The sequence below is a fragment of the Xenopus tropicalis genome, chromosome 5 (genome assembly GCF_000004195.4).
Source record: "Xenopus tropicalis strain Nigerian chromosome 5, UCB_Xtro_10.0, whole genome shotgun sequence".
Lineage (NCBI taxonomy): Eukaryota > Metazoa > Chordata > Amphibia > Anura > Pipidae > Xenopus > Xenopus tropicalis.
Window position 1 is genome coordinate 76,643,290 of NC_030681.2, and position 235,643 is coordinate 76,878,932.

General features: G+C 38.6%; 4 protein-coding genes and 1 long non-coding RNA gene across 9 annotated transcripts; 3 read left to right on the forward strand and 2 right to left on the reverse strand.

Annotated features, from left to right (window-relative positions):
- Positions 1-1,103: 1,103 nt before the first annotated feature.
- Positions 1,104-16,561, forward strand: tube1 (tubulin epsilon 1). Its single transcript, NM_001016136.2, is given in 12 exon segments — positions 1,104-1,152; positions 3,139-3,212; positions 5,134-5,186; positions 8,192-8,249; positions 8,734-8,849; positions 9,808-9,929; positions 10,550-10,737; positions 10,911-11,080; positions 11,407-11,547; positions 13,530-13,670; positions 14,485-14,659; positions 15,656-16,561. Coding segments are annotated over 12 exon segments (1,419 nt in total). The 5' UTR covers positions 1,104-1,127; the 3' UTR covers positions 15,812-16,561.
- Positions 16,562-17,842: 1,281 nt separating this feature from the next.
- On the reverse strand, positions 17,843-40,268 carry ccn6 (cellular communication network factor 6). 2 transcript variants are annotated; one of them, XM_031902150.1, is made up of 5 exons: positions 40,088-40,268; positions 31,218-31,509; positions 26,315-26,554; positions 19,271-19,464; positions 17,843-19,158 (listed from the first exon to the last, which is right to left on the reverse strand). In XM_031902150.1, the coding sequence occupies exons 1-5, from the start codon at positions 40,130-40,132 to the stop codon at positions 18,877-18,879; spliced, it is 1,053 nt and encodes a 350-aa protein (XP_031758010.1). In that variant the 5' UTR covers positions 40,133-40,268; the 3' UTR covers positions 17,843-18,876. The 2 variants fall into 2 exon arrangements, with proteins under 2 accessions (XP_031758010.1, XP_002936979.3); XM_002936933.5 differs by lacking the exon at positions 40,088-40,268 and adding an exon at positions 36,415-36,467.
- A 29,384-nt stretch (positions 40,269-69,652) lies between these two features.
- Positions 69,653-194,995, forward strand: fyn (FYN proto-oncogene, Src family tyrosine kinase). 2 transcript variants are annotated; one of them, XM_031902143.1, is made up of 14 exons: positions 69,653-70,187; positions 103,325-103,403; positions 141,885-141,941; positions 167,374-167,631; positions 169,527-169,623; positions 174,376-174,474; positions 174,911-175,014; positions 178,407-178,556; positions 182,483-182,638; positions 184,189-184,368; positions 185,871-185,947; positions 186,106-186,259; positions 191,433-191,564; positions 193,045-194,995. In XM_031902143.1, exons 4-14 carry the CDS (start codon positions 167,385-167,387, stop codon positions 193,251-193,253), a joined length of 1,605 nt encoding a protein of 534 aa, XP_031758003.1. In that variant the 5' UTR covers positions 69,653-70,187; positions 103,325-103,403; positions 141,885-141,941; positions 167,374-167,384; the 3' UTR covers positions 193,254-194,995. The 2 variants fall into 2 exon arrangements, with proteins under 2 accessions (XP_031758003.1, XP_004914619.2); XM_004914562.4 differs by lacking the exon at positions 182,483-182,638 and adding an exon at positions 181,979-182,143 and having other exon boundaries at positions 69,654-70,187.
- LOC105947406 lies at positions 146,311-149,039 on the reverse strand. The gene is made up of 2 exons (XR_001170833.3): positions 148,811-149,039; positions 146,311-146,764 (listed from the first exon to the last, which is right to left on the reverse strand). It is a non-coding gene; the product is annotated as an uncharacterized LOC105947406 (long non-coding RNA).
- Positions 194,996-217,091: 22,096 nt separating the features above from the next.
- traf3ip3 (TRAF3 interacting protein 2) lies at positions 217,092-232,971 on the forward strand. Of its 3 annotated transcripts, none has more exons than XM_018093889.2 (9): positions 217,092-217,168; positions 218,153-218,400; positions 220,038-220,128; positions 223,131-223,288; positions 225,045-225,133; positions 226,066-226,134; positions 226,716-226,829; positions 229,467-229,541; positions 232,088-232,971. In XM_018093889.2, exons 1-9 carry the CDS (start codon positions 217,119-217,121, stop codon positions 232,244-232,246), a joined length of 1,053 nt encoding a protein of 350 aa, XP_017949378.2. In that variant the 5' UTR covers positions 217,092-217,118; the 3' UTR covers positions 232,247-232,971.
- The last annotated feature ends 2,672 nt before the right edge of the window (positions 232,972-235,643 follow it).

Below are 235,643 nucleotides of genomic sequence, written 5' to 3' on the forward strand. Positions count from 1 at the left end.
CGTTTTTGTTTTTTTTAACCTCTACTAATATGTAACTATATCCCTTTATAAACGTTACAATGACAAGCAAAAAAGATTGTATATCGAAAACAATCATCTAGACTAAAAAAAGAATTCTTATCTCCCTGCAATAAACACAGCCCTATTTCTATAACATGCCCTCCAACTGCACCATGGTATGGAACTTGAAATGCTATTAGAAAATTTAAGACATGACCTACCTAAAAAAGGAAGGAAAGGTACAGTAAAGCAAGGGAAAAAAATAAAAACATCTTTATTGAGAGTAAATGAATAGAAAGCAGGAACTGGAAAATCTCTATTTAAAGTTAATTTATTTTTAGTTATGGAATTGCTAGTTCTAAGCAACTTTTCAACTGGTCTTCATTATTTATTTTTTTATTTATTATTTTTTTTTTTTTCTTCAATATTTGCCTTATTCTTCTGACTCCTTCCAGCTTTCAAATGTCCCCAGCAGCCAAAAATCAATTGCTCTATGAGGCTACAATTGTATTGTTATAGTATCTTTCCATTCAGGCCCTCCCCTATTCATATACCAGTCTCTCATTCAAACCACTCCCTGGCTGCCAAGGTAATTTTAATGCTAGCAACCAGATAACTGCTGAAATTCCAAACTTGAGTTGTTAAGCAAAAAGTGAAATACGTAAAAAAAAAAACCACACAAATAAAAATGAAGACCAACTGCAAATTGTCTTAGAATATTACTCTTTACATCATAAAGTTTAACTCAACAGTGAGTATTTCACTGACACCCCACTGAATCAGGAGTAACTGTACACTGGCACATGTAAGATTAATTAACAATACTTCAGATACTGCAGTCATAGTTTTTGTTGCATTTAACGCTGAATGAGATTTTTATGCTGAAAACCACGGCGCTAGAGAATCATCATCAGACAGCGACAAGTATACGATACAAAATATTACCAATTCGAACACGGCGCAGCTAACTGTTTGATGACGTTGTTTCAGTGCGCCGCGGTTGCTGAGCGACCAAGCTGCAGGGCGGTAACACTGTACGCTACAGGCCCGCTGCGGGTTCGGTACGGCTGCTGACAAGTCACTGGAACTTAAGGTTCCGACTGCCGGGTGAGAGTGGCGTCTGCGCTATGACCCAGTCTATAGTAGTGCAAGGTGAGCATCTTCCCATGCCGCTATCGGGTGCGTTCCAAGCAGGCGCCTGTCATTTTGGAGTATGGAGACTGACATGCAGCCTTGTCTTGAGACAGATTTCCTTGTGACTGACAGAAATTCATGGTACCTACGTGCCTGCCATAGTCCCTGTTCAGATTTTATTAAATCCAATTCCATGTCCTATTATATTGTAATCTGATTGTCGCATCGCTGATGGTGTTTGAGGTACGATAGTCGTCTTGTATATTTGTGGGTGCTATTTTTTACTATTTTCAATTTAGATTCCACTTTTGTCAGGTAACACCTTGCTCATAACAAGTTTATAGATATATAAAATAACTGTTTCAACCATCCTTAATTTCATATATACAGGGCACCATTGGGGGGGAGCAGTGAGCATAATGCATAAAAACTCACCATGTTCTATATGTTCCAGTTATAGACCAACATGATGAAAACAGGCTTCAAAATATGCTAAGGTGCAATCTGTCATAGTTGGGGTAGGGGTTTAAGAGCTCATGGGTGGGTTTGTTTCCATTATAAAGGGTTTACCTTTATGGATTAGGGGTGGGTGTGATTATGCTGCAAGGCATTGTTTTTTTTATTGGAGCCCCATTCTGCTTTCTAGCAAACCCACCACCATGGATGCCAGGCCAGAGTGGCCTAATAACTGGGGACCCCTAAGAGAAGGGCCCTGTTCTCTTACTGCGGGGCCCCATGATTACAGATTGTGAACCTTCTAACAATTGGGCATGCACTGAAAGCCAGTATTCAACCATTTTGTTTCATGGGAAAACATGTTTTTTTTTTTTTCAAAATGTATCAGTTAAAGGAGAAGGAAAGGCTAGTAAAGAGTTAATCTCAAAATGCAGGCTTACCTTCAGTTGTCTCAATAGTGCCCTTAAGTCTCCCCATATATCTCCAGTTCAGATGATCAGAGTCAAAACAGGAAAAAAAACCGCTGAGCTGGGTAGATTCCCATAATGCATCGCTCTTTTCGGAGACTTACTATTGAAGGTGGCGCATGTGCACAAGCAGGCGCGCTCCCCCTAGCGTCTGGTTATGAGACGCTATTAGAAGCAGCAGCTGGGTCCATTACAGGACGCAGGTGCAGGGGCGGAGAGGCAAGCGAGGAGAGGACGCAGGTGCAGGGAGGGGTGAGGAACGGTGTCGGCTGACAGGTGCTGGGGCGGAGATGCGAGCGGGGACGAGAGGACGCAGCTGCTGGGAGAGGTGAGCAGGGGTGAGGAACGGTGTCGGCAGGTGCTGGGGCGGAGAGGCAAGCGAGGAGAGGAGCAGGGATGAGAGGACGCAGGGAGGGGAGGGGAGAGAAACGGTGACAGCTGACAGGTGCTGGGGGGGGAGAGGCAAGCGGGGAGGCTAGTGGAGCGCCATCTTATCTGTTTAAAACATGGCGGCGCAGACAAGGAGAAATACTGTGTACTTCGGGAGGACTGTACTGGGCAAAGGAGCATTTTTAGAAGAAATGATTTCAGTGTTCAGGTACATGCAGGGGCCCTCTATTACATACTAAAAGATGAGTAAAACCCTTTCCTTCTCCTTTAATACAGTTTCTCCAGCAGAATCCTGAATTGAAATCTGTTTTTCAAAAGCACAGTTTTTTAATATTTAATTTTGAAATTTCACATGAGGCTAGCCATATTCATCATTTCCCAGGGTGCCACAGCCATGTGACTTGTGCTCTGATAAACTTCAGTCACACTTTACTGCTGAGCTGCAAGTTGGAGTGATATCACCCCCCTCCAAGCAGCCGATCAGCAGAACAATGGGAAGGTAGCAAGATAGCAGCTCCCAGTAGATATCAGAATGGCACTCAATAGTAAGAAATAAATAAATTCAAAAAGCCTAGTCACTATTAAAAATTGTCATAATACTTTTTTACCTGTTGTTTGTTGACCTGCTGAATTTTAGAAAAATGTATATCAACATTTTATTTATAATGCTTTCATTTGTGTGTTGTTGCAGTTGGACAGTGTGGCAATCAGATTGGCTGTAGGTTTTGGGACCTGGCTCTTCGAGAGCATGCGTCTGTGAACAAGGTAAAGAAGAATTCAGAGAGTTTATTTAGCCAAGATTACTAGGAAGAAAAGGCTAATGGCTATGTCAGGACATTGGACACAGTCAAAAGTTTTCACTCACACTAGCCGCTTTACAATAACATACAGTTGAAAGCGAAAATATGGGCACCCCTGGCCAAACTAAATTATATATAGATAATTTTGTAAGTAAAAAGAAGTAACTACTTCAGTAATCAATGTGTGCATTTATTTCACCAACTTTAAAAAATTGGAACAAAGAAAATAGTAATTGGACTATATGTAAAGGTTTGAACACCCTAGTAAGGCCGTTTTTAGCAAGCCTTTTTGCACAGAACACAACTTGTAAATGTATCCAGGTAATAGTCCTTGCAGTAGGGATTTTTGCCCTCATTTCCTTGCAGATCACTTCTAATTCTGAGATTTTTAGTTTTTAAGTTTTTCCCACTAGTTGTGTAAATTATGTTTAACTAAAGGGACTGTGAGTCTCATTCCAAATCCTTTCGCTTGCTTTCCTGCAAGTAGCTAATTCTTGCTTTTGATGTATGTTTATTGTCTTGTAGTAGGAGTCATTGCCTTTTCAGCTTCCACTTCTTGTATAAATGTTTCACATTGGCACCCAGAATTTGTTGATATTTAATGAAATCTATTCTTCCCTCTTACACACAAAATGTTCTGTGCCACTGGCTACCACACAACTTCATAGAATAATGGATCCATCCCCATGTTGTTCTCCTAACAAACCTTTTCAATATTTACTTCATCAGTCTACAGTACTTGTTGGCTTGTCTAGGTGCTGTTTTGCTTATGTTCAGACATTTGTGATGAGTTTTTGCAGGTAAGGCTTTCTCCTGATAACTCTCCTATACAGGTCTTGTTTGTGCAAGCAACACCAATCTATCAAATAGAGCAGTGGTTCTCAAGCTATGGGTCGCGACCCCTTAAACAACCCTTTCACGGAGGTCACCCAAGACCATTGTAATACACATATTTCTGATGGTCTAAGGAATAATTTTATGGTTGGGGGTCTCCACAACATGAGGAACTGTATTGAAGGGTCAAGGCTGAGAACCACTGAAATAGAGCACACACTCCTGTGTCAGCCAAATCTTCCTGCAGGTCCTTTGCAGTCATTTGAGGGTTTGCCTTTATGGGCAGCATACGAGAATTAATTCAACCCTCACCGTACCCTAAACCTGCCAACTTGAGCCCAACACATCATGCCACTTGAACAGTGTTTGACATCATTTAAGGTGGTGGAGTGAGCTTGAGTATATAAGTGAGTGTCACAATGTCACTCGTGGGGCTGGGACAGCACAAAGAGGTCAAAGGTGGGGTAGTGGTAATTACAAAGGTTAAAATTAGAAAATTAATGTATAATGTTCTCTCAATATCAGCCAGAAAACCTTATTTCTGGGCATGTCTATATAGCATTACTGTGTACCAGACCCTATAAGTACAGGTATGGGACCCGTTATCCAGAATGCTCGGGACCTGGGGTTTTCTGGATAAGGGGTCCATTACCTGTACCTAATATAATTACCTGTAGTGTCAATGACATATGCTGATAACCAAATCTAATGAAGGCATCTGCATTCCAATGATATTGCATGTGTTGTGTTAGGGTGGAGACACACTGAGCTACTTGTATCAGCTACTTTTTCATGGCTACTACACTACAGAAAATACCTTGCCATAGACATTACTGAAAATTGTCTCTACTAAAGCACATGTAGAGACTATTATCAGTAAATGATCAGCATTGTCTATTTTAGTAGTCACGACAAGTAGCTGCTACTATTAGCTCTGTGTGTCTTCACCCTTATACTTTAAATATTAAATGTACAATATGGAACTCAGTAACAAGAAAAGGATAATGTTTGCCACTGATATGCCTAAACAAAATCATGATTTTACCTTCCAGAAAGGGATTTTTGATGAAGCACTATGCAGCTTTTTCAGAAATGTTGATACAAGGTAAGGATCATAATAAATTAACTGGGAACATTAAAGTGAAATTATTCACAGACTTCCGTGCTTGAATGAAAACTCTTGGGATTGCAAGACCTGTTTAATGCTACAGTCTGTTTTTACTACATAGACGTTTGGCTTATTAAAATTTACTTTTAATATTATCATTTCCTCTTTTCTTCTCTGTTTTTATCTAAATTTTTGTAAGTTGTTTTGTTTTATATTAATCAAGCTGCACACCCCACTAATTCTAGAAACTAGGTATCAGACAGAAAAATTGAAATTGTCTAAAATGATATATAAGTACCGAAATAGCCCTAAATATACATTCTTGGTATTTTTACCTATAAATAAATGTCATGAAACATCCTAGTTTTCTTGTCTGGTTGGTAAAATCCATATACCAAAAAAAAACATGCTTTCCACAGCCCCACGTGTTCAAAAGTATTTAGATCCTTTTCCGATTCTGAAATTTTACTGAATAACAAATCCTCAACTGAAATGTTCTTCTTTCATATTTCTGAATTTTTAAAGGAGTTGTTCACCTTTAAATGAACTTTTAGAATGATGTACTGCTATTCTGAGACAATTTGCATTTGGTCTTCATTTTCTATTATGTGCAGTTTTTTTTTATTATTTTGATTTTTGTTTTGCAGCTCTCCAGGTAGGAATTTTAGCAGCTACCTGGTTTCTAGCATCCAATTTAACCTACCAACCAGGCAGTGGTTTAAAAGAATGACAGGAATATGAATAGAGAAGGGACTAAGTAGGAAAATAATAAAAAGTAACAATGCTTGAAAGAGTCAGAAGAGGAAAGCACATATTTCAAAACTATAAAAGATTTAAAAAAAAAAAAAATGAAAACCAATTGGAAACTTGCAAAGAATGGGCCATTCTAAACCTACTAGAAGTTAACATGAAGGTGAACCACCCCTCTAATTTTACATTAGGGTGCATCTCTGAGCACTTTTGCAATTTACATTCATTTTCTATTTTTAACTGTTTTATTAGCATTTTTAAACTACCAATACCAGGCTTTTGGCTCAACTGGAAGACAGCAACCCTAGGGTTTACTGAATCCAGGGAATTTATAAATAGTGCATTGAGTCGCTGACACTTTGGGCCTTCAAAGAAAGCTGTTGAAGCCTGTTCTACATCTGTGAATCTCAGAAACCACTTAAAACAGAAAATTAGTGCTGAGACTGCTCAGCAGACCACTCTGTATATGTTTGCACCAATTGATATTGAAATCCCCTTTAAGTATCAGTCCCTGTGTTGTGGCAACTTGAGTTCACTCGGGCATAAAACAGTTGCTCTACCAAGATGGTTACCCTACAATTGGCCTCCGCCAGCGAATCATTAAAATAAATGCATTATTTTGAGTATAGAAACCCCACAATTAAGGCATTAGTATTCAGGTTGTGGTTTACTGGGGCAGTGTTGGTTTAATTATCAGGAAGAGTATACTATATCTAGGTATGCACCAAATTCGCTATTTTAGAATCCGTCTGAACCCTGAACCTTTTGCGAAAGATTCGGGCAAATACCTAACCGAATCCACATCCTAATTTGCATATGCAAATCAGGATAAGGAAGGGTTCAAGACAACCGCAAGCACAGATTGCGGTCAAAAAAATAGTAGTCAAAGCTGCAACAAATATGCACCAGTCAGCCATAATATTAAAGGAGAAGGAAAGGCCAATAAAGAGTTAATCTCAAGCTGCAGGCATACCTTCAGTTCTCTCAATAGTGCCCTTAATTCTCCCCATGTTTCAACTGTTCAGATGATCAGAAGCCAAACAGGAAGAAAAAAACACTGAGCTGTGTAAAGAATGTTTCCATAATGCCTCGCTCCTGCTCCAAGACCCAGACCAGTGTACATGCTCAGTTAGTTAGACTATGAGGAAGCTTCCTGTTGATTGGCTCAGATCCACATTCCTGGGGGGGGGGGTGAGTTGTTAGCATTCTTGAGGGAGAGGTAGCAGGAGAGAGGAGAGAGCTGCGTGTCTCTGGCAGAGGAAAACAGACACAACAAATCTTTTGACAGAGAACTCAGTGCAGCATTTCTGTGAGTGCTTATGGCTGTATTTGCATAGACCTTTCTAATAAAGCTTACTTGGTTTTTAGCTTTCTCCTTTAAGAGTTTTGCATTACTCATCAACCATTACTCAAAAGACAACTTTTAAAAGCATGTGTAGTGTTTGGCAAAAACCATAAGAGTAGCCAGTTGCAATGAGGAAAAAGAAGGTTTTATTGCCAGGTGAGCTCAAGATTAAAATGTTTGGCCAAAAACTAGTATAACACTATCCACACTTCAAAGAACACCTTATCTAAAGTGAAATCTAGTCAAGGTCACATGATAATGTGCAGGGACTGGAAATTGTATTAATTAGAATAAATTGAAAATACCAGGAGATACTGAAAAATTACCTATTTCATGATACTTTAGTGAAAGTTCATCTTTTTGAGTAGGACAGTTATACCAATCACAAGGCCAAAGTTACACTGGGGCAGCTCAAGAACAAATGAGTGATTTACTATAGTGGAAAGCTCTAATCCAAACCCCAACCAAAAGCCAGCGGCACTTAAAATTTGTAGTGCCCTCTAAACAAAAGCATAGAATAAATCTGCATAAAAGAATGGTCATAAATCCCTCCTGAGCATTGTACAAAGCTAATTCAAAGATATAACCCAAAATAATTAGCTGGTATTGTTGCAAAAGGTGGTTCATCAAAGTATAGTTTTGGTTTGGGACATCAAAGTATAGGTAGATTTTTATGTAACATTAAAAAAAAATCACATTAAAACTCAATTTCAGTGTAGGATGTGTTACTGAGTAAAATAAGTTGGCCATGGGTTTGAAAACTTTGCAAGGCACTGCAAATTGTAATTGCTACATGGAAACTTCAGTTCAGTGTACAGTAAGTTTCTCACCTATAGTACTAATGTCAAACTGCTGCAGTCTGTGATTAATGATATGATTACACAAATGCATATATTTTGATTTTCAGAGCAGAAGCTGGTGGAGCAGACGCTCAGAGAGGCAAGATATGTTCCCTGAAAGCAAGAGTAAGATTAATAATATTAATTATGCTGTATTTTTCTGACACATTGTGAGGTGCAAGTGCTCATGTTACGTCGAATGCTCTTTAAATTTTGCTTATGCAGCAGAATTTTCTTTTGAATCAGATTATAGCTAGTCTTCATCACCGGGTTACGTGGAGACTTTTACTGTTGCGGTAGGCCCAGTAAATTGAATGCACCCTTTGCTAAGAGCTGGATGCAGTGCACAGTAAAGGTGATTGCAAGAAGGATGCTTTGACATCACCGAGATGAATGTAAATCATTGCTGGTAATACCAGGGAATACACATTTGATATTGCTCTTATGTATTGCTTTTAGTCTGTTCTAATGTGTGTAGTGATATAGTGATATAGTATATAGAAAACCTGAGTGTCCTTGTCCTTGCCCATTGCACTGTTCTGCCCTAATGTGAAGTTGTATGTATTATTTTTTATACAAAGTTTTTTTGTTTGTTTTTTTTTTTTTATAGGCTGTCTTGATTGATATGGAAGAAGGAGTAGTTAATGAGATTCTGCAGGGGCCTCTTAGGGACTTATTTGACAGCAAGCAGCTCATTACTGATGTTTCAGGCTCAGGCAACAACTGGTAAGAATTAACCAACTGTACTTTTTATACAGTGTCTTTCCTGCCTTGAAGTATATCTACTCTGTTTCTTATCCTCTCTGTTCCATAACAATTACTGTCATTACATAAAATTTGGCATACGTTGGGGGGGGTTATGCTATTCAAATATTTGTACTGTCATTTATAGACACTGTAAGTCAAACTCACATATACTTTGATTTCTTTTTGACAAAATTAATAATTCAACAAAAAACACTTTCCCTTTAATATCCCAATAAAAGTAAATCTGCACCTAAACTTGTAGAATTTTTGCAGAACTTCCTATATAGTCACAAATCTATCTTCTAAGAATCCTGCTCCAATTCTAAGTATTAGCAAGGGGAGTATACTTTCTACAAACGCATTGGAAAAGATGTTTTTACTATAAGCAAAGGCAGTTAGAAGAACTGTAGAACTTGGAATAGTACATATCGTTTATAAGAAAGTTCTTTAAAAAGAAAAGTCATAACACATCAAATTTTACTCCCAAAATAAAGTAATGTAGAAAGCAGTATATTTGAGATGTATATTTTACAATACAAACAGCTTTACTAATAGATGGGGACAATAGCAGTGTAGAGTATTATGCCATTTTTTAATTTTTTTTATACTTTGGCAACCAAAATAAAGTAATGTAGAAAGAAGCATATTTGAGATGTATATTTTACAATACAAACAGTTTTACTAATAGATTCAGACAATAGCAGTGTAGAGTATTACGCCATTTTTTAATTTTTCTTATACTTGGGCAACTAAAAGGCAAATTTATTTGTGTAGAGGCATTACCTCAAAAAATCCTTGTGTTGATAAAGCTGGCAGTGGGCACAACTAAACTTCCAAAGGTTTCCTATATGTGGCATATATATTTTGTTTATTTGCTATTATTAGATGGGCTATTTCTCTAGCATGTTTACAACAAATAGCTGTTATTTTTACACAGGGCCGTTGGCCATAAGTTGTATGGGGGCCAATATCGTGAACATATAGTTGAGAATCTGAGAAGAACAGCAGAACAGTGTGATTGCCTTCAGTGCTTCTTTGTGATACACTCTATGGGAGGAGGTAAAAGAGAAATCCGTGTTTTACCAATTCTTTAAAAGCCAAACCCCTATATATAAAAAAAATGCACAAAGTTTGCCCAGGTGCTGTAAACCAAAGCAAACAATAAGATTTTTGCTTTTAAAGAAGACATATAGGTTAAACGAAAAAAAAACTCAAATTTTGTAGGCAATTATAAATAATATATTGTACTGGTTTCAGTTTGGTCTGAAAATTAATACTATCTGTAAAAATCACCCCTTTTTGGAGCTCCCTATATACTCTCTATGTTTTTAGGGTTTAGTTTTCTGTTGTTGTAGAATTCCCTGTTCCTCTTCTGCCTCCTTCCAGCATTTAAATGGGGGTCAGTGACCCAGACAGGTAAATACTATTGCTGTGTGAGGCTACAATTTTATTGTTGCGTTTTATTACTTCACTTTCTATGCAGGTCCTCTTCTTTTCTTATCTCGTTCAACCTGCTACCTGGTTGCTTTGGTAAATAAGTCCCTAGCAACCAGATAGCTGCTGACTTTCCATGGTAATATATCATGTTATTCATGTACAAAGCAAGAATAAAGCTAAAATGAATGTCTGTATGTGTCTAAGTCTGCAATTACATTCACACATGTACTTTTTAATCCTAGGGACAGGCTCTGGTTTAGGTACCTTTGTACTTAATGTGCTAGAGGAAGAATTCCCAGAGGTCTACAGGTTTGTCACTTCTGTATATCCTTCTGCAGAGGATGATGTAATTACATCTCCGTACAACAGTGTATTGGCAATGAAAGAACTTACTGAACATGCAGATTGTGTATTGCCTATAGAAAATCAGGTGGGTTACGCATATTAACTACTACATTTTATTTCAGTAACAACATACATATTGAATTACCTTGATGTGTAGCTAAAAAAAGTAAGCTGTATTTTGGGCTAATCTGAGAGCTCATTGTTTTTACATTGTTCACATCATTTGAATGTCTGAAATCTGCTGTTTTATTTTTAAAGGCCTTAGTTGACATCGTGAACAAAATTAATCAGATGGCAAACACTGGAAAACTTGGAAACGTGAAGTCAAACAGCCTGCTTACTTCCAACAAAGGGGGAATCAAAGAGAATGAGAAACCATTTGATGCCATGAATAACATTGTAGCTAACCTTCTCCTTAACTTGACAAGGTAACTCACTTCATGCTTGTGGACTAAACATGGAGCAAAATGTAACGTATACAATATGTGTAACAATATTAGTCATTTTGCCCACATAAAAGCATTTTTAACTACATTAATAATAATGGTACATTAGGTCTTAAAAAGTATGCAACAATCCGCTTTCAAGACACCCCACTAATAAACTTTGTGTGTGGAGGTGGCACATATGAAAATGCCAACTATTTCTTACTAGGCCTAGTTTTCTCTATAATAATCTTCTATAATAAACCTTTTTTTTTTATCTTGAATTTACAATTTAGCAATTTATAAGGTTAACACTGTCAATCTATTAGTTCTGCCAGGTTTGAAGGTTCCCTGAACATGGATCTGAATGAAATTAGCATGAATCTTGTACCTTTTCCTCAGCTGCACTATCTGACATCAAGTCTTACTCCTCTCTATACACTCGCTGATGTGAATGTTCCTACCCGGAGGTAAGGTATTTATGATGTGTAAACACTATCAGCAACATGGGACATCCACATGTCATTTACAGTCCCTTATAAGTGATCCTGCCACATAAAATAGATTTTCATATTTTCTCTACACCAAGTTTGTAGTTATTAAGAAATATGTATTATGTATTCCTGTTTAGTGAATAATCTAAGACACCAATATTCAGCACCAGATGGATCACATATGCCATGAACAAGCACAGCATGACCGACGTTACCAAATAAATACATAAAAATTTGTGGGTGTTAATCTCTGTTCCTGGTAGGGTATAGGTCACTTTTATAATAGAACTTGCCTTCCAACTTCCACTAGTTGTTTTTCCTCTTCGTGATGAGTGAGACATCCTGAAGTGTCTCTCCAGTAATAAGCACTTAAGAAATTACTTTAAAAGCTGCTAGTTGAAAGTGGCAGATTGTAAATATCACTACAGCTGAAAAATATAAAGCACAGCAGCAGCCTGGTAGCAGAACTCTGACAGACAAGTTGAACAACTTTATACACTGCTGTGTGGAGAGCAGAGAGAGTGGCGTGTTAGGTAGGTTTAACTCTGGCACCTCAACAGAGTGGGTGAAAAGGGGGATCATTTGGCATAGTTGATACACACAAGCTGCTAACACAATTGGACATGCCGTGGTTGGTTAACCAATTTAAGACCAGCTTAAAATGGGTTTATCAATCAGAAGGCAGACTTGCATGACTAAGGCAAAAGCAAAGTACATTGGCTGGGTAAGAACCTAATTACGTCTTGCAAACATGTTTCCAGTAACTTATAGGACCAAAGTGCTTGGAAGCAAGCTGGTTGAAGAAGGATTTATAAATAAAGGACAACTTTTCTCTCATTGATTGCAAGCAATTTGAAAAGAGATTTTGTCTGTGTTGCAGAGAGAATATGGAATGATAAGGCATTTATTCTGCTAAATTATAAGATTAAGATTGAATGCAAACATCTGGAAAGCACCAACATGCTATTGGACTCGCTGAAAGGGGAAAATTGCTTTACGTAGTTACTCTTGGAAAAAATGTAGTTTTGTGTTTGTTTTTTTTAAATTCTGATACTTTCTCCACCTGTGGACGGGATTCAAAATAAAGCATGACTCTGTTAGGGGAGGAAAAAATAGTGATTTTCTCTAATGATTTTCTGTTATGCAAAACAGGAATCTGCCTCTGGCTTCTTATTTTTCTGTTTCTTAAATAAGCACAGCAAGGCTTGGCTCTTAGAGATCATTGAAATAAGAAAGTAGGTTATCCACTTAAAGTGATACTATGTACCGACTTCTTTGAAGAATTTGGGTATAATCGTTTTTTGCAAAAACTCCCAGTGGTTGGAGGGATAAGGTGGTGAGTTTGTTGTGAACTTTTATCAAGCTTTTGCAGGCTAGGAACGCACCACGTTGAAATCCACCCCAGAACCCCACTGTTTCAAGGCAGCAATCGGGGCCGGGACTAGGGGTAGGCAGAAGAGGCACCTGTCTAGGGTGTAAAGATGGGGGGGGCCCAGTCAGGTACCTCTCCTGCTACCCCTAGTCCGTGATCATTACGTGTTGTGGACAATGACCACCCCCTTTCATCATTGTTGGCACATCACATCACATCTAGTTAGAACAAGCTGCTTATTAAGGACATATTTATCTGTAATGGTGGCCATACACGCACTGATAAAAGTTGCAGCTTATTGGGCCATCCATGTGGCCCTCTAAGGGGCCTGCCCGACCAAAAAACTGCAAATATTTATCAGACAGATATAAAAATCCTGTGAGGGTTAGAGGACTGCATCTGCTTGTTGATAAGGTCCCCACCTCAATGGCCTTTATTTACTCATGGGCCAAACAATTGGATGAGCCCGAGTTTAATGTGGGCATATTAGGGAAAGATTAGCTTGTTGTATGGCCACCTTAATACACGCTTTAAAACATGGTACATCTTTATCTCTAGTATTTAGTCTCTCTCTCATTTTGTACAGGCTGGACCAAATGTTTTCAGATGCTTTCAGTAAAGATCACCAGTTAATTCGTGCTGATCCTAAACACAGCCTCTACCTTGCATGTGCTCTAATGGTGAGAGGAAATGTACAGATTTCTGACCTTCGCAGGAACATTGAAAGGTTTGAATGAAATGTATATCTTCTGTTTATATTGCTAAAAACACTGTACCAATATGTCTGGCTCCCCCTGGTGTATTAAATCTTTTTACTTTACTTTTCAGTAAAAATTGTGCTAGTCCAAGGATTCTACCTAAGGTTTTTCTTAGCATTACAGTTTGTCACTTAAGCTCTCATTATGATACTAGGTAGCAACTATGTACTTGCCCAATCAACAACAGGCTCTCACAGATCCTATGAGCACGCATATTACAAATTTGCATAATTGCAAAAATATGGTACAGAAGCCTTAGGTGCTATAGTGCACTTCTGTCTACCTGGCATGTACTATACATGGGGTGTATGAGTAGCCATGTTTTATAAAGATCACAATAACACCTATATTGAAAATGTGTTCTGCACAGAGCATTATCTACAGTCTAGTCCTTAAAAGGAGAGTGTAATGCTTTATCCTAATTTTCTTCCTGTTCAATAATCATGGATCATGAGCAATGCATAATGAATACCTCCTTTCACTTGAAGAACTGCATGTACTTGCTGGCGTACATTTATAAAAACTCATAGGATCTGTGAGAGCCTGCTGTTGATTGGGCAAGTATATAGTTGCTACCTAGTATCATAATGAGAGCTTAAGTGACAAACTAATGCTAAGAAAAACCTTTGAAAAAACTATTTGAAAAATAAGCACATAACCTTAAAAAAACTATTAAAAAATAAAAGCTATTTAAAAAGAACAAGCTAGCAGCAAATAATGGAAAAAGCTGAAGGTTTATGTCTGTTGAGTTTGAATGCAATTCATTGCTTTGTTTTTTTTTAGGTTGAAACCTTCCCTGCAGTTTGTTTCTTGGAATCAAGAGGGATGGAAGACCGGCCTGTGTTCAGTTCCACCTGTTGGCCATTCCCATTCTCTGCTGGCACTAGCAAACAATACTTGTGTAAAGCCTACATTCATAGAACTGAGGGACAGGTTCAGTAAGCTCTACAGGAAAAAGGTACAGCCAATTTGTATTAGCTGTTTAGTTAGACAATTTAGCTCTTCTCTGCAATTTTTACAAGATTTTTATTTGAAATATTTTTTTTATATTAATTTATACTACTAAAATTTGTGTGTACACTGACAAACTTAGGTGCTTCAAATGAAAGGTCCAATGGGCAGTTTTGCCACCCCGTATCGCCACATTATATATAGCTGTATGCAGCTATGTGTGAAAGGGAATCAAAACACAAAAAATAATGTAAAGTTATTCATAATGATTCATGAACATGTTTGCAATTTACACTGATTTACATTTTTAGTAATTTCTGATATATTAAGAATTTAATTTCTGCTCGGTAGCTCTCTTTGAAGGTCAGCTTTATGCACTGTCTGTATAACTCTTGTGTTACTGACTCTGACTGAGCTGTTAAGCCAAAAGCCTGCTATTAGCAGTGTAACCCCCACATGTTATATAAGGCACTAAGTTTGCCCAGTAGCAGTAATCCATAGCAACCAGTAAGATGTTTGCTTTTAAACAGGTTACCAGTAAATTCTATCTGCTGATTGGTTGCTATTGGTTACTGCTCCTGGGCAAACTTAGTGCCTTTTATTACATAACCCCCCACAACAGCTAACATCTTAGAAACCACAAAAATGAAATGTAAATTGCAAAAAGATACGCTAAATTATTTTATTTTAATTCAAGTATTCAAGTTTTGAGTTTAGATCCACTTTAAGCTCCCACTGAGTTGACCAAACTGTACATAGTTAGAAGGTGTAGTGTGGCCTGTAATGCTTTTGATTGCATATTCATCAACTTTCCCATCTCTTGCTTCTCCTGCTTATTAAATGAAGTTTTAGATCTGCTTGGCTTCATTTGTAACAGATCTGTTAGGGAATGGGTTAATATATTCCTGTCCAATAAAATATATTTTTTTTTATTTGCAAATGAGAAAATCACAGCCATACAGTGTCTTTACCCTGTTGTGACAGTAATGTGTTACCATTGCAGGCTCACCTGCATCATTACATGCAAGTGGATGGCATGGAGCAACACTGCTTTACAGAAGCAATTTCTTCTTTGTCCTCCCTCATTGAAGAATACAGTCAGCTTGATGCATCCAAAGGCATACACGTGTCATATCCACCTCGGCTGAACATTATATGACAATATCTGTTCATTTTGGTGACATCTTCTAGTGCAGCCTAATATATACTTTTTATCATCATTGATCAATTTGATTACTTCATTTACTTGGAACATGAAAGAACATTGTGTGCCTTTGGACTTACTTTGTAATATCTATAATACCAGGTAGTAGTGCCTGGTATCTTTTTCTATCCCAAACCAAGAGGAAAGTATACATATTCAGCCTCATTTGTAAATTTTAAATATCAGGTAAAATTATGACCAAAGCCTGTTTAACTGAACATTTTATACCTATTTATTTCAGTTTGGTTTTTGTTATTTAATGGTACAGCATACCCATTACTTTCAGTTGTTTACTGCCAGTGCGCCCATTTTAATAATCCTTCAGAACATTATGTATGAATGCTGTTCTTTAACCAAAATGTTAGCCCTACCATAAATATAAACTACATTGAACAAACTGAATCATTGGATTAACTGAATAATAAACTATGCCAGAAATGACTATGGACAGGGATTCATTTGCACTGGTTTGATGACCACCAGATATTTATATATATAAATAGAGAATGCTAAAGAATGCTAAAGAGTAGGCACTCACGTATATCAAGGTTACAGTATGCCTGGGTGCAGTATAATAGCAAACAGTAGCACAATGTAGAAAAAAATGCCGCACTTGCAGGTCTTAATGAAAAAATAATAAAATATATATGTATACTGATCTATATACATTTTATTGATAATAAAAGCAATATTTTTCTATTGAAATCTGGTTTGCTGTGGATGTGGAATTTATATGCTGCTAATATATTAAATGTAAATATTTTCTATATAATAAGTACAGTGTTTGTCTTTAAACTACGTTTGCTTTTAAATTATTTGGGGTCTGTTTCATAATTGATGTTTATTTGTCCAAATGAAACAATGAAAATATACTGAGAAGCCAGAGCATCACTGCTTTAAGTGCTACGGTGCATGCCCTGTCTCGTACTCACAACGTGCTGTGTCAGGGGCAATTTTTTCAGTGCTGGATACAACACTGGAATTACAGACCATTAGGAGGCCATTTTTTATGTGGTATGTGGTGAATTTTGTCTCCATTTTTTACACAGCATGATAAATCGGCCCCTTATGTCAGTGGGCTGGATATTATCAAAATCATGATGCCATGCACCGCATGCTGTACAGCCTATAGATAGGGATCACCACATTAATATATCTCAGAGGGTCACATGTAGGCCAACTACCTCCACTGAGACAGCCTGTGATATTGAATTTACAAATTGTGTTCATCCATAACCTTACAGATATATCTACAGTAATAACGGCCAAAGGTTTTATTCTGAGCCATCTGTACCCACCCTGCTATAGTTACCCTAGCCAGAAACTGGAAATCCCATCGCTAAACCATAAAATCATAGGACCTAAACTGAACAATGAATAATGAATTTCAGCCTCATATGTAACAGGAGTCTACATAAATGTTCTAAATGAAAATTATAACTACAGTTAGTTTAGGGTAACTTAATGAATGTACCTTTATGCTCTGCCTTTTACTCACTTAATATTGGCTGCATGGGCAGACTTTATAAATGATACAGTATATACCAATACCACAGTGTTTATCCTTGCATATCTGCTCATGCTTTTGTGTCCGTCTTACTTGTTCCATCCCCTCCATATTACTGTGTCTATTTTCTTCTTCACCCATTGTTTTTATTTTTGTTACTTGACAAAGCCAATAAAAATTGAATCACAGAAAACAGGTTGCACAAGCATTAGTTATAAAGGTCCTCTTGTGCTTTTGAACAGGTTGTTGCATTTGCACTGTATTATAATGACTTAACATATGCCTCAAATCCATAATTTTCACTATTTTTAAATCATTCATCTTTTAAATTAAAAGTAGAAAATTGGAATGCCACAATAAAAGTCTAACCCCCATATGTAATAAAAGGCAAGTTTGACTAATAATGCTGAAAAATTAGCATTATTTTAAATAGTGAGAGACAAATATACTGTATACTATTACAAAAATAGATTCAGGTATTCATTCAAACATTGAATTTAATGCAATTAAATATATTACATTAAATAGGTAGTACAAAAGATGGCATACTAGACACAGACCGTATAGGGATTACAGTATGCTCTTAGCAGATACAGAATTCTTTATTATAAGCTTGCTATACTGGCCATGATGTTGGGAAGAATACTGAAGTCCACTGGAATCGTCACAATAATATAAATTTATACTTCCATTTAATTCAAGTTATATGCTATATGTTTCTTCTTTCAGAAGAAAGGATGATGACACACAAGGAGATTTGTCCTCTGGAGTTAACGCTCTGCTACCGTGGGCGACAGCTCTCCCAAAAAAGGAGGTTTCATAGTGTAACATTAAGATTGCCGCAGGTAAAGCCAATAATGCCTGGTGATGTGGCTTAACCACAGGATGGAAAGGGGACATTTTCCCATGGTTTAGCCAGATCACCGCAAGTAGTTTTTACTTGCAGTGTTCTTCATGTTCCTATACAGAAAGTCTTTTTTTCAGGAGAGTTATTGCCTGCAGTAGTGAAGATTTAACCACGGGTGACAAATCTTGTGTGCTGTCACCCTGAGAACAATATGAGCACATTTCCAATATGCCATTTTTCATGAGTGAACTAAAAAGATCTCATCACAAGTGTTCATGCAAAACACCAGAAAGTGGAGAGGAGAATCCATACCAGTAAGTCTTTGACACTTTCTAATCTTTATTTACTTTGTTGTAATTGGTTTCTCATTTACATTTGAACTTTATTCTTTTAGAGATGTTGGAGAATTAGTCTTTGTAGTTCTAAATTCATACCTCTATCCTCCAGATTTTGAAGATTTCTTGTATATCCAGAATGTTTCAAGTCTGATGTTTCTAATCCCATCCATAGGTGCTTCCCTTTGCATCTACCTCCCTCCTGCAGTCGATGTTCTTTCCCATTTCTTCACATTTGTCAGCTCAACAGTGCAAAAATTAGATTTATACTTACAACCTGGAATCAAAGCATGGTAATGGAAAGCATGGGAAAGGAACACATGGGAAACTCTCACAAAACGATAAGGTGAGGAAATACATCTCCAGGATCACTGCAGTGTTTCTGGCAAACACAGGATGTTATCCACATCATTTTCCACGAAAAAGACCCTTCATTTGGGCAGTTAAACCGAACTGTTATCATTTTGGATTTGTTAGGTATACAGCACCTCCGGTCTTTGCACACCCCACAGTAAGTGGGTTTGTAGGTACGCACGGACGAACACTCTGATAACACCATTTTCACTGGTTGGGGAGGTTGGAAGGTGGGCTGGCAAGTTTTTCCTTTTGGAACCTTTAAATTAAAGTCAGATTAAAATAATTTCAGTAATATACATACATGGACATCCAGATGTATTCCAGTAACCTTTCCCTTTATTTACAACTTAATTGTGCTGTGGGTGTACCTTGATAGTGCTGAGTAAGGTGGCGTTACAGGGTCTGAGAATGCAGAGCCTCCTTTCTTGCCTACGTTCGCATTTGTTGTTTTCATTGCTCACTCGGATTGAAATCCCCATGCCACAGGTTTTTGAGCAAGGGCTCCATTGAGTAGCATGGACCAGGCATTTTCTTTTCCAGACAAGTGGCAAAACCTTGTAAACTTAAAGCACAAAGTAAAAAATAAAGTTGTTAAATGAAGAAAATGAATTTAAACAGCCATAAAGCAGCACACCATCAGCACAAGATAATTCCTGGGTGCCAGTGCAGTATTATAATAGACATGTTCGCAGGTAGTCACAGCACTCTCAGGAATTTGCACACAAGATAATCAAGGGGAAATAAAAAATTGTGTTTATTCAGTCCAATGTTTCAGTTCCTAATTGGAACTCCAGTTTAGAATTTCAACAGCTATCTCATTGCTAGGGTCCTTTTTATCTTAGCAACCAGGCAATAAGTTAAATGAAAGACTAAAATATGAATAGGAGAGGGCCTGGATAGGAAGATAAGGAAAGAGTAACAATATAGTATTTTTCCTGCCGGGGTCAGTGACCCCCATATAGAGCTAAAAAGATGTAGTAGTGGGAAGGCAAATAATTTAAAACTATAAAAAAAATAAATAATGAAAACTGCTTGCAAATGTTCTATAACATACTAAAAGTTAGTTCAAAAGTGAACCACCCATTTAAAATAAACATTACTGGCAGATTTACCAAACTTTAAGTTGTTTCACCTGTGCCAGAATTTAGATTATACTGGTTTTCCTGAAGATTTAGATTTTTTTTTCACCTTTATGAACAAGTTAATATTCTAGCCCCTTGTTGCCAACATCAGGGAATTTTCTCTACTCTTAAGTTTTCTTAGGTACATACAAGAGTATATCTCAACTTTTCCCATTGCTGTTCTTGACAAAAAAACAGCAGCAGCTCTGAGATGGCAAGAACCATACTAACATGAGCAATAGTCCCTGTGAGAAGTGGGAATGTCTTTTGTTTGGTGTTGCACTTGCTTAATACAGAATATTGAAACATTTCAAAGATAATTTCTTATTTTGGATGCAGATTTAAAATCCTGGTAATATTAATGATTAAAATGTATGAAAGCACAACTTGTTGGATTCCTGGTGCCAGAGAGTTAACAGAAGTTAAGGCCACTGTAGAGATGGCAGGCTGTTTCCAAACCAATACAGGTTCTGTGTTAGAGTATTCTGTTGATAACAGCCACAAATCATTGCAATGTGCTCATAAAATTACCTTTTTCATGAGGAGAAAAAAACTAAACTAAATAAGTAGGGAAGATCTGTATGGAGACCCATAGATATTTGCTTAGAGATGTCAGAGCAGGAAGCAGGTTAAAGCCAGCACTCATCTGCAATACACAAAGGCATGTTATATCTCACTTTTTGTCATTAGGCGTAAATGCAAAAGGAATGTAGAAACAATGAGATATATTCCATGCCTACGGTAAATAGCAAAGCAGGAATATAATAAAGCAAAGGGCACAGTGCTCCATAACAGGGAAATTAAGGAAGACTGTGTCGGACTGGAGTACCTGGGGCCCACCCTAGAGAGAAACTTACCCTAGAGGCCCACCAAACACTTTAGAGCATCAGCCAGCACAGCCCCTCACAGCTTCCCCATCCCACCGCTATTTACACAGATGTGCAGGTCTGCCTGCAACAAAATATGAAGCAGTGCTAACATGTTTTGGCCCTACTCAACTCCCTTTAGCCATAATTACCCAGATATGCCAGTAAGATCACTGCAGAAAATGTAAAGTGAGCATTTTAACCCCAGATATGCCAGTAAGATCACAGCAGAAAAAGCATAGATTAAAAGCATTACCTCACACACATTTGCGTAAGCAGAATACCACAATTTTTTCTTCTGTCCCAGTCCTCCCATGCTGCTTGTCTCACTCTGCCTCCTGCATAGCTGAAAAAAAAACTTAAAGATGGTCTTGCATTCCGCAATGGTATGTATGACCATCATGAATTTTTTTCCCTCGCCTTTCAAGGAATTAAACTGTCAGTTGGGCAGTATGCAGTGGGTGGTCAGCAGGGCTCAGCAGGACAGTAGGCAGTCAACATGACCCAGCAGGGCAACAAGCGCTTGGCAGGGCCTTGCTCAGCAGCATTCAACCATGAATAAGATGAATGTGACAGTTTTCATGGAGGTGGTTGATTCCTTTGAGCATGCAGTCATTCTTTTTAGTAACGTATTAGAGCTGGACTGCAGAGCTGATCTCTAAATGTTGCATACATTTGTGCCACATGGGAAATATTTGTTATCTGTTACTGTAACTGAGGAAAAGGATACAGGTCTTTCCTTAATTGTGGGAATTAGTATATGGGTGGGAGGGACAAGAGACAAGCTTAAGAACAGTCACTTCTAAAGTACTTGGCAGACTAATTGCAATGGGATGCAGAAGCCAAGTAGGGAATAGCATCTGTATGGCACCAGGAAACTGGAAAATTTGAGCTTGGAATAATGTATAGGTAACATAACCTTACATTTCTATGCAATATAACGTTGTGTGAGCATCATATCAAAACCTAATTATAAAAATGCCCAGTCTTTCTTAATACTGGAGCTGAACAGGGAAAATGTTGAACTGAAGTGTTGTGAAGAATAGACTGTTTTGAAAGTTTCTGTTTTGAAATTTAGCTCTTTTTAAAATGGACATGTCAATGAGATTTCCATTGTGTTGAGTCCTGTCTTCAGAGGTGAAAAAAAGATGACTGTTAAAGGACAAATGTATTGTTCTTTCTTCTCATAAAAAGGAACTGGTCCCGGTAAAAACAGTGACTGAATTCAACGCCGGTGCCTAACACATTGGCACCTTCTCCAGTGAATACTGGTTTCCTTGTCCTTTAAGAATAGGTTGTTCTGTAACATATTTAATAAACAGAACCTTGCAATAAGAACTGCAAAGCATCAGAGTTTCCGGCAAAGAGATTTGCAGTGTGCTGGGTCCTGCCTTGAGAGGTGAGGAAGGGAAGAGGACTGCTAAAGGACAAAAAGACTTTCAAGAAGGTAAATATAACTTAAATAATAAAGCTGTTAAGAACAGGCTGTTCTATAACTTACTAAAGGTAATTTAAAGGTGATCTTTCCATTTAAGTAAAGACAACAAGATGTTTAAGAGAACGTAAAGAGATCTTTCTTTTTCAATTCAATTAAAGGAAAAAGAAAGGTAAAGTCACTTGGGGGTGCCAAAATGTTAGGCACCCCCAAGTGACTTTAACCGCCTACCTTTTACCCCGGGCTGGTGCCGCTGTCAGGAGAAAATAGCACCAGCCCGGGGTACCTGGAGCGCAGCACTTCCTCCTTCCGCCTTCCACTTCCTAAACTGCCGGTGGCCGGGCATGCACAGTAGAGCGAAAAAGCCGACTTAAATGTTTAAGTTCGGCTTTTCACTCTACTGCGCATGCGCGCGCAGCGAAGCCGGAAGGAGGAAGCGCCGGCAGCTACCCCGGGCTGGTGCTATTTTCTCCTAACAGGGGCACCAGCCCGGGGTACAAGGTAAGCGGTTAAAGTCACTTGGGGGTGCCTAACATTTTGGCACCCCCAAGTGACTTTGCCTTTCCTTCCCCTTTAAATTTTTATTGGATTTTAGACATAAACATTCAGATACATAACTGAATTCAGAAAAGATGAAGAAGACGGTACAGGTATAGGATATGTTATCCACAAACCTGTTATTCAGAAAGCTCCAAATTACAGAAAGGCCATCTCCTATAGACTCCATTTTAATCAAACTATTCTGATTTTTTTTTTTCTTTAATAGTAACTTTTTTAATTTATTGTAACACACATTATTACTTGTAAAACATAATAAAGGAAGGAAGAATAAAAGGAGACAAGAAAGGAATAGCAAAGGGGAATTGGTGTGTGCATAAAACAGAATTACAAGACTATGGTTGCAGGCAAGTCAAGCCAGGGGTTCCATATCTTTTGTGGGCATCCTCTTTCTTAGTAGGTTAGCCTATAAAGTTCCAGCTGAGAGTCAGTTAGTTCAGTCTGTCTGTTGCATATAGGAGGAGAGGGACCCATCTAGTGTAGAGCTACCATTTTTTTGACATAGAGCAGGAGTGCACCAATTAGTCTGGAAGGAGTTCTGGGTACCAAAGAGTCTACCAAGCCCAGCAAACAGGTAATTGGGTTCAGCACTTGTGGTAAGGAGAGTTTGTCTGATAAGAATTGCAGTACCTGTTTCCAGAACCTCTGAACATCTGGACAATGCCACATCAAATGTATAAAGTCTGCATCAGGCAAATTGCAGCAAGGGCATCTGGAATGTTCTAGGTGACCCATAAGGTACAGTTTCTTTGTTGTCAAGTAGGTTTGGTGTATAATTTTAAATTGGACTAGCCTATCTCTTGTGCTTATCAGTGGGAGATAGAAGCACTCTTCTACTTTTTCCCAGTCATCCCAATATAGGCAAATGCCACTGCCATCCCATTTAAGGTTCACCCTGGGTCTAGGGTCATATTTTTAGGTTGCAAAATATGCATATGTTTTGGATACTAGTTTCAACTTGTCAGGAGGGTAAAATAAAGATTCTACTGTAGTATACAGTACATTAGAATCAAATTATCCTGATTTTTAAAAATTATTTCCGTTTTTCCTATCTATCTCTCTCTCTTCGCTTGAAACCAAGAACTTTGTTCCAAGTATTATGGTGGAAGTTAACTGAATGGCCAATCTATTATGCTAATCCTTGGTAAAGAGATTAAAAACTGTTATGAATAATTTTACATACGAAAGGTAATTTAAAACCCCCTATAAGAATAGGCTGTTCTGTAGCATATAAAATATAATATAATTATATGCTACTGGCTTGCTTATTTTCTGATTTAATGTAAACAGGACCCAGCAATGAGAGCTGCAGAGTATCAGACTTTCCAGCAAAGAGATTTGCAGTGACTTGAGATGTGAAGAAAAGAAGAAATCTGCTAAAGGACAAAAAAACTTTCAAGTGAAGGCAAATAGAACTTACATTTAAAAAAGTTGTTAAAGGACGAGGAAACCCAAATTCACTATGGATCAGGTCTTGACTTGGATTCAAAATAGGCCTTGGCATTTCAGGTACAAAGAGGCCCAAACAGCCCCCCACCAGCTCAATAAATATTGAGTGACTGCCTATTGCATCTTACATATAGCATATACAGATTGCCAGACAGGGCCTTCTATGGGTGCTTATATTTTTGGCACCATCAAGTAAATCTAATCTACAGGCAGTGCTCCTTTTAAGAAAAAAAAAAATCACCAACTGGAGAGAAAACAAAATGCAGCACCACCATTTTCCAGGACTCCTACGAAAGGTAAGTAAGATGATGCTTTGATGTTGCCAGGCAACAAGAGTTTGCAAAACTTCAGAGCTTCTGTCATGCATTGCTAAAGGACAGACATTCAAGCTCAGGTAAAGAGATCTAAAATTGAAGTTATTAGAAATATTCTGATCTGTAACATACTAAATTAAATTTAAAATTGAATTCAAACTACAATTTTCTTTTTTTCTGATTTATTTGTAAATCAATTTTGTTTTTGTTTTGTTTTTTTTTTTTTTTTTGTTTTTTTTTTAAATATTCTTAAATGTTGGGTATACTCTTAAGCATAGGAGCTGCTCTCTCTGAAAGTTTCCTTTGCCTTTTGGGGAACTCTACCCAAAACACAAGCTTTTTGAAAAGTAAACATAATTTCAAGCAAGTGCACTATACATAAATTTAAAAATCTGCAGCCTTTTTATGAATGTTAATGTAATAATATGGTTTAAACAGTTACCTAAGCCTGGCCACCTGTTCTCCTACTGATCCGACTCACTACTTCAAGACTTGAAAAAATATAACAGTAGTTGACTTTTCTTAGCCTGCCTTCAGCCTGCATCCTCATTTTTGAAGAAACAGTGATAGATATATTAGGGGTTTCTGTGTTGTGTGGGACTATTTAACAAATTTTGGTTCAGAAGATAGAGTTCCCCTTTAACTGACACTTTTTGATGGCATTACAAACAATTATAAGCTGGAAGCATTTTGGCAAGTGTGTTGTAATATATAATTTGTACCAATTTCTTTGCAAGCAACCTCTTCAGAGTTTGGGTGCTTAGGACTAATACTGTCTCTGCCCTACCCCGAAACAGCCTCAGTTTATAAGTGGTAAAAATTAGTCTCCATGGCTATTCAATAGATCAGAAATCTCTAACCAGTGAAGGCCTAAAGCATACTATTTTGCCATCTCTCTTGACATTACTTGACTACATGTTTAACCATCATTTAAAAACCTGTAGGTGACAGAAACATTGCAGGTTGGTTGCAGTATTATAATGGGGATGCCATGAACATCTTGTTTCTCATTACGTGAAAGCCATTCAGCTTTAATGAAGAATATCACATGCTGTAATATAATAATTGAGCATTTCATTCTAGGAATCAGGTTAGGAAAATGGCTCTTATTTGTGAGATAGCCCTTATTTGTGCATATTTGTAAGAGGGAGCGACTTTTAAAAATCAGCATTTAAAAATGATGGAAACATGGTACAAAAGATGTGCTGAGTTTGAATGCATATTATTGGGTTCCTATCCTGTGAAAGTGAGAAAGCTCAATTAGACACCCAATGCTCTCCCCATACATGTGTGCACACACACAATAAGGCTAGCACATTGATTGTGGTGTATCATTTAGTTCTTATATAGATCCACCTAACATTCTACACACACACAATTTGTTTAAAATGCACATGAAAGATCATTTTTTGCACACCAAGGCACCCATGAATACTGCCCATATTTATTTGTGGTTACAGAATAAAGTATGTTTATGTTTCTGCATCTGTATGGGAGAAGTAGAAATTGTAAAGTAAACTCTAGAATACAGACAGATTTTTCTTAGCAGTCTCTGTTCTATGTTTCAGATTTTAAAATAAGTTTTGCAATAAAAAATGTTGTAGAAATCCATTCAGCTAAAAAAGGCCAGTGGAAAAGCATAATAATGAACCAAACAGATAAAATATACCTGGTGTAAATTTGTAGTCTGGCTTGTAACTGTCCTTCTCCAGGGCACAGTTGGCATTATCTGATATTTTGGGCTGACCTGGGGAAGTGACACATTGATTCTGGTCCTGTTTTCCAACAAGCGTTGGTGTGCACCCAATTGTGTCACTTATACACAGACACAAGTAGTGGGGACTGGGCTGGAAAGTCTGCCCATTTTTATACAGAACTCCGTTAAGCTCACATCCCACTGCTAGCATATCTGAAAGTAAGAATTGATAACATTAGAGTTTATCAAACGCCTTACTTTATATGTGAAATCCATAGGTTTTAATGTTATGAATTATAAGCATATAGCAGCATCACTTTCTATTTTGGCTATTATGCATTACAGTAATGTGGTTTGTTGTTTAACATTCATCTGGCCAATACTTAGTTAGAAAGGCAATTAGAGTATTTCTCTGCAAATAAACAACCACAATAATATCTCCTAATAATAATGTGGCCATGGCCAAAAGTATCTGGACACTTTCTTGTCCAAAACCAAGGGTATTAATATAAAATTGGCCCTCCCTTTACTGTCATAATAGCCTCTGCTCTTCTGTGAATGCTTTCCTCTGGACCAGGGGTCCCCAACCTTTTTACCCAAGAGCCACATTCAACTGTAACAAGCTTGTGTTGGGGAGCAACACAAGCTTGAAAAAGAAGTTAATGGTGGTTCCAAATAAGGCCTGTTTTTGCAACTGTGAGCAACATCCAAAGGGTTGGTGAGTAACATGTTGCTCACAAACCCCTGGTTGGGAATCACTGCTCTTGATGATGGTTTGGACATTGTTTGTAAGATTTACTTCCATTCTGCCACAAGACCATTAGTGAAGTTGGACTATGATGTGGTGCAATCAGACCTGCTTGCATTTGGCATTGAAATTCATTATACAGGAGTAGGTTGAGGTCTGGGCATTGTGATAGCCAGTCACATTCTTTCACTCCTATCAGCAATCCAATTCCGTACATACCTCACTCTATGCATAAGGCCATTATCATGACGAAACAGGAAAAGACCTTCACTATACTGTTGACACAAGGGGGCACATTTACTAAAGGGTGAATATTATTTATGGAAATAATATTCTCTTAACCTGTTAATTGTTTGTGGTTAATTAAAGTCATTAACATGTGTATACTGTTTGTCCAGGTATTAATGCACTCCTGTGTTGCAATTTGTTAGAAATAGCTTGTTAATGTTGTTGTTCTGTGTCTGACTTTGTTCTTACTGCAGCTGAAAAGAGAATTAGTCTTTCTTTTGGTTCCATGGCCATTTAAAAAAATAATTGGGCACTTTCACCAAGTTCCAGCAACATCATTAATAAATACACATATCTGTCCTGTACATAGCCACTGATTTCCATTAACACTAGCTCACATACGCTAGCAAATTTTCGCTAAAAGATACTGCCACTAGTGAAAAGTACACGCTGGCGTAAAATCTCTAGCACAAATTTGCCAATATTCTCTAGCCGCAGCGTAAATTTGCATTTTGATGAATTAAGCGTAGTTGCTGTGAATTAACAAAAAAAACAAAAAATATCCTCAGATCTTTATTTCTCCTCTACCAAACATAACAGTTGGCATTATATACTCCTCCACCAAACTTTACTGGTGAAACACTGTACAGCACCCCAGTGGGCCCTCTACATTACTTGGCTCCCCAGCAGCTACTGGGTCAGCTGACCTTTGGTTTTTTGTTTTTTTTAATAAAATTCCATATATTTAATATATCATTATTGAAATATGCATTATTGTAGATGTGTAATTCTTGCAAAAGTACTTTGAGGCAGTTTGCCATTTGGTTTTGTATTTCAGTGAAAATAATCGCATGAATAATGGAAATTACTCTTAAATATTTTAGTTTGTTTGTAAGTCTGAGTTCCTATTTGCTAATTAATGATATTCATGAATCAAGTCTCTTATCTTGCATAACTTGTTCACACAGAGGCTATTGCATTGCATACTGTGCATTTATACTTGTTTTATTGAACAGAAATGTAAACAGCTTCTCTACTGCTAATCAGCATAGGAAGCAAGTCCTAGGTAACTCCAGAGTTAGGCTGCTTATTCATTTTAGAAAGCTAATTTTTAGTATTCAGTATAAGCAACTATTATATGCTATAGAACAACTGCCTTCATTCTCACTGTTCATCTCATGCAGAAATTCTTTTGTGATTTTTATGGTGTCGTTTTTTTATTGCTAAAATACACTGTGTTAAGTGCAAATAATTCAATCTTCCATTTAAAGTTTTATTCTTGAACCAAAAAAAATTGTTTTTATAGCTGTAATATTGGTGTGTAGACAGCCATCTCTAGTAACGTTGCCTGAGCTCTCAGAAAGACCCGGCACTGCACAATAGAACTGCTTTCAGATATGCTATTGTTTTTCCTACTCAATGCAACTGGAGGAGTTTAATATTGATTACTATTTTCACATCTGCCATGGGATAATTTTTAGCAATGTAGGTGAGCTATAGGGAGCTGCTGTCTTGCTACCTTCCCATTGTTCTACTGATCTGCTGTGGGGCAGGGGAGCGGGTGATATCACTACAACTTGCAGTGCAGCAGTAAAGAGTAACTGACGTTTATCATCTGACAAAGGGTATCTTGACTGCCCAAAACATTACTACATTGTACGCACTTTGTGTGTGGTTTATGTGTAGCTGATTGCATGAAGTTTATTTCAGCACAAGTCACATGGCTGACGACACCTAGGAAACCGAGAATAACAAAAAACTAGCCTTATATCAAATTTTAAAATTATTTGTAAAAAAAATCTGTTTGCTCTTTTATTTTAAAAAAAGATTTCAGTGCAGGATTCTGCTGTAGGAGCAGTATTAAATAAAGCATTTTGTAAAAAGCATGCTTTCTTGTGACAGAATCCCTTTAAGGTGGATAACTACTAAATACTTTCCCTACCCATACTGCCAATTGCCACCAGGCTTAAAGGGGACCTGCCACTCAGACATAAAAATCTGTATAATAAAAGTCAATTTCAAATTAAACATGTAACCCAAATTCCTTTTTGTATTAATGCATCCATACCCATTATAAAGGCATTTAAAAATCCCAGCTGTCAATCATATTTTGCTTGCCATGCCTCTATGCCTCAGGCATAGAGGCGGAGCAAACAATAAGTTTTATTTTCCATTCAGCACTTACCTTCCCCCTCCCTCCTCACCATCTGATTGTGTAGCCAGTGCATGGCCATGGGCATCAGGTCCCTAATTCTGGCATATAAACAAGATTTTGGCATGATGTAAATCTTGCCTTAATAACAGTGTTCACAAAATGGCTTCTTCCTGCTTGCTGTGATTGTGTAATTCCAGGACTCAAGGAAACATGATTTAAATAATTTATATAATGTAAGTGAAGTTTATATTGCTCAAAAAGCACAATAGAAAAGAATATGGAATTATTTCTTAGGGTGACTGGTCCCCTTTAAAGAAATCTCGGCACCAATATTATTGACAGTAAAAAGAGCAGTAGTGAATTCTAAAATGTATAGCATGTGCTAAACGCAGTCCTTGAAACTGATCACTGTTTTTTTTCCATTCCTCAAGTAACAGAAACCATTCATTTGACTGAGGCTAGATGGAATTTCCATGATATTTCCTTCCGAATTAAGGAAATACTTATAAGTTATTTTAATCAAAAAGCACTGCAGCTTTGGAAAAAGTGTTGGGGATTCTTTGCTTGTTCCTGTTATTTAGTTTTTGCAGAGGATTCAATTTGCACATCTTTGATGGATTTATTGACCTTGGTCAGTACAGGTCTGGGATCTATTATCAAGAATGCTTGATCTTTCCATAATCTGGATCTCCATAGCAAGTCTGCTAAAAATCATTTAAACATTACATAAATCCAATACAATTGGGATTTATGCAACTTAGAATCAAGTGCAAAGTACTGTTTTATTATTATGGGTAAAAGGAAGTTAAATATATCTCCGGGCAGGAGAAGGGGGCTGCTGCTTGTGCGTAATTTTGATGCTGTCCCTAAAATCTCTCCTACCCAATAACATATTTTACCTCCCAGTGCTAAAATAAACAAAAGGAATCACCGGGTGCTGAGAGGTTTCACCAAATCCATCAGTTTTTTTTATAACTTTCAAGTATGCAGTGCTTTAGACTTGCACAAACTAAGTAATTTGATTCAGTTTGACTAAGCAGTAAGAATTCTGCAGATCCAATTCTTACAAAAAGTGCTCAGGTTTAGCTATATGCCCAGTTAATGCCTAGATTTACAGAATCCCTAGTGCAGTGTAATAAATTGGCTGAAATGACTTGTCTGTTCTATTTAGTGACAGTGTAGTACTATAAAATGACAAAGTGCCTTGAAACTATTGTCCTGTTGGTTTTATGGTAACATTTAGTAAGTAATATTAAGAACAGGATGTGTCTTAAGGTGCCCATACACCTTAAGATCCGCTCGCTTGGCGATGTCGCCAAGTGAGCGGATCTTCTCCCGATATCCCCCACCTACCTATCTAGTGTTTCTGTTATACAACAGCCAAATTCAATTTTTATCAGTTTAATCACACAATCCACTCGTTACAAAGACATCGGTTGTTTCAAGCCATCGTATGCCTGTCAGTGTAGAAGACCCTAATGTTGCCAGTGAACATATTGTTACCCATACAGTATAAGATGGGAGGCATAATGGAAGAGCCAGGCTTATTTGTTCCCTTTTGCCCTAAAATAATTTCCTCATTGCAGGTGGACACTTTTGCTCCTAGTAGGATCAAGCAGATTGCTTTACTGGGCCCAGAATCATTCTCTTTCCTTTCCCATTCCCTTTTCCCTTCCTATAGAGACCTCACATTAATAATAAAGAGCAACAAATACTCATAGGACAAATGTATTAGAAGAACTTACATTTACAAATGCCAACTTCATACTTGGGTCTGTCAGCGGAGTAGTCACAATATAGACCTCTATGATGGTCGCACACATCTGCTTCATTACAGCTTTCTCCTAACTGTTTGGCACAGATTTTACAACATCCACAGCCATCCTTTACCCGACTCATTCCTGGTGGGCAAGAGCTTTGGTGCGAGCATTTGCAGGGCCAATGGCAAAATTGCTTGCGATGGAGAACCTCTGACTCAGCTGATATTGTCCCAGTCATCAGGGATGAGTTAACATTTTCTTCAGCGCTGGAAAGAAACTTCACATAATGTTAAAATATGAGCAGCAGCTAGTGGCTCTCATGGAATTTCTGAAAGACCCATATGCCCAACCTGACTTGTGCAGGACTCTAGTTTATGGATATAAAAATGTCCACTTCCCTTCACACACACATACTCCTTGCAGTTGCTCGCTTGTTTAATATAATCAGTGTGTAAGTATGAAGTAAAGGGTAGTATTACACAAATTAGTTGGAGCAGGATTTACTGGGGCCCTGTTGTTACATCCCTTCAAAGTGTACTGATGCAAATGACCAAATTTATGATGAGAGAAAGTGTCCATAAACTATTGACTCATGTTTGGCAGCAAAGGACCAGCTTTTTCAGACTCTCCCAGTAAAGCATCTGTAATCAAATTGTGTGCCCAGATTTGGCATAGAACCTAAAATCTAGGATCATAACCAAATTCCTTTTCACTTACATGTGAATCATTGCTGTAACTTTAGGCACTACTTGTGTTTTTTAATTAACAGGACTGGAGTTCTGTTATAGCCATAAGGAACATTCTGCATTTTAATGGGTAAATACAGACCTAACTAAAAGCACCTGCAGGAACCTCTGTGAATTAAGGGTTATGTACATGGGATATTTTATATGACACTGCCATTCAGCAGCAAAAGGGAGAGGATAAAATGCCCCTCTATATCTGTTATCGCTTCGAATACTAGTGAATGGATATAGCCTCCCCTGTCTAACACACACATTGGAGTGACAGGAAAACCTTAGTAACCGTACACTTTTTTTTCTGCCAGAAGGAAAGGTAGTAGACACCCCATGTGCCCATAGACCTAAGGCAACTGTTTTACAATTACCACACTGTAGTCACAATATGTATAATCTATAACTACCACTCTGTTACTGCAGCCAATGTGGTGTGCCCATATCAGAAGGATATGGGCACAGCAAAGAGGAAGAGGCTCAGCTCCTGTTGCAAATAGAAGAGGCTGCTAGTTTGGGGCAAGTGATAATAATGGGGGATTTTATTTATCCTGATAGTGACTGGATCAATAGTACTGCCAGGACAGTAAATGGGAACAACTTTATAAACTTCTTGTGTGACAACTTTTTTTGTCACAGTTTGTTATGGAGCCAACCACTAACCATGCTGTATTGGATCTAGTGATCTAGATGACCCAGAATGAATAGCAAATGTGCAAGTGGTTGAACCCCTGAGTAATAGTGACCATAATGTTATTTCATTTGATGTTTTGTGCTGGAAACAAATATACGCTGGGGCAACAAAGACACTGAATTTTAGAAAAGCAAATTTTCTGATAAAAACACAGAGCAGAAATGGTTGTCATTTAAAATGATATTAAATCATTACTGTTCTCAATTAATAAATTAATAAGTAAAGGAAAAAAAGGAAAGCTTTTAAGACAGTAGCAGCGTTTAATGAATATAAACACTGTAACAAGTGTTGTAAAACAGCAATCTGTAAGGCAAAGATAGAAAAGGAGGAGTGCATTGCAGCAGAGGCTAAAACTAACCCCAAAAAGATTTTTAAGTATATTAATAGTAAAAAGATGCAGGTTGAGGGTGTGGCCCCATTGAGTTATAGTAACAATATGGTTACAGTGGATACAGAAAAGGCAAATGTGCTAAACCAGTTCTTTTCTTCAGTGTATACAGTAGAGGAGCCAGAGTGCCAAGAGCTGCACTGTTGCCTCAACCCCAATAAGTCAGTAGTTGACACAGGATATGGTGTTTAAAGGATTACACAAGATTAATGTAAACAAGGCACCTGGGCCAGATGGAATACACCCTCGGGTACTGAGAGAGCTAGGGGCAGAATTGCAGTGGCCTCTGTTTCTGATATTCTCAGACTCTCTTTCATCAGGTATGGTACCTAGGGATTAGAAGAAGGCGAATGTCATTCCTATATTTAAAAAGGGATTAAGATCTCAGCCTGGCAATTATAGGCCAGTAAGTTTGACATCTGGGGTGGGCAAGTTTTTAGCAAATTTTATTAACGTGCAGCAAAATTTTTCGCCGCACAAATTATTTCACTCATCCCTAATTATAAGCAATGTATCAGTGTTTGCAGATGACACAAAACTCTGCAGACCAGTCAATTCTATCCAGGATGTGGCATCCCTGCAGCAGGCTCTTGACCAACTGGCAATCTGGGCAGCTAAGTGGCAGATGAGATTTAATGTGGATAAATGTAAGGTCATGCACCTGGGATGTAAAAATATGCAAGCCATACCCTTAATGGAGAATGCAAGTCAAAATTTAAAAAGCATACTGCCCAATAGTCCTCCTATTGTTTAGTAAAAACGCCACACTTTTGGCTCACCTAATCAAATATTTACTCAGTCACACTTACTTCACATTTTCTAGAACAGGCAGCCATCTCTAAAAAGGTATTCTCCCTTCCTTTCCCTCCTTGCTTCATACTGCACATGTGTTTCATTCCCCCCCCCCCCCCCCCTCTGCCAGATCCGCTTCTGATTGACTGGTGGGCATGTGTAGCTCAGAACAGCAGACAGGATCAAGTTACACACATGCTCAGAGAATAGGAAGGCTGCCGCTGGCAGCCTACAGGAAGGACAGAGCGATTTCAGTGATGTCACTGTAGGCTTCACACTGCTGTAGGCTGCCAGCACCATATCTCAGAGAAGCAAGCAGGGATCTGGGAATTTAGATATGCAGTAAGTACTTAAAAGAATGCCTTTAGACTTACTTTTAATTTATATTAACCTTTCATTGTCCTTTAATGGGACTGCACTAGGCAAATCCATAATGGAGAAGGACCTTGGAGTCCTTGTAGATAATAAACTTGGCTGTAGCAAGCAATGCCAGGCAGCAGCTGCAAGGGCAAACAGGGTTTTGAGCTGTATTAAAAGGGGTATAGATTCACGGGAGGAGGGGGTTATTCTTCCCCTTTACAGAGCGCTGGTAAGGCCCCATCTAGAATATGCTGTTCAGTTTTGGTCTCCAGTGCTCAAACGGGACATGATTGAGTTAGAGAGGGTCCAGAGAAGGGCAACTAAGCTGGTAAAGGGTATGGAAGGTCTCAGTTATGAAGAAAGACTGGCCAAGTTGGGTCTGTTTACACTGGAGAGAAGACACTTAAAGGACATATAAAGCCTACATTTGCCTACAATGTATATCAGTTGGGCATGCTTTACTGTGTCTGGAACAGGCACACCCTTGCACTTAAATTGACTACAATCAGTGATGCCCTTGTAGCTTAATATTTTAGTGTAGCTTAATAATTTTTTGTGTCCCACATTACTCACATGATCTGGCAAGTGGAACTTAGGGAACTTACCTAAACTAAAGGAACAGTAAAAACAAAAAATGAAATTATTTTATGTGCACTTAAACATAATGTACTGTTGCCCTGTATGGGATCAAATTGTGTGCTTGCTTCAGAAACAAAACTATAGTTTATATGACAGTAATTTAAGGACAATAGTCTGAACACTAGACTGAAACCTCCCTCATATAAAACAAGATGTTTGTTGCCAATAAATATTGTATTTGTAGGTGATCGATCAACAAATACTCACTTTAAATGTGAAAGATAATATTGTCACTTTTTGACGTTATTAGTCCTTTCAAAACACCTACAACTTGATCAGGATAAACTCCCTCCTGCTTTATTTTTATTAGACTAATAAGTCACATCCACTGGTTTCTTTCTGTCATTAATTTAAGGAAAACCATAAAAGTACTCCACAGAAATTGCATCTAATAACCTGAATCCTATATTAATCCATATAGTTGAATGCAAGGCACAGCAAAAGCCCTTTCTTTGCAGTCCAAAATTTTGTTTGATCCTGCAACTTTATAACACAGTACAGGTATGGGACCTATTATCCAAAATGCTCGGGACCTGGGGCTTTCTGGATAAGGGATCTTTCTGTAATATGGATCTCTGTGGCTTAAGTCTACTAAAAAATCATTTTAACATTAATTAAATCCAATAGGATTGTTTTAATTTTAATAAGGATTAATTATATGTTAGTTTGGATCAAGTATAAAATAATGTTTTATTATTAGAGAGAAAAAGGAAAACATGAGAATTATTTGCTTCATCTATGGGAGATGGCCTTTCCGTAATTCGGAGCTTTCTGGATATCGGGTTTCTGGATAACGGATCCTATACCTGTATATAAAAATATTAATGTATTCATAATCCTATTCCAGGATGTAAACCCTATCCCAGAAGTAAACCCTAGAAACAAATATTGCTAGAAATGCAAATTTTATATACTGAACTTACTGCACCTGCCTAAAGCATCAAAATCCCTATAACAATAATGATTCAGGACTTTAAAGTTGTGCACGTGGGGTCACCATCTTGGATTTTGTTAGGAGTGTCAGTAACACTCACAAACTCAGCAAGCTGGACAGCTGTTAAAAAGCTAAGCTTAGGGGATGTCCCAAATTATCAAGCAGAAAATAAGGTTTGTCTGTCATAAAAGCTGATGCTACGAGGCTTATTTTTAAAATCTGATTCTAAATGAGGTGTGTCAGGGAAACGCCACTCCGAGACGCGCCTGACACCGGGATGGGGTACAAGGGGTTACACTCAGTCACCTTTCACACAGGTTAGACTAACATCAAGCACCCCCAAACAAACCACCGCCCCAAATACAACTATTCGCAGCCACCATCTATCATTAACAGGTGATAGAAGCCTAATTACACAAATGTATCACACACACACTTTCCTACTGCAGTTAGGGTTAGTTCTCACTAATTTAACAGCACACTAGCAGCCACAGGGTTAAAATTACAGTCAAACCTACCCCCCTGCTAGCAGCCCACTAGTTAATTAGCATCTACACAGAATATACCCAATACACATAGTATTTCAACAGTAAATGAAATAAAAGGGATTAAAAACACAGAGAAAACCCTAAGTACATTACCGAGTGATCTGTTGTGTCCTCTGAGGCAAGAGTTTGAAGTCCTGAGCCCATCCCCCAACATATTGGGACCTCAGAATGAGCTAAAGAATACCTGGGCATGCATGCTTTTATTCCCCGCTGGGCCCCTCCCTCATTACCGTATGCATGAGAAGGGAGTGCCCAGGAACTGGTCACATGACCCCTCCCCTGTAGAGAGCTGTACTTCTGACATTCTTATTTTCCAGCTATCCTTAAATACTTATAGGCATTCTCCAGAATTATAGAACCATGTGCATTATGTGGGAAATGGAAATTCTCTTTTCATAGACACCAAACACCCCAGGCCTAACGCATATTATTCTGGTTTTATCAGAATATTGGATGATCCCGCAAGGGATCATCATAAAACGGGAGTGTTTGAAGTCTGTGGGGAGCTCTAACTACAAGCTAATGACTGGGCGCCATGATTTTTATCTTTAGTAAAAGATATTTATTCTATGGGCCTAAAGAAATATTAGCTAAGAATCTGCTAAGAAGAGACAGACCCCCACTGTAGCACAGGTATGATAATTTGGTTACCCTTGTTGAGTTAATCTGGCTCTTCACACCTCGCCAGCCAGCCCGACTTCAGTGTCATTTAGGGGGTATTTGTGAATTACCCCCTACCGTGAGGGGTTTCCTTCCAATGTGGATTCCACACAGACTTTCTAAATTGAAAATTTAGAAAGTCTACATGTGGAGCCATACTGCTACAACATGACAAGGTGGTTTGGGAGTTGCCATGTACTAATAATCTAAAGTTATTACTAATCAGCCTTGTATAGTGACTTTTATATTCTAAAAAACAGTATATTGTATTCTTGGTCCTTAAGCTCAGCACAGAGCATGTGCAGTGAATCAGCAGAAAAGAAGATGGGGAGATACTGGGGCATCTTTGGAGGCACAAATCTTCCCTGCTAAAGGGCTGTAGTTGCCTTGGGCTGGTACAGAAACTCAATATATAATATACAGCATTTCTACCCTAAACATGCAATCTGACTTAATAGCTAACATGATTTGGCGGATTATATATATAATATTAGCACCATCCTCAACAATGTATCTCTTCCATACTGGCTAACCTAGGGAAAGAAGCCTGGTATATGATGTTTTTACAAAAAAACATACAATTCTATCTGAAATGGGAATACAAAGTATTGTTCCAAATATCTGTCAAGTCCTAGTTCCTCCATAAGCTCAAGGTCAAAACCATGTTCCAACAGAAAGAAGCAAATGTGAATTTCTCCTACTTCGCGGTGTGAAGTTTACTAGCATGGGTGCTAAATAGCAACTATTCATCAGTTAGCTTTTCGTCTAGTGAAAGATAAACAATGAGACCTCACGGCCAACAAGTTGCTGGGATTACTGAAGTGGTGCACTTAGCACTTATGTAAGTAAATGACCCTCTTAGTCTCGATGACTGAAGTACACAAAGCAATGCCAGGTAATAAACTCTGCAACATTCCAAAAGAGTTGGCAACACAACTGGCACAAATATACAACATGCTGAGGGGTCAGCTATGACCTGTACTGCTCTTCCACCCATACTGTGCGTTCACCCCAGCATCACTACAGTGCAACAGAGGCAGCAACTGCAACTCTGATTATAGTGTTCCACTAGTTCACAATGTTATTTCAGCCCAAAACTGTAACATCTTAAACCAGATCTAAGCTAGCATTACTTACAGGGCTACTGCACTCAGCCACCTACAGCAACGCCTTTTAGATATGAATCCAGCACTGTTTTAGCACATGCAGAAGAACACACCTCAGTGTTACACACAAAGGGGCACATTTACTAACCCACGAACGGGCCGAATGCGTCCGATTGCGTTTTTTTCGTAATGATCGGTAATTTTGCGACTTTTTCGTATTTTTTGCGATTTTTTCGACGTCTTTACGATTTTTGCGTAAAAGCGCGATTTTTTTCGGCGTCTTTACGATTTTTGCGTAAAAACGCGAGTTTTTCGGCGTCTTTACGAAAGTTGCGCAAAGTCGCGATTTTTTCGTAGCGTTAAAACTTTCGCGAAACGTCGCGCCTTTTAAGTTTTAACGCTACGAAAAAGGCGTGACTTTGCGCGCAAGTGTTAACGCTACGAAAAAATCGCGACTTTGCGCAACTTTCGGAAAGACGCTGAAAAACTCGCGTTTTTACGCAAAAATCGTAAAGACGCCGAAAAACTCACGTTTTTACGCAAAAATCGTAAAGACGCCGAAAAAATCGCAAAAAATACGAAAAAGTCGCAAAATGTTCGTTTCCAATCGGAATTTTTCCAATTCGGATTCGAAATCGTGTCTTAGTAAATCAGCCCCAAAGAGTTAAGGGATATAAGTATGTAATTTCTAGTTCTATCTACTTCTATATTGTTTGCCTTTTTTTACCATAAAGTTATAGTATTCTACAATTCTGAAATCTAAATATTGCAACTACATTCTAAGATAAGGGATCAAATATTCAACAGAATAGGGTCATTATAGGTGCAAGAGATAGCACATTGGTATAGTGGCTCACTACAGAACTAAGGTGATAAAGCAGGTTACACCACTAATTAAGTAGGTTCTACAGAAAGACAGCAGAGAAGAAAGGAAGAAATTTGTAGAATTATGTATGTTCATTACACATTATTATATAATAAGTAAAGAAAGCTGAATATTACCTTTATGTAACAATATTTATATAACAGAAACATCACATACAGTACTGGCCTAAAGCTCCCTGTTAAAAATGTTTCAGAAAGGCAAGATAAAGAAAGACTATTTTAAAATAACTTAAATTAAATTACTAAAATGTTTTACTTCTCCTAAAATGTTTTCTTTCTGTCCTGATGGTGCTTTTATGATTTATGGAAAAAAAATTGTGTAAAACATCTTTTGCTAGCCAAGCATAGTCTAGTCATGGCAAGGTTGAAACAATGGGACATTTCAATGTAATGATGATTTAAAATTGTTGATGGTAAGAATGCACTTGCATGCTTTTGGATCAAAAGAAGAAAATCATAGCCGCTTTATTTAAAATAAAGGAAGAACATTTAGCTGAAAACTATATATATATATATATATATATATATATATATATATATATATATATATATATATATATATATTATATATATGTAAATATATACATATATACACACACAGGTATGGGATCTCTTATCCGGAAACCCATTATCCAGAAAGTTCCAAATTACAGAAAGGTCATCTCCCATAGACTCCATTATAAGCAAATAATTCTAATTTTTAAAAATGATTTCCTTTTTCTCTGTAAATATAAAACAGTGCCTTGTACTTAATCCCAACTAAGATATAATGAATCCTTATTGGAGGCAAAGCAATCCTATTGGGTTTATTCAATATTTAAATTATTTTTAGCAGGCTTAAGTTATGATGATCCAAATTATAGAAAGATCCCTTATCCAGAAAACCCCAGGTCCCAAGCATTCTGGATAACAGGTCCCATACCTGTATATTGCATTAAAGGGCAGATTAAAGAACACATTTTAATAAACACTCTGCAGTATGCACAACCGTTCTGCAAACGGGAAAAACCAAAGGAATTTTAGCTGAAGGCCTTTATAGTTGATTTTCTACATTTTCTGAAGACATTTTCGCAAATTCTACCCATAGTGAAAGAATTTTACAGTCAAGACCTTACCTGCTCGGCATAAGTCGTGAGAAGAGTGAAAAGAAGCCACTGCATGTTCAAAAAGGCTGAAATCTGAGTGAGAGATAGCTACGCTGCCCAGCTGAATATGGAACAGCACACAAAGCTCTCCTCTGTCCCCGTTACCTTCCTCTGTACACACATACCCTCCAACACACACACATATTCAGGAGTACAGGCTTCTGCGTCATGTACCCAAAGGCTCAACAGGCTTCACACCAACCACTTTCCTTACATTTTTAGGCTCTTTCATATGTATGCGTGTAAGCATTTTAGGAATCAGTTTTAAATACATTGGAATGTTTGCCATGGCAGTTCCACTGGAAACAGATTATCAATTTCTTTGCTTGTCTTAGATGTTGAGCATTTTTAGCCACAGCAATGACTTAACTTTGACCTTTATGTTGTGAAAAAAACTAACATTTTACTAGAATTGCAGGGTCCTGCATGTTAAATATACAATCTACGGCTAAACTTTATAGCATGAGGAAAAAACGTCAAAATGTCAAAGAAAGCTAAGTAGAGAAGAGGACTACTGCAGAAAAAATAAGGCACCAAGTAATGAAATAATGCTATATTACTATTATTATTGATCTGTGTATGTAGCACCACCAGCTTTCCCCAGGGCCTTACAGATATTATACATCATTCACAGCAGTCCCTGCACCAGTCAAGGTTACAGTCTAAGGTCCCTCCCATTATATCCACATAATATATATCTATATAGGAGCAGCTTGTATTTTAGCTACAGATGAGCTAGTTACTTAAAATTTCAGTGCAGAAAAAGATAATAAATTAGCTCAAAATATAGCTTTCGTGTGAACTTACAATCTTGTTTGCTTTACAGTCCATTATTACCTACGATTATATTCTAGTTTTGTCATTTCTTTCCCTGGTTGAGTTTCACTGACACCATTCAGCAAGTATATAGCTGTGATAATGTTGTATGATTCATACGACAAATGTGAATGTAATCATTGTTGATTCATACGACAAAAGTGAATGTAAAAATTGTTGTTTTTGTAAAACAATAAAAAAAGGTTAAAAAATATATATATATAGCTTCCTCCAGTGAAGCCTCCCAAGGACCAGAGGTTCTCAGATTTACTGATTATTTTCCCTGCTGCAAAGAGATCATATAGCAGACCATGTAATTTTATTCTTCAAAAGATTATTTTTAATCTTCATACAATGGTATAGTTTCCCTTTTAACAGATCCTTAAATAAAAAGATAATGTCGCCATCAGTTGGCAGAACCATAGTTACATAGTCTCATAGGGGTTGGAAAAAGACCATCAGGAGTCCATCAGGTTCAACCCTTTACACAAACCCAGCAACCACAAACCTATACTTACTGTACCTGTCTATACACTCACACATAAGCTATATATACAAACATTAATACTAACTGTAGATATTAGTATCATAATAGCCTTGGATACTATGCTTGTTCAAGAACTCATCCAGGCCCCTCTTAAAGGCATTAACAGAATCTGCCATTACCACATCTCTAGGAAGGGCATTCCCCAACCTCACTGCCCTCACTGTGAAAAACCACCTACGCTGCTTCAAATGGAAACTCTGTTCCTCTAATCTAAAGGGGGGACCTCTGGTGCTTTGATCGTTTTTATGGGAAAAAGAACATCCGCTATCTGCCTATAATTTAGTTGCACGTGTCTGCACTCTCTCCAGCTCATTATTATCCTTTTTTGAGGACTGGGGCCCAAAACTGCACCGCATACTCAAGGTGAGACCTTACCAGGGACCTATAAAGAGGCAAAATTATGTTTTCATCCCTTGAGTCAATTCCCTTTTTAATACAAGACAGCACTTTATTTGCTTTAGTAGCCACAGAATGACACTGCCTGGAATTAGACAACTTGTTGTCTACGAAACCCCCAGATCCTTCTCCATTAAGGATACCCCCAACACACTACCATTTAGTAGATTGTTCGCGTTTACTGTATACTGTGAAGGAGCTTTATCCTTTCAAGGCGATATCTTTTCAAGGGATTCTCTTTCTAACTACAAAATGGATATTCATACTTGCACTGATCGAGGGATAGATACAATTAGTCAAATGGCCATATCTGGGCATAACTATTAGCCTATAACCAATGTGCAAAATTTTCTCTTGGTCCCCACCTATTTAATTTTAAGAATTTTCAAACCTGACCAAAATATACAGTGTTTTGGCTGATCCTTGTGCAGATCTTGGTCAGAAAGTAAACGATCTTAGCTTAGCTCCATACAATAAGTTGTCAGGTCATTCAGCAGAAGCCATGTATGGGCCAGCTTAGAAATAGCTGTGTAAAAGTTAAAACAACATTTCAGATTGTACCACTGAAGCTTCCATAATATGGTATTTGGCTGTGTACCCAGTCTTTGCATTGAACCTAAAATCTGGGAAAATAGCCAACTTACTTACATGTGAAACATCGCTGTAACTTTAGGCCCTGTTTATGTTTTTAGCTAGCGGAACTGGAGCTATTTATTTAAGAAAGCCATAAGAGAAAATGTTGCATTTGTATAGACTGTAAGGGTGAATACAGCCCAATCTAACTATAGGCACCTGCAGGTAAAAATGTGCACTTTAAATAACATGTAATATATCCCCTCCATTCACCAGCACCATCACATTTTCCAAAAACAAATAGCAGCTTTCACCTGGCAGTCATTTTTCCTCACATCTTCAGTGTCATTTACATCTGCAAACAGGGTGTGCGCGCTGTAAAGTTCATGCAACGAAGAATGTAGCCTTATACAGGCAGAACTTACTGTTAGAAAAAGTTCTACCTGTTTTGAGCACTGTAATGGTTAAGCTGAGGGTAGGAGAGAAAAATAGGAGCAGACAAAGAGCAGAGTTTTTACCAGCACTGCCATCTCTTTATTGGCTGTTAGACTGGGGGGCGTGTTTAGTAATCTTAGTTGAGAAGAACTGAGCATGCACAAAAGCCAACAGCCAATTCAAATTAATAAGGGAGGGGCCCAGTGGGTTAGAGGTGGAGAAGGAATCCTAAGTGATTAAGGGCATTGTCACGGTCGGCACCCTAAACCAGAACAGATGCCACCTGGACTTAACGAGAGGAACAAGGCAGGAGTTCTGGCAAGCAAAGGGGCACGACTGTAGTTAAGTCAATTAGGCCGAAGATCACGGTACAAAAGGATGAGGCAAGTTCGTAGTCAGGCAGGCTGGGTCGGGGCAGGCAGTAAGAAGGATCGTCAGACAGGCAAGGGTCAAACCGGATAATCAAAACAGCAGGACGAGACGAAATCGGAGTCAAAGTACAAGCCGAGGTCAGATATGGATTATCAGAATAGTCAGGAGCAAGCCGGGTCAAAAACACAGGAAGGCAACAAGCAGGATACAGGAACGAAATGCACAAGGCTCAGGAAAGCACCAGGATCAAAATCCTATCACGGGCAATGAAAAAGTAAACAGAAGCCCTTTAAATATTCAAACTTCGCGCCATGCGGCTATAAAACACTGTGGTGCGCGCGCGGCCAGGGAAGGGCAGCGCGGCGGGCGTCCCCGTCGCGCCGGTAAGCCTATTTTTATTACAGGCATGCTGTAACGTTACTATTAACCTTTTCACAACCGGAGTGGCAAGTATTTTAAGAGTTCAAAGAGACTGTTCACTGATTACATTTTTGTGTAGGGGGGATTATATGTCCTTTAAGGGCTCTGCCACACGAGGGAGCGGTGGCAACTTCGGCGATTTCCACAAATCATGCCGCCGCGTATGCCATCCCACCAGCGATTTACATTTTCGCCGGTGGGATGTCATATCGGGGAGATTAGTGGACCGCAACAAGGGAGATGTGTCGTGGCGACTTATCTCCCTCGTGTGCCAGAGCCCTAAGGCTGCACTACTATGTTGGTTATTAAAGGACAAAGATAAATCACTGCCAACTGGCATCTGTTTGGGAATTTCTCAGTAAGCCACATTATTAACCCCCTGCCTCTTCTACTATGCTGGAAAGTGTCACAACTGCCATCTTTTTCTTTTATCAGATAGTCCTTTCATAGGCTTGGGCTACAAACATTCACAGTGTTGCTTTGACTGACTACACAGCTAGTTTGTATAACATAGGTGCATCCAATAACAAAAATATTCATTCAGCAGCATTGAAATGATTTCTTACAGGAACATAGTTACAGGCACTATGCAGCTTGTGACCCTACCTGGGGAGGCTACATGGACAGTCAGTTTTCTACCTTGGAAGGGGTGTTTTGGGGGAGTGACCCCAGAGAAGTTTTTCACCTGCACCACATTCTGATAAACGTAAGGTTAAACCTCTGCCTAGTGTGCAACATACAGTAATTACAGACAGCACAAATGAGAACTGTGGCATGGAGTGCTAATAGTAGCACTCATTGCCAAATAGCTAGCCAGTAATATCTTAGCGTGAAAAAAACAGAAAATAATTAGCATGTTTAAATGTGCTATTCAATCAATAGTGAGTCTGTAAGTAAAGTACTATTGCCCTGGCAGAATTTCGTAAGTTTGCTATATATACCTTGTATGATGTTTCCCCTTCACAAATAATGGTGTATAATTGTAAGTACTGCCAATTTGTTATACAAATGCTTATATTCCCACCTTGTGTCTCTCACATACCATTGCCCCTAGAGTGTGAGCTCTAACAGACAAAGATCAAATTGGTGAGCCCTTCCACAGCCCCCACTATTGCATACCTCCCAACATTTGAAAAATGAAAAGAGGGAGAAAAAGATTCAGTGCGCGCAGCGCGGCAATTTTTGACCACGCCCACTTTTGTGGCCACGCCCCAATTACCACACCCCATCCATTTTTTTTTCAAAAAATTCTCCTTTTATATAGTAGAAATGACGGGATCAGACACAAATGTGCTATACCCTCATACTGTACTACCTAAGGAAAACAATATAGCAACTCCTACATATAAAATACAAATATAGAGAGAAGGTAGTCAGTTATAAGTGAGTTATAACTATGTACCAGTTTGCCCCCCATACACAGTACCCCTATACACAGTAGCTCCAATAGCCTAAAAGACAGTACTACCCATACACAGTGCCCCCATACACAATGCCCCCCATAGAAAGTGCCCCCATACACAGTGCCCCCAATTGAGACAGTGCCCCCCATACACAGTGCCCCCAATTGAGACAGTCCCCCCCATACACAGTGCCCCCAATAGAGACAGTCCCCCCCATACACAGTGCCCCCAATAGAGACAGCCCCCCCATACACAGTGCCCCCAACAGAGACAGTCCCCCCATACACAGGGGATGAGGCCCAGCTACTTTTGCAAATGGAGGAGGCTTCAAAATTGGGTCAAGTTGTTATTATGGGGGACTTTAATTATCCGGACATTGACTGGAGTAATGGGGTGGCTAAGTCAGTAAAAGCTAGTAGGTTTGTAAATATGCTAAATGACAACTTTTTATTTCAGGTGGTTCAAGAACCTACTAGGAATGATTCTATTTTGGACCTGGTAATATCTAATAATACTGAACTTATCTCTAACATTTGTGTGGGTGAGCATTTGGGGAACAGTGATCACAACATGGTCTCCTTTGAGATAATGCTGCAGAGACAGCGCTATAAGGGAGTAACTAAAACGCTCAATTTTAGACGTGCAGACTTTGCAAGTTTAAGGGCATCTCTGCAATGTGTCAACTGGGAAAGGCTTTTCATGGGGTTAGACACAGAAGGAAAATGGAACATCTTTAAAGCATTGCTTTGCAAGTATACACAACAGTATATTCCCCTTGTAAGCAAGGAGAGGCATCGCAAAGCAAAACCTTTATGGCTGAATAAAAGAGTTAAGGTCGAGGTTGGTAATAAAAAACGTGCTTTTAAAGCATTCAAGTTAGCTGGGACAGCAGAAACTTTCATCAGGTACAAGGAAGCAAATAAAGCATGCAAAAAAGCTATCAAGCAAGCTAAAATAGAGATGGAAAGGGATATTGCAGCTAGGAGTAAAAAGAATCCAAAATTATTTTTTAATTATGTGAATAGTAAAAAAATGAAGCAAGAAGGGGTGGGAACCTTATTATCACGGGGGGGTACGTTGGTTGATGAGAACGGGGAAAAAGCAGAAATTTTGAACTCTTATTTTACATCTGTCTATACATCTGAGGAGCCAGATAATGAAGGCTTCCCTTTTAATATACCCAGTGCTAGTAATTTAGCTACTGACGCGTGGGTCACTCGGGAGAAAATTCAAAAGAGACTTGAACATGTAAAGGTAAACAAAGGTCCAGGACGGGATTCATCCCAGGGTATTAAATGAGCTGAGCGCTGTTATTGCCAAGCCTCTTCACATAATTTTTCAGGATTCGTTGAGGTTTGGCATGGTGCCGAGAGACTGGCGGATTGCTAATGTGGTGCCATTATTTAAAAAGGGATCTCGTTCTCAGCCTGAAAACTATAGGCCTGTTAGTCTGACATCAGTAGTAGGAAAGCTTCTGGAAGGGGTAATAAGGGATAGGATAGTTGAATACATTGCAGTTCACAATACTATTAGTTTGTGCCAGCATGGTTTTATGCGTAACAGATCTTGCCAGACTAATTTAGTTGCCTTTTATGAGGAGGTGAGCAGGAACCTTGATGCTGGAATGGCAGTTGATGTCATCTACTTAGATTTTGCTAAAGCGTTTGATACAGTACCTCACAGAAGGTTAATGATCAAATTGAGGAATATTGGCCTAGAACATAATATTTGTAATTGGATAGAGAACTGGCTGAAGGATAGAGTACAAAGAGTGGTGGTAAATGGAACATTTTCTAATTGGGCCAGTGTGGTTAGTGGAGTACCGCAGGGGTCAGTCCTTGGTCCTTTGCTTTTTAACTTGTTTATTAATGACCTGGAGGTGGGCATAGAGAGTACTGTTTCTACTTTTGCTGATGACACTAAATTGTGCAAAACTATAAGTTCCATGCAGGATGCTGCCGCTTTGCAGAGCGATTTGACAAAATTGGAAAACTGGGCAGCAAACTGGAAAATGAGGTTCAATGTTGACAAGTGCAAAGTTATGCACTTTGGTAGAAATAATATAAACGCAAACTATCTACTGAATGGTAGTGTGTTGGGGGCATCCTTAATGGAGAAGGATCTAGGGGTTTTTGTAGATCACAAGTTGTCCAATTCCAGGCAGTGTCATTCTGTGGCTACTACAGCAAATAAAGTGCTGTCTTGTATAAAAAAGGGCATTGACTCAAGGGATGAGAACATATTTTTGCCTCTTTATAGGTCCCTGGTAAGGCCTCACCTTGAGTATGCAGTGCAGTTTTGGGCTCCAGTCCTTAAGAGGGATATTAATGAGCTGGAGAGAGTGCAGAGACGTGCAACTAAACTGGTAAAGGGGATGGAAGATTTAAGCTATGAGGTTAGACTGTCGAGGTTGGGGTTGTTTTCTCTGGAAAAGAGGCGCTTGCGAGGGGACATGATTACTCTGTACAAGTACATTAGAGGGGATTATAGGCAGTTGGGGGATGTTCTTTTTTCCCATAAAAACAATCAACGCACCAGAGGTCACCCCTATAGATTAGAGGAACAGAGCTTCCATTTGAAGCAGCGTAGGTGGTTTTTCACGGTGAGGGCAGTGAGGCTGTGGAATGCCCTTCCTAGTGATGTGGTAATGGCAGACTCTGTTAATGCCTTTAAGAGGGGCCTGGATGAGTTTTTGAACAAGCAGAATATCCAAGGCTATTGTGATACTAATATCTACAGTTAGTATTACTGGTTGTATATATATAGTTTATGTATGTGAGTGTATAGATTGGTTAGTATAGGTTGTGTGCTGGGTTTACTCGGATGGGTTGAACTTGATGGACAATGGTCTTTTTTCAACCCTATGTAACTATGTAACAGTGCCCCCAATAAAGACAGTCCCCCCATACACAGTGCCCCCAATAGAGACAGTCCCCCCATACTCAGTGCCCCCAATAGAGACAGCCCCCCCATACACAGTGCCCCCAATAGAGACAGCCCCCCCATACACAGTGCCCCCAATAGAGACAGCCCCCCCCATACACAGTGCCCCCAATAGAGACAGTCCCCCCATACACAGTGCCCCCAATAGAGACAGTCCCCCCATACACAGTGCCCCCAATAGAGACAGTCCCCCCATACACAGTGCCCCCAATAGAGACAGCCCCCCCATACACAGTGCCCCCAATAGAGACAGCCCCCCCATACACAGTGCCCCCAATAGAGACAGCCCCCCCATACACAGTGCCCCCAATAGAGACAGTCTCCCCCATACACAGTGCCCCCAATAGAGACAGCCCCCCATACACAGTGCCCCCAAAAGAGACAGCCCCCCATACACAGAGCCCCCAATAGAGACAGCCCCCCCATACACAGTGCCCCCAATAGAGACAGCCCCCCCATACACAGTGCCCCCAATAGAGACAGTCCCCCAATAGAGACAGTCCCCCCATACACAGTGCCCCCAATAGAGACAGTCCCCCAATAGAGACAGTCCCCCCATACACAGTGCTCCCAATAGAGACAGTCCCCCAATAGAGACAGTCCCCCCATACACAGTGCGCCCAATAGAGACAGTCCCGCCCCATACACAGCGCTCCCTTCTTCATCCCCAGCGGCTCCTCAGTGTATGCGGCTCCTTCTCCGGCGGTCCCTGGCCCTTTTATAAGGTTGCGCCCGTGCGTAATGACGTCACACGTACACACAGGCGCAACCTTATAAAAGGGCCAGGGACCGCCGGTGAAGGAGCCGCATACACTGAGGAGCCGCTGGGGAAGAAGGAGCCCCAATGCATCGCGCTGTCCCGGATAAGTCAATGAATGTTCCGCATTTCCTTAATTTATTACGGAAATGCGGGACATTCATGGAACTATCCGGGACAGCGGGATGCGCTCTAAAAACCGGGACTGTCCCGCGGGACAGTTGGGGGGTATGCTATTGGCCTCTCACTTCTGCCCTGAATCTACAATTTAAGAAAAATTAAACAAAATCTGCTTTCCTGAGAATAGCTAGGTAGAATAAGGCTATGATTGCCTGCAATCAGCGTGCTTCAAAAACTGACCAAATGCTCTCTGTCTGTTCCATACATGAGCACTCACCAGATGTTCCTTTATAGTCACTCCCTCATGTAAAGGTATCTTTGGGTTATTTTGTTTTCTCTTTCTTTCCTTATGCAGTCTAATGATCAATGAATCTGACCAGTTTCACTTTGCTGAAAAATTTGTGAAACTACAGAAAAATTAGCTTAAAGCAGAAATTTAAATAAAAGGTGAAAGGGGGAAAAGAGTTTAGAGAGTGGGTCTATGGTCTAAGGTTTTCTGGTGAGCCCCCTGCCCAACACGGGGCAAGGGGGTGGGGATTCAGCACAGCATCTTCTTTTTTTTGTCCCTGAACCTATCTATTTGGTTGGAAACAGGGTCATGTGTTCTATTTGGCTTTCTCCATCATTAATCAGTGATCTACATAGAGATCTGAATCACATACCCTACTTGTTGCAGATACATGATCAGTTCTCCAGCTCTGCAAAATATTTTTTGGGAACTGTACAGTAAGGAAGGAGGTGCCCTGTCACTGGTTGCTGCACCACTGCCTGCAGTGCAACCTCAGGGGCTGTCAGAAGTAATCCTAACTGAATATAACATACATATATGTATATGTGGCCTTGTGCCTAATGACTCAGAGAGTAAATCAATGCTTTGTAATCTTAGCACGTCACATCCTTTTAAGTCACAAAGGAACACATAATAGCTTTTAGAATTTACAGTACAAGTGTAAGAAATATATTTTGTCTGCATATCCAGATCTGCTTCAGTTATACTTACAGAAATATCTCAGCCATTGTTCTGCAATATTCTGGTGCAAATGTGATTAATGCCCTGAATTTTCTTTTGACTTCTATCTGTTACTCTGATTTCCTCCACACTTATACAGGCAAATAAATTGGCTCCTAATAAAAAATTGACCATGGTGCAAGTGAATGTGATAGGGATCTTAGACTGTAACCTCCATTTGGTCAGGGAATAATGTGAATAATATATAATATCTCTAAATTGGGGTCTATATCAGCTCTGTATAAGGAAAAATCAATAATATGCACATTCACTAATTATGGCCAAAGGAAAGTTGAAAGAACTTTTTTTAAGTCAGGGAAACTGCAACAAGTCCATGCATTTGTAATAGGTACAATGCTGCCACCTGCTGTTATTTTTGTTTCACCAAAATACTGTAATACATTAAAGCAGTGCTGTCCAACTGGCGGCCCGCGGGCCGCATGCGGCCCGCGACCCCCCTCTGTGTGGCCCCCCACCTGTCTGGCTGCTTTGATGGCTTACTCTTGTGTAAGCTTTAAATGGTATCAGTACTGTGATTAACTGCCCCCCCTGCATGGTTCTCACCTCAGATTCAGGCTGTAATCAGGCTGTATTGTTTAAATATGTAATCCCCTGTGTTGTTCACACCTTTTAATCTCTGCATTGTTCACCCCCTGCAGTGTTCACACCTCAGGCTCAGACTGTAATCACTCCCATTGTTCCCCTGTTCTCACCTCAGGAGCAGTAGAAACCCACAAATAATCCCTGCATACTACAAAAAGAACATATACTGAGGTGGTACTGCAATTAAAAAGTTTTTTAATATATAGTTATTGTGCAGACTGTAGGAGCAGTGCCAGCATTGTGTCACTGTAGGCTGCCTGTGTGTGCCATACACACAGGCAGCATAGGGCAAGCAGAGTATGGCACACACAGGCAGGGTAGGGAAGGCAGAGTATGGCACACACAGGCCAAGTTTGGCACAAACCAGCCAAGAATGGCACACACAGTGAAAGTATGGCACACGCAGGCAGGGTAGGGAAGGCAGAGTATGGCACACACAGGCAGGGTAGGGAAGGCAGAGTATGGCACACACAGGCAGGGTAGGGAAGGCAGAGTATGGCACAAACCAGCCAAGAATGGCACAGACAGTGAAAGTATGGCACACGCAGGCAGGGTAGGGAAGGCAGAGTATGGCACACACAGGCAGGGTAGGGAAGGCAGAGTATGGCACACACAGGCCAAGTATGGCACAAACCAGCCAAGAATGGCACACACAGTGAAAGTATGGCACGCAGGGTAGGGCAGGCAGAGTATGGCACACCCAGGCAGGGTAGGGAAGGCAGAGTATGGCACACACAAAGGCAGGGTAGGGCAGGCAGAGTATGGCACACAGGCAGGGTAGGGCAGGCAGAGTATGGCAGGTTTTTGCTGTACTACAACCATTAATATGGGTATGGTCATGTGATAACATGGGTGTGGTTTCAAGTGGGTGCGGTTTCAAAAAGGGGAGTGGTCAAAACTGGCTTCCATTATCGGCCCTCCACCACATAGGTCGGAAAAATTCCGGCCCTCGGTACAACAGAAGTTGGACAGCACTGCATTAAAGGATAAGGAAAGTTAAAATCACTGTTGGGAGAAAAAATGTTAGGCACTCCCAATGATTAAGAATTCTTACTTGATACTCTGGGCTGGTGCTCCTCTTTGCTAAAAACTGCTTCGGCCCAGGGTATTTCTGCAGAAGATCCTTGTCATCATCTTCTTAGAATTTGTCCATCTTCTTTTTGTTCCAGTTCGGGCAGACGTGCGCAGTAGAGTAAAAGGCAACTTAGAAACAAAAAGCTGACTCTTTCACTCTAGAGAGAAGAGGACAAATTATCATGCTGATGAACTTCTGCAGAAATACCCCTGGCCAGTGCAGTTTTCTGCTAACAGGAGCAGGAGCCTGGGGTATCATGTAAGCAATTACAATCACTGAGGGGTGCCTTATATTTGGCACCCCTCAGTGATTTAGATTTGCTTCTCCTTTAAAAGTATCTTTACAAAAGCTATTTCCAGAAAAGGTGGCAACCCTAGCAGCTGGCTGGTCACTAACCACAGTCCAGCCACAATGTATGGTTTCTCTAATTGCACTGGTTTAACAGCATTGGTTGCACTAGTTTCCCTTGACCGCATAGAGCCTGCAGGCCACATATAGTCGAATCACTCATGGTCCCCCAATTAAATATGTTTTCTTTTAACTCTACTTCTTTGCCTATGGCCAAACATTACCTGAGCTGGCCTGAATTACATTATGTAGAATCTAATAACAAATGCATAATCTGGAATTTTAAATGTATTGGATGTATGTTCAATTTCTAATGTAAACTGAAATGTTGTGCACCTACATGCTATCATGCATTGTTCTTTGTATTATGAATATGCTGTTAAATTCTATAAGGCAGAAACGGAGTAAGGGTTTTTTTTTTGTTTTAATGTGCCAAGCAGGTTTGGGGAGGCTTAGCCTCCCCTAGCCTTATGGAAAATCCGCCTATGCTATAAGGTATACTGTAATCATACTGTAATCATATCTGTGGCTATATTTCAGTTGTATGTTGCTTCTTTTTGAATGTACTTACTGCACCATTATACCCCTCACTATACCCAGGGCCGGATTTGTCTTCTGGGCACCCCAAGGCTGCCCCTGTTGGTCGCCCCTCCACCCATGCGCATGCACTAATGCGCGACCCCTCCCCCGCACCAGCCACGAGTGCACATGCGCTACTTTAAACTCCCATACAGAGCAGTGGGGAGAGGTCCCGACTGCTCCGTATGGGAGCCAAATTTAAAAATTTTGTTGCGGCGGGCCGGCATGCCGCCCCTAAACTTGTGCCGCCCTAGGCCCGGCCCTTTGTGGCCTCTCCACAAATCCGGGCCTGACTATACCTACTATTAAGTATTGCCATGAATAACATATATAATATATCATCCTCGCTGTGCCTCTGTCAGTGACACTGTTTAGTCACATATATCTAGCAGGACTGCTGTTGGTTGGTGGATAGTATTGTCTTATATGGAACAGGATATTTTGCTCATTTCAGGTTCCTATAACTAGCCACAAGCAATGCATAAAAAGTATAATGGACTTATGCTCAATGTACATAACATGTAAATATAGGTAAACTAACAACAAACCTGAACTACAATAGAAGTGCCAAAATAGCTACAATAACAGTTAACAGTTAAGAGAATTAACTGATCAAGCTTGTCAATGTTGTGATTATAACTTTGTAACTAAAAAAACCCTAAAAAAAAATATATAAGACCCTAAAGTATATGCACCAGTACAAATGCTTACTTATTAGTGAAATGGGACCTGGAATGTGCATTGATCAATACCATCTCTTTTGTCTGTTTGTAACTAACTACATGACAAACTTGAACATTACACAGAGTGAACAAATAAAATAAAAAAGGAAAGTAAATAATCAGGCCACCCCAGTTTATGAGCAAAAAATGTGTGTCCACATAATAAATAACATAATTTCCACTATCCTCACATCTGCATTTATGATGTACCCTTTATTCACTGAATATGCCCCAATGGCTTCTAGCAGCATGCAGGCTATGTGGTTACTTGGCAATGAAATACTTAGATCCTAAAAAAAATGAACCTAGGCAACGCGCTGTACATATTCATAAGCACAAAGCATATACAAAGCCTCAATTATGTTACTTCTACTTTCATACATAAATGCACAATAACATATTTGTCAGATATTTGCAGTAAAGCATATTCCCAAAATTGGTTTCAGACGTACTGAATAAAGACAATAAACTACATTAAAAAAGTACTTACAAGTGAAAAAAACTTGAAAACATCTAAAACCATGAATTAAATATTGTACCACTATGCCTATCACAGCTCCTATTGAATTCTACATGACCTTGAGAGCTTTTAGATGGCAATGTTTTCTATAAGTGGTTTTTATGCTTAATAAATCACAAAAACTTGTGATTTTTTTTTTACACAACTTCTGAAAAAAAAGCAATACGAATGTTAGTAAAGGCCCCCCTAAGAGTATTTGTGTGTGTACCAAAATACAGCAATGTGAATCAAAGATTGAATAAGGAAAAGTTTATTAAACACAGATCTTACATACAGAAATGTTGTATTAGTGAAGCAAATTTGTAGTGAACATTCCTCTGAGTTTCAGTTTCTTTCATATACAGATCCAGAATTAGAAGCAACATTTGTCAAGGAAAATTAAAACCATGAAATCACCTAACACAAGAAAAAATAAAGGGTTCCCAAGTACTGAAATCCCATGCAAACCCTCCTGTGAGAGTGCCATTTACTGTAACTGGTGTCAGATGTACAGATTGCACATATAGGCAAACATATATCACTGCACATATAGGCAGATTTCAGATGGAAAAATGTATGTACAGGTATGGGACCCGTTATCCAGAAAGTTCCGAATTACAGAAAGGCCATCTCCCATAGACTCCATTAAAAGCAAATAATTCTAATTTTTGAACATGATTGGAAGCAAATCAACCCTATTGGATTTATTCAATATTTAAATGATTTTTAGCAGACTTAAGGCATGGAGATCCAAATTACGGAAAGGTCCCTTATCTGGAAAACCCCAGGTCCCGAGCATTCTGGATAACAGGTCCCATACCTGTACATTTATTACACGGTTTAGTATAACTAACCTGTTCACAGATGCTTAATCAAAGGTTCCCTTTGCTGGCATATTTCCACTTACAATTAACTTTTACCAAAGAAGTGGTGTGGGGTACCCTGGATGCCCAACTATCTGTGGGCCAGGGGTGTAACTATAGAGGAAGCAGACCTTATGGTTGCAGGGGGGGCCTGGAGTGAAGGTGGGCCAGAAGTGCCCTGAATAAATGAGCAATTTCGATAAATCTTGGTAGAACTGGTCAGCTTACTAACGTTTTGGGTGCCCTAAATTGAATTTGCTGTAGAGCCCAGTAACCTTTAGTTACACCACACATCCTTGTCATGCTCTCCTCACCCTGTGGAGGGGTGTAAAAATAAATTTAGATTGGTGATGTCTTTCAGCCCTCCCATCCCTATGCTGTGCATAATATAATTCACTGGTGTCCCTTCAAATCAGTGTGAGCAGCAGGGGGTGAAGTAGGTGAGCAGGTTGGTGAGGTGGGTGAGTAGATCCTGCAGCCTAGGGCGGCACAACTTTTCAATCCAGCCCTGTATATCTCTGTAAAATCATAGCAAGACTATATCTGAAGAATTGTATCCTTGTTTTATCAACAGATTATTTGAAAAATCAGGGAGGCTTCTAAAGAATAAAAGACACTGTTTTGCATTAATGATTCACTTTTTTAAATTGATCTAGTAACTTTATACTATAAGTCCAAAAAAATGTTTGTATGTAAATAAAAGCTGCTTTCAATGACCAAGATTCCTGATTGTGCTTAAAGGCATTTGTGGAACTGGTATTTATCTTACAGCTTGTCTGAGAATAGAACAGGTGTCACGTGGCATGTGTAGCTCTGATTGGTAAATAACCTGTGAAAAGATGTATCGCATTTCAGAAAGCTATTGTCTCTGCAGGGTAACAATGGACAATTCATTTATATTTAGCAATTAAAATGATAATCAAATGTAAGCACAAGCAACACTATAGAGTACATTCACAATGCCCCACACAGTATGCAAAAAAAGGCTGCAGCTGGACATTAGTTTTGCACTTTGCCCACTGTGTTGGGGCATTGTGCAAATAGCCACAGGTTTGGCCACTCCCCTTTTAAACCACACCCAATTTAAACCACACCCATGTTAACACAAAAATTTTTTAAGACCATATAGACATTAATAATGGTAGGACACTGAAAAGACAAATGGTTGGTGGTCACTGCAGGGATATCACCTATCACTAATATGTGAAAAAAGTTGAGTCATATTAAGCCATGCCCTAAAATCCATCACCTCCTGCAGGCAGCGTATGGCACACACGAGCAGCATAGGGCAGGAAAATTATGGCACACACAGGCAGAGTAGGGCACACAGGCAGGGTAGAGTAGGGAAGGCAGAGTAGGGAAGGAGACAGGGAAACATATAATGACTATACAAGTAATAAAACTAAGGGCGTAGCAGGTCTTAAAACCCTAATTTTGTAGGCAATTATGAATAATATATGGTGCTGGTTGCACTTTGGGCTAAAAATAAATGTTATCCTATAAAAATGGCCCCTTTATTGGAGCTCCCTATAGATCCTCTCAGTTCTCTGTCCCAGTTTCAAATGGTGGTTGTGTCCAGTGGTCTATGCTAGAAGCACAGCAGGAGGGGGAGAGCTAATCACAGCCTTGCACTCACACAAGCAAAGACAGGCTTCAGTTCCCTATTAGGTCAGCTGCTGATTGGTTCCTATCCTACAGTGCATATATATTAGCCTAGCTGCTGATTGGTTCCTATCCTACAGTGCATATATATTAGCCTAGCTGCTAATTGGTTCCTATCCTACAGTGCATATATATTAGCCTAGCTGCTGATTGGTTCCTATCCTACAGTGCAGTGTACTGAGTGCCACCCCTGCACATCCAGAGATTTCAGCCAGCAGGAAATGGACTAGCTGGGTTTTGGTGGAATTTCTCAATAAATCAGTCCGAAATACAACTTTTTAAGGCACAATCCTTCTATATTTAGAGAAGTATAATTTACTGGTATATTCTTAATTTTTATATGATATGTTTCCTTTAACATTGCAGGGGCTTACAGTCTGAATCTGAGTTGTGAACAATGCAGGGGCTTACAGTCTGAATCTGAGTTGTGAACAATGCAGGGGCCAATTAATCAGATGTCAAAATGGCATTTAACATGGTTCATGGCAACATTTTGATGTGCAATATACAAAAGTGTGCTTGTATAAATCTGGGAGTGAATTATATACAATAAGAGCTATTTATTTAGCTTTTACCTAACAGTTTGAGCTTCTTTGTATCTTTGAAAGCTCTTTGCTGACCCATTGGGCTGAAGTACATGTAGGTACAAAAGGAAAATAAAACTTAAAATTTCTTTCTCCTTTCCATGTAATAGGATTGAATTATTCAAAGACCACTAAAGCCCCAAAATAAAAAAAAAATTGCAGTAACTCATAAATTCAAACAGATATGGTATGTGTAATATTAGGTTGAATAGCAAAAAGTGGATCTTGTCCTACACCTTTTAATGCCCATGGCAAGCACTGTGAAAGTTTGGTTTGGAGAAAGAACGTTAAAATGACTGTGGGGTGCCAAATATTAAGAACCCCCAAGTCATTTTAATCACTTAAGTGGTGCTCCTATTAGCAGAAAATCACACCAGCCTGGGGTACATGCAGGTGAGTAATCCTCTTCCTTCCTTCTTCTTTCTCTTCAATCTTGGGGCCCACGCATGCGAAGTATAGTCTAAAAGCTGACTTTTTGTTCAAGCTCAGCTATTCACTCTGCATGCACAGCCAGTGTGAAAAAAGAAAACAGAAGATAATCTCTTGCCTGCCTGTACCCAGGGCTCATGAGTTTTTGTGCTAACAGGTGCACCAGTCCAGGGTATTAGGTAAGTGAATAGAATCACTGGGGGAGCCTAACATTTTGTTACCCCTCAGTGTTTCCTTCTCACATATTCAGAGTACTAATTGCTTTAATTACAAAGTGGTTACAAACAGTCTAATAACCTCAGGAAAAATCTGCATAATTCAGGCAATTTCATGAATAATAACCTCAAACCATATATTAGGATGAATGAATACCTATGGGTATTAGAAATTTAGCAGCAAGTACCTATGAATATATCACACCAGCCCCAGCCTTGGCCGGCATTTTACTGACTAGGCCGGTGACCATAATCCATTTACAACTAGAGTCTAAATAAATTAATGAGTTTAATGCAGTGCTGTCCAACTTCTGTGGTACCGAGGGCCGGAATTTTTCTGGCCTACATGGTGGAGGGCCAGTTTTGACCACTCTACTTTTTTATACCGTACCCACTTCAAACCACACCCATGTTATCACAAGAGCTTTTAAGACCAAACCCACATTAATGTGGTAGCACAGCAAAAACCCAAATGGTTGGTGCTCACTGTAGGGATATCACCCTTCATTCATATGTAAAAGAATCATATTAAGACATACCCTTAAATCCATATGCCTCCTCCTCCCCTGTGGATAGTTCAGCAACCCCCACTTTAGGTACCATATAATGTCTATTTCCAAATGCTAACAAATTTCCAGAGAAACCAAACAAATTAACAAATTTCCAAAGAAACCCCTGCCAGGTTCACCTCCCACAGGCAGCATAGGGCAGGGAGAGTATGGCACACACAGGCAGCATAGGACAGACAGAGTATGGCACACACAGGCAGCATAGGACAGGCAGAGTATGGCATACACAGGCAGCATAGGACTGGCAGAGTATGGCACACACAGGCATGTAGCTTCAAAACTACACATTTTAAATAATAAAGATGATTTACCAAAATGCTTTTTCTGACAGGAGCTGTTCAAATTCACTATTTCCCTCTGAAGGTGAACATCCCCTTTAAGTTGCAGCACATGCTATTTTTCCGAGTTTAGTGTTGGAATGGCTTCACTTCTGGAATGTGGTGTTTAAAGGGATTCTGTCATAATTTTTATGGTGTACTTTTTATTTCAAAATTACACTGTTTACATTGCAAATAATTCACTCTACCATTTAAATTTGTTTTACTGAGCCAACAAATGTATTATTTTTTAGCTGTAATATTGGTGTATAGGCAGCCATCTCAGTGCATTGTGCCTGATTCTGAGCATTCAGATGGAGTCAGCACTACACAAAATAATTGCTTGTAGATAAGTTATTGTTTTTCCTAAATTGAGTAATAGCTAAACAGGCTTTCGCCTTCTTGGGTGCTTATGTCTACCACTAGGTGGGGCTCATGTTTAGCACTGCAAATGACATCTGAAATCATTCTGAACTCTAAAATTCAGACATCTTCTCCAGCCTTCAGTAAACCTGCTTTTTGTAAGGGTAAGTGCATCTGTGGTGTCAGAAGCTATTGTCTTTTATTGTATTTAATGTATTTAAGGATACAGTTCTTATTCCTTATCACTGTATTTAATGGATTTGGGGTGCCACTACCCTCTGTCTCTCACTGTATTTAAAGGAGAAGGAAAGAGTAAGTCACCTGGGGGTGCCAAAATGTTAGGCACCCCCAAGTGACTTAGATCGCTTACCTTGTAACCTGGGCTGGTGCCCCTGTTAGGAGAAAAAAGCACCAGCCCAGGGTACCTGTAGGAAGCGCTTCCTCCTTCCTCTTTCTTCTCCCGGCAAATCCTTTGGCCGGCGCATGCGCAGTAGAATGAAAAGCCGACTTTGTTGTTTAAGTTCGGCTTTTCACTCTACTGCGCATGCGCGCGCAAGCGAATAGGAAGTAGGAAGCGCTCGCTGCTACCCCGTGCTGGTGCTGTTCTCTTCTAACAGGGGTAAAAGGTAAGCGATCTAAGTCACTTGGGGGTGCCTAACATTTTGGCACCCCCAAGTGACTTAGCCTTTCCTTCTCCTTTAATGGATTTTGGGTGCCACAACTTCCGCCCCTTACTGTATAATGTATTTAGAATCTGGCATTATTGTTCATATATGTCAGTGTACCATTAGTTACAAGTGCATACTGTGTTTATATATCTATATCTCCTTTACTGTTCAAGCTAATTGAGGCTAATGGAGCCATTTTTCCACACTGTACTTTAGCTGGCAGAGAAATACCGAAAGCCACCCAAAATATTGGTAGGCAGTATAGGCCCATGAAGCCAATGTTAGCTAAGGTAGCTGAATCCTTCAGCACAGGTGTCAGGAAGCTGTTATCTTGTTAAAGGAGAAGGAAAGGCTAAGTTACTTGGGGGTGCCAAAATTAGGCGTGAAGCAGAAAGAGGAGACACTTGCAGCTACCCCAGGCTGCTGTGGTTTTCTCCTAACAGGGGCACCAGCTCGGGTAAAAGGTAAGCGATTAAAGTCAATTGGGGGTGCCTAACATTTTGACACCCCCAAGTGACTTAGCTTTCCTTCTCCTTTAAATGCCCATTGTTCTACTGATTGGTTGCTGGGGTAAAGGGTGGTAGCGATATCAAATATTATATCAAATTTCAAAATCAAATCTAAAAAAAATCTGTCTTTTAAAAAACGATTTAAGTGCAGAATTCTGCTGAAGCAGAAAAAAACATGTTGTCCCATGACAGTATTTATTTACACAGCATTTGTGTCCAATTCACTTAATACAAGTTAGTTGTGATTATTGGCACAACCTGCAAAAGGAGCCCTGAAATTAACTCCAGATAAGACCCCACCTGCCCTCAATCACATTCACCTTTGAGGGTCCATTATTTAAAATCTAAATTGGTATCATTCAAAAGTCTGATTCAGAAAAAGATCATGTTAAATTATAACATTTTTACATAAACAAACAAAGCTTAAAACTGGTTTTCTCTTGTTAAAACTCTGTGCTTCCATCCACTCACTATCTTGGCTTTCTTTCGAATGATCACAGTCAAATCAGAGTTTAAAACTTTACATAAGTTGTTAGTCGCTCGTGACTTTTAGGCCACGGAAGAGAAGATCATGTTGTCCTGAAAAAAAACAAAATATTCAAAGCGCTGACAGATAAAATTTGAATGATTCATATTTAAATATGGTTTCAGACTCAGTATCTTGTGACTGTAACTGGTAACAACATGGCTTGAATTATACATGGAATCTGCTCAGAATCAAGAAAATGAAATTGAAACTCAAATGTTTGTTTGAGACATATGTGCACTTCCCAAAGTCCAGTTTGATGTGTGCACATGTGATATGCAGGTTTAGATCAGTGACCCACCATTAATGTTATTTATTTGGCTGTCTATACAAGTGATAACTAGTATGTTCTGTAAGCAGAACAAGTTTTATTTCTTGGCTTTGGAAAACATATTGCAAGAAGTACAGAAAAATATCCTCATGATTGGTCAAAAGGGCAAATTTTTAGTGCTGATATTTAAGTGATTTTCCCTCTTAGAATTCTTTAGCAGCACCATACCCAGCAGGGCTTTATTTACCAGCCATTGCAGTGAATGAGCATATATGTAAAGAAAAAAAAAAACAATAAAAAATCCACTGCCAGATACTTGCTATATAATCTGGCACCAGAGCTGTGGGAGAGGGAGGTACTGCTTCTGTGGCCTTGAGTATGACTCCAGGTAATCTGTTGGACAAATAATAATGACTGATTAAACACGTACCAATTGTCATAAATATGCAACTTTCAACCTGCAGCTCTATAGCAATCTGACTATATTCCAACACTTGGCTGATATCATATCACATCAGACCAAAATCAAACACATTCTCAAAAAGTCTGTTCAAAATTTCCATACTTGCACATAATGCATAGTAAGCTCCTTTACTGTAGACTGACCTGAAGATCACGGGATATTCGTGTGCACAGGACAAGGGATACTGATGACATCACTGGAACCAATATGGCAGCAGCAATTCTCAAATTGGCAAATTAAATATGGTATTTGGAATAGAGCAAGGGAGGACAATTGTATACACAAAGGCAGCTGCCAGACCTAGCGGAAATACGCAGCGTTTTTTACTATTTTGCACTATTAGCACCATGGAAACGGGATTTGCTACGTCACCAGGATTAGGCTGAAAAACGCCATAGTCAGGGGCTGTGTGGCTTGTGCTGCGTTTTTAGGCTGAGAAAATACGCAGCGTAAAAACGCCATGTCTGGCATCAGCCTAACAAGTACTTAGGAGTAAGCCACCTTATACTGTAATTGCTGCCCTAGACCGTGAATAAACAATATAATAATACAAATGGTAGGCAGTATCACACATAAAATGTTTTATTCAAGATTCAAAAAAATGAACCATACCAAAACAACAGAGGTATCTCAGTGCTCCATGATCCCTGAAATCCTCCCTCCTAATGCATTTTGCATCACTGGACCAAATTAGTTTTATTAGACTTAAAGGCATATTTACTCATTTTTGAGGTTGGAGAAATAAACTGCGTGCACCAAAAAAACAAAAAAAAAAAACAAAAGCAACAAAACTTGTGCAACTACAGAATATTCCCATGCTTGTTTTTTGCAGTAAAAGTCGCACACCAGTGGTTTCAGTCACTCACCAGTATTGTTCAGAACAGTATCATTTCAATGGTAGGTTTATTTTAACAGTGGCAGATAGCACATCAAAAGGAAAATCGAAAAAATAACTTTAAATAAAAGATAGCAACTGATTTGCATTTCATTGAGTGAAATAAGTTTTTGAACCCTCTAACAAAAAAAGACTTAATACTTAGTGGAAAAACCCTTGTTTGCAAGCACAGAGGTCAAACGTTTCTTGTAATTGATGACCAAGTTTGCGCACATTTTAGGAGGAATGTTGGTCCACTCCTCTTTGCAGATCATCTCTAAATCCCTAAGGTTTCGAGGCTGTCTCTGTGCAACTCTCTGCTTGAGCTCCCTCCATAGGTTTTCTATTGGATTAAGTTCCGGAGACTGACTAAGCCACTCCATGACCTTAATGTGCTTCTTCTTGAGCCACTCCTTTGTTGCCTTTGCTGTATGTTTTGGGTCATTGTCGTGCTGGAACACCCATCCACGACCCATTCTGAGTTTCCTGGCAGAGGGAAGGAGGTTGTCGTTCAGGATTTCACGATACATGGCTCCGTCCATTTTCCCGTTAATGCGAATAAGTTGTCCTGTGCCCTTAGCAGAAAAACACCCCCAAAGCAAAATGTTTCCACCCCCATGCTTGACGGTGGGGACGGTGTTTTGGGGGTCATAGGCAGCATTTTTCTTCCTCCAAACACAGCGAGTTGAGTTAATGGCAAAGAGCTCTATTTTGGTCTCATCAGACCACAGCACCTTCTCCCAGTCACTCACAGAATCATTCAGGTGTTCATTGGCAAACTTCAGATGGGCCTGCACATGTGCCTTCTTGAGCAGGGGGACCTTGCGAGCCCTGCAGGATTTTAATCCATTGCGGTGTAATGTGTTTCCAATGGTTTTCTTGGTGACTGTGGTCCCTGCTAATTTGAGGTCATTAACTAACTCCTCCCGTGTAGTTCTAGGATGCTTTTTCACCTTTCTCAGAATCATTGACACCCCACGAGGTGAGATCTTGCGTGGAGCGCCAGAGCGAGGTCGATTGATGGTCATTTTGTGCTCCTTCCATTTTCGAACAATCGCACCAACAGTTGTCACCTTCTCTCCCAGCTTCTTGCTAATGGTTTTGTAGCCCATTCCAGCCTTGTGCAGGTCTACAATTTTGTCTCTGACATCCTTGGACAGCTCTTTGGTCTTTCCCATGTTGGAGAGTTTGGAGTCTGCTTGATTGATTGATTCTGTGGACAGGTGTCTTTTATACAGGTGACTAGTTAAGACAGGTGTCCTTAATGAGGTTGACTAATTGAGTAGAAGTATCTAACCACTCTGTGGGAGCCAGAACTCTTAATGGTTGGTAGGGGTTCAAAAACTTATTTCACTCAATGAAATGCAAATCAGTTGCTATCTTTTATTTAAAGTTATTTTTTCGATTTTCCTTTTGATGTGCTATCTGCCACTGTTAAAATAAACCTACCATTGAAATGATACTGTTCTGAGACTTTTCATTTCTTTGTCATTGGACAAACTTACAAAATCAGTGAGGGGTCAAATAATTATTTCCTCCACTGTATACCTTTCATTGTAATCTTTTCCTTTAAAAAGTGTAAATAAATAAATTTTTATATGCTAAAATCCAGCTGCAAAACAATTCTTCTCTTTCTGTATTTGAAATCCTGGCAAGGAAGGAGGGACTAAAACACTGATGTTACAAATTGTACCAACTTCTCCACAGCTTACAGACAGCATGCAGGAACTACATAACCCACAATGCATTGTGGAAATCCAACCTGCTGCCATTCTCACAGTAATAACCCCAGGGTCCCCAAACTTTGCAGGGTTAGGCACCAGGTAACTGTGGTTCAAAGTAAGAAAAGTGGGAGGAGCCACCAACAGTCAATCAGATTTCACCTATTGAATTTTATTGGTTTGATGCCAGGGTTCGCAAACTTTGCACAGTCAGTCACTGAGTGACTTTGTACGTTTAGAACTTTGTAAGTTTAGAAAAAGTGGGCGGGGCCACCAAAAGCCAATCACATTTCTTCTTTTGTTTTCAGTGGGGAAATTTTAACTGCTGCCATTCTTACATGTTTAATGTCAGGGTCCCCAAACTTTGCACAGTTTGTCACTGGGTGACTATGGTCCAAGTTTAGAAAAGTGGGCGAGGCCAACATCAACCAATCAGATTTAAGCTATACACTTCATATGTTTAAATTTTAACTGCTGCCATTCTTTAAATATTAATACTAAGGTCTCCAAACTTTGCAGAGCTAGTCACCTGGTAACTGCAGTTCAGAGTTTAAAAAGTGGGTGGAGCCACCAACAATGGGGAAATTCAGCCTGCTGCCATTCTTACAGTATTAACACCAGGGTCACTAGGGGACTGCATTTTTAGGTTTTAAAAAGTGGGTGGAGCCACCAACAATGGGGAAATTCAGCCGGCTGCCATTCTTACAGTATTAACACCAGGGTCACTAGGGGACTGCATTTTTAGGTTTTAAAAAGTGGGTGGAGCCACCAACAGCCTTGATCAGACTTCACCGATTGATTTTTTTTGGTTTAAATTTCAAATGCTGCTTTTCTCACACTATTTATGTCAGGGATCCCAAACTTTGCACAGTCTGTCTCTGGATGACTACATATTCAGGGTTAGAACAAGTGGGAGGAGCTACCAACAGCAAATCCATTTCCACCCATTGGTTTATATTTAAACTGATGCCATTATTTGAATATTAATTCCAGGGTTGTTAAAGTTTCCAGAGATAGTCACTGGGTATTTGCCGTTCAAGGTTAGAAAACAAGTGGGCGGAGCCACCACAGCCAATAACATTTCACCTATTTACTTTCAGTGGTGAAGTGTAAAATGCTGTCAGTCTCACAATTTTTATGCCTGAGTCCCCAAAATCTGCAAAGTTGGTCACTGGGGGACTGCAGTTCAAAAATAGGAAATGTGGGTTGGGCCACTAACAGCCAATCAGATTTCATCCATTGAATTTTATTGGTCAAATTTAAAATGCTGCCTATTAATCCTAGGGTCCCTAAACTTTGCAGAGTAAGTCACTGGGTAACTGCAGTTCCAGGTTAGAAAAAGGGGATGGAGCCACCCACCGCCAATCAGATGTCACAGATGTTGACTTTCAGTGGGGAAATTTAAGTTGCTGCCATTCAGACACTATTAAAACCAGGGTCCCCAAACTTTGCACAGTGGTTTTTACTATATAACTGTGGTCCAAGGTCAGAGAAAGTGGGCAGAGCCAACAACAGATCAGATTTCATTCAGTGACGTCATGTTTTTCAACCCAACATGAAGTTTGTTCTCAAACTTCCCTTCTTTATTTTGTTCTCATTCTTGACAAAAGGTGGCAATACACAGGCAGATTTAAGATGCTAATTTGGCATCTTATCTACCCGTGTATGGGGCCCTTTGACGTTCCTCCCTGACCGGTATCTGCCAAAAAATCAGCCAGATGTCGGTCAAGCAGGTTTGATTTTCCAAATGGATGACAGACTGCATCGGTCATTGATGCAGTCCTCGCTCTGACAGCTCCTATCCCTGTTGTTGTAATTTGATTGTTTGGCTCAAAAATCAAATCAGCTCAGTATTGCCCACCATTGGTGAGATCATTTGAACATTTGTCTCACAGTTATGTAGAACAGATGCAAAAAGGTTCAGATAGCAGTATAGGCAGTTGCTCAAAGTGGACTATTTGGAATTTGCAGGATCAGCAGTCTTACCCCAATATCACTCAGGGAAAACTGTCCTCAGAGAAACCACCGTTACTTAACTACATGACTTCGCTTTTTTTTCTACCTTTAATGCAACTGACCCTGCAATGAAAACTTCCTTGTTAACTATTGTACCCCGAACCCAAAGCATATGTTAGTAGGGAGTACAACATTTTAAAGCAAAATGAAACTCCTTTTTTGGAATTCCTGCTAAATCACATATCCTAACTCAGTGTTTTTCAACCTTTTTTGGGCAAAGGCACACTTGTTTCATGAAAAAAATCACGAGGCACACCACCATTAGAAAATGTTAAAAAATTTAACTCTGTGCCCAGCAGCAGTGCCCCCCTAGTACACTGGTGCCCAGCAGCAGTGCCCCCCTAGTACATTGGTGCCAAGAGCAGTGCCCCCCTAGTACATTGGTGCCCAGCAGCAGTGCCCCCCTAGTACATTGGTGCCCAGCAGCAGTGCCCCCCTAGTACATTGGTGCCCAGCAGCAGTGCCTCCCAGTACATTGGTGCCAAGAGCAGTGCCCCCCTAGTACATTGGTGCCCAGCAGTAGTGCCCCCATAAGTCAGTGTGCCCCGTGGCCCCCCCTAATACATTGGTGCCCAGCAGCATTTTACTCTTCGGCGGCTTCAGCAGCATCTTCCCCTCACGCGCGCCGCCTCTGCACTTCTGCCTACACGCGACCGCACACAGGCCCTTTTATAACTGACTGACGTCACCCGTACACACGGGGCGCAACCAATGACAGGGCCCGGATTTTTTTTTTAAAGTAAAAATTGCGGCCCTGCCTACGGCACACCAGGCAACATCTCGCGGCACACTAGTGTGCCGCGGAACAGCGGTTGAAAAACGCTGTCCTAACTAACTGTCACCTTCCTGGGAAACCACAAAGACAGATCTTTATTTTATACACATAAATGCTTAATTACTAAAATGTCATATTTGTTTTCCAGTTCTTCTATCAAAATTGTAAAAAAGCTATCTTAATAGATATTCTTATTTATTTTTCCAAATATAAACAAATATGACATTTGCAAATTTTGTAGGGATGCACCGAATACCTGATATTGCCAATTTGCACATTCAAATTATGGTTCAGATTCAGTTTCCAAATCATTTGTGGTTGATTCAGTATTCAGTCGAATATTAAAATTGTGGATTAGGTGCATCCCTAGATTTTTGGCAATAAAACATTAAAGTGATACTGACAGTAAAAAACTACTCTTCAAAATATTAATTTAAATTAAAATTTACCAATAGGTCATGCCGATTTTTTGCTGATAGGGCTGCTTTTGTAAATAATTGTTACCTCGTCACCTAAAGTTCCCTGAGTGTTAAACCTGAATGTTATGAAAGATGTAAAACAAGGTTTAATTTCTGATGTCAGTATCTTTTTAGTATGAATTAAGTTGGTTCTTATGACATTTGCCTTGCTAAAATTAGCAGAGAAAATTAAAATTATAGGGGTTATTTACGAACTACACAAGCAGTGTGGGCCATGCAAAATGGCTGCATTCATCTATTTAAAAATTAAAATTCATTACAGGAACTTGCTTCTAAAGCTGCATTTCTGCATGGTTTTTATCCCTTCCAACAATCAAGTTGCTTCAGGGTTTCCACAGCACCCTGTGCCAATTGCCACAGCACAGTTGCACCTAAAGAATTGTGTGCAGATGTCATTGCGATGCCATGCGCTGGAAGTGACCCAAGTTGTGAGTGAAAAAAACATGATGATATGCACTCAAAACTGCACTCTGTAGAGGGGTGAGGTCATAAACCCTTTCATGTTGACAGATTTATCTAGTTCTTTTATTGATCTTCTGCACATTTCAGCAGTCCTGTTTTTTGTAGGACAGGCCTGCACTGGAGCTGAAAAGGAAGTGGGGTTGTGAGAAAGTGGCTAGAGATTGGACAGATCACATGAGTGATCCTGTGGGTGTGGTTTATTCAGAAATGTAATGCGGTGTAATTTGTCCCTAATTTGGAATGTATGGGAGGTATGAACAGGTTTCTAGATGATCACCCCAAGTCACAGCACAGGGGTTATTCATCTCTAAACTAACTTTTCATATGATGTAGGCAATGATAGTCTGAGACAATTTGCAAATGGATTTAATTTTTTTATTATTTCAGTTTGAAATTTCAGCAGCTATCTGGTTGCTAGGGTCTTGTTTAACTTAGCAAACAAGCAGTGGTTTGAATGACAGACTGGAATATGAATAGGAGTGGGCCTGAATAGAAATATAAGGAATACAGAATAACAATAAAAATAAAGTTTAAAGCTTATAGAGCAATAGTTTTTTTTTAGCTGCTAGGGTAGGTGACCCCCATTTCAAAACAGAAAAGATGTAAACTAGGAAGCCAAATAATTCAAAAACTATAAAAAAAATTAATAATGAAGACCAATAACCAATAGACCTCGGCCAGGTTTGATTTTCCCATCAGGATCTGATGGTCCATATACCCTCTGTTATATTAGATGAAGTAAGCCCGATATCCCACACATGTTTTATCAATTGTTTTTAGCCTAAAAGGGGGTTGATGTCCCACTATCTGATTTATTAATATCTTTTTTTTTTAATTAATAAAAGTGTAGCCCACTTTTGCGGATTCAGTGCTGCTACTGCTATTAATTGGCGCAACAGGAGCCCTGAGCCCCGCTTACTATTGGGGGACAGGTATTTTCCCAGTAATGGTGTGCTTTATCGGGTCACCGTGGGTTAGGCAATCACCCGCTCTCTTTTCTTTAGCACCAGAGGGCCACCCAAAGAGCTGCCACCATAGGCACATGACCTGTGGTACCTTTATATAAATACAGCCCTGCTGTCCCCCTACCCAACTCTGCAACCATGGGGTCTGCTTCTTCTATATGCTTCTCCTATATTTATGCCACTGATCATGGTTAAAGATTTAAGCCCTGACCCTGAGCACAAATCTGTGTGACTGTACTTAAAGGAGAATGCAAGTCAAAATTTAAAAAGCATACTGCCCAACAGTCCTCCTATTGTTTAGTAAAAACGCCACACTTTTGGCTCACCTAATCAAATATTTACTGTCACACTTACTTCACATTTTCTAGAACAGGCAGCCATCTCTAAAAAGGTATTCTCCCTTCCTTTCCCTCCTTGCTTCATACTGCACATGTGTTTCATTCCCCCTCCCCTCCCCTCTGCCAGATCCGCTTCTGATTGGCTGGTGGGCATGTGTAGCTCAGAACAGGAGACAGGATCAAGTTACACACACGCTCAGAGAATAGGAAGGCTGCCGCTGGCACCTAAAGGAAGGGGAGAGAGATTTCAGTGATGTCACTGTAGGCTTCACACTGCTGTAGGCTGCCAGCACCACATCTCAGAGAAGCAAGCAGGGATCTGGGAATTTAGATATGCAGTAAGTACTTAAAAAGAATGCCTTTAGACTTACTTTTAATTTATATTAACCTTTCATTGTCCTTTAAGTTATTTATTTTGAGGCAAAAGGTTGATTTAGTAAAGAAAAAATTCACCACCAAGAGGCATTTATTAAGTATCTTGGGTACCTATTTGGTTAAACAGAGCTCTGGGGTAGGTATAAAAAACTGACCTATAACTCTAATTTTTTTTTTCTACTGCTGTTTGAATATTGTACTTAAAACAGGCTGGTTAGGGATGGCAGCATGCAACAAAGGTATAAAAATATGGTTCTGTTGGTAATTATGGACCATCAGGTTATTTATGACACAGGTTAGAGACCTAGAAAGGAATGTAGGACACAAGTATAACCTCCCTCTTTTCTGAACTGAAAGCCCATAGTCAGCCATAGAGAAGAGAAGCCTAGTGGTCTCCAGCGAGTAGTTTAGGAGAAGTGATAGGCAGGAATGGATGGGTAAGGACCCTCCCTTGCAGTGGGCTGAGCAAACTGGCCAAACTGGGTTGGCTGCAGGATGAACACAATCTGAGATTGAGGCAAGCAGCCAGTAAAGGAAACAGCTTGGAAATCTGCAGCTTTTGTCATTACATTTCCCCCCCTCTGCAGCAGCCGAGACTCGCAAGTTTATTTGTGTATTGGGACTGGAAGTGGAATCTAGGGATTTCCTCCCTGGGAATACTGTGTGCATCAGTGTGTGTGTGTGTGAGCAGAGTCACAAGCCTGTTCTGCTAGCAGCCCCCTCCCCTCACGGCCGCACTCAGGAGAAGGAGGAGGAGGAAGCTGCGCCGCTGTCACCCTCACACAACAGTCTTCTTGTACGAGACAAACATCGCTGTCGCCTGCACTGATTTGCTCTGTCACATCGAACCTTTGCGGAGGAGAAGAGCAGGTGTGACCGGACTGCTGCCTGCTATTCCCCGGCCTCTCAGAACCCACCCATTACTGCAGGAGAGGAGGAGGAGGAGAGACCCCGGTACCAAACCCAGGATGATGTGAATGCAGAGCTGAGCCGAGGCCGGCTAGTGCAGGTACATGATCTCTATGCTGTGAGTGAGTGAGTGTGAGTGAGTGTGAGTGAGTGCTTAGGGGCCCAGTGTGGCTGTGTGTGGCACGGTGCAGGCACATGTAGTAGCACTGGGTGCACAAATCCAGTTTGGCTTTGGAGCCATTGTCTGGCTATGGCTGCTGGCATTGCCTTATATCCTGGGGCCCTGCGGGATGTCTGGCTGTGGGTGGGTTTAGGAGCTTATTGTTCCCCTATTTAGATGAATGTATTCTCGCGTGTGCTGCATTTGTTCCATCTCCTTTGTGTAATATGTACAATGGGCTTCTCTGCCTTGTGCCAATCTGCTGATGAACACAACACATGAATGTTCATGGCCGATTAGAGGACACACAGTGCAGTGCTGAGCACACATTAGTACTGTCACAAAATCACTTCGTGTGTTCACATATTAGGCTATTGTTTCTATAGCCATACACCCAGCACATGCTCTTAATAGACTCCTAGTTTTATTTATATAAATGTAATTGTATGGTAGGTTTGTGTGTTTGTATGAATGTTTGTGTGTGTCAACACCCACAATGGGGTCATTTGCACATAGGTTTATGACAAGGTTTTCATGCAGAGCTCCAATTTTTATTAGCCCCAGTGTTATATAGTTAAGTACAAGAACTCAGTGACCCAAGACTGATACTACACATAGTGGATTGTTTGCTTGGTGAGTTTAGGAGCAGTAGTGTGTTGTCAGTGTAACAAACACAATACAGTAAACCATGGAAATCTCAAATTAAAATGGGCCTTCATTTTGCCTCAAATAGTAGCAATAAGAGGTGCAAATTGGATCAGTCATTTCATAGTATGGTGCTGCTGTTTTCTATATTTCCTTAACAGTCACTCACATAATCCTTGTGCTGGGTAGCGCCATCACTGTGCCGATTTGTGCACTCCCCAGTACAAGCCTCTTATGACTCGTGTTTACAGTGAGATTGATAGACCCCCCCCAGTCTTGATCTCATATTGTTGTTTATCTTTAACATGCTCTAAAATCTGACTTATATATGACACTCCCTTTGGTTGCAGTTTTGGTATACTGTATACTGTTTTGGTATATTGGTATCCCATAATGTTTGGGAGCTAACCACCTTGATGTAAAAGATGTTCAACACTGTGGAGCATTGATATCTGATACAGTTCTTTGCATTTACAAGCTGTGCGCCTTGGTTTCTTATTTTTGGGGGGATTTTACCACAGAGCGTATGTGATTGGTAACAAAGTAGTGTCTATGTTGCTGTTACTTCATTGTGATTTGTCTGTACTATATTTTGAATTTACGACAGCTACAGCTTTGTGCTGTAAATACTTTTGTATTAATACAAAGTGCATGGACACTCCAAACTTTAAAAGTATAACTGATAGAAAGTGTATACGCTTCAATCTGACATTGTGCATTGTACAACTATCTATCTTTCATCTATCTATCTATCTATCTATCTATCTATCTATCTATCTATCATCTATCCATCTATCTATTTATCTATCTATTCTATCCAATGTATCTTTACATGTATGTTTGACAGAAGATGACAGAGAAGTGTGTCACAGTCACCCAGTCAGGCACCAGAGAAGCGCATTCTTAGCCACTGACAATAAGGAGTATAGCTATACACTGTCTTTGCCACTACCAGCAGTTTAATGATATAGCTTAAACACAACACACAGCTCTCATTTATTTTTATGTAACCAGAATGGAGAGAAAAATCACTGCCACATAGATGGGACTGAGTGGTACACAAAGCCCCCTTTCATTTAACTGCACAAAAAAGCCACAAAATACCCAGTGTAGTGGGATATTAAACAAGGATTATTTGTTCTTTATTATTTTTTTCTCCCTTTCTCTCCCTACCCATCTGTGATGTGGGTGCTGTAGATTGCTGAATGCTGATCACTTCCATCTCTGTTTAGGTGGTTTACAAAGTCTGCCCACCAGGGTTTCTGTAAAGAATCTGCTTTCTGTGCAGTTTGTCGGTACTGTATTACTTGCTTAAAATTTTTCAAGCTGTCCCTGATGCTGAATTTTAAAGATATGTTTTTTGTAATAACAGAGCCAGGTTTAAAACATGAAATTAGCTGCACAATGTTTCATGTGGAAGGGACTAAGAAATAAGGAGCTGTGGTATTTCAATTGGTAGTTTAGCATTGTAAGTATGATGGCAAAAATGCTGAAAATAGGCTGTTGAGACTTTGCTTTTCCTGCTTGTTTTCGACCCCATCGACTCCCACATCCTTCCTCCCTTCAGATAAGTTACATTTTTCCAGCCATACTTTTCCTCTTTAAACTCCTTTAGGCCTACTTTCCTGCTGTTCCCACTGTCTGTATGGTGCCAACCTTTGCACAGATCTTTATTCAGACACAATATTGGGCTTGGCATTGCACTTCACTATGTTACATGGGTAGGGGGGCTAAGGCCATTTGGCCATATGAGGCCACTTAACAATTTTTCCTGTCCTCATTGTATTCCTGCAGCTGAGCATTGCATTATATCATTGTTTATTATTTTCTAAAAATATCTATTAAGTGTTTTTGAGGCCTACATAGAGTCCCTTTTACCCTCCCTGTATTGCTCTCCATTTCTCATTCATCTTCATCATATTCTCATGTTATTACTCTCTTTGCCAGCCATGTTCCCATTTCCTTTTATGACAACCTCATATATACTGCTGATAAAATGAAATGCATTGCAGTACCCATAATACTGTAATAAAAGCTATCACCTATGTTAAAAGGGGAAGGTGCAAGCAGACAAGCCCACATATGAATGATTGGCTGCTAGTAATCTGAATTGAAAGCATAGAATCATCTGTTAGCAGCCTTACCAGCCTCTGCCCTATGACTAGCAAATATGGCTGGATCTCATCCATGGTGAATTTTTAGTATGTTAAAGAATGGCCAATTTTTAACAACTAATCAGTCGGCCTCTGTTTTGTATAGGTTTCAAATTATTTGACTTCTTCTTTGGCCTTGCCTACAGCAGTCTGCTTGGCATATATCAGCCTGTTAATGTAACCTCGCTAGAGTACAAATCGAACTAAGTAACTTTTATAAATGATTAAACGATTAAAACATACTAGGAGCTGTAGTCTTACCAATAATATTTCAAAATGCAACAGAATCCTTTAGTGTGAGTTATGACTGATCTATATAAATCTGGCTTTCAACAGTTTTTCTACAACATGACAACCAATACCGGTATATTCTTACTCACGATGTTTGATTACAGTATAATATCATGAAACCAAAGTGACACACAGTGGCACAGTTTTATGTAAGGTTTAGTTCATTGGAAACTTTGCACTTATCAGTACTCAATTCATCTAATGCAGTTATTAAAATGAATGCAAGCCTTTAATTAATGGCTTTTATTTACTGCAGTAAAGGTCAGAGAATGAAAAAGAAAAAGTATCTTAGATAATAACTAAGGAAATTTAGACCCTATACAGGAAGATCACATTTATTTGTTGTGTTCCACTAACTGAAGACTGTCCTAAAATTAATTATAATTACGCTGCAAATGCCAAACATTTTTAGTGCAATTAAGGTCCTACATGATCAGCCAAGAGAAAGAAGTTTATTGACTAACTCAGTACTTATTTGGTTGAAATGCAGAGGGACACAGGAACAGACGTTCATGTATAAGGGCCCTTAAGCTATTGAGCCAATATGTGTTCACCCCTCCTATTGCATCATAGTGCTTCTCTGTCCACTTATTTACTGTGACCAGTAAATGCTACCAGCTGATTGGTTGCTGTGAGTTATTAAATAAATAGCAAACTTTAACCATTCATTACATATATTATTATTACCCCCTGTGTTACTGCACTGGAGCAGCATAGCATAGTGTCTGCTATCAAGTGGGTATCACGCACAACTATGTTTTGTGTGTTCTCAAGCAGTACCTACCTACCTACCTACCATTACAAGTATCTGCCATAGATTGCACATTTTCAGAATAAGAATGTTGTAGGATGGTTATTGTTGACACATCTTAACTTACATTTACACCTAGGCAGCCCAGTTCTTAGCAGAAAAAAATTTCTTTTCTACTGTGCCCTTAAGGTGGTCATACACGGGTCGATTCTAGCTGCCAATATTGGTCCTTTAGCCTGATTCAGCAACTTATCTGCTCGTGTATGGGCACGAATGACGGGCCTGCCCGACCGACATCTGCCAGACCAACAATCTTGATCAGGCAGGTTTGATTTTTCTGTCACATTCCGAACTGTCGGCGCCTGTTCCTGACCGAATTAGCCCGATATCGTCCATCCGTAGGTGGGGATATCGGGAGGAGATCCATTCGCTTAGCGACCTTGCCAGGCGAACAGATTTTACCGTGTATGGCCACCTTAAGGGCTCTGGCACACGGGGGAGATTAGTCGCGGGCGACTAATCTCCCCCGTGTGCCAGAGCCCTAAGAGTTTCATGGCCTGTATAACACCAATTAGTCTTTGGCCTTCTGCTACTACATGATCATGAAACACCTTTGTGACTTCAACTATTTTTGTATTTACGGTAGGGGTATATAGGAACTCTTTCCTATATCTATTAAAAGCTGGCTTAATGTAAGGAAATCAACATCAGTGAATTAAGTGTAACTCATCTATAAACAGTGATCAGATTGCAAAACATTTCTCTGTTTAACAAATATGGCTGTCTGGTGTTCACTACCCCTTGGACCATGCATTCAGTGTGGCATGCTGCTCTTTATTGCGTATTGTGCATTGCCTGCCAGGGAGCGCCAGTGCAAGGTATATACATTTTGTACTTCTTGCTTTGCGGATTAAGCTTTAGGTGGAACCCTAAAGTCAGCCAGTAACTAGATGACACCCTTAGGTCCTTTTGTGCAAGTAAGTTCTGCCTCATTGAACTTCTGCCTCATTGAGCTTACAAGACCTACCTACCTACAAGATTTTAAAGGGGATATCACCTTTTTGTTTATATTTGTTAACGAGTCCCTATTGCCAAAATATTTTTGTTAACAAAAATCATTAGTTTCATAAATTTCAAATCAATCTGGAACATACCAGGGGGTTCATTGATGTTCCTTACTGATTCAACTGACGATGTCTCAGAGCAGAGCAAGTGGGCCTCCTCCTTACACATTACCATAGTGTGAATCATACTTTATTGGCGGGCAATACAGTTCATGCTATGGCTGCTCCTTTCTATTACCGGCTGCTGATTTATGCAAGGAAGTCCTATTGTCAAGATACTTGTATTGGCAATAGGGACTCATTTAATGATATCAGTAAAGAGGGTATATCAAAATGCATATTTCAGAAATACGGACTTGTAAAACAAATATTAAACAAAAGGTGGACATACCCTTTAAGGCTTGACATACTTAATTAAAAATACTACAAATGTATGTGTCTTTTGGCATTGGTGGTATAGTAGGCTCAGTGGAACAGTTCTTCTTTTTGTTATATGAGATGCTCTGTAAAATGGTTCTCTTGTCTTATGACTCTCACAGCAGTATATTACTTTGAGCCAGATTGAGTTCAGTGAGGAAAATGTATTTCTTGGTTTATCTCATGAAAATTTTATAGAACGCTATTGGGAAATTTGGAATTGAATTAGGAGATAAGTGTTTTTCATTAAATGAAATCTGACCCTTAAAGTGGTCAGTCCTCCTCTCTGTATTACAATGTATAACAGGTTCAGGGGAATAGAAGGATCTTTTTTATAATGCCCCAGGATGCAAGTGCTAGAGTACTACGGGACACAAAATTGGGTACCTTTATGCTCATTCACTAACCACTTTTGTGTGGGACATAGCTATACTCTGCACTTTACAGATCAAAAATTTGGTGTGAGATGCAGCATACATCACTGTCAGGGGCTGAACAACCCTGTCTTTACTGTTTGCCACTGGGCAGGATTAAGTATTGGGCTCCTTTGCATCGAAAAAAAAAGCAGGTTGACCCAGAACATGTCATGTAACCACTACCACCTTGGTTGCAGCACAATTTAACCAGCCAGTCTTATTTAATATGCAAAGTGTAGCAACACTTTTATCTGTGCAGTCACCATTAAAGCAATATAAAGTAGTCTTCCTGTTTTTAAGGTGAACATTGGTGTATATGCTGGTTTTATCTGAAAATGAAAGCACAGATTATTGCAATAGATGGGAGGAATGTGGAACTCATAAATATGCAGGTTTTTAGAACTATTTTGGAACTACAATTCCCAGTATTCTACAACATAGTTACATAGTTACATAGTTACATAGGGTTGAAAAAAGACCTGTGTCCATCAAGTTCAACCCATCCAAGTAAACCCAGCACACCTAACCCACACCTACCAATCTATACTCACATACATAAACTATAAATACAACCACTAGTACTAACTGTAGATATTAGTATCACAATAGCCTTGGATATTCTGATTGATCAAGAACTCATCCAGGCCCCTCTTAAAGGCATTAACAGAATCTGCCATTACCACATCACTAGGAAGGGCATTCCATAACCTCACTGCCCTCACCGTGAAAAACCACCTACGCTGCTTCAAATGGAAGCTCCGTTCCTCTAATCTAAAGGGGTGACCTCTGGTGCGTTGATTGTTTTTATGGGAAAAAAGAACATCCCCCAACTGCCTATAATCCCCTCTAATGTACTTGTACAGAGTAATCATGTCCCCTCGCAAGCGCCTCTTTTCCAGAGAAAACAACCCCAACCTCGACAGTCTAACCTCATAGTTTAAATCTTCCATCCCCTTTACCAGTTTAGTTGCACGTCTCTGCACTCTCTCCAGCTCATTAATATCCTTCTTAAGGACTGGAGCCCAAAACTGCACTGCATACTCAAGGTGAGGCCTTACCAGGGACCTATAAAGGGGCAAAATTATGTTCTCATCCCTTGAGTCAATGCCCTTTTTTATACAAGACAGCACTTTATTTGCTTTAGTAGCCACAGAATGACACTGCCTGGAATTAGACAACTTGTTATCAACAAAAACCCCTAGATCCTTCTCCATTAAGGAAACCCCCAACACACTACCATTCAGTAGATAGTTTGCGTTTATATTATTTCTACCAAAGTGCATAACTTTGCACTTATCAACATTGAACCTCATTTTCCAGTTTGCTGCCCAGTTATCTAATTTTGTCAAATCGCTCTGCAAAGCGGCAGCATCCTGCATGGAACTTATAGTTTTGCACAATTTAGTGTCATCAGCAAAAATAGAAACAATACTGTCTATGCCCACCTCCAGGTCATTAATAAACAAGTTAAACAGCAAAGGCCCAAGGACTGACCCCTGCGGTACTCCACTAACCACACTGGTCCAATTAGAAAATGTTCCATTTACAACCACTCTTTGTACTCTATCCTTCAGCCAGTTCTCTATCCAATTACAAATATTATGTTCTAGGCCAATATTCCTTAATTTGATCATTAACCTTCTGTGAGGTACTGTATCAAACGCTTTAGCAAAGTCCAAGTAGATGACATCAACTGCCATTCCAGCATCAAGGTTCCTACTCACCTCCTCATAAAAGGCAACTAAATTAGTCTGGCAAGATCTGTTACGCATAAAACCATGCTGGCACAAACTAATAGTATTGTGAACTGCAATGTATTCAAGTACCCTATCCCTTATTACCCCTTCCAAAAGTTTTCCTACTACTGATGTCAGACTAACAGGCCTATAGTTTTCAGGCTGAGAACGGGATCCCTTTTTAAATAACGGCACCACATTAGCAATCCGCCAGTCTCTTGGCACCATGCCAGACCTCAATGAATCCTGAAAAATTAAGTGAAGAGGTTTGGCAATCACAGCGCTCAGCTCATTTAATACCCTGGGATGAATCCCATCCGGCCCTGGACCTTTGTTTACCTTTACATGTTCAAGTCTCTTTTGAATTTCCTCCCGAGTGACCCATGCGTCAGTAGCTAAATTACTAGAACTGGGCATATTACAAGGGAAGCCTTCATTATCTGGCTCCTCAGATGTATAGACAGATGAAAAATAAGAGTTCAAAATTTCAGCTTTTTCCCCGTTTTCATCAACCAACGTACCCCCCCGTGATAATAAAGTTCCCACCCCTTCTTGCTTCATTTTTTTACTATTCACATAATTAAAAAATAATTTTGGATTCTTTTTACTCCTAGCAGCAATATCCCTTTCCATCTCTATTTTAGCTTGCCTGATAGCTTTTTTGCATGCTTTATTTGCTTCCTTGTACCTGATGAAAGTTTCTGCTGTCCCAGCTAACTTGAATGCCCTAAAAGCACGTTTTTTCTTACCAACCTCGACAATAACACTTTTATTCAGCCATAAAGGTTTTGCTTTGCGATGCCTCTCCTTGCTTACTAGGGGGATATACTGTTGCGTATACCTACAAAGCAATGTTTTAAAGATGTTCCATTTTCCTTCTGTGTCTAACCCCATGAAAAGCCTTTCCCAGTTGACACATTGCAGAGATGCCCTTATACTGGCAAAGTCTGCACGTCTAAAATTGAGTGTTTTAGTTACTCCCTTATAGCGCTGTCTCTGCAGCATTATCTCAAAGGAGACCATGTTGTGATCACTGTTCCCCAAATGCTCACCCACACAAATGTTAGAGATAAGTTCATTATTATTAGAAATCACCAGGTCCAAAATAGCGTCATTCCTAGTGGGTTCTTGAACTGCCTGAAATAAAAAGTTGTCATTTAGCATATTTACAAACCTACTAGCTTTTTCTGACTTAGCCACCCCATTACTCCAGTCAATGTCCGGATAATTAAAGTCCCCCATAACAACAACTTGACCCAGTTTTGAAGCCTCCTCCATTTGCAACAATAGCTGGGCCTCATCCCCCTCATCTATACGGGGTGGTTTATAACATACACCAATGATCATTTTCTTTGTGACCTTCAGCCCTACTGAAATTTCTACCCAAAGAGATTCGACGTTTTCATTGGTAATGTCTTTATTACATGGCTTTAAGTCTGACTTTACGTAAAGACAAACCCCTCCACCCACAACAGACTGGCACCTGACACTTTGGTCTTTTTTAGCCTAAAATGCTTGCAGAGGAAGCCTGTTTCAGAACTCTTGGTGCCATGTTTTTGTTCTACGTGTGCCCTAAATGTGCTCAAAAGCACTTTATTAGACATAAGGAGATAAACAGTAGTAAAATATGTATATATTTGTTATAGTCAAATTCATGTGGTGGTGCAGTTTCCTAGAGAGAACCTATACTATTTATAAACTCTATTTATCATATGAAAATATGAAAACCATACAGAGAATTAAAAGCTCACAGTAGTTATTGTTTTAAATGTGAGTTAGGTTTCCATTCTGGTAATTAAACAATTGTGGGTCAGCCACTTTAAACTAAACATTGAAAAGGAAGTCAGCCAGAGTCGTATAAACTTCCTCTAGCAAGTGTCCTGAAATGTAGTTGGAAAGGTAAAATATACCATAGTGATTTCTTTAGACACCTTAGGCTACATACATATGTACAACTGCCTATGGCTAAGTACCAGAAAGGTACAAAACACGTAAGGTGGCATTCTGTGGGGTCAGTATGCTTTTAATATGGATATTTTGAATACAATCATACATTTTTAAGTCAAGACTTTGTATTGAGTTTGGGATACCATTTTTTTGGAATTAAGATTTGCTATTTAATCTAGGGGCTGTATCCCACCAACTTTGGCCCTTTTTGACTGGCCATGCAGGACCTTTATTACCAGTAAATTGTGAACTACATACACATGTATACACTTTGATGTTAGTGCACAGTTCAGCTCTTGCTTACCTTGGCTGGCAAGCACTTATACATTTGTGCAATCAATGTATAAAATCATCACCCCTTACCAAATGGGGAATATTGCTATGAGGTAGAAGGTAGGCACAGCTTATGTGGGTGCGCAGCAACTTTACTCACCAGTGTGGCAGTTTCAATTTACATCTTTTGTGCTCTTTTAAAACATAGGGGCAGATTTATTAAGACATGAACGCTCCGAGCTTATTTTTGCCAAATTTTTTGTGTCTTGCGTGACTTTTTCGACGGCCGCGCAACTTTTTCGTACGTCTGCGCGAAAAAATCGGAAAAGTTTTCCCGCTGTTTACAATAGTTTGGTATGAAAATTTTGTGACTTTCGGATCACCAATACGATATTATTGTGACTAATATGATTTTTTCGTAAGCATTTTCGTGATATTTCCGATCTTCAGAAATTTTCATATCCAATCCGAATTTTGTCCCATTCGGGTTTCGAAGTCGCGTTTTCATGAATGTGTCCCATAGTTTTTCTAGTTCCATATTTATAGAACATCAAATAAATACATTTTTTTGACCATTTGTTTTTGCTGAATTCATGCTGTACAATGTATTTGTATTTACTAGCATGTCTGCCTGGGGCTCTGATTATTGTCAACTATTTGCTCAGATGGCTGCAGGGATTGCTAATTTAAACTGATGCCTTTATTTTAAAATGCAGTGTATTCTTTGGTGCAGCTCTCTAATAGTACTGCTACTGGATTTGGCAGCTACCCAGAATCCTTTACAAAGAGCTGATATGCTGCTTCTGTCCACTGAAGTCAGTATGTGTGTCACGCTGATCTCTGTTATCCTGATTCTGTGTAACAGCCATTTGAAATCATCAGTTTGTTTATATTGGGCTACTAGAGAATCAGAATGGCAGCCTAGCCAGCAACTACCAACCCCGTAAGTACCAGTTATTAATGCAGTAATATAATAGAAGATGAGATCTTTCTTGTTTAGACCACTGCCATGCCGTCTTGTTACCTCCCTAAGCCTGTAATCAAGAGAGCACCTTTTAAGCATCTCTTTAGTGAGCTATGATTTAATAACTGTAGCTGATTTGACAGACAGATTGGCGTTTTGACCTGTATTGCACCAACAACAGCAGTAGTCAAAATACTCTGTGTGCTAAAGGCTTTAATAGAGCAGTAGTCTTACTAACTAAACAGCACCTGCATATTATCCATGGTATATAAACAATTGTATTTCCTATACTAAAAAAGGGGGAAGTTGTGCTCACCTTTAAATTTTAAACCATGCAATGAGGCTGTGACCTCAAAATTCATCTAGACAACAAGAGGTCCTCTGTACTCACCCATTATCAATATATATAGGTCATTAAAGGGGTTGAAAACCTTTGAATTAACTTTTATTATGATATAGAAAGTGCTATTCTGAGACAGTTTGCAATTGGTTTTCATGTTTTATTTGTTGTTTTTTAATTATTTCAATTTTTGTTTAGCAGCTCTCTAGTTTGGAGTTTTAGTAGCTAACTGGTTGCAAGGGTCCAAATTACCTTAGCGACCAGGGAGTGGTTTGAATGAGAGACGGGTATATAAATAGAAGATGACCTGAATAGAAAAATGAGTTATGAGCTTGAGACAAATTCAGACAAAGTGTTGTTTAAAATGTCATGCTAAAAACAAAATCTGGAAACTGTCTAAAAGAAAGTAAATTCACAGAAGTGGAGACAGAGATTTTTGAATATGGCAGGAAATCCTACAAATCTATCTTCACTTTTATTTTGACTCAATATCACCACTTTTGTGAATTTCCTGCTTTGTCTTTCTTGTGACATTTAACAATATTTGCTTTGAATTTGTCTTTAGATCTTCTAAGCCTCTGTTTTTTCTGTTTTATGTTAGCAAAAAGCTACTTAGGGATGCATTATTTTTGGATTAGGCTGAACCCCAAATCCTTAGTGAAAGATTCAGCCAAATACTGAACCGAATCCGGATCCTAATTTGCTTATGGAAATCAGGCAATGGAAGGGTTAATTAGTAGTGCACACTAAAATATTTTTAAAGTTTCATGTTCATGTAACCAAAATTTACATAATTTTTAGGGCTCTGGCAAATGGGGAGATTAGTCGCCCGTGACTAATCTGCCCGAATTGCCATCCCACCGGCGATTACACGGCGCCGCAATTTCAACAAAATCCTGGAAGTTTCCTCTCAAGGCAACTTCCGCGATTTCCCTTTTCGCGGGTGACTAATCTCCCAGAATTGCCATTCCACCGGCAAAAATGCAAATCGCCGGTGGGATGGCATACGCGGCGCAGCAATTTCAATGGTGGGATGGCAATTCGGGGGAGATTAGTCGCGGAAAGGGAGATTTGTTGCGGGCGATTAATCTCCCCGTGTGCCAGAGCCCTAAGGATTCAGATTCTGTTTGGCCAGACACTTGGATTTGGCTGAATCCAAATCCTGCTGATAAAGGCAGAATGTAAAATGTTAAAAATGTAAGCCTTCCTGTAATTCTGAGCTTTCTGGATAATGGATCCTATATCTGTAAAATGGGATAAAATAATTTTTTTTCTTGTTTATGAAGATGTTAATGAGGCTTTTTATACCTTTTGGTGTAATATGGCTATAAAAAAACAGGGCTTGTACCTTGATAATATACTGCTAATCCCCATAAATATGCCAGGTACTACTGAAATAGAGGGTAATGGAGATTGGATGAAAGAATGAAGAGCTAAGGACAGGGGGAGGAGTTACATGAACTTTACTCCATTTTAAAAATGTTGCGGAGGAATGTGTTAAAAATGTAGTTTTTCTTCTTAGTTTTTATTATTTTACAATCATATTCACAAAAGTGTCTGTAAACTGTCTTTCTTTGGATAATGCCACACAGGGTGGATTCTTGTCCTGCAGATTAACACAGGCCTATTACCAGCCCCTCTGTTGGCATCAGCCTTCTCCCATGACTGCACCTCTTTTCACTTTACTACACGTGCACCTAATAAAAAGAAGGGAGAAGGAGGAAGATGATCACTTTGTGGTGCTTGCGGAAGTACCCCAGCCCAGTTATCTGTAAACTAAAGCACCCGGTGGTGCTAAAGGACCGATGCCTGTTGCCGCTCCCCCGGCCACCGGTGTCCTCCCCTGATGCTTTTCACTTATGTGCACTCAGGGCAGGACATCAGGAGGGGGCTCCTGCGAGGGGAGTTAGTTGGCACGGCGGAGGAAGCGACTGGCAGGGGCACCTCCAACTCTGGTAGTATATGTTAATCTCTTACCTAGACGCATCTAAAAGCATCTTATCTTAGCCTCTTGCCTATGTACATCTGCTGATTTCATATGAATGCAAACTATATTTTGGCTTTAAGGTTGTTTTAAACAGTTTTTGGTTCAAGTAAAATTCTTCATCCCCGCATTTTATTATATGCAGTTTTGTGGAAACCTCCTGGGGGGCCACTGCAAAAGCTTTTTGTATAACTTTAGCAGCACATATATTACTGTGTACTGTCAGGTTTCAAGTTACTATTCTCTAGCACATTTTTGACATAAGCCATACTCCACAAAAATATATTTTGCTTTTTTTTTTTTTAAGATTGATTTGTGGTGGGATGGCGTTGAAAGAGGTTGGGGTCCAGGCAGTGAAGGAAGGCTGGGTCTTAAAGGGGTAGCTCATCTTTAAATTAACCTTTAGTATGACATGCACATTGATATTTTAAAAATGATTTGCAATTGGTCTTCATCTTTAATTTTTGGGGTTTTTCAGTTATTAAGCTTTTTGTTCATCAGCTCTCCAGGAATTTAAGCACTAGCTGGTTGCTAGGGTCTTATTTACCTTAGGAACTAGGTAACATAATAAAATTTAATGTAAGGGTGAACCATCCATTAACCCCAGAAATCATTTTGATATCGTTTTGTTGACAGTTCCAATATTGTAGTAGCCATAGCAATAGCCGTAGGGCTGTCAGACATCTCTGATATACAGACTGAATTTATGTTTCTACATACCTTGAAATGCTCCAGTATTGTTTGTTATATTTTATTTACTGTGGCATGCAAAATTGTTAAAACCCTCTTGTCTAATTGCATTCTTATATTTCAGAACTTTCCAAGAGTTATGGCTGCATTAGAGGACCCAGCCTTTTGGCTGAAATTGTAAGAAAAAAATAGGCTGTTATGATCCCAATTTTTTTTGAGTAGAAAAGGACTTTAGACACTGGAAACCAGTTAGGTATCTTTGGGTTCAAAATGTGCTGTTTATTTTATAAGCAAAATAATTTGATACTGATATTCTTTAAATGTTTGGTTATAAAGAGCAAGTCATTGTTTCTGTTTGTATGCAGAAGGTGTTAGAAGTGTATGCTGGGAAGTATACAGGAGCCTTTTAGTGGTTGGTTGGCAACATCACCCAAAGCCAAAAGCAATGCCAGGGTCATAATTACAGCTCTGCTAGTTGGATAGACCTTAAGAGACCATTAAGACTCATTTACTAAGGCAGGTTATACTAGACTAAACTATTCTAAACAATAAATATGCAATCATACCATAAAGGACAAAAATTATACCATAACTAATTTAGCAAGAAAAAGGCTGTTATATAAATAAAGGCAGTTTATACATATAAATTATAGTTATGCAATGACAGTAGGGGTCAGTTACTTATCTCTAAGGCTAATGTGTATTTCCGCAGGTCGAGAAGCATCCCCATGTGGCATCAGCCTAAGGATTACCCCTTAACAATACAGCTCTAATTAGGGGGTTGTTCACCTTTCAGTTAACTTTTAGGGGCACATTTACTAACCCACGAACGGGCCGAATGCGTCCGATTGCGTTTTTTTCGTAATTATCGGTAATTTTGCGATTTTTTTTCAGCGTCTTTACGATTTTTGCGTAAAAACGCGAGTTTTTCGGCGTCTTTACGATTTTTGCGTGAAAACGCAAGTTTTTCGGCGTCTTTACGATTTTTGCGCAAAGTCGCGAGTTTTTCGTAGCGTTAACACTTGCGCGCAAAGTCGCGCCTTTTTCGTAGCGTTAAAACTTAAAAGGCGCGACGTTTCGCGCAAGTTTTAACGCTACGAAAAAATTGCGACTTTGCGCAACTTTCGTAATGGCTACGAAAAACTCGCGTTTTTACGCAAAAATCGTAAAGACGCCGAAAAACTTGCGTTTTTACGCAAGAATCGTAAAGACGCCGAAAAACTCGCGTTTTTACGCAAAAATCGTAAAGACGCCGAAAAAATCACGTTTTTACGCAAAAATCGTAAAGACGCCGAAAAAATCGCAAAAAATACGAAAAAGTCGCAAAATGTTCGTTTCCAATCGGAATTTTTCCAATTCGGATTCGAAATCTTGTCTTAGTAAATCAGCCCCTTAGTATGAAGTAGAGAGTGGTTTTTGCAGTTATTCTTCATTTTTTATATGTTTTGAATTATTTAGTTGAAATTTCAGCAGCTTTCTGGTTGCTAGGGTCCAATGTAGCCTAGCAACCAACCATTTGTTTGAAAATTATTATTTATAAAATTATTAAATTAAAGTTCTAAAATTATTAAAAATTAAAAACAAAGACTAAAGTTTCTGCGAATAGGCAGTTCTTTAACATAGTAAATATTAACTTAAAGGTGATCCTCCCCCTTTAACACACTCAGAGTCAGAGCTGTAATAATGAAGTAAGTGTCAGGTCTCTGTGCTTTGAAACAGAGAGCCAAGACCTGTAAATCAGAAGGTATTGCATTTTTTGCACACTGCATTCTTTTATGTAAATGACCCCTAGTATCTGCTAAACTGCTCAGAATCTCAGAAATGTTCTGCCACTGATCAGTAACCTGTTTATTGCAGGGGCTTGGAGTAGTGCAGATACACTGCAAGATTCACTCAGGTGGACAGGTTGCCAAATAAGCAAATCTTGGCCTGATATGGCACTCCATTTCAAATCAGACTGATCCAGTAGGATCATACAGCAGTAACCTATGGAAATCCTTTGAGAACCATATCAATGTGCTGCTATGGTCTTTGTCTGATGGGATTTTCAAAATGTACCTGTTTGATATCTGCTTGATTTCCAGATATTGGTTGGGCAGGCCTATCAGGGGGCTTCATACACAGGCTGTTAAATGGGCTAAAGGGGCCGAGTCTTTATCTTTTATCAGCCCACATATAGGCAACATTTTATTAGGGAATTTGTTTGCAACTATATTAAACAATAAGACATACATCACTGTAGTTGGGAAGTTTTGCCTTGAAATGCAGACAGTTTTTAGCTATGACTCTCTCTGCATGGTTCAGGCACATAGTTTATAAAAAATGACTACTATGTCAGAAAAAAGACAGGTGGTTCTTATTCTATCAGGTTTTGCAACCTAGTCTTTATCATGTTGTTTTTTTAAGCATTTCAGAGTATTGACAATAGCATTTTGTGTGTACCGGAAATTCTACTCATGAAGAACGCTCTGAATTATCTGCTAACATTTACCAAAATAGGTGACAGGCTCAGTTCACTAGCTGACCTATTTATGAGGAGGCAGGGGAATTGTACTTGAGAACTATCGCTATCATGAATCATAAAGCACTGAAGATATATACAGTCTTGTATATACATTTCTACCAGCATATAAGAATTAATAGTTATCTAGAAAGCTCCAAATGACGAAAAGGACGTTTTTCCAAGACTTAAAATATTGTGATCCACACTACAGAAAGATTCCTTATCCAGAAAACCACAGTTCACAAGAATAATGGATAATAGATCCCATCAACAATGTTCCCATCAACATTTTGCCAACATTTTTGCACCCCCCAATGACTTAGCCTTTCTTTCCCCTTTAATGGGGCCTGACACTGGTGCTGCAAACCAAATGACATAGGGAATACAAGTACAGGTATGGGACCCGTTATCCAGACTGCTTGGGACCTGAGGTTTTCCGCTTAAGGGGTCTTTCCCTAATTTAGATCTCCTACCTTAAACAGTAATTAAACCCAGTAGAATTGTTTTGGCTCCAATAAGGATTAATTATATCTTAGCTGGGATCAAGTACAAGGTTCTGTTTTATGATTACAGAGAAAAAGGAAATAATTTTTAAAAATGTTAATTATTTGTTTAAAATGGAGTCTATGGGAGATGACCTTTCCGTAATTGGGAACTTTCTGGATAATGGGTTTCTGTATAAGGGAATAGGGAATACAAGTACAGGTATGGAACCCGTTATCCAGAATGCTTGGGACCTGAGGTTTTCCGCATAAGGGGTCTTTCCGTAATTTGGATCTTCTACCTTAAATCTGCTAAAAAATTATTTAAACAGTAATTAAACCCAGTAAAATTGTTTTGGCTCCAATAAGGATTAATTATATCTTAGCTGTGATCAAGTACAAGGTACTGTTTTATGATTAGAGAGAAAAAGGAAATCATTTTTAAAAATGTGAATTATTTGATTAAAATGGAATCTATGGGAGATGACCTTTCCGTAATTGGGAACTTTCTGGATAATAGGTTTCTGTATAAGGGGTCCGATACTGTACACTGAATCCATACCACCCCTGGTATGTACATCACATATTCTATCAGATCCACATTGCCATGTATACTGTGGGCAAGCTACAGTATATGGTAACTACAGAATGTCATGCTAGCTTGATCTTCAATATCTCAATAAAATGGTAGCATATTGTATTTATTATAAAAACAAACCTCAGTTATTCCTTTCCCTCTCATTCTTATTAATTTGCTTCTCATGCTCTGTGGTGATAAATGAAAATGATACATATGGCCCTACTGACCCGGTAGCAACGGTAGTTTTTTTTTTCTTGAATCTGTTTTTTAATTGGATTCTAATAATGAAAGATGCCAGGTAATCTGTCTTTAAACATAACTCAGAGCCCTCCCTACACTGTTCCTTTTTCTAGAAATCTAGCAGCTAGTCTCAGAGGATTTGCTGTCTTGCAATTTCATTTCTGTATAATCTTTAACTCAGAATAACAGACTTGTACAATTTTCCTGCCTCACTGATAGTGCATCCTATTCTGATGATGGTAATTTTTGCACTCAAGGGATAGAAAGGTTTGATGTTTCTTATCATTTGCATAGAACTCTGCATGATTGGAGCATCAGTAATGATGATAGAACAAGGCTTTTCACAACATGTTATCCTTATGTTATACTGGGGTGTGCTAAGGTTTTCTCTACGGAATTGACGAGTGTCACAGTGTCACAGACTCAAGGTCAATCAGCCAAGTTGCATAACTGGTGGCTGGTTGATCATGCAAGATTTAGATTGCAAGACTTCCAAATCATAATATGAAGCATTTGTTACCTAATTCTTTGTTGGGATTTTGATCTGACTATCATCTCACTGTCACGAGCAGTTTCAAAAGCAACTTTTCAATTGGTCTTTATTATTTATTTCTTTTAGTTTTTGAAGTAATTTCCTTCTTCAAACCCGGTGTAGCTTTCACAAGGCGTTACTGACCTGGCAGCCATAAACTATTGCTCTGTGAGGCACAGTTGTATTGTTATTGTTACTTTTTATAACTTTTCTTTTTCTAATTAGTCAATCTTCTATTCATATATCAGTCTCTCAATTAAACTACTCCCTGGTTGCTAAGGTAATTTGGACCCTAGCCACCAGATAGCTATTATAACTCCAACCTTAAGAGTTGCTGAACAATTATTGAAATAATTAAAAAACTACAAATAATAAAAAATGAAGATCAATTGCAAATTGTCTCAGAATATTACCCACTACATCAGTGATCCCCAAACACTGGTTCGAGAGCAACATGTTGCTCATCACCCCCTTTGATGTTGCTCCCAGTGGCCTCAATGTAGGTGCCCATTTTACATTTCTGGCTTGGAGGAAAGTGTTGGAAGCACAGACACAGTTTTATTCCAAGCAGAGTCTCCTGCAGGCCAGCAGTCCACATGGGGCTACCAAATAGCCAATCACAGTCCTTATTTGGCATACCCAAAGAACTTTTTTTCATGCTAGTGTTGCTCACCAACATCCAACATTTTTACATATAAGTGTGTCTCACAAGCAAAAAAAGGTTGTGAGTTATTTTCTATCTCCCCTTCCCTCTGAGCCCCTCTCCTCCCTTATTTCCTACTTCAGCAATCTACAGAATTGTGATAACCTGTCTAACTTGTTAAAAAAAATACAAATAAAGAGTTAAAAAAAAAAAAAGGTTGTGAGTCCCTGCTGACTGAATGATTTTTCAGTAAACTTAGTATGGAGATTCAAATTACGGAAAGCCTCCTTATTTGAAAATCCCCCAGTCCTGATCATTCTGGATAACAGGTCCCATACCTATACCTTTGATTTATTTTTTAATATGTATTGCAAAGCAAAAATGTATGCCAAAAACTTGTAGATTATTCAGTCACAGTGTATACAAAAATTAAGGCTCTGAATTTTTATTTTTGAATCAGCTTTTTCTAATTGTATAGAACCTCTATTTAATAAATAAATAAATGCAAAAGAAGAAACCCACTACAGCTGTGAGAAGAAGTTAGTAAAGAGCTGTGCTGGTTAAGAATGTATGCAATAGATTACAAAAACAAGAAGCCAAATGTATTATGAATAGGGTTGCATTCCACTGCACAAGGAAGCCAGTGCCAGATATTCCTTGAATGCTGCTTCAACTAAACTTTCAAGTTCTGTAGCTATGTAGCAATATTTTGCCATTTGTCAAAACCAAAGTGATTGTTTTTGGCATTAAATCAGTGATTACCAAGCACAATATAAAGCAAATCAGAGCAATGACCTTTCTATTGGCTTAGTTTTGGTCAGAAAACACCTTTAAGGTTAGAAGGAGAAGTGAATGGAGCAAAGTACAAAAGAGTTATTGCATTGCAAGGAAAGAAAATAAGTCATACATCAGTAGCCCTAAATATTGATTCAAATCCATCACCATACACCAAAGAGCATGGCAGATGTTTGTGAACAGAAATACCAAATACTGAAAAGTCCAGGTAAATCTGGTTGAAACCAATTGTTACAGTTGTAATTGCTGCAGAAAATGCTTCCACTTTGGGCTGTGAAAACATATCCAACTGATATTTAATGTCTGACTATGTCTTTATCGCTCTATTAGAACTATAATGCCTCTTGATACTTTGAAACCATGCCATTGTTAGTTATCTTTAGTTCTCCTTGAGCTCATTTAATTGCATGTCATCATCAAGCATGGTGCCCACCATTTTAAAATGCCTATTAAAGGCTTTGTTTAGGCTTATAGTGCTTAAATGTGTTGTGCTTTTGTAGACTGATAAAAAGACATTCATACATCTTCTTTGTAAAATTTTTTTTTAAAGGAGGAATATGCAGTGCCGCAGTAGGTACCTTTAATTTCTTAAGACAAGCAGTTATTTTTACAGGGGTTGATATAAAAGGCAAAATAAACATGACAATCAGGTTGAAGTTCAATACAGTTACTGACTGAAGCTAGTAAGCATGTTATGTGTGGAAAATTTACATTCAGTGATGTAATGTATTAGGAAAACCATGAATTCATAAGAAAAGAATCCTAACCTACATGTGGCTGAAGTTTATTTCTCTACTTACATAATAAAAATCTAGTGTGACAGGCTCACATTAAAGGCATACGAAGTCATGTATGATGCTAAGAAGGGGGAGTGCAGAGGATAATTACAAAAACTGCTGACAATTAAAGGGGATGTTCACCTACCACAATGGTAGGACTATGCACAAGAAACACTTTCCTAAATACAATCAATTAGCAAAAAATTATAGTTTCCATTTCCGATCTCAGGGTAAGCACTATTGCAGAGATCAACAGTAGGTACAAAACTTCTTCGAGGACTGCTTTGGCTTTAAGCACTATTGCACATGCCCCCATTGTCCTCATTCATTTGCATAGCATTAAGCCGATTGGCTGCCAGCAGGATTAATGCTATGCAAACAAGTGACGTCAGCATTGGGCATGCACTGAAGCACATAAAGCTGTGGATCTGCATTTAAAGGAACAGTAACACCAAAAAATCAAAGTGTATAAAAGTAATTAAAATATAATGTGCTGCTGCCCTGCACTGGTAAAAGTTGTGTGTTTACTTCAGAAAGTCTACTATAATTTATATAAATAAGCTGCTATGTAGCCATGGAGGCAGCCATTCAAAGGAGAAAAGGCACAGGCACATAGCAGATAACAGATAAAACACTATTCTACAGAGCTTAGCTGTTATCTGCTATGAAACCTGTGCCTTTTCTCCTTTTTTCCAGCTTGAATGGCTGCCCCTGTGGCTACACAGCAGCTTATTATATAAATTATAGTAGTGTTACTGTAGCAAACACACCAGTTTTACCAGTGCAGGGCAACAGTGCATTATATTTTTATTACTTTAAAGCTCTTTCATTTTTTAGTGTTACTGTTCCTTTAAGGAAGGAAAAAGGGGATCGGCAACACCCTTCTAAAGAAGAGAGGAATTCAAGATTTTTGCCTATTAGTTGTATATGGAAAAGTGTTTCTTTTGCAAAAGGTTAACATACCTTTTAATAGCTCAATTCCTTAAATTTACATGTGACATTGAGATAACAGCTGTTCCAAAGTCTTTGTCCGATAATGAAACCCATATCAGGCAAACTTCAGTTAAATTTGTTTTAGTCCAGTAAGAATATACAGCACTAACATAGCCTTTTTGATCTATTTGGTTGCCATGAATTATTGGACTAGGGCTAATATTCAATAAATGTAAGTAGCATATGTATAAGTACAAATATGCTTTACTAGGTAAATAGTTGAAGCCATTAGTAAAGCAGAAAGTACATATTTCATAAAAGTAGAAGTACAAGAACAAATGTGGGTGGAAATTCCATATTTAATATACTGAATTTACTGCATCAGCGTAAAGTTGTAGCAACAGTAATGATTCAGGACTTTAGAGTTGCGCACAGGAATGGCACCATCTTGGATTTTGTTAGGTGCATCAGTAACACTTACCTGCTTTGTGTGGTCTGGGCAGTTGTTGAGAAGCTAAACTTAGAGGCCGCCACAAATCATCAAGCAGATAATGAGGTTTACATGTCATTATAGCTGATGCTACAGGGCTGATTATTAAATTCTGATGTAAATTGCACTGGTTTCTGAGCCATCTAATGAGAATTTATATTAAGTACTAACCTTGTATTGTGATTTTTATACTCTTATATTAACGTTAAATTGTGGGTTGGTCCATAAGCTTGGATAACTGAGAGCAGCACAGAGCATGTGTAGGCTGTTAGGGGTATATTTGGAGGCAATGATCCTCACTGCAAAAGGGCAGTGGTTGCCTTGTGCTGGTGCAGAAGCCCACAACTTAATGTGCAACATTTCTGCCCTGCTTTGTTAAGTTGTAGTTAGTAAAATGAATTTCAGCTGCAGACTTCACCATTACCTTTTTTTGGGAGATTAAACTGACAAACTAAATTAGAGGTCCTGTTGCTTCAGACAAATAAAGCATCTGCTGGTAGCACAACTTCTGTATGTGGTCGTGTTTCTTTGTATGTCCTAACCTAAACCCTACTTAAGTTCAAAGAAAAATGGTAGGTTGCCTGTTTTATTCCATTGGTTAAAACAGGTGCACTTGAGAATTGAGAAAACCAAGTTTGCAGTGTAATAAAGACCAAAGACCACGGAAATTTGTTTGTGGTTTCTTCAACGATATTAAAACTGCAGCGTATGTTGTTGTTGAGTTTAGCTGCTGTTATCGTACAGATCATTATGTGTTGGTGCAGATTCATTTTATTTGACCTTTGAAGTTGTATGAGGTTACTGCATGTTGTATACTACTAATATCTACATTAAAGGGAATGTAAAACCATAATAACATTTTGCCTAGTCAAAGAAATGTAAGCAACTTAACAATATTCATTAAATATCTTCAGTGGTTTTAAATTTAACTGTAACTGAACCTGGTATTTTTGTCCTTTTCTGTGCTTATTCACAGGTCTCTTAAAGAGATATTGACACCAGAAAGTAAATCTTTTTTTACATCTATCATAACATTGACTTTGGAAAAACTTTATAATTTTGCCATAAAAATATTTGTCTGATGCGTTTACATTACCTGTCTGATGCCCTGTGTTCCTCTATGAGGAGGCGGCCATATTTGTCTGTTAGCATTAGAAGCTATAACTGACAGGTTGGGAAGGGACAGTCAGGTTGGCAAAACAGTCAGGCTTAGGAACTTCAAGTTACAATTACTTACAAAACCAAACCTGTCAGCGATTTTCCAGTCAATTGTGGGCCATGTTAGCTCGCCTAAGCAGTCCTTGCTCCGACGCCCTGTATTCACCACCCTGTATTCCCAATCGTTGTCAGACTGTTTGACCTTTAGTAGGTACATTGGATATAAAAGGTCTACACACTCCTTGAAAAAGGCAGGTTTTTGTTTAATAAAAAAATGAAACCAATTTAAATGCTGTCAGAACGCATTTCACCTTAATTGCAAAATTGCCATCTATATCAACACGACCTATAGGTAGCTTTTTATGTATATTCATATTTTGAAAAGTAGTTTTTTCGTGTCAGTATCACTTTAAGCTGGCCATACTTGTTAAGATTTTTCTCTCCCCAACGACCAATTTCAGTGCCATCTGACAAATCCATCAAATTATTGTAAGTTTAATGGGCACTGAACTATCGTATATCTAGCAATATTTCATCCGACATCAGTCAGAAAATCGGGCAGGTTTGAAAATTTTCGTAGTTAGCAATAAGATTTGTCACTTTCCATTTGTTTGCAGGACCCAGCAGGTAGTTTTCCTAACTTCAACTTGATGTTATTGCTTGAAACCGCTTTCGTTTTAGGATAAGCTTGGTCGTACGATAACGAAAAGATCTTTTAAAAATCTTAACGTGTATGGCCAGCTTTAATCAGCTGGCTTGTGATATATTTTTTCAAAAGCCAGAACCACTAGGGCAGAGAATAGAAACAGTTGTAAATGTGTAATTAATATATTGAGACATCTAATGTTATTGCATTGAGGATTATGAGCTGGAAAAATAGAGAACGGAAGGATTAACAGAAAGAAGTAAATTATAAATGAAACTGCAGTTGGATGGGAACCCTATATGGCAAAGGATTTGATGACCTCATGTAAATCTGATAAACAGTCATTTGCACAGATTCCTGTTGGCTTACATGTTTCTGTATACAGATGGTTTATATATAAACACAAGTCTGTTATATATTTATTTGATTTTGTAAGATAGTTGCTTTAAAGGGCACAGAATGGGCAGCTGATTGCCTGCGCATGGAAATATGACATTTGATGAAGGAACACACAGAAAAGTTAAAGACATTGCAAATGCAGGTTTTAATCACTTAAAACCATAGTTATCTCTATGGTGCTGCATTTTGCATCCCTTGTATAACAGAATCTAATAGGAAGGAGCTTTCCTTGCTGTCAGCTAACATTCTAATTAGGTGGGCGCGCCTATTATCTATAAGAGTCATTCTCTTATTGGGAAATTAAATTCTGACTCATTTGCAGTAACAAGTATCTGGTTAATCTGTGGTTTAATTAGCAAAAGGATAGTGGGATAGCGTTACAAATTATATATCTGTCCTCTACAAATTACAAATTAAAAGTGCTTTGCATTAAGCATTAGATCTAGCAGAAAAAGTATGCCAGTAGCTCTTTAGATTTCAGTCAATTCCTTGCAAATTATCTATATATTTGTTAGCTAAAGCTAAAAATAACAACATTCTCCAGATTTTTTTAGATGACCGCATTGTCAAATTAATGTTAAAACTCTGTGCATGACTATTATTATTATTGTTCATGTTATTACTTGTGCTGGCTGGATGACAGGAATTCTACCTCTACCTATACATTAGAGCTCAGTCACAGCCAGTGCTGCACAGCAGTTTTCCAGGCTCCAACCTGCAGCTCATTATTTTTAGAAGAGCAAATGGTAAAGCTGTAGCTTCTAGTTGTTCTTGCATTTCAGCACCTAAGGGCTAGAGGTTGTATATAAGTGGGCATGCCAGTTGCCATTCCATGCATTTGGTATACTGTTGTCCTTATGCACCCAAGGAGCTAAATCTGGGCCATTATGTAGCTGTAAAATTGGTGGTAACTTACATACCCAAAAATTCTATTCTAGTCATTTAATAATGGGCCAGAGTCAGTTTGATGAGATTTAAAATTTTTCCTTAGACTTCAGTAGAATTTTCACATGGGATTAGCTTATCTTATCAAACTGAATCTGGCCCAGTATGTAATAACTTGTATGACATTGCATCTAGTATACTGAAGATTATGGAGATGGCTAAAAATTACTGGGGCAGATTTTATTTGATAAAAAAAAAAGAATATCATTATACATCATGAAAAGACTCAATTAATGTCAATAAGAGATTCAGTAGAGTCTTTGGTGGATTTGGTATTGGCCAAATCAAAAATTAGAGATTTAGTGCATCTCTACTTGTAATCCACTAAAATTTGAATCTGTAAATGATTGAAAGAAAAATGGCCAATCCTATAAAAAGTGATTTACTGCTGAAAATTTGTCGTCATAATCCTCTTTAATGTATAGAAATGTTTTTCAAAATTAGATTATTTGAATTAAAATAAGGTGTTTAAGATCCTAAATACATTTTTAGTTTAAGAATATGACTCCTAGAATTAATCTTGGTTACAAAAACTTGTTGTTATTTTTTTTTCTTGCATTTGAAATGTGTAGTAACCTAGTGGTTGGTTTAGACATATTGATATAAGCCAAGTCAGCTTTGATTAGGGTGACTTCTAAAATGTCAGGTTGTATATTTCACCTTGCGTCCTGTTTTGTAAATTACTGTAGGCGAATGTTGGCATGTAGGTCAGGTCTATATATACCAAAGAAGAGAATCATTACTATAAAGTAGAAGGGCTTAGTTTCCTGTTTGATTCATTTTTACACCCACATATTTACTGAGACAGACACTTGAAATATTTTTATTCGATGACTGGAAATTATTTGTCAAACTGTTTCCTTTTTCTGCTATAAAGCTTTGATATAAACAAAACTGAAATGTGTCCATTGTGAGTAATTCCATTCTGGACTATATATATATAAGAGAAAGGTCCCGACGGGGACCGAAACGTAACGTTGGCTGTTCATGTATTTTTCAATATATAATTGATTGTTTACAATAGATCCGGTGTTGCTGGTCTTTTCTTCAATATATATATATATATATATATATATATATATATATATATATATATATATATACAGTGGATATAAAAAGTCTACACACCCCTGATAAAATGTCAGGTTCCTGTGCTGTACAAAAATGAGACAAAGATAAATCATTTCATAACTTTTTCCACCTTTAATGTGACCTATAAACTGTACCACTCAATTGAAAAACAAACTGAAATCTTTTAGGTGGACGGAAGAAAACCAAAAAAACTAAAATAATGTGGTTGCATAAGTGTGCACACCCTTAAACTAATACTTTGTTGAAGCACCTTTTGATTTTATTACAGCACTCAGCCTTTTTGAGTCTATCAGCATGGCACATTTTGACTTTGCAAGATTTGCCCACTTTACTTTGCAGAAACACTCCAAATCTGTCAGATTGCGAGGGCATCTCCTGTGCACAGCCCTCTTCAGATCACCCCACAGATTTTCAATCGGATTCAGGTCTGGGCTCTGGCTGGGCCATAATCTTCTTCCGGTGAAGCCATTCCTTTGTTGATTTGGAAGTATGCTTTGGGTCATTGTCATGCTGAAAGATGAAGTTCCTCCTCATGTTCAGCTTTCTAGCAGAAGGTTTTGTGCCAATATCGACTGGTATTTGGAACTGTTCATAATTCCCTCTATCTTAACTAAGGCCCCAGTTCCAGCTGAAGAAAAACAGCCCCAAAGCATGATGCTGCCACCACCATGCTTCACTGTGGGTATGGTGTTCTTTTGGTGATGTGCATTGTTTTTGCGCCAAACATATTTTTTGGAATTATGGCCAAAAAGTTCAACCTTGGTTTCATCAGACCAAACCACCTTTTCCCACATGCTTTTGGGAGACTTCAGATGTGTTTTTGCAAAATGTACCCTGGCTTGGATGTTTTTCTTCGTAAGAAAGGGCTTTCATATTGCAACTCTACCCCATAGCCCACTCATATGAAGAATACGGGAGATTGTTGTCACATGTACCACACAGCCAGTACTTGCCAGATATTCCTGCAGCTCCTTTAATGTTGATGTAGGCCTCTTGGTAGCCTCCCTGACCAGTTTTCTTTTCGTCTTTTCATCAATTTTGGAGGGACGTCCAGTTCTTGGTAATGTCACTGTTGTGCCATATTTTCTCCACTTGACAATGACTGTCTTCACTTTCTTCCATGGTATATCTAATGCCTTGGAAATTATTTTCTACCCTTCTCCTGACTGATATCTTTTAACAATGAGATCCCTCTGATGCTTTGGAAGCTCTGTGGGGACCATGGCTTTTGCTGTTGGATGCGACTAAAAAAATGTCAGGAAAGACCAACTAGAGCAGCTGAACTTTATTTGGGGTTACTCAGAGGCACTTTAAATGATGGCAGGTGTATGCTGACTCCTATTTAACATGATTTTGAATGTGATTGCTTAATTCTGAACACAGCTACATCCCCAGTTATAAGAGGGTGTGCACACTTGTGCAACCACATTATTTTATTTTTTTTGGTTTTCTTCCGTCCACCTAAAAGATTTCAGTTAGTTTTTCAATTGAGTGGTACAGTTTATAGGTCACATTAAAGGTGGAAAACGTTCTGAAATGATTAATCTTTGTCTCATTTTTGTACAGCACAGGAACCTGACATTTTACCAGGGGTGTGTAGACTTTTTATATCCACTGTATATACAGTCATGGCCCAAATTGTTGGCACCCCAGAAATTTTTCCAGAAAATCAAGTATTTCTCACAGAAAAGTATTGCAGTAACACATGTTTTGCTATACACATGTTTATTCCCTTTGTGTGTATTGGAACAGGACAAAAAAAAAGGGAGGAAAAAAAGCAAATTGGACATAATGTCATGCAAAACTCCAAAAACTGGCTGGACAAAATTATTGGCACCCTTTCAAAATTGTGGATAAATAAGATGATGTGATGCTCCTTTAAACTCACCTGGGGCAAGTAACAGGTGTGGGCAATATAAAAATCATACCTGAAAGCAGATAAAAAGGAGAGAAGTTCACTTAGTCTTTGCATTGTGTGTCTGTGTGTGCCACACTAAGCATGGACAGCAGAAAGAGGAGAAGAGAACTGTCTGAGGACAATTGTGGAAAAATATCAACAATCAAGGTTACAAGTCCATCTCCAGAGATCTAGATTTGCCTTTGTCCACAGTGCGTAACATTATCAAGAAGTTTGCAACCCATGGCACTGTAGCTAATCTTCCTGGGTGTGGACGGAAGAGAAAAATTGATGAAAGGTTGCAACGTAGGATAGTCCGGATGGTGGATAAGCAGCCCCAAACAAGTTCCAAAGAAATTCAAGCTGTCCTGCAGGGAGCACCAGTGTCAGCACGAACTATCCGTCGATATTTAAATGAAATGAAACGCTATGGCAGGAGACCCAGGAGGACCCCACTGCTGACACAGAGACATAAAAAAGCAAGACTACAGTTTGCCAAAATGTACTTGAGTAAGCCACAATCCTTCTGGGAAAATGTCTTGTGGACAGATGAGATCAAGATAAAGCACATCATTCTGCTGTTTACCAAAAACGGAATGAGGCCTACAAAGAAAAGAACACAGTACCTACAGTGAAATATGGTGGAGGTTCAATGATGTTTTGGGGTTGTTTTGCTGCCTCTGGCATTGGGTGCCTTGAATGTGTGCAAGATATCATGAAATCTGAGGATTACCAAAGGATTTTGGGTCACACTATAGAGCCCAGTAACAGAAAGCTGGGTTTGTGTCCGAGATCTTGGGTCTTCCAGCAGGACAATGACCCCAAACATACGTCAAAAAGCACCCAGAAATGGATGGCAACAAAGCACTAGAGAGTTCTGAAGTGGCCAGCAATGAGTCCAGATCTAAATCCCATTCAACATCTGAGATCTTAAAATTGCTGTTTGGAAAAGGCACCCTTCCAATTAGAGAGACCTGGAGCAGTTTGCAAAGGAAGAGTGGTCCAAAATTCCCAGTGAGAGGTGTAAGAATGATTATAGAAAGCGACTGATTTCAGTTATTTTTCCAAAGGGTGTGCAACCAAATATTAAGTTAAGGGTGCCAATACTTTTGTCCAGCCCATTTTTGGAGTTTTGTGTGACATTATGTCCAATTTGCTTTTTTTCCCTCCCTTTTTTGTTCTGTTCCAATACGCACAAAGGGAATAAAGATGTGTATAGCAAAACATGTGTTACTGCAATACTTTTCTGTGAGAAATACTTCATTTTCTGAAAATTTCTGTGGTGCCAACAATTTTGGCCATGACTGTATATATATTTATTGGAGCCAAAACAATCCTGTTGGGTTTAATTAATGTTTAAATAATTTTATTAGTAGACTTAAGTTAGGAGATCTGAATTACAGAAAGACCCCTTATCCGGAAAACCCCAGGGTTTGGGTAATGGGTCCAATACCTGTATATATTTTTATGCACTAGATTTTAGCAGTGGAAATGTGCATGGCTTTTTTCCCCAAATGTTTAATAATAAACCACAGAGTGTATAGTGTCAGATTCAAACCACTTACTTATTCAAAAAATTATGCATTTCCCACTGTGTGCAATATCAGTTCTAACAAAAGGCCTTATGAGAAGAGCTGGGGGAGGATGCAAATGCATTCTAGAACTCTCCAGGGGTAACACTTGGCCCCTTTTGAAAACAAGTCTTCAGAAAGATGGGAAGCAGAACTGTTCCAAAAATGCATATAGAGCAGATTTTTCAGATAAAAATTAACTATTCTTTTAGAGGGGTGTAACTAGGGGCCCATGGACTCCCATACATCTAATTCTTTATTGAGTGTCCCTATGTTTGCAGTATCTGTGTTCAGTTGTACCCCTTTTCTCCTCCAAAGTCAGTATTCTAATGATGGGTACTGTTTAGAAGGGTGTTGACAGCTAAAGGGCCATATTGTGCATTTCTGGTTATCAAAGGGAAGTAAAGTAAGGAAAGGTGCCATGCTTCTTACCCACAATGTACCTGCCGACGTCCCTGGGAGCTGTCCCTGTCACTAATGTGCCATTCTTTGGGCTTCTTAAATACCTTAAATTGCCTGAAGGTCCTTTTGCATGCATATGGCTTGAGCCTAACATTGGTCTCAGATTCTATTATTTCTATCTACTATCTATTGCACAGTTTGCTTTTATTTTTCAAGCTCTAGGACAGCTCCCCCCACACATCTGCCATACACATACATCATGGCTATTATTTTTTAGTCTCAAATTTTAGTCTCACACATTAGTATCAAAATGTGTGTTTTCGTATGAGCTCATGAAACAGTTTCCACTGATCATTTTTTTATGTGTGGCCCCACTACAGTTTGAGCTAGGTGATCAAACTGTGTGCAAAATGTTGATTATCATTAAAATAAACTGGGCTAAACTGCAACCTGGACGCTATTCCGGAACAGCATAGAGGCCCCACTACCATTAAGGTATCTGAATAATTAGACCACAGCCGTTATGCCACTAGAATTAGGTTGCATCTGAATGTGATTAATAGTTTATGCAGGAGCAATTGATAATAATCGTAAACATACTATATTTGTGGGAATGTGCTGCACTGAGGATATAACAATCTTCACTATTTTAATTTACCGGTAACAAAATGAGAAATTGCAAAAATTCAATGAAATTGTATAATATTTTGTTGGCACTATATAAACAAATGATACCAATAATAAGAATATGCTCCAGCTGCTACGAAGGCCTCTCTCTTTATGTATATATACATTGATGTTACAGATGGAGCCCACGTATGTCGAGCACAGCCAACTGCTGCTCCATATGTATGTTCTCCTTTAAACCTACGTTTTATATTATTGTGGTAACCTAGGTGCCAATTCGGGATATAATATTTTCCAAGCTTGTTGGCTTTGATCAGTTGAGTGCCTTAGGGTTTTAGTTTGCATTGAATTAATCAAAACATTTTAACGTTTAGATTTTTGTTGGCAGTTTTTTAATGACAGTTCTTTTGGAATTAAAGTGCTGGATATTTCTGAACCTGCTGTTTGTTTTTTTATGGAAACAGAGGGCACTCTAAATCAGCATAAATATTTCATATGTTATTGTCTTCATACATATTTTGGATTGACAATAACTGCAGTGTTTTTTGTCAGTAAGTCTCCATAACAAACATGTGACCCAGAGTCAGAGCATTTGTTGCTGTGGATAATTAAACCAATGTTTTCTTTACTTTCGTTTTTGTAGATTCTTTTCACAGAAAAAGTATTGGCAGCGATTTGGTTAGGTTTCACTGTTATTCAAATGAAGCATAATTAACCTGCTACAGTCTCTGATGTTATTTGGGTGTGCAGTTACCTCTTTGGATATTTTGTTTTTTCACACATTACAAAAGCAAACCCTTTCATATACTGTATTTAGTGTGCTTCCTCTTGTTATGTGTACAGAGGGGTTACAGGTGGACTTACCCCATGCTTCCTATCTTTATGATTGGCACATGCTTTCTCCTTTATTGCTAAGAAGAGTATGTTCAGTAACTGACTAATATTAGCCAGTCATAGTAGAATCTCTCTTTCTTCTAAGTATTGTATTTTCCAATACGTTGCAGAAGGCCTTGTGAATTGACTCACATGTAGATCATTGAGTGGAATACAGGTATGGGTCCTGTTATGCAGAATGTTTGGGACATGGAGTTTTCTGGATCATGGGTATTTTGGGTAATTTCGATCTCCATTCCTTAAGTATACAAAGTAATCATTTAAACATTAATTAAATCCAATAGGATTGTTCTTATAAAGATTAATTAGATTGTCATCTGGATCAAGTAAAAGATACTGTTTTATTATTACAGAGAAAAATGAAATAATTTTTTAAAATTAGTTTATTAAAATGGAGTCTACAGGAGATTGCCTTCCCATAATTCAGGGCTTTCTGGATAACGGATTTCTGGATAATGGATCCCATACCTGTACCTGTAATTGTTTTGGAGTTAAAAGTTCCAGAAAGCATTATTTTTCATGAGATTCATGTTAAATATAATGCCTTGCTGCTCCTTGGGACAAAGCCTTTTTTCAAGCAGGACCCTCTTTACCTCCTGTATCTATCAGTATTTTTAGGTAGATTATATAGTACTTTAGGAGTATAAACCCTTCTCTTGTACAGGGCTGAGGAATATTTTGGCACTTTATGTCAGTACTGGTATGGAGTTTTTGGGTTTACATCCCCTTTAACGGAGCAAAACCAGATGCTTTCTGTGAATGACTGCTTTGTAAATTTCAGAGATAGACCCTTACTGGAACCATTGCTCCCATAAGTTCCTCTCGTGGAGCAGGGGGGTCACTTTTGTCGTCATGTTATGAACTTCCCATGACCCGCTGCTTTTGCACATGTATAGATGCCTCATTAAGCATACAGTGTGGTAGCTGTTCATTTCCCCTGACCAGACTTTCATTGTCCTCTCTGAGATGTACCCACGTCTCCCAAACAGTATTTGTTATATTTATTTTTCCTTGAGGCCCAGTACTTTTACTTTATAGAAGAGCTATTGATTTTCCCACACATGGCAGTTTCTTAATGTACATAGTATGGATTTTTTCTGTAATTAAAAAAGAGTTATTGCAAGAAATGGATTTTCTTTACTTTAGCCACTGGATCCCTTTGTCCCAATTATTTGCACATTATAAATACGACTGTAAAAAACATTAAAGGCAATTGCAAGTGCAATATTTGTGAGGGATATTGACAGCTGTGTGTTACTGAACACTGGAGTCAATGGGAACAATAGAAAAATCGTACTTGCTGGTTAAGTATGTATGCAGGCACAAATCTATCACATAGAAAAAATAAATATTTACTGGGTATACCTTTACACAGAGGAGTATAATCACATTATTGTTTCTAAAAGTTCACTTCTTGACAGCACTTTTCCATGTCCCAAGGGTATATATGGAAAACATACAAATCTGGCTACTAATCTTTATATTGTATATCAGGCTGTTATGTTGCTATAAATGAAAAGAGACAGGCTGCAAATCCAGTCTGCATTTAACATTTGACTTGCACCCAGGCTAGATGTGTTTCTTTGTGGCATGCTCTTCCATATAAATAGTTGATGTCATGGTTACAGGTAAAGCAGAAAGGAAGGATTTCATTTTATCATCTTACTAATTATTTTTCTGATCACTCATTCATTCAGTGTATGACTAGTACAAGAAGGAGCATTTTGTAAATTACTTTTTTATTTGTTTTAACAACTGTTTGTATTACAACTGTATTTTTTTTCTCCTAATTTTCCAGGCTGAAACAACAGGATCTTGATTTATTGACGCTCATTGGACAGTTTGCGACTGTAAACTGTTGGAGCTGCAGCTTGCTGGTAATTGTCTTTTTTCATTGATAATTGAGGGGTGATTCTAGTTCAAGCAAATCTACAATGCAGTGCAGAAAATGTAATATGGAGCACTAAAATTAATGTATATTATATATTTACGGTAGTATCAAATAACTATACACCTAATTTTTGCATTTCTGCATATGAACGAAAGCCAAGACTAATTTACGTTTGCAAGAGCAGTTGGGGTTCCTACACTTTCCCCGCAGTCAGTTGCACAATTTCATTTTACAGTACTTGCGTCAAAATATAAATCCGTATAGTTGTGCTCGGTGCCACTCAGTCCTTCCTGGCTACAAGCGCTAGTTTCAGGGTTTCTACTCTGCCCTGCGCCAGTTGCAACAGTTCAGTTGCACTTAAAATATGGGGTGCATACGTCACTTGCATGGCAAACACTGGAAATATTGGGTGCATACTTCACTTGCATGGCAAACACTGGAAATGACACCAACAAACACTGAAATGACGCCAAGCAGACTTCAAAACTCTTTGGTGCACGCATTTGCAATAAAGCTAATTTTTTTATTTTACTAGATATAAAAGAGCTGTTATTTTTAGTGCTCCAGTAAATATATGGCTATTAGAACTATTGTTGATTTTGCTCTACCGAGTTAAGTAATATGGCAGTACTAGCTTCTGTATACATGCATAGGATGTTCTGTTTATTCTGCACAAAAGACAGATATGACAAGAGAGATTCCTCATCTGCTGCTTTATGTGCTAGTAAGATACATTAGCAAATAAATGGGATATGGGTTGGGATCGTTGAGATCAGCAAGCCACCATACATGTACCTTCTTTTTGTGCAATATTATTGGTATTCATAATACTTCAGTATTGTTGTATCATAGAAACTGAGATGAAAAAAGGTCTCCATGGTTTAGACTTGTGGCTCAAAGGGTTTTATAACTGCCGGAGGTTAATGGTTTTACTCACTAGGGTGGACATTTTACTCACTAGGGGTGGACAACATATTGACTATCTCCAATGTTTTACCCTTTTCTTCTCCTTTAAGGCACAGGGCATTATTTGATGATAGTCTCTGTTCAATGTGTTTTACATTTTTTGTATGCATTAAATGTATGCTTATACCTGTACTGCTTTTGGGCTGTCTTGCAGATAGGGGGGAATATTTTATTTATTCCTATATGGTGTATGTTTCTGTCTCGGGATATACAAAAATATAGTAGGATTGTGTTACTCAGGATAGAGATGCTATAAAGTCATCAGTTTACCGAGTAATAATCCTGCAATGATGTATGAACAAATTTGAATTTCTATAGATAAGGTTTAGTAGTAATATGAAAGTAATTAAGGCAAGCCATTACAGCAGAAAGAATACCAATATTGCTCTTGTCCATTCCATTTGTTTGCTGCTATCAGCATTTCAGTGCTTTCAGAGTAGACCTAACCTCTTATTGGGTTTATGCAAAAATATCTGAGGATGTGCAACTCCATTAACTGAAATCTATGCATATGGAAAATTGCAGATACAGTAAATGAATGAGCTAGCCATACACAAAAGTTTTCAGATCCTTCACGAATGATCTAATTTTACTAAATAAACTCTATACTGACTTTTAATTATTGCTTAATTTCAGCAAACACCTGTAAATACACCACTTTTATTGTTCTAGGTGGATTTGCTCCAGTCCAGGTTTTTCAAGTGAGATGGATAACAATATGGGGCATATTTATTATAGTGTGTAAGCCAACATCATGGGTAATGCTGCCCACAACCCATAGCAACTAATCAGCAATTTTATTAAAATGGTCATCTACAAGTTAAGGTATCCATACACCCTAGATCAAATTAGCCTGATATCGCCCACACGTTGGTGGGCATATAGGGAGAAGATCCAGTCGCTTGGCGACCTCACCAAATGAGCAGATCGTACAATGTATCACCACCTTTAGAAAACAAAAGCAAAGATCTGAATGGTTGGATTGGTTGCTATGGGCAACATCACACGTGATCTTGGCTTACACACTATAAAAAATATGACCATGTAGATATAGTATTATACCGTCACTGTTCTGGAGAAAAATGTATTTATGTGGCTATTGTTTCTTTAAGTTAGCAGTCTACTATGGCTTAGACATCCCATATGTAATAAAAGGCACAAAGTTTGCCCAGGTGCAGTAACCTATAAAAAAAAAAAACAATAGGAATATAATTTTTTTTTTTTTTTATTTTAAACAGGTAACCAGTAAATGCTGTCTGCTGATTGGTTAACTATTTATTACATAGTGTGGTTCTATAACAGACTATGGAAAATACATTGCTGTAAAACAAAACTGGTGAAGAGTGGCAGCGTTAGTAACTAGAAAGCAAACTTGAAACCGTAATATAGAATCCCACCAGTAATGTGTAACTATACTACTCCTAGAGGACTGCTGTATGTGATAAAGAAGGTTTGAGTTCCACACTGAGTTTGGAAATAGATATGCCTTCTATAAGTCTGTAATTGTGATCTTAGCCAAAAACACCCTAACAAAAGCAAGCGAAGAAAAAAGCAAGAGGAAGACAATAAAATATTGTCCTTTAAATGGTGTACTTTTTATTTTTAAATGAATTATTTACATAGCAAATAATTCATACTACCATTTAAAATGTTATTCTTGAACCAACAAATGTATTTTTTTTTAGCTGTAATATTGGTGTGTAGGCGCCATCTCAGTGCATTGTGCCCAAGTCTGAGCTTTCAAAAGGAGCCAGCAATACACATTAGAACTACTTTCAGGTAACCTATTGTTTCTCCTACTCCCATATAACTGGAGGAGTCCCAAGCTGGACCTGGATTTCTTACTATTGAGTACTATTCTAATATATACTGGGAGCTGCTATCTTGCTCCTTTCCCATTGTTCTGCTGGGGGGGAAGGGAGGGGGGTGATATTACTCCAACTTGCAGAAAATGGAATTCCATGCAGGATTCTGCTGGAGAAGCTCTATTAACTGATGCGTTTTGAAAAAAACATGTTTTCCCGTGACAGTATTCCTTTAATGATCCCAACAAAACTACGGAAAAAAAGAAACAGGAAGGTATCTTGACCTTTCAGGAATATTTTTCTTTAGTTCAATACTTAATTCATGACAGGATAGTTCAAAGATGATATATGTGGCATGAAAATCTGATAAGAACTAATTGCATGTTATGGTAAACATTTTCATGTAGTTTAAAAACAATTTTGTTAAATCCTGTCTTTGGAATAAATGGAGATGCCATTATTGGTGTAGCTCATGGGATCACACCATTATGATTTCATTTGATAGTTAAACTTACCAGTACATGCACTATCACAGATAATCTGAAATTGCTGGGGGTAAAGGTAGATAGTCTTGTGTGAGATGCCCAGTCTAAAGTATAGTTTAGGATAGGGATGCGCCAAATCCAATTTGCACTTTAGGCACTACAATCACAAAATATTCATCCAAACCTTTATTTGCATATGCAAATGATGAAAAAAAGAATCACAGCTTGTGAAAAATAATCATTACCTTTAGTTGCGATGATATCTAGGGTTCACATTTGGTTCAGTGCATTCCTAATTTGGGGCGAGATGTAGGGAGAATGTATTTGTCATTATATATATATATAGTCCTGCAATCATAGACTAATGGTTAGTTACAATAAGATTTGTAGAGACCACTTATTGACTGCCTGAATATTCTTGGAACAGCTATTTTGATGGCTAATTTGCTGACATAGCAGACTTGCTTCAATATTGTTACTATTACTATTTATTAATATTTTTACACTTTCTTTACAGTCAGAAAAATGTTTAGTAAATGTAGTAAAATTTAAACTACACATAGGTGTGAATATACACACTTTTTTAAATTCAAGTGATTTAAGCACTGCATTATCAAACTACTATAGGTGAAGCATTCAAATGGAGCCCTTTTCTTAGCTCCTAGTCAAGATAGGTGTTAGGTTCAGCTCTTGTACCTTAGGCTGATGCCACGCTGAGCGTATGGCGTACATTTTCGGCAAGCCAAAAATCGATTTCCGAAAATAGCGCCTTACGCTCCTACCTGTGCCTGCACCTGAATGAAATATGCTCGGGTGCAGACACATGTAGCCGATATCCGCTGAAGATACAAAGTCTTACGTTTTTTGGCGGATATCGGCTACATGTGCCTGCACCCAAGCATATTTCATTCATTTGTGTGCAGGCACAAGCTAGGGTAAATGTACAGTAGAGGGGCGTATTTTTGGCAAGAGTGTTTCGGCTTGCCGCGAATACGCTGTGTGGCATCAGCCTTAGCATGCTTCTCATGCAAAAAGTGAGCACAGCCTGAAACTTGGAGCACAGTGCAAGTATAGTTAAGTACAATGAGGCACCTGCACTTTGTGTTTGCCATTTTTACTGGTGCAATTTGAAGGGCCTGCCATAAGGCAAGGTCAAACTGTAGTGTGCAGCAAGTTACCAGGGGCAGCATCTGGTAACTCTAAGAGCTACATCTCGGCTTTTTAAAATTGAAATTTGGCTCTTCTTGTGCAGTGAGCACAACTGTGCTCTCTTGAGAAATGCCCTCCCTCTTCCTTTTCCTCCCGTACTGATGCAAAAAGATAAGCATGGAGGGTGAGGGGTGATGGCATTAGCCCCTGAAGCATGTCTGGTAATTTTGCACCATTTTTTTTTTTTTTTTTTTTTTTTTTACCAAGAACTGTACTTTATATAGTAAATGAGTACTGCTCTCTGTTTTCTAGTCCATTACCTAGAGTGATTATGTTACCAGTTATTCACTTCAGTTATGGAGTACATAGAAAATGAGTCTGCTTATGTGTAAGGGGATTTCTTTCGTTTCTGAAAACTGTGTTCCAATTGTCCTTCATCCCAAAGGCAGTGCACAAACACATAGCATTGGAAATACAAAAGAAACCCTACAGGAAATACAAAACGTCATTGCAGGGAGGAGGGTGGTTTCCAACAGGAAATAAGACTGTGATGGGTGTTATATAGAAAACACAGATGCTATATTTGCTAGATTTTCTCATGGTGTTCAAAGACTAGATCTAAATGTATTTAGCATGTTATTATTATTATTATTATTATTATTTTCAGCCTTTATTTGTAAAGCACCAACATGTCCCAGCAGCACAGAGATTAAACTTCATTCACAGCAGTCCGTGCCCCAGTTAATCTGGATTTTTAATGCATGGCAATGAATTAAGGTTAAGGTGGGGAACCGTAGTATTTCTGTTTATAGATAAAAAAATATATACAGGTATGGGACCCATTATCCAGAATGTTCGGGACCTGGGGTTTTCCGGATAAGCAGTCTTCGAATCTCCTGCCTTAAATCTGCTTAAAAAATTATTTAGTTAAACCCAATAGGACTGTTTTGGCTGCAATAAGGATTAATTATATTTTAGTTGGAATCAAGTACAGTATCGGACCCCTTATCCGGAAACCCGTTATCCAGAAAGCTCCGAATTACGGAATGCCCGTCTCCCATAGACTCCATTTTAATCAAATAATTCAAAATTTTAAAACTGATTTCCTTTTTCTATGTAGAAATAAAACAGAACCTTTTAATTGATCCCAACTAAGATATAATTAATCCTTATTGGATGCAAAACAATCCTATTGGGTTTAATTAATGTTTTATTGATTTTTTAGTAGACTTAAGGTACTGAGATCCAAATTACGAAAAGACCCCTTATCCAGAATACCCTTGGTCCCGAGCATTCTGGATAATGGGTCCCATACCTGTACTACTGTTTTATTACTACAGAGAAAAAGGAAATCATTTTTATAGATGTGAATTATTTGAATAAAATGGAGTCTATGGGAGATGACCTTTCGGTAATTCGGAACTTTCTGGATAATGGGTTTCCAGAAAAGGGATCCCATACCTGTATATGAAAAGCTTAAATGGAAGCAGTGATGCCAGTGTTTCTATGAAACTTCTGTTTTTCTTCTGTTACCAGTTTTGTGTTACAAATGTCTCATTTGTATCCAGAACTTTTTTTCCAGAAAAGCTATAAGTATATAGGACGAAAGGGCTTTATTACTCCTTTGGCTTATTCTTAAGAAGCACACTTGAATAGTTTCTGTCTGCCTAGGTTCTGACCCTTATATCATGGAACTGACATTACCTATTTTGTAAATACATGTATGGCGTTCTAGTAGGCTATGGGGAAGAATTATATTTGGTCAGCTACTTTCCTGTTTTGAAATTGAAGTCTCTAAGTTAAAGGGGCATATTTATTTAACATAAGTGCAGCTTCTGCTGAACATACTTTTGCAAAACATGGAGTATTGTTATTTTTCTTGTTTAAATGAAGAAATAACAAAAACCATAAATTTTTATGACTAACAATAGACAATATTTTGGTTTAGCACAATTCCTATTTATTGAAGTCATGTTGAACAAGGGTGTATACTGCCCATGTAAGGACATGTGTAAGAGGAAAAAAATCTATACATCTCACTTGCTCTTGCCTAACAGGGAAGCAGGCACTGAATTGGTGCTTAAACTGCTGGCAAAGCCATGAGGAGCCCACCACAAATTGAGAACAGAGATCTAACACAGGTTAGACACAGTTATTTTATGCTTACTATTTAATCCATTAGTGAAGTTGCCCAGATTGCATCAAGAAGCTTTGGTGCAGCAGTAGAGCTTAAAGGAAGGCATATAAACCCCAAAACTCAAATTTTAAAAGAAAGAAAATATAATTCTAAACAACTTACCAAAATACATTAAAATTTGATCAGTTGTTTTTATAGTTGTAAATAAACTTGCAGTTAAAACGTTAACTGCAATGTAAATATATATATAAATTTAATATATATAAATATAAATCAGCTCTCTTCCAACCAAGACAGGTCTATTTATCAGCTACCTACATTGTTTCAAATGTCATACCACCAGTGCAAATAATAGCAAGAAGATAGATACTGCTTTTAATAGCAGTTACATTCACAATAACATTTTAAAGTTTTAATTTGAATGTATTGGAAACTTTCTTAATTATATTTTACATTCCCTTTAATTATTGTTCCCTGTGTGTTATGAATGGATGTGTGGAACAGGGCTCCTTTCAAGTTGTGATCAGCTCTGTATGCAAATGACCTGAAACAAAAGTTCATCAGTTTTACACCAAAAAATATTTCCTAATAACCTAGGGCTTTTAACATACAGTAAAAACCTCAATTTTCCAGCATTTTATATTGTTTTTGGTCCCACCAATATATAATGCATAATGTATTTCCATGATTTTACACTTTCCTGTATTTACCCCTTGTTTCTGTTCCCCTGTATTTTACTCCATTTTTTCTGGTCTACTGTAATTAGATCTGTTTGGGTGGCCTGAGTTTGTTAATGACAGTTTTTGTCATTTCCTTTCTTTATCTCCTAAAGTCGCTTCAGTAAAACAGTTTAACAAATGGGACTCTGGGTTGTAAGGAAATATGAGGCAGATTTTCATTTAAAACCTTCAGATTAGGCAAATGTATCCCAGCTCCAGGGTCTGCGTGAGTCTGCCAGTTAAATTTCAGGATGCATGACACCTCCCTTGAGCTGCTGTTACAGTATATGTGTGTGGCTAAGCCAACGTCCCCTTGAAAATTATGGGAATTCTATCATAGGAAATCATGGGTATTTGATGAAGGGAAGAGAAAATGAGGACACGATCTGGATCTATTGCCTAGGATAGAAGAAACATATGAATAACCTTAACCTAAAGAGCAAGATAAATTACCCAACAGTACTATACTCACCCTTATAGTGAATTAAGTATCATAACCAGCCGCCTTCCTCCAAACTAATCCCAAAGGTGAATAAATTTAATGTTATGAAACGGAGTTGGCGCTCAAAAAACAAACCACCAAGTGTAAAAATTTAAATCATTCTATAAACGTTTAATCAAGCAATTATTCATTACAATAAAAATAGTCTCACAAAATTACACAATTCTTACGTTATTATATAGAAAGTTACAATACATGGAGTGATAATCAAAAAAAAAAGGAAAAATAAAAAAAAAATTTTTTGGTAAAAACCCTACAGTGTTGGCCCTATCAGTTCATTAAGAGATAGAATTGGTACAATATATTAATTCATATAAGATCAGATTAAAAAAGCTAAACGTTAATAATACTAAAAAGGCATGTATATAAGATCAGTTGATTAGGAATACAGATACAAGGTAGACACAGGAACTACCAAATAGATCAGAAGTGCTGGATAAATCCGTAACGGGCTGTTGCATTAAACACAAGTGGGGATGGATTACTGCTTAAATGCTAAATCTGTAAATAAATAATTATTAGCAACTTCACCAATACCAAGTAAGATGGTACACCAGTAATGTGAGGCAAAAGAGCCCAAATGGGGAGTACGCTCCCAAGCGCACACCGAGTATAGAGGGAAACTGTCTAATAAATAGAAAACGACAGGCCCTCGTGTATGCCCCCTAACAAGTAGCGCTTGCAATATGAGGTGACACCCAGGGGCTATAATCAAGATAGAGGCACCTCCTTAGCCTTAGCCTGTTGTTTAATAGGTCCCCCACCCCCTGCAAGAATTAGCAAGAGTACCCTATGTCCCGGCCGGGAACTTACTGTGGGTAAATGCACTGGGAGGATCGAGCTCCTTCACACGGCACAGCGCCGATTTCCTTCTTACGGTGACGTCACCGCTATGAGCCGAATGCCACTTGTGTTTAATGCAACAGCCCGTTACGGATTTATCCAGCACTTCTGATCTATTTGGTAGTTCCTGTGTCTACCTTGTATCTGTATTCCTAATCAACTGATCTTATATACATACCTTTTTAGTATTATTAACGTTTAGCTTTTTTAATCTGATCTTATATGAATTAATATATTGTACCAATTCTATCTCTTAATGAACTGATAGGATAGAAGAAACCCCATCTAAAGATTGTTTTGTATGTGCCAGTACTATAACTCTGGCTTGTATAGAGTCACAGTTATGACTTGCCAGTGCTTCATTCACATCTACAATATAATTCTAGAATACAGGTAGAAGGATTTGCTTGCACCTGTATAAAATATTCATACACCAATTTGTGAGTGTAATTTAACTGTTCTGGAAGAATACACAAAACAACAGTGCAGACTTAACAGTGCATACCCTCTAGTCAAAATTCTGTGTTTTGTGAAATTGGCCTCTATAGTTGGCAGTCTTTAAATGTAATGCTATTAAAGGAACAGTAACACCAAAAAGAAGTGTTTTGTATTCATTTAAATATTGTGCTGTCTCTCTGCACTTGCACCATTTATATAAATAAGCTGCTGTTTAGCCATGGGGGACAGCCATTTAGCTGAATTAAAGTAAAATAAAATGTAATGCAATGAGTTTTGTTTTTTCGCAGGAAGATGCTAGATCAAATGCCATGGTGTAAAGACTGAAAACTATATATATATATATATATATATATATATATATATATATATAATTTATAAAATTAAATAGTTGTTGCCAAGGAATAGTTCATTTGTATGTGCTGCATAAACTTTTTATTGCAACTTATCCTATCCCACCCACTGCTACCGGTAAGGTTAATTCAGATTTTCATGGCTGTACTGGCTATTTTGCATATACACAGAATGCAGCCATTTTTGTTAATTGTACCTTGTTTTAAAGGGTTGAAGAAGAAGCAACCCAGAGCTAGCTTACTGGGCTGTTTGGTTACAAGATATCCTCAAGCTTATGAACCTTTACATGAGCATTTTACATTTTTACATAATGATTTTATATTGCTAATACATCTTTTATTGTTAATATTTTTATGTATATGCTAAAGCCATTCTTTACTTTCTATTAAATTCATATAAAATGCATCTGTTTAATGACTTTACTTTACATAGAGTTGCAAGTTAAGACCATTTTTGGTTCTAAGGCAGGGGTGTCGAACTCAATCAGAGAAGGGGCCAAAATCTAAAATCCAGCCTAAATCGCGGGCCGAATGGTTTACTGAACCCCCATACAAAGTACCCCCAATTGCCCCCATAAACAGTGCCCCCAAAAATAAGTACCCCCAATTGCCTCATCATACACAGTACCCCCCATAGACAGTAGCCAGCCCGCACACACAGAGCCCCCACAGAAAGTACCCCCAACAGACCAGTGATGTCGGCGGCTCCTTCTCTCTTATGCCGCGGCAACAGGCACTACTATAAGGTTGCGCCTCGTCGCTGACGTGTGACGTCATACGCACGGGTGCAACCTTATAAAAGGGCCTGTTGCCGCGGCATAAGAGAGAAGGAGCTGCTGGCGCTGACGAAGAAGGTATGTTTTTGCGCGTGCGTGCAGTGATAACAGCGTGGTGCGGGCCACATTGCAAGGCCTGGCGGGCCGGATTTGGCCCGCGGGCCTTGTGTTTGACATGTATGTTCTAAGAAATGCTAAGCGTACGTTTTGAGGCATGAGGATATCATAGGGTCATCTTCTTACCGCACTGCAATATGCAGAGTGTAATTTCGGACGCAGTCAAAATTTTTACCCACAATGCATTCGTTTCCTCCAGCGTCATTGCAGATGCTAGGGAATATTGTGCCTGTGGCCGACGCATTAGCATTTTATGTGTTAAAGGTATAGTAGAGAAATTCATGTTGAACTCAATATGTTGTTAAACAAAAAAATGCATATAAACACAGTAAATGTGTTTTGAAGGGTTTAATATGCATCTGAACTGATGCACATTAGTACACCTATGTAAATGCCCTTTATAAAGCTTGCAGATACTTGCATTCCTTGCAGTGTACTAAACACCTGACCACCAGAGAACAGCAATGAAAATATGTAATCTGGTAATCATCCAAATAGGCATCATAATTATTTAGCCAGAGTCCACAGCCTATGTCTTTAGTTGCAGACACATGCAGAAAAAAAAATAGATCACAGACAGTGTTTTTTTTCTTTTCTAATATTAACTTTCTTTGTTGCACAAAAATGAACAATTACTCTAAAACAATGAGATGAAGTAAGGTTGACAACCCTGCCTGCCCTGAGCACCATCGTGCATTTGTGGTACTGTATATGGTAAGCCTGCAGCAGTCTCCACAGTGACAGGGATATTTTGTACTGCACATTACAGAAAATGTAAATGTAAAAATTCACCATCTAAAAGCTTGCTAGTTTTTATAGAAGTCAGTGGATATTCAAATTTTATTTGAGTGCGTAAACTCGAAAATTTGAGGTTTTCGAGTTTTGCACAAATTTACCTCATTAATAAATAAGCCAGCATTCAATATGCAACTTCAAACTTAAATTCACAAATTCAAAAATAAGCCCATAAATGTCCCTATCACTTTTTAAGCAGAAGGGCCCCTACACATTCTCTATTCCATCAAAGTGACTCCCAAAAACTGCCCAATTCCCTAGTGGCCAAAGCAGAGCTGCAACGCAGGCTTGGCAGTTGCCATGTATCTTCTAGTTCTTCTCTTTTATTGGATCGATAAACCCTTCAAGCTCCAAATATGGTAAAGCCATCTCCCATAGACTCTGTTTTAATCAAATAATTTTAGTTTAAAATAATGATTTCCATGCTTTCTGTAATAATAAAACAATACCTTGTACTTGATCGTAACTAAGATATAATTAATTATTATTCAAGGAAAAACAATCCTATGGGGTTTATTTAATGTTTAAATTATTTTTTTGCTAGGCTTAAGGTATGGAGATCAAAATTACAGAAATACCTCTTACCTGGAAAGCCCAGGTCTCGAGCATTCAAGATATTCTCAAGATATTATACTCAAGATATTGTCTATTCAAAAGTTATTGCTGCTGGTGCATAAATGGGCACTATGCGTACACTACAGTTTTTAGCTATAGGTTTTCAAAATGAATAAACCTCAATAACTTGGTTACCTTCACAAAACTAGGTCAAAGTCATGTCTATGCAAATGGGATTTTACGTATGCAAAACCATTTCTGTTTGGAGCAATTAGAAGCAGGACTTTTGTTTCATGTAAAGACTGATGTTGTTTTAACCTGCAGCAGAGCATGGATTTGAGAGAGCTCCAGATTAAGATATCATTTTCTCTGCACTTTAAAGGAATAGATTTATTTTATGCACACTGTTAAGCAAAACATCAAAACCGAGTGAACTTGATATTTAGCATTGGGTCTGGCTCTGTTTCTTGTGACTAGAACTACCCGACTGTGTCTTTCAAAGCTTGGACTCAGCCTAGAATTTGCACATGGCTATGTGATATCTTTTAAATTGTGTTCTGAAGACTTGGCAGTGAGCTTCTTTTGGAAATGAAAGGGCTAGAAAGAAGGCACATTAGGAAATGTGTCAGGTGTACAAGACATGAGTGCTCTAGGGAGCAATCTTTCATCTGGTCTCAGTAGGCGCCATGTACTATATGCCTCTGTATAGAGTACTCTTGAAATGCTGTTTTTAGTGACTTCTTTCTGTACCTCAAAGCCTTGCGGAGCTGTAAGGTCTTTTGCCATAATTAACGTGCAAGGTAAAAAAACATATACATACTGTATGTGTGGTTGTACCAGCAAAAAAGATAAAGACTTCATCACTTAGTTTAATTAAATACAATATATATATTTATACTTTAGATGCACTATATTTTTATTTCCTTCCAAGCCTCAAAGTAGGTTATGCACTGTTGTGGATCACGTCTATTCGTTTTGACTTTCAGCATCAGAAACCTTTTTATTATGCGTGGGTGGAGACATATGGTTGAGTTAAAATCTTACTGTTATATCTCCCTACAGTGAATTTAAAAGGAACAATGCGTTTGTAGTAACAACAGGGCTCCAAATCTTGTATTACATGTGCTTGAATGAGAGCACGACTAACTTTTTATCCAGTCACTGCTAATTAATTTCCCTTTTCTCAGTTTACAAACACGACCTATCGTCTTTCAAATTAGCACCACCCCCCCCCCCCGCATTCATACATCTGGCATTGCTTTTTTCTTTTCAAATTGAAAGCAGCATGTAAACTATGAATGCCATAGATTGCATTAAATATACAGTTGAAAGCATAAGTTTGGGCACCCCCTGCCAAATTACATATTTTTTTAAGGTGATTTTTTTTATTTTATAACAAAATAAATAAACTAAACGGTAACCATATCACATTCCCGGTACTGGTTGTACATAATTTCAGAAAAAGTTACATTGCAATACAGTAATAGTCATTCCCCCTGTGCCTGATTTTTACTAGGGATTCTACACTTGATGAAATTTGCTTGAGGATCCTCTAGCTTCAGGGGTGAGTTTTATTAAGGGACTTATATATATATTTACTATTTATCTAGCAGTTCTGAGTGGGAGGAGATGAACCCATTCAGTGTATTATCACATGGCATGGAATGTCATTCTTGCATAATTAGTGGTCACTAAATTGTCTAATTTACAGGACACACATTGGGGGAATGATGTAGGAGTGTAGGAGTCCAAGGTAGATGTCAGGCTGTTAATCACCTGGGAGGAAAAGTTTAATATTTTAGGGCAAGCCCATTTTATGTTAAAGAAAAAAAGTTAGCTGTGGGCAGGTATCATCTCTCCTTTCCCCCATTGCTTTGAGTTTCAGGGGAGTTGTACACAGTCCTTTTCGAATCAGTCTGTCCCTCATCGCAATTAGACAGTAATACATATTATCAGAGACACCTCGCTGAATCTATCACACAATTTAAGGAATTGTTGGTTTCATGGTTTCATTTATTGATGGTGTCTATTGATTATGAACAGACCTTTTAAATTGCAAGCTTTTATGAGCTGGGCCCTCTATACCTCTTGTGTCAGTCATTCTGGAGTGCTTACTATATATATATCCTTCTGCTCTATAGGGCTACGAAAAATGTTGGTGCATTATAAATACATTATGAAAATGATAATAATATAGGCACAATTGAACAGTATTTTTTAGGGGGATTTGGTCACAGTATATAGGCTCCTTTGCTGGTAAAGTCTGGCTTGTAACCTCGGTTACTTTTTTCTTGCTTGATAGACTGGCATTGTGCTTGGCACATTCTCATGAAGATTTAATTAGTTTCTGCACTCAAAACACCTGCCTTGAAGCATCAACTGTTAAGTTTTATTTTAAAGTCTACCTCTAATATTTAGATGTCTTTTGGCAGGTTACAAATTGGTAATTAATGTTGAAATTTATTTCAAACACACATAGAATGATTTGTAATTGCAAATTAGCTAATTTTAACTTTAATTATGTGTTTCTGTTATGTTGTTGGCCTACCTCAGGGATCCCCAACCTTTTACACCCGTGAGCAACACTCAAATGGAAAGAGTTTTGGAGAGCAACACAAGCATGGAAAAAGTTCCTGGAGGTGCCAATAAGAGCTATAATTGGCTATTTGGTAGCCCCTATGTGGACTGGGAGCCTATAGAAGGCTCTGTTTGGCAATTACACTGGGTTTTTATGCAATCAAAACTTGCCTCCTAACCAGAAATTCAAAAATAAGCCCCTGCTTTGAGGCCACTGGGAGCAACATCCAAAGGGTTGGGGAGCAACATGTTGCTCACGAGCCACTGGTTGGGGATCACTGGCCTACCTTCTAAGGGCATGGCAAATCCAATATGTTAACACAATGCACAAAGCCCACTCAGAAATAAGTTAAATCACTACATTCTGCCTAAACTGTGACACACTACACAAATATAGAGCATTCAGTGTACCCCCTTATGAAACTCTGTGGGGACTTCTATTGCCCTCATATTTTACAACAAGAGGGCACATAATTTCTTTAAAACACAAGCGTCTGGACACACGTTACATCAACCAGAAAGTTGGCAAGCTCAATTAGAAAATTTGCAACTTGGTTGCATCTGATTTGCAGCAGTTGTGCTAATTTTAATTGGGTCAACTGCAACTACCTTTGGAGATTGCAACAATGCTGGAATTCTAGGGGAAAAAATGCCGTATTTTAAGAAATAAAATCCTTGCACTTTTTACACTGCACTTGCAGTTGTAAATGTCCCCCATTATATTTTAGATGAGACTTAAGGAAAACTATAATTGTTTGCTGTTCTTGTTTTCATGTCATTAGGTTTGATTCCGTTTTTGCAAAGTAAAGTAAATGAAAAGGGAAGAAGGGGAAGAAAGATTTTGTTTCTCGGAATTCTGAAAACATCAACAGTAGTGCTGGGCGGTATACCGTAAAATACCGAATACCGTTTTTTTTAAAAAAACCGATATTCATTTTTGAAATACCCCCTTACCGGTGATGATCGGGTTGCGCCCCGTGCGTACATGACGTCAGTACGCACGGGCGCCCCGTGCGTATGTGACGTCACGTACGCACGGGGCGCAACCCAAAGCGGCAACAGAAGCGGCACAGGATGCATCGCTGGCCGCAGCGCTGGCCAACTTGCTGTATGGGGGGGGTGCTTATAAATAATAATCGTAATTATAAGGGGAAAGTGGGGGGAAAGCTTCCTGCTTAGCTGGTCACATGCTCCCTCTACTGGCGCCTCACTGGTACAAACCTCCCAAAATTGCACATTCCAAGAACAGAACTGCATGAAGCAGTGCTTCATATACCGATTTAGAACCTCTGAGGAATTGTACCAAAACGAGCCTTTCCATATATTTTCAACTTTGTTCTCTGTGAATTAAATACTAATTGTCTCAATAGCAAAATTTAGGGGCCCTGGCCACCAATGTTAATTGGAAAAAAAAATACCGTCAAATACCGTGATACCGATATAATTTTGAAAAATACCGTGATATAAATTTTTGGTCATACCGCCCAGCTCTAATCAACAGTCAAATCTTACACATGTACAGATTTTGATATTATAATTGCTAATGTCCACACACTCTTATTTATTAGTGATGATGACTAATTTCTTCCATTTTAATAACTACTATACAACATATGTTGCACCATGGTAGGGAGGATTTTAGTATTGTTGCCTTTCAGTACTTGAGTCCTGGATCAAATTTTGACAAGGAGACAGTCTGCACACAGTTTGTATGCTCTCCCAGCACCAGTTTGCTCCCATATGTCAAACCAAGCATGCTAAATTGTCTCCTGCTAAAACTGATTGAATGATGTGAACGAGAAACAAGATCTGTGAAGCACTGTTTAATGTGTTGGTGCTATATAAATGATAATAATAATCCATTACTTTATTGCGCCTAATGCCATACTCTTTAACTAATGGGATGCTCCGGATATCCAGAATGTATTAGCAATAGAAACATTTTTAAAACCTCTTTCCTTGTAAGTTGCTACTTTCCCTTCACTTTCTATTGTCCCATCAGTGGTATCCTCATTGTGTCTACAATTGAACTTTGTGGTACTTCCCCCAGCAAAGAGGGATTCGAAACTTGTTGATTGTGGATTACATGGATTGCACCCCTTTGCTATTTGGCTTTTTAATTATCTGTCACCTTTTCCTTTTGCTATCACTTGTCCTATTTCCCAACCTTCCCTTTTCTGATATTGTTATAGAGTTGTTTTTATAGATGAAGAGTAATACATTTTATGATGGTGATTTGTGATGGTGTTGGTATGTTTGCATGGATAGATATACCATGGAAAAATTAAAATTTAGGTGCAATAGTCTATGGCAGAACTCAAAAAGCTTTCTCCAGTAAAAGAACTTCAGTAATGTTGAACTTTAATGTAGACCTTAAAAGACTCCCGTTATTAAGTAATTAAGTATTTTGTTATTAATATATTACCTCAGTACTTTGTATATAGTTAGATAGTGTAGTGATGAAGAAAATTTGGTTTCATTATCTTGTGGTGGTTTGAAGGAAATGTCTCTAGTAGCAATGTGAGGCTTTTCAAACTGCAAACTGTAAGCAGCTATTCTGTTGTTCAAAATAGGGAAACAAGGTAAGGCTGTGGTAACCTAATAAAATATGTAATACCAATTGTAGCCTTTTTGCAGGCCACAAATTGAACTTTTGACTTTGTCTAGGGCCCTCACTGCTATGGGACCCTGAATGGAATTCAGTGTTATTTACATTGACCCCCTTTACATGGTACCCTCATTTACCCCCCAAAAGAGATGTTTTATATCTGAGATGAAAGTAAAAGCATGCTGCTGTCTACTGCCGTCAAGGAAATGTAAATATATTATACAATTCAGTCATATTTTATTTTTGCATCACCTTTGTTTATATACTGCACCACATAATTCATACTTGTTCTGTCAACATCCATTGCTCATGAGCTATTTTGAATGACATTTCTTTTGTAATTTTGAAGAAATATAACAATAGACTCTTTTGCTCCAAGGAATGTGCCTAAACAAGAAAATAATATGTAGCTTGCCTTGTTCAAGCTTAAATAAAGCTGAACTTGCAGAGGTAAGAGCTAATTTCTCACTCTGCACCACTAACCTCATCAGCAGCACTAGACCACCAAAAGGAAGTGTTGGTACCTTCATATTAGTGCATTCTGTGCAGAATGCTGACACTGCTTTTTTTTTTCTTCTGTAATAAGTACATTATCCTGTGAAATTACAGGGTTGGTTGGGGGCTATATATATATATATATATCAGTCCTGATGGTGTCTGCACTCCAAGGCTTTAATATTCTGTGGGGTGCACAGCCAAAATCTGAGTATTTAGCATGAAATAATCCATGGCCGGCACACCCTTAAAATTCAAAAAAATTTTTTTTATTGAAAACTCATTGTTTAAAAACCAACGTTTCGGTCCTCATTAGGTCCACTTAGGTAGCAACACTGATTGACAATCAGTTTCACATGCTGTTGTGCAAATGGAATAGACAACAGGTTGAAATTATAGGCAATTAGCAAGACATCCCCAATAAAGGAGTGGTTCTTCAGGTGTTGGCCACAGACCACTTATCAGTTCCTATGCTTTCTGGCTGATGTTTTGGTCACTTTTGAATTCTAGCGGTGCTTTCACTCTAGTGGTAGCATGAGACAGGGTCTACAACCCACACAAATGGCTCAGGTAGTGCAGCTCATCCAGGATGGCACATCAATGCGAGCTGTGGCAAGCAGGATTGCTGTGTCTGTCAGCGTAGTGTCCAGAGCATGGAGGCACTACCAGGAGACAGGCCAGTACATCAGGAGACATGGAGGAGGCCGTAGGAGGGCAACAACTCAGCAGCAGGGCCGCTACCTCCGCCTTTGTGCAAGGGGAACAAGAGGAGCACTGCCAGAGCCCTGTAAAATGACCTCCAGCGATCCACAAATGTGCATGTGTCCGCTCTGTGTCAGAAACAGACTCCATGAGGTTGGTATGTGGGCCCGACGTCCACAGGTGGGGGTTGTGCTTACAGCCCAACACCGTGCAGGATGTTTGCCAGTTGCCAGAGAACACCAAGATTGGCAAATTCGCCACTGGTGCCCTGTGCTCTTCACAGATGAAAGCAGGTTCACACTGAGCACGTGACAGACGTGACAGCGTCTGGAGACGCCATGGAGAACGTTCTGCTGCAACATCCTCCAGCATGACCGGTTTGGCAGTGGGTCAGTAATGGTGTAGGGTGGCATTTCTTTGGAGGGCCGCACAGCCCTCCATGTGCTTGCCAGAGGTAGCCTGACTGCCATTAGGTACCGAGATGAGATCCTCAGACCCCTTGTGAGACCATATGCTGGTGTGGTTCCCTGGGTTCCTCCTAATGCAAGACAATGCTAGATCTCATGTGGCTGGAGTGTGTCAGCAGCTCCTGCAAGATGAAGGCATTGATGCTATGGACTGGCCCGCCCGTTCCCCAGACCTGAATCCAATTGGGCACATCTGGGACATCATGTCTCGCTCCATCCACCAACGCCACGTTGCACCACATACTGTCCAGGAGTTGGTGGATGCTTTAGTCCAGGTCTGGGAGGAGATCCCTTAGGAGACCATCCGCCACCTCATCAGGAACATGCCCAGGCATTGTAGGGAGGTCATACAGGCACGTGGAGGCCACGCACACTACTGAGCCTCATTTTGACTTGTTTTAAGGACATTACATCAAAGTTGGATAAGCCTGTAGTGTTTTTTTTCCACTTTAATTTTGAGTGTGACTCCAAATCCAGACCTCCATGGGTTGACAAATTTGATTTCCATTGATAATTTTTGTGTGATTTTGTTGTCAGCACATTCAACTATGTAAAGAACGAAGTATTTAATAAGAATATTTCATTCATTCAGATCTAGGATGTCTTATTTTTGTGTTCCCTTTATTTTTTTGAGCAGTGTATGTTTTAAGAACTGTCAGTCACTGAAAGGAGTTACCTAGGCCTTCAAGGAGAGCATTATGTGCCTTCATATGAATTGCCATTGATAAACACCTTTACAATACATTTATTTGGTTATTTCCCTCCCTGTGTACCCTATAGCTAATGTAGAAGTTAGAGTAATACCTGGTTTGGGTAACATCACAAACACACTTGGCTGGGCATCTTCAGCTTTATTCTGAATTCTGATAAAGATAAAAGTCAAACTTTCTCAACTTCTGATATGTGATAGAACATGTTAAAATATACAACATTTACAAAGAATTTATGTTTTCAGATAGGGTTGTCTGAAATAAACTATAAAACCCTAGCGACCATGCATTAAATGTTTGCAGCTGTTCTTATTAATCTTATATTACATAAGAGCCATAAATAAGAGTAAAGAGTATCCTCATACATTTTGCTTATTGATGTTAGTTATAATCAGTGTTAATCAATGTTATATGTATTGTAAGAAATGATGTACTGCTTACTATAAATGAAAACAATTTTACTTACCCCCCGCTGTGTGCATTTTGAACTGATAGTCTCCCATTGAGCCCCCCCGCCCGTTTCCCATTTTATTGGTGTCTGCAGCTATAGGTCTCTGGCTCGGTTTGGCAACTAGGAGTAAAAAACAGTATGTGATACAGACAAAGATGGTGTTGCCAGCCCCGCTGCACTACTTTACAGTTACATCTCTAGTACCAGGTGCCAGGGGACTTTTATCTACAAACACTGATGCGGTTGTGGAGGGGCAGGGGGCCCCTGTAGTGGGGCTATCAGTTAAAACCACTCCAGGGGGGTTAGTTTGCCTTTTAACCTCCTTGACATGTATCTTAGCCTGCAGTCTAACTCTTTAGGGGCTAGTTTGTGGTCAAAGTACTGAAAAATGAGAATGCAACTTTGGTCTCCTACATGAGTATAGCAAATGTATGTATGTGTAGTAACAGGATATCATTTTCACTGGCAAGCTTTATTTAAAAAAGGAGAGCATTTTACACTAGCACTTCAACTAGGGTTGCCACATTTTTGTTTTTTAATACTGACCTTTGTTTTGAGAGCGGGACTTGTGATATCATGTGGGGCAGGGCTGTGGCGTAAGGGGCAGGGAAATGGGTGGACCAGATATGGAAATGTGTACATTCCACAAATCATCATGTTTCTTCCCACAAAGCCTTGTTTTTCCCAAAATATATATTTAGGAAAGGGATGGATCACTTTTCCGCCATGGAGAAAATACGGGCAAACAGAAATTGGTAGGAGTTGACCCAGAGTCCGATTGTCCTCTTTGAGTCAGGAAGGATTTTTTTCCCCTTTGAAGCAAGTTAGAGGGGTTTCAGATGGGGTTTTGGCCTTCCTCTACCTCAGTAGAAGTTAGCAGGTTTCATTTACCCAAAAAAGTTGAATATGATGGGCGTGTCATTTTTCTTATTAAATTACTATGTATCTTTTAACACAACATAAAGTGATTTTTAGTTGTGTGATAAAAATGTGTCAAAATGTGCAAAAGGCTGTGAACTGGAGATGAAAATATTAACTCACAAGTAAGGTCCATTATACACAAACATTTTTTATCACCGTCTTCAACATCTTGTGCAAGGCCATAAGTAGTGAATCCATGGTTTTAGTCTGCCATGGAGATCCAACAAAGGTTAAAACACTGTTTTCCATCAATCAGAGGGATCATATTTTAGTTTAATGGCTGTTTTCTGGTAGCAGTAGCAGGTATCCCTTGAGAATGCTGGCCTCAGGAATGCTGATATAGACAATACCAAGTAATACATGCTGCTTGCTTTAATGTTGTGCTTATTTTTCATCCATTTTAATGATTTTAGCTTCTTTATTCTGTAAAACAGGGTTTACTGTTCAGCAGCTTTCCTTCAAGGCTGCTGAGCTGGCCACCAGGGGCTTAATTAAATATGTAGATGCATCTCCAATGAGATCCCAGCCTGTTTATCACTCTCTTAGTCCCTGGTGTTTCTACAACTGTAGTGACAGCCAAAGGGAAGGTTCTGTATCCTTTTAGCCCACCTTTCTAAGTCATCTTATTACTTGCAATTGAGCCTGTCAGAGCTCTGAAATTGAACCTTGCTCTTGCTCGCTATTGCGCTCAGGTCTCTCATTAGAAGTGCATCTGCATATTTACATGACCCCCCCAGGCTGCCAGTTCAATAGACCCCAAGGAGATCTGCTGAGTTGCTCATGTCAAAAACCAAAGATTAAAGTAAATTGCCAAAATGCTTAGATCACTCAGTTATTCCTACAATCCGCTTTTATCTCCCTATGTAACCGTTCACTGCAGGCTAGGAAATGCAAGGTTTAGTTTATCCACTTGCCTCTTGGCAGCGTTGGAAAGTTAAATTGCTGGTGGTTGCTAGTAGTAAACACCAGTCTTAATGTTAAGCTGTAAATGCAGTTTTCATCTGCTAAGGCTTGGTAAAATGTTGTACAGGCATAAAGAAAATCTTTTCTTATTATGGTGCTTCCAGTAGTGCTAACCCACATTTAAGCTTTTCTTTTCTGCAGTTCTTTGCAGAATGATGGATCTGCAGAGAACACGACATGTAAACCCACTGCAAGCTTCCTAGGTAATTGCTTTCAAACTGCCTACTGTGTACACAGACTAAATACAAATCCAGGTGAATTCATCAACACAGTCAAAGTGGCCATGTACGGCCAGCCCTCTGACTGGATATTGTTTGTTTTGGCCATACATGGTGATAGGCAAATAGGTTTGGTTTCTATTTATTCAGGCTGGTGGCCCAAAAAATAGATCTGACAGAAAGTGAGGAGGAGTTTTGGCTCCTCTTGGTTTTGCATCTACCAGTGCAAAAATAGCAATTAAATTGTGAGTCTAGGGGGGGTCGAATATGCACCACAATTCGTATTTTTTGCCGTTAAACTCATAAATGCAAACTAGAGTTTACAGAACTCAAATGCTTTGGTATTTATTAAGCATACAAACTTGAATTTAAAACTTCAAAACTTCTTAAATCTCCAAAAAGCTTATGAGATCATATAGAAGCCAATGGGAGTTGTCCTTGCAAAATGTAAGTGATTTTTTTCAATTTGTGTTTTTCAAATCTTTTTGAGAGTTTATAGACCCAATGATGATGACTGATAAGTAGAATGCTAATTTGCTGTATTCAAGTTATTTTCACATTTTTATTCGATTGCCCTTTTTTTATATCCAAGATTTTTTTTTAAAAAAAAGCACACATTTGAGTTTGGTAAAAATTTTACTTTATTTGAATTAAAATAAAAATCCTAATTTTGATTAATAGGTCTCCTAGGTCAAGGCCAGGTAGTTTGGCTGATTTTGACTGTAGTGACTTATCACGTGAAAATGTCAACTTAGTTGATGTCATGCACTTGTAGGATTGCAGCAGTCAATCCAAGTTAAAAATGTCATCTGCCAGCGCATCTTCTTCCATTTTCTTTCCATAGTACCAAAACTAATGGAAATAACGCAATATCCATCTGTTCAGCCACAGGCCTACTGGCTGTACCCAGCCCAATGTGCCTTGCACCTGGATAATAGCATTGTGGTAAGGGGTGTGAATGTGGATGCTCAGGGCCACCATTAGATTTTTTGGGGATCCATAAAAGTTCTGGGGGCCCCCATGAACACAAGAATGTATCTCTAACATTTTTGGTCCTGTCCTTTGTATGTAGTGCACAAAATATCAGTAGACACCTAACCTCAAAAGGTTAGTAATGCCATGAAAATGCAAGTATGTTGTGACAGTTTTCGATGCAAGCTGCAGAGACTTCTCAAAGTATATTATCATACCTGGGTAAATAACAGTGACATGTCCTGGGGAAGATTTTGTGCATTGAAACATTGATTACAACATAATAAATTATGTAAATGTGATGTTCTGCTTGATTATTTCTTTGTTGTAATTATTTCTCTCTAACTATGAAGTGTTCCAAAATTTGATGAGGCATTATAAAAGCAGCAAAGAATGGAAAAGTGCTAATTAGTATCACTTGGTGGGAGATGCTAATGAGTACAGTGAATGTCAAAGTGTAGTTGAGTATATGGACTGTGTCCTCTACTTTCATATTTGGAAACCTGCAGCTGTTCAGTCAAGGGGATCAACTGATGCAGGTGATCATAAAGTCCAAGGATTCTTAATTCAGTCCTTCATGTTATAAACTAGTAGTGGCATGAGTAAAAAGTAATCCAACAGTTTCAGTTGCATTTTATTGTGTCGGTTGTGCTCCATATAGGGACTGTATATGGCTGTCATTTTGATTAACCTATTTTTAATTAAGGCAGGAATGGGTCTTAAGGAGTTTTGGGGGTCATTTACTTTTCCTCAGGGAGTAAATGCTAAAGCACTTTATGTACAGTGCTTGGAGCCCTCATAAAGACTGTAACAATAATAAGTTAATAATATTCTAATTATGTATCTGTATCTTTGCTTTACAAAAGCAGTCTTGAACCAAATAGTAAGCTTGAAATATGAAAACCAGCAGTATTTGATTATTGCCAATGCAACAGACTTCTGCTTGGAAACAGTATTGTCGACTCATATTTTGTTGCCCTGACCCCACCCAAATATAAAAATAAATGAATAAACATATATAAATATAAACTTTGGTTGATCAAAAAAGGCCACAGTGTTTATTACCAAATAAAAATATGATAATAACATGACAAGTTGTTAATAACTAACTGACATAAACCACCTTTCTAATGTTTTACCCTGCTTTGGCACATGGCCCATGAAAACCAAAAAATGTTCTGCCCTTCTGTGGTTCCACCATTGCCCTCACCAACTTGGAGAGAGCCAACCACCAAGATTTCTCTAACCACTGTGCCACACCTGAGACTGTCCCTCTCCTTTTGTTTGTTTTCTTTTTGTTTTAAATCTCATTGCTGTTATGCAGTAGGGTGCCTGAGAAAGGCTGAAAATCTAGCATTAAACCCTTTGTGGAAATCCCTGTATATTTACCATGGTGGAAAGTTAGGCTTGCTTTGGTCAAAATCAAGCCAAATGGATAAGACATTTTAATTATTAAGAATGCAAATTAGGCAAGAAACCATGTTTTGCTTTAAAGTTGTGCAAAATAAATGTACCCTCTTTAGTTTATTCATTTTGCCAAAGATGTTTAGATAAATACTAAACAGAATGTACTAGGCATATTAATATGCAGGGAGAATTTTTGTGCATACTTAAGATTTGGTACGAATGGATCTTTTATTCTCTAGGAACAAATATGTCACAGAAAGTACCATTACAAAGAATATTCATGTGGAGAAGAAACTCGTACAGTACATTTTGTGCTTTAAACCAGACTTTTTTCCTTTTGTTTGTGTTTAGCAGTAAGGGCTTGGAGGCACATTTATCAAGAGAAGAGGAAAAAAATCCATAGAAATACCAAGTTCCTGAAGTATTTATGGAGAATTTACCATCTTTCTTTTATTTTATGTTGTTTTTAAAAACAGACATTTTGAAATGAATTAAAGATATTTACTTTAAATATTATCCATTGTCACAATTCTAGTAAATTGGGTGGTTTAGTAAAAAAGGCTTGTTTACAAAGGGGGTTTATGTAATAAAAGGCACTAAGTTTGCCCTGGTGCAGTAAGTCAGCCAATCAGCTGGTAGTATTTACTGGTTACCATTTAAAAGAAAACATCTTATCAAATACTATGGGTTACTAAACTTGGGCAGAATTAGTGCCTTTTATTACATATGGAGGATAAATGCTAAATAGCACAAGTGCAGTTGCCCATACCTACTGATCATTGGTTAGTTTTTATCAGTCTACTACAAGTTAGTAAATAAAAAAAAAAACTGAAATGTGGCTATGTAATATATACATATAGGGGCAGATTCATGAAAGTATGAGTTCGAATCCAGAAATGGGTAAAATTCGGATTAGATACGATAATTTCTGATGCTTGGAAATGTCATGAATTTGCTTATGAAAAAAATCGTAATAGTCACGGTAATATCGTATTGGCGATGCGAAAGTCACAAAATTTTCATATCCAAGCAATCATAAATGGCGAGAAAACCTTTCTGACTTCTGTGCATGTTTTTGGAAGCCTCCCATATGACTCTCTGAAGCTCAAACCTGGCCAAGGATATCACGATAACGAAGCTTTAATGAACTTTTGTACTCAGTGCGACAAATATGATTTTGTCACACAAATTGTTGCAAAGTACGAAAAAGTTGTGCAAATTAACGAAAAAAAAATGGCACAAAAAATACCCACAGTACGAAAACTTAAAAAAATACGAATTTTTTGTTATCAGGTTTCCAAATGAATAGTAATTTGATATGATGATTGTTCATGTTCACTAGGACTGCAGCCACCTGAAATAATGTTGTAAATCCAGATCTTTTACAACTAATACAGAAAAAACTCACATTTGAATTTAGTTCATACAGTGGCAACTGCATCTATTGATCCATTGCTAGCTGTTTTCATGCTTGTGCTGCTCTGCCAGAATACCATTCATTGTATAAATGCCTTTCTTCAACTTTTCACCTTTCGGCAACTGCACTTAAATCAGCCCCTGTGATGGTAAAATATTATTATTAACATTTATTTATATTACATATATATATAACATATTCCGCAGAGCTGTACAATAAGTGGGTTTCATACATTGGACATACAGAGTAACATATAAAGCAATCAATAACCGATACAAGAGGTGAAGAGAGCCCTGCCCAAAAGAGCCAACCAGGTGGCAACCCTATGCCAGGGGGCTCATATCTTGTGCATAACAAACCTTAGTATTAATCTTTATTATGCATCACATTGCTTTTTAGTGAATTGCTGAGTTGTTTCTCTTTTGCCATTTGTACACAAAATATAAGGCTGTGGTGTGCAGTGGTGAAACTGAGTAATGCATTAGTGCCATGGGTCGAATTGGAGCATTTTATCACCTGACTGCTGAGCTGGTAATCACTTGGGTGACATAAAACACAATTACTTAGTATGACATTGGGAAGTATGAAGTTAACCTTTAGTGCCAGGCCAAGTAATATTGACACCCATTGTAATATTAGCACCATGCTTGACCCCCTGCTCACTAAACCACCACCTGCTGCTGGTCCACACCCAAACCCTAACCACTGCTGCTTGGTCCATAGGCCCACAATCTTCCTCCTGCAGCTCTCTGTTTTCTCCATTTCCATCAAGCAACCCTCATTTTTGCCTCCCTGTTTGGGTCTTAAGGATGTGCCTCTTCAGCCTATCCATAATTCTAACCCTGCTAACCTAATGTGTTTTATAGGCATTATGGGGATTCATGGGAAGCCGGTTAGAAGATTTTAATATAGCGTGCATATGCAAACATTTTTGAGAAACAAAGAGAAGCAGCGACTGAATTTAATATGTGGATTATAGTGAGAAAAGATAGTAGGTAATTTTATGAGTTGGCAGGTTACAGAGTAGAGAGCTTAAATGATAGCATAAGAGTACATGCAAAATTGTGTGTAATTAGTGTTCATATTTTGGGGAAATTTAAAAAACATTGTAGAGTTCTTATAATTAATATCCTAAGATGTATTATTTGAAAACTGAACTTTAGCTAAACGGGCAGAAACCTAACTTGGCAGATATTTTTCCCTTCTCTTGTCAAAATGCTAACAGATGAAAAGAAATAGGTAAACATGAGTAATAATTATAGAAAGAATTACTGTGCAGTTTATTTAAAGAACTTGTTTTTAAATAAAATTAAACTGTGTTTATTGGAAAACAACGTGTTTTTTTAACAGTTTATTAATTGCCATAACAATGGAAAATGTTAGTTGCTATAAAATTGTGTGTGTATATACATACTATATATTATATTTCCAGTGCTGGTGGTAAGATATATGGTACTTGATAAAGACAAGAAAATTCACCAAACAAAAGCCCGGTCAGTATTGTTTAATTATCCAGATGTATTTTAGCATTGTAAACATCTCTCAATAAAGGTTTTACAGAAAAAATGCAAGAAAGTAGGTAAGGAAATTATCTTAGGGTGAAGACACACGGAACTACTAGTAGCAGCTACTTTTTCACAGATACTAAACACCAGAAAATACCCTGCCATAGACAATATTAAAAATCGCCTCTGCTACAACACTTGTAGAGACAATTTTCAGTAAATGATCACCATTGTCTATTTAAGTAGCCACAACAATTACCTGCCACTAGCAGCTCCATGTGTCTTCACCCCTAGTCAACAGTTCCACTTTCCCCAAATTCAGCTGCATCCCGGCTTGGGGTACTGTATGGTATTTATACATAGAGGTTCTTGCAAGAATGTACAGCATAGTGGTTGCCTCATATTTAGGGGCCGATTCATTAAAACACGAGTTCGAATCCTGAATGGGAAAAACTCGGATTGGATACGATAATTTCTGAAGATCGCTACTTTTTCGTCGCCTCCGCGACTTTTTTGTATCTTATGCAAATTTATAGTCGCCGTCGTGACTTTTTCGTATTGAACTATCGTAAACGGCGGGAAAATCTTTCCGACTTTGATCCTTCTGTGCATGATTTTGGAAGCCTCCCATAGGACTCAATGGCACTCTGCAGCTCCAACCTGGCCCAAGGAAAGTCACGATACCAAAGCTTGAATGAATCCGAAACTTTCGTAATTGGCGCGACAATACGAATTTTTTGCGACAGCAACGAAAAAATTGGCCAAGATACAATTTTTTTTTAACACTTAGGGGCCCATTTACTTACTCCCGAACGGGCCGAATGCGTCCGATTGCGTTTTTTCCGTAATGATCGGTATTTTTGAAAAAAATCGCAAAAAATACGAAAAAGTCGCAAAATGTTCGTTTTCCAATCTGAATTTTTCCAATTCAGATTCGAATTCGTGGGTTAGTAAATCAGCCCCTTAAGGTAGCCATACATTTTCCCATTGCATCGAGGACCACATTGGCTCCTTGACACAATCCTCTGTCTGATGGCTCATGGTCCCATCAATGTAATGGTGTTGTATCAGGAGAAAGATATGCACGTTTGGCAACAGCGCCAAACGAGCAAATCTTATAGTGTGTGGTCAGCTTTAGGCATTTCTTTGTTATTTTTTTTGCCATCAGATTCATTCCTATTATGGTAATAAGGGGTTTTGGGAAATGGAACTACTGAAAAGGAGCCAAATCGGAAAACAAAAATGAAGGCATAATTCTGAAAGCTACTGGCTGTTGTTAAACTGCAATTGTCTAAATAAGCATAAAGATGCAATCTGAGCATGGATTATGGCTTGCAATTAAAATCTGTGTGAGAAGCATAATTCTTGCTTATACAGTAATCAGGTGAAGGATGACTTAAATATAAATCTCCTGACATGCATCAAGATAATGAGAGCTTGCTGACTAATTTAATATTAATTAGTTTTATTTATCTTTTAGTTATATACAGTCATGACCAAAATTGTTGGCACCCCAGAAAGTATTTCTCATAGAAAAGTATTGCAGTAACACATGTTTTGCTATACACGTTTCTAGGTGCTTATTGACGTACGTTTTGGGTCATTGTCCTGCTGGAAGACCCAAGATCTCGGACCCAAACCCAGCTTTCTGACACTGAGCTCTACAGTGCGACCCAAAATCCTTTGGTAATCCTCAGATTTCATGATGCCTTGCACACATTCAAGGCACCCAGTGCCAGAGGCAGAAAAACAACCCCAAAACATCATTGAACCTCCACCATATTTCACTGTAGGTACTGTGTACTTTTCTTTGTAGGCCTCATTCCGTTTTTGGTAAACAGTAGAATGATGTGTTTTACCAAAAAGCTCTATCTTGGTCTCATCTGTCCACAAGACGTTTTCCCAGAAGGATTGTGGCTTACTCAAGTACATTTTGGCAAACTGTAGTCTTGCTTTTTTATGTCTCTATCGACGGATAGTTCGCGCTGACACTGATGCTCCCTGAGCCTGCAGGGCAGCTTGAATTTCTTTGGAACTTGTTTGGGGCTGCTTATCCACCGTCCGGACTATCCTGCGTTGGAACCTTTCATCAATTTTTCTCTTCCATCCACACCCAGGAAGATTAGCTACAGTGCCATGGGTTGCAAACTTCTTGATAATGTTTCGCACTGTGGACAAAGGCAAATCTAGATCTCTGGAGATGGACTTGTAACCTTGAGATTGTTGATATTTTTCCACAATTTTGTCTCTCAAGTCCTCAGTTCTCTTCTCCTCTTTCTGTTGTCCATGCTTAGTGTGGCACACACAGACACACAAAGCAAAGACTAAGGGGCTGATTTACTAAGACACGATTTCGAATCCGAATTGGAAAAATTCCGATTGGAAACGAACATTTTGCGACTTTTTCGTATTTTTTGCGATTTTTTCGGCGTCTTTACGATTTTTGTGAAAAAACGTGAGTTTTTCTTAGCCATTACGAAAGTTGCGCAAAGTCGCGATTTTTTCGTAATGTTAACACTTGCGCGCAAAGTCGCGCCTTTTTCGTAGCGTTAAAACTTAAAAGGCGCGACGTTTCGCGCAAGTTTTAACGCTACGAAAAAATCGCGACTTTGTGCAACTTTCGTAATGGCTACGAAAAACTCGCGTTTTTTCGCAAAAATCGTAAAGACGCCGAAAAAAATCGCAAAAAATACGAAAAAATCGCAAAATACCGATCATTACGAAAAAACCGCAATCGGACGCATTCGGCCTGTTCGTGGGTTAGTAAATGTGCCCCTAAGTGAACTTCTCTCCTTTTTATCTGCTTTCAGGTGTGATTTTTATATTGCCCGCACCTGTTACTTGCCCCAGGTGAATTTAAAGGAGCATCACATGTTTGAAACAATCTTATTTATCCACAATTTTGAAAGGGTGCCAATAATTTTGTTCAGCCCATTTTTGGAGTTTTGTGTGACATTATGTCCAATTTGCTTTTTTTCCTCCCTTTTTTTGTTCTATTCCAATACACACAAAGGGAATAAACATGTGTATAGCAAAACATGTGTTACTGCAATACTTTTCTGTGAGAAATACTTGATTTTCTGGAAAAATTCTGGGGTGCCAACAATTTTGGCCATGGCTGTATTGGAAAAAGCAAGGGGGCTGACAATACAGACGCCAATATAAACTTTTGACTCAGTTAGCAGGTTCTTGATCTATGCATGTAGCTTGCCTGACTGAAACCTAAGTGAAACTGATGTAGAAATCTATGTGGCAAAGTTAAAAATCCCATCAGACAGGGACCAATTGACCCGTTGGCCCCCTCAACCTTTGAAAATGAAAAGCAGGACATCTGGCACTAAAAACCATGCCCACTCTGTAGCCACACTCACTCAGTTACCATGCCAGTTTATCAAAACACCTCCCCTTTTATTACATCATATTTTGTGAAGTGCTCCCCTCTGTTAAGTCTAAAGGGGGCCACTGATCCGAGAAGGTCTGGTAGCTTCAGCTTGTGTGTCGCGCATGGCAGTGTTATGGCTTGAAGAAGCCCTTGCTGCGGTCACAGACAAATCATTAGACATGCACGGCCAGCTATCTAAGATCCTCAACGCGGTACTTTTTCCTACTAACGGGATCACCATCCTGGGGTATTAGGTAAGTGATTACTATCACTGGAATGTGCCTTATATTTGGCACCCCCCAGTGACTGAACCTTTCTTTCCTCTTTAAGGCTAATGTCAAACAATGGTCTCTGAAAAACTTACGGGATCTGACTGTCATAGCAGTGATAGGTGGATCCCATTAATGTATGTTACTCCTCACACAAGGTGGCACTAGAGAGACGTTAGTTTTTTTTGGAGCAGTATTAGTACTAGTTTACCACCTTGTTCTCATTCCATTCCTTCTAAGACATCTCCTTAAAGCTGGAATTTGATTTCATGGGATAGCCAGTCTCACTTAGAAGGCTCTATACTTTGGAATTACAGTTATCATATGGATGCATTCCCTAATGCTTTCTTATGCATTTTATTTATTGCTTAAGTTTTTGACACTTTATTTATACACATGCTTATGCACACAGCACATCATTTATATTATAAATATTTGTATGATTTGATTGTAGGCAGCAAAGTTGTTCAAAGAAAATGCACTGGGAAAATAGGTGACAGTGTGGGGCAGAGAAGTATTATTTTTATCTAATAGAAACTACAGACTCTTCATTTAAGACACACATATAGAACAACCCATCCTTAAAGAAATACTTGATTCAGAGTATGCCATTATGCAACAGCTGAATAAATGTGTGTATAATACATTCAAGCATGTCACTATGCAGAATGTAACTAGGAAAGCTTAAATGGATGGCAGTTTTGATTGGAAGTGCCTGAAAACTTTGCATGAATTTAGAATATGGAGATGTAAAAGCAGTTTAAAACTGACCAACTACACAAAACACTTTTAACATATATGTGATCAGAATGCTATTTTTTGTGAGGTGTAACTTTGGAAAAAATGAATGTTGTTTTTAGAATGTTGTTTAATAGAAAGAACCATGGCTGATGCACACACAACCATGACAGATGGACCCCTACACAAAAATGCAAAAAGTGTGGTGTCAAGGTCAGTCTGTCACTGCTCTGTATATTTCAGCTAGGGTGCCTATAAAATAATAACAGCAATGAGAGGAAGGTAGGAGCATTTTGACAACTGCTGTTATCTGTAGGAGGGTCTGTAGCAGGCAAAATGTCACTTGGCAAAAATTTCCAAGCAACTTTGGAATATACTTAATTAAAAATTATTTAATTAAGTATTTATTATTCAACTATATCTACCTCTGCCTTGCATGGTATCTACCTCTACCATGCTTACTACAACCTAGTTAAAGGGGCAAGTTTGCATCTGTGGTGCATTTGCGTGCAACCTAAATGTATACTGTATTGTGCTTCTGTTGTTTGATTGGGAAGAGGATAGTGGACGCGCTCTAGATCTCAATACCTCTCAGATGGGGGTACTATATACAATATACATCTAGAATATAGCCACCATATGTAACTATTCAGAGAAATGAATTCAAAGTTTAATGCAATACAATAGTAAATAAATGGCCATGTGTACAAATTGATGCAAAGTGATGCTGTTTTGTGAAAGACTTGTATAACTATGCCCTGTTGAGTTTATAGATAATGCATTCGGACTACTGACACTGAATTCCCAGCACAAAATAACAAGCCATCTCTGTCATGCTTCAGTAGAACAATATAGCCTTTAATACAGCTATTACTCTGCTCAGTGCATTCATGGCAGAATGCTCCCCTCATACTTTTTACAATGTCAGTAGCATGTAATGGGAAAGCTTAATATTTCAAGTCATAGCCTTAAGGGTTTCCATTTCCTGGCAAAGAGGAAGAATGAAAGCTAACAGTGGTCTTCTTGGTTCTTATTCTTTTTATCCATTCAGTTGGTCAACATAAAAGGTTTGAGAATTGTGCATCTAATTAATGTGGCTGGCTGGTAAAAGGATTGAGGAGATGTTCGTGGTCAGTGGTGATTATGTTTCTACTCATTTTTATAAGAAGCTTTTTAAAAAGAAATTATAACATTTTTAATCTACTGAATAAAGTTAAGAAGAAGTAAAGCCTACAACCATAATACAGGTATGGGACCTGTTATCCAAAGTGTTCTGGATTAAAAGGGTCTTTCCATAATTTGGATCTCCATACTTTAAGGGGCCCGGAACAAAAATTTCATGACTTTCAGAATGCAATTGCGATATTTTCATACAACCGAAAAAAGACATTTTTAGAACATCAGAAATTATTGTGGTTACTATGAATTTTTACCATACTGTGATTTAAGCCCAGAAAAATATCGGATTTAGTAAATGTGCCCCTTTGTCTACTAAAAAAAGAATTAAACTTTAAATAAACCCTATAGGATTGTTTTGGCTCCAATAATGATTAATTATAATTTAGTTGGGATTAACTTCATGGTGCTGAGAAAAAGGAAATCATTTGAAAAAAATATGATTAATATTGAGTCTGTGGAGTGATGGTGTTCCCATAAGCCAGGGCTTTCTGTATATCAAGTTTCTGGATAATGGATGCCATACCAGTAGTTAGTTTGCTATGTTACATGTTTTTTTAGCATGCCCCACTTTTTTAGGAATATTTTGTTGAATGTGACCTACATGTTTAAACAGTCTTGCCTTTTCCATTCTCTCACTTTACAATAAATATGAACAGTCTTTTCTCTTACTCTGTTGAATAATTCCAAGGTACAAGGCCCATATGCCCCAAAAGTTTTCTTAATGTGGCCATACACGCACCGATAATATCGTACGAAACCTCGTTTCGTATGATATTCGGTGCGTGTATGGTATGTTGGCGAGTCGACCGATATCGCAGGAAGCTGCTGATATCGGCCGACTCGCCGATCGGACCAGTTTGAAAATTTTGATCGGGCGCCATAGAAGGCGCCTGACCAAAATTTCCCTTCAGCGCTGAATTCGCAGAAGGAGGTAGAAATCCTATTGTTTCTACCTCCTTACCTGCCGATTCAGCCCTGAATGGTGTGTGGCGGATCTGACGATGTTTCATGCGATGGTCACACGAAACATCGTCAGATCGCCACGTGTATGGCCAGCTTTACAGAGGTAATAAGAGATGTAGGTGGCCTTTTTATCTCATTGGTCATGCAATCATTTCATGAGATTGGAATTCAGCATTAAAGAAACAACAGGCCAAAGCAGTTGTAGGATGGGGATTTGCTTGGCTCATGAATTACATGAGCACAAACAACAGAATGCATGAGATAAATATAGAGAGGTGGGGGCTATCAATTTTCAATAATTTTTGTGTTGACATCTGCAGCATATTATGGTGATGTGTACTGTAGCAAATTTTAAGAAGATGTAAAAACTTTTCAATAAGTTACTGATGATAATTAAATGTTGTTGTAAAGTGGTCCAATTATTATCTTTATTATTTTTCTGCTGCTATTGTTCATTGGTTCCCAAACTACGGGGTTGGGAAATCCCAATGTGCAGGCCAGTTAAAGTTAGATTTGGAAGGAGTATCTATTTGCACTTCTAGATATTCATGGATACTCATATCACTGAATCATTTCCATGTAACAAGAGAAATGGTGAGGCAGTATGGCTGTTAAGTAGCAGTGATGCCCCTTTCTAGTAAAGAAAAAACTTTTATAGCTCTAATGATAATGAAAATAATTTATTTTAACTTTTTTGGTTGCTATGCAATTTTAGACTAGTGTAAACGTTTTCCCATCTCTTTATAAAAAAAACCTGGTGTACCCTTAAAATAAATATGGTAATTTGGACAATTTCATGTCAAGACACTATAAACGCAGGGTGGCAACAAGTTTTGTAATAAAACAAATCAGACATGAATGGAATTCCCAACTGGGAAAATACATATATTCATATAGAACAGTCATCAGCTATAAGAAATTTATGGAGGGGTAGTTCTGTCACAGCTGTAGGGACAAAGGTTCAACATGAGCATTGTAGAAGCTTTGCACATCAAAGACTGCTGAGTTTTAGTCCACTGTTTCCAATTCCTTTTTTTAAATAGTATACCACAATTTTTTGGAAAACAGCTTTATTTCATTTAGCAAAGTCAAAGCGTGACATGCAGAAGACACTGTTTGAAAGTAGCATTATAGGTGATGCTGTGTAGCATATGGTGTCTGTTTACCATGTTATGATTCAATGTATACCTTTTTATAATACAACCCGTTCTTCATTTAGAAGCTAATCATTTCCTAAAGGCTGAGTTTTACTTTTAAAAATCGGAAAAAGAATAATTTTCAAATCTAGTGCAGTGTGCAGAGTCCACTTTTTGGGCAAAAACCACGGTGACATTTTACCTATAATGCAGCATTTTCTCCCTGAAATCCAAAGTAATTTTGGCTAGTCGCATCCAGTGGTTCAAAATGAACACACCATTGTGTTTGCAAGTCAAATAAAAGATGGGGCTGACAAAAAGATCTGGCTTGGGGTTAAAATGGCATTCCTATGGCACAAGTGTGCTGTGCCTGTTAACTAGGGCTACAACCCATCTGATTTTGAACTGAGCAGCTGCGTTTTTTAGGGGTTGTCAGGTTTAAAACTTTCCACCACCCAGTCACGCCTTAGTTACAGAATAGCCCCACCTCCAATGTCACAACCCTGCAGCTGACATCATCACACCAATCCCTAATGTCATAGTTCTGCCCTTGCTATAATCACCCACACGTGCCCCCTTTGCCTGGTTTTAAGCCAAAGTGGCAACCCTACAACTGACACAGTCCACTTTGAGAACCCAGGGAATATAACATGTAACATTTTCTGCTGGTTTGCTTGAAGAATACTGTACTGTACAAATCCATACCAAAAAAAAAAGAAAACAGTAATGAGAAATGGTGTTTACATTTCTTGCAAAGGATAATAGGAATTGTATTCCAACCATTGTCAGGGTAAATAGATGATTGTAGTGGGTGGATCTGGAAACTGACTTTAAAAAAATTGCATAAGTTTGTTCATCATTTTTGTTTTTTTGGCACTGTTCTATCACATGGAAGACTAACACCCACAGTGGAATATGACCAAAGAGCTTTAGCTGAAAGGCTAAACTAGATTAAGAGAAAATAAAAGGGCAAAGTATATTTATCAGCCTGAATAAATGCTTTTGAGGGCGGGTGATTTTGGACTGAAATTGTGCAATGACTTTCTGGTAAGATACCAGCCAAGTAACAACTCAACATAAAATCTGTTATTTATACTATGGGTATGCTGCGAGGTATATGATGTGATAAGTATTGTCTATAAAGCTGAAAATTTATGTAATATGTTCTTGTGCACTGCTAACAGTATTATGTCTGTACCAGTGTATGTGATTTGATTACAATAAAAGTATCTAAACAAAAAAAAAATCTTTTTTATAATAAATATTTATGACTTTCGCTTTGCATACTGGATTTCTGATTTCCAACATGAACATGGCTTTTAACACTATTTATACATAGGTACATGCAGACAAGCTTACACTGTTATCGTAGAGTTGATGTGCAAGGTGGGGGGTGGCGTGGAGTGAGGAGGACTTAATAAACAGGATCTTTGAAGCCATGCATGATTTTGACAAACAGGGAGTACATTGCCACTGGCCTGCCTTGGAGCAGGAATTATAGAAAGGCAAACTAGGGGGGAGATTTATCAAGAGACGAACGCTCCGAATGTATTTTCGCTGGTTTTTTTGCACTTGCGCGACTTTTTCGTACACTTGCACGAAAAATTCAGAAAGGTTCTGGCGCTGTTTACAATCGTTTGGTATGAAAATTTTGTGACTTTCTGATCGCCAATACGATAGTATCGTGACTAATACGATTTTTTTCGTAAGCATTTTCGTGATATTTGTGATCTTCAGAAATTATTGTATCCAATCCGAATTTTTCCCATTCAGGATTCAAACTCTTGCTTTAATGAATCGGCCCCTAGGTGTAGACAGTTAGCTGAGATATGTGCCTAGAACCCCCCCAGTTGCATCCTAGGCACGTTTCTCCAATGCCTACCCCTAGTTCCGGCCCTGCTCTAAGCAGTCTTAGTTGGCTGGCTGAACAGTGCATTATAATATCATAAGAACTAGAGCAGGCATTATGTATTGTATTTCTGTTACATGGTAATTGTGACTGAAAGGGTTTTTTTTCTTCATTTCTGTACTGGTTCTCACTCTTGAAAAAATGTAGCAGAAGCCAGCTCTCAACCAAGAGCCCAGTTTCCAAATTGTGAATGCTTCTTTACAGGCCTCTGAAGCAGTTGACTCCTGCAAAATTATTTCAAGAGCAGTAACAAGAACTTAAAAATATTTTCTCAGCATAACATGTAAAAGTATTGAAGGACAGCACTATGCAATGTAGCAAATGTGTCAAAATGGTTTTAGCACATTTAGAATTCCTTAGAAGCAAAAGGGTTGAGGCCTCACCACTGAGACCACTATGATTTCCCATTGTGATTACAGTGTCTAATTGCTTATTGTAAAATTTTGTTTCCCCGATTGTGCTATTGTTGCTTTCATTTTTAGCTGAGCACTTACAGACTAGCTATGGGCATTAAGGGTAAACCTGCCTTAAAGGAATAGTTTAGTGTAAAAATTAAACTGGATAAAATAGATAGCCTGCGCAAAATAAAAAATACTTGTAATATAGTTAGTTAGGCAAAAATGTAATCTATAAGGCTGGAGTGGGCAGATGTCTAACATAATAGCCAGAACACTACTTCCTGCTTTTTAGCTCTATAACCTCTTAGTTAGTCAGCGACCTTAAGGGGGAGGGCACATGGGACATAACTGTTAGTTAGTTTGTGAGCATGCAGTTCAGATTCAAAAGCAAACTAATTGAACAGTTATGTCCCATATGGTCCCCCCTCAAGTTACTGATTAGTTACTGACTGAAAACAGCTTAGAAAGCAGGAAGTAGGGTTCTGGCTATTATGTTAGACATATGCCCACTCCAGCCTTTATAGATTACATTTTTGCCTAACTAACTATATTGAAAACATTTTTATTTTGCACAGTCTATTTTACCCAGTTTCATTTTTACATTGAACTATTCCTTTAAACTTTATTCGTACTATGACTATGGAATTTTTTTTAAAAACTGTTTGCAGAATTAATATATATGTAATAATGTTTTTTGTATAGCTTGCAAGTTTGACTTTACACGTACAAGTACATGTCCCTGATCAAATACAAATGTTCCTGTTCTGCCAGGAATATAAAACCTGCCCGATCAATACCTGGAATATTTTCGCTCCAGATATCGGGTCAGGGGCCCCTGAATAAGTCTAAAGGACTCGGCAGCTTAAATCTGCCTGTTTATGGCCACATTTAGTGAGTGCCATTGAGTAAAGGCTGCTTAATACTTGACCCATAGCAGGTAGTAAGGATCAGGCTGCCTTGTGCCCTCCAGTACTCTGCGCTGCACTAAAAGCAGTATGGAATGCAAAGCACAGCAGGTGCTTATTGTATGAGCACTAAAGGCTGTGATTTTGTGCCCCCTATTGCCATACTTGTGTCTGTGGTCACCACATATGACCCCTATAGTGGCTTGATGGTTACATCACTGACAAAGGATGGCCTCTCTATGAATACCTTTGAATTGTTTTAGCTCTGTGAACCTCAGGCACCACATTTGGGCAAAATAAAAAAATAAGTATATTATTTCTTGTATTTGTGTTGTGTATTCATACTTTCTTGCAGACATCTCACAACATGCTTTATTGTTTAGAGACCAACCAATGGATTTATGTCATAGTAATCTCATTTCAGCATATATAAATGTGATCATTAATCTACTGTTGATTGGTATTTTAAGTAGTTAATGTATGTTGATAAAATAAATCTCTCATTTTTATCTTTTAGGGAGACTAAAAGAAGCAATGTGGTGAAATCAAGTTACCATAGCTTGGGAAAATATTGGTAAGTCTGTGGCTCTTATTATATAATGTTAGAGTTGACTTTTTGGGGGATGGTTTAAACTTACTTTTATCTTAAATACAGAGGAATTTAAAAGTTGCAGAGGAACATTATGAAATCAATAAGTGAATAAATATTTGCATGCAAATACAGCGTCATGTGTCATGAGAGATTGTTCTTCTTAAATAAAAAGCACAGTTTAAAGGAGCAGTTCAGTGTAAAAATGAAACTGTAAAATTAAACTGTAAAACTGTGCAAAATAAAAATGTTTTCCATATAATTAGTTAGGCAAAAATGTAATCTAAGAAGCTTGGAGTGGGCAGATGTCAAACATAATAGCCAGAACTCTACTTCCTGTTTTCAGCTTTCTAAGCTGTTAGCGGTCAATAACCAGTGATTTGAGGGAGGGCCACATGGGACATAACTGTTTAGTTAGTTTCCATTTGAATCTGACCCAGTGCTCACAAACTAACTGAACAGTTATGTCCCATGTGGCTCCCCTAAAGTCACTGACTATCTAAGATGTTAGAGAGCTGAAAGCAGGAAGTAAAGTTATGGCTATTATGTTAGACATCTGCTCACTTCAGCCATTATAGATTACATTTTTGCCTAACTATATTACAAATATTTTTTTATTTTGCGCAGTCTATCCATTTTACTCAGTTTCATTTTTACACTGAACTGTTTCTTTAAGCCAAATTCTTTTATGCACTTCCACCACAGGTGTGTAAAGGCAAGGAAAAGCAAAGTTTTACTAGAATAAGGCTATATAAGAAGAAACTACCTGCTCAAAAAGTGTTAATTTTCACACACTTTTTGGATGGAGAAGCCTAGGCATACGCACCTTGGGGCCAGAGTGATACCTTTCAATTGCCTGAGGTAAATGTTATGTGTAAAGCCTTACCAGAATTGGGATATAGGAGTGATTTGGGGGAAGAAGTGCAAGACCTTATGGGGGAATGTAATATAAGTTACTAACAGAAAAAACGGTCAAAGTGGGACTAAAAAAAGTTACATTGAGAACAATTCTGCCATTGTGCGAATGTAAAATACCTTTTGTGAACCCTTTGCCTTTCATGCATCAGTAAGATAGCTATTGCAAATTTTTTAGCTTGCACAAGTGTGCTGTGTATGTAATGAAACTTCTTAATATAAAAGCTAACATGTACACCATCTTCAAGCATGTCCTAAACATTTGCAATATAATAAATGTTTAGTGAACAGTATTACATTGCGAGACGAGCAAAACATTTGCAAAAAACTTTTTGCATTGCTTGTAATTTTTATTACATTCGCCTTTAAGTGCTCATTCAGGCAGCACAACTTCTGGCTGCACTCTGTACCTTGTGTAGGATCAGAGTATCAGAGGGTGCAGGACATCCCTGGTTCGGCCATCATCCTCAGCCACTCCCTGTTCAGATTTCTTCTCAGATAACAGATGAAGAAAGAATCTTTTGCATGAATAAAGCATTTTTACTTGATTAATATTCCAATCTTGTTTAGAAACATGCTCCAGTATTGTTTCTTTGTGTAACACTTGTTTCTCTTTATAAATTTTTTTTTTTACTAAAATGTATATTCAAACTGACACATCCCACCATCCACCACCATCATGGTTTGTGTCTGTTTAGGCCCCTGTTTAATCCGATAGATATCCATGTTTCAGAGCTTGCTGGTGCATGTGCAGTTAAAGGACATGTAAACCCCTCACACAAAAATTGAATCAGTGAACAGCCTCTTTGAAATCTTTAAATACCTGTCACACTGGTTGTCCAGAGGTTAATAGTAAGGCTGCAGTGTCCCCTTTATCTCTTAGATTTCCTTCTTCTGCTGTAACCCACTTAGCCCCCCCCCCTTGGAAATTTGCTTTGACTTCTGGCTTGTGGGCATGCTCACTTGTTCTAAGCTCAGATTACTAAACACACCCTCCAGTCTAGCAGCCAATGAAGAGATGGCATTACTGGTTCCCATAGAAACTCAGCTTTAGCTGTCTGCTTCATTTTTTTCTCCTAACTTTCTCTCCTGAGCTCAGCTCAAACAAAGTAGAACTTTTATTAAAGGAAGTTCTGCCTGTGTGAGCCTGTATTCTTGATGAAATGTATGCTGAATAAGGGTCTGTGTAGACTGTTTGCAGATTTAAATGTAACTGATTATGTATCAGAGGAAAAATGGCCACCGGGTGGAAGCTGTTTGCTTTAGGAAAATGGTGCTGGCAAGCGGAGGGGATATATGCAGTACAAATGATACCATTTGGGCGGGGGAGACGTGCTTAACTTATATTCATTGTAGACAAATGTAGACTTTACATGTCCTTTAACCATACTCTGGGATTACCTTCAACTGCGCATGGGCTAGCAACCTCTGTGTGTCCTCATTGATTTTGGCTTTCTATTGATTTAGCAGTCTCCCTGCCCCTGTTCCTTTGCAGTAAATTTTGCGTTTCTGACCATTAATACAATAACCATTAAAACCTGTAGAGTAGCCATAGGGCCCAGCATGCACTCCCAATGCAGTCTTTTCCCAGAGGCTCTCTTACTTCGTCTGCCTTCAACTGCCTATTTATATTGTAAGCAATATATCATTTGGGTATCCTAAAGCATTACTTTTACTGTCTGCATTTAATTTCAAATGTTTTCTGTCTAATTTTCCTTAATGGCGTATTTAATATATTCCCCTTTACTTTCATGGTCATTTTTGAGACAGACCTCCATGTATAAAGAAAAAAGGACTAAAAGCCAAATGCAGCAGGGCTATGCACCTCCACAAAGTGTGCAAGAAACATGTAGTCTAGGCCTGTTCTTTGTAGCTTACCCTACACTTCACAAATATTCTTAGAAATTAAATTATAATTTGTCCATTATAAGAAGAATGAAGCATTTATTTGATGCCAGAGATGTGGAAGCACTGAAAATGAATTTGTTAAAAGTTAAAATGCCATTGTGATCCGATCAAACCGGCGCTTGTATGTTATTGTGTAATCACATGAAAATGCCTGCAAATGTACTTTTGAGCTGTTACATGATTTAAGTGACATACCAGTGGCAATCCTAGGTGTTGGGTATTGTGGGCATTTTGTCATCTGTGCTTTTTAACACAGGCCTGTGGGTTCCTATCCCTTGTGCTACTATAACTACCCTGGTTGTAAGTAGTCTTGTGTTTATTGAACTTTGTATGCTGTCTCAGTAGGAATTTTTAACTTGCTCAGTGATAGTTGTCTACTACATTTTCAGTCTGGCTACATTTCACTTTGGCTAATAAGCTGCAGACTTAGGGGCTGATTTACTAAGACACTAATTCGAATCCGAATTGGAAAAATTCCGATTGGAAAACGAACATTTTGCGACTTTTTCGTATTTTTTGCGATTTTTTCGGCGCCTTTACGACTTTTCGGGAATTATCGCGACTTTTTCGTTACCAATACGATTTGCGCGAAAAAACGCGAGTTTTTCGTAGCCATTACGACTTGCGCGAAAAAACGCGAGTTTTTCGTAGCCATTCCAAAAGTTGCGCGAAAAGTCGCGCCTTTTTCGTAGCGTTAAAACTTAAAAGGCGCGACATTTCACGCAAGTTTTAACTCTACGAAAAAATCACGACTTTTCGCGCAAGTTTTAACGCTACGAAAAAATCGCCAGATTTTGCGCAACTTTCGGAATGGCTACGAAAACTCGAGTTTTTTCGTGCAAATCGTATTGGTAACGAAAAAGTCGCGATAATTTCCGAAAAAATCGCAAAATACCGATCATTACGAAAAAAACGCAATCGGACGCATTTGGCCCGTTCGTGGATTAGTAAATGTGCCCCTTAGTCTGGTAGGGCCTGAATATGATGAACCAGCTATAAGGAGTAGCTGAAATAACAAATTAACAGATTAATTAAACTATATAAGCCATACATTTGCTGTAAAATATATCTGTATTAAAGGTGCTCAGTGATGTGATCTGGTATTTTTACATGACTCATTATTTTGTCTATTATACAGAGAATAGTGTACTTTCTACTTTAAAATAATATGAGAAGTCAACTTGGATTTTTTCATGACCTCTAAAAGTATATATTTTACAATAGAAGGTATATTTATATATATATAGAAAATGAAAACGCAAGGGTATTATAATACAGGGGATATGTATAGGACAGATGGGGGTGTGATAAAAGTGCCATAAATAAGAAATAAACCTCTGCCTGTAGTAAGTGCACTTACCTTTTTCCTTTTGTCAATATGCAATCTCTTGCCAGGATCTTCTAGACAGATTCATGGATACTGTGTTAATTTTCTTACTTACTGCTACATGCAGCTCAATATTATGTGGAGAAGGTGCAAAAAAAAAAAAAAAACTATACATGTGGCTACATTTTCTTTGTATGAGGCAGATTGCAAATAACAAGCAGATTTTTATTAGCAGAATTGATCAAAACAAAGGAAAAAATGGTCTGTAATTAATGTGCAACTTTCTTTTTAGAAGGGAATGACAAAATTGCATGCAGTTAAATAAATGTACAATTTAGAAGGCCCATTAGCCTGTCCCAAAATAACATTATCCCGGAATACAGAAAGAAAGGGCTTTTAGAATAGAAGTCATCTGAGCATCCTTAAAACCAATGTCAGCATCTGCGTGGCATTTCATAGGGGTTATTTGTGGCCAGTTAGCTGGTATATGGCTCATATCCAGGATATAATAGTGTACAGCTGCACCACTCCATATTATTCACAGTCAGGCCTAAGCTGGATCTAGGAAATTGGCCAAGGACAAGCCAGGCTTGACAGATGACACTTTTTTATGTGTGCTGATGTTCTGGAATGCCTCAGTGAAGTCATGTTATGGAAACTGGAGGGAAGAAGGAGAGTACATCATCTTTTGTGTAATGGTAAGGCATTACAAACATACAGATTTACTTGCATTCTGCCTCACAGTGGCCACTAATTTGACTGCTGTACCAAGTAATATACAAAGGAGAGGCTTTTGATACATTCAATGGGAATGTATCAAAATGGGAAAAACGAACATTTTGTGACTTTTTCGTATTTTTTGCGTTTTTTTCGTCGCCGTTACAACTTTTTCGTAAATTGTCGCAACTTTTTTGTAGCCGTTACGACTTGCGCGAATTGTCGCGACTTTTTCGTAGCCGTTACGATTTGCTCGTATATTGTCGCGATTTTTTCGTATTGAGCGCTCGTAAACGGCGGGCAAAACTTTCAGACTTTGCATGATTTTGGAAGCCTCCTATAGGACTCAATGGCACTCTGCAGCTCCAACCTGGCCCAAGGAAAGTCACGATACTGAAGCTTGAATGAATCCGAAACTTTCGTACTCAACGCGATGGCTACGAAAAAGTCGCGACAATTCGCGCAAGTCGTAACGCTATGAAAAAGTTGCTGCAATTTACGAAAAAGACGTAACGGCTAGGAAAAAGTCGCGACAATTTACGGAAAAAAGAAACACAAAATACTGATCATTACGAAAAAAAACGCATTCGGACGCTTTTCGGACGTTTGTGGATTAGTAAATGTGCCCCTTAGGGTTTTCCTGATTTGAAAGCAGATAGTTTTCCAACCCACTTCTAGCTCTAATGGGTCAGTGTTCCCAAGCTTCAAGCCACTAAACCTTCAAAGAAAAAAGCCTGCCAGAGAATAGCAAGCGTGACATGTGACAGTAAATTGATCTGGAATGAAAAGGCCAATGTTTACATGATTCCTCTCTGGTACATGATTAATACTCAGCCATCTGGGAAGCTTTCTGTAATTCTGTAAAGGCTTATATTCAAGGATTACTGAGAGATCTGAGTATTTACATTTTCCACATTATGGCTGTACGGATGCAGTAGACCAGGGAAATATTGGTGTCTTGTATATGCATTAAATGTATGTTGTTTTTTTTTTTTATCTTAACCAATTTGTGTTTGTACTTTGCTATAACTGACAACATAAAAACACCTTGTGTGACCTCGCCCTTATGCTTTAAATTGGTTTATAAAGTTACAAACTGATCTCATAGTGGGAAGTCATAAGTGACTACTGTACAAGTCAATAGAAGCAACTGTACATTGCAATTGGACAGACTCATCTAATTTAATTTTTCTTGATCCGGATCAGATTACCATTGTGTATGAGCCCTGAGACTTGAGGGGTCATTCACCACCTCTGAGGCAGTAAGAAAAAATTGAGCACAAGCCTCTGCGCTGTGTTTAGGAGCCCAGAGATATGCAGCTACACAAAAGTATATGCCAGTGCTATATTCATGAGGGTGTGAAAGGTTAAAAGTAGTGATAATAGTGACACCTAATTCTTGCCATTTAAGGAGTAGCAAAAAAAAGCTGTCCTTAAAACAAGACATGCTTTAGACACTTGCTCAGGACTAAAATTGACTCCATGGAGTATGTATAGCATTTGGTTTTTTTATTGCACTTTTCATTTTCCTAGAATTCGCCACAGGGGAACTTGCTTTACTGAATATAATTGGAACACAATTTTCTGCAGACATTGAATAAAACTACAGCAGATTGATGACTGCATTATAAATGGTAAAGCGATCTACTTTCAAAAAGTGAACAGGCATTCATGACATGGCTCTTTGGCTAACCTTATATATAAATTACTGCAGAACTATGCCTACCTGTATCCCTGTCATTTTAGCTTGTAATGGTACCGCTGTTATAGCATGTTAACTATAGAGTTGCTGAAAATGTATTAGCAGTATAAAATTAATAATCACAAATAACAGAAAATGAATTCATTAAATTTATAATACATTTCTATTTGAGCTTAGATCACATAATAGAATAGATTGAGTGCAAAGGAATATCTAGCTGTGATTTAGAATATGAGCCGTTTTATCAATCATTGGCAGAAGGCACCAGTACCTTTATTTGCTTACCTTATATTTTAAAGGTTAAACTGACAGTATATTTCTGTACTTGATCCCTGCATGTAGTTTGGATCTCCGTGCAAAAGACAATCTGAAGCCAGAAGTTCTTTTGTAGTGCCATGAACGTAGTTATAGAATCTTTCACAGTATGGATTCTTAACTGATGGGTCTGGACCCCATGCTGCTCTGTATAGCAGAAGCACATTAAATGTTTTCACCCACAGTGGTAGGTCGGTTATGGAGAAGAACAAATAATGCTCTCACCAACTTCATTAATGAATAACTACATTTTGTTAATTAATGTGTTTGCCAAAGTCGCTTAGAACATTCTTCCCTTTCAAAAACAAAAAACAGGTTTTGAGATGAGGACTCCTTAAAACTGGTTGCTCTACCTTTGGTACCCCAACCCTCCACTAATTATTTATCATTAAGCTTTCTGTTTATTATACATCAGCTGCTGACCCAAAATAAGTAAAACAACAGTGTTTTTATACATAGTCTGGCATTTCTGCAGCTGTCTACCATGGAAACCTGATTGCAGTACTTTACCATAAGTGGCTTTTTCAATTTGATTTTCTGTATTGTTAAGAGGCATGAGAAGCATATGAAATGAAACCACTCTATGTTAGAAATGCTGACGTTGTATTCTCTGTGCTGCTCTGCTATCCATTCTTTTAAACAGACTGGCCAAATAACATATTTGTGCCTAGGGAAGCACATAGAATGTTTTAAAGGGGACCTGTCACCCTAGGAAATAATTTCAAATCCTTTTGTATCATGTTAGTTGAGCAAAATAAACTTTACTTACACTATATAAATTATTTAAATTGTGTTTCCTGCAGTGTTGGAATTCCCAATCACAGCATTTTTGGGGATAGTTTTATTAAGGCTAGTTTTGTATCACCCCAAAATCTTGTATAAGCACCAGAATAGGGAACTTTAATGCCCATGCTACACAATTATAGACTGTGAGGAAGGAAGGGAGAAGTGTAGTGACATCTAGCATGTGCTCAATAGAAAGCTCAGATTTCTAAATATGTTTTTAACAGGTATTGGCGTTTTAATGAAGCAAAGAGTTTGGGTTTCATGTTAAATTTGCAAAGGAGTTTCATTATACAGCTTTTTATGTCTAGGTGACAGGTCCCCTGTTCACAAGACAGTAGTTCCTATCTAACAAAAAAATATCCCCTTTACATATTTTGTGTGTGGGGTGAAGCAACCAGGTGTACTTAAAAGAGATGAGTTACAGTATTTGACTGGGCTTTCATATAGGGGGTTTTATAGTATTTTAATATCTTAAATAGGCTTCTTAACTGCAGTGCCTTACAGGGTGTGGCTAAAATATGATACACTGTAGGAGTAAAGAGGCACCTTCTGAGTTGCTTTTAGATGGGCACTCTGCATGGTGTTTTTTCTGCTCCCACCTTTCCCATGACACAATACTCATTTCTTTCTATGTAAGGTGCCATGTTCTTATGAACTTTTGAGCGTTGTGCCACAACTTTCTTTACGTACAGGTTGCCATGACAATGGCTTACAGAGGCTTTAGGAAGTGGTAATGTTGTGTGATTAAATATGGTAGATAGCACCCAGTTTTTGCACTCAGCTGTTATGTTTCCATTTACATCTGAAACACCAACCCATGAGGCTGATGGCACACATTTTGGTTTTAATGGACTATTTTCAGCTAAAGTGCAAAAAGATCACCTTCTGCTGTGCCTCCTGTTGACTGAAATGGAAAATGCCTGAATGTTCCAGTACATCATTTTCTGTTCTATTTAATGTAAGCGACAGGAGGATATTTCAAAGAGCCACATGTGCATCATCCTAAGAACAGAAATTCACATTCCTTTTGGTTACAGTAAGGATAGTCCCGAGGGCATATTGGTTAATATGGTATAGATAAATTAAGTAACTATTCAACACACAAACGCACTACATGGATAAAAGTGTATGGGTGCATGAACACTAAAACTATATGTTATTGTTGAACACTAAATTTCAGAACCGCAGAAATTAATATGGGTTGGTGCCCATTTGCAGCTGTAACAGTCTTCACTCTTCCACAAAAGCTTTCCACCAGATTTTGGAACATAACTGCACAGGTTAGCTCCCATAAAATTATATGCATTGATGTTGAACAATGGGGCCTAACTTTTAGTTGATGTTTGATTTCATCCACAAAGTGCTTGATGGGGTGAACATTCCAAAACGGCTACTACAGAACTGGAAACAAACAATTCTCTAAATTGTCATTGTATGCTGTTGCATTAAGATTTCCTTCACTGCAGTTAAGGCTTCACTGCCAAAACTTGCAGTTAGCACTATACATGCAATCAGATTAAGTTCACCTTTTTTCTTTAAGGCCGTGGCAGACGGGGATATTAGTTGCCGCGCGACAAATCTCCCTTGTTGCGGGCGGCTAATCTCCCTGATATGCCATCCCACCGGCTAGAATGTAAATCGTCAGTGGGATGGCATACGTGGCACCAAAATCGCCAAAGTTTCCTCTCAAGGCAACTGCGGCAAATCGCTGCACCATGTATGCCATCCCACCGGCGATTTACATTCTAGCCGATGGGATGCGACTAATCTCCCCATCTGTCACGGCCCTTAAGGGTGAAGACACAGAGTTTATTAGTAGCAGCTACTTGTCATGGACAGAAAATACCCTGCCATAGGCAGTACTGAGAATTGCCTCTGCTAAAACACACGTTGAGGCAATTATCAGTTAATGATTAGCATTGTGTATTTTAGTAGCCATGACAAGTAGCTGCTACTAGTAGCTCTGGTGCTTCATGCTCCATGACGTTTAGGGCACGATTGTAAGCTCTACGGAGCAGGGACCTCCTTCCTACTGTGTTTTGTAGCACATGGCACTTAATCTCTGTATATTTATACTTATTTTTTACTATTAATAATTACTATTACTTTCCCTTACTATTGTACAGTGCACATGGAAGAAGGGATCCCTGTGGTTTATGATTTATGTGCCTTCTAGCATACAGTCTACTGGCAGATTTATTTTATTTCCCGTTTCTATTTCCTATGAATATGAATCATTTAGAGCATCTTCCACGTATGCACTGGGATTTTCCACTTGACTTTGCAGAGAACTCAGTGGAGGGTTAAGGATGAAGCAGTGGCCTTTCTCTAACCTAGCCAAGTGCTGGCCAGTGCCAAAGTGTGCTTGTTTGATGTTTATGACATGAGCTTTTCCCTCATCTGATCTCTTTGGACACAAGCTGTGTTGGGGGGGGGGGTGGATACTGCTGCTGAGCGACACAGAATATCTAATCAAGTCCATATCTGAGAAGACAGCAGTGAGCATTATGCTTGGGCCTAGATGATTTCTGGACGGCGTTAGACATACTGCCGAGAATGAAAAATAATGCATTGTGTTGGTATAGATGAGGCCATAATATTCACAGAATCCTCTGACAAGAAAACTCCTTGAAAGTGATAATGAAAAAAGAAAGGAAGGCAGAGTGGCTCTTTGTTATATTTCCGGAGGGTAAATCTACTCCTCTTTCATTCCTTCCATTTAGGGGGGGTGGATTCTGCCTGCTTAAACAGCAGCTTTGTGCTAATGTGTTTCCGCACGGATTTGCCAGGTGACCCCCTGACCCTTCGGCAGCGGGCCAGCACTGCCACAACAACTGCTTCTCAAATAGGCTCGGCTAGTTACAGCCTCTCTTACTGCCCAGATGGGACTGGGCCTTTCCTGTTTTATGATCCTATCCTCATATTCATTTCTTCTTTACAGTAAAATGAAACTAAAACTGTTGCATTGGAATGTGTTGGAAACCAAGCAAATATTTTCAGATTTGTAAATCTTTAATTTGTTTGCATGTAGAAAGAAGCCATTTTTAACACTGCACTATACTGCATTTTATCATTTTGCTATACTGCGTCTGTATGTGTTTGTTAGTTGCCAGAACCTGAATAATGTAATGTACTTTGAGCACATCTCCCTACTGCGTGTTCTAGAAATTCTGACTCCAAGATACACATTTTTACATGTTGAAGTTGCTGGAAGGTCTATTGCTGCATCAAAAAATAAATTATCATGTATCTTAGTGACTTTTAATTAAGTGCAAGTGACATTGCCTGTAGCCATATTATTGGAGGGAACCCTGCAAATTGCTCTAGACTTGAGATCTACAGTTTAATGGAACTAAATATTATAATGTAGATTGCTCTTTTAGCTTTCTTGTACCGTTTTTTTATTTGCTGGAATCTTGTTGTTTTTTATTTTATATTTAACAGAAATTGCCATCAGCTTTAACTCTTTCCAAGCCATAGTTAATAAAATCTAAAATGCAAACCCATGCAATCATTTCTACATTTCTAAATTCCAGTAGTATCAGTGAAGGATAGTGTTTTATTTTGCAACTTGTGATCTCGTTATAATCTGACTTTTTCTCATGAATACTAAGATTGCTAATATTTTTCCAGTTAAAGCCATCTTTGCATCTTTGTACAATCAATATTACATAATTTAATGGGAAATTTATTCAACAAACCTATCCAGATGTTACAGCCATAAATACACAGCCATTAAGCATCCTGTGACAGAACATTCTAACCAGATGAATTTTAGCAATATGTTTCACTTCCGGACATTTGTCCTTTGGGAAACAGTATTTAGTCAACATGGGAGAAAGACAATGAGAAATATTTAACAGTCTGGGAACTGTATCTAACTGAATAATAATGTCATCACTGTCATTTATTTATATATGTCTTATAGTAAAGATTTAGGCACTTATCATTCCTGTAGTATTATTCAGATTCTTAACCAGTCTTTCCCAAGGGCAACCCCTAAGTTTGGGGACCACCATCTATATTTACAGCTCAGAATGTTTATTGAAGAATAGAAGCTTCAATGCCCACTTTGCCAGACTGAGCTGATACAGATACGTTTTCCACCTGAACATTGGGCCCTTTTCCTCATTTCCTATTTCTGTAAAATTGAAATGGGAACTCTAATAAACACAGGTAATAACACATTAGTCAGCACAGGTTTGCATTGGAAATGTGCGGGCAAGGGAAAAACAGCACCCTGACCCACACAAGCTTAAAGGAACAGTTCAGTGTAAAAATAAAAGTAGATTAAAAGATAGGCTGTGCAAAATAAAAACTGTTCTCATTATATTTAGCCAAAAATGTAATCTATAAAGGCTGGAGTTAACTGATGTTCAATATAATAGAAAAACACTGCTTCCTGCATCTCTCCAACCTGTTAGTCTGCAACTTGAAGGGGACCACCAAGGACATAACTGTTAGTTTACTGTTGAACCTGACCTGCTTGCTTGATACAAAGGAGAGAGTTGACTTCAGGCTATGTGTTCTGACTAACAGGTCAGAGAAATGCAAAGGAGGAACTGTATTGAAAACATTTTTTATATTGCACCACCTGGGTTTACTTGGAAGGGTTGAACTTGATGGACTCTGGTCTTTTTTCAACCTTATGTAGCTATGTAAGCTATTTACCCAGCTTTATTTTTACACTTAGAAGTTCCTTTAGCCCACACCCAAGCCAAACCTGCAAAATGTTGCCATTGTAGGACTTGTATGTAGTCCCTAAGTTAGGTAGCTAACAGCAATGCCAGGCAGACAGAAAATTCATAATTTTTATCATACCTATTATGAATTCTCTGATTGATAGCTGTGTGGGTCCCCTTTTTTATGCTTACCCTGAATTGTAGAAAAATAAATGAACAAGAAGAGGGAATAAGGAAATGGCACCGACCCATTCATAAACAGATTTAATTTCTTAGGGACTGTTGCTGATGTCGTTTACAGCTACTACAAATAAGCAGCCTGGGTTACATAAATAGCAATAATAAGTCAATGTGGGGTGTTTTTTACATCTTTTGTTAGTGCTACAAAGTGTCCTTAATTACAAATGTGACCACGCTTTACATAAACAGACCACTGTATCAATAAAAACATTAGTAAACATGGCAAAACGCTCAGCAATGTGTTCTCAGAGAAAGCACAGCCGCTATATATAATGCTCATTTTTTTCCATATTATTTGCACTGTAGCCATGGAAAGGTCATTGTCTCCATGTGTAACTAATAAGCAGCATCTGTTCTCAGGGCTGAACTCACAATCGGCTAAGATTGGCGGCTAAAGAACATTTTTTGCAAGCATATGAGAAATAGTAAATTCTTCAAAGATGTAGTTGATCTTGTTGTGAGTAATAGTCGTTGATAAACTAATAAAAGCAAATATTTGGTTTGTTTTAGGTGAATTACAAGCATAGGCACATATTTATATGTTTAATATTATTTTAGATTTATTTAAGATTTCTCATGTTCACTTAATATGATTTCTCTAGGACATGGCATATCTTTGGTTGCTTGAATCCTCTTAGATACTCTTGTTTGCAGTGGTTTTGGTAACAAGAGAGACCCATCACTCCCGAAGATGCATTTTTAACTTTATTAATCTGCCAATACAGTACCATATTCCTAGCTTTTGCTAAAGAATTTTATAGCTTTGCTAAGTCTAAGCCTGTAATCACCGTATAACTGGAAGATTTTCTAACATATGTACAACTCTCATTTTTGCCATTTAATTTTGTTCCCACTAGTCCTTTTTCTAAAGAATAAAATATATTCAGCGATATGCCTTATTTAAAATTCTTTTCACTTAAGCATTTTACTCAGTACCTCACAATGTGTCTTTCATTTGTTAAACTTAGTAACTGGCAGCCACAAATTGTACCACAAATTGTATTGCCTCCGCTGACTGTAAAACTGCAGTAACTATAACTTACAAAACAATTGTTTTTGTCTACAGAAAATCAATATTTTAGTTTCTTCTTTTAAACGTGAACTAGAGAACCTTGAGGAACAAGATAAAATCAAAGAGTGTTGGAAGAAGACTGATGATTTGCGGGCAGCCTCTAGATTTCCCTCATTGTTCTGTTTACTGGTGCCCCAGTCACCTTATTTACAGTATATAATCCAGTGTGTATCTCATTGCCAACACACAGATCTCTGAAACTCACCCATCATAGCAGAAGATACAAGGTGCAGCCTGGGTACTTGCATACACAGCAGCACTCTGATATTACATTTCCTAGCAGGTGGCATCAAAATAGCGTAAATTTGGGGAAAATTGGAAATCTAGGGGGGGAAATGCTGCTTGCCTGTATGGAATCACAAAAAACCAGTGTCAATTCCGGAAAAACTTTAAATCCAGGGGTGTAAAATCAGGGTTCTACCATAGCTACTTTCTGGGTCAGAAAGTGGCAGCTGCCACTTCAGTTTTATATCTGCAGGCTCGCCTGATTGTATACAGAGATATTCTGTAATGCTTTGGAAACATAATGCTATTGAATGCTAAACAGGCCGATGCTGTAATACTAGCTAACTAGTAGAGATTAGAAATAAAAATACTCTCTGACCCCCAAAACCATTAAGAATTAATGAGTTGGGTGCAACATAAATAGAGCAGGGAGGAGGGGCTACTTTTTCTTATCTAACTATAAACTTTGCTCTGGATGGGTTTTCTCACATTTTCTATTTTGGTGGATTATAAGGTGTTTATATTTGGCTGTCAATTTCTTCATACACTTACTGGGGGAATTCAAGACAAGTAAAGAGGATTTGATGTGCCTGTGCTGAAATGGCCTCATACTAGTTTTCTCAGAGCTGAACCACCCATATTGAATAGAACAATGTACAGGTATCGGACCCCTTATCTGGAAACCCGTTATCCAGAAAGCTCCGAATTACGGAATGCCCGTCTCCCATTGACTCCATTTTAATCAAATAATTTAGAATTTTAAAACTGATTTCCTTTTTCTATGTAGAAATAAAACAGAACCTTGTAATTGATTCAAACTAAGATATAATTAATCCTTATTGGATGCAAAACAATCCTATTGAGTTTAATTAATGTTTTATTGATTTTTTAGTAGACTTAAGGTATTGAGATCCAAATTACGGAAAGACCCCTTGGTCCCGAGCATTCTGGATAATGGGTCCTATACCTGTATATACTTGATAGTTTTATTTACCTTTTCCAATTCTGTTTTCTTTGCTCCTAGCATGTTATGATCCCTATGTCTTTTGAGGAAATTAAAGTATGAATGTTACATGTAAACCAGTATACCTCTGAACCATTGCTTGTTGGCATTACATTTTGTTTTGTCTGTATAAGCTAAAACTACAAGTATATTTCATTTTAGTTACTCATTTATAATAGCTTCCAAATGTTTCTGCCACCATTGAACGAGCCTTAGGTATTTTTACCCCTGTTTTTGCAAAGCTGCTTTATCTCAGAGATGTTCTTAGGTCCCCCTGCAGCATGCACTGGAGGTCTGTGATCTCCCTATAGATATGAGGTTATTCTAAAGCGTTCTTTTTTTGTTGTAAGCACTCTTAGCTGATATTGCAGTGTGCTTTAGGATGTTGAAATATCTAATTTCTTTTTAGCTTCCATATATTCACTTCTTTTTAGGCTCTGGGACATACACTTTATGAACAGAGCACAGTATGCTCTGTGGAAATTGATAACAAGTAACAGAAAATGTACATAATTGCATAACAGTTGACCACCATGGATATGCCTGCTTTGATTCTTGTGTGTCCATTTGGTGGAGGTTGGTTTTTCACAAATAACCTTAGAATAAGGGACTGAAGTTCTGACTGAAAGATGCACTAAATCTCGGATTCAGTTTGGGACTCGGCTGAATCAGAGCCTTTTTAAGCAAGATTCAGATTCCAAGCACCTGAACCCTTAAGGGTAATGTCCCACAGAAAGCCTGTGAAAGATCTCCGCTACCACGGGCGAGAAGGCCTACACATCACTGGTGAAGTTGCTTGAAGAAGCCTGCTTGAGGAAACGTGTAATATTATGGTATCCATTTACCTTTTCTTATCTTCTCAGCCTGAGAGGATAAAGACCAATCATAATTGCCCAAATAGAAATTAATTCACAAAAAGGATGCTATTAAAAATGCCAATCAGTGTAAATAATTAGACTGGCACATATAGAGTATACCATGAAAGCTCATTGAAAATAGTCCATGTAATAACTTTCAAGTCATTAAAAGTCAAAAAGTAACTGGAAACATCAATTGAAAACAGCCAGTAAATTAATAATAAAAAAATTACCAAATAAATATATGAATCCACATATATGTATTCAGGCTGGCCAATTGTTAAAAGATACCCTTTTTGTGACTTAATATTTATTTTCCCAGTAAACTCTGTTGCTCTGTTGTGTTGTGTGCATGAATTTATACTCCACCTTACTGTAGCAGCACAAAACATTGCAGTTGGGTATACACAAGAAATTGTGTACAAAAATGAAAAAGAAAATGCCAGGTGTAGCAGACACCTCAGGGTTTATTTACAAATACTGGGTAAATTTGTCCTTGTGTAGTAACTCACAGTTGGGAGTTTCTTATTAAATGAATTACTTATTGGTTGCTATGTATTACTGCAGTGGGAAAATTTGCACAGTGTTAGTAAATGAGTATTTTTTTTGTCACACAACAGGAAGATTGGTATAACACGTCTTGTTTCTGATAAAAGGCTATACTAATCCTTTTATTTGCAACCAACTAACTGCAAATGTTGTGGCAAGTTAGAAACTGACCTCTCTTATTTAAATTTGTATATATCCAGCCAAGATACCTTATAGTGATGCCAGAAATAATTACAGGTAAAATGGACCTACTATTTAGTTTTTGTTTTTTAAACATTTACATTGAGATATAAGCCTATAATAGGAATTTTCCTTATTATAATACAACTGAACTCCTCAGATAATTCTAGTAATTGTCTGTATAAAATGTCATACTTTCAGTAAAAATACCTTTTTTTTTAATTTCTAATGTCATGATAATTACAGGTGCCAGAGCTCCCCTTTCTACATTCCCCTGATTTCCTTTTACTTTAACAACCAACATTTATGGGAAATAACTAAAAAGAAGTAAAATGCACTCATGTATTACCATTAACTATTCACTTACTAGTTTACTTTAGTCTGTTGTAAAACATCTTGAAGTTTCTGTAACCCAAGGCTTAAGGGTAGTATGGCAGCTCTGACAGGTCAAGTACAATAAATTTGTTTTATTAACAGTGATATCCTTTAATACTAAGATACCTTGGAACTCCATAATCTATATCAAAGTGTTTCTGCTAGTATCATTACATTTTCAAGAGCTGATATCTCATTTTTATTATATAGGTATTGGATTCGTTATACAGAAACCCATTATTCAAAAAGTTCCGAACTCTGGAAAGGGCATCTCCCATAGATTCAATTATAAGCAAATATTTCTAATTTTTGAAAATAATTTCCTTTTTTCTTCGTAATAATAAAACAGTACCTTGTATTTGATCCTACCTAAGATATAATAAATCCTTATTGGGGGCAAAACAATCCTATTGGGTTTATTCAATATGTAAATGATTTTAAGTAAGGTATTGAGATCCAAATTTTGCAAAGATCCATTATCTGGAAAACCCCAGGTCCCGAGTATTCTGGATAACAGGTAACATACCTGTATATACATTATAGTGAGTCATATGACACAAGCAATAGCAAAACTACACGAGAGGGAATAACTGCAATAGAGGCCTACCCTTCATGGAGATTCATGGCACTTTAGCATAGCCACAATGTAGACAAAGCATCTTGACCTGTGCCAGTGCCATATTTTTTAAATCAGCCAGGGAAAGGTGGGACTGCCTGAAAAGGCTGTGGCAATCAATACCCCCAGTCTGCTATAGCCCTTAATATTTCCAGCAGAAAAATACTGACTGAGGTTAAAGGAGAAGGAAAGGCTAAGTCACTTGGGGGTGCCAAAATGTTAGGTTCCCACATAACTAAGTCTAGGGGGCTGATTTACTAAGACACGAATTCGAATCCGAATTGTAAAAATTCCGATTGGAAAATGAACATTTTGCGACTTTTTCCTATTTTTTGTGATTTTTTTTTCGGCGACTTTACGACTTTTCGGAAATTATCGCGACTTTTTAGTTACCAATATGATTTGCGCGAAAAAATGCAATTTTTTCGTATCGTTAAAACTTGCGCGAAAAGTCGCGCCTTTTTCGTAGCATTAAAACTTGCGCGGAAAGTCGCGCCTTTTTTCGTAGCGTTAACTTAAAAGGCGATTTTGCGCAACTTTCGGAATGGCTACGAAAAACTCGTATTGGTAACGAAAAAGTCGCGACAATTTTCCGAAAAAATCGCAAAATACCGATCATTACGAAAAAAACGCAATAGGACGCATTCGGCCCGTTCGTGGGTTAGTAAATGTGCCCCTAGGCCTCCAGCCACTGAACTGACCTCCCTTAGGGTGGCTAGCCCCACAATTTAGGATCACTGTAATAGACTTATATAGTTTGGCAGTTGAACAGCTGAATGCCATCTTTGTCAGGTTAGTTAATAAGCTCATAACTAAATCTGATATATATTTTGGCTGTGAGACAAGTAGCAGGCATTGAGGCACTTCCACATTCTGAAGATGATCCAGTCAAAAGTGAACTTCATTTAATACTAGGGATGCACCGAACCCAGTTTTTCGGGTTCGGCCGAACCCCCAAATCCATGTTAAGGTATTCAGCCGAATACCGAACCGAATCCGAATTAGCATATGCTAATTAGGATTTGGAAGGGTTAAATGTAATGTAAACATTTTCCACTTCCGTGTTTATGCGGCAACATATAACCCTTCCAAATCCTGATTAGCATATGCTAATTTGGATTCGGTTCAGCCAGGACCGTGGATTCGGGCAAAACCGAACCCTGCTGAAAAAGGCAGAATCCTGGATTTGGTGCATCCCTATTTAGTACTATACCTCTTTGTCTAAGAATTTATGTGCTGAATGGAGGAGAATATCACATGTACAACATATGTACAGATCTGCATTTATCATAACTCCTTTTGTCCTTTTTGGGAGAATATTAGCCCCTACAGGCCTTTCCCAGCTGTACTATTGTCATGGAATGTCACCAAATACATTAGCATTTTGGGGGAAAGACAGAATCCATATTCCTCCCACAACTGATTTATTAGATTATACTTTAAGAGAGCCCAATGGGTTGTGGGGCCCTATATTCCAAGTATAAACTGACAAGAATGCCATTAGGGGACATGTAAAAGGAAATTAACTCTGTTTTCCCTTTTGATGAATATGCCATTAGCTGTAGAGATGATACACTGGCAGAAACAATAGGGTTGCAGTTTATTAGAGAGAGCTCACATGTCCTCTCTAGACAAAGCCCAGTTTTGGATGTCTAGTGTCATAGCTTCAACTCCTGCTGGGCTCAACTTTCATTGTTTATTTTTCATGACTTTTTCACATCACACAAATTAATGTCTCACCTAAACTCAGGCATACTATCCAACAAAATAGTATACCTCCTTACTTAGACAGTACTGATTTTAACAGCTCAGCCCACAGTCCCGGATTCTTATTGGAAAGTCCCTCATTTCCCTTTGATGTTCTGCACTGAATGCTGAAAAAGATACAAAATTTCTCAAACTTAATTAAATAAGTAGGCTTTTTGCAGAGCCCAGAATACCTAACAGTCAACACCTGCACTTAGAAATAATTGTAACTAATAAGCTAATCAGGTCTCTTGGGGGAACTGAGACTCACATCTTAAAGGGCAATTTGACCTTTTTAGCAAAACTGTCATAACACACAAAACAAGACCCCAAAACCCCCAGAAATGTGTTCAAACTTTAAATATTTAGTGTGGTATTTTGGGGGGGGGTCATAAAAATGGGGGTGGTCAAAATATTTTACTGCACTATGCACAGCATTTCTTTTTGTCCCTCGTTGCATTTTTCAAATGTTGTGAGGTAAAGAGGGAATAACAGCTTAGTTGCTACCCCCAACCAGAATATGTAAGGGTTATTCATGGAATGATACAATAATTCATGCATATGAGCTCATAGACTGCATAAGTTCTACTAGATTGTAAGCATTCCTCCCTCTGGAATTATTTAGCGGGTAATAAATCCGCACTGAAATATAGCCTTATAGGTCAGTGTGCTCCTGATGAGATTTTACCCCTAATGTTCTGATTTGAAAAAGGGGGATATAACACATAAAGAACAACTACAGAAACATATAATAATGATCATATATAAGTATATTAGACAGCTTTTGTCGCGATGTGCGTGTGTGCATAAATAGTGGAAATGGTTCTCAGTAACAAGTATAATATTTTTTGTTTTGTTTTTTGAAACTGTTGACAACATGCATACAAAACAGTTGATGGGTCAGTAAAATATGTGTGTGTATGTTATGTGCGTACATTAGTATGCGTGTATGAGTGTGTACAAGGCAAAGGGGGAACACTAAATACAGTACATAGTGGTTATGGGTTACAGTGGACTATTGTGTTGTCAGAGTTCCCCTGAGATCTCGAGGAAGAGCCTCACCTGTTGTTCATGGGATAATAAATCTGTTTTTTGTTATAACAATTGTAGGCTGCAAAAAACTTTTTCACTAATTTCTCACATTTTAATGCCAGCGTCAGTTACATAATATTCCTAATGAATACGCCCAAATCATTCCTGTTCTTTTTTTTCCTAAGTATAATCAGCAAATCAACATAGTACATTAAAGTCATAGTCAGAGGACACTAACTTATATTATATCAGTGGGCATAGGGAGCCCTGTAGATTCTGCAAACACAATATGCCTTGAAGTGTTCTGTACTGTGTAATTGCCATGGCTGAGTTTTTTCCATTGCTCATATACAAGGCACTTAATGATGGCATCATGCTAGAGAATAACATGCCGGCTGTGGCTTTGAATGCTGAGCTGTACGGAACATACTTTATGCCTCTTCCCACGTTCCCTTGCGGATAGCATGGCAGCGTGCCTTCACCCGCCACATTTAATTTGTTTGGCTTCCTTTTTTTGGCACCTAGGACAATATTAGGACTGAAGCAGTGGGTGGAAGTAAAAACCTACTCCTCACATGAATCGTCCAGAGTATTTTAAAGGGTATTTCCCTGACAACCAGACTGGATGCCAGATACACTGTTAAATCTAAAAACATAAGTTTTTAAAATATTAGCACTTTCTGTATGAAATCTAATAGGGCTAATTTACAACCAGTAGTGCAGTGCATTAGAAACACCAATGTTGGCAGAAATGATCTCCCATCCAGGTTAATCATTTCTGTAGCTATGTGTGGGAGATGCATTAGCATGCAATTCACTAGACAGTTGCATGTGTAGGCAAACACACTAAGGAGACCCTGCCAGTGAGGGTCCTTATATTTTGGATCTTGTGTGCAATGGCGTGAATCGCAACCAGTACATTAGTGCTATATGCAAGTTGTAAGTAGCATGGATAAGTGCAAATGTGCAATTTGAGCCTTGTACTTGCATTTGTAAATGAGCTCTAATGTGTGAAACAGATTGTGTTCTGCCAGATATTCATTTAAAGCAGTGGTTCACTTTCACATGAACTTTTAGTATGTCCTCTTTGTAGCAACTTTGCAGTTGGTCTTCATTATATATATTTTATAGTTTTTGGATAATTTGCCTTTCACATCTACATCTTTTCAGCTTTCAATTTGGGGTCACTGACCCCAGCAGCAAACAACTTTTTCTCTGTGATCTTACAATTTTATTGTTAGTATTACTTTTTATTACTTACCTTTCTATTCCTATTCATATTCCAGTCTCTCATTTAAACCACCGCCTGGTTGCTAAGGTAAACAAGACCTTAGAAACTAGATAATATAAAATAACATAAAAACACAAAAAATAAAAACCAATTGAAAATTCTCTCAAACTATCAGTGTCTACATCATACTAACAGTTGTTTTAAAGATGAACAACCCCTTTAAAAAAAAGAAACAGCATGCATTAAAACATTTGTGAAGGATTGATATCATTATATATGCGCAGTCATTTCCAAAAGTCATTATGCTTGCCTTTAGTGGCTGGAAATGTGAGTGTATTGCAGGCCTATTAATTAAAATTTAAAGCAGATTTATATTTGTCACAATATGGTGCTTTTTACATAGACATAAATCAGAATTTGTCTAGTGATATACATTTTCTTTGATTATGTATTATCCAGTTAATGAACATAGCACGATTAACATATATAAAGTTTAAATAAAAGCCAGCATTCTATTTTGTTTCACCATGTTCGATTCTTAGTCCTTTATTCAAAACCTATAAAACAATCAGAACTATATGCTTATAACAATTCTTGATCATTTTTTTAAACCACATACCATAAATTTCAATAATAGTCAAAATGAAGAGAGATGCATGGGAGGCACTGGGGGCTACATACATATTCTAATGTTTATGCAGTAATGCCAGCATTGTCCAGACTGCAATACCTGTACATTTAAAGCTGCTTCTACAAAAGCTAGAGTTGCCTCCTGTTTGGTTTTGACCCAAACAGTTCTGGCTTTTTTAGGGCTTTTTGTGTCACAACTGTCTGTTCAGGTTTCAGCCTTGTGAAACCCAAACAATAATCGGACCAATAATCCAACACTGATGTCATGGCTTTACCCCCACAAGACACAAACATGCCCCCAAATATCATGACCCCATATGTCACTGCTCTGCCCCCAATATCATCAATACGCCCTGTTGTTCGTCTTTTTTGCTCAAGCCAATGGTGGCAACCCTAAAACAGGCCTTTGGTTTTATTCCATCTAAACGATGATGCTTCAATGATAATACATTTTTAAAACTCACTCTAACACCCATCATGTGGAAGTTTTACATAATCACATGCATACGTTCTTTATTTCTCTAGAGCTGCTTTGTTTCTCTGGATTTCTCTGCCATTAGATTGTCCCTCATTTTTTCAGCCTTTTTTATGACAGCAAAGAAATAAAATCTGACAGGAGCTGAACCAACCTAGAGCTACTGCACATGCCATCTTGATAAGACTCATATAGATCTGATTCTAAAAGAGAATAAATATGTAGAACCATAATACAAATCATGTGCATCTAGCGGCATAGTAATCAGATATATATGTTGTATATAGTGAAGACAGTACTGTTTCTACCCTGCCAAATATTAGTCCAACTCCTCTTGCGGTAAAGTTTTTATTGTCCTGTCTCTAGGAAGTAGGACTGGGGCTTTGCACCTTTACTGTCTCCAGCTAGTTAGATTTTAGCTTTTCTTTTTAGGGGACATGTGTGTTATTATTCCCCTTGGAATGGGATCTCCCTCTGCTTTGACAAGGTCCCTATGTGGAGCCCACTAGTTTTACACCTGGCCTACCTTACTAGTACCTAGTGACCCAGACATTTATATTCCCTCTATCATTGATAAGGCTTTAAAAAGTGTAATCTTTATTTCCAGTCTTCCATGCATGTACTATAATATGTATAACGTATATGTATAATAAACATGCAGCCTTTTAAATTTACCTGTGTTATAGAGGTGCTACAAATCTTGTAGGTATTGCAATCCTATGGCTGTTGAGGTCCTTTGTTAAACCTGGCCACTGCCATCTCAGAAGGGGCGCCTTTGTGCCAGATATTTACAATGGAATGACAGAAACAGAACACATGCACTGGACTGCCAACATCAGGGTAAAGCTCAGCATGACCAAAAGAAAGGTATTGGGGCAAGTTTCTGGCTACAGGGCTGCTGTACCTGTGGGCCATTGCAGCAGCCTTATATAAAAGGTATATTTAATGGACTGCAGTTTTATAAAGAGCTTTAGTTTCACTTGAATTACCATGAAAACATAGCAAAACCTGAATTAAACATTTTTAGTAAAAAGCTAGGTTTTCTGCATTGGCACATGAAGGCCCATCTATAATATGAGAATCTTTCCCCTAAAGGTATACATTGCAGCTGAGGACATTACCATTAGCAAACCTTCACCGCTGTAGGTCATTTGCCGCTTCTAGTCCCAGTTTCCCAACATATTTATCATTTTATGTGAGGTGAAATGCAGATGAGTTACTGCAATTCTACCAAGGGACTCTGCTTTTTAGCCTAATTTTTTGTGCTATAGAATAACACAAACTACAATCACTTTTGACACATAAAAAAACATAGATCCATAATTTAATGAAAAAATAATGATAATATACAGTAATAAATCTGAGTTCCTTTCTACTCTGTTCATTTCTGTTCTAGTTAATTAGACCTTGTGCTAAAATAGGAGATAACAGACAGCTCCTTAAAAGAATATGACAACCTCTGTCCAGAGAGACGTCAGATCTTATTGCCCAAATAAATTGAAATGCTACTAATCTTGTTTCATACAAAGTATTTCACAGCTTATATAGAAGGAACAGAGTTATTAGCAAACAAATTGCATGTAAGTAATTTTTTACTATAGCTTAGCGAGTGGTGCTTTATACTGCAGGGGATGTATTTTCAGTTCTATTCCTCTTAAAGAAACGTGGATCCTTGAAACAAAGTTGCTTTTAATTTGCATTGGAAACTATGCAATTCTTAGAGAGTGAACCAAAAATCTAGTAGTAATAGGTTTTTTTGAGTCCCTACTTGTTCTGCAGATGGCCTTTGGTTTATTAATAGCAGATAACATATGCTGCCAAGATCAAAAATAACATGGTAGCTGAGACCAACTTGGAATTCTGAGCTCCATTATTCAAAGATGGCTTTTCATCAGTCAATGGATTTTTCATTTTGAAAGACCAGCCTTGAAACACACAAGAATTTAATTTAGCCTTAACTTGTTAGATGTTTCCAAGCACTGTACCAAGACACTGGGATCTTCTTTTCTACAAGGCACATAGTTCTTCATAAAGTAACTGTGATCTGAATGTGCAAATCTTTATACCTGTGTGCCATCGAGACAGCTTGTATGAGAACAGATTTTGCATTGTGCCGGGAGCTACAAATGCAACTCGGTGGGTGCTAGCACACCCTATAATGGTTGGAAACATATAGTCATAGCTATTAACACAGGATGTAACTCTCTAGCTAGTTGTAGCTTCACCGCCCTGTACTGCCTTGTCTGTATAAATTATATAAGTTTTCCCAAACAGTATATGGGCCAGAAACCAGTATGTATATCCATTGGTACTCTCCAGTGAGCCTGATAGTAGCAGCCTCTATCCTCAATATACTGCATGTTGTTAAGTGTTTAAACTTATGTTGAAGACCAACTGCAGGAAATGGACATTTAAGATTTCAAAACTCATACTTGCATAGCCCTGTGCTAAAAGCAGCAATAATTCTTTCCTGGTCAGCATAGTGGCTACCTAATGTGGTCTCTGGCAAGTTCCTGAGTGCTATGAAAGCAGCTCCAAATAGGCATTATCTTTCATGTCTTTAAGGTTTATATTAGCGTGCAACACAAGGGCACAGCAGAAGCACAGATGGCCCTTGTTGGCTGATGTACAAAGGTATGTTTAATTAAAACTGACATTTAGCATAAGATTAGCCACAACCTAAACACTTACACTATTACACTAACACATTCATTTATGTACCCTAACTTGCAACTTTCCTCTGTTTTAAGGGTAATAAGCTTGCTTAGCAGTTATATAATATTTGGGTTTCTTATGTGTATTTATTGTATTTTATTGTATTTCTTCTTCTTTAGGAATATAGATAATGGGCTGTGTGCAATGCAAGGATAAAGAAGCAACAAAACTGACAGATGAGAGGGACAACAGTTTAACTCAGAGTTTAGGATACCGCTATGGGACGGATCCCACCCCACAGCATTATCCCAGCTTTACTGTGACTACCATTCCAAACTATAACAACTTCCATACAAATGCAGGGCAGGGGCTTACAGTGTTTGGCGGGGTGAACTCTTCATCACACACAGGCACCTTGCGCACAAGGGGCGGAACAGGTATGTAAAACTAATTAGTTATTTTATGTTAAAGTTTCAATTTGTCTCCTTCCTTGCTAACCAGAGTCCTTGGGCAGGAAAGTAGGCCAGTGGAGAATATTTGTCATGTAGCAAAGCAGTGGAGTTGCAATTGTATTATAAATGTTTCATTCATATAATACAAATATTTTTTTATTTATTTAGAAAACCCTGCTAAGCTGAACAGTACAACTGTTGATCTTAATTATTCATAAAACAGCCTAAAAGTTTGAGTGTTTTTGCACTGCCTAATACAATTTTTGGGTTTGGAAAAATACCACAATTTTCACCAACAGGTATGGCCGAATAACAAGTGATGCTAAACACTAGGGCTTTTTCATCTGCCTTCAGTTATGCTTAGTATCTGTCACATTCAGCACTAATCCAGTGGTTGACCCAGTCTGCCCAAAGTACAATTCCACTGCTGCAAGTGCAGAGATGGGGCACTTTGGATTCACAGTTATTACTGACAGCTCTGGTATTAAATTGTGGCATACACAATAAGGGTCATGCTGTGAGAAAGTACAGCAGATCATTATAAATTTGTTCTACAGCTGTGCCTTCATGATATTTAACCTCTAGCATGTATAGTGTGGGAAAATGCCAACAGATTTATTATAACTAGGGATACACCAAATCCAGGATTCGGTTCGGTATTCGGCCTTTTTCGGTAGGGTTCGGATTCGGCCGAATCTACGGTCCTGGCCAAACCGAATCCTAATTAGCATATGCTAATTAGGATTTGGATGGGTTAATCTTGCTGCATAAACACGGAAGTGTAAAATTTACAAAAATTACATTTAACCCTTCCAAATCCTGAATACCTTAACATGGATTTGGGGGTTCACCGACAAACTAATTATAACAAGGCCAAACCCACTTGGCAGTGTGATCCTCAGGTAGCGAAATCTTGGGCAGCTTCCTGGAGAAATTGAAGTGCATTCTCCAGTACATTCACCAGATCTGTTATAGATGATTTGGCATTCTTCTAGAGCCTAAAATCATAGAGCTGGTGCCACATTAGTAAAAGCAAAAGGGGAACTCACAGTGGCCACTGAGCAAGTTTATTAAGCAGCCTAATCTCTGACATTCCATCCTTTTCTAAACTACATCTCCCAGTACTGGTTGTTGAGGGATGATAGGAATTTGGCAAATCTAGGGTACAGGTATAGGACCCATTATCCAGAATGCTCGGGACCAAGGGTATTCCAGATAAGGGTTTTTTTCCATAATTTGGATCTCCATGCCTTAAGTCTACTAAAAAATCAATAAAGCATTAATTAAACCCAATAACATTGTTTTGCATCCAATAAGAATTATTTATATCTTAGTTGGGATCAATTACAAGGTACTGTTTTATTACTACAGAGAAAAAAGAAATCAGTTTTAAGATTCTGAATTATTTGATTAAAATTGAGTCTATGGGAGACAGGCTTTCCATAATTCGGAGCTTTCTGGATAACGGGTTTCTGGATAAGGGATCCCATACCTGTATAAGATGTATCAATGCTCTAGGCAGTGAGCAATGTTTTATCTGCACATTAATAGAACCAAATGGAAAGGAAGGAGAAAATAGGGTTTCTAAATGCTAAGATTTGCAGTATGCAGTGACAACAGTCCCTATTGATGTATTTTTATTTTTTTATTGTTAGCCAATATAGGTATCATTTCTACAATACTCTTGTATTTGTGTTTTGTTGTTTTTTTATTATTATTAAATACGCAGAAGATTAACATGTCAGTTGTAAAACTGGCAAGGGGACATATGGAATCAAATCAAAGTGGTAATGTACTTTTTTTTAACTCATACCAAGACTGTTTTACACTATGTAGTAGATGTGGCACCTAATAATATACTGTCTCTTCTTCTTCTGTAGGAGTGACACTTTTTGTGGCTCTGTATGACTATGAAGCCAGAACAGAAGATGATTTAAGTTTTCAGAAAGGAGAAAAATTTCAAATACTCAATAGCTCGTAAGTGTGGGCTGATCTGGAGAACTGTCAAGACTTGATGGCTTTAGGAAGAAAAAAGCAGAGCCTTAGCTATGGTAGCTTAGGCCTTAATTTGACCATGAGAACCTAAAGTATACACATAGAAGGGGAGAGAAACCCTGCTTATATGCTTATGCCAGCATTGGAGTGGATGAGATGCTCACGGCATGCCATATAAATGCTAAAGAACAGCAAAAAAATCAAGTAGCACACTGAAGTTGCAAGCCGTGTTATTTGCCCAAGTACATACAAAAAACAAGAGCAATGTTTCGGGCCCCTCCGGTCCCTTTCTCAATACTGCTATTGCTATATAAATGCTAAAGAGACTGCAAAAAATGGCAAAAGCAGTTGTATTTTTATCTCAAATTTGTACCAAACCCTATTCTGCATTATATTGGGATATTGGGGATAAAATCTTATTAGAATGCAGAGAATATTCTGTTGCTTAATATGAAATTTTGAGATTTGTCTTTTTTTCTATAAAAAGCAAAATAAGGAAACTACCAGAAAATGAATCATTAGAGTAAATCAGCCATAAGTGCTTGGCAGCTGCATGTGGGCAGGACCTTTCCTGGGAAATGATTTCATTCTCACAGCAGATGCATTGATGTCAGCTAATAATGAGTGAAATATAGATCAGTCCGCCAAGCTGTATACAGCTTTTACCTTTTGGTTAGTTGATCAAAGTCCTTAACTCCATGAATCAGGGCCCCTTTAGGCATGTGCTTTTATCTTGTATTATTTTACTGAGTAGTGTTGTTCCTCACACCCTCGGGGCTCATTTATAAACACTGGGCAAATTTGCACATTGGAAGTAACTCATAGAAACCATGTTCAGGTTGAACAAGGAAACATTTGATTGCTTGCCATGGGTTACAGCCTAGGTGCAAATTTGCCATGTGTTTATAAATTACCTCGCTCCATTTAGATTTTTGGAACAAATCAAATTCTTCTGGTTTTAGTCCTTACATGTGTAAAAAATGTCTATCCTTGCTACTGCAAGGGAAGTTCGATTTGTGAGGACAAAGTGTTTAAAGGTTTGCCTAACATCAGTACACAGCCAATCCTTCTAAATATCTCTTTCTGTGGGACCAGCCTTACTGTGCTGTATATATCTCCTATCATATACGTGTATGTGAATTGTTGTGAAACCACCAGTGTAAAGAGAGACTTTGGGACAAAAATCTCACACTCAGTGGAAGTTGAGAGCTTGTAGACCAGGGCTTTGTCAAATCTGCATCAGGGTCAAACTGGAAACCAGAACAACATACGGATAGTTGAAGACACATTGGGAATGGAAATAACAGCAGACTTAAATTACCAATTTGGGCATCCCGAGTCTGTATGCTAGTTACACCATTTACCAGTCTGTCAGTCAGTCGGTCAGCTCTCTGCGCATCAGTCTGGACAACTGCCATTTGCACAACATCGGGTTTAAATGCTGGAAATTCCTTAACACATCCTGTTCAACTAAGGAACCTCCTGAATAAGTGATGAAACATTTTTAAACAAATTATTTTTATTTATAAGCACACACTCTATATACATATTTCGTACCAATTGTAAGATGAGCTATCACCCTTATGTAAAAAATCAACACACTGGGTTTAATAAGAATCAGATGGAATAAATCCCTATAATCCTTCCCAGTTGTAGTTCTGTATTACTCTTATATCATCTTTACTCAAAGGAATTGAATTGTCCTGGCAAATTTTGGCAGCTGATTGAGGAATGTGTTAATAGCCTGGATATTTTGTACACAAGCATTTCTTTAATTACAACAAAATAATCCCCAAATAGCATTCCATTGCAGCACACCAAGAAATAAAGCCTGTATATTTACTGTACTGTATATGCAATTTGTATTCTGTCTCCACTGCCTGCTGTTTGTTAGCAAGCTCCAACCAAACCTGTCATTTCGCTGCAGTGGATGAATATGGCTTTTCGTTTACTAGCATGGAGCTCAGTGTTATATTTAGCACACTGCTGAAATAGTGGTATTTTGTGCCTTGCTTTAAATCCAGCACCATTCTTTTTGTGATAAGGTTTACGATAATCTGCTGGTAAAAGAGGGCCATCTAGTGGAAAAATTAGTTTTTTTTTTAATCCTAATACATGCCTTGAAAGAACCAAGGCATGTGATTAATTCCAATTAAGTCTTGCAAAATGTCACGTTAGATCTAATAGGGCTATTAAATTTGTTATTTTAACAAATACAACACTAAAAGTATGAAATTAGATTGCATAACTAGGAATAATTGAGTCAAATGGATCTTATACTTAATCTTTATGGTACATACGGTATACATAACTAGAAATAATGCACTCCTGGATCCAATACATCATCTACAGTATATCATACATATACATTATATATTTAATCCAACATAAAATTTTGGACAGTTTTTAATACTAATACTGTTTACAATACTTGGTACCATATATTCACTGGTATAAATCCGTAAAATGCTGTCATTAATTGTTCACTACATGGGTGCGTCACTTATCGTCACTTCTGACTTGTCCAGCGAGAATCATACATTTTCATACTGATATAGGGGTTGTGCTTATGACCTGTATGACTGAAGGCCAGTACTTTTCCTATAAGTATGTCTGCCCAGTCATACTGAGACTCTAATAAATGTATAAGAGCCTATGAATAAGCAATTATAGTGATCACATGCCACTTCACTACATGGTGCTTTGTTTCCATTTTACTTGTGAACATAGTGCTGCTTATGTTGTTAAATGTCTTTGTGTTCATCCGTGTTCTTTGGCGATTTCTTAACTGCCGTTGTCACTCACCCAAAGCTTGTTCTACAGGACCTGAAATGTGGCAGCTCCTTGCAAGGACCAAACATGGAGTAGCTTTAGTTTCCTTGTTTGCCCTGTTTAACTCAAGGGGAAAAAAAAACATATTTACATTTCTCTTGATTAAAACAACAGAGTATGTTTAGCACAAACCCAGTCACTGAACTCTCATTGAAGAAAATGGTATACATTCCTTTTGAGAACATGTGTGGGAGAATAAAATCTATAAATCTTTTTAGCTCTTGCGTAGCAGAAAAGCATACACTGAATTGGTGCTTCTGTGGTGCTAAAAGTATTTATTGATAGGTTAAATTTCCCTGATGTGTCCTTAGTGGGAAACCTGCTGTGGGTTACCTCGAGAAAAAATATGGAATGACATCTGATTCTACACATGATTCTATACATGTGACAAGGTACAAATTGGTGGCATTGCTGCTGTGGGATGTTTGCTACCGTTTTAAAAGAAACTCCAGCCTCTGAATTTACTTGTGAGATAGAAAGAAGAGTTTAACTTCTCCTTTACAAAACTTACATCTATCAGCTAAGCATTTTATAGGCAGTGCAGGTGAAAAGCTATAGTGTGACAGAACAAAATGTTACAAAATGAAGCAATATAAAATATAAAGAATAGAAAGGGATGTTGCAATTTGTTCTTAAAACATCATTGTCTGCATGATACTCACACAGTAGTGTCCACAGTAGAAAATGAATTCCTTGCCTACTTGGCCCTACTAGTTCACCTGGTTATATGACAAGATGAACCTGGAGTATTTTATTAATTATCTGCAGAAATAAGAATAAACAGAACTACAGTAACTTACATGAAATTTCAGGTGGTAACAAAAAGTAAAGGTAGCTTAATGGAAGCAGCACCAATGGGAAAAAGGGAACCAATCCATACAAACTATGCATGCTGCATTTAGGGTTAGGATTACTAGATAGCCATTAACTAAATAGCCACTGGTTGTTAATGTTGGGATTATGGCTGCTTTTTATGGATTAATATGTTATGTATATAAACCGGCGTTATACGGCATTTATTTACATTTACATAGACAGTTATAGGGCTTATTGTGAGTTTTAGGTGCACAGAACAGAAGTTGGAAGACTTTCCATAGATAACAATTGCAAGAGCACATAGGGTGTCATAAATACATGATCTCTACCCCTTCTGGAGTGGATGTGATCTCTTCTTGGGGTGAGTGTTGGTGTTGTACATTGCAGTATTCTGGTGAGCAAAGCCATTACAGAGCCTTTGTAGATGCATGCATAGTTGTATTCCCCCACCCACAGTATTTTCCCTTTAAGATGCACTGTGTGGTGCTTGGTTCATTTATGTTATGTTGCAAAATTCCGCAAATTCCTTCCAGTAAACACTTAACAAAGATTGCTTAGAAACTAAAAGCATTGTGTTTCTTCTGCAAAGAAATCTGCTATTAAACCAACCATCCCCATTCAATGCAGTCTCAGCTATCACCACTGGCTGGCTCAAGGACACACTGATGCTAGCTGAACAAAGTCTGCGTGAATTATTAATATCAATTGGATTGTATTGTGTGTGCATTGCTACTGATAACAGAACTCATTCTTCTTGTATTGGCTCTTGTACAGTTTAACACAGAAGTGATTTAGCTTTCAGTCATACAAAGAATGAGCAGCCATTTACCCATCCCAGATGTCCTACAACTCCCAGAATCCTACAGATAGTCAAACACAATTTGTGTGGCGCTGAGAGTTAAAGTTTAGGAACACTGAGCTACTGACTTTCCATCTTCATGTATACCAATAATTTAATAGTATTTCTCCTGTTGCTTAAAGGAATTAACTTATTTTATATAAGCTTTTGGATGTTTTTGTAATCATAATTGTATTCTAGCCTTTGATAACACCTTGTGATTTGTTTTTATTTCCTTGTTTCTGCAGGGAAGGGGATTGGTGGGAAGCTCGTTCTTTAACCACTGGTGGCACAGGTTACATCCCCAGTAATTATGTTGCACCGGTGGATTCCATACAAGCAGAGGAGTAAGTTTTTTTTTGTTGCCTACAAGCTAGTTATATTTATGTAAGGTTTTAGATCGTTTTTACAAGGAATTTCACCGTGCTTTCACAAACTCCATTGGTTTTTTTTATTTAGATAGAATTCCTACCACATTCTGTAGGTGACATCAACATGCTTACATAATGTTAACAGTCTCTGTAAAACAGAGATTGTTAGAAATACTAAAAAAAAGTTTCTTATGGGTAAAAAGTATGAGGGTTAAAATGGTAAACCATATTTAAAGCAACAATGAAGGATGCTACAATGATGAAAAAAGGGATAGTAAGGAGAAATAGGGGTATTCATAATGATTTCATGCAATATACTGACATGCAATATACTGACATGCAGTAAGCTATATGTTTAAATGGGCAATATTATTAATGAGTTATTTTTGTTGTTGTTTTCTTTTTCCTTTAGATGGTACTTTGGCAAACTGGGCAGAAAAGATGCAGAAAGGCAATTACTATCTTTTGGGAACCCAAGGGGTACTTATCTAATACGTGAAAGTGAAACTACCAAAGGTAAATCCACCATTCTTAAACTGTACAGTATAACGGCCAAGCCATGTTTTCTTTAATCATAAAGAGTAACACCAAAATCAAAGGGTTTTGTAGGCATTTAAATATGATATTAAATCATCTGAATATTATGCATTAGCTGCTCAGGAGGCTTCAGTGCTAAAGTGGACTTAAACAAGGATCAAAGGAGAATCACGGCTTTGCACATATTTAGAGAATTAACACCTCTACTACAGATATGACACTTGTTATGCAGAAACCTGGGATTTTCCGGATACAGGGTCTTTCCATAATTTGGATCTCCATACTTTAAGTCTGCTAAAAGCATTTATACATAAATAAACCCAATAGGATTGTTCTGCCTCCAATAACCAATTACATCTGTGTTGGAATCAAGTACAAGGTACTGTTTTCCTATTACAGAGATAAAGGATATCAATTTTAAAAAATGAAATAATTTGATTTGAGCCTATTGGAGATGGCCCTCTTGTAATTCTGAGCTTCCTGCATAATAGTTGCCATAATGGTTTCAGTTTTTAGTGTTGCTGGCCCTTTAATGTCAGGTTATTATTCACATGTGAGACAGGTTAGAATTCTGTTGTTGCAGTCAATCTAACCCCTCTGTGTAAGCTAATTTAGGGCTGCATCATTAAGGAAATATGTGAAAATAGTAACATGGATTGTAAGAGTATTAATAGCAGCAATGTGTTTCTAGGCACACCTTGATTATCCCTGAAGCTGGACTTGTAGGTTACTGCCAATAGTACCCACTACAGATCTTGAAATAAACAAGAGTCCACTGGTGCAAGGAAGTCCACCCCACTTATTGAAGCAAATATAACTAATATTATACATTGTTTTCATTAGGTATATACTGCAGTGCAGTCAAGATAATGTGTACAGTTTTGTGAGACATACAACCCACTCTTTGAAATGTACATTAAGTTTAATCATTAATCAAGTTCATTTAATCCCTTCATTGCCATATTTAGCCCACTAACTGGGCAAATATTCACTAACTGTGGAAAAAAATCCGAACTTTATGTACTTGACCACCACAAGGGCAAGGTCACACTAGGCAGATTATCAGTCTGCAGAAAAGGGCAGGCTGACAATCCACCCTTACACACCCTAATTGTGCCTGCAACAAGAAGCACTGAATCTGTCCAGGTGCAGTGCACACACCGCAGACGCAAGACTTGGAATTAGTTGGTGGATACCAGCTGCATGTGTATGTGCTTAGGCAGATTCAGTTCTTCTGGGTGCAGGCACAACAAGAAGACACCTAAAATTAAACTGTTTTTAAATATATTATAACATTGTCTTAGTATGAGCTTTATAATTTTGCATTACCTATCTGATCCCCCATGTTCCTCTATGAGAGGGGGCTGCCATATTTGTGCAGCAGGAGTCTTTTAGCATTAGAAGCTATAACTGACAGGCTGAGAAGGGACAGTCAGGTTGGCAAAACAGCCAGGTTTGGGAACTTCGAGTAACAATTACCTACAAAAGCAGCCCATAAACATGACCTGTAGGTCTCTTCAGGCTGTAAACCCCCTGTATTGTTTAAACATGTAATTCCCTGTACTGTTCACACCTTTTAGTCCCTGCATTGTTCACACCTCAGGTGTGACACACCAATGCACCTACATTGTTCACCTTTTCACACCTTAGACAAGACTGTAGGAGCAGTGACAGCCCTATGCTGCCTGTGTGCCATACTCTGCCTGCCCTATGCTGCCTGTGTGTGCCATACTCTGCCTGCCCTACCCTGCCTGTGTGCAATACTCTGCCTGCCCTATGCTGCCTGTGTGTGCCATACTCTGCCTGCCCTATGCTGCCTGTGTGTGCCATACTCTGCCTGCCCTATGCTGCCTGTGTGTGCCATACTCTGCATGCCCTATGCTGCCTGTGTGTGCCATACTCTGCCTGCCCTATGCTGCCTCTGTGTGCCATACTCTGCATGCCCTATGCTGTCTTAGTGTGCCATACTCTGCATGCCCTTTGCTGTCTGTGTGTGCTATGGGAGTTTGTTAGCATTTGGAAATAGTCATTATATGGCCCCTAAGGTGTGTAATTATATGATGGGGTTGCTGTGCTATCCACAGGGAAAGAGGAGGCATATGGATTTAAGGGTGTGGCTTAATATGACATAATAAACTTCTTTCATTTATGAATGATGGGTACTATCCCTTCAATGAGCACCAACCATTTGGGTTTTGCTGCGCTACCACCATGAATGTGGGTATGGTCTTAAAAGTTCTTGTGATAACATGGGTGTGGTATAAAAAAAAAGGGAGTGGTCAAAAACGACTTCCATTATTGGCCCTCCACCATGTAGGCCAAAGAAATTCCGACTCTCAGTTCCACAGAAGTTGGACAGCACTGATTTAGCTTAATATTGAGCAAATCACCAGTTTGGAATTTTAGCAGCTGTATGGTTGCTAGGGTCCATATTACCCCAAACAACCAGGCAGTGGTTCGAATGACAAACTGGAATATAAATAGGAGTAGGCCTAACTAGAAAGTTAAGTAATAAAAAGTAATAGTACAAATAAAACAGTAGTTATTTGGCTGCCAGGGTTAGTGACTCCCTTATAAAAGTTGGAAAGCAAACAATAAAAAAAGACCAGTTGCTAAGAACTGGCTATTCAATAAAATACTAAAAATGTATGTAAAGCCAAACCATGCCTTTAATGTATTTCTAAATAATACAGTAGTGCCCTCCTGGGGGTGGCACTTAGGTTTTTTCAAAGTGTTATGTTGTCAGGGCTACAATAGCTGACCTCTGATGCTCCTTTGGCAGTTGGGTAATACAAATGCTATTGTATTTGTACATAATGTAGTAGTGGCACCCCCAGGACCCCATATCCATTGAATGCCACTGCTCTGCTGTTAGTATTGCTTTAACATTAAGCACAAGGTACTGTGTAATTATTACAGCATGAATGCAAGCCGGTCAAAAATTAAGACTTACAGTATCTGCTAAAACAGTACACTATGGAAATGTCAGCACCGTACTTTTGATGCTTTATGGATATTGTATTTTTCAGAGAATAGATATTATACCTGTATATAAATATTTATTTAGCTTAAAATGCATTTTCAAGTGTTTAACTGAAAAACAGACCTTTGGTTGTAAGCTTTACTGAGGCGGATGTGAATGGTGAACACTGTAACTGTAAAGGGCTGCGTAAATATGTCTGCCCGCATTCTATAAATACCACATAATAATAATGAGTTACTTTTTTTTCCTTTTACTGCAATATGAATCTACAAAAGCATTATTAATGCATAATTTAGTATCAGATCACTTCTTATGACTCCGTATATGAAAATCTAGGCAATCTCGTCATCTGGTCTTTTTAATGCGGATATTTTCGTTGTTATTCCAGGTGCCTATTCCTTGTCTATTCGTGACTGGGACGATATGAAGGGAGACCACGTTAAGCATTATAAGATACGAAAACTTGATAATGGGGGTTATTATATTACAACTAGAGCCCAGTTTGAAACCCTACAGCAACTGGTTCAACATTATTCAGGTATGACTGTTAATAGTAACATATTTCATGTATAGACACTGTAATACAAATTGTAGGACCTTATCATAAATATTGTTTTTAGCTTTGGAGGTCCAGTAAACAAAAATATATATATATATTAATAATGTAGAAGCTGTTCAAAGGAGGTTCAAAATGGTTTAAATAACATGAAAATTAGGAAAAAGCAGTAACTTAGGGGCACATTTACTAAGCAATTTTGAGATAAAGTCGGATTTTTTCTTACTTCTAGATAGTTTTAAGATTTTCGAATGGGTTTTCTCCAGAACTAGATTTTTTCGTTATTGTTCCCCGAAAAATTTGAGTTTTTCGAAAATAACTCCCATAATTCGTGATTTATTAATGTTTAGATAACTTTTTTTGTCAAAAAAATTTCAGCAGGTTTGATCTGTCGAGTACCATTGAACCCATGGAGGCTAGTAGAGCAACAGAATAATCAGTGACGGCCTGTCCTTGAACTTTCATTTCCCCCCATTGTTTTCAGTTTTACCCAGTTTCAAGGGGAAATTAATCCCCTCAGTGTTTTCAGTTTCACTCAGCTTCAAGGAGAAATTAATCCCATCATTGTTTTCAGTTTCATCTAGCTTCAAGGGGAAGTTAATCCCCTCATTGTTTTCTATTTCACCCAGTTTCAAGTAAACTTTTAACACATTATTCCTGTTTGGGGAAAATAAAGATGATTTATGGAAACGAACGTCCGTTTAAACACAAATTTTTCGAGTTTTAACAATACTTGCAACTCAAAAAATTCTGGATTTCTTAATGTAAGCTCGGCATTTTCGTACAAACGATTCAAGCATTATCGTGACATTTTATAAATACAGCAATGATTAATTTAAATTCAAATTTATACCATGTCGAGTTCAAAAAACTTTTAAGGCCAGAAAAAAACTAATTTTAGTAAATGTGCCCCATAGTTTATAAGGTAAAACTGAGAGAGATGATATAATAGAAACATCCAAAGGAATAAGAATTTTTCAAAAACATCTAGAACCAGGACACACAATATAATGCAGGAGGGAGGAAGGCTAAAAGTCTTTCAGCAGATGGGGGTAGGGACTATTTCAGTAAAGGAATTCAGTTGGTTCTTATCTGTGTAATTTTAGCATATGAAGAGTAATTAATGGTAAAGTTATTACTTTGGCTGTCTCATATCCGATTTTATGGGGTTTAAGTACAAGATCCTTATTTATTCCCTTAATTTTAACAGTATTCATTTAAACAGTAATATGTCTGTCTACATTGGTGATTATGCTGGATATTAAAATCCGTTCTACAGGAACTGGAACATTATCTCTTTGCTGAAGCCCAAACAATTGAATTCCTCAAACATCTGTTTGAGACTCTTGAGTTCATATCAGGACTCTGTGTTCATTGCTAACTTGAAACCAACCTGTCTGCTGGAGGGACAGACTTTATTGTTCATTTTGCAGGCAAAAAAGCAAGGGGCATTTTCTGTAGAGAAAATCTTTAGTTTTTTTTTTTTAATCCTTGGTGCCTGCAAGGCCTGTGCCATGGCCCAAGGCTCAAGGTGATACTCTAACATGCAAATGTCAGTGGATAAAAGTGCACCATTATTTAAATATTGGCAAAACCAAAAGGCTCATTACAGGACTGTCTTTAAAATAAGGAAATGTTACTGTGTATTTAGGCAAATATGCCCAAATATAAATGTATGATCCCCTGCTCAGATTGTTTTTTTTAAATAAAAGAACATTACAGCTTTTTGTTATATAAAACAGTCCTTCCTTGCACATATGTACTGTGCACGTGAGGGGCTGTTCTGTTTTCCTCCCATTTTCTGTAAATTGTAGCAGATTAGTACCTATGACCACAACTTGTGCTGATCCCTAAGAGTGTATTGCCAATACTGGCTTAGGCTAGGGGGCACATTTACTAATCCACGAACGTCCAAAAAGCGCCCGAATGCGGTTTTTTCGTAATGATCGGTATTTTGCGATTTTTTTCGTAAATTGTCGCGACTTTTTCGTAGCCATTACGACTTGCTTGTAAATTGTCGCGACTTTTTCGTAGCCATTACGACTTGCTTGTAAATTGTCACGACTTTTTCGTAGCCATTACTACTTGCTCGTAAATTGTAGCGACTTTTTCGTAGCCGTTGTGCCGAGTACGAAAGTTTCGGATTCATTCAAGCTTCAGTATCGTGACTTTTCTTGGGCCAGTTTGGAGCTGCAGAGTGCCATTGAGTCCTATGGGAGGCTTCCAAAATCATGCAAAGTCGCAAAGGTTTGCCCGCCGTTTACGAGCGCTCAATACAAAAAAGTCGCGACAATATACAAGCAAGTCGTAATGGCTATGAAAAAGTCGCGACAATTTACTAAAAATCGCAAAATGTTCGTTTCCAATCCGATTTTTTCCCATTCGGGATTTGGATTTGTGGATTAGTAAATCAGCCCCTAAGAGTATAGCTTTCCCAGCGCAACCATCAGAGAACAAATGAGACTGTTCTCTTGTGGCCTCCTGCTCCTACAAACGAAAGGCAAAATCCAGCCAATGGCAATTACAAAAGGCATACTGGGCTGGTCATGGGGTGGGGCTTCCATCTGGTAGTTGTTTAGGACCCCAAGATTTTTGGTGGAAACTCCTGATCAGCTCTCACTTATGTATGAATATAAAATAGAGGAGCAAAGTTCTGACTGCTAAGTTAGTTTTCCTTCAGTAACCAAACTCCATTGGAACAATGTGACTACAGCCATATTTGTTTTTGGAGTAAGGATATAATTGAGTAATTACTAAATTCAGTATTAATTTAGAATTTGCCATTGCTTAAAAAAATACTAGACATAATCTGCACAGTGCTTCCTTAAAAGTGAGTGTATTTCTAGGAATGAGGATGCAATTGGTTTTGTCTCCAGCACCTTCCTCAAAACATGGGTAACATCTTTATTGTTGAGAGGACAAAATACTTGGCTTTGAGAACTTTAAGCATATCTTTCACTCTTTTCTTTCTGCTTAACCCTGCAAGTGCTGTCTGCCACCTTAATAAAATGTCATATTGCTTCTGTTGTTGATATTATAGATCAGCGACATTATTTTAAAATTACAAATCCAAGAATGATTAATAGTCAATAGAGGCACCTTTCTTATTGTGCTAATTCGTGATCCCAACCAACCAGGCAGAACAATTGTCTTATCACAGACAGAAGCAAAAATTCAACAGATCATTCAATTGTATCTGACATATCTCTAATGCAAAACCACTGAGCCTTACAGGATGCTAAAGGGTTCCTCTCCACCCTTTTGTGAAATTGGCTCCGACTTTAAATATGCTCAGTTCTGCTTGTATGTGCTTTATCTTTTCTTTAGTGATGCTTAATCTTGCTTCATGTTTTCGTTTCAATTTTTTCCTGTCTTTTCTGCCTTCTTCTTTCAACTCTCATCAGAGAGAGCTGCAGGTCTTTGTTGCCGCTTGGTAGTACCATGTCATAAAGGAATGCCAAGACTTACAGACCTGTCTGTCAAAACCAAAGATGTTTGGGAAATACCAAGAGAATCACTCCAGTTGATCAAGAGACTGGGGAATGGGCAGTTTGGGGAAGTATGGATGGGTACGCAGTGAATATATTTTTATAAATCTAATAACCTGCTCTTGTGTGGAGCAATATGAGGAAAGATGGAAAGTGGGTGCAAACAAGAAGCAGGAAGTTTGTGATGTAGGTATTAATCCATGAAAACCACAATCCCCTTTCTTTAGCCTCCAGTGTGACCTGTTGAGGACTTTACTATGGCCAGAATATTAGAAGTTTTAAAAATATATAAAAACTGAGTTGTCTACTATAATGTGGCGTTGATAAATACTTTACACCAATCACCTTCCATCTTTCTTATTGCATGCTGTGGTTTGACATAAATGTATTTTGTTTTTTTATTAATTCCTTTTCCTATAGAGAAAGCTGATGGTTTGTGTTTTAATTTAACTCTGATTGCACCGAATTATACTCCACAAACTGTTGGACTGGCTAAGGATGCATGGGAGGTTGCACGGAATACAATATCTTTGGAGCAGAAGCTTGGTCAGGGCTGTTTCGCTGAAGTGTGGTTTGGTAAGGTGGACAATATTTCATGCTTAGGAGAAAACATTCTACTTTTTAAACAATATTATCTCTAAAAAAGTCACTTAGCATCAATGGCAAAGAGAAATTGTGCCAGAGATTATTAATCTCCAGGTTTCCACATAGGCTACAGTAGAGAATTTATGAAATTATTAAGTATAAAACATAGGGGCAGATTTATCAAAATGTGAGTTTAGAGCTTAATACATACAAACTCACCCACATTCTATTAATTCCTATGGGATTTTTAGATACTTATTCATCAATGGGTGAAAGTTAGAACCCACCGTTTGATAAATACATTTCTACAAATCCCATAGGAATGAACTGAACATGGGTGAGTTTTTATGTATTAAGCTCTAAACTCGCATTTTGATAAATCTGCCACATAAGGTGTTTATTATATTGACAATGGTGCATTATTAAATGGTAAGGTTATAGAAAACCATTAGTCCATCAAGTTTGGCATATCTTTTCATATATTTATATAATGGAGAGGTGTCTGTCTATATAACCATCTGTCATTATCTATGACACAAAGTTAGCAGTGAATTTCATTGATTCCAATCTGCTGTCTGGTTATCTAGCTAGCCATGGCAACCCAACAGTAGAACAGAAAACTGTGAATATAAAATAACAAAAATTAAAAATTAAGGCTACTTAAAAGCTGGCTTAGAATAATACTGTGTGCATCATATTAAAAGTTAATTTTAGGGTGAACAGACCCTTTCAGTATGTGTGTTTCATAAATTCCGTTAAATTTAACTGCAGACTGACAAATGGAAGGTGTCACTATAAATAACAGAAATCCATGCCTGAAACTAGGGGTACAGAGAATGTACATACTACATACATACATACATACATATAAGCATATATACACACTTCAGCAGAATTTGTTGGTGGTCAGATCCAAAAAGCTATGGATTCAGTGCATCCCTAAATAAAACCTAGCCACGGTTTCTGTATTCCTCTGTGATTGTGACCTTTACCATTGTGATTGTAGCATGTAATTACAATCCAAAACCAATTATCCTATTAACACTTTATTTCCACACTAACTTTCCTTTCTGAATGTAGTTTTAAATTTGCATTAACATTGGAAATAGGTGAGATTTTAGTGTGAGAATATTGTTTTTTTCTTTTCTTGGTGGGTGGGCTTTTTATTGCATGCAGCTTGCTTTTAAAGTGCATGAGTATTTGTGATTGCATGCCAAGCTCTGTGTGGGAAAGGAGGGGTCCATGCCAATGGTTATGAATTCATACCAGCAGGCCTTTAAAGTGGCAATAAATATCAAATAATTGGAAACACAGCTATCATTAAGTTTATTTTATTTAGTATATGCATCCTGTGGCATTGCTACAAAGGTAACAGGAGCTGCCTGTTAAAGGGCAAATATACCCCCACACAATTTCTTTATAGATTTTGCATAGCACTGGAGAATTGCCACCCTAGAGCCAATGGCATGGGTCCCTTCTTCCGTTCCTTCTAAATGCTAGCTGATGCTAATGTGCATATTCTTGGGTATGTTGTGTTGCAGGTACATGGAATGGAAACACAAAGGTGGCGATAAAGACACTGAAGCCAGGCACCATGTCTCCAGAATCTTTCTTAGAAGAAGCACAGATCATGAAGAAACTGAAGCATGATAAGCTTGTGCAGCTCTATGCTGTAGTGTCTGAGGAGCCCATTTATATTGTCACCGAGTACATGAGCAAAGGTCAGGATTCTAAAAGTCTCTTCTTAGATATAATACTTATTAATTAGTAAATTATGATCATATGATGTCAGACTGACATTACTGAAACACACAGATTGTATTGAACACATAATACCCATGACACCCCAGTTATTTCAACTGAACAAATACTTCCACTAAGCCTGCTTTATCTGTATCTTTAATGTTGTATGGTTAGAGATGACAATTTCTCCAGAGACCCAAATTTAAAGATAAGATGTAGAAGCAAAGTGAAATAACTGCCTCTTTAAAGCCCCCAGGAAGCCCCTGACATGCATAGGGGTATTAATGTGGGTTTCATTGCTCTCTTTGTGACGGGGAAGATGCATATCATCTACAAGTGCAGATGCATGCCTTGCAATATCTGGAAGTGCTTGACTAGCAGAAGTCTTCACTGTGCATGGCCTTCCTTTAGTGTAAATAGCCATTACACTGCATTACAGAAGTGTATATTTTCTGGTTGCTGCTGTTGGAATAGGCTCTCTTCTGCTAGTATTTACAAGACACATTCTGGTTCATGTAATGGATGGAACTATATAATAAGCGTTTAGGAGTAAGACCCACAGTGATGTATTTTTCTTCTGCATGCCAAGTGAGCCCTGCTCCTACAGCAGACACCTCAGGCACGTACGGTAAAGGGTTCTTTACCTGAGCATTTGGTGCGGAAGAGTAGTATGGGTAGTGTCACTTCATACCTGAACAGGATGCAGCAGATATCAGCTGCCTATCTGCACTAAAGGATGAGATTTTTGCTTGACAATATTATACCTTAAAGGAAAACTATACCCCAAAACAATGTAGATCTGTATAAAAATATACTTCTTAAAAAGATCATATATAAAACCCTGCTTCATCTAAATAAACATTTTCATAAAAATATACTTTTTAACCCCCCTTCCCTCCCCCCAACCCCCTATGCGACCCCAACTTTACTCTTTCTATCTTCCCCCCACATGTTTTATATGTAACCTACCTTGTTGTAAAACAAAAATTAAAAATAAAGTTTTAAAAAATAAATAAAAATATATATACTTTTTTAGTAGTATGTGCTGTTGGGTTATCCTAAATAGAAAATTGCCATTTTAAGAATGAAGGGCCGCCTCCTGGGATCATAGGATTCACAGTGCACACAAACAAGCCAAGGCACACTTACATGCTAGGCCCCATCAGCCAATTAATGGACAGAGTTCTGCCTTTTGCCTCCACACTTCCTCCTGTTACAGTGAGAGCTGCATTATTTCCGGTCATGTGATCTCTGAGGGAGCACACAGCCCATCACTAAATGGTGGATCAAGGGAAAGCATGTAAAAGGGCAATATTTACTGATATATATACATATATAGATATATACACAAGCCTTGGGGCTCCCCAAAGACAAATTCAGCTGTTGTTAGGGATATTCTTATATATCCTATTAATACATCTGGAATTTCTAATTTAAAAAAGTAATAAAGTTGGTTAATTTGAATATTGTTCTAATGCAGGTAGTTTACTAGATTTCCTAAAGGATGGAGAAGGAAGAGCCTTGAAGTTGCCAAATTTAGTAGACATGGCTGCCCAGGTACAGTAAAGTTTCATTATTAATTAAGGTCATCATTACTCAAACTGCAGTCTAAGCTTCATTAATCAACTCCATATTATTGAATTTATTTTTATTATTGCCTTTTTTTACTTACTGTTGCAAATTTATTTACTAATGTTTTCTATTTTTACTGACAGGTTGCTGCTGGCATGGCTTATATTGAGAGAATGAATTATATACACAGAGATTTGAGATCTGCAAATATTTTGGTTGGAAATGGCCTTATTTGCAAAATTGCTGATTTTGGCCTTGCTAGATTGATTGAAGACAATGAGTACACTGCAAGGCAAGGTATGAAAGCCATGATGATGTGCTTTTAAAGAATGGTAACAGGAACTTGGAAAGCAGTATGTAGATTCATTATCAATATGTATTACATATAAAAGCAATCGTACATAGAGTGATTTCAGGCACTTTGGTGCTGCCAGTAGCTTAGTCGTTGGCATATAATCATCCCCCCCCCCCAGTGCTTGTGTAAACAATTGTCAGGTAGCTGTCTCTTGTAAAATTGTCAATCTGCAAGATGCAAGACATTGCCCAAGCTTAATTGGCTTCCTTTAAAAACACACAAATAACACTTCCATGTTTTTTGAATGTAGTGGGAAGCTGTTGTAGCTTTCTATAATACATTACATCCTCCTATTATGGAGGAACTCAAAGATAAGGCTTGTCATAACTAGTAAGGTCATTTCTATACTGTACATCAGACCTACAGTCCAAACCAAGCACCATTCCTGCAGTCCACATTTTGGTTCCTGCCTGCACCATTGCTGTTTGGTTTCTGAATCGGGGCTGTTTAAAGGAGAAGGAAAGGCTAATAAAGTGTTAATTTCAAGCTGCAGGCATACTTTCAGTTCTCTCAATAGTGCCCTTAAGTCTCCCCATATTTTGCCTATTCAGCCTCATAGGAAAAAAGAACCCTGAGCTTTGTAAAAAAATTCCCATATTGCCACGCTCCTGCACCAAGACCATGACCTCTGTACATGCGTAGTTTGTAAGACTATGAGGAAGCTTCCTGCTGATTGGCTCAGATCCACATTCCTAAGGGCGGGGGGGGGGGGTTGTTAGCATTCTTATGGGAGAGAGGAGAGAGCTGTGCAGACTCTGGCACAGAAAAAAGTAGACAAGAAATCGTGTATTTCTTTTGATAGACAACTCAGTGCATTAAGTGCTATTTACATAGACCATTCTGATAAAGCTTACTTAGTTATTACCTTTTCTTCTCCTTTAAAGGAACAGTAACACCAAAAAATGAAAGTGTATAAAAGTAATTACAATATTATGTACTGTTGCCCTGCATTGCTACAGCTGGTGTGTTTGCCTCAGAAAGACTACTATAGTATATATAAGTAAGCTGCTGTGTAGCCATGGGGGCAGCCATTCAAGCTGGAAAAAAGGAGAAAAGGCACAGGTTACATAGCAGATAACTAGTAGATAAGCCCCATATAATGGGGGTTTATCTGTTATCTGCTAAGTAACCTGTGCCTTTTCTCCTTTGAATGGCTGCCCCCATGGCTACACAGCAGCTTACTTATATAAACTATAGTAGTCTTTCTGAGGCAAACACACCAGTTGTAGCAATGCAGGGCAACAGTACATAATATTGTAATTACTTTTATACACTTTCATTTTTTGGTGTTACTGTTCCTTTAAGGCTCTGGGCAAAGATCTTGTTGAATAGCAAAAAAATTGACCATGCCTACTTTGTGGCCACAACTTTAAAAACTATACCTATTTCACCAAAACATATCCCAGAAATGGATAATGAGCATATTAACCCCATCTGTTCCAGTTTAATCACTGTGTAGAAATGACCAATGAGCACTCCACACACGCCAGCAAGATCAGTAGATACAGTGCAAGCATTACATGCACTTGCTCAAGCAGAATACCAATAGCAAAGTTTTCTTCTTTTCTTGTGCTCCCACGCTGCTTGGCTTTCTCTCTCTGCCTGGCTTAAACACTTGTGAAAAAACCCAAGATGGCCATGCATTCCACAGTGCAATGAATTTCCTGAAGAGCAGGGAAGAACATTAACGCTGGGTGAGGAAGGCAGCAGCATAGGGGGGTAAAGCTGAGAAGGAGGGAAAAAAAGACATAGTGGCAAAAATATAACAGCTGCAAAAACATAAACATTCCAGCTGTTTAAAATCTCATCATATTTCATACAGTCGACATATTCTATATGGGTCACAGCACTAGCTTGTAAACTAGGGCAATGTATAAGAAAATAAATTGATTTTACATATAAAAGCTCTGGCTGCCAAAATTATGCCGAACTACAGTTGCCAAAATCCTCCGGTTACAGCTATTGATGTGTTCCTGGGGGCCTGTACCAGATCCCTGCTGTAAAGGGATATTTAAAATAGAAACCAGAGAGAGTTAGTGATGCTTCAAGTTCAGAATCCCTGTTGTATTGATATTTTCCTTGGATCAGCAGGTTCCCGAGAGCATAATTAAATGGCAAACAATTGCAGCTTTAGGGTGATACATTAAATGCATTTTTCTACATGCCTTTAGCATTAGGATGCTTTTATTGCTGATAAATAGGCCCCATGGTATGAAAGTGGTTAGGTGTGGTGTATTGCTTGATAAATATGTCTATAATCAATGCCTCAGCTCAGTTTGGGAGGTCCCAAGCATGAATATATACAGTGAGGAATGTAAGTATTTGAACACCCTGCGATTTTGCAAGTTCTCCCACTTGGAAATCATGGAAGGGTCTGAAATTCACATTGTAGGTGCATTCCCACTGTGAGAGACCGCATTTAAAAAAAAATTCAGCAAATCACATTGTATGATTTTTAAAGAATGTATTTGTATTGCACTGGTGCACATAAGTATTTGAACACCTGAGAAAATCAGTGTTAATATTTGGTACAGAAGCCTTTGTTTGCAATTACAGAGGCCAAACATTTCCTGTAGTTCTTGACCAGGTTTGCAGACACTGCAACAGGGATTTTGGCCCACTCCTCCACACAGATCTCCTCTAGATCTGTCAGGTTTCAGGGCTGTCGCTGAGCAACATGGAGTTTCAGCTCCCTCCACAGATTTTCTATGGATTTAGGTCTGGAGACTGGCTAGGCCACTCCAGAACCTTGATATGCCTCTTACGGTTATCCTGGCTGTGTGCTTCAGGTCATTGTCATGTTGGAAGACCCAGCCAGGACCCATCTTCAATGAGGGAGGGAAGGAGGTTGTTGCTCAAAATCTCACAATACATGGCCCCATTCATCCTCTCCTTAATACTGTGCAGTCGTCCTGTCCCCTTCACAGAAAAGCACCCCCAAAGCATGTTTTTACCACCCCCATGCTTCAGACCTACTGTGCAATGCATGATTTAAAAACCATGACGGCGTAGTGTTCTACTGACAGTGACCTTTAAACTGTGGTCCCAGCTCTCTTCCCAGCTCCTCCCTTGTAGTTCTAAGCTGATTCCACACCTTTCTTATCATCAGTGATACCCCACAAGGTGAGATCTTGCATGGAGCCCCAGTCCTAGGGAGACTGACAGTAGTCTTTTGCCTCTTCCATTTTCTAACAATTGCTCCAACAGTTGATCTATTTTCACCAAGCTGCTTGGCAATTGCCCTGTAGCCCTTTCCAGCCTTGTGGAGGTCCACAATTTTGTCTCTGGTGTCTTTTGACAGCTCTTTGGTCTAGTGGTATTAGTTGGAGTCTGACTGTGGGGTGGACAGGTGTCTTTAAAGAGCAGGTGCTACTAATTTAGATTAATGAGTGGAGTAGAGGTGGACTTTTTAAAGGCAGAGTAACAGGTCTTTGAGAGCCAGAATTCTTGCTGATTGCCAGGTGTTCAAATACTTATGTGCAGCAGTGCAATACAAATACATTCTTTAAAAATCATACAAGTGGTTTCTTGAATTTTTTTTTAAATGCTGTCTCTCACAGTGAGAATGCACCTACAATGTGAATTTCAGACCCCTCCATGATTTCCAAGTGGGAGAACTTGCAAAATCGCAGGGTGTTCAAATACGTATGTTCCTCACTGTATGTGTGACTAGGCAGAGAAAAAATGAGCTAATGTGCTTCAGTATGCTAGCTGCTAGTAATGCTATTGCAGATTTAAAAAAATAAATTTAATATAAGCTCTGGGTATATGCAGGTTATATTGTCTATTTGTAATAGGAATCTTTAAGATTAGTTCAAAGTCACAGAGCTCCTTTTTACATCCCTGTGAGGCATGAGGGGATGTTCTTAAAATTACATTTCTTGATAGATATAGCTCCACAGACTTATTAGATTGTAGCAAGGTCATATGGTATTCTTATGCCCTATGTTATTTCACATCACAGCCCATTAATATCCTTCACTAACAGGCCTGGACAGACAATCTGTGGGTTCTGGCAAATGTATGTATGTATGTATAACTCTATTTATAAAGCGCCACAAGGTTATGCAGAGCTATACAATCTTACAATATACAAAATTACATACAGGGAAGACAAGTATTATAATAAATACAATAAATAAATAAGTATAAATACACAGGGAGTAAGTGCCATGTAGTATGAGACACAGTAGGGAGGAGGTCCCTGCCCCGTAGAGCTTACAATCTAAGTGGTTGGGTAACATACAGGCACAAACTGGAAGGTAAGAGTGCACTAAGTATGGACATTTGCCATTAAGCGCAGGACTAGGCAAAATAATGTTTAAGTGCTCCAGAAGGTAACAGCTGAGCTTTATCTTAAAGAGAGTGGGTGAGTGTTCCCTACAGAGGGATTTAGGGATAGAGTTCTAGAGGTAAGGAGCAGCGAGATAGAAAGGTTTAAGACGAGAAAGCGCAGTGGGTGCCAGAGGGGCTGCTGTAAGATGCCTTAGACAGTCACTATTTATTGGGCCTATGGGGGCTGTTTGGGCCTCTGTGTACTTGAAATGCTGGGGTCTATTTTGAATGCCAGTCCAGACCAGTTCACTAAAGTCTTGCAGTGGACAGGAATTGTGTAGTCAAAGGAAAAATATACCCCCCTTATGTAAAGAAGGTGCATAAGCACTGTCTGAACATCAATTTACAATGGGACAAAGTAATATCCCTTCAGTGTGTGGCCTTCCAAACTGAAGTTTGTTGAAGGACAAACTGTCGAATGTGACTATTGTTGTACAACCTATATTTAAATAATTTGTCATTATTCATCCTACATGTTTATTGCAAAACTTCAATAAAATGTTTTAAAAAAACAAACAAACAAACAAACAAACAAACTGAAGTTTGGATTCGAAAACTGTTGGTCACCATATTGCCATTCTGATATATGAATCTTTATTTGATTCTGGTTGAGGCTTTATCAAATAATCATATATTTATGCTGCAATTGGAACTATTATTAATGGTAAATATGATAAATGACTTAACTGTTAGTTTATTTTAGAATACTCCTCCTGGAGTCTGTTGAAGATTACAACTACAAATGGCGTAATTGTCATTTTCTTATTTTTTTCTCTACAGGTGCAAAGTTTCCCATAAAATGGACAGCTCCTGAAGCAGCACTCTATGGAAGGTTCACAATAAAGTCAGATGTGTGGTCATTTGGAATTTTACTGACAGAGCTTGTTACAAAGGGAAGAGTTCCCTATCCAGGTAAGTGGCTGCCTGCTATTAAGGATAGTGGTATATCTAGCCTTATCAGGAATTATATATTCTGCTATCTTGGAATAATGCAAAACAAGGGGCAGATTTATCAGATGCGAGATTAGAGCTCCCCACAAAAAAAATTCACCCACTTTCTGTTCATTCCTATAGGATTTTTAAATGGTGAACTCTAACTTTTACCCATTGATAAATACACTTCTAAAAATCCCATAGGAATGAATAGAAAGTGGGTGTATTTTTTGTGGTGTGCTTTAATCTCACATCTGATAAATCTGCTTTGCAGTGAAACATTTGTTCTCATTTAGATGGCAATGACCAGAAGCAAGAGGGGATAATATATGTAGCTCACATAGTTAGGACTGATGCAAGAGGGGATAATATACGTAGCTCACATAGTTAGGACTGATGCAAGGACACTGCTTTGATCATATGTTATACAAACTGTGTCTCTTTTTTTTTTCTTTTTACTATGCAGACACTTTTTTTAAGTTGTATAGTTGAGTGCTAATGCAATATGTATATATATCCATGCATTTATGACTCCAGGGGGGCACAAGTGTAAAAGCACTACAGGGCACAAGAGTGCATCTACTTGTTCCCCCCATCCACACTTGGCACTATGGGCCAAAAATGTATCCACTGATAAACCCTGGGCATAAGTGATCTTTCACTTCTGTCCACTGTGTCTGTAAATGACCACTGTAATGAAAAATGATGTAGGCTTGCGTACCACAGCATACTCAGTGGGACTGAAAAGAGGAACTTTTTACTAGAATAAATCAGAATTATGTGTTTATTGTTTTGAACTAGGAAAAGTCTCTGGTGAGGTGTAATTAGTGCAGAAGTCATAGTTTAGAAAAGGCCTTGACACTTTGGGGTCATCTTCTGCTGTATATGGTGTACAGTAGAAACTGAAAGTGCGGGTAGGCCAAAGGGTGTAATTGAGATCAGCTCAACAGATCAAAGGCAATGTAACTTCATGGAGGCGCATTTACTAAAAATCTGCACAAGGAAAACCAGACAATATAACTTATCTATTGGAACAAATATTTAAACCCTTAGTACAGGTATAGGACCCGTTATCCAGAATGCTTTGGACCAAGGGTATTCTGGATAAGGGGTCTTTCCGTAATGTGGGTCTCCATACCTTAAGTCTACTAAAAAATTAATAAAACATTAATTCAACCCAATAGGATTGTTTTGCATACAATAAGTTTAATTATATCTTAGTTGGGATCAATTACAAGGTACTGTTTTTATACTACAGAGAAAAAGGAAATCAGTTTTAAAATTCTTAATTATTTGATTAAAATGGAGTCCATGGGAGACGGGCCGTAATTCCAAGCTTTCTGGAGAACGGGTTTCCGGATAAGGGATCCCATACCTGTAATAGAGAAATCTCTACTTTGCAGTGAGAGAGAAACAATGTAGGACATTGTGTGTAAAGCTGTGTGTTCTTCTTTTTAAGGAATGAACAACCGGGAGGTCTTGGAGCAAGTTGAGCGCGGTTACAGAATGCCATGTCCACAGGACTGTCCAAACTCCCTCCATGAGCTTATGCTGAACTGCTGGAAAAAGGACCCAGAGGAACGCCCAACTTTTGAATATCTACAGGGTTTCCTGGAGGATTACTTCACTGCCACCGAGCCCCAATATCAGCCCGGAGACAACCTGTAAAATTCTGCCCACAGAAAACCGTTGCCAGGTTCAACCACCTAGAATTTGCTTCCAGTTAATTGAGTGCCCACTATAAAGGAGCTCTTATCTTCCAGTGCAGACTGCACACCGTTGTGGAGCTGAGAACTTCCAGAATATTTTCATGACCACTTATATAATAATTGGAATGTTCTCTTTTGAAGAAGACAAAAACTATGGTGAAAGTTATTAAAACACACACAAAAAAACAGTACTTCATACGCAAGGACTTTGAGATAATGCATTTTATCAATGTTATGTAAACTGCAAGACCTCTCTACATGGTAAATAGTAACTCTGTGCCAATTCCCAATCATAGAGCCTTTGATCCTTCCTTTCTGTTTTATTTTTGAAAAGCGGAGCCCATGTCATTTAAGCCAGTTACCATCATAAGAAGTATTGCTTTGCAGAAGTGCCCTCTCCATCTGATAGGACATTTCACTTAAAGTATTGATGCAATCTTCTTCATGTTTTGCTTCTTTTTATACATAAAATGCAGAAAATTGTACATACAGTCACCAAGTACACCTTGTACATAGACAAACTTGGATGCCTTTCAGGAAAGGTCTTTTGTTTCCCTGCTGTATCCCGATAAAAAGACTCTCTAAAAAATGCTGAATATCTAAAGAAAGAGGACTTGTTTTTTTTTTCTTAACAAAGAACACGGTTGTAATCCCAATGTTTTGTTAAGCCATACACTATTTAGATTCATTGAGATATAAGACTGTATTCTGAGATTGTCTGACTCATGACCAGAGAAAGATTCTCTAATAGACTATGGTTGTGTCACTTAGAAGGAAGTTAAAAGTGCTACCTGCTTCCTGTAGTGAGCAGCAACCTTAAGGATTCCGGGAGCTGTGGTTCACAGTCTCTGAGCTATAATTCAGCATTTATCAGCCCAGGAATACAAAATGGAGAGAAGAAACTGTAATATCCTCTCCTTTTTGTATATGCTAGCTAACAGGTTTTTGATTGTTTCGCTAAAGCCAACGTTTGACTCTCATGTTCCTTTTCATTCACTTAGAATCCAAATACAATTGTATCTTTAATATTACATTAGTTTGCTGCCATGCTATAAGCAAGAGAGTTTGGTCCCACTGGCTGTAGCTGGTCATATTTGCCAGTTCTGGTGCCTGAGAAATAGAATGACCAGGAGACCAAAACTGATACTGGAACCAAACTAGGTGTCCCTGAGGTTTTAGAGGGGTCTTTGCTTAATCCCATGCTAAGAATATTCTGATTAATGGATATGTGCTATCAGATATTGGCAAACTATGACTACATTTCTTGAAAGCATGAAATTGATGCCCTAAACTCATTCAGTTCAAAGTTAATAAATGTCCCCCAGTGTCATCGCTCGCTGAGCAACTCCTTGTACAACAATCTTTTTAATCACCCCCTTTAAGGAGTAACCAGATTGTTCCTTTTTTACCTATGTGTTTTTTCAGTGTTCTGTACTTACAATGACACTTTGTGTGTCCCTAGAGGTTCTCCTATGGAATTACTATGCACTATGCATTTCATGGGGAATGCAAAACAAGTGATTCTTTGTACCATTCTTAGTTCAAATATGTTTAACAAACAAGGTCCTCATTTGGTTTCTCAATCAGGTTAGCGGTTTAACGTCCTAACTAATTTCCTGTCATTGTTTCTTTAAGATTTTACATGGAAAACTGTTTAACTTTATTAATTTAGTAATTAAATCTGAACATTTTACATCTTGATTTTCAGCTTGTATTTAATCTAAAATAAGTCTAAACTAGTGTGATTATAACATAACAGATGTACTTGGTCCCAGGGCTTGTACATCAAATTAAAATGGCTCTACAGTGGGAAGTGCTGAGTGACCCGCAAGGCCCCAGCATAGATAACATGCTAAACATCCATGATTATGAAAGTTCACTTTTGTTGTCTTTTTGTTCTTTTTTACACTTTAGCAACACTAGCATACTGAGTGAGTACAGACAGCATTATTGGCTTTCAGGCCTCAGGGAGAAGTTAAAAAACTTGAATCCAAAGTTCTCAAACAATAGGGCTGCCCCTGTGATTGGAATATGAATAGGAGAGGGCCTGAACAGAAAAAAAGGTAATAAAATATAATGTACATAATAAACTTGGCTGTAGCAAACAATGCCAAGCAGCAGCTGCAAGGGCAAATATATGTATTGAGCTGTATTAAAAGGGGCATTGATTCATTGGAGGAGGGGTTTATTCTTCCACTTTACAGAGCGCTGCTAAGGCCCCATCTAGAATATGCTGTTCAGTTCTGGTCTCCAGTGCTCAAACGGGACATTATTGAATTAGAGAGGGTCCAGAGAAGGGCAACTAAGCTAGTAAAGGGTATGGAAAGTCTCAGTTATGAAGAAAGACTGGCCAATTTGGGTTTGTTTACATTGGAGAAGAGACACTTAAGGGGTGACATGATAACTATGTATAAATATATAAGGGGATCATATTATATTCTCTCTAATGCTTTATTTGACAGTAGGTCCTTCCAACGGACACAGGGAACCCATTCCGATTGCAAGAAAGGAGGTTCCATCTGAATATTCGGAAAGGGTTTTTTTTTACAGTGAGAGCTGTGAAATTGCCTCCTGGAACCAGTCGTACTGGCTGATACATTATATAGCTTCAAGAAGGGGCTGGATGTTTTTTTTAGCAAGTGAGGGAATACGGGGTTATAGGAGATAGCTCTTAATACAAGTTGAACCAGGGACTGGCCCGACTGCCATCTTGGAGTTTGGAAGGAATTTTTTCCTCTGAGATGAATTATAGAGGCTTCAGAATTTTGTTTTTGCCTTCCTCTGGATAAAGTAGCAGTTAGGAAAGTTTCATATAGACATAAAAAGTTAAAGGACGTGTCTTTTTTCAACCTAACTTACTAAGTTACTATGTAGTTCTTTTAATAGCAGTGGAGTCCATTCTTGCAGGGGCACTGTTAAACAAAAGGAAGCTCTAACCAATATGGATGCACATGACATAATAATCTTCACACATATTTAGGGATCAGCCTGTTACTTCTTTATAAATACCTGCATAAAATGTGCAAAATGCATATATGCATTTCTTTTGTTCCGCTTATAGCCACTTTATTGAGTCTTGTTACCTGCATTGGCCAAACACAGAACTTTGGGAATAATGATTCAATGCGTGTGCCAGGGACCTTTATGTGAAAAGTATGTTTAGTCCTGGTAAAAAAGTTAAATAGCCACATACTCCTGGGAGGTTCTTCACCTTGCAGATCTTCTCTGTGCCAATGAATTTCAGACCACTATGAGTATTGCATTTGATCCCAGCTTTAAAATAAAAAAGTGTGTTTCATTAGGGAATGGGCAGTGTACCAGTTTTAAGGGAGCAAATATGTATTATATATATAATTGTGTATCTAATAATGAGAATGTATATCTATTTTTGAAATTATCCTTTTCATTTCAGTAGGGTTGTGAGCATTATTGTAGATTCTTGTTTTCTTCTATATGTTTGACTAATATGAAGTGTGCATAGTTATCATGGCACTTCATTTTAGTGTTTGCTACAGCCTTCACTTATACAAAACCGCACACACTTGCACATCTACAAACCCTGACATTATAATGTATTATGCTACAGACTTTGATACTAAGGGGCTGATTTACTTACCCACGAACGGGTCGAATGGAGTCCGATTGCGTTTTTTTCGTAATGATCGGTCATTTTTTCGGATTCTTTACGAATTTTTCGGATCCAATACGATTTTTGCGTAAAAACGCGAGTTTTCCTATCCATTACGAAAGTTGCGTAAAAAGTTGCGCATTTTGCGTAGCGTTAAAACTTACGCGAAAAGTTGCGCATTTTTCGTAGCGTTAAGTTTTAACGCTACGAAAAATGCGCAACTTTTCGCGTAAGTTTTAACGCTACGAAAAATGCGCAACTTTTTACGCAGCTTTCGTAATGGATACGAAAAACTCGCGTTTTTACGCAAAAATCGTATTGGTAACGAAAAATTCGTACAGAATCCGAAAAAATCGCAAAACATACGAAAAAGTCGCAAAATGTTCGTTTTCAAGTCGGAACTTTTCCAATTCGGGTTGGATTCGTGGGTTAGTAAATCAGCCCCTAAGAGATGTTAGTGCTTAAAATGACATCCACATTTCATAAACATTTTCCCAAGATCTGTAATCCATAATCCTATCACTAGATGGTGCAATAAGACAGAATGTTTGTTTTGCTCATAAATGTAATTTGGTGTAGCTGCTAGGCCTGGAGGCAGAATACACTAGATTTTAATACTTATACTGAATATCTTCATATCAAAATATTTGTTTGTAGTGATAATTGTACTTCACAGCAACTCAGTACAGATCTTGATGGATAATTCCTGAAAAATAATATTTCATTTTTAAATTAAATAAAACTAAAAATCACAACTGCTCATGCTGTTTAAATAGGATACAACCCCTCTCACCTTTTGCACCTCCTGGGTTTTCAGGCAGAAACCAATTATAGACAAAAGAATATTCTACAAATCCTACCTTCCAGTATTACTTGCTGTTATCTAGCATATGTGAATTGTTTATTTTAGTCTCTGATTCAATCTCTTATTATAAGGACAAAGAACAGGATGCAAGGTATATACTGACCAGGCAGGATCCTCATTGAAGGATTATTCTGCATGCATTAAGGCCCTGATACACGAGATGATTTGTGTCTGTGCCAAAGGAGATTCTCATTAGGTGGGGATGAGCAAATGGCCAAAGTTTCCTTCCCACCAGTGATCTACCTAGGGTAAAATTAATCGCTAGTGGGAAAACATATGCGTCGCCACTGATTTTCAAATAGACAGGCAACTTCAGGCATTCTCCGTAATGTGTATATTTTCTAGCCAGCAATTTACCTTATGCCCACTGGAAGGAAACTGTTGCCCATTCTAGAGGTGATTAAGCTCCAGGGAAAAATGTTCCATGTGCCAGGGCCCACAGGCTCCTGCTCCCACAAAGATAAGAAAACATTCAAGCAATATTGCTGAATGAATCCTTGATGTTGTAGGAATACAGGTGTCCAATCCAGTCTGTTATTAGATTTGAGTTAATTAGACATAGTAAAGAAATCAATAATGTTTACGGTTTTATAAGGACTGGCACTGGAAAATGTAAGTGGAGGAGATTTTATAATACCATTATTTCCATTACTCTGTTAATGACAGCTGCTGCCTTACAAGGCAAACACCTCCTCTTCAGAGCAGAACTCTAGCGTGTGAATAATAATGTAAGCAGTATCACCACATTTGGTGCTCTAGCACTAGGGGAATAGAATGTCTGCTAGATCATTTCTACAATTTCTTTTATATTTATTCTGCTTTAATGTTTAGGCAGTTCTGTTCTAAATAAAGATCCTAATAACATCCTAGATGTATTAAATAAGAATAATTTCTTGTTGGTTTTATCTGGCATATACAATTCCACAAAACAACATTAAGCATTAATCATCATTTTTTTAAATCCAAACATGCATCATTTTAAATTTTTAAGCCATTTATTCCTTGCTGGCTCCTTGCACTTTCTGACGTTCCATAGACATGCAAGGCCAGATAAAAGGAGTAGTCACTTATGACTCCATGGAAGCAGCACACACTCTGGCTTCCTACTATTAGATATGAATCTAACGCTGCACAAAGAATTTCATAATGTAAGAACGTTCACATGCTTTTGTGTCCCATGATAAAGACAGCAAAAATCCTTTCAACCACACTGTATTATTTCCAAAAAGTCAGGGCATATCAGGTGGCTGTGGAATTGGACATCAAGACACACTTGCATTAGACTCAAGCTTTTTACCAATTCAATGCCCCCTAATGTGTGCAACCTACTAAGTGTGTGCAACCTTCAGTGCATTTTCTTGTGTTCCATACTTTTGTACCTTCTGTAAATCCTGTGTTGATGCTCGTGTTAGGTATAAAATCTGCCTGTCAGTTACAGATGGTAATGGCAATGCAGATGACCACAGTGAATGTTCAACGCAGGCACTTAGACTATACTGCAATATTGTAATACAAGTAGTAGGCAGACTCGCACATTAAACATTTATTTGGTCCACAAAAGAATCATAGATTTATCCAAAGTTCAAGAAAAAGTGAAACCCACTGGAATACCACATCTTCTCTGATGAAGCATCCACCCGTTCCTCACTGCCCTCACCGTGAAAAACCACCTATGCTGCTTCAAATGGAAGCTCTGTTCCTCTAATCTATAGGGGTGACCTCTGGTGTGCTGATTGTTTTTATGGGAAAAAAGAACATCCCCCAACTGCCTATAATCCCCTCTAATGTACTTGTACAGAGTAATCATGTCCCCTCGCAAGCGCCTCTTTTCCAGAGAAAACAACCTCAACCTCGACAGTCCAACCTCATAGCTTAAATCTTCCATCCCCTTTACCAGTTTAGTTGCACGTCTCTGTACTCTCTCCAGCTCATTAATATCCTTCTTAAGGACTGGAGCCCAAAACTGCACTGCATACTCAAGGTGAGGCCTTACCAGGGACCTATAAAGAGACAAAATTATGTTTTCAATGTCAATGCCCTTTTTATACAAGACAGCACTTTATTTCCTTTAGTAGCCACCGAATGCCTTGAAGACAACTTATCTGCAAAAAAAACCCAGATCCTTCTCCATTAAGTATACCCCCAACAAACTACCATTTAGTAGATAGCTTGCATAACTTTGCACTTGTCCACATTGAACCTCATTTTCCAGTTTGCTGCCCAGTTTTCCAGTTTTGTCAAATCGCTCTGCAAAGCAGCAGCATCCTGCATGGAACTTATAGTTTTGCACAATTTAGTGTCATCAGCAAAAATAGAAACATTACTCTCTATGCCCACCTCCAGGTCATTAATAAACAAGTTAAAAAGCAAAGGACCAAGGACTGACCCCTGCGGTACTCCACTAACCACACTGGTCCAATTAGCAAATGTTCCATTTACCACTACTTGTTGTACTCTATCCTTCAGCCAGTTCTCTATCCAATTACAAATATTATGTTCTAGGCCGAAATTCCTCAATTTGATCATTAACCTTCTGTGATGTACTGTATCAAACGCTTTTGCAGCCAAGTAGATGACATCAACTGCCATTCCAGCATCGAGGTTCCTGCTCACCTCCTCATAAAAGGCGACTAAATTAGCCTGGCAAGATCTGTTACGCATAAAACCATGCTGGCACAAACTAATAGTATTGTGAACTGCAAAGTATTCAAGTACCCTATCCCTTATTACCCCTTCCAAAAGCTTTCCTATTACTGATGTCAGACTAACAGGCCTATAGTTTTCAGGCTGAGAACGGGATCCCTTTTTAAATAACGGCACCACATTAGCAATTCGCCAGTCTCTCGGCACCATGCCAGACCTCAACGAATCCTGAAAAATAAAGTGAAGAGGCTTGGCAATCACAGCGCTCAGCTCATTTAATACCCTGGGATGAAACCCATCCGGTCCTGGACCTTTGTTTACCTTTACATGTTCAAGTCTCTTTTGAATTTCCTCCCAAGTGACCCATGCGTCAGTAGCTATATTATTTTGCCTGTTCTCATCAACCAACTTACCCCCCCGTGATAATAAGGTTCCCACCCCTTCTTGCTTAATTTTTTTACTATTCACATAATTTAAAAAAAAAATAAAAAATTGGGATTCTTTTTACTCCTAGCTGCAATATCACTTTCCATCTCTATTTTAGCTTGCCTGATAGCTTTTTTGCATGCTTTATTTGCTTCTTTGTTCCTGATGAAAGTTTCTGCTGTCCCAGCTAACTTGAATGCTATTCAAGCGTTTGCTGCCTTTTCATGCCTTCACTGATCCCCACCCCCCAAACTATCTGACCCCGCTAGCTCCTGCTCGCAGAGCAAGAAACTCCTCTCAAGATTGTCAATTGGACGCAATGTTGCAACTTGTTCCTTTAGGGCTCTAACGCTAGCATCTAAAGTAGCAATTTGCTCCCATCCACAACAGAGGTATGTACTTTGGAACTGTTGTTCCACAACCGCATACATGTGGCAGGCTGTGTCAGACCTTCAATGTTGCTTCCACTGCCCAGTTACAGAAACAGTTAAACAAAACTAGGGGAAAAAGATTTGGTATAAATGCAAACTTAGCACCTTGTTTTAAACTCCCTTAGTTTGTAACTCCTGTGGTTTCACTTACACTTTTTCACTCCACTTACAGAGCCTCCACTAACTCCTGCGGTTTATAACTTCACTTACAGAGCCCCCACTAACTCCTGTGGTTTATAACTTCACTTACAGAGCCCCCACTAACTCCTGTGGTTTATAACTCCACCTACAGAGCCCCACTTCAAGAGCAATCAGTTAAAGAGCACCAACCACCAGAGCAAGTTCCAGTGGAGTCTCAGTGGTTCTATTTATACAGTCTGTCCAGGTGAACTAATCAAGCCCCACCCACCTCAAACTGAGGGTAATTACAATAGAAAGTAACTTCTGGCTCCTGCTCCCACAAAGATAAGAAAACATTCAATTTGAGATATTTGGATAGTTTCTCTCTTATTTTGTATTGTTAGATTTTTTGTATCTGTATATATTTTAACCACTGAGTAGGGGGAAGCTGAAAAGTTTGTTTGAGAGGTTGTTAAATGCAACCATTGCCCCATTTTGCCTGGGTTGGGATCTGGCCCAAACTAACATACGGAATATATCCTCTAATTTAATAAAAAAAACTCTTTGTTATCCGGAGGGGAGCTTGAAGAAGGACATTATTTAGAAGGACAGGTTTATTTAGGTAGGAGAAACAATATTCTCAAATGGATTCTGCCCATTGGGCCTAGTGTGAGTGATTCCCATGCTTTAACTTTAACTTTAGCTATTGTTTTTTCCATCAGGGGATTTACATTGAGTTCATATAAATCTGTTAGGGGTAATTTCACCTTTACTCCCAAGTATGTAAATACTCCCCTAGATATATTAGGGTATTGTCCGCATATAGTTGTATGCACTCTCCCCTGTCTCCAATGCACCAACCATGTATTTTGGCATGTTGCCGGATTGCCTGGGCAAATGGCTCCATGGCCAGTGCGAACAAGAGTAGGGACATTAGGCATCCCTGGCGTGTGCCCCAGTCTAATGGGAACGTGTTAGATTGCATTCCATTTACGGTCAAGAATGCTTTTGGTGAATTGTACATAAACTGGACCCATTTGATGTATTCTATACCAAAGTTAAATTGTTTGAGCACCTGCCACATATATGACCACTCCACTGTATCCAAAGCTTTGGCTATATCAAGTGCAGCTATTGATCTCTAACCATGATTGTCATGTTTTGTGGGCAAGTTTTTAAGTAGAGTCTTCTGATATTAAGGGCTGTGGACTTGCCTGGCATAAATCCCATTTGATCCTCTGAAATGATAGTGCTAAGTACATTATTCATTTTAGTGGAAAGAATCTTCGCCAATATCTTAATATCAGCTGAGATAGGACGGTATGCATCCAATTGAGTTGGTTTTTTCCTGGGCTTCTTTAGCAGCACTATAGAGGCCTCATACATAGAAGGGGGAAGAACACCCTCCTCTTTTGCACATTATAATGTTTTTAGAAGGTGGGGGCCAAGTACCTCTTTAAAACATTTGTAAAATTCAATGGGGAGGCCTTCAGGGCCTGGTGCTTTAGGGGGTGGGAATGAACCAATGGCTTCATATAGTTCAGTAAGTGTAATATCCTTATCTAACTGCTTCTTATAATACGCTGGAAGTTTAAGAAGATCTAGATTATTTAAGAACTCCGCTGTCTCTTTTTCAGTGGTATTTATTTTGGATTGATATATTTCATTATAAATACCTGTTAATAGGGAAGTTATCGATTTGGGCTTGGTATGGTGAGTGTCTTCTGAGTCTACCAATTCTGTTATTACTGGAGGGGATGAAAGTTGTTTTGCAAGGTAAGCCAGGAGTTTATCTGCATGTTCCCTTTGCTCGTTTTGGAAAAAAGTTGTTTCCTTTTTGCTTTTAATGTTAGATAGTTTGCATAGTTCTGTTGGGCGGTTTGCAGGGTAGTGAAGTTTTGAAGCAGGGGATTTTGTGAGGCCTTAATTTCAGCAAGCTGTACTTTTTGAAGCTGTACATGTTTGTCTCAGTGTTGAGAATTCCCTGCATATAAGCTTAGAACGTATCCCAGACCACCAAGTGACTTGCAGTATTTGCATTGTTTTAAAAAAATTCTCAGATTCTGCTCCCTATCTGTTCGTGTATGTCTAGAATATCTAACCATATTGGGTTGAGAGACCATCTCTTGTGCGTATTAGTTTTCAGATTTTCCCATTAAGTTAGCAGAAAAGCATGATCAGATATACCTCTTGGTAAGTATTCAGATTTACTTAGCCCTGCTAATAAACCTTTAGACACAAATATTAGATCACATTCAGGTACTGAAACTTAAATCAGATAATACAGGTATGGCATCCCTTATCTGTAAAGGTGATATACAGAAATCACAGAATTTTAAGCAAATATTTCAAATTGTTTAAAAGTATTTCTTTTTTTCTGTGTTACGATAAAACAGTAGCTTGTAAGTGATCCTAATCAAGCTAGCATACTGTAAATCAATATTCGTGGCAAAACAATCCTGCTGGGTTTAATTAATGTTTTACAGTTATACTGATCCAAATTAAGGAATAAACCCTTATTTAGAAGTCCCGCGAAATCCTTATGATAGATCCAATATCTTTATATCTTTGTGTATGTGCATATGCTATTAAAATACTGCACTGGATTGCCCATAGGAAAGTATACAAGTATTCTAGAAATCTGCTCTATTTGTGCACTTTAGGTGATTGGTGGTTTTACAGTGCCGCCTATTTGTACAGTCAGATAATCTGCAGCATACTATTCTACAGCTCTATTTCATTCTGAACATCAAATCCATTAACTTAGAGGGAGAGCATACAAATAATAAAAATTGTGATATTGTGCTTTTTCAAAATAAATTATTGTGAATGGTTTCCCTTTCTTTTCCACTAGGTGGGACCAAATTAACTAAAATGTATTCATGCAAAGTACTTTATGGTAAACCTAATAGAAGCAGTAGTGTAAGGAGTACTGAATCATTTTCAACTAGGGATGCACTGAAGCCACTATTTTGATATTTGGCTAAACTCTGAATCCTTTGTGAAAGATTCAGCCAAATAACGATCCAAATCTGTACCCTACCATGCATGCAGTGTATGGTGAAAAACTTTCAACTTCTCTGTTTTTATGACAAAAAGTCTCATGATTTTAAAGATTTGGATTCAGTTTTGCCAGGAGGGTGGATTCGACCGAATCGGAATCCTGCTGAAAAAGGCAGAATCTTGGCAAACCTGGAACCAAATCCTGGATTTAATGCATCCCTATTTTCAACACACAATGCTTAATTTGTAAGGTACAGATTTCAAAACAATAATAGAGTGGCCAGAACTGTATTCTAACACCATGTGGTTTACATCTGCTATTCAGTATCTCTAATAACCATGTATTGACATGTAATCTTTAAACTAATTATGCATCCTGACTCAAGTTTGTCAAATTTTGTTCATAATGGTGAGCACAATATCACAATACTGAAAAACTTTAGTATATCATATCACACATAACCAATCCTGGATATGAAAACAAATCTACTAGTTATATGGCTAGGACACCCAGCACTGCTAAATTGTACCTAAAAAGGAGAAAAGTTAAAACTCTGCCTCTGATTTCCTGGAAATTAAAGGCAGAGGCCCTTTATGGGTGTCTTTAAGGCCAGAGGAAGTTTTTATTTACATTGCTGTAGACTGAGGAGATAAGAGAAGGGTTGCTATTGAAACAAACACATTCTATACTTTAATCAAATTCATGCACTAAAAATACCTCCCAAGACAAAGACCCAACAGGCTGGAGGACAACTGTAAGCAATGCAATAACATATAAGATCATAGCCCAGCCAATCCTAAGCATGCCATCCCTCCTGAGAAGCTACTTACTACCTTACTGACATGGGGGTACTCACTGGTACAGTACTAAGGGAGGCAGGAAATAAGTTGTAGAAAATAAAATTAATATGAGGTAACATTTATAGCCATTAAGCCACCTTTTAAACTTCTATTTTTATTAATATTTTGTGCACACCTAGCTTTTAACAATACAATAGATTCAGTTTCATAAAAGGTCTTTATTATGAAATGAACTGTAAAATAAATGCTAAAGAGGATTTGATTATGTTATGATATGTATTTTGAATGTTGCCTATCTCCAATTCTCATGGTGTAAAATAAAATATGGTAACCACAAGTAATTCATTTGAGGAAGCATTTATCTTACTGGGCAAGTAAGGTGAATTGCTATAGCACTGTAGGCTGATTATGCCTAGTTAAAATTCTAAACACCAGCACACCCTTACCTCCTCCAAACAGTTTTCCACTTGGTGCACGGCCGAGAGAGTCGGCACTCTCAATACAGTCTGACAAAAATTGAATCAGCCGGCACAACAAGTAAAGTGCAAGCGGGGCAGAGCCCCTGCGTGTTTATTCAGAAAGCAACGTTTCGGGGGTGTACCCCTTCATCAGGCATGAAGCAGTTTAGCTATGCATTTTTAGCTAAAGGTAGTGAGAGCCTCTGTAGTATTGTCTTGATAAAAATAAATGCATGGGTATTTGAAGGGTATAAGTTCCAACCCAACCAACAGCCCTTCTGGTAAATGAGAAAGTTGCTTCATATCAGAATGTATGTGTAAATTCCTTATAAAGTAATCGTTAACTAGCTGGAGCCCAAAAGCATCCTTCATGCTGAGTTTGTGTGTGTGGTGGGGCCAATAAATATGTCTAGGTTTTCTAACACAAAAATTAAATTGTTTTTTATGTATTTTTTTTATCTGCCTAATGCACTCTCCAACACACTAACCCAAACCCTACTCTGGCCATTAAGCTGTATATGGGCCATAAACACTGTCCTTTCCCCTCCACAGACAGTGTCGCTCTGGGACCTCAGGGGCCCACCAGAAAACCTTAGACCATAAGCCCACAATCCAAACTTTCCTCGCCCAACCTCTTTATTTTCCTAGTCTCTTTTATTTACATGCTAACATCTATTCTTCCATCTATGTATCCTCTTTATTCCCATTCAGAAATAGGGAATGACCATGAAGCAGGCCAAATGGTAATGAGCAGGAGGGCCCACTGACACATGGGCCCACCAGGAGTTTTCCTGGTATCCTGGTGGGCCAGTTCAATACTGTCCACAGATCATATACATATTTAATGTCACCACAGTCCACACAATGTTATATACATGCCTCCCCCCACCCAAGTATTTACCAATCTCCCCCCAAAATTCAGCTTAAAAGTGTTGTCTACACTGGGTTTTAAGAAACTTGGAGACCTAACACTTGGTCCTCAGTTTCCCACATACCAAGACCTACAAGACAGAGCTCTGGGAAAGCAGATACAATTTTATAGATACCTCCAACTTAGGCACGCCTTTCACGCACAATTCTACACCCTTCCTCCCACAATAACCACAGTAACCCTAGAGGACATCCTGCTCTCTCCATCTCCAGCCAAACTACTATCTAGGCTATACAAAGAGATTATGACAACAATTAAGCCACCCTTTGATCGAGCCTACCGTCTTTGGACGCAAGACATCCCAGAACTAGCACAAGACCAATGGGAGGAAGCCACAGAAAATGCCTATGATTTCCTAATCCCAATAAAGGATAGGCTCATACAGTACAAATTTCTGCACCAAACCTACATAACACCCCTCAAACTGATGAGATTTGGGAGAAGACAGGATGACCTCTGCCCAAGATGTAAATCCCCCGGGGCCAATTTCTTCCACATGATTTGGTCCTGTCCCCCCATACACGAATTCTGGTCCAAAATAATGGAAACACTAGCAAGTGAACTGGGTACACCGCAGATAGTAGACCCAATAACTTGCCTATTAGGAGTCATAGATGGAATAATATGCACTAACGCGGCCAGAGTCAGACTGCGTACGCTCATGTTCTACGCCAAAAAAACAATAATTATGCACTGGATGGGAGACACCCTCCCCTCCCTAACATTCTGGAGAAGGCTGGTGGATGGAGCTCTCCCCCTTATCAAATTAACCTATGAAACAAGGGGTGCTTATGACAAGTTTGACAAGATCTGGGAAAATTGGTATAATCAAGACAATCTGGACACATAACCTACCCCTTCACACTAAATGTGACTGATCCGACAGAACTAAACACACTCACCTACACTGTGATAACTACAACGCCTAGTAATAGCACCCTTGACTGTATTGGCCTAAACCTGACTCGACACCATTTCAATCTTAATGTCAATATATTATACACCGTTTTGTATTTTTGTTTTGTGATGTTGTAAAACCAATAAAAAATTTACCTTTAAAAAAAAAAAAAGTGTTGTCTACAAAGTTACACCCAGAGAAACTGTGGTTCTACCTAAAACCTCAACACACTGTTAGCACCCCCCCTCCATACAGCTCTTAGATCCCACCCCATACAATTTTAAGCACCTTTTTATACAGGTCTGAGCAGTCAGCACCCACATAAAACTCACAAAATACAAAATATTGAGAGAAATATATGTATATATGTATAAAACCATGCATCACATGCAAGTAATCTCAAGGTAGGAGGAGTTGCCACAAAGCACATAGCTGTGATTGTACAGAAAGCTGTGTAGGGGAGACTAAAGCTGATTTACAGTATTGGCACATATTTTGATGACTAGCTAGTTTTCGAGAAAGGGGGATTCTGTTTTAGGTGGTTTAAAAATAGGAAAACTGAAAGTCACATTTTTTTTACCTGCTCTTAGTGAGGAGGGCAGGAAGGGATGCACTAGGACCCTGCTAGACAGCAGCCTAATTCAACATAATTTAATAATACAACAGTTGCCAGTTACCTAATGTTTTACAATAATAGAACACAAACAATGGTTACATAATAAGACAGTAGGGTTACAGGTTCCAGCTCACAAGATTTTACAGTCTAATTCCTGTACCATGGAGATGGAAACCTGGAAATTAAAATACATCCTATTTCCTGTTCTACCTTTCCCCTAACCTTGCAGAGCAGGTTTGAAGTACAAAGGTCCAGTGAACTTCAATGAGACTCATAAAATATGACAGCTGTAAGAGAGGAATACAAAACCTGTGCTTGGGGGCCCAGAAATGTAGGCCTAGTGGGGCACAAATTGCCAACCCCAACCCCCTCCATCACTATAAATACAAAAATTGTCAGTCTGTAAGATTTTGTGTTTGTGTATACATGTGTGTACATAAGTAAAAGTTGTGTGACAGTGTGTAAGGGTGAATATGAGTGTGTATATATATATATATATATATATAGTCTTGCAAAGAATCGGCACTCACCAATATCGGGCACAGGCTGGGTGCTGACAAAAATAATGCATCAAACTCAACAGTAGAAAGCACTCACAGCTATAGCATCAATCAAGTAAGTGATTTATTTCAGCATACCATCTACGCGTTTCGATCACCACAGGATCGTCATCAGGATGATCATCCTGATGACGATCCTGTGGTGATCGAAACGTGTTTGTCCATATATTGCAATATACTTCAAGCTGGCCAACTGCGTCAAAGTCATCCCTTCTGACCAGTTCCTACACTGACTTATATAGTTACATAGTTACATAGGGTTGAAAAAAGACCATTGTCCATCAAGTTCAACCCATCCGAGTAAACCCAGCACACAACCTATACTTACCACTCTATATAAAATTTAGTGGTCGAGCACAACTTTCCCTTTTTTTGCTATAGCTTATACAGGAGCAGTGGCCAGCTCCATGTTGTAGCTCCCACCCTTCCCAGCTGCAGTCAGGTGATCCCAGTGGAGCCAATAAAAGGGCAACCATATGGGGGTTTTAACCTTGAAAGCAAGAAAGTTGCAGGTAAAACTTAGTCCCTTGGCTAAATGTATATTGAAACAGCTTGAAGTATATTGCAATATATGGACAAACAATCCCTGTTTTGCTTAAAGGGAAGGGCATTTCTTAGTAGCTTAATGCACCGAATGTCTTAATGTCCTATATATATTGATAATGGGTGAGTGCAGAGGATCTCTTGTTGTTGTTTCTATGTATTTTGTGGTCACAACCTCATTGCACCCCTGCCTAATGGTTTAAAATTTAGTGGTTGTGCAAAATGAAAAGAAAAAAAAAATAAATAAAAACTGCTAAATTGTGTGCTCTGTGTGTAAATGTATGTAAATGTATGTAAGTGTATGTAAGTGCAAAAATAAAAACACCCTTACCTGTCCTGAAGCACCGATCGCAGTCCTGGTTTTCTCCTGCTGTGTCCTGGAGTCAGTGTGCCGGCACTTGGTGGGGGGAAACAGGAAGCGGGGCCAAGCAGCAGACGCGATGATCGCGTTGTAGGACCGACATGACAGCCCCCCTGGCATGTTGCCCAGGGGGCTGCCATGCCGCTGCTGCAGAGAGGATTATTTTTCTGCCAAGGACGTATGAGACACGTCGTTGGCAGTTTAAGCCTTTTTCTGCCACGACGTATCCCATCCGTTGTTGGCAGAAAAAAGGTTAAGAAATGTTTTATTTAAATTTTATTTATTAAAAGAGACATATTGGATAAATGGGAAAACCCTAATTGTGTAGGCAATTATGAATAATATATGGTGCTGGTTTCACTTTGTGCTAAAAATTAATCCTGTCTGTAAAAATGGCCCCTTTATTGAAGTTCCCTATAGATCCTATCAGTTCTCTGTCTGTGTTTTGAAATGAAGGGTGGGCGTGTCCTAACGGTCCCTGCCAGAAGCACAGTAGGACGGGGAGAGCCATTCACAGCCCTGCATTCACACAAGCAAAGACAGGCTTCAGTTCCCTATCATGTCAGTCTATCTTTTGATTAACATGACTTAACCCTTTCACTGCCAACCTTGTTGCAGTAAAGGGCTTTATCTGCCAACAACGTGCGCCGTACGTTGTTTGGCAGATAAAGGTACTCTCTGCAGAAGTGTCATGTGCCGCTTCTGCAGATTGTCGCAGGGCCGACCGCCAAGCAGCAGACGCGATTGCGTTGCGTCTGCTGCTTCATCTTCACTTCCTGTTCCCCCCCCCAAGCGCCGGCCCCGGGTGAAGACTGAAGCAGGAGGATCAGGACTCCTATCCCTGCTTCAGGACAGGTAAGGTTTTTTTTTTTGCATTTACACACACTCACACACACTTTTAGCAGAAAATTTTGCAGATTTTTTTTCGTTTTGCACACTTATTACACACACTTTTTTTAAAAAAAATTTTTACCACTGTTTTTAGTTTCTTTTCCCTAAAAACTGTTTCCCTAAAGACTATTGGATCAGATATTCTGACCACTAATTACACTGTTGTGTGACTTATTTTGTTGTTTCACTAATTTGCACAATTTTTGTGGTTTTATTGCATTTTCATACCTGTGTGGTATCTGTGTTTAGCATAGCTTTGCCATGTGTAACTTTGGTTTACAAAAATAACTTTACCTATTTTGAATTCATCAGAGTGTGTACTTTCCAAAAATATATGGTTTTCTGGGGGTCTCTGTATATTTAGGGGGTGTTACGGCACATAATACGCTGTCAGGGGGCTCTGTGCAAAAGCTGAGTTGACAGGCGAGAAATCCATATGCGCTATTTTCATTTTGGGGTCAGTACATACCACAGACTTTGGTATATCTATGCATATTGGGCATCAAACTGTTCAGTAGACCTTAGGTGTTCCTATTTGGGGTGATTTTTGTACACAATTAATTGTGTGAGATAAATGCAGCAAATTGCAACATTTTTAGGCGATTTTCTGAAATGTCATAAAAACCAATAACTTTAGGAAAGCTTTGCAGATTGGTACTTTGGTGTAGAAAGGATTCTTTACCCATGTTGGATTTGTCAGAATGTGTACTTTCCAAAACTATATGGTTTTCTGGGTTTTTCTGTATAGTTAGGGGGTGTTACAGTACATAATATGCTGTCAGGGGGCTCTGTATGCTCTATATGAGGGTATGTTCACATTGGGGCCCCTACATGCCACATACTTGGGTAAACCTATACATGTTGGGCATCAAACTATTCAGTGGACCCCTGGCGTTCAAATTTAGGGTGTTTTATCTTGGTACCTAATGCTATGTGGGAGATAAGATGCTGCTAATTGGAAGCTTTGTGGGGATTTTTGGAAATGTCATCAAAATTTCTACATTTAGAAAAGCTTTGTGGCTTGGTACTTTGGAGTAGAAAGACATGGGTACCCATTATAGATTCGGGAGAATGTGTACTTTCCAAAAATATATGGATTTCTGGGGTGAGCATATTTAATTCTAGCTTTATTTTTAACCAATAACTTTAGGAAAGCATTGCGACTTGATAGTTTGGAGTAGACAGACAGTTGTGTATTCTGGATTCCCCAGAATCTGTTCTTTCCAGAAATGTGTTATTTTCTGGGATAAACTTTCTGTTAGTGGATTTTTTGGCCTTGAAATCTAAAGTATGCAGCTTTCTGGAGCAGTGCTTTGGAAATTTGGTAGTATACTGCTGGGAGTTTTGACCTATACAAGTGAGAAATCTCCATAAAACTATATATATTTGGTATTGGCACATTCAGAAGACATGCGACTTTCCAAATCAGTTGTATTTTTGTGCATAAAATAATTTTTGTTTCTGGTATGTGTGTTTATATTATGGAAAATGTGATTTTTTTAAAAAATTTTTAGACATGTAGAAGCCTATATCTTGTTACAGAATTGGAATTACACCAAAATTCTACCATATTTTGAAAGCTTAGGTTGTCCTGAAAAAAACAATTTATTGTTTTCCTGGGTAAACTAAAAGTGGCACTACCATGCGGAGCTCTCAACACATTCCTCTGGGGTAGCTATCCTCATTACTCGTAGCACCCCCTTTAGACTGGGGAAGGTGGAACCGGACCCTAAGGGCAGGTTCATCTTTTTGCACGGCTTTCTGCAAGCCCAGGAGGTGGTGATTGCTAATATCTACATCCCACCCCCGTATCAAGACACATGCCTAATTCACTTTGTCAGCTTCATAGCGAAATTCCCACACGCTGCGATAATCGCGATGGGAGATTTCAATACCCTTATGGACCCTGTCCTGGACAGGCAGAGAAGGGGCAATTGCACTGTGCAGGAAGTCAACAGCAATTTACAACCTCTAGTTGACTCGGCTGGCCTGACGGAGGTGTGGAGGCACTTACATCCTAATACTCGCCAATACTCATGTTACTCCCAATCCCACACAGTGTTATCAAGCATTGACCTGGCATTTGTCAAGCACTTCCCCGGGTAAGGGCAGCCAAATATCTCGCAAGGGGCATCTCAGACCATGCCCCCCTGGAGATCCACTACAGGGAAGCGGAACAAGCTAGGAAGCCAAGGTGGTCACTGAACCCAGCGTGGCTGGGAATTCTAGATAACTGCCAACTGATAGAAGCTGCCACTAGGGAATTTATCTCATTCAATGAGCACACGGTGGGCACATTAACCTTCTGGGATGCACTGAAAGCATACCTTAGGGGCCTCTTTAACGATGAAATAACAGCCTTTAAAAAGCAGTCCAGGAATGCACAGCACCAACTAGAGTTTGATATCCCGGAACTAGAGGCAGTGGCTGCTGCCACCCCACTCCTGGGCAAATTTAAGCAGCTAGAAAAAGCCCAGGAAAGGTATGTAGAACACATGAGAGACAAAGCGCTCGCCCAGTATACCTTTATGAAACTGAATGTCATGGAGTATGGGGAAAGGGCAGGGAAGCTGTTGGCCCACCTAGTAAGAATGCAGTCCACTCCCAACGCAATCACGTTATTAAAAACGGAGCAGGGCCCCCTAACGACAGACGCTAGGGAAATTCAGTAGGAGCTAACTAAATTCTACTCAAAATTATATATGTCCACTTTGGATGAAGCTAATATTAGCAAAGTTGATGCATTTTTGGACCCCCTTGTACTGCCGCAACTCAGCCCAGAATACAAGGCATTCTTGGAGGAGGAGGTCCTTCCCGAATGGCAAGGCGGCAGAGGCAGACGGCCTCCCTGTAGAATTATATAAAAGACATGCAAAAACGCTGGCACCTGTGCTATTAAAGACCTATACCAAGGCTCTTAAGTTCCCCATACACGGGCCGACTATAGCTGCCGATATTGGTCCCTTGGACCGATTTGGCAGCTAATCGGCCCGTGTATGGGCAGAACAGAGCTGCCTGGCCGACCGATATCTGGCCTGAAATTGGCCAGATCTCGATCGGCCAGGTTAGAAAATCCAGTCGGATCAGGGACCGCATCGGCTCGTTGATGCGGCCCCCGAACCGACTGCCCCATAACCACAAATGTAATCGGATCGTTTGGCCCCAGGGCCAAACGATCGGATTATTTTTTTTTTAAGTTTCTTGCTACCCCATATCGCCCACCCGTATAGTGTATGGGCACCTTTAGGGAGGGACAGCTGCCCCAATCTATGTACCAAGCAGCCATAGTGCTGCTACCCAAAGCGGGCAAAGACCCCACTCTGCCAGAATCGTACCAGCCTATATCCTTACTCACAGCCGATGTAAAAATCCTGGCCAAACTGCTGGCCAACCGGCTTAAGAAAATAATTGGCAGTATTATCGCCGATGACCAATTAGGGCTCATGCCAGGCAAAACGACAGCCATGAATGTTAGGAGGTTGTTTCTGAACTTAACGATTGCACACGCCAACTCAGGAGAGAGGGCCATAGCTGCTCTGGATATTGCAAAGGCCTTTGATACGGTTGAGTGGCCTTACCTATGGAAGGCCTTAGACAAATTTGGGTTCGGTACGAAGTTTATAAACCTGGTCAAACTACTTTACAAATCGCCAACCGCCTTCCTTAGAGTGGGTACAGAAGAGGCACCCCCATTTAGCCTTACCAGGGGTACTCGCCAGGGATGCCCCCTGTCCCCACTCTTATTTGCGATAGCAATCGAGCCATTTGCGGTGGCTGTCAGACAGCATCCTAATATATTGGGCTGGATATCCCAAAACCGCACTGACAAACTTCAATTATACGCTGACGATACTTTAATATACTTAGGGGACAATCCTTAAACGCACTAATAGAGCTCACGGAGGCGTTTGGAACAGTATCAGGGTTAAAGGTCAGCCAGGCCAAATCTCTGCTCTTCTTAGTGGACCCGCAACAGAGCGGGCCTAGACTCACGCCTAGTCCACTCCCGATAGCAAACCAATTCACATATTTAGGAGTAGAGATAGCACTCCCCATAATGACATATTTTGACCTAAATCTGGGCCCCATGATGGAATGGATGGGCGCCAAGTTCGCCGCATGGGGCAACCTGCCAATAGGACCTGCGGGCCGCATACAACTTATTAAAATGTTTATTCAGCCAAAAATTATGTACGCCCTGTGGCATACGCCAATGGCCCCCCCAAAAACCTTTTTCAGTAAACTGGACACATCCATGAGATCATTTATTTGGGGAAAGGGCCACTCTCGGCTAAGTCTGCCTCACCTAAAGAGGTCAAAAACCGGGGGAGGGATGGCCCTCCCTGATTTCAGAGTCCTGTACCTGGCGACACAACTGTCGCATCTGTGCCCACTAACTCCAGATGGCCCCTGCTCTGCTCTATACAGCTCATGGCAGGAATTACTACCCCCATATATATCTCCATGGCAAGCTGTGCTGGTCCAGCCATCAATACCCCCCCATGACCTACTGGTGGCAGCAGTACGACGGGCATATGCGGATGCCCGGAAAATCGCTGGGACTAGCACAATCAACCCTGCCACCCCCCTCTGGGGTAATAAAGTTTTGGGAAGCCTGGCAGAAACCCCCCCCCCCAGGCAGTGGTTGGAGGCAGGCCTCACTTCCATCCAAGATGTGTGGGACATGGGTGTGACGGCGCCATTCGCATTCTTAAAGCAACATTACTCCCTACCAGCCTCCTAATGGTTACTATATCATAGGGTGCATACAACCCTTAACCGCCTAAACAATAGGTCCCTTTTGGCCACCCTTGAAGACCCACTTCTATCACTTATAAGAATGGGCTATAAAAAGTGTAAGATCTCAATCCTATATAAATACATTATGGAGGCGAGGCAAAAACTCTCCACCATGAAATGCAGGGAGACCTGGGAGGACGACCTAGGTCCCATATTGGACGATCAGTGGAAGGAGGTACTGGCCTCAAGTAGGCATGAGATGATGCTGCTTTACCTTATTCACCGGGCCTACTATACCCCGGCGAAACTACATAAAATATACCCAGAGTTGTCCCCACTCTGCCTTAGGTGTCAGGCGGATACTGGAACCCTCTTGCATACTCTCTGATCCTGCCCACTACTAACTACCTACTGGGCTATTATCCTTACTAAGCTAAACGCGGTGACAGACTCAGACATCACCCCGTCCCCAAAAATATGCTTACTTGGCATAACCTCCAGGCTAGAGCTAAACAACGGTACAAAGACTCTCATAACTAAGGCGCTATTCCAGGCCCGTAGACAAATAACCCTTAACTGGAAAGTGCAGACAGCCCCGTCCTATAACTCATGGCTGAAAGCCATGAATGAGGCATGTTTGCAAGAAAAGCACTCACTAGGCAGAAAAGGGAAATGTGATACCTTTACCAACATCTGGGGGAGCTGGGTAGCACATACCAGCCGGGAACCTCTACCAAGCTAAATAAACTCGGGATACGTCAGCGGTGACCCCCAGGGATCTAGGGTACCCCAGATACCTACCTCCATGGTAAGCCACTAGGATACTCCACCTGTTAGAGGGCGGGACTAATCTCTACACCACTGTATCCAAGATGAGTGCTATTTGTTAATACCAATGTCTATATCCCACAATGAATGTGTAACTGTAAGTAGTACCGTGTTGTAACCTGCGTTTGATACCTTGTCTGTATTAATGCCAATGCTTTGTTTTCAATAAAAATTTATTGGTTAAAAAAAAAGTGAAAGGCCCCTAAAGTGAAAAACTGTCTGACAGTAGAAGTTCCACTTTGGTCCAAAACAGCTGGCAGGGAAAGGGTTAAAAGAATACTGTCATAGAAAAAGATGTTTTTTTTCTTTTCAAAATGCATCAGTTAATAGAGCTTCTCCAGCAGAATCCTGCATTGAAATCTGTTTGTAAAAAGTGCAAACAGATTTTTTTTTTATTAATCTTTAACATTCCACATGAGGTTAGCCATATTATTAATTTCCCATGGTGCCACAGCCACATGACTTGTGCTCTGATAAACTTAAGTCACACTTAACTGCTAAGGGCTCTGGCACACGGGGGAGATTAGTCGCCCGCGATAAAACTTCCTGTTCGCGGGCGACTAATCTCCCCCGTGTGCCAGAGCCCTAAGCTGCAAGTTGGAGTGATATCACCCCCTTCCCAGAAGCCGATCAGCATAACAATGGGAAGGTAGCAAGATAGCAGCTCCCAGTAGATATCAGAATGGCACTCAATAGTAAGAAATCCAAGTCTGGCTTATGACTCCTCCAGTTACATGGGAGTAGGAGAAACAATAAAACCTGAAAGCAGTTCTAATGTGTAGCGTTGGCTCCTTTTGAAAGCTCCGACTAAGGTACAATGCACTGAGATGGCGCCTACACACCAATATTACAGCTAAAAAAATAAATTTGTTGTTTCAAGAATAAAATTTTAAATGGCAGAGTGAGTTATTTGCTATATAAACAGCATAATTTAGAAATAAAAAGAATCCCTTTAATTTCTGCTTTCATTTGTTTTCTTTTTAGTTAATTGAAGTATTGATTCATATAAACCATTTCAATATACTATCAAAGCATAAAGGGTTTAACCATGTTTTTGTCTTATACTGCACATCTGTGTGAGATGGTTGCTGTAACTGACAGCATGTTCAATCAACACGTTATATACACAAGGTAAAAAACTACTAATTTCACCCAGCCCAGTTTGCACAAAACTTCTTTCTTTTTTGGTAGATTGGTAGAAGCTCTGATGGCAGCAAGTGCCATTGGCAATCAGGGAAAAGTATTTGATTTCGTTTCTTGGCACTGAGTTGGAACAGAAAATTTAAACAACTTCTAAGAGAATTAGAAACCGGGGTGGAAGGGGAAAAGGCGAAAAAACAGTATGAAAAGTCCATTTTTTTTCGTTCTCAGACAGAAGTTGGAGGTGAGAGCAGACATAAAAAAACTGTAAGAACTTCCTCGACTTGCCAGCTTCAGACTGCGCTACTCTGACTTGTCTCTCCCACAAAGCGCCATGTCATACGTCACTGCTTTACGTGTAGCCGTGACGCGGGGTTTGTCGGGGAAAGACTGCAGGCACTCCGCTCTCCGCCCTTCCGCAGTCGCCAGCTCACTGACAGAACGGGACCCGATAATTTAAGTAAGTCCAGCACAGCGGGGCACCCCTTAAGACCCACAACCCGCCGGCACCGGACGACTGTCTCTCCTCCCCCATTTCCCAGCCGATGACAGCGCTGTGTAAAAGTGTATGACTTATCCCAGTTGGAACACCCGGAAGCAAGTTCCGAAAGGGATTTTTTTAACCAACGATTAGCATCACCTGGAAAAAATAGTTTGCAGATTGAGAAGGGACTTTAGGACTCCACATAGGAGTTAATTCACTGAGTCCTACAAGTTGGGCAGGTATCAAATAGGCTACCCTGGAAGGGAGTTAAGAAAAGTTTTTTTTTTCTCTAGGACTCCATATAGGGGTTTATTCACTGAGAGTATTCTGGATACACACTTTCAGAGTGAAAATTGTTTAGCCATGTAGTATTCAGGGATAAAAACATACATTTGAAACAGTGTACGTTTGCAGGGATCGCTCCATAGTTGGGATGGTTTTCTTATGTTGTGCTATTCTGATGTGGGTTCCTTTTTCATGTGTATTTGTAGGATGAGCTTCAGTATACCAGAGGAAAATGATGAATCTTGCTATGCAGAGGACATTTCTAGAGATGCTGACCAAAGGGCTAGAGCATCTCAGAATCCCTCTGGCTGTGGTCAGCAGATGTATCTTCCAAGTAAAGACACAGGCTATGGCTCCCAGTCCCCTGATCGAATGGGTATAAATAACTTGGAAGCTCCACAAACTCTTATTTCATACAGTGATAGCTTGGACCATGGAAATAATCACAGAGAAGGTGGGTTCTTACATCTTCAGAATTGTCCAGTGAGCTTTTTTTTTCTCCATACCTTCTTTTCTTTGCAAAATAATATGCACTATCCATTTGTTGCTGCCTATAGTTTGTACCCATGATCATTTTCATTTGCCAAGGTACAATCAACTACACAGCACCATATATAGTAAATGATCTAATTCATCCTTGTGGAAATGTTTAACACAATAGAAAAAAGGTCTTGTTCACTTTTGTGTGTATTTAATGTCCTTTTCAGAGTGGTTACAGACCACTAGGATAACTGGAACCAATTACTGTATGCGGCACTGTGTTTTTGAATCATATGGCAACTGCACGCTAGGGGGCAGAGTTATCAAAATTTTAGAGTTTAGAGCTTAAAGGAACAGTAACACCAAAAAATGAAAGTGTATAAAAGTAATTACAATATAATGTACTGTTGCCCTGCATTGCTACAACTGGTGTGTTTGCCTCAGAAAGACTACTATAGTTTATATAAGTAAGCTGCTGTGTAGCCATTCAAAGGAGAAAAGGCACAGGTTACTTAGCAGATAACAGATAAACCCCCATTATATGGGGCTTATCTACTAGTTATCTGCTATGTAACCTGTGCCTTTTCTCCTTTTTTCCAGCTTGAATGGCTGCCCCCGTGGCTACACAGCAGCTTATTTATATAGTAGCTTTTCTGTAGCAAAAACACCATTTTGTTGCAGAGCAACAGCACATTATATTTTAATTACTTTAAAACACTTTTAATTTTTTGATGTTACTGTACCTTTAATACATAAAAACTCACCCATATTCTATTCATTCCTATGGGATTTGTTAGAAGCATATTTATCAATATGTGAAAGTTAGAACTCACCATTTGATAAATATGCTTCTAAAAATCCTATAGGAATGAATAGAACATGGGTGCACAAACCCACAGGCCCAATGCCCCTATGAAAAAATTAGAGCCCTTCCAAATGACTTCTTTATTTCTGTGTGTTCTGCTGTACATCCTCCATGTTTTTCACCACTCAACATATGCTCCGTTGAATGCTAACTTTGCATGTGCTACTAAAACAAATGCATTGAAAGCTGTAACTTTTGCCTGCTCATAGGTACATTTAATACACTTTACTACGGATACTGGCACAAGTGCTCAAATGAAGTCTTTTTTCCATACCCAGAGGGCGGAACAAGCTGCACTGTGTGCTGGCTTAAAAATCTGGTGCAAATCGCAGAGCTCTGCACTCACGTGTAGTTTTACCGTGTATTTAATGCCACCCTAAACAAGTCTTAAATACAGAGCTCCAGGGCACCTCACTGCCTCCAACTTCTCCTTTGTTACTCCTGTATGCAGCGTTGGCCAACACATGCAGCACTGCATACAGGGACAGTTTTTTATGCTTTTAAGGGCAGGTGCCTTTTGGGCTAATAATATTGCACCTTGCCAGTAATACAGTTTTGTACTTTGTTTCCAGCTTTTTGCTGAGAGATTAACAGTGGACATTTGTACAGTGCATGAAAACACATTTATGAAACACATAATGCAAAAGTGTACAACCATTATTTATTTTTAGGTCATTGTAAAACTGGTACCTTTTTTTTTCTTTTAATATGCATGCCATACTCTTGCTTTTATCTCCATGTTTTAGAGAGGAGGCATTATCCACACTGCATGCTCAATGCTAATGCACCTCTACAGCAGCAGTATTACCATGAAACACCCCAGCAGTCAAACTACAAGTATGTCCAATGTTCTTCATTTGTTTGAGGTGATTTTGGGATTTGTAATTCAAAGAAAAGGATAAATAATTAATAGAAAAATATAACTCTCTAGCTATTTCTCACCCCACCACAAACTGGTCTAGAAGTTAATCTAGGCTCCAGGATTTAGGGGTATGTTCACATTCAAAATAACTTTTAAGTATGTTTATTGAATGATTAATTGCAACTTTTCAGTTAGCCTTCATTTTTTTCATTATAGTTTTCTATATGAATTATATTATTCATCACCTTCTTTTAGCTGTTCTCAGCTTTTAAATTGAAAAACTATTACTCTGAGGCTACAGTTTTATTGTTACATTTTTTACTTCTATTTCTATTCAGACCCTCTCCTATTCTCATTCCAAAGTCTCACTCACACCACAGTTTGGTTGCTAATTTGAACCCTAGCAACAAGATAGCTGCTAAAATCCCAAGCTGGAGAGCTACTGAATGAAAAGCTAAATAAAATGACACATAATAAAAAAATAAAGGTTTAAAGGTAAACAACCCCTTTAAATACAAGCATCTGTTTAAAGGAATTCTATCATGATTTTTATGGTGTAGTTTTTATCAGTATATTACATTGTGTATATTGCAAGTAATTAATTCTACCATTTTAAATATTATTCTTGAACCAATGAATATGTGTTTTTTAGTTGTAATATTGGTGTGTAGGTAGCCATCTCTTGTAATAATGCCTGATCCAGTGGCTTCAGTAATAGCCAGCTCAGCACAAACCAACTGCTCTCAGATAAGCTATTGTTTCTCCTAATGTTATTTCCCTTGTTGCGTCACCACTTGGATATTTCACCTATTTCTCCTGCTTGGGTGCTATTCTCATATCTGCCACTAGGATGGACATGGGAGCATTTTTAGCTACACACAAACAATTTCAGTTTGAGCTATATACAAAGCTGAAACCTTCTCCAGCCTTCAGATAACCTGTTTTTTGAAAAGGTAATGGGGATCTAGGGTGCCAGAAGCTATTGCCTTTTACTGCAATATAATGTACTTGGTGCCAAAGTTTCCACGTCTGCTTCCTTTCGCTGTATACTCTGTCTCTTGCTGTATAAATTAGTATAATATACAATGTATATATATGTGTGCAATAATAACAAGCACTTGCACTCAGTCTTATTTAGTGGTGCACATCTCCTACATTTTACAGCAAATCCTCAATCATATAAAGGTAGAAGACATCACTCACTTAAACTACAGAAATGTATTAAATAGTACAAAACATTACATCACCATCTCTGTACACAATTACAGTAACATTTTGAACCCAGAGGGGCTCTTTTTCAAGCCATGTAAACCACGTTTCCAGCATCAATAGAATAGTTGCAAGTTTTTAAAGCCCTTCAGAGAAAATTACAAAATATATATTATATATTACAGATATAAGTTATAGTCCTTATTCAAGAGAGGGCTAGTAATCCACCAGACCTGTTTTAATTTTAAATTCAACTGTTGAAATTGGGTTGAAAAGAAAGACATGGGCAGGGGTCAGGATTGGAAGAAGCACAAAAGTGCTCTCAGGAACTCAGAAGGCAAGCCTTTTATCAGGCACAGAACTTGGGAAATGCAGAGTGTATAAACATTATGCAGCATATTTCCCTGACTGATAATCAGAGGGTTGCAATTGATTCAGCTAAGTATTCATTACTTAGCTGAATCAATTCAGAAAAGACAGCTTGTGAAGAATCTGAAGATAAATGGCAAGTCTCCACTCACTTCTGTTTCCTGTATATGTAAGAATTTTGTCTGGCATCTGTCAACATTTTAGAAAACTCTTGTTCCTTGTTCTTGGGTCCTCAGATGTTGCTATACACATATTAGTCAACATATAATAAAGGGTTATTGCATGCTGGGAGTTGTATTTGTAGATAAAACAATTCTATAGCTGCACTGTTTTCTCATTAAATACAATAAATGTTGAGAATATATAACAACTTTTTAAATCCATATGTTGGTTCCTTTTTTGCTTACATTTGCCTAAACTGTTACACCTTTTCTACAGCAAATATCTTGCTTTCAGTTTTGAACAAATAACTGATCAGTCCTAAAAAAAACAAATCATACATAAAATACATGTTACAGGTATGGGACTTGTTATCCAGAATGCTTGGGAACTGGAGTATTCTGGATAAAGGGGTCTTTCTGTAATTTGGATCTCTACCTTAAAGGAGAAGGAAAGGCCAAGTGACTTTAATTGCTTACATTTTACCCCAGGCTGGTGCTCCTGTGAGAAGAAAACAGCACCAGCCCTGGGTATCTGCGAGCGCTTGCACATACATTGTAGAGTGAAAAGTCGAACTTTAACAAAAAAGCCAGCTTTTTCACTCTACTGCGCTGGCCCTGGCTACAGAAGAAAGAAGAGGAGAACAGGAGCACCAGCCAAGGGTAAAAGGTAAGCGATTAAAGTCACTGGGGGGGTGCTTACATTTTGCACCCATTTAAAGTTTAAGTAAATAAAATAATACATTAAAATAAGGATTAATTAGATCTTAGTTGGGATCAAGATCAAGGTACCGTTTTATTACAGAGAATAAAAGGAGAAATCATTTTTTAAAATCTGAAATATTTGATTAAAATGGAGTCTGTGAGAGATCGCCTTCCCCTAATTTGGAGATTTTTGGATAGTGGGTTTCCGGATAATGGAGGCCATATCTGTACAAACACTGAATGGCAGATTTCTTTTTGGGTGCTGGGGTCATTACCTCTTATTTAAAAACTATTAAGAGGCAGAAGAAGAAGGTGAAGTTTTGAAATAATTCAAAACTTAAAAAATAAGAAAATAGTAAAATGAATAATTGTTAACATGATTTTTTAACATACTATGTTAACTGTTAGATACTTAATGTTACTGATTTTCCAGTCATCTTTATACTTTCGTCCTTACTAGTCTTTGTTGTCGATTAGGCATATACTGCATATGTCTTAGTACAATATAAGTATAAAAATGTTCTGCTTCTTTGTAGTGTACCACAGCGACAGATTGCTATGCCTGTGGGTGCTGTTCCTTACAGAATGGATGTAAATGAGGGGCAGGAAAATCTGGATTGTAGAAGGTATCAAGAGAATGCCCGAATCGAACCAAGAGGTGTACTGAAGACTAGCAATTTACCAGAAGAAATGCGTAAGTGCTTCATTTCCACTACCTTTTTTTTTTATTTTTTCTGGTTCATGCTGTGAACTGCAAAGTTACTGCAGATTAGAAGTTTTGATGCTGTCACACATTTCCATGAATCAGCCTGTTACTTCTATATAAAGCCTGCCTATAATATCCAAAATATGCATTCCTTTTGTTCTGGTTATAGCCACTTTATTGGGTCTTGTTCCCTGAATTTGCCATACACAGAACTTTGGGAATAATTATTCGGTGTGAGCGACAAGTCTGGCTGGGTTGCCTAGGGAACCCAAGGCAGTTTGTCCCAGCACTGATGTTTGGCCTTGGTAAATAGGTACTCTTCTATGTAACTAACTACTCTTTTAAGTAGACATTTGTAGTTTCGGAAGGTTTTGCATAAGCTTGTATAGGGAAAATAAGTATTGAATGTTTTTCGTATATTTCTAATGGGGCTATTGACATGAAATTTACACCAGATATCGGTAACAACCCAAGTAATATACATACAAAGAAATCAAAACAAATAAGTCTTTAAAATATGTGTAATAAAGTGGAATGTCACAGGGAATAAGTATTGAACACATGAAGAAAAGGAGGTGCAAAAAGGCATGGAAAGCCAAGAAACCTGCTGAAATCTGTCAGTATTTAGAAAGCAATCCTGTCCCCTATCAGTGTAAATTAATATCAACTGGTTTAATCCTAATTTATGGCCTATTAAAAGGTTTCTCATTACCAATGTATCACACAAGAAGCATCTTGTGATAGGTAAAAGCAAAGCGCTCTCTCAAGACCTTTGCAACCTTATTGTTGCAAAACATACTTATGGCATTGGACGTATTTCAAAGCTTCTGAATGTTCCAGTGAGCACTGTTGGGGCCATAACCTGGAATTGGAAAGAACGTCGTTTCACCCTAAACTGTCCACGACCAGGTGCTCCTTGCAAGATTTCTGACAGAGGAGTCAAAGGAATAATAAAAAGAGTTGTCCAAGAGCCAAAGATCACTCGTGAATAGTTTCAGAAAGACCTTGAACCTTGAATTAACAGGTACAGTTTTTTCAAAGAAAACAATAAGTAATGCACTCAGCCAACATGACCTCTCTGCACGTTTACCACACAAGACTCCACTGCTGAAGAAAAAGCATGTTCAAGCTTGTTTAAAGTTTGCTGTGCAACATTTGGACAAGCCAATTAAATTCTTGGGAGAATATAGTCTGGTCAGATGAGACCAAAATTGAACCCTTTGGATGTCATTCCACACACACCATGTTTGGAGGAGAAATGGCACTGTACATCACCCCAAAAACACCATACCAACAGTGAAGTTTGGAGGTGGGAACATCATGGTGTGGGGCTGTTTTTCAGCATATGGTACTGGCAGACTTCATATAATTGAAGGAAGAATGAATAGAGAATTGTACCAGGACATTCTTAATAAGAATCTGCTGCCATGTACCAGGATGCTGAAGATGAAACAAGGGTGGACATTCCAGCAAGACAATGATCCCAAACACACAGCCAAGGAAACTTTCAATTTTTTTCAGAGAAAGAAAATATAGCTGCTAGAATGGCCCAGTCAATCACCCAACTTGAATTCAATTGAAAGTGTGTGGATTACGTCGGTTGTTAACGACATCTGGTGTAAATTTTCTGTCAATAGCCCCATTAGAAATATACAGTATTTACTGAAAAATATGTTGGCGTGTTCAATACTTTTCCCTGCTGTATGTAATGTAATCAGAAGTAACAGAAGTATTTGAATTGCAGGTAAAGTCTTTATCACATACTCTGTAGACACTGCGTGGGAGGTTCTCCGCCTTGCAGATCTTCTCCGTGCCAATGGATTTCAGGCCACTGTGAGTACTGCAATTGAAAATTGTCAGGGTAGGGGCAGTGAGTCTGAATGGTACATAGGCTAAATTCAGATTTGCTCCCTTATTATTGTGCATCTAATAATGAGAATGTATATGTGTTTTTGAAATTATCCTTTTCAGCAACTAAATACTGCTAAAATATTTCACCTCAGGTGTCCCATTCATTAATTAACATTTGATGTTTCCTAACTGAAAATGTAATCTGCCCATGTACCTTGTGTATCGGTACATGGTGCTTTAACAGATGAGATAGTGAAGAGATGCTGGCATTTGGCTGTCTCTGTGTATGGCCAATCACAGAGTATCTGTGGGATAACCAATTGGATACCTTAAAGGGTTAAGTGTCTAAAGAGGATATTAACTGTCCATAAAGCACATGTACACCCTCTACCTCTGCAAAGTAGGCCTTACAAACTTAATTACAGACTATTCTAAAGTGAAGCACTCTCTGGGCAAGCCAGTCTTATTGTTATCCAACATATTGGGATAACCATGCCTTTATTACACTGTAATCAGACTTTCGAAAGGCAGTGTTGATAACTGATTAATATGTGAAACCAAGGTCAAGCTGACCAATGAGCCTGAAGGACTTGAAATAAATGTATTTAGCAAAGTTGCCTTAAAGGGGTGGTTCATCTTTAACTTAACTTTTAGTATGTTATAGAATGTCCAATTCTAGAATTATTTGCCTTCTATTCTTTTAGACACTGACATCATACTAAATGTTAACTCAAACGATGAACAACCCCTCTAAGAACCAGTTGCTACGGTAACTGACTACAACTCACATCACACTTTCAAACCTTAATTATATGCTGGGAGTTGTAGTTCAGCAATATTTGGGGGAAGCAACACTGCTTAGAGAAGGCTTATGATTCCTTTAGCAATGCCAATACTATACACTTTATACACAGGTGGATGTACTCGAGGGATCAATAAGAGGCATGGACATTATCAGGTGGATGGAAAGGTACCTCAGTGATGTAAGTAAAACACAGTCTCTTCGCATAGTTACAGTTCTGTGGCCTGCACTGGTAAACTGGGTAGTAACAGGTACAATAATAAAAAAAAAAAACAATAATAATAAAAAAAATTTCAGTTATCCCAGGTGTGCTGGGAGGTTTCCTTGGGATTTTGCCAGTAATTATTATACAGAGAAAATCCAAAGTACCTTGGGTGTAATGTATAGTTGCAATTGCAGAAAAGGGCCAAAGTTGTATTGTGGCTGCAGTTGTTACACTATAACATTCAGGGGGAAGTCCAGTACCTCACATTATTCTGTGAGAACACTGCCACTTTTCTGCCAAGAGTGTAAAATGCTTTACTGTAACACATGACATGTTGACTTGGAGTGCACCTGTTTTCATTTTTTCCATAGGTACACTTAAATTATATAGTCGCCCAAGGTCCTTTGTATTTGCATGTTGGTAATGGCTCATTCATGGAATTTTTTATGCCCTCATGTGGGTCTGCATAGCTAGGGATCTCTTTTCTCTTTTCCTATCACATACTTTATTGTATACAAACCTGCTATAGACCCGCACATGATTTTTTTTTGCCACAGATGAGCATCATGATAATAGTAGCAATCAGTCCACAATACAAGGTGGACGTAGAAGCTGATTCATCCCGTACCGCAGATGATCATGGCCTGCATACTCGATACATACACAAAATGGTAAGTAGTAAGGCGCTGTTGGAGCTAATGGCCAGCAGTAACAAGGAACCATGGTTATTTAATAATCTGAAACATGAAGGAGCAATACTAAAGGTGATTGTTTTGTACTATGTAACACCTATTTGGCTATAAAATGGCCAACCCAGGCTAGTAGCGTGCTGTAGAGCATGTGTTACATGCGACCTTAATGCACCGGAGTGGGCCTCCGCTACGTGGGAGGTATATAATGGAGCTAAGGGGTTGTTGAACTACAACTAGCTGAAGTAGTGTGGTGCAATAGAGATAAATGGACGCCAGAGGATTCTTATGAATGAACTGGATAATACTTTATTTGTCCAAGACAAAGGTAATCAGGGTATTTCAATACTCACTTAATAAATGCAGAACAGTATGCAGTTATACAAATGATGTAATTCGGATTAATAGCAGAAGTATGATGCTCCCCTGTGTATCCCTTCTCATCAAGAGGATTGGGCAGGTAGAACAACAACAGCGTGATAGATAGGAAAGCTCCCCGGCATAGTCCCATGCTCTTTTGGAGGTTAGGGCAAGGCATATTTGCTAACCTATTTCCCTAGCACTTCTGTGTCCCTAATCTAAGGCCAGTAATGCCTGTTAGGAAGACTACTCCTTTGCTATTATCCTTGATGGAGCAAATGGCTGCTCTTTCTGTATAATTCTGTCTGAACTCACCACTTCTAGAGGGTGCTATGAAATATGCTGCTATACTGTCTTCTCCTCATTCACAGGGCCCTGTCCCCGACTTAATTTGGATGGATAGTGGCTTACTGGGCCGGATCTGTACCCAGGCTCAATGGAGCTCTGCTTCAGCTAGCAGACCGGCAGCCAAAGAGAAAAACACTTCCTTGTGCAAGACACAATATAGTCTGCCAAGGGGAGTTGTTAAATGGGCTAAACCTGTAAGGGATAGCTTAAGAAACTGTAACCTGAGTATAGAGGGGTCTGCCCTATAACAGTACAGATAAGGAAAAGTAGGGAAGTAAAGCCATAGGGAGCTTAACCCTATGGGTCCCTACATTTATATATGGCTAAAAGAAAGAAAAACCGACAAAATAAATGTACCAAAGCATAAAACTCTTGCTACTAGCAATAAAACGCAACTCCAGTTAGCTAAAGAAAACTTTAACAATACAAGATACCATACAGTACAAAATCAATTTGACTTCAGCCGGAAAGTATATAGAAGGTGACAAGACTGGCTACTTGATCCTCTGATTTAAACAACAGCATAATGCCTGTGTACCTTATATTATAAGTGCCTTAACCACATATATTTAACTTAAAACACAACAATCTTGATCAACTGAAAGCAAGCGTAAAATAATCTGGCTCAGATTCTGAGCTGTATTGCATCACCAGTATCTTTTTCTTGTTTATTTCCATAGTAATACACCCTCACTCTTTGTCACTCTTTTGTCTCTCATTCAATCTATTTCCTTTTTGCTGAGGTAATTTAAACCATAGAAACTGCTGAAATTCCAAACTAGAGAGTTGCTGAACAAAATGTAAAATAATTACAAAACCACAAATAATTAAAAAAAAAAAAGGACCATTGTTAATACACTAACCAGACTGTACAGAATGCTTTCTTAATATGCCTGCTTTTTTTCTCTTTTTCTTTTCTGTAAAAAATAAATAAATAAAATCTTTTCAAATGAAAAAAAGAAGACCATTTGCAACGTGACTTATGTTACTCTCCCCATCATATCAAAAGTTAACTCAGTCGTGAACAACCCCTTTAATGCCCAAATATAACACCAGTCATGGTACTAAATAGGGATGGGTGTCCCGGTATCCAAAAAGCTATTGCTCTGTAAGGCTAAAATTTTAATGTTATCGATTTTTGACTTTACATTAATTATATTTCAATTCAGGCCCTCAACTGTTCATATTCCAGTATCTCATTCATACCACTGCCTGTTTACAAGGGTAGATGGGAACCTAGCAGCCAGATAGCTCCTAATATTGAAGAGATACTGAACAAAAAGTTAAATAATTATTAAACCATAAAAGTTCTAAAAGTTAATTTAAAAAATAACTTACTGGTACCACAATATTAAGATGACAACATCTCAACACAAATGCATAAATCGTCAAATAATCCTCGGAACATATTAACATTTTTGCATTTGATACTAGAAGCATCACAGAGATCTATTTTGAATAAATGGATAGTTGCAAAGTCTCCAACTTCAAAACTTAACAGAAAATAACTATTTGATCTTCTTACTCATGAAGCAATAAACTTAAGATCCGGTAACAGCAAAGTATGTAAAGAATACTGGAAAAAATGGAAATATCTCTGGAATTCTCGGAAAATTTATGCCATACTCTGTAACCATAATACTTTATAAATGACTTAATACAAAGTGATTCATCATAATCTTAGTTTCTAAATCTAGTTTTAGATACATGTATGTTGGTATTAATAACTTAATATTATAATTTCTTTTGGGATGTTATATGTTCATGTTAATATGATTTAAATATGATTTTGCCCTGGGTACTTGTCCATACAAACCAGTTATTGTTTGCTGACATGCTATATGCTTGCAATACTAGATTTCATATTACATCATCAATGTAATTCTATTATTGCAAATTTTATTTTTTTAGATGCAACTAGAGTATATAAAAGAAGGAAGCTTGAATTTCAGATTTATTCCAGTGCTTTTCCAAAATGCCACAATGGTAAGTTGCAAAACTAAGGCTTGTTCTTTTGTTGTGCAGAATATGTTACAAAAAAAGAACATAAGAAACAGTTGCTTTCCTATCAAATAAGGCACATAGTTTGATAAAATAAAATCTTTTAGAAACTACAACTAATTTTGATTAGTTGCACAGCATTGTATACATGTGGACAGCAATAGCGAGTAAGAATGTTGGGCAAATGGCTGTGATTGATTAATTGATCTTGGGTCAGTCAATGGCTGCTTTGTGACTTTTCCAAACGCAACAGTTTCTGAGGCAGAGATCACTGATGTACACTATATGGCAAAATAGTTAACTTTATATAGCCAGAAGTATCTGGACAACCCTTTTAAAATTGTATTTGTTTTGACATTCACTTCTCAATCTAACAAACTAGTCTGGTTTGATGAATTCAACTTGCTTGAATGTGTAAGGCTGTACGGTGGAGAAGGACTAATGGCCTGGTGATATGTTTCATGGTTTGGGCTAGGGCCCTTACTAGCAATTTTATGGTGTAATGCTACAACATGCTAGATAATTCTCATAGGCAGAGGGCAATTTTTTTTTGTTTGGGGAGGCTAAAGATGGTTATACATGGGCTGACTTAAGGACTTACACAATTGATTGCCCCACAGTCTAAAGGGTTATTAAATTGTAATTTTGCCATCAATAAGGATGATTTCATATATATAATGCCTGTATAAGTAATTTTTGGGGGAAATTAGCTATGGTAGGCAGGTAAGCAGTGGATCTGGAGCATAGATACAGGGACGTCTTCAGGCAAAAACAGGTTTATTTCAGAAAAATTCTTCCCAACATCACAGTTCAGCATCAACAAACAGTTCGACAAACTTATCCCCATTCTGGGACTCTCAACATCCAGGGTAACTTCCACACTCTGGAACCTTTTCAGGGTTTCTCCCTATCCCCAGTGACTTTTCGTGACTTTTCACAGAGTGGGCTGTGCAGGAAGGAGGGGCGAGCTGAGGGGGAAGCTGGGGAAGGGAGAGCCAGTGCAGTAAAAGCCACGTGCATTGCAGGGTTCTGCTATCCCAGGGGCCACTCGTTCCACCCTTGTGCTCATTGCCTAGGGGCTGGGAAATGAGTGGGGAGCGAAGGAGTGGATTGAAAAGCTTGAAAAGCCACTCCTCTGCTCCCAAATCCGGAAGTGCAGCAGGATGTAGAATCTACGGCCTGTGGCACTTAGGTACTTTTATACACAGGATGTAGATTCTACGAGTTAAGGGCCGCCTCCTAGGATCATAGGATTCACAGTGTACACAAACAAGCCAAGGCACACATACATGCTAGGTCACATTAGCCAATTAATGGACAGCGTTCTTTTGCTTCCACACTACTTCCTGTTACAGTTAGAGTTGCATTATTTCTGGTCATGTGATCTCTGAGGGAGCACCCAGCCCATCGCTAAATGGCGGATCACGGGAAAGGATGTAAAAGGGCAGTATTTACTGCCCTATATATTCCAGTTTGGCAAGATTCTTTTATAGATCACTTAAAGGAACAGTAACACCAAAAAATTCAAGTGTATAAAAGAAATTCCAATATAATGTACTGCTGCCCTGCACTGGTACAACTGGTGTGTTTGCCTCAGAAACACTACTATGGTTTATATAACGAATGTAGCTGTGTAGCCATGGGGGCAGCCATTCAAAGGAGAAAAGGCACAGGCACTTAGATAACAGATAAAACACTATTGTATTCTGCAGAGCTTATCCGTTATCTGCTATATAACCTGTGCCTTTTCTCCTTTTTTCCAGCTTGAATGGCCGCCCCCATGGCTACACAGCAGCTTATTATATAAATTATAGTAGTGTTACTTCTCAGCTCTCATACACCTGGTCACCGCTCCTTCTGCTCCTTGCAGTGCAACACCCCCAGCCCCTCTGGGAGTTCCTCACACAGGCAGGCAGCCTTCCTGCTCTGAGAGTGGACACCTTTCTGAGTGACCCCTCACTCTCCGTGACTTCTTTAGGCTGATGCCACACTGAGCATATGGCGGATATTTTCGGAAAGCCGGAAATACCGCCATACACGGTGTGGCTGCACCCGATTGAATGGAATACGCTCAGCGGCAGGTACATGTAGCCGATATCCGCTGAAGATACGAAGTCTCACGTTTTTTGGAGGATATCAGCTACATGTGCCTGCACCCGAGCATATTTCATTCATTGAGGTTCAGGCACAAGGTAGGGTAGATGTACAGTAGTGGGGCGTATTCTCGGCAAGCCTTTTTCGGCTTCCCGAGTATAGGCCCATATGGCATTAGCCTTACACTTAGCGGCCCCCAGGTGTGTGAACACACACATTTTTACCTCTCCAGGCAGCTCCTCTCTCAGCTGCCTTAATTAGCTGACTGAGAGGGTTTATTAACCCTGTCTGCACAAGGAATCCCCCTGCAGGGGATATACATATAGAAGTAAGCATAACTACATTGTTCATTCATTTCATGGCACCTACAGTTATACTGCACAATGATCTTGTTTAGTGGCTATGAATGTGCACACTAATAGAAGTTTCTCTTTCAGGAGCACGTGCCAGCCTGGCTGAGAAACACTAACATTTATCGGTGGCCAGAGCAAACAAAGCATATCATCCTGCGTTTATTACGGGAGGAGGAATTTATAACCCCACCTGTCGGAAACTTGCCATTGCTTCAAGTACAGTCAATCGTAAGACCTTTATGAGGGCAATATAGCGGGCCTCCAAGGTGTCTTGGTTAAAGTTCTTCACATGTCAACAAGCTGCTGGGAGGAACCAGAAATAATATCCAGCATTTATTTTACTTTTATGCTTAATTGGGGTATTTCTCTAGGGGCGTGAGCATTATTGTAGATGCTTGTTTTTTTTCTATGTGTCTTCTATGTAACTAATATGAAGTTTGCTTAGTTATCATGGCACTTCATTTTAGTGTTTGCTACAGCCTTCACTTATACAAAACCGCACACACTTGCACATCTACAAACTTTTACATTAGAATGCATTATGCTGCAGACATTGATTTTAAGAGAAAATGTATTTGATTTTACTGAATAGGACAAACTGGTTTGGTGGTAAAAATGAACATTTTTCACTTATGAATAGGTTTCTAGTCATTAAAGGAGTACTGTACATCTCTGTTAGTGCTTATAATGACATCCATATTTCAGAAACATTTTTCTCAAGATGTGTAATCCATAATCCTGTCACTAGATGGTGCAATAAGATAAAACGTTCTTATACCTTGTTTTGCTCATAAATGTCATTTAGTGTAGCTGGTAGGCCTGGAAGCAGAATCCCTTAGCTTTTAATATTTGTTTCTATCGATAATTGCACTTTACAATAACAATATAAATCTTGATGGATAAATCCTTAAAAATTATTATTTTGCAGATGTTTTATATTTTCCAATTAAATAAAAATGAAAGTCAAAGCTGCTTGTGCTTTTTAAAAAGGACACCAACCCTCACCTTTTACACCTCCTAGCTTTTCAGATAAGCAGAAAACAATTATAGACAAAAAAAATTCTACAAATCCTACCTTCCAGTGTTACATTAGTCATCTTGCTGTTATCTAACATAGGGGTACTTTTTTCTCACCTTAATTTACATTAATGCTGATAGGAAGGAAACTTGGATGGTTTGTCCCCCATGCCCTTAGGCTGCTATTCCCACAAAGATCAAGCAATATTACTGAAATAATCCATCCCTGATGTTGTAGGTCTATGGGTGTCCTATCAAGTTAGTTATATTAGATTTGAGTTAATTAACACCGTAAAAAATGAATAGTATTTATTGTTTTAAAAGGACTGGAACTGGAAAAATTAAGCGGAGGAGATTTTATAATGCCATTATTTCCATTACTCTGTTAATGACAGCTGCTGCCTTACAAGGCAAACACCTCCTCTTCAGAGCAGAACTCTAGCGTGTGAATAATAATGTAAGCAGTATCACCACATTTGGTGCTCTAGCACTAGGGGAATAGAATGTCTGTTAGATCATTTATACATTGTGTTCGCAGTAAGGGCTAAACTCCACAGGAGATTTTGGGCAGATTTTGTGGGTCAGATTTAATCTGATCTGCCATGCAACAGCACGCAATAGCACAAGATTTTGTAGGATCTTTCAAAATCTGATCTCAATATGCTGTAATGTAAAGTCGGATCAGATAAAGGCAGATGCGTTTTGTTACTGCATCTACATCTGTCAGGTCAGTGTACTTCAGTGATACAGACACCATCAGATTTTAGCTTATCTGATGCAGATGCAGCATAAGGCCGATGCCACACTTAGGGGCACATTTACTAATCCACGAATCCGAATCACGAATGGGAAAAAATCTCATTGGAAACGAAAATGTCGTAAGATCGCAAATATCACGAAAATGCTTACGAAAAAATCGTATTAGTCACGATAATATCGTATTGGCGATCCGAAAGTCACAAAATTTTCGTACTAAACAATTGTAAACAGCGGTAAAACCTTTCTGATTTTTTCGTGCAAACGTCCGAAAAGTGGTGCGCCATCCGAAAAAGTTGTGCGCCGTCCGAAAAAGTCATGCGGACGCCCGAAAAAATTGGCGAAAATACGCTCGGAGCGTTCGTGCTTTTGTAAATGTGCCCCTTAGTGTATGGCGTATATTTTCGGCAAATCCGAAAATAGCGCCATACGCTCCTACCTGTGCCTGCTCCCGAATGAATGGAATACACTCGGGTGCAGGCACATGTAGCGGATACGCCATACACTAAGCGTGGCATCGGCCTTATGCTGCATCTGCATCAGATAAGCTAAAATTTGACGGTGTCTGTATCACTGAAGTACACTGACCTGACCGATGTAGACACATCTTGAGAAAAATCTCCCATGGAGTTTAGCCCTAAAACTGCTGCTTAAAAAGAAAGTGATACAGGTAAGGGATCCTGTATCCAGAAACCTCTAAAATTGAATCAACAAATTCAACATTTTGGAGGCAGAGGTACAAACTGCAATGTCTTTTTGTGTGTTATCAATTTACCACAGCAAAAAAATAAAAGATCAACCCTGCAATATGCCTACCTGTTTATCAGAAGTCCAATCACAAATAGATTTACATAGAACCGGCATGGATGTGAAACAGACTTAGAAAACAAAAAATCTATGTTAGTGGTTGAAATATGCCAAGGTTTTCATTAGGTGAATACATGACACAGTTTCTTGGGTGCTACAGTATTTTTGGGGGGTACATGGAAGTCCTTGACACCAAACATCCACAGGCTCACAATAGTCGAATGCAAGTGTATGCCCATTTAAATCTTCTTACTTTGGTCAGGCACCGCAGAGGATCAGACAATGTATGGCCACCTTTAGAGCACAAAATACTGGAACAAGATTCATTGTTGGACTGGAACACAGGATTCATGGTATAACAAAACTCGCAGACAAGAGCAGGCTTACCTTAAATACTTAACAGCATGTTCACTCTTTTCAAGCTTGCAGATAGGGGATACCTGGGAAGTGATTGCTGGGCAAATGGTTCCCAGCTGTCCAAGTGGAAGCCAATCTGCATGGCCTCAAACTCTACGAATTTTTTCTATTCAGCAGTCACTTCTGACAAATGTTATGAATGAGAGGAAACAGATATGTAGGCCTATGTATGAAACTGCATGTGTTTTTTATATATACATATATATATATATATATACCTTCTCTGTCCTCCCCCTCCCCTCTCTGAAGTAATCTGAGCGACCACCAGCCACAGCTGCAGCACAGAAGTTACTGAGACCAAGCTAAAATGGCAGCTGCTACACACAGAGGGAGATTCTAGAACTGTTTACTCAGGTATGGTAAAGCTGTTTGCAGAATAAATATAGCGTTCTAACTTGCACTATTGTGACTAATCTGTAACTAATCTGTTAATAAAATGCCAAAATGCCTTTCCTTCTTCTTTAAGGTATTTCTATCATCCCAAATTGCAATTTTTTTTATGAGAAGAAAAGGCTAATTCACTGGGGGCTGCCAAAATGTTAGGCCACCCCAGAGAATGCACCAAAAATACTCTACAGCCCAATCAAGGGGTATATGGGAATAGAGTACAATTTTACTCCACTATGCAAGCAAGTGGAAGTCA

What these genes read in the sequence shown, in the direction of transcription:
- ccn6 (XM_002936933.5), bottom strand. Translation starts at nt 36,465, where the DNA reads ATGGGCTCAGGACTTCAAACTCTTGCCTCAGAGGACACAACAGATCAC. An exon ending in TGAAGTTGGCATTTGTAAAT is followed by an intron (nt 26,555 to 31,217) that starts GTAAGTTCTTCT and finishes TCTTACTTTCAG; the next exon opens with ATATGCTAGCAGTGGGATGT. An exon ending in CCTTACTCAGCACTATCAAG is followed by an intron (nt 19,159 to 19,270) that starts GTACACCCACAG and finishes TTTAATTTAAAG; the next exon opens with GTTCCAAAAGGAAAAACTTG.
- fyn (XM_004914562.4), top strand. Translation starts at nt 167,385, where the DNA reads ATGGGCTGTGTGCAATGCAAGGATAAAGAAGCAACAAAACTGACAGAT. An exon ending in TTTCAAATACTCAATAGCTC is followed by an intron (nt 169,624 to 174,375) that starts GTAAGTGTGGGC and finishes TTGTTTCTGCAG; the next exon opens with GGAAGGGGATTGGTGGGAAG. An exon ending in GATTCCATACAAGCAGAGGA is followed by an intron (nt 174,475 to 174,910) that starts GTAAGTTTTTTT and finishes TTTTTCCTTTAG; the next exon opens with ATGGTACTTTGGCAAACTGG.
- traf3ip3 (XM_018093889.2), top strand. Translation starts at nt 217,119, where the DNA reads ATGGTTGCTGTAACTGACAGCATGTTCAATCAACACGTTATATACACA. An exon ending in CCAATGGATTTCAGGCCACT is followed by an intron (nt 225,134 to 226,065) that starts GTGAGTACTGCA and finishes CTTTATACACAG; the next exon opens with GTGGATGTACTCGAGGGATC. An exon ending in TGGAAAGGTACCTCAGTGAT is followed by an intron (nt 226,135 to 226,715) that starts GTAAGTAAAACA and finishes TTTTTGCCACAG; the next exon opens with ATGAGCATCATGATAATAGT.